At 40.6% G+C, this 245220-nt stretch overlaps 6 protein-coding genes, 2 long non-coding RNA genes and 1 gene segment (V, D, J or C); 5 read left to right on the top strand and 4 right to left on the bottom strand.

Annotated features, from left to right (window-relative positions):
- Window positions 1-1672: 1672 nt before the first annotated feature.
- Window positions 1673-18731, bottom strand: RAB2B (RAB2B, member RAS oncogene family). Of its 2 annotated transcripts, none has more exons than XM_082385087.1 (8): window positions 18653-18731; window positions 18085-18156; window positions 15132-15199; window positions 8215-8297; window positions 7911-8003; window positions 4699-4810; window positions 4037-4105; window positions 1673-3335 (listed from the first exon to the last, which is right to left on the bottom strand). In XM_082385087.1, the coding sequence occupies exons 1-8, from the start codon at window positions 18657-18659 to the stop codon at window positions 3228-3230; spliced, it is 612 nt and encodes a 203-aa protein (XP_082241213.1). In that variant the 5' UTR covers window positions 18660-18731; the 3' UTR covers window positions 1673-3227. The 2 variants fall into 2 exon arrangements, with proteins under 2 accessions (XP_082241213.1, XP_082241212.1); XM_082385086.1 differs by lacking the exon at window positions 18653-18731 and adding an exon at window positions 18409-18625.
- Window positions 18732-18746: 15 nt separating this feature from the next.
- TOX4 (TOX high mobility group box family member 4) lies at window positions 18747-33831 on the top strand. Its single transcript, XM_082384972.1, has 9 exons — window positions 18747-18864; window positions 19076-19144; window positions 25876-26118; window positions 27010-27270; window positions 27616-27846; window positions 29264-29344; window positions 29701-30444; window positions 31428-31591; window positions 32225-33831. The coding sequence occupies exons 1-9, from the start codon at window positions 18859-18861 to the stop codon at window positions 32283-32285; spliced, it is 1860 nt and encodes a 619-aa protein (XP_082241098.1). The 5' UTR covers window positions 18747-18858; the 3' UTR covers window positions 32286-33831.
- Window positions 33503-43123, bottom strand: METTL3 (methyltransferase 3, N6-adenosine-methyltransferase complex catalytic subunit). The gene is made up of 11 exons (XM_082384981.1): window positions 42887-43123; window positions 38361-38578; window positions 37861-38265; window positions 36765-36940; window positions 35951-36167; window positions 35534-35721; window positions 35114-35152; window positions 34824-34932; window positions 34638-34703; window positions 34353-34465; window positions 33503-33725 (listed from the first exon to the last, which is right to left on the bottom strand). Exons 1-11 carry the CDS (start codon window positions 42984-42986, stop codon window positions 33614-33616), a joined length of 1743 nt encoding a protein of 580 aa, XP_082241107.1. The 5' UTR covers window positions 42987-43123; the 3' UTR covers window positions 33503-33613.
- Window positions 38621-134043, top strand: LOC309625507. The gene is made up of 6 exons (XR_014242543.1): window positions 38621-42742; window positions 45075-45184; window positions 65910-67352; window positions 90164-90240; window positions 132834-133019; window positions 133195-134043. It is a non-coding gene; the product is annotated as an uncharacterized lncRNA (long non-coding RNA).
- SALL2 (spalt like transcription factor 2) lies at window positions 49800-62982 on the bottom strand (the record flags this gene model as incomplete). The annotated part of the gene is given in 5 exon segments (XM_082385113.1): window positions 49800-50832; window positions 50834-50998; window positions 51629-54444; window positions 54847-55122; window positions 62910-62982. Coding segments are annotated over 5 exon segments (3522 nt in total). The 3' UTR covers window positions 49800-50640.
- LOC309625469 (olfactory receptor 4E2) lies at window positions 98615-111202 on the top strand. The gene has a single exon (XM_082385044.1). The coding sequence runs from the start codon at window positions 107720-107722 to the stop codon at window positions 108644-108646; it is 927 nt and encodes a 308-aa protein (XP_082241170.1). The 5' UTR covers window positions 98615-107719; the 3' UTR covers window positions 108647-111202.
- OR4E1 (olfactory receptor family 4 subfamily E member 1) lies at window positions 112058-132826 on the bottom strand. The gene is given in 3 exon segments (XM_082385035.1): window positions 112058-115766; window positions 115769-116510; window positions 119013-132826. Coding segments are annotated over 2 exon segments (1029 nt in total). The 5' UTR covers window positions 116499-116510; window positions 119013-132826; the 3' UTR covers window positions 112058-115467.
- Window positions 134044-195842: 61799 nt separating the features above from the next.
- LOC309625859 (T cell receptor alpha variable 12-2-like) lies at window positions 195843-196244 on the top strand. The segment is given in 1 exon: window positions 195843-196244.
- A 45253-nt stretch (window positions 196245-241497) lies between these two features.
- Window positions 241498-245220, top strand: part of LOC309625513 — a 6280-nt gene continuing 2557 nt past the window's right edge. The window contains exons 1-3 of one of the 2 annotated variants that reach the window (XR_014242550.1): window positions 241498-243357; window positions 243473-243543; window positions 244483-245220. The exon at window positions 244483-245220 is cut by the window's right edge and continues 2557 nt beyond it. This is a non-coding gene — a long non-coding RNA (uncharacterized lncRNA). Of the gene's footprint in view, window positions 243358-243472 lie in introns of both variants that reach the window. The other variant, XR_014242551.1, reaches the window with a different exon arrangement.

The following is a 245220-nucleotide window of genomic DNA, read 5'->3' as shown; positions in this document are numbered from 1 at the left end:
AAAAATGCATTCTTGGAATGACTGGATTTTCCGAGTTCCTGGGATAATCCTTTGGAGACACCTCACTCCTCAGGATATCAGCATAAGATCAACATAGGTTATGCATCTATTCTAGATGCTTCTAATCCTTATGCTTCACGTGCAAGGTTTCCAGTGTTCTGACTTTGACGGTACAGAGTACTGCTAGTCAGTTGGAAATGAACAGGATTCAGGGAAGAATTTCAACTTTTTTTTTTTTTTTTTAAAGGCCTAAGTTCATCAATAGACCCAAACTACCTGTGACTACAGATAGAGAGAGCAGAAGTCTTAAAGGTGAAATTATATGCAAGGAGGAGGGGCATTAAGAGACTGCCTTAGAAACATTGGCTGCAGAGTAATGTTCTAATAACTGCGTTTAAATTGTTAATAATTTTAGTGTAGGTGAAATTCTCTTGCCCTCAATGAGAAAGAGTTTCCCGTGTTTTCTAGTTTAAATCTCTACTGCTATTACAACTTGCTACAAGAAGTTTTTATTTTTTTGAATTGAGTGAAGGGAGTCTTTCCGTATCATTAAAGGAATTTCTGAAGGAGTAACATTTGCATGGTCATACATGGTGGGAGCTCAGAGACCTTAAGGAGTCACACGAATCAGTATTTTATCGCAGAAGTGATTAAGACTCGGCCAAATACATTTCTCTGTATATTGAACAAAATCTGTTGGCCAAATTAAACTTGATGTTAGTATTAGGACTTACCAGAACAATATATTTATCTGTAAATGCGTATACAGATATGATCTTAATTATTAAGTTTCTATAATGAGAACCTATTATCCGTCTGCTTATTTGGTACAAAATAAACCTACTATCTAAAGAACCAGTTAATAGGCATTATAGAAAGGGGAATGGGTGTGCCTGCTATCTGCAATGATCTATAAATAGTGATGATTTAGACTGCTATAAATAGTATGACTTCCAATGGTCCTGGCCTTCAAAAATCAACCAACACCCATATTATCTTATAACTACTATTCTTCACATGGGAGATCCACTTTCTATAATTCTTCATGACCATTTCATTCAGAACATCAACAATGATCAACACAGATCATGAATTTGCCCAGGTACTTCTGTTTCTCATGCTTCCCTAAAATTGGTGAAATATCCGAGTATAGAAAGTTATCAGTGGTTTGGATAAAATAACTGGATGTGGGATTCAGATCAAAAAGATACACTCTAAAATATCAAAATGGTATCCTTTAATGACTGAAAGCAGCAGCTCTAGGCAGAATGCTATCTCTGATCAGTGCTCTGATTCATCCCAATCACTAAAGGTTTTTTTGGTTGGTAAAGGAAAACTCCTGTACAGAAACTATTAAGTTATATTTACTTTAGTTTTGTCCCTGGTGTGAGGGGGCAGGCCAAATTCAACAGCCTCAATCCCTTTTAGAATGAGGTAGGATTTTTCAAAAACCAAACCAAACCAAACAATAATCAAAGCAATACTCCAAATGCCTTCCAACTTCCTGTGGTACACTATTAAATAATACCACTACTACTGGGGGCAGAATCCTGTATAAAATGAATGTATCTTAAGGAGGCTTCTTCCAATACCTTTGATACAATTCCCTAGAAGGAGAGTATCTACTTACGTTTGGGATACAATCAGAAATGACACACGAAATGTCTGCAGCTTGGATACATGCATATATTTAATTATGAAACAATTCATCAACAACAAAACAATGAGGAAAATTCACAAGACCTCAGTGCTGTGGAAGAGAACGGGACATCAAGTCAAAATGACATAGCAACTGACCCAGAAGGCTGCATGATGAGTGAAGCTAAGGCAAAGCTGACTAGGATAGTATTATATGCTCTTGAAAAGGAGAATGGCTGGAGAAGTATCCACTCATTTGACTGCTTGGAAGCAGGCAGCCTTAGTGTATGCTGCATGGAATGGAGGTGAAGCGCCAGGGAAGGGAGAGACAGGAGAGGGAGAAGGGCAATACAGAATCCAGGGTAAGCAGGTGGAAGAGATTGAGACAGAATTACAAAGAGATGACTCTAAGGCCTTTTGTTTCCTCTGCAGCCTAAGATAAACCTGTTCCAGGTCTTTAAGTATGTCAGTCAAATTCAGTGATCACATGAGTAGCACTAGGCACTGTGAAGGAATGGTGGAGGAAGTGGTTTACAAAACTAAAAGGGTAACACGGTTCCTACTCTCAAGGAGCTTACAACCTACACGGGGAGACAGGTTCCACACACAAAGCTACTATAAAACATATTTACAAAGTAACATAAATACAAATAAATATACATATGAATAAACAATATATGAAAGCTAAAAGGTACTATGTCAATAATCGTTCAGAAGTCCCTAGGTCAGTCAAAGAAGGCGTTCTGAAGGAAAAAAATGTGGGCTTTGAGTATAATGTTAGTGGAGAGTAGGGTATGTGCAAAGGCATAGGAGTGGAAGCAAATATGTCATGTCCGGTAAGCAGATTAGCTTGACTACAGTAGAAAGTCTAAATAGGTCTCCTTAAGAAGTGTGTGTGATGAAACGGTAGGAGTCTATTTGGTGAAAGACACTGACTTACTAATGTTAGGTCTGGTCCCTAAAACAAAATGAACAGGGAAAGATGTTTTCTCTAGGTAATGATAGTAAGTGGCTACAGGTCCAGGAGCAACTCCACTGCTTTCAAAATTTTGTAGTTACTCTAAGACAGAGAAACTAGCAATGGGATGATGGAGAAGTATTCAGCATCCTTGAGCAGTTCAAGTAGAATGAACTGCTATCTGCAACAAATCTTATGACGTGGCAAGTGAAAAAATTCAATGAAATCCCAAGACTGAGGATCTACGGTCAAAAGGCCGGCCGGATCCCAGTAATCTCAAGTGCTCAAGCAGAAGGTCCTAGACCGTTGTTACTAATTCTTGGTGGGGAGTAGATTGTATATGCTTATAAAAGAATTTATTTTTGAACTACCATGACAATCAGCCTTGATCCTAACACTTTAGAAATTAAAATAGAAGGATGAGAAGAGCCCTAGTCTATAGGGAATGCTCACGTCCCTGAAGAAGGACAGGTCAATAAGGGCCCAAATTCTCCCCTGGTCTTTAAGTGGAAAGGCAAAACATCACACCTTGAAAAGAGGCTTTTCTCAGCCAAAGCAAGTAAGACCTCTTTCTTTAAGCCTATTGATCTGAAGCTGTTCCAGGAAGGAAAAAAGAGTCCAGGCCAGATGTTCAGCAGCAGCCAGAGTCGGACCCCATGTCACGAGAGCTCCGCTGGGAGGCACTGGGTCCCACTGATGTTGAAATACACTGCTGGGGGCCAATCTTGATGCCATTTGCCTGTAGAAGAAAAGAGGCAGTAGTTCCCACCTCAGTGTGAAAGTTAAGTGGGAGAAAGGAGAGGGGTAAAAGCAGAAATCATTAATCACATTTTCTAGAAGTAGATATGGCCTTGGCAGGTAACCATGCACTCTAGCCAGACTGCTGTGGAACGATAATCTGTGACAGTGAAGATAAGATGACCAGCTCTGGTATTATCGATGACTAGAAGTGGCTTTTGTGCCCATTTTTAAAGTGACTGTTATACTTAAGTTTCATAGCTATGTGCAGAATCAGGATGTGATGAGGTAAGAGTAAGAGGAGGTAAAAGAGAAGTGGCAGCATATTAGCATATAATTCTTTTTTCTGTTTTGACCCCAAATTTGCTTTATAGAAATGGCCGTGCTCAGCAATTAAGAATCACACTTCCCCAAGCTCTGGAATAGTAAAAAACTGAGGTTGAAAAGAAAATCTCCCATATCGTGTAAACCTTTTAGATCACCAATTAATAATCTCTTTAAGCATTCTGGGTCTCAGACTTGAGAAAAAACGAAAAGGATGACAGGTTTCTGTGTACCTACATTAAAAAAAAAAAAATCAAGTATGAATTGCCATAGCTTCAAATAGTATCATGTTAGATAGGAAGTGCTTACATTCTAGGGAGCTTCCTATCCTGTTTAAGACAAAACAAAGTTAATTGTCAGACCCCCACCCTATCTCACCTCATTGTGGACATCAAATAAACCCTGCTGGATCTTCCTATATATTTCTTTGGCTGTGTTAATGAAGGCCTAAAGGAAACATAAACCATAGTATTAGGCTCAAGTTTAGCTAGAGAGATTAAGAAAAGAGAATACAAATATTATTCCGATTTGGATTTCAAAGGTGAATTAGGAACTATTAGGAGAATGGAGTAAAAATACAGACGGTCCCCCAAAGGCCCTGTAAAAGCCATTGAGAGTAGTTTCAAAAAGAAAAAGGGGATTCTACGGTATTTTGGTACTGACACACGATATACCTAGGGTTCCTATGTTGGCACCCTCTGCAAATAAAACAAACATGCTCACTTCTCAGTTAGTTACTGAAGATACAGTCAGTATCAGGCTTACGAATGACTAAAGTGGAATCCATTAGTTCTACTGATTTACAAATAACAGTAGTGTCAATCCACACTTACCAATTAATGTTATCTAATATAAAAGTAAAGCCTTAGGAATCAAGGAAAAAGAAATGGAAAAATTCCCTTAAAGGGAGACATATGGTCACTATGACCATAAGACATCCTTTTCTTACCCACGTCTTATAAGGGAAGAGAATTCTGAATAAAAGGACAAAGGTATGGTATAATCTCTGAAAACTTTCCCTACTTTTTCCCAAATAGTACCTCTTCAACATTGCAGGCTGTTTTGGCTGACGTTTCCATGAATATAAGTCCATGTTCCCGAGCAAAGGCCTCTCCCTCTTCTCTCTTCACATCCCTACGGGATTCTAAGTCACTGCAAGAGATTAATTGGGGAGAAAACTAAAAAAAGATCCAACTGAAAGAAGAAACTCTTGTTCTAAAAGAATCCCATAGCTGTTTCAACTGCCAGTTAATCCATAAAGAATGTAGTTCCTGCATGATGTTCCTTGTATAGGGTTACTGATTTCTGTAGCCTTTTGGAAAATATTCTTCAGATCAGATTCTTGACAGCTGCTGCATGGCTGAGGATAATACCTTACTCTTATTACAGAGAAAAAGGTTTATAAGAGGTTAGGCAAGCCCCCTAGTTACTCAAGGTCTATGCCCTATGCTTCTTTTTTGAATGAGATCCAGTTAAAGCAAAGGAAAGAAGAGGAAAGGGAAATTCCAGTTACTGGAAAGTAGAAAAGTCATAGATGTCAAATCCCATAGTGATAAGTGTCTTCCTCTTTACTAGAGTCAATCCACAAGAAGAGAGAGAGCCAGGAATAGGGAGAACACAGTTGCCTTAACGCTCACTAGTCTCATTATTAATGTGTATAATAAGTAGCAGCCTGCCACTAGGGAAATGAGGGATTCAGAGAAAATGATACGGATAAAATTAGGTGATATTGAGGATGTGAAGACAGAGCCAAGGAATGAGAAAAAATGAAGTGGCATGGAAAGACTTTATGCAAGACAGGATAAAAGGCTGCAGAATAAGGCAATGGTGAACTGTCTGATTTTCATTTTTCAAATTGGAAATTTTCATTTGGGAGGATTCCAGTTTTTCACCATAAAAAAAAAAATCAAGGAGTAAGTCCATTAGAGAACAACAAACCTGCAAAATGTAGATTTATTATTCATCAGCTGTGTGAAGACCAGGGAAGAACTAACGCTAAATGGCAACAGTCCCAAATTTGTACCTCTAGCCCAGGCACGCCTCTAAGCCCCAGATCAGTTTGTCCATTTGTCTGTTCTCCATTTCCACTCTGATGTGTAAAAGGCACCTCAGAAGTACATCAAAATGAAATGTCCTGATTCTGTCCCAAGCTTCCACATCTCCATAAATGGCACAAGCCAAAAACCAAGACGTTATTAACACCTTTTCCTCCTTCACTCCAAATACCCTATCCACCCCAAAGCGAGGTCTTCCAAAACGTACCTTAAAATCATCCTTTTCTCTCTCTCAGTGCCATCGACCTAGTCTAATCCACCACTCTCTCACTTGGACTGCTGCTGCCGAGATCCACGTCAACCCTTGCTCCCCTCCAGGGTGATCTTTTAAAACCTGATCAAGCTACTTCTCTGCTTAAAACTCTTAAATGCTTCCTACTGTGTTTAGAATAAAATCCAAACTCCTCTCTCAGATCAGTAAGTGCCATGATGAGATCTGGCCCCTGCCTTCTTTTCCAACCTCATCTCGCACCACTCCCCTCTGATTTAGTCCAACCGTACCCGGTTTCTTTCAACATTATAAACTTATCGAGCTTCTTCCCAGTTTAAGGCTTTCACACAGTTTGTTACCCCTATTTGATACCTTTCTTTAAAATCTTTGCCCACTGAACTCTTGCACATCCTTCAGATTCCAGCTTAAATTACAACTCTAAATCAAAAATAAGTACCCTGGTACTCTTTTTTATGGTGCCCTTTTTCTTCCCCTTCACTGCATTTATCATAATTTGTAATCAGATACAAATCATTTTATATTCAATATCTATGTCCCCACTGACTGTAAGCTCCATGGGAATGGGGGCAGGACTTTGTTTTCACCTTGCACACTCAGGGTCTGGCACAATGTCTAAGACGTAACAGGTTTTCCATAAATTGGTTGAACCAATAAATGAGTACAATTAGTCGGTGGCCACAGTTCTCAAACGGTGCACCTTAGGCACTACTACAAACTCACAAGGGTGCCACAGGTTACTTTAAATATTCAAGGGAAACACAGCAACACTCAACATCAGAACACCACATAAATTACAAGCTTGATATAACTGGCAATGTCACCATCAGATCCTGACAGATTCCATTCAACATTTGCACATCTTTGCAAAGCTGACTTTTTGGCAGTTGCTGTGACAAAAAGCAAACCCTGCACAAAAACCAATTTGGAACGGAGAGTGGAAGTGTCCAATATTGATTCCAAGGTTTGAGAAGCTGTGCTGTCATTATGGTTATTTATGAAATAAAAAATTCTTTTTCTTTTAATTTATGTTTTTCATTTTTCACTTAGTTGTTATGACAAAAATACTTGTTATGTTGTTTAGATCTATTTAATAACAAAACTATTAGGTATGTCTTTTGGCCTATGGGTGCCTTAGAAAATTTATTGAGAATAACAAGTGTTGGTGAGGATGTGGAGAAACTGGAACCCTTGTGCATTGTTGGTAGTAATGTTAAATGGTGTAGCCACTATGGAAAACAATACAGAGGTACCTCAAAAAATTAAACATAGAATTTCCACAAGATCCAGCAATTCCACTTCTGGGTATATACCCTAAAGAATTGAAAGCAGGGACCCAAACAGACATCTGTACACCCATGTTGACAAGACGCATTATTCACAATAGCCAAAAGGTAGAAGCAACTGAAGTGTACATCAATGGATGAATAAACAAAATGTGGTAAATACATACAATGGATTACTAATCCACCCTTGAAAGGGAAGGAAATTCTGACACGTGCTACAATATGGATAAATTTTGAAGACGTTATGCTAAATGAAATAAGCCAGTAATGAAAAGACAAATATTGTATGATTCCACTTATATGTGGTGCCTAGAAGAGTCAACTTTATTGAGACAGTAAGTAGAATGGTGGTTGCTAGGGGCTGGTGGGAGGGGAGTGTGGAGTTACTGTTTATGGTAATAGAGTTTCAGTCGGGGAAGATGAAAAAGTTCTGGAGATGAATGGCGGTGATGGTTACAGAACAATGTAAATATACTTAATGCCACAAAACTCTCTCCTTAAAAATGGTTAAAATGGTCAATTTTATGTTACGTATATTTTACCACAATAATTTTGTTTTTTTTTTTTTTTTAACTGAGACACTAAATGTACCTAAACTAAAAAAGTTTAGGACCCAAATGATCCAATGTCCAGAGTACCTAGATGACTCCTGGTGCCTATTATTTACACACGTAAGATTTTACCTCTTATTCCCAATCAGCATGATAACCATGTTGGAGCTGGAGTGCTGCCGGGCATCCTCTAACCACGAGGTCAGGTGGTTGAAGGTCTCACGCCTACAACAGAAACGCTTAGAAAGTGGGTCAAAGGCTTATTTCAAAATGCCAAAGCAATTCCAAAGGTATGGGAAAAGGGGGAAAATTACATGTGTAAAGAAAAACATTAGAGAGGGCTTTCCTCTTTAGCATTCTAACTAGATTCAGTAGATAAAACAGATTTTGAGAACAGAGGAAAGAACCTCCCTCTCACCCACCAGACGTGACTCACCTTGTAATGTCGTACACCAGCAGTGCTCCGGCTGCTCCCCTGTAGTAGGAACGGGTGATAGAACGGAAGGATTCTTGTCCAGCCTTTTCCATCAACATGACAACAAAAAAAAAATCCCAACAAAACCAGGTCATTTCCAGAGAAATTACTTGATCACATGCCACTCTAACACAAAGGACTTAATTTTACCAAAGAACTTCTATTAAGAAAAGAGAATTAGGGAAAAGGAAACCTGACTGCCCAGGGAGAAGTCCAGGTGGGAAATCAATATTGTTCAATGACAGTGCAATGGATATTTTGGGTGGGTCAACTCTTCCTATGAGACTGTCCATCAAATTGCTGAATGTTTAGCATCGCTGGCTCCCCGTCGCAATGCTAGTAGCGCCCCACAGTGTGACAATCAAAGACATTCCCATACATTTCCCAATATCCCCTAGGAAAGAACTGGAAATAGAATTAGAAACTCAGAGTATTTTCAATCCCATATGATGCTGAACATATCACATTAACCCTTCTTTTCTGTTTCTATTCCTTTACCTATAAAACGGAAAATTATCTTAGAATGCCAATGCCCTGTCTAATGGAAGTTTCATTTTGATGGATCAATGTAGAAAATTAGATACAAAGCACTTAAATTGGGCATATGCTGATTGACCTTTAGTGTTCCACTAATAAAGGCAGGACTACCAAGATGTCCCTTGCTGGGATCTTGTCATGGCAAACAGGAATAACAAATAGGGAAAGAAGCCCAGGGCCCAGGACAGAGTTTTTCCTAAAACAAACCCAACTGTTTATACTCTAATCTCATTTCCAACTGGGGCCAAGATATTAAGTTTTATTTATAACTGAGCAATTTATTAATGCCCCCATATACTGGATACTTTTGGTTTCCTGATGGAAGAAGTTTTTGGGTTTTTTTGGGTTTTTCATTAAAGGAAGCAAAATCATCTAAATATGAATACCCTGAGCACTGAACCTATCCTCCCGGAAAAGTTTTCACATTCTTGAAATTCTTTATCCTCATATTCCTACATAAAGTTTAGGAAGGAAGACTACTGTTCATAATTTAAAGATAGGAAAACTAAGATGTGGACATAGGAAAATAAATAGCTTTTTCATAGTATAATAACAGTAACAGTAATGATACTAATTATATCACAAATGGGAAGAATTAGGCTCAAAGGCCAGTTCAGTAACTGGCTAAAAGTTATAAACTCTATATATGTTGAATCCATAATTTAAATTTAGGAGCTTAAGCCGCATAGCACAGGGAGATCAGTTGGGTGCTTTGTGACCACCTAGAAGGGTGGGATAGGGAGGGCGGGAGGGAGGGAGACGCAAGAGGGAAGAGATATGGGGATATATGTATATGTATAACTGATTCATTCTGTTATAAAGCAGAAACTAACACACCATTGTAAAGCAATTATACTCCAATAAAGATGTTTAAAAAAATAATAATAATAAACTTAGGAGCTTAGTACTTCATAGCACAAAAGCTTGTTTTCTTAGACATTATTTCATATAACCTAAACCCAGGTTTGAAGGTGAGAAGAGTGTTCCAGTACACTAATTCTAAGGTTACTTTTCCAACAATACAAGAATCTCTTACTATAAGAATCATACAAATGGGACCTCCCTGGTGGTCCAGTGGTAAGGAATTCGCCTTCCCATGCAGGGGACATGGGTCCGATCCCTGGTTGGGGAACTAAGATCCCACATGCCGTGGGGCAACTAAGCCCACATACCTCAACGAGAGACCCCACGTGCCGCAAACTACGGAGCCCACGCGCCCTGGAGCCCACGCACCACAACTAGAGAGAGAAAACCTTCAGGCCACAACCAGAGAGAAGCCCGCACGCCACAAAAAAAGATCCCACATGCTGCAATGAAGATCCCTCATGTCACAACTAAGACCCGACACAGCCAAAAATAAATAAATATAAAAATATATATTAAAAAATAGGAATCATACAAATGTTTTAATGAGTTGCATGCCTATTAGAACATCAAAATCCAAAAATAATTCTAAAGAAGTTTGTTGGTAATATTAACAAAACTTTAAGATTTAAAACATGTTTTTTCCCTCCAAGAGCTCACTTAAATTTTTTTATCCTCTAATGGTTTTACGTCTTAAATTATTTGATTCCTGTTTTGCTTTTATCTTACTTTTCCTTGTCTTCTGCTATGGTTGAAAGCTTCCTTCCTTGTGGCCTTCTAGGAACTAAAAGGGAAAGTCTGAGGGAGGCCTGTGTTATGGTTGAATCATATGGCAGCATTTAACTTTAGCATATGAAAATACTTCCAGTGGGCCATCAGAAATGCTTTTTAAAATCAAATCACTTTAAATCTCAAATAAACAATCTAACCCTACACTTAAAACAACTAGAGAAAGAAGAACAAAGAAAACCCAAAGTCAGTAGAAGGAAAGAAATCATAAAAATCAGAGCAGAAATAAATGAAATAGAAACAAAGAAAACAATAGCAAAGATCAATAAAACTAAAAGCTGGTTTTTTGAGAAGATAAACAAAATTGATAAACCCTTAGCCAGACTCATAAAGAAAAAAATGGAGAGGACGCAAATCAATAAAATTAGAAATGAAAAAGGAGAAATCACAACTGATACTGCAGAAATACAAAGGATTATAAGAGACTACTACAGGCTTCCCTGGTGGCGCAGTGGTTGAGAATCTGCCTGCCAATGCAGGGGACACGGGTTCGAGCCCTGGTCTGGGAAGATCCCACATGCCGCGGAGCAACTGGGCCCGTGAGCCACAATTACTGAGCCTGCGCGTCTGGAGCCTGTGCTCCGCAACAAGAGAGGCCGCGATAGTGAGAGGCCCGGGCACCGCAATGAAGAGTGGCCCCCGCTTGCCACAACTAGAGAAAGCCCTCGCACAGAAACGAAGACCCAACACAGCCATAAATAAATAAATTAATTAATTAAAAAAAAAATTGCAGTTATCTTTAAAAAAAAAAAAGGTTACTACAAACAACTATACGCCAATAAAATGGACAACCACGAAGAAATGGACAAATTCTAGGAAAGGTACAATTTTCCAAGACTGAACCAGAAAGAATTAGAAAATATAAACAGACCTATCACAAGTAATAAAATTGAAACCATAATTAAAAATATTCCAACAAACAAAAGTCCAGGACCAGATGGCTTCACAGGCAAATTCTATCAAACATTTAGAGAACAGCTAACACCCATCCTTCTCAAACCCTTCCAAAAAATTGCAGAGGAAGAAACACTCCCGAATTCATTCTACGAAGCCACCATCACCCTGATACCAAAACCAGAAAAAGATACTACAAAAAAAGAAAATTATAGACCAATATCACTGATGAACATAGATGCAAAATTCCTCAACAAAATACTAGCAAACAGAAGTCAACAATACATTAAAAGGATCATACACCATGATCAAGTGGGATTTATCCCAGGGATGCAAGGATTCTTCAATATATAGCAAATCAATCAATGTGATACACCACATTAACAAATTAAGGAATAAAAACCATATGGTCATCTCAATAGATGCAGAAAAAGCTTTTGACAAAATTCAACACCTATTTATGATAAACACTCTCCAGAAAATGGGCATAGAGGGAACCTACCTCAACATAATAAAGGCCACATATGACAAACGCACAGCAAGCATCGTACTCAATGTTGAAAAACTGAAAGCATTTCCACTAAGATCAGGAATAAGACAAGGATGCCTACTCTCGCCACTCTTATTCAACATAGTTTTGGAAGTCTTAGCCATGGCAATCAGAGGAAAAAAAGAAATAAAAGGAATACAAATTGGAAAAGAAGAAGTGAAACTGACACTGTTTGCAGATGACATGATACTGTACATAGAAAATCCTAAAGATGCCACCAGAAAACTACTAGAACTAATCAATGAATTTGGTAAGGTTGCAGGATACAAAATTAATGAACAGAAATCTCTGGCATTCCTACACACCAACAATGAAAAATCAGAAAGAGAAATTAAGGAAACACTCCCATTTACCACTGCAACAAAAAGAATAAAATACCTAGGAATAAACTGCCTAAGGAGGTGAAAGACTTGTACTCAGAAAACTATAAAACACTGATGAAAGAAATCAAAGATGACATAGACAGATGGAGAGATATACCATGTTCTTGGATTGTTAGATTCAATATTGTGAAAATGCCTATACTACCCAAAGCAATCTACAGATTCAATGCAATCCCTATCAAACTACCAGTGGCATTCTTCACAGAATTAAAAAAAGTTTTTTACAGTTTGTATGGAAACACAAAAGACCTCGAACAGCCAAAGCAATCGTGAGAAAGAAAAATTGAGCTGGAGGAATCTGGCTTCCTGACTTCAAACTATACCACAAAGCTACAGTAATCAAGACAGTACGGTACTGGCACAAAAACAGAAATATAGATCAATGGTACAGGATAGAATGCCCAGAGATAAACCCACGCACATATGGTAACCTAATTTACTACAAAGGAGGCAAGAACATACAATGGAGAAAAGACAGCCTCTTCAATAAGTGGTGCTGGGAAAACTGGACAGCTACATGTAAAACAGTGAAATTAGAACACTACCTAACACCATACACAGAAATAAACTCAAAATGGATTAAAAACCTAAATGTAAGACCAGACTCTATAAAACTCTTAGAGGAAAACATAGGAAAAACACTCTTTGACATAAACCACAGCAAGATCTTTTTTGACCCACCTCCTAGAATAAAGGAAATAAAAACAAAAATAAACAAATGGGACCTAATGAAACAAAAGCTTTTGCACAGCAAAGGAAACCATGAACAAGACAAAAAGACAACCCTCAGAATGGGAGAAAATGTTTGCAAATGAACAACAAAGGATTAATCTCCAAAATATACAAACAGCTCATGGAGCTCAATATCAAAAAAACAAACAATCCAATTAAAAAACAGGTGGAAGACCTAAACAGACATTTCACCAAGGAAGACATACAGATGGCCAAGAGGCACATGAAAAGATGCTCAACATCACTAATTATTAGAGAAACGCAAATCAAAACTACAATGAGGTATCACCTCACACCAGTCAGAATGGCCATTATCAAAAAATCTAGAAACAATAAATGCTGGAAAGGGTGTGGTGAAAAGGGAACCCTCCTGCACTGTTGCTGGGAATGTAAATTGATACAACCACTATGGAAAACAGTATGGAGGTTCCTTAAAAAACTAAAAATAGAACTACCATATGACCCAGCAATACCACTACTGGGCATATACCCTGAGAAAACCATAATTCAAAAAGAGACATGTCCCACAATGTTCATTGCTGCACTATTTACAATAGCCAGGACATGGAACCAATCTAAATGTCCAGCGACAGATGAATGGATAAAGAAGATGTGGCACATGTATACAATGGAATATTACTCAGCCATAAAAAGAAATGAAATTGAGTTATTTGTAGTGAGGTGGATGGACCTAGAGTCTGTCACACAGAACGAAGTAAGTCAGAAAGAGAAGAACAAACACCGAATGCTAACACATATATATGGAATCCAAAAAAAAAAAAAGTGGTACTGATGAAACTAGTTGCAGGGCAGGAATAAAGATGTAGACATAGAGAATGGACTTGAGGACACAGGGAGTGGGAAGGGTAAGCTGGGACGAAGTGAGAGAGTAGCATTGACATATATACACTACCAAACGTAAAACAGCTAGTGGGAAGCAGCCGCATAGCACAGGGAGATCAGCTTGGTGCTTTGTGACGACCTAAAGGGGTGGGATAGGGAGGGTGGGAGGGAGATGCAAGAGGGCGTATGCATATGGCTGATTCACTTTGGTGTACAATAGAATCTAACACAGTATTGTGAAGCAATTATACTCCAATAAAGATCTATTAAAAAAAAAATCAGGGCTTCCCTGGTGGCGCAGTGGTTGAGAATCTGCCTGCTAATGCAGGGGACACGGGTTCGAGCCCTGATCTGGGAAGATCCCACATGCCGCGGAGCGACTGGGCCCGTGAGCCACAACTACTGAGCTTGCGCGTCTGGAGCCTGTGCTCCGCAACAAGAGAGGCCACGATAGTGAGAGGCCTGCGCACCGTGATGAAGAGTGGCCCCCGCTTGCCACAACTAGAGAAAGCCCTAGCACAGAAACGAAGACCCAACATAGCAATCAATCAATCAATTAATCAATAAAATAAATCTTTAAAAAAAAAATCAAATCACTTTACTTCTTAATCTCAATCCAAGTTCCTGAACCAAAGTTTGTGAGCCAATAAGCTAGAGAGAGTGAGCAGTTCAATTTGGGTTGGTCTGCATCAGTCTGAGGTATCTTTGTCCATCCCCAGTAAAAAAAGAAGTCTGAAGCAGCAAAGAATTAAGATAGAGATAAAGAGAATTAACAGCTTTCTAATCTCCCCCAAACAGAAGCATCAGATTATATATAGTTTCAAGATATATAATCCATTCCCACAAAGTCAGATAGGCTCATTTCCTAAGAATCAAAATGCATTCCACAGTAAAATACAAATGAATTTGGGATTTTTTTTTTTTTTTTTTGGCCATGCCGCGTGGCTTGTGGGATCTTAGTTCCCTGATCAGGGACTGAACTTGGGCCCTTGCAGTGAAAGCACAGAGTCCTAACCACTGGACTGCCAGGGAATTCCCGAATTTGGGATTATTTAATCAATATTTTTACAAAGCAAACTCATACATTATATGGGTAATTTAAAACAAAAAGATATGGCATTCAGAATTTGTAACTGTTACAGATGGAAGTGAAAGCTTCCCTATCTCTTTGATTTCACTCTTCTACTACTCTGATCTCCACCATTAGCCCCACCATCATAGCCCTTTGCCCCTGCATCAGCCTTTACTATTATATTCAGGACTAAAGTATTTTTGTTTCCTCTCACCGTATCCCAGATTTGCAGTTTGATTTGTTTTCCATCAATGTTGACCATACGGGCCCCAAACTCCACACCTGTCAGTGAAAACCAAGAGAAAGAATGAACAATAGCCATGTTGAATGAGAGCTTCATGCTTTTCCTCAATGTGCTAAAGACTCATCCTCTGTCTGCACTTAGTACCACTAAGCACATTACAGCTGCCTATTTGCTCCAATTCATTTTGTGCTCCTTGAAGTTTTACTTACCTTCTAGAATTAAAAACTGTGCTCTAGATAATGACCTCGGAAATATAACCAAAAAGCAGACATGGGGATAAAACTAATTAAGAAATCAAGGAAAAGGTGAATAAATTTTTAGCATTATTATTTAATGCTTAAATGTTATTAGGTAATGTTTAATTTTGTAACTTTTTTAAAAACTTCTAAAAATTTTGAAAATATTTCCTAATATTTTCTCAAAGTCACTCTCTAGGGCTTCCCTGGTGGTGCAGTGGTTGAGAGTCTGCCTGCCAATGCAGGGGACACGGGTTCGGGCCCTGGTCTGGGAAGATCCCACGTGCCGCGGGGCAACTGGGCCCGTGAGCCACAATTACTGAGCCTGCGCGTCTGGAGCCTGTGCTCCGCAACAAGAGAGGCCGCGACAGTGGGAGGCCCGCGCACCGCGATGAAGAGTGGCCCCCGCTTGCCACAATTAGAGAAAGCCCTCGCACAGAAGCGAAAGACCCAACACAGCCATAAATAAATAAAAAATAAAAAATTTTAAAAAAATTAAAAAAAAAAATTTTTTTAAAAGTCACTCTCTAGTCCTCTATATGAAACAACATTTCTTTTTGCAATTCTAGAATTTTTGTTTTAGAAAAGCACCTATCTAAGAAGTAGGTTCTCAAGAATGAAACATTTCAGGTCTCCAATAATTCCCAGAGTTCACTGGAAAACAGCCTTCCTCCTGGGAGTTTGGAAACAGATAGTCTGATAAAGATTTTGGTTTACCTGGCGTTCAGCTTCTTTCAAGGTAATGTCAGGACAAAACTTAAAAATTGAAGATTACTTACATTAAAAATACTTGATGATAAGTCAAACAATTTGTCCTATTTTCTATTTTTATACAGTACTTTACTCCAGGACTTCTGATTTCCAAGTAAGAAAGAGCACTAATCTAGCTTCTGCTATTCAGTGGCCCCAGGCACAATGGGACCAGAATCTCAACTCTAAAGTTCTGCAGTCAATAAGACAAATTAAAAAATTGCTTCTTACTACTCTGGACTGCTTCATCAAGAATAGTGATAGTTACTAAAAAAAAAAAGTCACTAATCTTGTTTTCTTTCTGGACAAGAAGAATGGAATTTCAATGGGGAAGAATTAAAAAATAACACTTTTGTCCCCTTTTATGCAACTTCCTCTAATTACACAGAAACCTTCATATTTTGCACATATTTTCTATCTAACTGCCTTGTTTATCTTGGTACAGAAAACTGAATTCAGAAAGAAACAGAGCCTATACTGGACTCTGGGGAAAACTTGATTGATCACTTCATTCCTCTGTTTTGAAACTTGTCATTTGCTCCCATTACTTTCAGGTGTTTCAAAACTGCATCCCTGGGGCTTCCCTGGCGGCACAGTGGTTGAGAATCTGCCTGCCAATGCAGGGTACACGGGTTCAAGCCCTGGTCTGGGAAGATCCCACATGCCGCGGAGCGACTAGGCCCGTGAGCCACAACTACTGAGCCTGTGCGTCTGGAGCCTGTGCTCCGCAATATATTCTCTAGCCTTATTTCTTCCCACTCTCCACTTTAAATTCCATGCTCCAACCATATTAAATTACCTTCAGTTTTCCAAATGTAGCCTGATCTCTGTTATTCCTGAGCCTTTGCACATGTTATTCCTTCTTGCCCTGATCACTTTTCCCTCATCTCCACAACCCCTCTGCCTGGCAAACTCCTGCTCATTCTTCCATTTTCAGCCTCTCTTGATAGAGGTGGTACCTCTTTTCCTCTTTTGCAGTTTAAATTTACTTGTCATTATATGCCCCCAGCCCCACCTCCTACATTGGAGCTTTCAATGTAGGCACAGTGTTTGCCTTGTTAAGCACTGTATCACTAGCACCTAGCACAGAGTGGTTGTGCACTTAATAATCATATGCAAAAATATTTTCCTGTTGATACTATCCTCTAAATCCTTTTCTAACCTCATTAGATATTTCTGAATAAGTCCTTTGGGATCAGTAGTAGCTTAGACTTCCATAAGGTGGGACTTGGAAGTGGCAATATAGTAAAAATGGGAGCTAGGGATTTTATTCTGAAACTGCATCTGCATGGCAAGAAGGCTAGTTTTACACATATATTTTTTGGGGGGCTTGAGTTATGGAGATTATGGGGAAGGGGTTGTTAAAGCCCCAGCAGGCCATGCCTTATCACAAATGTGTGGAAGATGTTCATACTTCCCAGGATCACCAGTGTGTCTCTGAACTCTATCATACTCTTTTCTTTAAAACAGAAGTTATTAGTTTCATGTACCTTTTAATTCTAAGTCTGGGATGGCTCTTCAATTTGCTTCCTCTTTTCCAACACACACACAAAATCTATATAATAGTGATTACTTTGAAAAAACACATGTGAGGTTCGCACTAATTTACCACAAAGCAAGGTGAGTTTTTGAATAGTTATGTTTCCGTGGGATTTTCCACAGACATACAAATTGCATTTGGAAAAAAAAATCCTACAGCAACTAATCCATACCTCACGCTCATCTCTAAATTTAAAGTTACCTTTCAATTACTTACTCCCCATTACACTACTCCCCATTTATCAGCATTTGATTAGTCACACTTCACTAAACATAACTTTAGACTAGTTCAAAAATAGGGAGAGGTAACTTTTTACTTCGAACACCAAAGGCTGCTAACTTTCCACTTTAGCTAGACATATTTCATAACCTATTCTAGGACAGGTACATGCACTTACCTATTGTGAGGTCGTGGACAGGCTGGAACCTCTTGTCTGTAAACTGCAGGAGGAGACATGACTTCCCCACACCTGAAAGAAAAGGACGCGCGTTCTAGGAGTTACGCCGCCCGGGAACAGTCCAGTGTCCGGGCGTCCGGGACTCGGGAAGGGGAGCGGGGAGCCCGGAGCCCGGAGCCCGGAACCCCGAGCCCCGCCCCCGGCCGCCCGCCCCGCCCCCGCTTCACTTAATCGCCCAGCCCACTGAATGAGCCCCGCCCCCAAGACCCGATTTCGGTGCTTCGAATCCCCGCCCCAGCTTGAGGGCTGTCGCCCGCGGGTTACCTGTGTCCCCGATGATGATGTACTTGAAGAGATAAGCATAAGTCATGGTCCCGTTTCCTCTGGATTCCGGGTCCGCCCGACTTCTACAGCCCCTTACCTCCGGCCTCTCTAGCCACTCAATCTATCGACCTCCGGCCCCTCTAGCCCAGATCACGTCTCTATTGCTCTCCCTCGAAATCCCCTTTCGGTCGGAGCGACGGTAATATCCAGATACCACCTCCGGGGACGCCTGTAACACTCCTACCTGCCATTATCCCACCAAGGTCCAGGGGGCGATAGCTAGCCTTTCAGTGCGCTCGACCTTCCCGGGCTGACTCGCAACAGCCCCACGGCGCTCCTTCCAATCAGCGGAGAGCGACGCACGTCGTTGCGGAAGTGACGGCAGTTCCGTGTCCAGTGGGGCGGTGGGAGCGATGAGGGCACTGAGACCGTGGTAGGCGTTGTGTGAAGATGGAGGTAGGCTCCTCAGAGCTTAGAAAGCTGGCGAGAGAGCGCGGCTAACGGGGTTGAAGCAGAGGCGGGAAGCCGGGCGGAGAGGCTGCTGACGGGAGGGGAGAGAGAGCGGGGTTTGGGGAGTGTTGTCATAATTTCGGGGTCAGAATCTGTCGCTCCGAGCTAACTCCCTGCTTCTCCTAACTTATCCCCGCGGCTTTCTTTTGGTTTCCAGTTTCCCGGAGGAAATGACAATTACCTGACGATCACAGGGCCCTCGCACCCCTTCCTGTCAGGGGCCGAGGTGAGCACGAGCTGCCGACGCTGCGGGGGGAGGGCGTGAGGCAGCGGCGGGGCAGGGTGGTGGGGAGGAGAGCGCGGACGCCAGGGGCCGGGTGTTGGGAAAGGGGGGCCGCGATTGATGTTTGGAGAAAAGTGGCAGCTGCCTCCATAGGCTATGAGGACTATGGGGAAGGCCCGGGAAGCTGCTGTCATCAGAAAAGCAGGACGTTGGAAAAGAGCGAACCTATTTCAGAGTGATTCTGGATTGGAATACAGAGTGGAATTGTCTCCTTTCATGGGGGAGAAATAACTACAATAATCTTGGGAGATCGCAGCGGGGAGAAAATGCTTAAGCCAAAGAAATTTGAGAGAGGGAAGGAATTTACCTAACAGGTTAACTGTGGAATGTGTTCATTCTTAAAACATACTGTTGAAGGGGGTCTTTGTTTCAGTTAAATTTCCTACCCAGTGATTTTTGGAAAAGTTAATAGTTATGTTTACTTACATGGTATTAGCTTGTTTTGCTAGTGACAGGATGAAAGGTAATAGTTGCCAGAAAACATGAAGGGAGTTGAGTAGACCCTGCATTTCTGTTTGCCAGTGACTCAGAGTTTGGGCAGGTTACTTCACCCTTGTATGTCACAGTTTCCCCAGCTGTCAAATGGCTGTAATAATAGTTTCTTATGATGTGAAGTAGAAGTAATGATCATGGTGAGGTCTTTTAGTATTCGTGGAAAAGTTTCAGTTGAAATATTGTCGTAAGTGTGTATCATTTGCTTCAGCAAGGAAAAAGAGTAAGATGGAACAGAAAAATAAATTTTTCGGTCTTTGAGAAACTGAAGTCTTGAACTTTTTACTCTCTTTTGAGGATTTTAGTTGTTTTAAAAACGTTGTGTAAACCATCTGCATCAGTGTTTTGTATCTAGAATTATCAATTGCTGTTGAATGAACTTGTAACAAAATTTAATGTTTTCATGGATAAGAATTAGATTGGCAAGGACCATTTGCTGCTTTTTTTTAACTGCTTTATCGTGATTACTATTCATTATTATTCTTCTAGGCCGGGGAAAGTGTGACTCAAATAAGCAGCAAATTTAGAAACAATATAAAACAAAAATCTGTTTGATGCTTTGCGGTCTCATTGCTAGTTTCTTCTGAGTGGTATCTCCATGGTTTAATTTCACTGTTTGGAGTGTTGTAAATTTCACATTGGTCTCATCCACATGAAAACGCATCATTGCCAATTTCTTCTGAATCAGGTCTCCAAAATTTAAATTTCTTTTTATTTATTTATTTATTTATTTATTTATTTATGGCTGTGTTGTGTCTTCATTGCTGCACGAGAGCTTTCTCTAGTTGCAGAGCTTTCTCTAGTTGCAGCAAGGGGGGGCTACTCTTTCTCTAGTTGCGGCGAGCCGGGGCTACTCTTTGTTGCAGTGCTGGGCTTCTCTTGTTGCGGAGCACGGGCTCTAGGCGTGCAGGCTTAGTAGTTGTGACTCGCGGGCTCTAGAACACAGGCTCAGTAGTTGTGGCGCACGGGCTTAGTTGCTCTGCGGCATGTGGGATCTTCTGGACCAGGGCTCAAACCCGTGTCCCCTGCATTGGCAGGCGGATTCTTAACCACTGTGCCAACAGGGAAGTCCTTAAATTTCTTTATTTAGAGTGTTGTAAATTTCACACTGGGCTCATCAAGAAACTTTCGGGGTTTGAGTCTATCCTTTGTTTTTGCTTTTATGACTTTAAGAAATGTTGTAAAAAACTATTTTGCCAAGAAGCTCATAATTAAATTTCAGTGGATTCCTTTAGCCTAGAGCCCTGTCAGTGTTAACATTTCTCCTTGTCATTACAGCTTCTTCACATTTCTTTCCCCTCTTGTTTGTTTGGTTTTGTTGTTGTTGTTTCAGTTTTTTTGTTTGTTTGTTTTTCCTTTATTTCAATTGGTTTGTGGTTTTTGTTGTTTCTGGTCTTACTGTGAGCCACCCCAAATATGTCTTAGAACTAGATAAAGGTAATTAAAAAAATTTTTTTTCTTTTAGAAGAGTAAGTTTTAGAGTGTTCTTGCAAGAAAAAGAAACGTCCACAAAAGTACTAACCATAAAAAAGTTGAAAAATTGGACTTCATTGAAATTAAGAACGTTTTTTTTTTTTTGGTTGCACCATGCGGCTTGTGGGATCTTAGTTCCCTGACCAGGGATCAAACCTGGCCCTGGCAGTGAGAGCACTGAGTCCCAACCACTGGACTGCCAGGGAATTCCCGAAATTCACAGACTGGGAGAAGATATTTTAATACATGCATCTGGCTCATATTCAGAATATATTCAAATACTTCTGCAGAATAAAATAAAGAATCCCATTTTAAAATGGGCAAAAGATTTAAACTCGCACCTCAGGGCTTCCCTGGTGGCACAGTGGTTAAGAATCCGTCTGCCAGTGCAGGGGACACGGGTTCAAACCCTGGTTCGGGAAGATCCCACATGCCATGGAGCAACTAAGCCCGTGCACCACAACTACTGAGCCTGTGCTCTAAAGCCCGCAAGCCACAACTATTGAAACCCACATGCCACAACTACTGAAGCCCACGCACCTAGTGCCCGTGCTCTGCAACAAGAGAAGCCACCGCAATGAGAATCCCACGCACTGCAACAAAGACCCAACGTGGCCAAAAATAAATAAATAAATTTAAAAAAATAAATAAACTTGCACCTCACAAGAAAGGATATCCAAATTGCCATTAGGCGTATGAAAAAGTGTCATCGTCATTGTCACTCATCAGGGAAATGCCAATTAAAATCACAATGAGATACCATTTCACACCCATCAGAATGTTGAAAATTTAAAAGACTGACAATTCCAGGAGTTGGCAAGGATATAGATAACTCTTAATCATTGCTGGTGAGAGTTTAAATTGATTCAGCCTCTTTGGAAAACTAGCAGTATCTACTAAAGATAAACATATACCTACCCTGTGACCTGGTAATTCCACTCCTTGATATATACGTAAGAGAAATGAGTGCATATACTAACTGAAACATGTTCACAGCAACTTTATTTATATAGCTAAACAGTGGAAACAAAACCAGATGTCTATAAACTGATACATTTGTTAAAAGGAATACAACACAGCAATAAAAAAGAATGAACTAATAAATGCAACCTGGGTGATCTCAAAAATATATTACTGAGTAAAAGAAGCCAGACAAAAAAGGGTAGACGCTATAATAGTTCTTTTTTTTGGCGGGGGGGTGGGTATGGCGCACCTCACAGCATGCGGGATCTTAGTTCCCTGACCGGGGATCAAACCCGTGCCTCCTGCAGTGGAAGCGTGGACTCTTAACCACTGGACTGCCAAGGAAGTCCCCATGAGTTCATTTTTTAATGACGATCAAGAATAGACAACACTAAACTATGCTGATAGAGATCAGAATACTGCTACCTGTTGTGGAAGGAAGGGAGTATTGACTAGGAAGGAGCATGAGAAAACCTTTTAGAGTGATGGAAATGTTCTGTATCTTTATCTGGGTGGTAGTTAATGGGGTGTTTACGTATGTAAAAATTCATTGGGCCATACACTTAAAATTTATGTGCTTTACATAAGTTATGCCTCAGTAAAATAAGAAATAATAATAATTTTTTAAAAGTACGTGTCCAGAGAGGAAGGCTTAGCATTTATTACAGCATTGCTTGAGATAGGAAAGCTGTATAATCTGAAGGGAGTTTAATCTTTCTGTTTCTCTTGTTTAGGTTGGCACTTAAATAATGATATTGTGCTTTGAGCACTCTGGGGAAATAAGGTATAAAGATAACTATCCTTAATTAGGAAAAGTAATCATTAGAACCAGTTAATGATTTCAGGCTGAATAGTTAAAATTTTCACTACCGTGTTAGTTTTTAAGAACAATTAAACTATTTTAATAATCTAGTACTGGTGTAATGTTGAATAAATAGGTGTTTGATTCAAATAAATTTCCTTAAAATGAATAATCTACACAAGAAAGTACTTAAAGAAATACTGGATTGTGTGTTTTGATATAGAGGAATGTGAAAAGGTAGGGAAATGGTATTTTTTTATATTTTGGTTCTCTCAATAGCTAAGCATCCTTGCTTATAAACTGTAATTCCCAAACTGCTTTCTTCCTCATAAAGGCCCAGGAAGTTAACAGAGAAGGAAACAAAAGCTGAGTTGAGAAGGTAGCGGCATCATGTTCCTATTTCCTCCTTCTGTGTCCAAATCATTTATTTTTACTTTAATATTTGCTACAGTTTTATCTTTATTTTATGTTTGACAGTCTAGAGTATGATTTAGTTATGTGGTGAATCCACTAAAATAAAATAACTTTAGATATTGGATTTACCCATAATCTTACAGATAACTTGTGGTAGTAAAAGATTTAGAGTGGATCTCTATTCTAGTATGTGTGTGGTTTACCTTTCTGTATTCTTGAGCATTGCCATTATTTTACTCTTCTTTTTTAAAGGAAGAAACAAATAAAACAAAATCCAAAAAAACACCATTAAAGCCACAGATACTGAATAACAAAGCTGTTTCCACATTCCGGGGGGGCGGTACATAGAAAGAATGTCTTGTTAATTGGTTACAATGGAGTCTCTACATGTCTGGTTTTTTAGTGTAGTCCATGAGAGCACGCCAGATAGTTTATGAGGGCTAGTCCTTTGCAGAACGCTGGTCTCTTGTTTTGGATATGAGTTTTTATTCTTTTTCAGTTCTCATTAATAGTGTCATTTTCATATCTTGGCAGAGTTGCTTTTTTATTTGTTGTGGTAAGCAGAATAGGATAGTCATTTTTTGCTTTACTTTTGCTGTATCTTCTTAAAAAATTGTAGACCACTATTATACAACTATTAATCTAGTACAGTAAATGTTTCCCCAGGTCCTTTTTCCTGCCCCTGTAACTTCTGTTTGCATGAGAATTTGGTAAAAATCTTTGTACTCTTCTTCCTGAAAAATGCACACATGAACTTAAACTGAAATCTCAGGAAAAAATCATGGACCTGAAGTTAAGAACTTCCACACAATAACAAAAGTGAGTTGTGTACTGAGAAAAGTTCAGTTCTTGGGGAGAGTTTTAGTTTTTCCTAAAGAATTGTCTGCTCCCGTGCTCTTTATGTATGCTCCTCTCATGTTATATCACAAATTTTTACCATGCTAAGTAAAATAGTAAGGCTCTTGGAGGAGGAAAATATAGAAATGAAGCTATATACATATCTTTTTGTCGTTTAGGAAACTTCTCTCAGTGTGATGTGATTTCAGAGAAATCGAGCATTTCACAGACATACTCTTTCTCCCTAGTTTTACTAGCTGGAAATATTCTTTCTAGCAAAATTTAAAAATGGTGATATTAGTGAGACCCTTTCTGGGTTTGGAAAAACCTTGAGGAATTCCTAAAGAATGCTTTACTTAATCATGAAAAAACCCCAAAACTGTGGGTACCTATTTAATTTGATCTGAATCAGTTGGTATTTACTGTGCCATGTGACAAGGTTGATAGAATTTAAAGTTTCTAAAATTCCAGCAATCTGTGGTAATTGGTTGGGGCAGGTGGCAAGTTAATAATGATTAGGATATGAATATTATCATTAAGCAGTTATATATATCAGGCCATGTGATAAAGTTTTGTGTACTAAATCCCATAAATCCTCATAATAACCATATAAGGAGATTACCATTACAAGTCCCATTTTATACATGAGGAAAATCCATTCAAGGTCATATAGTAAGTGGCAGAGAAGGGACTTGAACCCAGATCTCTGTGACACCAAAGTCTCTTGCCATTATTAATGCTCTATTGCTGCAGATGCTGCCATTTTAGTTTTTTAGTGTCAAAAGGAACCATAGCATTTAATGTATCTTAGGTCAGACATTGGTCTGTTAGCTCCGTGAATTGTGGCCTCATTCAGAATAGAAATAGTATATTATTATTGTAGTTGGACTCAGAGGAAGGGATTGGGTCTTCAGCTGGAGTAATCTTTTTCTTCCTTTCTTGCAGGAAGGCTTGTTCAGAGCAAGACAGGAATGTGTTCAGGAACTGTTAGAGAACAAGTTTGCCCTCTGGCTATATCTCTTAATGAAGGTTTTTCTCCTCACTATTATCCTTATCTTCGCATTGTAGGGTTTTCCAAAAATCTTGTACAAATGGAAATCTTATTTGTTGTTAGTATCATGATTTCTAAAATGGAGAAGAGGTAGGAAACTCTTAAGTGCATATATTTTAGAGGGGCATAAAGTTCCCATGATCCTTTTAGGATCTGCTTCAAAGGAACCTAAAACAACAGTCAAAGTATAATTGTCTGGTTGACAATGAATTTCTGTGGTCTAACAGTTCAGGTGTAGTAAGTATGAAATAACTGCTGTCTATTAGAATCTTTAGAGAGATTTTAAGCATCATAGCTAAACAGGTTATAAAGGTTGGATCCCTACTAATGGTGCTGAAAGAATCATTCATTAGACCAATAGGCAAAATAGTTTAGGACAACCAAGATGGTAAAGGTAGAAAAGAGATAAAAGAATTGAAAATTGTGATTGATGTTGGCAGCCTTGTATGTGACATATGGCCAAGGATATGAGGAAGAAGATTTGTAAAATTACATAGGTCCTAGGAAATTGATAACAGAAATGGGATCCAGGCCAAAAAGAGGTACACTGAGACTCTCCAGTACTCAGCCATGTTCTTCACTTAGCAGTATGCAGTTCCTCCTCTTCCCACTAAGTCTTTTTCCCTTTTTTCCTCCCTACAGACGTTCCATACACCAAGCCTGGGTGATGAAGAATTTGAAATCCCCCCTATCTCCTTGGATTCTGATCCCTCACTGGCTGTCTCAGATGTGGTTGGCCACTTTGATGACCTGGCAGACCCTTCCTCCTCTCAGGATGGCAGCTTTTCAGCCCAGTATGGGGTCCAGACATTGGACATGCCTGTGGGCATGACCCATGGCTTGATGGAGCAGGGCGGGGGGCTCCTGAGTGGGGGCTTGACCATGGTAAGGGGCAAGACATTATCAGGCTTACCCAAGCTCATGGGCATGGTGTTAGGGGAGACATAAGTAACTCTATTCCCTGCTACACTTGGGTAGTACTTATTTTCCATTCTTCTGGCTAAAGACTCACCAACAAAGACCTCGTTTCCCCTGAATAAGTAAGATTTATCATCTGAATCAATTTTACTTGAAAAATGGTTTAAAATTGTAAAATGTCTAGTGTTAACCCTGAAATGAAAATGATGTATTGGGATTTTTGAAAGAAAAGTTTTTTCCCTACTACTATGGCTTTCATATCCTAGGATTCAAGTGTGTGAGTGTGACTGCTGTCATGTTGAGGGATGTATTCAAAAAACTGTCTGAACCAAAAGTATTAATTGTGGATTAGTATGTGTTATAAATCAGTGTATTTGGGCTTCCAGCACATCTCATTAGTAGCACATCTTCACACACTATACTTGATGCCAAACATCTCTAACATTGCCCTTATGCACTCTGATTTGCCTGTGTATTGCAACTTTAACAGCTGTTATTTAGGAGGGTACAGGGAGAAAGTTTTTCTTTCCCCTGTGTGTCATCACTGTCTCTAGATTACTGAATAACTTACTTGCTCTTTAAATTAACTTGTCCAAAATTATGACTTCTTTGGTTATTTTTAGTTATTCTGGAATAGGCCTTTGAGTACAAAGAAGTGACTTAGTACTCAATTTGTAATTTCTGTACTTTATTAAAAAGCTTAATATGTTTTATATGTAGACAAATTATTTGATGTTTAAATGATGATACATTCTGGGTAAGCAGAGGGCTTATAAATTGTCCTGAATTCCGGTGGGGGGAAGGGAAGGGTAGTGTTTTTTATATTTAGTGTTTAATTAGTCCTTCTGCTTCTCTCAGGACTTGGATCATTCTATAGGAACTCAGTATAGCGCCAATCCACCTGTTACAATTGATGTACCAATGACAGACATGACATCTGGCTTGATGGGGCATAGCCAGTTGACCACCATTGATCAGTCAGAACTGAGTTCTCAACTTGGTTTGAGCTTAGGGGGTGGCACCATCCTGCCACCTGCCCAGTCACCTGAGGATCGTCTTTCAACCACACCTTCACCTACTAGTTCACTTCATGAGGATGGTGTTGAGGAATTCCGGAGGGTGAGGCATTCCCTGCCAAAATCAAATCTGCCATATTATTCTGGGATAAAACTCTTGACCTACAGATCCTACTAAGTATTCTTTACTCCTGCCCTGCTGTCTCCTCTGCTCTTTTCTGGGTATGGGGTCCTGCCTCTCTATTTATAGTTTATAATGCTCCTTCCAATCTCCATTCTTATTGGTCCTCACATACTTTACTGTCTTAATCCTATTGCCTCTACTTTTAGCATTTCTGAGAATTCCATTCATGTGACTAGTTTACCCCATATAAAAGTCCTTTTCTTTCAGTTCTCCCAACATGATACTTCTCTTCTTCTTGTAATTCTCTCTCTTTTCCCCCCACAGCAACTTCCCAGCCAGAAGACAGTTGTGGTGGAAGCAGGGAAAAAGCAAAAGGCCCCAAAGAAGAGAAAAAAGAAAGATCCTAATGAACCTCAAAAACCAGTTTCAGCATATGCTTTATTCTTTCGTGACACACAGGCTGCCATCAAGGGACAGAATCCCAATGCCACTTTTGGGGAGGTTTCAAAAATTGTGGCTTCTATGTGGGACAGTCTTGGAGAGGAGCAAAAACAGGTGAGCAGATAACGAGGAACGAGTGGTTAGTGAATGTTCAAGTTTTAACTTTCTTATGTGTTCTTATTTTATATCAGCTCTTTGTTAATGGCATTCAAGATCATCCTTCGTCTTAAAAGTTGCAGCCATACACTGAATCCCAAATACCCATCTAAAAATTATAGGGAGTTCCCTGGTGGTCCAGTGGCCAAGACTCCATGCTCCCAATGCAGGGGGCCCGGGTTCAATCCCTGGTCAGGGAACTAGATCCCACATGCCACAACTAAGACCCCGTGCAGCCAAATAAATATTTAAATATTTAAAAAATAAATAAGTAAAAACAAAATTTTTTTAAATGATTATAAAAAACACTGAATCTAACTTTTCTATGCCTTTTTTTTCTATCTGTAAAATTAGGCTGTTCTTTGGTGAGTTGCATGCTGTAGCTAACTCTAAAATCCACAGCCAAGTTTGAATTTTTTCATTGGCCTCATATAAACTTGAGAACTATAGTTAATCTCCCTAAATTTAACCTGGATTAAACAGATGAAAATTGTGATACTACATAAATATAAGATACAGTTGAAATTGAAGATGGCTATAATTATCATTACCCTACACTCCCCAGGTCTTCTTATTTCTTAACCACTGGACCACCAGGGAAGTCCCCAATTTATTATTTCTTATGATTCTGTAAATTGGTTGGGTGTTTTTCCCAGTGTTCTTACCTGGGCTCATTCCTACAGTCGTACCCAAACAACAGCTGGTATGGCTTATCAAGATGACCTTGCTCCCGTGTCTGGCAGTTGGTGCTACCTGTTGGCTGAAATGCCTTGGTTCTCTTTCACATGGTCTCTCATCCTCCAAATAGGCTAGACTGGCTTCTTTACACTATGGCAGAGTTAGAGCAGTATTCCAAGAGAACAAAAACAGATGTCCCCAAGTTCTCTTTGTGTCAATTCAGCCACATTCTAATGGTTAAAGCAACTCACAGAGCTAGCCCAAATTCAAAGGAATGGGAAATTAGTTTCAGCTGTTGATGGAAGACTAGGTATGCGGCACAGGAAGAATTCTTGGGGCTATCATTGCAAACAGTTTAGCACATTCCTTAAGGGAAAGTATACTGGTTAGACACAATCCCAGACTAAGCAGACTACTCATCTTATTGGGGGTCAGGATTTGTTTTGGTTACACAAGTGTGAGCAAGGGTTGCTGTAGGCTTTAGAAGTGTAGTTATTCTGCAAGCCTACTGTTGATTGGCTGGCTTTCAGATGCATGGTCACTGGAAAGTCTGCCATGGTGGCTGACTTGATTACTAGCTTTCAGGAGGTGTCAGTATTTAGGCTGAGATGAATTGTCTTTTACTGATGAATAATGTAGGATTATCAGTCTTTACTAGGAGTTTGTGGACTTTCTCAACAGTCTGTCTTTCATGCAGGTATATAAGAGGAAAACTGAAGCTGCTAAGAAAGAGTATCTGAAGGCTCTGGCTGCTTATAAAGACAATCAAGAGTGTCAGGTAAGAAGATTGGGGTAGGTGGATATTTAAACCAATAAAAAGATTTTTAAAGCAATTATAAGAAGTAAATACCACCAAAAACCTGTGGAACCTATTAATAGTATATAGTATTAAAAGCTCAAAAATATGTAACAGGTTTCCCATTTGTTTCCATCATAAACCTTGCCAAACAGTCTATTTTCATTGTTTACTTTAGCCAGGCAGACACATGGCTGCTCTGTTTTCTTTCTTTCTCTTCGTCCCCCCCCGCCCCCCCAATCTGTGATGTATCTTTTCTTGGGAGGTGATTAGAGTGAGTATGTCCTAGGGAAGAGAATAAATCTCCTGATTTTTTTTTTTTTTTGGTCTTCTTTTAGGCTACTGTGGAAACAGTGGAATTGGATCCAGCGCCTCCATCACAGACTCCTTCTCCACCTCCTGTGACTACTGCTGACCCAGCCTCTCCAGCAGCAGCCTCAACAGAGCCCCCTGCCCTGTCTCCTTCCATTGTTGTTAATTCCACTCTTTCATCCTATGTGGCAAACCAGGCATCTTCTGGGGCTGGGGGCCAGCCCAATATTACCAAGTTGATTATTACCAAACAGATGTTGCCCTCTTCTATTACTATGTCCCAAGGAGGGATGGTTACCGTTATCCCAGCCACAGTGGTGACCTCCCGGGGGATCCAACTAGGCCAAACCAGTACAGCTACTATCCAGCCTAGTCAGCAAGCCCAGATCGTCACTCGGTCAGTGCTGCAGGCAGCAGCTGCAGCAGCAGCTTCCATGCAACTGCCTCCGCCCCGACTACAACCCCCTCCGTTGCAGCAGATGCCTCAGCCCCCGACTCAGCAACAAGTCGCCATTCTCCAGCAGCCTCCCCCGCTGCAGGCCATGCAGCAGCCCCCGCCTCAGAAATTCCGAATCAATCTACAGCAGCAGCCGCCGCCACTGCAGGTCAAGCTTGTGCCTCCGCCCACTCTAAAAATGCAGACTACCTTGGTTCCACCACCTGTAGAAAGGAGTCCGGAGCGGCCTGTGAACAGCAGCCCTGAGACCCACACAGTGGAGGAAACCTCTCCTGAGACAATCTGTGAGATGATCACAGATGTAGTTCCTGAGGTGAGCCTATGTTTTCAAGTATTTCCTCTAGACCACTGAAAATGTGTAAGCATTTTTGGTTGATCTAATAAAAGCAGGGGTTGCTACTAGCATTTAACGCCTGGCACAACTAGGCGTATGAAATATCCTGTCAGTTCCCTGCAAGATACTCTGTAGTGTTCTTGGCGAGAAACATTAAGAGGGCCTCCTATCCTAGACTACTCCTTAACTAAGCAGAAGTAATACGGTAGTCAACTAAAGATATAGCCTAAGCATAGAGTTATTTTTCAGGTGTCTTACCCAAGGATCCAAAGCTTTGGAGATAAATCCTTCCATTTCTCCCAAACCTTGACTGCTTGGCTTGATGTTTTTAAGTAAGGGGATGGGTAGGGAATACAGGTAGAAAAATTCAACTGGTTAGTATCATTGAGTCTTTTCAGAAACAAACATGCCAATTTACCCTAGTTTTAACTTGTACCTGACCAGTAGTCATTTTGAAATATGGGTCTGTTTGTGACTGTAGCTCCACAATTAATGAAGCAGTCATTTTAAAGAAAAATACCACCCCACCCCACCCCTGCAAAACCAGGAAACTATTAATCTCTAAGTTTTTTTCCTTTTTGCTAATGGCACCACATTTTATCTTCTTAGTCTCTGATCTTAGTTGAGGTGACCCAACCTCTACTCACATTCTATTGATTTGATATTTTCAGAGGAAGATTATTCAACTGTAGAACAAAGTCAGTGATCGGTAAAATTAAGATTAAACACTAGCAGTATGGCAGCATTCCCCTTATAGGAAGCATCTTCATGTCAATCTGCATGGCACAATTCTAAAGCTCGATATAGAGAAGACCAAGAACTCACCTTCTTTTGGAACTGTACCCCCATCTGTGAGGGACTGTAACACCTGTTGCTCCACTGGATCCTAGAGTTAATTTGACTAGCTGGTAGCTAGGTAAGTAGCAATCCAATCCATCTTTGGTGCTCTCTCCCTCTCACAGGTTGAGTCTCCTTCTCAAATGGATGTTGAATTGGTGAGTGGGTCTCCTGTGACGCTCTCACCCCAGCCTCGATGTGTGAGGTCCGGCTGTGAGAACCCTCCCGTTGTGAGTAAGGACTGGGACAATGAGTACTGCAGCAATGAGTGCGTGGTGAAGCACTGCAGGTGAGCTCAGTTCCCCTCCTTACAATTCAAGTATGGCTAAATTAACTGTGTTGGAAAACACAGTAACCCTGAGCATATCATCAGTACCACCGTACCTTAGGTAGAGTAGGTTGCTATATACATCTGATTGTAGAAGCTACTAGAGAAGTTCCCCTGCTTAAAAAGAGCTTACATTTGCCATGTAGGTAAAGATGACATAATGAGCAGTTCACACTTTTCAGGTACATTACCTCTGTGTGTGCTCTATAAAAATATGACACATCAAGCTGCTGGTGACTGACTATTAGTTTAGCTTATCTCCTTACTGGAAATCAGGCCTCTTAGAATTAGAATTTGAGAAGGTGGTGAGTAGCACAATAAGGTGCTAAGTATAGGGGGAAAGGGAAGAAGTTCTGAAGATTTTGCCCATTTCCCCAATTTTCCTGAGATTGACCTACATCCGTGAAACAAGGCATTGGTATTTCCTATCTCAAATCCTCCAAAGTAAATTAGGATTGCCTATACTTCTGACTCTTAGGCCCACTGCCCTTATATTCCTATTGGGTGATATCTGTCAACCTATTTAAGACAAAGTTTAAAAAGAATATATCTAGGCTGTAATTCTGAGTTTGTGTGTATCTTTTTCTTTCTTAGGGATGTCTTCTTGGCCTGGGTAGCCTCTAGAAACTCAAACACAGTAGTGTTTGTGAAATAGTCCTGTTCTCCAAGCCAGTGAAGACTGACCTGCTGGCAACATGTCCACCGAGCCTGTTTTTAAGACAAGCTGGGCTTCTGGTAGTGCCTGATCTCAACCCATGATGGTCCTTTATGTCCTTCACGTTTCTCCCCTTTTATCTCTCTTCTACAGGGGCCAGGCTATGAAGCAGGGCCATTGAGTTTGCTGGAATTGCTTTTTACTTTCATGTACAAGCAGAGATATCAGTGATAATAACAGAGGAAAGGGTGAAGGGCATATGAACAAGCAGAACATAGGGGTGGTGGCTAGGGGTGGGGAATTGTTTGAGGAAAACTTGTTGGTATAATTGTCATAGGACTTGCCTAAAATACTATTAAAATGATAGGATAATACTCAGCTTTGAGCCTAGGAGGAAACATCACTGTGTGCATCCATTTTAAAGGGGCTAAAAAAAGGCTGCATTAAAGGTTACCTCTTAAACAGGGAACTGTTACTGTCACATCTGCACATTCATTATTTTGAGAACAAAGGTTTTCAACATAGTAAGCACACTGGGCTGTAGAGAAAATAACATCACCTAGGAGTGTCTTTTATTTATTTCTCTGCAACAGTATTTCTGTAGTCAACGCTTTTCCTTATCTCAGTTATCACAGTTTATGAGTGCAAAAGGCAGAACTCTATACCCTTAATATAAGAGGTTTCACCAAAGTCTAAAGAAGTTGTGTTCACTTGTGTTTGATGAAGTATCTTTTAAAAGATAGGCCAGAGGTGTTTTCACTTATATAATATATAGGCTAATTCTCTGCATACTCTGGGCACTTATTTAAATTTAATGTAAGATGTGCTTATTTCATTTTTCTTAGAAATAAACGAATGAATAATAGACCAGCAAAGCCACATAGTTGTAATAGAATAAGCAACATTTCGAGCATGATAGGCCTAGTGATGATGATCTTAAATGAAACTCAAATCTTACCTTGAGAAATGTTGTCCCAGAGAACCCCCTTCTTGATTACCGTGTTTACTAGCACTAATTGCTAATCACTTTGATCCTATACAGTATAATCAATATTTGAATGCCTTCCATGCATTTAGTTTGAACCCTTACAGCAACCCCATGAGGTAGGTAATATTCCCAGTTTACATATAAGTAATCATACTGAGAGATGAGTTACACAAGATCACACACTGTTCTGTTAAGTGGCAGAGCCAGAACTTGACCTCGAAATCCCAACTACAATACAAACTTTTATTTAAATAAGGAAAAAAAACTATTGTACAAATATTACTCTTCAGGTGCAGCCTGCAAGAGCCATGGCTATGGATGCTTAGGTTTAGAAGTACTTCTATAGATTCTTAGGTTTAGAGATGATACCATCTGGATACCTTTGCTTGAACCGGGCAACCACATCTGGGTCTAGTAGGTGGATCCCATCCAGTTGGTTTCCAAGGGTGATCCTGAAGCAAGGGGAAAGATGGGGCAAACCAAAATCCTGGAATTTAAAGGCTTAATAATGTTAAAAGATGTGTACTTTTTATTAAGACTGCCTATCACCTCATTGAATATTTGTGCCAATTCTTTTAAAAAGATCTTAATATTAGTATAGTATATGGTAGTATGGCTGGTTAGAAATTGGGCACAGATTCTGGTGTTAAAAAAGGCTGGATCTGTACTAATTAAGGGTTAATAACTTATGTTTAACCAGGCCTACTTCACAAAGTTGCTGCTGCCAGTGAGTATTCTTTGGATTAGTGAAATGCTAGCAGCATGTCTTTTAAAGCTCTACTAACAGGATGAAAGATTAAAATTGTTGACAGATTACACAGATTCTCAGTAACCACCAGGGGGCAGATTCAGTACATCCCATAGAATAACGAAGATCTTCAGGTTGTAACAGTGGAGACCTTAAGAGCAGTGGTTTAAATCTTAAAACCTGTTGGGTTCCCAATGAATGTTGGTTGCTTAAGAATCCTCTGAAGCCCATTTATAAACTAGTGGAATGTGAGGTGAAGCTCTACTAACTTCTGTCCTTGACCATAAACAGTTTTGCCTTTGGGGGCTAGCATGTTCTCTGGTCACCTTACCAGTTCGGTTGCACATTGTGTGGTCGTCCAAATAACTCAATCTTGCGAGTGCCAGGGGACAGTCTTTCAATCATGCCATAGATTTCATCTGGTTTATGACTAGTGGAACGAACCTAGGAAATAAAAGCTCTAGCTACTTTTAAGTTACCCAAGATTGCAATTCTAGCCCTTTCCATTTATGTTTATGATCCCAATGAGAAAACCTGGGATAAGAATATACCTGACTAGAATAACTGATAGCAGTTTTAAAATGTGGATCTTTGGATACCTGGGCAAAGTACATACCTCAGCTACGATCACATCACAATCCAGACCCTGGTTGAAGCCTTGGGGATTTCCTTTGACACCAACCTGCTCAGCAAAGAACAGATTTCCTTATGAAACCCCAGCATTTGAACTGTTTCTCAATAAGAAATCAAACAATTCCTATTTTTTGCTCCACCTATTGAATTGGGCCCCACTGCTGCTCACCAAGCAGTGTTCCTTCCCATGGTTCAACCAATGACCTGTGCGGCCTGTCCGAATGATGCGTTGCAGTTGATTTGTCTTCACCCAGATAATTTCATCTACCCGTTCATAACTGTGGGGTATAAGAAAAAGAATTAGAGCTTTAATCAGGCTTTCACAGTTTAGGGGTGGTGCCATCTATTCTACAGAGGCAAGGAATCACAGAATACTCTGAAAGAAAGGAACACATATCAACTACAGTAATTATGTACTTATTTCCCTCAAAACAAAGCAACACAATGATCGTTACTTACCCCCAGAGGTTCAGACATTCTCTGCCCAACTCCATGGCCCTAGAAAGAAATAAGGGTTAAACAGCCATTTCCATGCCCATATTTCTTCTCCCTTCAAGATATATGTGTTGTTTTCAGTAGACATTCAGTGAACATTTACATGAGAGACACCATTAGGGCAACAGGATGGATCTAAGAATGCAAAAATAAAACATAGTATCTATTCTCAGTGACCTTACCTTTCACAAGCAACAAATGTAGAGTTACATAGAATTCATGTATCATTTGTGTTATAAACAGGCATTAGATCTCAGTAGGTAAAAAAGGCTGACTCAGTCATATATTTAATAGCAGGGCTAGGAAAACCCAGGATTTTATCCCCACCCAGTACTCACTCTATACTATATCTGCCCATACCTACATATCTTTGAACTGCATTACCTGCCTGTGACCCAGAGGAAGAGAAAGCCATCATCCTGCAGTACTGGTATGTTGAGCCTGCGCATCTCATCATCTGTCAGGGTCCCATAGGGCAGCTCCATGTGAATATCCCAGGGTGGGTCAGCCATCACAACTGCAAACTTGCCCAAGATACTGACGTCCAGGTAGCGGATATCACAACAGATCCACTGCATGAGGTGGTATTTGGTCATCTTCCCTTCCTTTACTCTGAGATTCATGGCCCCAGTCCCTCTTTTTACATTTGATTTTCCTATTCCCTTATATGCATATCTGTCCCACTCCATTCCCAATCAGCAGGGCGGATTGCTGATTTATGCCCTGCTTTCCTACATGTATGGCTGCCCTACTAAGATAAAGGTCCTTAAGTTGAGGTAAGTTTTCTGAGCAGATAGGTACCTGAGGTGGGAAGAGTCGATCTGCATTGGAGTCACCTCCAACGCTCTGTGTAAGGGCAAGCTCCTGGCTTGGCGTATGGTCTTTGCTTCCAGGAGCTTCAGAATCCATGCAAGCATCAATTTCATAGTGAACATATTTGCAGGTATCCATGTGGAAACATGTGTTAAGGAAAGAGCAGTCACCTAATGATTCATCAGTGTGTTTATTGATGATCCGTCTGGGGAAATAAAAAGGGAGAATTGGAATCAAGATGGTGTTCCAGTTAGATGCCACAGTTCGAGGTCCAAATTGTTGCAAAATTTCTAGTCTTTCACTATCATTAGAGCTGCCTCCACAAGTTTTCAAATAAGGAAGGCAGGTGACATTAAAATCTGTAATTTACACTAAAGAGTTTTAATTCCTCTCTGAGCAAAGAGTTAACTTCCTTATCTTATGACAGGAAGGAAGGGCTTGCTAGTTAGAGCAGAATAAAGCACCTACCTAAGAGCCCAGGTTCCTGTTTCTCCTAAGATGGTCCTTCTTCCAGAGAACTTTAACTTTCACTGGGGCTCGGAGACAGAGATGTCTTGCTATTGCAAGAACAGGGGCATTTTTTTCTTTAAATCTCACATCTTTTTGGGAGTGCAGCCTGTATTCCCTCCCATAGAACACTACTTCTGAAAGTGTACCTTCAGAGTCTGGAAGTCTTAGACAAATCATATTAAAACCACTTAATAACAGGATTAAAGACAGAAACCCAATAACTGGAAGAGATGTGCTTAAAAAGAATGACTGCTTCTAGGAGACCCACCCGACCCCCTCCCTCCCAAAAGACCTGAAGTGCAGCTTGCGACAGGGCCGGTCAGCATCACTGGCTTTCATGCACTCCTCCTTGGTTCCATAGTCACAGAACTCTTGCACTTGAGCCCGACCTCGTGAGCGAAACTTCTCAACTATGGATTGTTCCTTGGCTGTTGTAGTATTCAGTAGCTCTAGGATCTCCTGACTAACCTGTGACAGAAGAAACCTTGGTCTTAAAAGGGTCTGTAGATAAAATTAGCCCTTAAACCACCTCTGCAAATTCTACTTGACATCAATGTCCTATGAGGGATCAATAGACTTAAGTTAATATGGGAAAATTGGAGCCCTAGGAGAAGAGATGTGTCATGGGTTTAGTCCTTTCTCACAAATCTGCATTTGGGATGAAATTAAAATATAAAAAGACTGGTTCCTACTGCTAAGCATTAAGCTAAACTCCCCTCCCCAGGAAAGCACTCCTTCCAAACAAAACCACTTACATTTATTAGGTACTGAACCAAGGCACAGTGCTAAGCACTTTAGCGTTTAGCTCGGAGCCTACGCAACAATTCTATAAGCTGGGGGGGGGGGGGGGGTAGGAAATGGATAACTATTGTGGGTCCAATGTTTAGACTCAGAAACCACTACACTGCCACTCCACATTGTACAATTTCCATAATTATTGGTCCATATGACTATCTTCCAGTATTCGTCCCCTCTATTACTATATTTGGATTCCTCTTCTCAAGATCTGATGATACTTCCAAACAGATCCAGTGAAAAAGATTCCCTAAATCAGAGTTTCCCAACATTGGCGCATTGCTTACATTCTGGGCCAAATAACTCTTTGTCGTGTGGAGGTTGCCCTGCTAAGACTGTAGAATGCTTTGCAGCATCCCTGGCCTCTACCCGCTAGGTGCCTGTGGTGCTCCCGTGCTGTGACAACCAAACATGTCTCCAGCCATTGCCAAATGTCCTCTGGGGGTTGCGAGGGGGCTAAAATCATCCTCAGTTGAGAACCACTGCTCTAAACCCTGAATTCTAACAATTGCTCTTCGCCCTAGGGGTAAATTCCTCTCAACCAAAGCTAAAATTCAAAGTACATGTGTGAAAGCATTTCCATCTACCCCTACCTTCTTGCTCTGTTGTTCCTTAGTAGATTGTTGGTTAAGAAGGCTCTCTATCTCCAGATCAACATCTGAGGCAGCATGTTTTCTTGATTTCTTGGTTGGCTCCTTGGCTACTTCTGATGCTGAAGAGGCCAAACCAGAGGCCAAAGAGCTAGCAAAGGCAGCTACTGTGGTCGAGTCCTGTTCTGCACGCCGCTTCTGCCCTGTGATAGTCCCTGCTACCTCCCCAGAGCCCTTTTTTTCTGCCACAGCACCCATCATGGCAGAGAGCTTGGAATGATCAGCGTAGGTCACAAGAGTGGGATGTGCATCATCTTGTAGGAGACCTCGCTTTACTTCAATCAACTCCTGAGCTGCAAACTTCTGTAGGAGGCTTTCCACCCCATCTTGAGTGGCAGGGGCATCTGGCTAAGGAAGGAGGGTGGGGGGAAAGCATTAAGACACTGACCATGAACTGAAGAAAAACAGTGGTAGTTCCCAACCTTGTCTTATCTGGTCATTACCGTGGAGATGGCAAGACGGATGGACACAGCATCAGTGGGCAATGTTAGCGCCAGATCAGAGAGGTGGTGTAGCAACTTCTTCTCTAATTCAGGGTCTGTAGCTAGTTCAGGAACTGCTGAAGCTGTGCTGGGCTTAGGGCCACCAGAAGTGGGTGCAGTAGGCACTGGGCTGTCACTTCGGAAGGTTGGAGACAGTGCTGCCTCTGGATTCCGAAGATCTAGGAGTGAAGAGAAATGAAAATGAAAAAGGGCAACCATTGCCAATGTACACACTCCTCAGGAGTCAAGTTCTCCAGCGTTCACAACACACAGTTCTTTCATTTCATGAAGAAAATTCTCTGACCAGATTTAGCACTAGATACCCTCTATTAAATCACACTCAAGAATTCACTGCTTTGCCAAGATAATCCTGGATTTTCTGGGAAATGCTTACCTTTTCTCTGTTGGGTGAGAGGTCTTTTCCTAATTCCTTTCCTTGCTGTGCTTCAAGGAAATAAATTAGCAGCTTGGTAGATTTAAATGTCCATACCACCTCCCTTCAGTCACTCTAAAATGACAGCTGATATAATCGACCTGAATTTATAAGCCAGGAGTATTTTCAACAACCTACACTGTGATCAAATCTTTTTGAAGAATTGAATTCGAATTTGAATGAATTAAGGCCCCTGGACATCAGAGGGTATAAAAAATGACAGCGTTGGGGGTTAGAATGATGCGACCTTGAAAGTGAAACACAAAAATTTTATAAAACTGCTGAAGCCCTGGTCACCAGTGATATTTCTTGACTATATTTTTATCACTTACTCTAGTACTTCACAAGCTGGGTAGCCAACATAACCTTAAGAAGAGTTAAGTAACTCAAATCGGGACAAAATATTACCTTTGGGAGAGCCTAATATCTGTGATTATTTAGTTAAAATACAGATGAAATATTAAACATTCAGAACCTGTATTGGAATTCTGTTAAATACTATGTAAGTGGGCCACTAGTTTACATTTAGAGATATTCTGGTTACTTAGAAATTTCCACTCTAATGGAACTAACTTTATTAAAATTTAACTCAGAATTCCAAGGAAAATGGAGCTGAAGTATACCAAACACCTTGCTGGAACAGTTACACTTTAGGGAAGTAAGTTATACCCCATATGGAAAACAGACTCCACAATTCCATACTCACTAGAAATGTTAAATAACTGCAGAACTTTCTTTACCTTGCTTACGTATGATTCTTTTACGTTCTGCTGAATCTCAGACTAGAACTTTTTTTTTTTTAAACATAATCCAATTTATTTATGTATTTATGTATTTGGCTGCGTTGGGTCTTCGTTGCAGCACGTGGGATCTTTGTCGTGGTGCACAAATACCCTAACAGACATCATCTCACTGAGGAAAAGCACTGATTTTGCTCCAATGTTAATGTCAATAAGTTGAAAGTGTACTTTTTATAATTAATCTACTGATACTACCAAGAATATAATATAATAAACATTTCTTCTTCTTACAGAGTTTTCACTTTCTCTGGTAACTAAATTTATATGTTCTTTGAGTCATGTATAATTTTTCTTAAAGTAAGCAAGAAGTCTATGAAAAGAACCACTTTAAACATACATTTTCAATCCCTGGAACTGGATACAGACATTTTTTTTCCCCCTTTGGTTATCTGACTAATCACTTGTTTTAATACAGTTCTTTTAAAAAACAGCCTGTGATTCTGGTTATGAATCCTTGTGTTAGTAACACCTCCTAGGAGTATTCTTTTCATGACATTCAGAACACTGAAGCTGAAAATACCTCTTTTAAGGTTATTGGGAGGAGGAAGCTCACGTTTAATATTTTGGAAAAAATCTAACAGCTGATTAATGCAACTGTTATTTATAGATGGGCTTTAGCCACTCTGTGAATTCCATGAAGTCACTACAAATTTGGGGGAAAGACTCCAACGTTTTATCATTTTTAAAATGGGTCACTGGCAGAAAATCATTAGGAATCCTTGAGCTCCAACTCCTTCAGAAAGTATTTGTTCAGTTATTAATTCAGTATATTTACTGAGTGCTTCCATTATGCTGGTAACTATGCTGACACTCTGCTTCTAATCTAATGAAAAATTTAATGTGTTGGGCTCAGCAAAGGAATACTTAATACTTGAGTTTATTCTTTGGTTAAGAGCTCCGTTGAAGATAAATAAAATACTAGCTTGAAGACATAAAAATATGGCCGGTCTACTAACTTGCTGATCCCTAAAATATGTCAACATCTATATTCACATCTTCAATCCCATTGATAAAATATATTGAGCAGTTCACATATTTACTATGTGCTAAGCCTGGCCAAGTTTATTTTGTTTCAGTTAAAATGAAGTAAATATTTATTGGAAGTGATAATCCTCACTTCAAAAATCTGTACTTTACTCTATGGAAAACAGTGTGGTGGTTCCTAAGAAAACTGAATATAGAATTACCATATGATCCAGCAACTCCACTTCTGTTATATATCCAAAAAAGCTGAAAACAGCATCTTGAAGAGATATCTGCACAGCCATATTCACAGCAGCATTATTCACAATGGCCAAAAAGGTGGAAGCAAGTATCCACCAGTGGATAAACGGATAAACAAAATGTGGTATACACATACAATGGAATATTATTCAGCTTTAAAAAGGAAGGAAATTCTGACACTTGCTACAACATGGATGAACCTTGAGGACATGCTAAGAGAAATCAGCCAGTCACAAAAAGACAAATACTTTATGATTCCATTTACATGAGGTATCTAGAGTAGTCAAACTCACAGAAACAAAATAGAACGGTGGTTGCCAGGGCCCGGGACGAGGGGAGAATTGGGAATTATTGTTTAATGGGTAGAGTTTCAGTTTTGCAAGACAAAAAACTTCTGGAGATTGGTTGCACAATAGTGTGAATATATATACACATCACACTATGAACTATACATTTTAAAATGGTTAAGATGGTACATTTTATGTGTATTTTGCCACAATTTTTAAAAAAAGTTGTACTTTAAAAAGGCCCAGCTAACAAAGGTCTCCCAATGATTCTTGGTTCATAGTATTCTGCATTCATTAATGACATGGATACATTTTAGTTTACTCAATATCCTTGTCTTTTAACATTAACCTCAGAAGTAAACAATTAAGTATCAGATTTCAGTAATGCTATAAAAATCTAGATGTGGTAAGAAAATTTTTATTTTCTGTGAGAAAAGAACTGAATGAAGAAAAAAAACTTTGCATATGGCGCAAAGTTTGGTTAATACCAAAGTGTGGTTAATACCATGGAGAAGTGAAGTGGAATTTCTATTAATTAATCCCTGATAATATGACTTGCACTTCTTCCTCTGCTTACCCTCTTATCTCCCCTTTAATTATCTAAGTCCTACACAGCCATAGAGACCAAATTCCAAGTGCCAACTCTTCCCTGACGCCTTCACTGACTAAACTGACTCTTGTTACTTCTACCTTCACTGTACTCATTGTGGAATCGATTCATTTGGCATTTTACATATGTCATATTGTATTTCCGACTTTTCCTTTATCCCCAACTAAATTTTAAACTCCTTGAGGGCAGGGACACTGTCTTACTTATTTTTGTCTAAGTAGACTCATGTACGCTGTAGACACTCGATAGATGTTCATTCATTATGGTAATAAAAGTCCTGCCAGGGCATCTTCTAGTTCCAAGGGCCAGACTACAAGTGCATGGACCTAATATATATTTCAACACGAGATTTAGAGACGGACTCGAATATACTGATACACAGTGGAACAAGCTACCACAAGAGTGGCACGGATTCATTATCCTTGTAGATCTTTGATTTGCCTTAGATAATTCAGGGCTTGTGCTGCGGATGTGGTACGAGTAGCACTTAACAATCTTTTGAGGGTCCTTCAAGTTTTAAGACTGTGACACGGGACAACGAGAGGGGAGAAAAAGTTTAAAAACAAATGTTTTCAGATTCCTGCTCAGTGTGTAAACGGCTAAGACAATGCCAGTTCCTCTACTCGTTTAGCAACACCGAGTGCTAACTCTGCGAGGGCCACTGAGCTGGGCACTGTGGATATAAAGGTTCCGTACTTGCTCTCACAGCGCCCAGAGTCTCAAAAGACATGACCACTAAAAAGCAATTGCTATAACCGAGAGAAGAACAAAGCGCCACGGGAATAACCAAAAAAAGGGACTTGCTGCTTCGAGGGATCGGGGGCTGAAAGGCCTAGTAAGTGAGACGCTCTCACAGACTCAAGAGGAGTCAACCTGACGCGGGGAGGCGGAGGCTTCCGGCCGGGGAAAGCGGAACCGGCGGAACCACGGCCCAGGCTGGGAAGGAGCCGCGACTACTTGCAGGAGGGTGAAGCGTCTGCGCTGCTGAGGTAGGGGGAGAAGAGTACCAATGTATGAAGCCTTAAAGAAACGGCCGTTTGGGGAAAGGCACCGACTCAGGAACTATGTTTTTCTCCAGGGTTCCCTCCAGCCCTCCCCGGCTAAGGATCGGCCCCCACAGTCCCGCGCCTCACCCAAGTGCCCCGAGTCCTGCTTCCGCCTCCGCTGCAGCCTCTCCCGCAGAGAATCCAGCTGCTTTTTGTGGGCCTGGATAGAGCTCCACGTGTCCGACATGTCAGTCTCGCAGCCCAGACACGTCTCGAACCAAGGGCGGCTGCCTTCCACCTCTCAGCCCTAGTTCCAAGAATTATCCAACTCTCACGCGGACACCCGAAGGCTAACCGGAAAGAGATCCCGGGAGATGCACCGGACGGAAAGTCATTTCCGGGTTTGCTCTACCTTTGAAGCTGAAACGAGAGCCACCTTAAGTGTTGGCGGAATGGCGGATATGTTTTCTATGGGAGTTCTTTCACGCTTCCGGGTGAGGCGAGGCTGTGGTTGCCATGTTGGTGCCTGGCAGAGCGGCCATGTTGCTTATAGCCGCGCATGCGGCCATGTTGAATATTAGGAAATGAGTTCGAGTCGTGCTGAGACAGCGCACGTGGGGCAGCGTGTGTAGTCTAGATTTTGGAAATGAAGGATTACGAATTCCTTTTGACAGTTTGGTACTAACCTACCTTTGCCACTGAAGATATAGGTTCATGTTTCCGTGCACTTGTTTACAAAACTATAGCCATTACGTATGCATATTTGAGGGAGGAGAACTGATGGAGCAGAGATACTATAATGAGTCTACAAATACATATTCTCACTCTTCTTACTTATACCAAATCTACAAGTATCATGTGTAATACACTAAAATAGAGTCCTCAGGGAATTCCTTGGTGGTCCAGTGGTTAGGACTCTGCGCTTTCATTGAAAACGGAACCGGTTCAATCCGCGGTCGGGGAAATAAGATACCACAAGCTGCTCGGAATGCATGCATGCACGCATGCATAAGTACATACATACATACTCAGAAGGAGGCACTAGGGGGCTCCTGAGGTTCTGGTTGAGCTGTGTTTCTTATTCTGAGAGCTGGTTGTATGAATACGTTGTTTGTGAACATTAACTGAGCCAAACATTTTGGTATGTGCACCTCTCTGTGTAGTAAACTTAAAAACTTCGTTTTTTTAATGACGTCCTCTGAATGGAAGCATTTGAGAACCACTGATTTATCAAGCCTACGGAATGCCAAACACTGCCAGAAAGAACTGCTTAAGAAGGCATGGCCCCTGCTTTCAGAGCTTCTGGTATGGTAAAGGAGCTAGGACCCAGTTTATTGATATTGAACCATCTTTACAGACTAAGGCAGCACCAAGCATAGGCTTAAAAAACAAACGTGATTGCAAAGAAGGGAGGACTGCAAGCCCAGATGACCCTTTGGCAAGGAGGTGACATCAAAGTTCAGGCTTGGAGTGACAGCTAGTACTTCAGTAGGTGAAGCTGTAGGAAAGAATTCCAGGCTAAGAACATGATAAAAGCAAAGGTCTAGACTAGATGTAGAAAAGCATGATGCATGCCGTGCTGACCCAGATTAATTTTGCTGGAACACAGAGAATTATATTTGGGAATTTGGGAGAATATTTGTTTCCATATTTGAGGCCAAATTGCAAAAGTTGCATGTTACCTGAGTAATGAGCTTGCAATTTATTCAGCATACAACAGGGAACATTTTAAGGTTTGTGAATAGGGAATATTTTAGGGAATCTGGTGTTCTGGTTGAATTGAGATGGGGAGAAAAGTTTAGAGATAGGGAAAATAATTAGTAGCCTATTGTAACTGTTTGATGATAGGACCTTTAAGTCAGAAGCTATCTATGTATAGTAATGGAAAGAAAGGGGTGAATATGAAGGGAGACTACTGAGAAGAAAGATGTATGTGTTTTGGAATGTGGCAGTTTCATTAATTTATTCAGAAAATTTTTATTGAGTGACTACTATGTGCTAGGTACTGTGGAGATTTAGTAGTGATCAAAATATCCATTTCCATATCATTTTCTGAATTTAAATTTACCTAGTAGATAATTTACATTGTCCTTTGAGATGTGTACCTTTATATATGAACATTGAGATAGAGGACACAGAAATGAATATGGGCTCATATGAGCATATCTGGACATTTAATTCTCAGGATTATACTTAATTAGAAGCAAAAAATGCCATCTTGCTCAGCCGAAATACTCTTGGCAAAGTTGGCTGATGTGAGATCATAAAACACTACTTCCAAGGGCCTGCTCTACCTAAGGTTTTTTTTTTTTTTTGTTTTTGTTTTTTTTGGCAGCAACCGGCGGCACATGGAACTTACCTGTGACCAGGGATTGAACCCACATCCCTTGCAGTGGAAGGCTGAGTCTTAATCACCAGACCACCAAGGAAGACCCTACTTAACAGGTTTTGCTTCCTTTTTTTCTTTTTTTTAATAGTTTTTTGTTTGTTTTGTTTTTAATTTTATTTATTTATTTATTTATTTTTGGCTGTGTTGGGTCTTCATTTCTGTGCGAGGGCTTTCTCTAGTTGCGGCAAATGGGGGCCACTCTTCATTGCGGTGCGCGGGCCTCTCACTATCGCGGCCTCTCTTGTTGTGGAGCACAGGCTCCAGACGTGCAGGCTCAGTAATTGTGGCTCATGGGCCTAGTTGCTCCGCGGCATGTGGGATCTTCCCAAACCAGGGCTTGAACCCGTGTCCCCTGCATTGGCAGGCAGATTCTCAACCACTGCGCCACCAGGGAAGCCCGGTTTTGCTTCCTTTAATAACCTGGGTCTAACAACTACCCTCAAGAGAGCTGACAAGGGATGCTTTGCACTTTCATTTGGGATATATTCTGTGTGGCCCTATGTTTAGACACATGTATTATTACTGAAGTAAGATAATCCCATTATTGCTCTATTAGAGAACTGTTAGAGTTAATTGTTCACAAATCTGAATCACTGTTTCTTTCAAGGTTCTTAACACATAGAAATGAAATATATAGAAATTATATAGCAGTAAAATTAAATCTTGGGAGAGAAAGACAGTACTAGATATAGCTTTGTAGAAGATGAAGGGGGTTGATTCATCTTAAAGACAGATTTCCACAGGTCAACCCTTAAATTCATAAGCATTTTTGTCTAGGAAAGGAAGGATTTTTCTAGTGGAAGAGATTCAGTCTCTGGTAGAATTCAGGGTACCTAAGACCTGGATGGCCTCCTCTCACCTACAGAGGAAGCCAAAGAAGGAGTACAGGTACTCCTGAAAGTCAGCCAAATTAAGGGCAGCTCCCAGAAGTCTTTGCTTTCATAATCACTTTGGATAAATTATTACAGTAGTAAATTAGGCAAATTTTAGGAGCACAGGAGGGCCACTTAGCATGATCTGCTTATAGAGGGATTTTTTTCTAGACTCCTCAGGACCAGTTTTCAGCTCAAAAGAAAGCCACTGCTTTCTTGTATGGCCACTCTTAGCCAGTCTGTATACAACAACCCTGAGCAGTACAGGAAGAAGGAATCTCACCCAGACCTCTTCTAGTCAAAAGAGTGTAAGCCTAGTTGTGAGTAGATGAGTGCTGCATGCACTACATTTCTTAACTTTTCCTCCTATCTGCTGTGGTAGACTCTCCAGAGTTAACCACAACAATAATGGCTCCCATCACACATGCCCTTATGCAGTGTGTCTTTGCCACTCTTCCCGATAAGAGGTAAAGCTTGTTTCCCCTCCTCTTGAATCTGAACTGGTCTTCTGACTAGCTTTGGCCAAGAGAAAGTGGCAGAAGTGATATTCTTTGAGTTTCAGAGTCTAGGCCTTAAGAGGCCTTGAAGTTTCTGCTTTTGTCGTCTTGGAGGCCTAGGCCTTCATGGAAGTCCAGTTATCCTAATAGCTAGACCATTTGAAGAGAGAGTGAGGGAGAGGGAAAGGGAGAAGGAGAGGGAGAAAAAAAGAGTGAGAAAGAGAGAGAGAAATCCTACAGATTGAAAGATGTCAAAAAGAGGCCCTGGAGAATGAAAAACTAAGGAAAGAGACTCCAACATTTCAGTCATTCAACCGAGGGGCCAGAGGTGAGTGAGGCCATCTTGGATCCTCCAGCCCGAATTGAAGCTGCTGAGTGAGCTCAGCCCTCACCACATGGAACATAGACAAGTCATCCTGGCTGAGGCCTGTTGGGACAACCCATGGACTCACAAGCAAATACATAATTATTGTTTAAGACACTAGGTTTTGGATGGTTTGTTACACAGCAGTGGGTTACTGAAACATCCACAGTATTGACCAAATACTGCACTTCTTAACTGGTTCTTTGGTCAAAATTTCTTTTTTTCTTCACTTTTGTCCTTACTTATTTTTTTTAAATTATATGATCAAAAGCAAAGTGTCCATTGGGGTTAGTAAATCTGTTGTTAAATTAAACATTAGAAAAGACAAGGAAATGTAAAGGGAAGTCAAATTTGGGTCCAATGGAGAAACGCTCATGTGAGTTAAGTTTGTTTTGGGGATCAGGAGAGGGATGTTCCTTGATTTACTGAGAAGTTCCAGGGACGGTATCCAGAGTCCCAGGGGCAGAAATTTGTGAGAGATGAAAATGTGCCAATAGAATTGAAATCTTTTTTGGGGGTGACACAGGTTGAAATCTGGGAGAAGCAGATGCTGAGAGTCAGGAGTCCAAAAGTTTTATTGGGAAGTAACACCTGTAAAAGGAAAAAGGGAAGAAAATGGGATTGGGCAGGGAGAGCTGTCCCAAGCTGTCAGTGATGCAGACATGACAGCCTCTGCCAGACCACTGGGGAGTTCCATAGCAAGAATCGTTCATTAGTCCCATGTTCCCTGGGAATGGCTAAGCCCTGTACCACCCACCACCTTGCTTAGCCTTTGGCCAGGGGTTTGGAGAACAGTAGGACAGCTGGAGGCTGTCAGCTAACCAGGTTTCTTGCAGCTAGGTAGCCAGTTTTCTTAAAGGGACATCTCTGAAGTAGCACACCTCTGTATCTGCCAAAGGGGACTTGACGTACCTTATGTAGGTTCTTATATGGTAACTGCCTCGGTCCTTAGGTTGTCATATGGATTCAGTTAATATATTTCAGCATGGTTATTATGAAAACTGAATGTAAGAGAACTGTACGTCCCCGCCCCCTTCTCTCTCTTTGTAACATGAGTTAGTTACTTCCCTTTCTGGAATCCCGCAGGCCACTGTGTCTATCACAGTATTTACTACCATGATATAAAAATATGTTTTCATTTTTCTTCTTCCTTGACTGAGCTCCCTTAGGGGCAGAAGTTTGTTTACCTTTGTATCTACCCAACACCTGGTCTCTGAAACAAAATAAATCCTCAAAAATTAACTGAATGAATGAGTGAAGAAGCTGTCTCTTGCTGCTTATAATAGTGATCTTTTTATCCATCTAGTTTGAACTGAATCCGCTATGTATATTTCAGGTAAAGCGTTTCGCAAGCTGCATTTCTTGACATATTCATTTCAGCAGGTTAGAGTTAATTCACCTTCCAAAAGGATGATCAAATGAGAAGTGCTTGAGAGTAAGAAATGGTGGGGTTGAGGGTGGGGATTGGAAGGGACTGCAAGAAGGAAGAAACTGAAGGCTCTAAGAGAGGAACAAATTAAAGGTGAAGAGAGAAAAATAAAAGTTGTAGGTCAATGAAAGAATAAAAAGCAGGAGAGGAAAAAGAAGAATGAAAAGGAGACAGAAGGGAAAATAAAGTAGAGCTATGAAGGAGTGGGGTGGGGAGTCCAGCTCAGTGCTGACCTGCCCAAGGAAGCACCCATTAGTAGAAGCCTCACTGACAGCTGTTACCATAATGGGAACTGGCATCTAAAGAGAGGGCAAGTCTAGTTTAATTAGTTAAATGGCATTATCTATGTCCAATGAGGGTAGGGGAGGTAAAGGGAATAGAAGGATTGGTGACCTACCCCCTTCCATAGGCTGAAAAGAAAAACAGATTTATAAAGCTTTGGTAAGGAATTAAAGAGACAGGAGCTCTTTCTTCTCCAGCCGACTTCACAAGATTGCCATGTCCTATTCATTAGTACCTTTAGAGCGGGACGGGTTTAAAGTTGCCTCCAGGAGGCAACTAGAATCAAACCTCTGTTCTTTACCTTGAATCGAGCCAGTAGGTTTACTCCCCTTTTCCCTGCAGTCTTCCAGGCGGCCTCACTTCAGGAGTCTTTAGTGTGGAACAGGAAGCAAGCACCATTCCTGACCACTGGTGGTTAGCACTGAGACTGGGGTTCTGCCGACCTGGGTTCTTAATCCAGTTCTGCCACTGATTGGCTGAATGTCTTTAGGCAAATCATTTTACCAGTCCCATCCCTTTAGCATGTGGTTTCAGTGATATAATCTTACAAACGAAAAAAAAAAAAAATTCCGGAGAATGTTCTCTTTAGGAAAGCAAGGTCTTAAGGGTCAAATCTGAACCTTACCATGTTGTGGAGAGACAAAACAAACAAACAAAATATATATATATATATATATATACATGCTTCATTTCATTCTCCCACTCCCAATGTACTTCCTCTGCTAAGAATTCTCCTTTATATTATCTTGTTGGTAGAAATTACTAGGGTTGAATTTTTTTTTTTCTGTTTATAACATCAGACCTCAAGTATCATCAAGATGAATTCATCTTGGTTCTGCAGATTAACGGATGTCAGTTAGGCTGGCCTACAGGTCAGGACAGATAGATAAAGAAACAGCTTTCAACCTCCAAACAAAACAAAACAAAAAAAGTAAAATAAAATACAAAAGCCTGGTGGTGGAAGGTTCTAGGCAAAGAGAAAACCTGGACAATGGCTGTAAACAGTGAGCAAATCCCCTACCTTTTGAGAACACAAACACCATTTCTAGAAGGAAATTACATTCACTGGAGGTTGTTTTAGGACAAGGCTGAGCAAATTAAATATTTCAACACCATATGTTCAGCTTTGGCAGGAGATGTAGGTGGGAAGGGAATCTCAATGTTAGGGAATGCTCATATCACACCCCAGCTGGCTATTTAGTCATGAAATAAGGAGAAACACAAATATTTGGTTAAAACACCTTTAATGAAAAGGGAAAGACACTAACATCTCCGTTGTCTGCTCTTCACATTTTACTATGTTAGGAAACTGGAGCCTACACCTTTGGAGGAGGAGCCATCACTCAAGTCAGTCAATAGCAGAACCCTCACTCCCTCCTCCTCAGAGCTCCTGTTCCAAATGATCCTATGTTAAGAGTAAATACTACATCTCATTACAAAACGGAGAGGCAGGGAGGACAGCACCTAGGGCTCATCTCCCAAAGTCTGGGACTCTAAGAACCAGACAGCGGCAAAGACATAAGCCCCGGTCCGTGGACAAGCAAAATGGGAAGGAAGTGGACCTTGAAAGAGGAAGATGAGGAAAATACAAGGGGCCAGGGAATAGAGGAGGGAGTTATCTAAAACTAGAAGCACACTAGTGCTAGGAAGTCCCCCATGATCCATGGTGCACTGCTCCACACTAAAGTCACCATGAGTTCAAAAGAACATTCATGACACCCGTCGACCCATCCAATTAAGAGTTTGAGGTCCCCTCCTACATCACACCCCTTTCTTAATCACATAGCTTCTCAGCAAGCCCTATGCTTTAGCAACCCTCCTAAACTCTCCATTATTCCTTCAGCTAACCCTCATCAACAATGCTTGTTAAAGATATGAACTTCACATTTCCTTCCCCAAAATATCCATCCCATGGGAGACCTCTCAGCAAGAAATCCACTTGTTTCCTAACTCAGAGGCAAGGATGAAAGCTATGAGAAGCTCAAAATATCTTGGCATATTAACCAGCCAACACCTCTGCCTTAACGTGACGAAGGCACATTAGTGCCTTACTACTGGGAAGAGTGTCCTATGCCTTTCGTTTCTCCCTACACCCTGGGGCTGAGCCACCAGATACTGATATTGTTGCATCTTCACTGTCGGCACCTTCTGGAGCAGGGGGAAGGAGAAGAAATGTACAGTTTGCTACTTCTCTTCTACGATGGGCTTTCTCAGGCACTGTCTTGGATGCCAGAGGCCAAAAGAGGAGGAGGGGGGAATCTCTTCTCCTTGGCTTCTCTGGATCCCATTGCTGGAGGCAACTTCTCAGCCACAGTTCCTGGGCCAAACAGCACTGGTGGTGCAGGGCCTGAAGGGGTAGTGGAGATGGAGATGGAGCTGGAACTCTGGGGCTTGGTGGGCAGGTCACTTGACAGGAAAGCTGTGTCCTGGTTTCAGCAAGACAGGGGGCCCACCCTCACCAGCTGGGCAGGAATGCCCTGGGACAAGAAGTCCTGCAGGTTGACCTGGTCACCAGAGAGGAGTGGCCCTAGGCCCTCCAGGGACAGCTGCTGGCCCCTTCGGGCTGGGCTATAATTCCAAATGTGGGTGCTCAGATGCACCTGCCAAAGGGAAAGGGAGAGGAGAGGGTAGAAGGGTCATTCCCAGGGAAGGTGGAGAGGGTTCTTCTTGGGAATGTGAAAGCTGTAGAGAATCTATTTTCCTCAGGTACAATGAATGAAGAGGAAAGAAAAGTTTCTCAGGGGGCCATCCCCCTGTAAGCACAAGGATTTCAAAGCTCAGGGATTAGAGAAAAGCCATTAGGGACACATCAATATAAGAACTCAGAGAAATAGACAAATAAGGGCTCATAGATCTTGGAGGTCCTTCTACAGAGCTCTCAGTTTCTTCCCCCCGGGTCAAGGGGCAGCAGGTTCAGAAAAACAGGCTCATGGGATCGTGGGGTCATCTTTCCGGGGAAAGGGGGAGAGCCCTGGGGAAGTGATGGGGGGTGAGCAGCCAGGGACCAAGGAAAGAGCAGCAATATTCTGAGGGCCGTGGGGGGCAAAGGGCTGTACCTGGTGGTGAGCCAGCAGAATATGCTTCTTGAGGGTAGCCCGTTCGAGAAAGCCCTGCCTGCAGAAAACACAAGTGAAGAGCGGCCCCTCCTTGGGGTGGGTCTTCTGATGCTCCTCCAGAGCCGCCTGGGTGGGAAAGGTCTGGCCACACACCTCACAGGCCTTTCTGCTACTGCTCTCTCCGGGTTCCTTTCTCATCGCTTCCTGCAGGCTCAGCTCCTCCACCAAGGTGGGGCTGCTGCCTTCCCCTTCTAGGACCAACGCTGACACTGGGCTGGCGCTCCTCTCCGGTTTGGCCCCCTCTTCTGTGCCTCCTGCAACATCACTGCCGCCCTGCTCCACTGGCTGCGTTCGATCCAGGCTGTCAGGCGGCGGTGGCGGCGGCGGCAGAGAAGGCTGTTGAATCGTTTTCTCATTACTGTCCATCTCCTTCCCAGCTGTGGCCACTGCCACCACAGTTCCCACTTCCTCCTCTGCCCCGGAGGCCTCTTCTGAATCACCACGCACTGATATCGCCTTCTCACCTCCACTCTCGGAGCCTCTCCCTGCCAGGGAATCTTCATCAGTCACGTCTTCCTCTTCTTCGTCGTCCTCTTCGTCCTCTTCGGACAACTCCTCTTCTGGGGATGGCTGCTGGGATGGCTGCTGCGGGAAGCTCCCCGCCCCAGAGACTGCAGACTGCTCAGGGCCGTTCTCCTGGGCAGTTCCCCCACCTTCAGGGAGCGTGGTACCACCGTTGGGGATCTGGCCCCCCAGGTGCATCCGAACATGCTGCTGCAGAGTAACAGCATTGGTGAACTTCTTCTGGCAAATGGGGCAGGAGTTCTGAGCCCGGGCAGCTGGACTAGCCTTGTGGCCCACGAAATGTGCACGCAGATTGCCCCGGGTAGAGAAAGCTCTGCCACACACTTTGCACTTAAAGGGCCGCTCACCTCCATGTTGGCCGTAATGCAGGCGCAGCGCTCGAGGACAGCTCAGCACGCGGAGACAAATGACACACTGGTTAGGTCCCGATGAGGCTGAGGATGAAGTTGCAGGGGCAGAGGTTGTGGAGGCTCCCGAAGCAGTAGAGGCCGCTGCCACGGCTCCCTGACGGTCGATCTTCTCTACCAGTTGCTGCAGCTTGGAGGTCTCAGAGGGTGAAGCCCCCAAGGGCTCTAGCACATAAGGAAAGGGGAAGCTACCAGTGGACTTAAAGTGGTTGGTGAGCAGGGCCCAGCTGGGTAGCGAAGTCACCAGCTTACTTAGCTGCATGCGGGTTGCTGTGCCACTTTCTGCCACCCCGGCGATGGCCGAGCCCTCGCTCCCGGGTGGCGTGTTTTCATCAGCTTTACTCTTTGGCTCTACCGCTTTCATGAGCACGAACTTATTGAAAGCAGGGAGCGCAGGAGCCGTGGCTGTGCCTGCCCCGGTGGAGAGCAGCGTCAGGCTCTCTGTGGCACTGAGTGCCGTGGTGGAGGCCACCAGAGGCTTGCGTTCCACACCGCCACCTGGCACGGCCGCCTCCTCCTCAGCCTTCTCTGGCGGCACGGACATACCGTAGGGCAGGCCGCTGCTGGTGATGACGTAGTCCAGATGCTCTGGTACCGGGTGAGGGTTCATCTGCACGTGCGGGTACTTCTCCCGATGCCGGTGGAAATGCACTTTGAGGTTGCCACGCGTGGTAAAGCGGTTGCCACAGACATTACACTTATAGGGCCTCTCACCTGTGTGGGAACGCAGGTGGATCTGCAGGGCACTGTCACTGCCAAATACTTTGGCACAGAAGCGGCACTTGTGCCGTCCACCGGGCTTCTCCAAGGGACCCATCAATTCCCCATAGCCCAGCTCACCACCTCCATTCTTTGGCTTCAGGAGCCCTGGGGAGGCAGTAGCCTCGAGGCCCCGGGCTGCCCCAAGACACTGTGCTGCCAGTAGTCCCGTGGTGCCTGGGAATGCCAGATGAGGCGAGGCAATCAGCTGATCTGTGCTGCCTGACAGGGCCGGGGAGGGGGCAGGGGTGGGTTTGTGGCTTCGCCCGACCCCTCCGGCAGCAAAAGGGTGCTGTGACCCCAGTGGATGATAAAGGTGGAAGAAAGCCTGCTTGGGTGTTTCTGCCCCTGAGGAGGAGGAGGTGGAGGAAGGCGCCAGTGTCTTGCCAGTTTGGACAGGCTTGATGGGGCTGAAGAGGGGGAGCAAGGGCTTGGTGGAGGAGGTGGCGCCTGTCCCAGGTAACTCGGAGGGGCTGGAAGGGGTGCCCACTGTCTGGCCTAAGGAGCCAAGTAGCAGCACCTGCCGGCAGATTTGCTCAGTCATCTGCATCTGATGGATCTGCCGCTGCTGCAGTACCCGGAGCTCTTCCAAGATCAGAGGGATGTTCAAGTGGCCGCTGCCTACACCTGGGGGCGGAGGAGGAGGTGGAGGAGGGGGGGGTGCAGGAGTGGATTCTGGAGGTAATGGAGTTGCTCCTAGCTTAGGGCTGGCCAAGATCAGGCCCCCACCTCCCCCAGCTGCTGTACCTGTGGCAGCTACGAGAAAGTGCCCCGAAGACTCCTCTCCCCTCCGCTCTGGGCCCCAGGTGGGATCCGTGGGTACAGAGGACCCGGAATCCGAGGGGTTGCTCTGCTCGGCCTCCATGACCTGGGGACTGCTGTGGCCCTCAGGCCGGGGTTCAGAAGAGGTCGAAGAGTTGTTGGGGTTCTCCTGGCCCCCAATTATCACCATTACAGGGGGGTCAGGAGAACATGCGTTCTGGTGGGCGAGGAATTCAGCTGGGTCAGTGAATTGTGCGCAGCACTTGGCACAGACTTGGGGGTGGTCCTCCTCGCTAGCATCACCTGGGGAGAAGACAAGGAAAGAGCGTGGGTGGTGCGGTTGGGATGGGTATGCAGAGGCTGTAATTAACAACGAGCCCAGTAACCGCTAGTGGGGGTGGGGAGATGAGCTCACCATCCGGCCGTGCAGGAGGCTAGAGCTCAGTGCTGTCCCGCCTGGACAGGAGAGTCGCCAGCACTGGGGGCCAGGAGGGAGGGGGAGCGGGCATGCACAAGCTACTCCCCCCTCCACCCACCCACCCCCACCCGCCCCCACCCCCCGGCCACTGGCGGGCGCAAGGACTGGGTGTGAGGACCGGGTCCTGTGCAGAGAATCGTGCCTTCTATCTCGTCCACCGAAAGTCCTCTCCCCGCCCCCCGCGTCCCCTCCACCCCCACCCCTGCCCGGGCCGGGCCCTACCGCACCTCCGAGCTCCGCCGGCTCCCCGCAGGGCCCCCCGAGACGAGAGCTCCTCCCGGCTTCGTGCGCCATGGTTGTGTGGGAGGTGGAGGGCCAGGTGGAGTGGGAGACAATGGGTATCCGGATTGGGGGAGGCGGCAGTGGCCGCCGGGGCTGCGGCAGCTTCTGCACCCAGCGGCCCAGACTGCGGAGATGGAGATCGGCGGCGGGGGCAGGGAGCGGCGGAGGAGGGGGAGGGGAGCGAGGAGACGCGGAGGAGGGGAGGAGCTGGAACGGGAAAGCTGGGAGAGGGGAGATGGGGGAGGAGCTGCTGGGGAGGGGAGCCTGTGGGGAGGAGCTACTGGGGAGGGAGGCGGGAGCTGGAGGAGGAGGAGAGAGGGGGAGCGAGCCCAGAGCCCGGGAGGGTTTCCGGAGGCTCAGTGACAGGTGCTGTGGGGCATGGCGGGGGTCCACCTTTCCTTACCCTCTGCCAGCTCCCCCCATCTCCGGATGTCCTTGCCCAGACCTGCCCCCCTCTCCCCCCTCCCCCCCTAACCCCCCAGCAAGCTCAAGGGGGCACAGTAGGAAACACAGCCTTGCTCAATAGAGCAAAGCGATAGGCTTCTCTTATTTTCCTCTGGATAAAGGATCCGCTGAGCCTGGAAAACGTGGGCTCCAGAGGGTGGTCTGAGGGCCAGAGCGGGAGGGGGATCCCAGAACACCCACCCTTACCTACACATACATATCTGGTACCCCCCAGATACCCCAAGTTTTGTCCTGTTTTCCTGACCTCCATTCCCACCCTACCCCCACCCCATCCACAAAAGAAGTTTCTCAGGGTGGGAGGCCGCGAGGTAGAATTTCCAAGGAAGTCGTTTCAGGACTCCTCTCTGCGTAACACTAAGCCCCTTTACTCCCCGCCCCTCCTCCCCCAGAATAATAGCTGAATGCGAGTTACTCCACAGATCACCCAGCCCACACCTAATTTATAGAGTTCATGCTTATTTAAGGGGCCATCTCCTATTTAGTACCCTCTTCTCTACCCTTCTTCTTCTTCCGTTGTCTTTCTCTGGCAACACAGCCACTACCGAGGACGGTTGGGTTTGGGGAGATGCTAGCCTGCAGAGGCCTACAGAGGCCCACCTAGCTCTAACCTGGGGGGAGGGGAGCTTCTCCTGAAACAATGGGGAAAATGCAGGAGGGAGTTACCAAGCAGCCTCTCAGTGCCTAAAGCCCCTTTTAGCCCCAGCCTGGCTTGAATGCCTAGGAATGACTTAACACCTGCTCACCAGCACAGAGGTGGCCTCCTATTCAGAGAGGGGATAAGTAGGGATAAGATGCCTCCTGGACCAGGTACTCTGCATTCCCTTTCTACCTTGAAATGAGTCTTAATGGGTTTCCCACTTCCTTAGAAGAGCTTATCTTACTTACAGGAAATGACCACAAGTCCTTAGTTTTGTGGTTTGCCTAGGCATCAGTAAATCCACATCGTTCTAACCCCAGTTCCAGTCTTGTCTGGCTGATACATTGAGGCGTGGTGCTCAGTCACACCACGCTATGCCACCATTTCCTCTTTTGTAAAGTGGTAATATTGCAGCTGCGCTATCTTCATCAGAGAAATACCGTGGGGATAAAATAATATGTATATATGGGACTTTAAATTTTGGGAGGAGTCCCAAATATTATGAATTAGAGAATTTATATTGTCAGTGGCAAAACAATCAAAATAAAATACATATATATTAAAATTAGATGTTTTCATGTTGCCTATTAATTTCTTATTTATTTATGTATGGCCAAGCTGCACAGCTTGCACAGGACCTTAGTTCCCCGAACCCAGGCCCTCGGCAGTGTAAGCCTGGAGTCCTAACCACTGGACTGCCAGGGAATTAGCAATCTTATTAATTTCTGAGGCTGATATCATTGGCATATATCAAGGGTAGGAAGTCTTTTTTGGGGGGAGCTGAAACAATGTAATATTAGTAACGTCCACTTTCATTGAAAACATTGTACTGAATTATGTTTTGAAACTTCAGATAATCACAAGGGCCTTAACACTGTGGACAATGGCTCTGAAACAGATGAGCTACATACATGCTTCCAGGCCTGACCCTGACAATGAGGGAGAGGGGGTTCTATTTCAATAAGGCAAGTCACAGTTTAACGCAATGTTGTTTATTTTTACAGATAAGAAAATGGAAGCTTGGAGAGGTTAAGTGACTCTTCCAAGTTCACACAGTAATTCAGTGAAGCAAGCATTCACAATTTTGACTCCTGTCCAGTGCTTTCCCAAGCACATCAACATTGTGTGGCTTCCCTAAGCTAGAGAAAGGGCCCTGTGTGGCTCCTACCTGACGTTTGCTCTCTGGCCTCAGTAACAGAGAGGGAATCAGATGGAAGCTTTCTACTGAGCATTTGTTAATTAGCATTGAACATTTGATATCAAGTTGCTGTTTTGTCAAGTCTTCCGACAAGAAAAGAAATCCTTTTCTTTTCATCTTCTCCTGGGAAACACTGTCCCCTTTCTTGCTCTTTAATGAAACTTGCTTTCTGATGTGTAATTTGATCTGGGCTCTTCTTTAAGGTAAATTCAGTCCCTGGTGAAAGGTGACGGATCAACAGCCACCTGTAAGAGGAAGCCTCTATTTCTCAGCACTTTGCACTCACTGCCTATCCTGAAAAGGGGGGCAGGATTCTTAGGCAGACACGAATGAAGTCATAAACACAGGAATAAACTAAGCTGGTAATGGTGTCCCTAGATAGCAGATAAGGTGAGGTAAGCTATCCTGGGTTACATGCAAAGTCTGGGGTGGACATAGGACTGAGACAGGGACACGCTTGTTTAAATTTATAAAGAGCTGAAACGACAAGGAAAAAGGAAACCAAGTGACTCTCTAAACCTGGTAACTCATTAAACTGGGGAGAGGATGGCTGGGAGAACAGAGAGAAATTGGTGGGTAGCAGGGTGGTAGAGCTGAACACAGGTTCTCAAACTTTGCTGCCCATGAGAATTACTGGGAGAGCTTTTAAAAACCCCAATGGCCAGGCCGTAACCTAGACCAATTAATTCAGATTCCCTGAGGGTGAGATCTAGGCATCAGTGTTTGTAAAGCTCCTCAAGTGATTCTGATGTACAACCAAGGATGAGACCCACAGTACGTATCAGAGGAGTGCCCTCCCCATCAAAGCTTCCACCCTGCTCCTCACAAATCTTACCTGTGCTCAACTCGGCCAAAATTAGAGGACGGACGTAGGCAAAATGAGTTGCTCAGTGCAAAATCTTCCCGTCGGGTTCCCTCTCTACTCTGACCACAGCTACACTTCGGCTCTCTTGTATCCTGCTTCCAGGAACAGAATTTGACATGATATACACCTGACTATGAATTTAAGTGACTGTATTGCCCTTCCCAGGGTATGTGCATCTTGAGCCATACTTCCAATTGTAAAATGAAAGGCTCTGTTCTACACAGAGTTCAAGCATTATCCAGCCGTTAAAGAAACAAGCACACTATGTAAGCCCCTGCCTAAACTTAATGTTGGACCAACACAGATTGGTAGTGGCCACAATTATGAGTTGATTCTGTAACTGCTGCTATAGATAACTTCTAAGGGAGAATGTCTCATCTTCTCTTCCTCACTCCTCTCTCCTAAATACATACACATACTCCTTTGCTACCCACACCTAGTAAAGGCACCCTTGGCCTGTGCAACACAGTGGACAAACAGGCACAAAGATTTATACATCTGGTGCTAAGTGAGAAAAATATATTTGTTTCCAGAATAGGAATATCTTAGATCAAACACAAAAACAGGTTTTTTTTTAAAGGACGTTTTTCTGATATCAAAGGACTCGGCACTTGGTATGAATGGCACTTGGAATTCATACCATCTTGGAGCTGGAAGGGACTTTAGAGATATGACCTCTCATTAAGCACAGTTACTGAGAGCGCCAGCCCTGAATCAGACTTGAGTTAACGTCCCAGCACTTTCTAATCTTTGTGACCTTGGGAAAGTTTCTTAATTTCTCTAAGGCTTGCATTTCTTTTAAAAATGGGGGTATAGCCACAAAAAGGAATGAAATTCTTATACATGCTACCACATGGGTGAGCCTTGAAAACATTATGCTAAGTGAAATAAGCCAGACGCCAAAGGACAAATATTGTATGATTCCATTATATGAGGTCCCTAGAATTGGTAAATTCATAGAGACAGAAAGTAGAAGGGTGATTTCCAGGGGCTGGGAGTGTTGGGTGAAGGGAATGGGGAGTTACTGTTGAATGGGTATAGAGTTTCAGTTTTGCAAGATGAAAGAGCTCTGGAGATGGATGGTGGGGGCGGCTGCACAACACTGTGAATATACTTAATGCCACTGAATTGTATGCTTAAAAATGATAAATGTTGTTATGTATATTTTACCGTAAATTTAAAAAATTTAATGGAGGTAATAATAGCAGAGTTGGGAGGAATAAACAAGAGGAAATATATAAAAGGCCTAGCATAGTACCTGACAAATAGTAAATGCTCTGCAAATATTAGCAATGAGTATTATTATTTAAAGACTAAAAGCTGAAGCTCTGGCAGAAGAATGGGCCTGCCCAAGGTCACAAAGCTTCAAGGTACGAGCTGGACTGAAAACCAGGCTTACTGCTTCCTTATCCAGTGCTCTGTTGCACCCTCCCTGAGTTACTTTCTATCTACTCAGAAATGTTTTCTTTTTCACCCAGGAGTCCCTAGGGCTGAAAGGCTCAGGGATCAATACCCTGAGAGGCGATGCTCTCTACCTCCAGTTTTAAAGAGAACAGAACCCTCAAAACTCTATTTTTGCCTTCTTTCCCCTTTTGCTGCTCTTGTTGTCTGCCAACTGCCATTTCTCCCCCTAGGTCTGTTTGGCTGTTGTCCTGGTTTCTCCTTCTCACTAAATATCTGGGTTTCTGATCGTTTCCTTTATTTCCCAGATGTACTAGTTTACATTTTCCCTATTCACATCCCTTATGTTCTCTAATCCAGATTTCTAGACTCTGTAGGGGAGACAGAAATTTTTTTTCTCTCCAGAGTTTTTAAGTAAATAGACTATTTCCCTCTCATCACTTATGTGCAATAACTATTCTGGTAGGTTTTGGTGTTCTGGTCAGGGAAACTGAGCAGAAACAGGGCGGGAAAACAGGTTTTTCGGACTGTGCCTTGGTGATATCTTAGGTCACTGCAGAGATGAGGCTTTTAAAATGTGCAACAAAGGCTCAGCATTTGCTTGTCACATATGGTAAACATTGCTTAAAAGAAGGCAAAGACTCTTGAAAACTTTAGTGGCACCCTAGCTTACTAAATAAATGTCTGCTGACGGTCATGATGAAGCCCATAGTTCCACAGGTACACCTGTAAAAGGACACGTGTAAGAGCCCCAGAACAAGAGCCCTCCCTACCTAATTTTGGGGCATGCAGAACAAGAAACAGTCCCTGGGGCAGAAGGAAAACTCAGGAGCCTGAAGATCACATAAATGAATAGAAACCCTATCTATATATCTTATAAAAGCAGGAAGGAATTTTCGATTTGATCAAATATTAGCCACCTCATCTTACAAACGAGACCCAGTGACACGCCAGGTCATACAAGTAGCCCAAGGATCTTTCAGTCTCCCAGGAGAATTCTGAAGGCAGATCTTTCTTAAGGTTACTACTGCTTTCATGCTCCTTAACATTTATGTTTTTAACTTTTATGGCTCAAAGGCAAAATTTCAACTGAAATTTGTTGCTGCCATTGAGTTCAAGCCTGCGCTGTTTCTATGGGGACGGCTCTGCAGCAGCGTCCCCGTGCCCCCAAGTTTTCACAGCCACAAGTGGGAGCTATAGTTCAAGGGGCTGGAGAATCCCCTTGGGGCAGTTGTGAAAGATTTCTTGTGACTCCCTCCCAGATTCTTCCTCAGCCGTGGTATAGGGAATGGGTGAACTGAGGATGTGGGAAGAAGAGAGAAGGGGGGAGAGGAGAGGATACCTCCGGGGTGGAGGGGATTCAGCATTGTTCCACAATCTAACCAGCAGGGGAGCAGGACTTTAAGGCAACTCTGAGGCTCTGGGGGAAGTCTCCTGTAGAGCAGGAGGAGGAAACATCCGGCCTGCAGCAGCATTAAGGGGGGGCTAATGTGTCCCAGGAGGGAAGCATGTCACCAGCATGCCACCTCTTAATATTGGCACAGTGGGATCCCAGTAAAGCACTGACTTTGAGGGGTATGTGTTCTACCCAAAACACAATATGTCTGTTAAGGTTGTTCCGCAGCGTGTTGTGAACTGATTTGATCTCAAGTCCTTTTTTACAACAGGTGGAAAGGTAAATTTAATCCATGTTTTAGTTTTAGCCACTACAAATACATTATCCTAGAGCTTTTCATGGCACACATCTCATAAAGAAATGCTGAAGTTTGCCAAGAGTCTCCCGAGCTTTGGTCATATTTCAGAACTTACAGGAAGTGCACTGTACTCACATATAATAATAATAATAATAATAATAATAATAATAATAATAATAATAGACTTCCCTGGCAGTCCAGTGGTTAAGACTTTGCCTTCCAATGCAGGGGGCGCAGATTCGATCCCTCGTCGGGGAGCTAAGATCCCACATGCCTCACGGCCAAAAAACCAAAACACAGAACAGAAGCAATATTGTAACAAATTCAATAAAGACTTTAAAAATGGTCCACATCAAAAAAATCTTAAAAAAAAATAATACATATTAAGTACTTATTTATGCTAGGGACTGTGCCACATGTATTAAGCACTTATTTATGCTAGTTATTTTTCCAAGTGTATTAACATGTATTAACTGAGTAACCTAATGAGGTAGCTAGTATATTCATCCCTATTTTACAGATGAGGAAACTGAGGCATAGAAAGGCAAAGTAAACCAACAAGGTCGCACAGCTAACCAAGTGGTAGAGCCAGGATTTGAATCCTGAAAGTCTGCCTTCAGAACACTTGTGCTTAATCCTACACTGCATTGTTGGGTGAATCAACCGTTTGCTAAATAAATAGTTTATCCCTGAGCCAGGACTTTCAGACTTTCACAGTGTGAACATATGTAGCCGTACCAGATTGTCCCAAACTTGCTCGATCCTAAGAATTACCTGGACATTTGCAAAGATACAGATTCCCAGACTCTAGCCCAGATCTACCCACAATCAAGCAAGCTTGGAAAACCCTAGTTTAGGTGGAGTGAGCACCACTAGCCCTAAATGTCATGAAATCTAGGTTTCTGTCCTGACTATGCCTCTGTTTCTGAGACTTTGGGCAATGTCACTTCTCAATACTTTAGTTGCTCTGTTGGCTGCCTCTTACTTATTGGAATGTTATAAGAATACATGAAAATTTCTCCCCTCATAAAGAAAATCTGTTACTTAAACAAATGATCATATCCCCATAAAATGATATGAATGTATCAACAAGTATGTTAACTCATACACTGTTTTTAGCTTGGCTTTCCTTGAAACACAAACCTAAGCCCCTCATCCAGAACTTTCCTCTAGCTTCTACGCCAGGTGACACAGATACACACCCCAAACCAGGCTGCATCTGACCGACATTAGCTCTCTCCCTCTGGGAGCTCTGATCTGTTCTCTGCTCAGCCCAACAATGAGAAACTTTTTTCTCTTCTCCCTCAGGGGACCCTTCACGTTTATCCAATTCATTCTCTTGCAACCCAACTCTCCAGAAAGAAAAGGGGGGAAAATCCCACCCCTAAGAGACGGTCTTCAGGTCTGAGGAGGTTACTTAGCAACGGCACAAAGACCATTGAGCAAAGGGGGGGACCTGGGGAGAAAACTCTTGGGTGGGGAGACAGAGCCAGTTTGAAAACTCCATTTCATCCAGAGAAAAACAACACAGAAAACACAAACATAATCAACCCTGAGAAAAGCCAAGCGGGGCTTCTCCCCAGCACAGGTCATCTCCTTACACGCTGCATCTCAACTCTTTCAACCCCCCAGCGACCAAGTTCTCCCCCTGGTTTCGCCCATGGCCCGGGTGCCCTCCCCTTGCCCTGGCCTGACCCACACAGGCTTGGGCTCAAGGCCCCCCCCCCCAACCCCTCCCCGGCACCCACCGTTCTCAGACGCGCTGGGACCTTCGCAGTCCGAGATTAACTGTTGGGGTTTCCGCTGCTTTCGCCGAGACATTCCCGGGTGGAGAGAGGTGGGACAGGGAGGGGCAACGCTCACTTAGTCTTAACCGGGGTGACCTGGTCTGGTCTCCCCCTTGGGTCTGAAGCCAACTGATGCCTCTCCCCCAGTGCCAATCACTGGGAAGCAGAGATGTTCTCCCTTCCAAGGGACAGACAGACAGACAGACAGACGCGCGCGCTCTGATTCTCTGTCCCTGACTCTCTCTCTCTCTCTCTTTCTCTCTCAATCTCTGCAAGTCTTTAAAGGGGAGACGCCCCCTTTTTTTTCTTCAGCTTCTTCCCTACGCTTCTGCAGCTCCCATTGTAAAAGCAAAAATCCTAATCTTTCCGCACACTCTTTTCTTTTGTACTGCAGAGGAAAGGATTTAACCCTCTCCTCCCTGCCCGGGCTCCCGGCCTCTCCCTGTGCTGTCTGTTCAGAAAATGTCCCTCGGTTGTTTTTCTAACTCTTCTTCTAAGCTCTTCACAGTGTTTTTTGGTTATTTCATGATTCTATGCCACCTTGTTTGATGATGGGACTGCTTCTGAGGTATAAACTGAAATGAGAACTTTCTGGTATATCCTGATTATAAGGCCAAGAAGTCAGCTACCTGCCAGTCAAAAATGAGGATGTGAAAGGCTGACAGAAAGATTGAGTAAAAATGGTCATTATAATAATAACTTAATATATGTAGATCTCTTTATAATTTATAGGATATTTTTGTGTACAGGACATATTTTGAGTATTACAACTTTGAGGTTAGCACAGCCGGTTTTACTACTCCTATTTATAGATGATCCTCTTTATAGATAAACCGAAAGGCTCAGTGAGGTTAAGTAACCTATCCAAGATTGCACAGCTATGATGCAACAGAGACAGGCCTGCAAGCCAGGTGTATCTGACAGTAGTCTAGCGTTTCTTCCCCTCTATATTGTTAAAGGCACAATATGCCACCAGACTCCTAGTGTGAAAAAAAAAAAAGTGATTGATCTTAAGGAATCTCATTTAAAATAGTGTCTCTTCTGTCTCTCCCACTCCTGTCCAGCTCCCAGGGTTGAGGGATGCCACCTTTGAGAAGATGATGTAGATGAGTTCTCTGGTACTTCAGAGTAGAAGCTACAAGGAGGCACTTTCAGCTCAATATAAAGGAACTTTCTAAAGTGTAATGGACTCTCCAGTAAATGTGTGAGCTCTCTGTAATATGTTCTCACAGAGGCTGAAAACAGTTGTCAGGGATTCTGTGGAAAGAATTTCTTTGTGGATGTGAAGTTTGACCTTTAAGAATACATCATTTGGCAACCAACCAACTGGATCTCTCCTGTTCAGCTTGCACACTTAAGGGTGATTGGTTTATTGTTCTTTAACTGCTGACCTTGCTGTTCCTCCCTGAATTTAAGGTACTACTGTTACCCCTGGGCATAGAATATCCAGATATGCCCTATCTTCTAGCTTTATGCCTAGGTCCTCTCTTTTAACCTTATTTATCTTTTACTCTTCTGGCTAAGAGAGCATCTGAAACACCATCTGTTAGGAAAGTGGGAATGATTTTCCCCTTTGGAGTTGAGTGATGCAAATCTCTGATGGCTGTGTCTTCAGAGAATAGCAAAGCAAAGCTCACTCAGTGTTGGGTGCAAACTTGAAGTTTCCGTCATTTCTTCCCTTACACAAGTCCAGGCTATTTTGGCAATACTAAGAAAAGGAGAGAGAGACAGATGGTAGGAGGGTTGCTGGTGATAAATGAAGCAGGTACCACCATCTGAAGAGATTTGGAAAGCACTCTGATCTTTGCTTTGGAGTTCACTGAATCTCCATTATTTTCCCAGTCCTTTGGGGTCAGGACCTTGAGTGGCTCCGTCATGGTCAACCCTTGGAACTCTTGCTGACATTGTCTCATTCATTCTGTTAACCTCCCTGTGGTAGACAGGTGCAGTTATCACTAGGCTATTGTAGGGGAAATGGGAACACTGGGGCCAGGAAAGCTTCTAATTTCTCAGTGGAATAGACTGGGTTTTGTCACTCGTTCATTCCACTGTTTCCATCTGTACTTCCTCTTTGAGGAAAAGAAATGAGAGAAGGAACATAGCTTTCTGCTTTTCTCAGGAATCTGGAGATCTCCAAGGGCAGATCTGGGGGCCCAATATTCATCTCTTTACTGAGTCTTGTCTGTCTGGTCTTTTCCTACTTTGGTCCACCCTCCTTCTTGCTGGCCTTATTGTGAAAGGAAGGGCTCTTTCCCCTCCTCTCCTTTCTTCCGCCCTCCCCCATTTACCATTTTTTCCTTTTACCTCTCCACTGTGGCCTCTTGACCTCCCCACAGAGTTACAAAAGTAAAATCCTTGAAGAGATGCTGCTGTGGGAATGTTAATGAGCCTTCCCCACAAAGGGGCAAAGACTTTACTTCACTGAGTTGGAAAAAAGCCCCTTTGAAAAGGGGTTTCTGTGTGTGGTGAAGTGGAGAGGGGAGGGGAAGGAGAGAGAGGGAGAGAGAGGGAGAAAAGAAGGGAGGGAGAGAAAGAGCAAGAGAATGAAAGGAGAGAGAGAAATGAGAGAGAGAGAGATTGAGAGAAACAGCAGAAGAGAATATTAAAACAACACTGTTCTTTCTTTAATTGGTGATTTAATTTTGGGAAAATGTTCCATAGTCATTTGACCTCGTAAACTAAGCAGTTAAGTTCCCAAAAAAGCTGAAGAGGCACTCAAGGGTGTTGAAGATAATAAAGGATGGGAAAAAGGGACTTATCCTGGCACCCTGTCCCCAGTTCCTTCTCATGTGTGGGAGACTGAGAGGCTCTAGTGGGGGAGGATGTTCTGGATGGGGTGAGTTGGTGGTGAAGATGGACTTCTTATTCTGGTTTTGTGGTTCCTCCTTATGATATTTTCTAATTTTATCAACATTTTCTATTTTGGCTTCCCTATTGACTTAAAATTTTTCCTCTCTTCAGGAATAGCTTAAAGTACTGTTGGGTGTTTACATTGTGGAGCCAATTTTCAAGCCAGACCACTCGAGCATAATCTCTGTATCCTTCATTTGTGAGCACAGGTTGCCTCTGAATTAGTTAAAATGGATGTTAAGGTACTGTTGGTATCAAAAAAATAAGTCCCTGAAATGCAAAGATATGATGTTGCTTTTTAAAAAAATTGAAGCATAATTGAATGTTGTTGCTCTTTGAAGAAAGCCAGTCATTATGTTTGACTCTCAGAGATTTTCCTACACGTTGTTTTGTGATATCAGCGCAACACTCCAGTTAAAGAAGCCCAGAACTGTGAAGAACAAAGAGAAGGTAGGTGATTGGAATGAGATCCTTGGAAGAGAAAGAAGAGGGGCCAGTCAGGGATGCTAATTCCCAGAGCTCTGTAACTCCTCTGGACTCAAGGTAATCAACCGCATGGGGAATTTACCGAGAATTCACATTCCTAGCCTCTACCCCTGATCTACTTAATCAATCTCTGGGGTGGGGGGGGGGGGGGGTTGGAGCCTACGATTTAAAAATAAGCTCTTAAATGATCCTTTTGCAGTTTGAGACAATTGAGCTTGACTGTTGCTTTCTAAACCATAAGCTCTAGATTCTTAGGAGTCTGCAGTGTTGTTGTAGGGGAATCCATGTACACATGAAGCGAGCCCAGCCCGTGGCCCCAATAAATAACATGCCTCTCAAATGTATATACTACTGTTGCCCAAATGTTTGTTGATGTTGTTGAGAGTAATATACTTTTAAGTCACTGAAAGTGTTTCTAGACTCATAGTGGCTTTTGCTCTAAAAATACAACTACAGTCATGTGGGAGTCCAGGAAATTCTTTGCCATTTCATTGAAGGCCTCTTCTCTCCGGACAATACTCTGCTCTTCTCATTCCTCTGTTTCTAGTTTGTAGAGGAGCAGGCACTGTGGAAGCATTTCGTCTACCTTCCTGAAAGTTAGAATCCCATGAGGAATTTGATTTTAATTGCAAGAGAACTAAACTAGGAGTCTAGAAAGCATGTAACCTTTCTATTGATAACCATAGTCATAGCTAATCATAGCTTGGGTGCATTCTGCTTACTACGCCCTTTGATTGCACGGTCTCATTTAATCCTTAAAATAACTTTGCAAGGTAAACATTGTATAATCCCCATTTTAGACAAGCAGAACACCCCATTTTCCAAATGAAGAAACTGAGGCATGGAGACGCAAAGTAGCTTTCTTGTTCAAGGTCTTACAGCTGATAAACAGCAGGTTGAAATTTGCCCAAGTAATGCCTGATTGGACAGCCTGTGTTTTTTTCGCCACAGTGTGACCATTTATTGCCATCCCACTGATTTCTGCCTCTGCTATAGGCCTCACTTTCTGGGTGCAGACCTGGAGGATGACAAACTTTCGACTTACAGAGAAAAACTGAAGACCTACAAGTAAATATCTACAACAAATGATGGTTCTTATAATCACATGTACTACCACATGTTCTTTGTCTTGCTAGCATTAAGGGAGTTAAGGCAATGAAGGGTAAGGGAAAAGTACCCTTTGCAGAACTTTATTAAATAAGAAAGCATTGGCAAGCAAACCTTGGTTTTACTGGATGATTTCCGCCTGGCCTCTTTCAGGTGGCAGTTGCCATGGTGTTTTAGGGGCAGAGGGAGGGAGTGAAGATCGAGGAGGTCATTCGGACTGAGGCTTTTCTGGTGTTTCTTTTCAGAGTTCATTCTGCAAAGGATGGCAGGAATTTAAACATTCATAAGAGAAAGGACAGAAGTTATTCTTTTTGTGTTTCTTAATTTCTCCATGTTACTGATGTTAAATAAAGGGGAAACGGAGTTTGTGAAGAGGTCAAGGTTGTGGAACAGGAAAGGGAGGTTGTGGGGGAAGGGCCAGGAGCCTAGCAGGCAGTTGGAGAAGCCTAGGGTGGGGGTGGGGAGGAGTGTGTGCGCGCGCGTGAGTGTGTGCGCGTGCACGTTAGTGTGTGTGTGTGCGTGCGTGTGCGTGTGTTTGTGTGTGTGTTTGTGTGTGTGTTTTCAAGGACGAAATTATAGGAACAATTTGCTAAAGTTCTGGGGAGCCTGAGGTTGGTTATTTGAAAGAAAATCAACAAATGAGGTACGAGCAGTGAGGGCAAGGTGGGGAGGGAGCATGATGACAAAGGCAAAACAACAGCAGCAACAGCAACTAAACCCCAAGCCATCAGAAGGAAAAACAAATCAGAGCGATGGGAAAGAAAGAGGTAAGTCACAGAGGCAACTCTTTGGAGGAATAAGAACAAAGGGATTGAAGTATGTCAGAAAATACGAATAACTGACAACCTGTAATAGAAACATGGTCAGAGCCTTCAGAAGGAAACTTTAAGAAGAGGAACAAGTGACTCCCAAGGACTTTGGAGCTAGAAGGGGGCCACGGGGATCATGTCCAAATCTCACTTTTCTGATAAAGAAACTAAGACCGAGAAAGGTTAAAAGACTTTTCAAAAGTTTCTCCAGAACCAGATCTCATCTCAGGGAATTGCCCTTTGCACTAGGCCGTGGAACTAGAGAATAAATGGGAAGAGGCAAGAATGAGAGGGAATCCAAGCAGAAGTAAAAATTTGAAAGCTAGATCTTAAATTAATTTCTCAATCTGCCCTAGAATTTATGAACTCTTTTTTCTTGTGGGGACCACTGTATTTTAGGAGCCAATTCCATTCTGATAACTAAATACCTTAAACTATTTCAATCAAATAATAATCCATTTCCCCACATTGGAGACTATGCCCAGGAACAGGATCATTCAGTGACTAATTTAAGTATTGAGAAAATTTTTGATCATGCCTAATTGATTCCTAATTATATTTTGAGTGCAAATCCTTTAAATCTGCCCTTGGTAGAGTTTATTCATTCACATTTATTCATTCAACAAATATTTTTAAAGCACCTACTATGTGCTAAGTACCTAGTACACAACAGAAAATAAAACAAACACTGTCCAGTTTATTGTTACGCAGCTATTTTGCAATTGGACTTCAATCTTTTGGTGATAATTGGACTTCAACCTTTTGTTTGTTTTTCATATTATTTCCATTTCCAAATTATGCTGCTCCTTTATTCCTCATCCATAACTGGGATAATCCCAGGATTCTTAGGGACTTCTGATGTGGCTCCTCATTTACCCTGGAACTGTCTTATGGCCTCAAAATGAGCCAAGACATGGAGTTGATCAGAGCAAGCTTACTGTAGAAGATAGTCCAAAGTAAGAAGAGCTGATGGGGCAAATCAAAGCCAGAATACTTGAGGAGAACTAGGAGGAGCTGAAATCCAAAAGGCAACCTGCTAGTCCAAAGGGGCTAGATAGCAAATGAGGTAAAAGAGAGAGGAGCTAAGAACTGGAAGAGTTGCTGTAAATAATTGACTTTACTGGACTTTTGTGGGTTTGAGGTGAATAACACTGGCTTAAATATGGAAGTTAAAGATGCATGCTGTACCTAGAAGAGAACATAGGCAAAACATTATCTGATATAAATCGTAGCAATGTTTTCTTAGGTTAGTCTCCCAAGGCAAGGCAATAGAAATAAAATCAAAAATAAACAAGTGGGACCTAATCAAACTTATAAGATTTTGCACAGCAAAGGAAACCATAAGCAAAATGAAGAGACAACCTATGGAATGGGAGAAAATATTTGCAAATGATACAACTGATGAGGGCTTAATTTCCAAAAGATACAAACAGCTTTTACAACTCAATGACAAAAAAACAAACAACCCAGTTGAAAAATGGGCAGAAGACCTAAATAGACATTTCTCCAAAGAAGTCATACAGATGGCCAACAGGAACATGAAAAGATGCTCAACATCAATAGTTATTAGAGAAATGCAAATCAAAACTACAATGAGGTATCACCTCACAGTGGTCAGAATGGCCATCATTAAAAAGTTAACAAATAAAAAGGAAACGCTCCTACACTGTTGGTGGGAATGTAAATTGGTGCAGCTACTATGGAAAACAGTATGGAGGTTCCTTAAAAAACTAAAAATAGAGTTACCATATGATCCAGCAATCCCACTCCCAGGTATACATCCAGAAAAGACAAAAACTCTTAATTCAAAAAGATACATGCACCCCAACGTTCATAGCAGCACTGTTTACAATAGCCAAGACATGGAAGCAACCTAAATGTCCATCAACAGATGAATGGATAAAGAAGATGTGGTATACATACACAATGGAATATTACTCAGCCATAAAAAAGAATGAAATAATGCCATTTGCAGCAACATGGATGGACCTAGAGATTATCATACTAAGTGAAGTAAGTCAGAAAGAGAAAGACAAATGTCATATGATATCGCTTATATGTGGAATCTAAAATACAATGCAAATGAACTTACAAAACAGAAATAGACTCACAGACAGGAAAACAAACTTATGGTTACCAAAGGGGGAAGAGGGTTGGGGAAGGATAAATTAGGAGTTTGGGATTAGCAGATACAACCTACTATATACAAAAGAGATAAACAACTAGGTCCTACTGTACAGCACAGGGAACTATATTAATATCCTGTCATAAACCATAATGGAAAAGAATATACATATACACACATATATATGTCTGAATCATTTTGCTGTACGCCAGAAACTAACACAATATTGTAAATCAACGAGACTTCAGTTAAAAAAAATAAAAAGATTCATGGTGTATATTGTGGAGAATTCTGTGCCTCCCTGCAATCAAGCATTTTTATGAGACTGAATGGCAACATAGTACTTATGTTATTTAATAATCATATACTGTTTGATTCTCTATTCTTTCTCCATCTTAAAGTGCATTGCACATTTCTTGACCCCATGATCCACTTAATCCCATGGAATCTAATATGAAGTTCAGGAATTTACTACACATGTTGTGAATACTATCTCTCCTCTCTCTCTCTCCCTCTCTGTAGATAGATTAATATATACAGATATCTATATCTATATATCTGTGTATATATGTATATTATCTGTATCTCTCTCTCTCTCTGTTCTCTGTATATATACATATATACAGAGAGAGGTATAAAGGTATATATGTTTTAAAATGTATATACAAAGATGAAGAAAGGGGATCAGTGGATTTGGAGCAGAAATTAGCGATGATGGAGGAGAAACGTAGTGACCAAATTCTACTCTATGAGGTTTAGATATTTCCTTGCCCTATATGGTTCAGTGACTTCTGTTCCCATCGTTTGGTCAAGGGATAAATGTCACCAGGATATGTGTATGTTTCAAAAAAAAAAAACTGGATGAAAGTCTGAAAGAAAAGAGAGGGTACAGAGGGAGAATTGGGAGAAACAAGCTTGCTATTCAAGGGGAGTTATTCTTTCCATCACCTGCTCCCATCTTTTTTTTTTTTTAATTTTTATTTATTTATTTATGGCTGTGTTGGGTCTTCGTTTCTGTGCGAGGGCTTTCTCTAGTTGTGGCAAGCGGGGGCCACTCTTCATTGCGGTGCCCGGGCCTCTCACTATCGCGGCCTCTCTTGTTGTGGAGCACAGGCTCCAGACGCGCAGGCTCAGTAGTTGTGGCTCACAGGCCTAGCTGCTCCGCGGCATGTGGGATCTTCCCAGATCAGGGCTCAAACCCGTGTCCCCTGCATTAGCAGGCAGGCTCTCAACCACTGCGCCACCAGGGAAGCCCTGCTCCCATCTTTATACTGCAAACCTCCCCATCCTTACTCACCATTTCTAAGCTGTCCTTCTTTATTCAGTCAGCTTGAAATACCAGTATTTTTTTCTTGAAATGGAAGAAGGAACATTTCCCTCCCTCCACAAGATACCTGAAAGTAACCTTAGAAAATAAACAATAAAATCACATTACATACTCTAAAATCTTAGAAAACAAACGAAACAGTGCCATACCATTAGAGTAAGATGAAATCCCTTCTAAACGTAAGATCTGTTTAAAATAAGAGCATTAAAAATATATAATTTTCAAAATAAAAAGCACATTTAGGGAATTCCCTGGTGGTTCAGTGGTTAGGACTCGGTGCTTTAACTGCTGGGGCCAGGGTTTGATCCCTGGTCAGGGAACTAAGATCCTGCGAGCTGTGCAGCAGCGGCAGAAAAAAAAAAAAAAAAGCACATTTATATGAAATCATAGTTTGGCCATTCTTTGATATTCATTGGGTATCACTCTGTGCTAGCTGGGAATGATGTATGTGAATATAACCTCATGTCCTTTCTACCCTCCAGGAGCTTATATTGAAATACGACGCATATTTCCATTTTTAGTGGGGAAATCATTGATTTGGGTTCTAGTAGACTCTGCCACTTCCCAGTCAAATCACCTTGGGAAAATCACCTTTCTCTGTCCAGACTTCAGTTTCCTCATGTGTAGTGATAAGGTTAGACCAGATGACTTTAACATGTGGCTTTAACCTCTGTGTTTTACATGTGACTATCTACGTGAATCAACAAAGTGTGTCTGTTGCAACAGTTTCTCCACAGGGTTCTGCAAAAATAGATCCATGGGAGTCAGTTTCTAAAGGCACTAGTTAAGACAAAATCATCTGGAGGCAAAGTTGAAAATCCCTGAGGAAGGAATGCACAAGAGACTGTTTCGCTCTGGTATTGGAACAGATGATCATTTCTTTGAGTATCAAATGACGTAGAAGGCCCGCATTTAGGGGGTAGGTAGAATAAAAAGTATCAATATAGAATCATATTTGTGCTTATATTAGAGAGGGTCAGGAGAACGGAGAGACTCACTGTGTGCTCACTGAATGGAATGCCAGAGTGGGATGGACTGCATTCCGACTACATTCCTTAAGTTGTTGTTTCTCCCTTTCTTCCACAAACCTTAATGTGATTATAATTGAATTTGCATATTGAAATTTCATTTAAATTTTAAATTAAGTTAAAATATTAAAATTAACCAACAATCTTCAGGCCTGCCGATCTTTGTGACCTCTAGAAGTTAAGTCCAGTCAAAAACCAAAGCAGGGGATTTCCCTGGTGGCGCAGTGGTCAAGAATCCACATGCCAAAAAAAAAAAAAAAGAATCCACATGCCAATGTAGGGGACACGGGTTCGATCCCTAGTCCGGGAGGATCCCACATGCCGCGGAACAACTAAGCCCGTGTGCCACAACTACTGAGCCCATGCGCCGCAACTACTGAAGCCCGCGTGCCTACAGCCCGTGCTCCGCAGCAAGAGAAGCCACCGCAATGAGAAACCCGCACACCACAACCAAGAGTAGCCCCTGGTTGCTGCAACTAGAGAAAGGCTGCGCGCAGCAACGAAGACCCAATGCAGCCAAAAATAAATTAAAAAAAAAAAAAGGAGTAAAATTAAAAACAAAAACAAAAACAAAAAAACCCAAAGCAGCTTACAGGTTCATGATTCTGTATCTCCAGATGACAGAATCACCTCAGGATTTAAACCCCAGCCCAAGCCAGAGAAACTCTTTTCTTCTTTTGGGACATAAGGACCAAGCTAGGTCTTCCAACTAGTTATACTCTCAACAAACATTTATCAAATGCATTTCATATTTCACTCACCAGACCTGCATTTAAGGAGCAAGTAGAATTAAAAAAATATGTACTTCTCAACATAGAATCACATGCATGCTCATATTAAGAGATGAACAACAGAACTGAGATACTATGGTGACAAAGGTAAATGAGACATGGACCTGCCTCTCCTTGACAAGCAGGGAAATATTAAACAAGAAAACATAATACAGTACAGGGAATTCTCTGGTGGTCCAGTGGTTAGGACTTCACACTTTCACTTCCGGGGCCTGGGTTCAATCCCTGGTCCTGCAAGCCGTGCAGCGCAGCAAAAAAAAAAATGTATATACACACGCACACACACACACACATATGTAATACAATGTGAAGAAATTTCATAGAGTATGCATAAAGTTCCAGGGGAAGAAGAAAGGAGATTTGACTTGGACTGATTGTCACCAGCAATAAATTATCAATCAATTAATCCATTCATCCATTCTTCCCTCCCTCCCCCCATCCCTCTATTAAACATATGTCCGTGGTGTTTAGTTACGATATAAAAAACACTGTGCTAGATGTCACAAATGCAAAGAGGATAAAAACAGATCCTTCTGGAAGGAGTGTTAACTAGGTATGGGAGGTAAAACAGGTAAGCAGGTAATGCTAATAGCTACTCTTTATGGGCCACTTCTTTTTTTTTGGGGGGGGGGCACTTCTTTTTGACAAGGCTATGTGAGGCTCTGTCTTGCAGTGATCTTGTGAGGTAGACATTATTATCCCCATTTTACCAACTAGGAAATTGAGGTTTAGAGAGGTTAGTAAATTGCTGAGGGTCATGCTGCCGTGAATTATGGAGCTGAGGCTCTAACACATTTTCCTTACAACAAAGTCTGTGCTCAAAGACTATATGGATTCTGGCTGTGACTTTTTGGGTTTAAATTGCCTTTACCACCAATCAGCTGCATGATTTGGGGCATTTTACTTAACTTCTCTGAGCCTTGGTTTCCTCATATAAAAATGAGGTTAAAGGAGTTCCCTAGGGGTCCAGTGGTTAGGACTCGGTGCTTTCACTGATGAGGGCCTGGGTTCAATCCCTGGTCTGGGAACTAAGATCCTGCAAGACAACGTGGCACGGCCAAAATAAAATAAAATAAAAACGAGATTAATAGTGTCTACTTGATAGGATTGTGGTGGAGATTTAACAAAACAGTTAAAGCATTTGGCCCAGTGCCTGGCCAATCTTTCAAGCTCACTACATTTGATGGTAATATTATTATGTCAAGTGGTGAGTGCGCTGAGAAATGCAGATCAAATGTGTACTCATTCAGAGGAAGGAAAGGTCACTTCCAACTGGAGGGCAGGAGGGTGAATAGATTAAAGGAGGATCATGAAGAATTCACTTAAAATGGAGTTTTTCAAAAAAAAGGTAAGACGAGTATTTAGACTCTAAAATTTAGAATAGAAGGCTCTGTGAGGAAAGCAGCAAGGAGCTTGTTAGCTGTGGGAGGTGACGAGCAATAAAAATGCAAGTAAATAAATTAGATAATTATAGAGAGTGGTAATTAAACAGGATAATGGGAGAGAAAGTGAGGTGGAAAGGTGGGGCTGAAAAGTAAGCGATTAAGGGGGAAAACTTGATTCTATCACCAGGTAGAGCGCTGTTCATATGTAGATCAACTGCTATCTGTGAATGGATACTGAATAGTGGCCCAAACTGACGGAAATGCAAATAACTCTTAGAAACAGGGGCTATTAGTAATGCAAATATGAAAAAACCTCTGATTAAGCAGAAAAGCAACAAAACCCCCTAATCGATCTTTGAATGAATTGATCTGTGAATGAACACATTAACATCCTCATGATTTTGATGACAAGAAAAGACAACATTTTTTCTTTGTCTCTAGTTTGTCTTCTCTCACGCTAGAATTAAGTAAAATTAGTTAAAGCTAAAGCTATCATATTAAAAAAATTTTTATTTCTATATTTATTTTTTTTTGGCCACGCTACGCGGCTTGGATCTTAGTTCCCTGACTAGGGATCAAACCTAGGACCTCGGGCTTCCCTGGTGGCGCAGTGGTTGAGAGTCTGCCTGCCGGTGCAGGGGACACGGGTTCGGGCCCTGGTCTGGGAAGATCCCACATGCCGCGGAGCGGCTGGGACCGTGAGCCACAACTACTGAGCCTGCGCGTCTGGAGCCTGTGCTCCGCAGCGGGAGAGGCCACGACGGTGGGAGGCCCGCGCACCGCGATGAGGAGTGGCCCCGCTCGCCGCAACTGGAGAAAGCCCTTGCACAGAAATGAGGACCCAGCGCAGCCAAAGATAGATAAATAAATTTATAAAAAAAAAAAAAAAAAAAAAAACCTAGTACCTCGGCAGTGAGAGCGCAGAGTCCTAACCACTGGATCACCAGGGAATTCCCAAAGCTATCCTATTCTTATTGCTCTTATTTATTCATCCATTCAACAAATATTTTACTGAGAGTTTACCATGTGTCAGGCACTATACCATACCGGGGGAATACAGTGGATGGTCTTTCCTTGGAATTCTCATCTCTTGCTCCAGAGTGCTTTTGGAATAGGAGGACATATCAGGACCCCAGGCAGGTTCTGACACAGGTCTACTGATGTTTTTGGATAGGGGTAGGAGGGGACCTGGTATTATAAAGGGCCCAGAGTGTGTCCTGAAATGGTCTATGGTAAGAAGACAATTGAAGAGTTTTGGAAAAGACTTTAATGTCCCCAAATTTTATTTGAACTAAAACATTATTTGCCTTTCACATTCCTCTGTGCACTCCATTCCAAGGTTCCTCTCATCACTCCTCCTTCTATACCTGTCCTCGTCTTTTGCTCTCCAAATTTACCAAATAAATCTCCTCCTTTCCACCCATTCCAGCTCCTGCTGTTCTTCACAGCCAGTCTCTGGGCTCAGCCCCAAGCCTCGAGGGGCAGTAAATGGATTCAGAGTTGCTGCTCAAACACAGATCCCCATGGAAACCAAAGGACTAAGAAAACAAAAAGAGAGGAAGAGGCAGCCACGGCCTGACCTTTTATGCTCACTCTTCAAATTCTTTTCGCTCTTGGGCGTGAAGGCAAGTGCTTATTTGTATAACTAGTGGAACCAAAGAACCTGACCCCTGCCCCCACCCCCAAAATTTCTTAAGAACATCTCTTCTCTTTGATAGTAAGTGAAGAGCAGTGGGACACCTCCACCTGGTGGTAGAAATACTATATTACCGCCAAGACGAGAGATTTATGAGGGAGAGCCTGCAATGCAGGCTTAGCGGCAAAAGGAAGAGGATGCAAAGGCATAACATGCAGGAGCAACTCCTACGAAAGTGTTTAGCATTTACTACCTGCTCCTTCTCACATAGATATATATATATATTTAAACATCCTTATTGGAGTATAATTGCTTTACAATGGTGTGTTAATTTCTGCTTTATAACAAAGTGAATCAGCTATACATATACATATATCCCCATATCTCCTCCCTCTTGCGTCTCCCTCCCACCCTCCCTATCCCACCCCTCTAGGTGGTCACAAAGCACCCAGCTGATCTCCCTGTGCTATGCGGCTGCTTCCCACTAGCTATCAATATTATATTCGGTAGTGTATATATGTCCATGCCACTCTCTCACTTCGTCCCAGCTTCCCTTCCCCCTCCCTGTGTCCTCAAGTCCATTCTCTACGTCTGCGTCTTTTTTTTTTTTTTTTTTTATAAATTTATTTATTTATTTTTGGCTGTGTTGGGTCTTCGTTTCTGTGCGAGGGCTTTCTCCAGTTGCGGAGAGCGGGGGCCGCTCTTCATCGCGATGCGCGGGCCTCTTACTGTCGCGGCCTCTCTTGTTGCGGAGCACAGGCTCCAGACGCGCAGGCTCAGTAGTTGTGGCTCACGGGCTTTGTTGCTCCGCGGCATGTGGGATCTTCCCAGACCAGGGCTCGAACCCGTGTCCCCTGCATTGGCAGGCAGACTCTCAACCACTGCGCCACCAGGGAAGCCCTACGTCTGCGTCTTTATTCCTGTCCTGCCCCTAGATTCTTCAGAACCATTTTTTTTTTAGATTCCATATATATGTGTCAGCATACGGTATTTGTTTTTCTCTTTCTGACTTACGTCACTCTGTATGACAGACTCTAGGTCCATCCACCTCACTACAAATAACTCGATTTCGTTTCTTTTTATGGCTGAGTTATATTCCATTGCATATATGTGCTGCACCTTATCCATTCGTTGATAGACACTTAGGTTGCTTCCATGTCCTGGCTATTGTAAATAGAGCTGCAATGAATATTGTGGTACATGACTCTTTCTGAATTATGGTTTTCTCAGGGTATATGCCCAGTAGTGGGATTGCTGGGTCGTATGGTAGTTCTATTTTTAGATTTTTAAGGAACCTTCATACTGTTCACATATATTTAAAAAATATTTAAATATTATCTTTATGTTGATGACTCAGTTGTTTTTGCATCTGATCCAAATATGGGTACACAAGGTCTAGTCTCACACCTCCCAACTCTGCAGCAGATATTTCCTACCTGAATGTCTTGTCACCACAGATTCAGTGTAATTCCAGAGCTGGATGGTGCTCTTCTCTTCCTTTCCTTTCCCTTCTAGAGGGCAGCCTTTGCTAGTTTACAAAGGGAAGCCAGAAGGTGTTTATTCCACTGTCTCTTTGGTATATCCTCTCTGGTTTCTTCAGGGGTATGATCCTTTCTGCTGCCACTAGGGATCGTCTGTGCCCCCTCCCACCCACCCACCCATAGATTGTCTCCCTTTCTCTTCAGGAGCTAGGAGGGAATAGGGAAGAACAGATCCATCTCCTTCCTCTTGTGTCTTGATTCCCTCAGATTTCCCAGGACGAATACACCAGAGGACCTGTGATGTTCTTAACTGGAAAGTTCGGGCAATTTCAGAGGGGAATTACAATGTAAGAGAGATAAAAACTGAAGTTCTAGCTAGCCTGAATTTTCCCTTTCACTGTGCAATGGAAGGTAGACTTGGATCTTTACAGGAAGGGGTGTCCCCATGGGTCCTCCCTCCATTCCTGACCTGCCAGTGGAGGCTTCAGTTTCTGGAGTTCCTTAAGTCCAACCTTCTGAGTTCTTTAAATCCAATCTTTCTACAGTGAGAGCTGTGGGCTTTCTGATGCCTATACAGGTTGATCTATTAAGTGAGCACATCTCTCAGGGTCATTCATTATTATCATTATTAATTAATTGAGTCAACACAATCTGAATCCATACTAAAGATACCCTACCTCCCTTTTAGCAAAGCTCTGGTCCTTACCTTGCATTGAGGATTATATGATTCTTTCTTACTCCCCTGGGAGGGCCTGGTGACATGATAGAAACACTTCATACTTTTTTTTTTTTGGCCGTGCCATGTGGCTTGCAGGATCTTAGTTCAGACCAGGAATCAAACTTGGGCCCCCTGCAGTGGAAGCGCAGAGTCCTAACCACTGGCCTGCCAGGGAATTCCTGAGTTTCAGTTTTATCTGGGGACTTATTAAGGACTATAGCCCAGGAGACAGCCTCTCAGGTAGCTGTGAGGAACTGCTCTGAAGAGGTAGGGGGGGAGGTCAGTAAGTCTGATTTTGGAGAAGGGGGCGGGTATGTGCAATCAAGCACACGTCTCGGTGGAGGGCTCCTGCTAGTCATGAGGCACAGATATCTCAGTTAATGATTTTGGTGCTTTTCCAAGTATGGGAAGATACAAGCAATTGGGTTCACAAAATTTTCTCCTGAAAATATCTAATTATCTGAGGGTGTTCTGCCAGTTTTCCCAGAGCACAGACTGCCTCATTCCTGAGCTCCACCCTGAAATCCTTTTGTGTTGTGTTGAAGGTCAGGGACTGCAGTGGCTAATGACTCAATCCTTGTACAGCTGGATGGCAAGCAAGAATTTTTATTTGGCACTTTTAATATCTGATTCTCAGTCATAATGGATGCCAGCCTCGACAAAATTCTTTTGACTCAGAGTCTCTCTGATAGGAGGGGGTGAGGGATTGGGGGAGGAGAGTGATTCACTATTCCCTCCCATCTATATCAGCATACCTAAACTACAACTAATTATCTTGTCCCTTAAAGCAGCTTTGCCTCCCAACTTTACCTTCCCTGTAGAAGGCACTTTGTTCTATTAATTAGTCGGTCTTTACTTCCATTTTCCTTTTTCCTTAAAAACAAAACCAAAAATAGAGACCTGGAAAAAAACCTAAACAACCACAACAGATCGATCCTTTTATTAAAATACTTCTCATAACCTTGTCTCATAAAATACTGTGGAGGGACTTACCCGGCGGTCCAGTGGTTAAGACTCCGTGCTCCCAAGGCAGGGGGCACGGGTTCAATCCCTGGTCAGGGAACTAAGATCCCACATGCCACAAGGCGTGGCCAAAAAATAAAAAAATAAAAAAATAAAATATAAATTACTTAAAAAAATACTTCTCATAGTCCTGTCTCATAAAATACTGCGGAAATATTCTCCTTCTATTTCCACAGGTACTTCCTAATCCAGATCTTCAGCACTTCCCTCTGAAGAATTACCTCTAACCCTCCTACCCCCATTTTCTCACTTACAGGCTACCCCTTCACCCCCACCTTTATGTTCTATTCCATCCTACAAACTATTTGTTAAATATCACTTGCATCAGGTCCCTTGTCTATCCCAAATCTTTCATTGGCTCTCAGATTGCTAGTACATGCAGTAATATTTCCCCTAATGCCTGAGTACTCATCCTTACCAAATAGACTTACTCTCCCTGTCTGCTGCAGGCTTTTTTTTTTTTTTTTTCCTGCAGCAGTTTGGCCAGGCTACCTCCTGGCCCCATAATCACTTCCATCACTGTACTTCCTCATGTCCTAGAGCCCTCCTTTCCTCCCTGACTGCTCCAGCTTCTATGGGTCTTCATCTTCGCTGGAAGGCTGCAATACTTTTAGTATTCTGCCCACAGTCTAACATGGAACATTGTTTGCTGCTTTTTAGTAATGTGTATTAGCTTTGTCACTCCAACTAAATAGTCAGAGAGGAGGTCAGGGCTTTTATGCACCTTCTATAACGCCACAGCTCTGGGCACAGGCTGAGCATACTGTAGGTTCTCATTAAACTTTCTACTTGCATGTGAGTCACCTGTGACCTTTCCTTTCTCCATAATAGCACAGCACATTGTTTATACCTTGATTATACCACTTACCAGGGTTCACCTTTTATCAAATGTAGAGCCCATACCTATTTCTTTGGCTGCACTGGGAGTTCCTCAGGCATAGAGACCATATTGTATTCATTTTGCACTGTTCACAGCATTTAGTAGAGTGCTATAGTAAGAAGAAGCTCAAAACTTTTTTCCCCAGCCTAAATACCTTTATAGAACTGAGGGAAACAATTCATATATTTGGAAGACAGATCCATTGACAAGATAATGGTAAATTTAAAAAAGAGAGATTTCTATAACAAATTAACTCTTCCATTTATAATAAAACATTTATAATTGAAGTTTTAAAAATTTATTTATTTTAAAATTTTAGGTACAAAGAACTAGTGTTTCTCTCAGCAGATAGATATTTTGGATAATCCATTCAAGGAAAATCATTTAGTCCAACTTGATGAGTCTTGTATCTGTCTTTTTTTTTTTTTTTTTAATAAATTTATTTATTTATTTATTTATTTTTGGCTGTGTTGGGTCTTCGTTTCTGTGTGAGGGCTTTCTCCAGTTGCGGCAAGTGGGGACCACTCTTCATCACGGTGCGCGGGCCTCTCACTATCGCGGCCTCTCTTGTTGTGGAGCACAGGCTCCAGACGCGCAGGCTCAGTAGTTGTGGCTCACGGGCCCAGCTGCTCCACGGCATGTGGGATCTTCCCAGACCAGGGCTCAAACCCTTGTGCCCTGCATTGGCAGGCAGACTCTCAACCACTGTGCCACCAGGGAAGCCCCTGTATCCTTCTTTTAGTGTTGTAAAGACTGGCTGAATTTATTGAGGCCATATTTACAGATCAGACCATTCTGGTTTGAGCAGATTTGGAAAAAGTGGGAAACACAGCTGAATTTTTGAAGGTGGTTCCGATAGAGCTGCTGGTGATCCATCTTGCTTTCAGGGGAGCAGTGAGTCAAAAACAATTGGTTTTTTGGTTTGTTTGTTTAATTTAATCAAATTCTTTAAGATCCTGCTCTGGATCTTTCTCCAGGTTATAACAACAACAACAACAACAATAATAATAGCAGCTAATGCCTACCTAACATTTATGTATCCCTTACTCTATGCCATGCACTGTTCTAAGTGTTTTTGCTCATTTAATGTTTACAACAACCTTATGAGCAGGACTGGGACTAGGGGTGGGGCAAGAGAGGCATCTGGGGAACAAAATTTAAGAGACACTGACTCAGGGACACACAAGTGCACTTCCGCACCCTAGGTGCTTCTCTTGCTTCACCCTGGTCCTGGCCATGCTTATCAAGAAGGTACTAGTATATACCCCTTTTTCAGACGAGTAAACTGAGGCACCGAGAGATTAAGTAACTTGACTAAGGTCACACAAGTAGTGGCAGAACTCGGATTTGAATCCTAGAAGTCAGGCCTCAGAATTTGCTCTTAACCAGTCCCCTACACTGTCTTTTTTTTTTTTTTGAAGTATAGTTGAATTACAATGTTGTGTTAATTACTGCTGTACAGCAAAGTGACTCAGTTATAAATATATATACATTTTTTTTCATATCCTTTTCCATTATGGTTTATCATAGGATATTGAATATAGTTCCCTGTGCTATACAGTAGGACCTTGTTGCTTATCCATTCTATATTTACCAGTTTGCATCTGCTAATCCCAAGTTCACAATTCAACCCCCTCCCACCCCTCTCCCCCTTGGCAACCACAAGTCTATTCTCTATGTCCCCGATTCTGTTTCTGCTTCATAGATAGGTTCATTTGTGCCATATTTTAGATTCCACATATAAGTGATATCATATGGTATTTGTCTTTCTCTTTCTGACTTCACTTAGTATGATAATCTCTAGTTGCATCCATGTTGCTGCAAATGGCATTATTTTGTTCTTTTTTATGGCTGAGTAGTATTCTGTTGTATATATGTACCACATCTTCTTTATCCATTCATCTGTTGATGGACATTTAGGTTGTTTCCATGTCTTGGCTATTGTGAATAGCTGCTATGAACATAGGAGTGCATGTATCTTTTTGAATTATAGTTTTGTCTGGATATATGTCCAGGAGTGGGATTGCTGGATCATATGATAATTCTATTATTAGTTTTCCGAGGAACCCCTATACTGTTTTCCACAGTGGCTGCACCCACTTACATTTCCACCAATAGTGTAAGAGGGTTCCCTTTCTCCACACCCTCTCCAGCATTTGTTATTTGTAGACTTTTAATGCTGGCCATTCTGACCAGTGTTAGGTGGTACCTCATTGTAGTTTTGATTTGCATTTCTCTAATAAGTAGTGATGTTGAGCATCTTTTCATGTGCTTCTTGGCCATCTGTATGTCTTCTTTGGAGAAATGTCTATTTAGATCTTCTGCCCATTTTTTTGACTGGGTTGTTTTTTTGATATTGAGCTGCATGAGCAGTTTGTAAATTTTGGAAATTAATCCCTTGTTGGTTGCTTCATTTGCAAATATTTTCTCCCATTCTGAGGGTTGTCTTTTCATTTTGTTTATGGTTTCCTTTGCTGGAACACAGTATATTGTTTTAAAAATGAAATTTATTGAGGTATAATTTACAAACAATAAAATGCAGCCATTTTCTTTTTTTATTGAGGTATAAGTGACATACAATATTATGGTAGTTTTAGGTGTACAACATAATGATTTGACATTTGTGTACATTGCAAAATGTTCACCACAATAAGTCTAGTTAACACGTGTCACCATACAGAGTTACAGATTTTTTTCCTGGGATAAGAATTTTTAAGATTTACTCTTTTAGCAACTTTCAAATATGGAAACAGTATTATTAAGTATAGTCACCATGCTGTACATTACATCCCATGACTTATTTATTTTATAACTGGAAGTTGTACTTTTGACCCCCTTCATGCATTTTGCCCACCCTCCACCTCTGGCAGCCACCAATGTGTTCTCCATCCTCATGAAATGATCTTTTTTTCCCCTGGTAATATGCTTGCCCTGAAATATAGTTTTCTGATATTGATTAACCACATCAGCTTTTAAAACTTTTAATTATTTGGGACCCCTTCAAACAGGTACTTGCAGTTTGTTGATGAAGATTCTGATACCAGTTCTGATGTGTGTGTATGTTTTTCCCACATCACCAAGCAATTCTAGGATGCCAGCTGGGTGTCCTATAGTTCAACTCAATTCTGACACTCTCTACCAGGTGGTATAGCATCAGATTCCACAGGTTGAGGGCTCAGTCCCATAAGACTGCCTCCACTTCAGATGCCAATTGCAAGTCCAGGTTGTTACCTATACTTCTGACTGACTGGCTATAAATCAGGTTCCCAGATGCCCTCCTTGGGTTTGATCAGTTTGCTAGAGTGGCTCACAGGACTCAGGAAACCAGTTTACTCACTAGATTATAGGTTTACTATAAAAAGATATTACTTAGGAGCAGCCAGTTGGAAGAGATGCATACAGTGAGGTATGGGGAAAGGGTGCGGAGCTTTCATGCCCTCTCCAGGGCTCCACTCTCCCCAAATCTCCATGTGTTTACCAACTTGGAAGCTCTCTGAACCCTGTCCTTTTGGGTTTTTAATGGAGGTTTCATTACATAGGCATGTTTCATTGGCCATTGGCAGTGATTCAACCTTCAGCTGCTCTCCCCTCCCTGGAGGTCAGGGGGGTGGCACTGAAAGTTCCAATCCTTTAATCTCATGGTTGGCTCCCCTGGCAACCAGACCGCATCTTTAGGTACTTTCCAAAGGTCATCTCATTAATATGATGAAAGACATCTTTATGACTCTCATCACTTAGGATATTCCAAGGGTTTTAGGAGCTATGAGCCAGAAAAGGGGATGAAGATCAAATACGAATTTACTATAAATCACAGTATCACAATTGACTTTAAAAAATCAAGTTACAAAATTTTATTACAAATTAAAAATGACGTTCTTAAAAATCTCAGCTTGACCAGATATGAAACAATTAAAAAACCCTTAAAAGTGTATTGAGAAAACTGGGTTTAAAAAAACCCACATTTGTCAGTACGCAAAATATATGTCTTGTTGACCTGAAACAAATAGACTACCAGATATTTCTCCAGCAAAGATGGGTTTATTTGAGATCAGCAGAAAATTGCAATTTGGGGTCTGTAATAATGGCATCCATGTGCAAGTCTCCACAAGGTAATGGAAGGAGGTTCTTTTTTTGGCCACAGTGCACGGTTTGTGGGATCTTAGTTTCCCAACCAGGGATCACACCTGGGACCCCAGAAGTGGAAGCGAGGAGTCCTAACCACTGGACCACAAGGGAATTCCCAGGAAAATGTTTTTTAGAGAGGAAAAGGAAGTTGGGAGGGTCCTAGGAAAGAAGAGTTTTTCTTCTTCCTGTTGGGTTCTGTTAATGTCGCAGGGCCTGAGAGCTCCCCCTTCTGGTATCCCAACTCTATTTAATTGAAGTTTCCATTTACTAATTTTACAGTCTTTAGGTAAAAATATTAAAAACCCCAAGCTGCATAGATAATGCAGATAGTTCTAATTATCTTGTCAATGGGCAAAAAACAAGCACTTAAGGTCTTCAGCTCCAACCTTTTTTACTGCTGGAATTCCATATTCATTCCTTCTTAAAATTATTTATTTATTTAATTTATTTTTGGCTGTGTTGGGTCTTCGTTGCTGCGCACTGGCTTTCTCTAAGTTGTGGCGAGTGGGGGCTACTCTTCGCTGCAGTGAGCAGGCTTCTCATTGTGGTGGCTTCTCTTGTTACAGAGCATGGGCTCTTAGGCTTCAGTAGTTGTGGCACATGGGCTCAGTACTTGTGGCGCACGGGCTAAGTTGCTCTGCGGCATGTGGGATCTTCCCAGACCAGGGCTCGAACCCATGTCCCCTGCATTGGCAGGTGGATTCTTAACCCCTACACCACCAGGGAACTCCCATATTCATTTCTTCTTGTTGGATGGCTAAACAGGATGATGATCGAGGTGGTAAACCAACCTCTACTCAGGTTAGCCCTGCTCAGCTTTAGGAACAGATGAATTTTCAGCTGCTGGAGCACCTGCTTTTGTCTCTGTGCCATGTTGTGGTTTAGGGTTTTCTGGGAATCTTCAGAGGTGACTGAAGTTGTGGTAGTACCAACCTTGAGGTGGCTGCTGACCTTGATCTCATCTCCTTGATTTTCCTTCTCCTTTTTGTTGCTGTCTTCTCTATGCTGTCTTTGGTGAGGAGGACCCTTAAGGAATCATGATCTACAACCCCAATACATATTCTGTCTCACTGGTGTTAAAAAACAAAATTTAACTGAGTAAATTTAAAGATCAAATTGGCTTTATTCATTGATTCATGAATTGGGCAGCATCCCATCTAGCAAACAGAAAGGAGCTTCAAAGAGCTACTGAAAAGGAAAAGATTTTTATAGACAGAAGGGGGCAGGGACAAGGAAAAAAAGTGGATTACCTAATCTTTCTATGGAAGGGGTCTGTCAGGCAGATTGCCTCATTACTGCTGACCAGGAAATTCCAGACTGACCAGTTAAGATCACATTCCTGGGGGAGATTGAAACTGCAGTTTGGTTTGGTATTAAGTTTCAGTTTGGTGAGGCGGGCTTAGCACAAGTGACTCCATTTTGGGTCTGATGTCTCTTTTTTAATGCTAGTCTACCTTGATCTCCTATCCCCTGGTTATCAGCACACTCCACTACTTTTTCCTGCACCAGAGGAATACTGTGGTCAATGCTCATAGGTCTCTGTGTGTAGTAGGATGAGAACTGTGGCCTGAGGTTGGGTTGGCCCTATTGGAACTGGCCTTCTGGACCACTCTCCCATCCCTCATTCTTTTCCTTATTCTTACTGTTTTGGTAATTCTGGTAATTGGTAGAAAACCCCTACCATGTGGGTAGCATCTATAATGGTTACAGTCTGCTGCATATTTACTGCTTGCACTGGAACTCCAGTAGGGCCTGTAACATTTGCTAATTCCATACCCTTTTCTCCTCAAAACATCAAACTCCACAGTGTCTCCATCTCCTACATTGCAAAGTTGGATACATGTTGTATCACGTATTAGTACCTCATTCTTTTTTATTACTGAATAATATTCAATTTTACAGCTATTCTACACTTTGTTTATCTATTTGTCAGTTGGTAGACATTTTGGTTGTTTCCACTTTGGGGCTTTTATGAATAACACTGCAATTAATATGCATATACAACCTTTTATGTGAATATACATTTTCAATTTTCTTGGGTATAGGAGTAGATTTGCTGGGTTATGATAGCTCTGTGCTCAGCATTTTGAGAAACTGCCAAATTGTTTTGCAAAGTACCTTACCATTTTACATTCCTGCAAGTAATGTAAGTTTCTCTAATTCCAGTTTCTCCACACCCTTTCTGACACTTGTCACTGTCTGTCTTTTTGATTTTAGTCATCCTAGTGAATGTGAAGTGGTATCTCATTGTGATTTTCATTTCCCTGAAAGCTTAATTATGTTGAAATTTTTTTTTCATGTGCTTATTGGACATATGTCAATCTTCTTTGGAGAAATGTCTAGTCAAATCCTTTGTCCATTTTTAAGCTGGGTTGTCTTTTTATTGTTGAATTGTAAGAGTTCTTTATATATTCTGGATACAAGTTATACCATTTATATTTAATATGATTATCGATGGGGTTTGGTTGAAATCTACCATTTTGCTATTTATTTCCTATTCTCATTTTTCCTATTTTCTTTTTCTTTTTTCGAGGGGATTAATTGAGTTTTTAAAAAATATTTTATTCCATCTCCACTGTTACCTAATTAGCTATACCTCTTTATTTGTAGCTGTTTCTCTAGCATTTATAGTATACATCTTTAATGTAGCACACCATCAAATAAAATACCACTGACTACATAATATAAGAATCTTTCAAACTTACATTTTCCTCCTCCCAGCCTTTTTGTTATTATTTTCATATATTTTACTCCTGCATGTTACAAACTCCACAATGCATCATTATTATTTTTGCTCTGAGTAGTCAAAATTCTTTTAAGGAGATTTAAAAGCTAGCTGGTTACAAAACATCTTGATACTCTTTGCCTTGAGGTAGGCAATCTGTGAAATGCTCTGGACATTTTTTTGGCTCTGAACTTTTACTCAAGCAGTAGAAAAAATGAAGGGGTGTTGAGTCAGATACTTCTGGAAACTAAGTTCCAGGCTGCTTACTGGGCTTTTGGGAGCCCATGGATTGATACCAATTACTTAGTATTCATGGGTGAGCTTTCACCTGTCAGTGAACTTTTTGAATCCCTGGTGTGTATTGCAAATTACCAAAGGTTTGGAGCTCTTCCATATCTGGAGTCTCCTGGCTTTATTGTCCACTTATTAAATTGCTAAGTGAATGGGACTAATAACAGGAAATTCACTGGAATGGAAAACTTTTAATAATACCCCTGAGTATTCATTGATGGCAAGTTCAGTTATAGTCATGCAATGATCACTTCAAAATCCTATGTCAGATAGATAAAAATCACAAAGCTTTCAAGCCTAAAGCCCATCTCGTGCAGAATTCTGTGCTCTGTGATTTTACATCCTAGGCTTCTGTAACAGGGTATAAGAGGAGAAATGAATCATTAGAGGAGGTACAGGAATAGATGGTAAGTGTTTGATGTCAGTGGAAAATCTATATTAAACAAGCAAGATAGGTCTATAAACAAATGTTACTGATTATGCATTGAAGAATATTGCTTTGGCCTTTATAAGACAGTCAGAGTTTAATAGCGCTCCTGGGTTGATTGATTTGATATAATGACACAGAGTTTTCCTATCCTCTTTCTGCCTCATCTTTATAAGGTGATAATGGTTATTATTACTTATTTAAGGTGGATGTTGAGGGAAGGAGAGAGGAGATAATAAGATCTTCAAGAGAAGTTTATCTCCTGAGAGTGATAAATGAACAGTGGTCTTCGTGTGTATCTAAACTTTCCTAAACCTAAACCACATTTTCACCTCTAAAACCATTGCAAGGAAGGTAATTGTATTAGTTAGGATTCTCCAAAGAAACATAACCAATAGGATCTCTCTCTATATATATCTATTTATCATCTATCTTTCGATTGAAATAAATTTTATATATCTATCTATCTCTATCTCTATATATGGAGAGAGAGAGAGAGAGAGAGAGAGAGAGAGAGAGAGAGGGAGAGATTGATTTATTTTTAAGGAATTGGCTCATGAGATTGCGGGCCTGACAAATCTGAAGTCTGCAGGACAGGTCAGGCAGGCTGGAAATTCTGGCAGGAGTAAGCCTTTCAGTCTTGAGTCTAAAGACAGTCTGGAGGCCAAATTCCTTCTTCTGGGGATCTTAATCTTTTCTTTTAAGACTTTGACTGATTGTATTAGGCCTACTCACATTATAAAGGGTAATCTGCTTTACTCAAAGACTACTGATTTAAATGTTAATCACATCTAAAAACACCATCACAGCAACAGCTAGATTGTATTTGAAGGCACAACTGGGTATTATGGCCTAGCCAAGTTGACACAAAAAATTAACCATCACAATAATTAAAGGGGAAGGGACTTCCCTGGTGGCACAGTGGTTAAGAATCTGCCTGCCAATGCAGGGGACACGGGTTCGAGCCCTGGTCCAGGAAGATCCCACATGCCATGGAGCAACTAAGCCTGTGTGCCACAACTACTGAGCCCGTGTGCCTAGAGCCCGTGTTCTACAACAGGAGAAGCCACTGCAGTGAGAGGCCCGCCCACTGCAACGAAGAGTAGCCCCTGCTCTCTGCAACTAGAGAGAGCCCACGCACAGCAACGAAGACCCAACGCAGCCAAAAATAAACAAATAAATAAATAATTAAAAAAAAATGATCAAAGGGGTAAAATTATTACCTACTTTCCAGATAACGAATATAAAAGTCAAGTGACTTGCCCAAGTGTACCAGAGATATGATAGATGAGTTGGTTAAAGGAGTAAAAAGAAGCAGAATCCAAATTTTTGGATATATTAACTCACAAAATAAGTCTTCACTTAATAATATTTTTAATTCAGCAGGACAATAACAGAACCTAAGACTAACTGGATTTGATTTGACACAACTCCTTAAAAACTTTTATATTTTTTCTCCAGCTTTATTGAAGTATAATTGACAGACAAAAATTATATATATTTAAGGTGACAACGTGATGATTTGCTACACATATACATTGTGACATGATTACCAAAATCAAAACACTTTTATATTTTCTTGACACAAAATTTTAAGCTTAAAGTTAGTATCAGGTCATATCTCATAAAGTATTCAATTTATTTATATTAGCTAAAGATAAATACTTTCTTTCTATAATAAATGTTTGTTGAATGAATGAATGGCCTTTGAGTAACAGATTTTGGAATGTGTTCAAATATAGTTCTAATGGTGCCCATGGTAGTTAATGATTAAAATGGAATGGCAAGTAGGCTTAGTTTTACCTTACTTGGCAGAAGAAGGCAAAAGTATTGAAAAGGACAAATGCAAAATTTACAGCGAAGGAAAGGGATTAACAAATTCAGAGACCAATATTAAAAGGGTGAAATGATTTAAATAGAAAACCAGTTACTAATGTCCAAATCAGAATGTTTTTTATTTTGTGTTTTTTAATATTTTGCTTTCTCCCTGTTTCATTTCAGAAGAAATTATGAAAGAAGTAAATGAAAGAACATTATAACAATTAGCTAAGCTCCCCTTGCATTGTTGGAGAAAACTGGTAAATTTTACCACCTCTTTATTTTCATTGCTTGCCATGTTTTTTTTGGGTATGCACATATACAATGGTACTGAGCAAGACTCAATCACTTGTTTGATATGGTGCATAAGTGTGTGGTGTTTAGAAGTTTAATAGAAGGCCTTTTAAGTTACAAGAATTATTTAACCTCTCTTCTGTCTCAGAACTCAGTATACTTTTTCAATGCGTTTGTTGCTTCCTACTAAGGCACCTACACTCCTCCCCTCCCCCCCGCCCCCTAATACACACACCCTCCAAGATTCTTCAAAATGCCTCGGATTATGACTTGTCACATTTTAGAGTTTGCCACAGTACCTGTTTCTTTTTTCTAGTTATCAAAAAAAGTCATATGGGGCTTCCCTGGTGGCGCAGTGGTTAAGAATCTGCCTGCCAATGCAGGGGACACGGGTTCGAGCCCTGGTCTGGGAAGATCCCACAGGCCGCGGAGCGACCAGGCCCGTGAGCCACAACTACTGAGCCTGCGCGTCTGGAGCCTGTGCTCCGCAACGGGAGAGGCCGCGACGGTGAGAGGCCCGCGCACCGCGATGAAGAGTGGCCCCCGCTCACCGCAACTGGAGAAAGCCCTCGCACAGAAACGAAGACCCAACAGAGCCAAAAATAAATATAAATAAATAAATAAATTTATAAAAAAAAAAAAAAAAAAAAGTCATATGATTATGGATTTGGGGATGGGGGAGGGATCAAGACAATCATTTCTCTCTGCCTTTTTGTATTTGAATCCCTAGCACAGTGCTTGCCTAGGCACTACAAGTTTATAGGATGAAAGTTGAATATGTTACAACCTTCCAAAGAAAGAATGAGTCTCTTCTACTGGCAGATGGTCATTCAGTCTTTGCTTGTTTGCCTAAGCAAGGGAGTCCTTATTACCACCAGAGAAAGCTTGTCCTTTCTGTGCGCTTACAAGTTAGTGCACAGAAGTCAGCATACAAGTTAGATGTGGGCTGTTCTGGAGAAGATATGGAAGACTACAGCTAAGGCATGATAGTTCTGCTCTCCTGGGCTTCCCTACCCAGTTTCACCCTCTGGAACAGAACTCACCATGACTATAGCCCTGCAATGTGTGAGGGAGTGTTGCTGAGAGCTTCCTTGGTATGCAGAGGAGGACACCATTGGTTCGTCCCTTAAACAATCCTCACCACTAAAACATCTGAGCAGCTTCTTTCTCAGAGGTTTCTTTTCCTGTCTTGATTGGGAACCAGATAAATCATATCATGATATACTATGAAGAATCAAATATTTAAAAACAACAATGCAATATACTGTGAAGAATAAAATCTTTAAAAAAGAAACTAAGTACAATATACTAAAAGATTTAGGAGTTAATGTAGCTCAGCTCTCTGGAGGCAACTGCTGAGTAGTAGAAAAATCTAAGGGCAGGGTAACTGGGACAGAGTTCCAATTCTGCCATGCAAAAGCAGGGCAAGCCTCAAAACATCTCTGAACTTAGCTGCATTCCATTTTATTAGAGAAATAAAGCTGTCAAAGTTTATTGTGTCCTTATGAGCTTCTACCTGTCTCTTCTTTAGGGTTGAAGCCCCTGGCATTCAACTGACACAGGCAGTTCTCTCATACAAGATCTCTTCAAGCAAGATCGTGGCAACTCAGAATTTTACAAATTCATTTGAAGCTAAAATGATGATAGTCTACTAGGATGGAACTCAGGTTCCTCTTGGCAAAAGGAGCCTTCTCTAAGTGTGTCTTTGCCAAGACTTGAGCCTATAGTGCTGAACTAGAGATCAGGAGGAAACAGAGAACAGGCAGAGAAAGATAGGGTTTGGAGTATCTCTGAGCAAACAGCAAAATAACTGCGCTGAAACTGAGGACTCAGGAGGTAAAGGAGACTCTGCTGCTTACGATGTTTGATCCCGACAATTCACTATACACCTGAGAGGAGTGATTTGAAAAATGGGAAAGTTCTTACTGTCTATATTGCAGAGCTGGTGTGGGAATTGCAGAGCTCTTGGGAGAAAGGTAGAAGGACAGGCAAAGGGTAGGAAGGGACAGATTTTCATTTTCTTTTAGCCTTTTATGAAGAATATCAATATACACAATACACACCAATATAACAATACTGATGTCCAGTGAGAATTCTGGTCCTTTTAGTTCAATTGCCCCTTTGTAGATAAGACTTTTACTGTTTTCCTTAAAAATCTTAGCAATTATTTTATTTTATTTTTTAAGGATTTTTTTGGATGCGGATCATTTTTGAAGTCTTTATTGAATTTGTTACAATATTCCTGCTGTTTTATGTTTTGGTTTTTTGGCCTCAAGGCATGTGGGATCTTAGATTCCTGACCAGGGATCAAACCCGCACACCCTGTATTGGAAGCCGAAGTCTTAACCACTGGACCGCCAGGGAAGTCCCTGAGCAATTATTTTAATGTACAGATCAACTTCCCCCCAAATTTTGAGACTTTTCATGTTTCTTACTTGCAGTGTTACTTTACAGATATTTTTTCAATTAATTCATGGAGTATTTGGCGAGTTTCTCCTTTGTGCCACATACTCTACTATGCAGAAAAATGAATGAGATATTTCCTTTCCTTCAAGATGTGCATAGTTGCACTTTCTTGCTCCTTAAAGGCCACTTTATGTTTTTTGGTTCAATCTCTGTTAAGCTGAGAGTGTAGGCTTAACAGAGAGTGTAGGCTTTGGAAAATTCAAATCCTACTTCAACCAATAGCTAACTGAGTAACCATGAGTAAATTAACTCAACCCTGTCAACATTTTGGAAAGCAGTTTGACAGCACTGTATTTTGAGTCATAACCTCTGAGCTAGTAAATTCATTTCTAATAATCAATTTCTAAAAAAAAATTTTTAATATTGGAGCAGTTATAATCATGCAAAAGAATTTGTTGAGCTAATATTGTTGTTCTATGTACTTTTTAAGATATTTTACATACTTCGTTGAACAAAACATACAAAGGTTCTTGCCCTTATGGAGTTTACATTCTAGAAGCAGGTGACAGACAATAATAAACAATAGACTAATTAAATAAGTAAAATACATAGTATGTTAAAAGGTGATGAGTGCTTTCAAAAAGTAAAAAAGTAGGGGCTTCCCTGGTGGCGCAGTGGTTGGGAGTCTGCCTGCCAGTGCAGGGAACACGGGTTCGAGCCCTGGTGTGGGAGGATCCCACATGCCGCGGAGCAACTGGGCCCGTGGGCCATAGCTACTGAGCCTGTGCGTCTGGAGCCTGTGCTCCGCAACGGGAGAGGCCGCGACAGTGAGAGGCCCGCGCACCGCGATGAAGAGTGGCCCCTGCTCGCCGCAACTAGGGAAAGCCCTCGCACAGAAACGAAGACCCAAAAAACCAAAAAAAAAAAAAAAAAAAGTAAAAAAGTAGATCAGGGTAAAGGGGATCAGGAGTGCTGGGGATTCTGGGTGAGTTTCAGTTTTCTATAAGATCATCAGCATAAGCCTCATTGAGAAGGTAATATTTGAGCAAATACATTAGGGGGGTGAGGGATTGACTATGGGATCTGGGGGAAGAGGTTCCAAGCAGAGGAAGTAACCAGTGCAAAGGCCTTCAGGTGGGAACGTGTTTAGAGTATCTGAGGAATAGGAAGGAGGTCAATATGATTGGAGCTGAGTGAATGAAGGGGAGGGTGGCAGGAGATAAGGTTAGAGCCGTAATGGAGAGCTGTATCATTTAGGGACTTGTAGGATACTGTAAAGACTTCACTTTTACAAGATGTGAGATGGGGAGCCATTGGAAATCTTTGGTGGAATGACATGATCTGACCTAGATTTTAATAGGATTTCTCACGGTTACGTTGAGAATAAATTGTACTATTATTTTTAACAGTGAGAAACTAGAAACATCTTGAATGGCCACAGAGGTGGAATGTATGCAATGAAATGTCATTCAACCATATACTTATAGTACTGAGAGAAAAGCAGAATGTAGAATTACATGTTTGTAATGTTAAAACTGTATAGCACAGGGAACTAATTAGAACAAATTAAAGACAACAGTAATATGATAACAGCAATTAAATTTGTTGTGGGATTATGGGTATTTTTCCCACTCCATTTTCCACTATGTGGCTTTCCTAATGAGAACATGTATATAAATATATGACATCAAGATGGGTGTGACGTCAAAGATATAGGGTGAACCAAGAGAAGTGAAAGACCAAAAGTCTTGGTTCAATGAATTATGGTTGGAAGATATTAGAGACCTAGAGAGGCAAGCGAATGAGATGGAGGCTTGGAGAGTAGAGAAAGGAAGGCATCATGGGGGCCTTGAAGGTCAGCATTTGTGTGCTGCTAATGTATATGTACTTGGAGGTTCTCAGTTCTTCAAGTCTCAAGCTCTCTGTGAAGTGGTGGTGATGACGGTGGCTGGGAGGAGTGTGAGCCAGCATCTGGTAAGCATGTCTGTACCTGGTAGTTTTTCTTGTTCTTTTTAACACTAAGTCTTGCTGGTTTCCTTGTGGGTTTCAACAACTTCTCTTTCTAATATCCCATCAAACCTTTGTTTTTCTAGGAAAGACTCTATGACAAATTATTGTTGGTGTAAGAAAGAAGTACAACCATCATGACTTCCTGGGATGAGGGAGTTTTGATGAAGGGCCTAGGCAGAATGGATGCTTTAAAAAATTTATTTCCACCATTGAGCTCCTTGCTAAAAAACTACAAGTACTTTTAAAAGAAGAACTTGTTATTATATCAGAAAGAGTAGGCATTCTTCATTTCTAATTTTCTTCAGTGTTCATAGTAGAATGTGGGCATCCTATTCCCATATTATCTCTATGATTAATTTCTCAACCCTCCATTTGTTAAGAAACTACTCTTTACTTGTGGTTGCCAAGGTGGGGGGAGGGAGTGGGATGGACTGGGAGTTTGGGGTTGGTAGATGCAAACTATTACATTTAGAATGGATAAACAACAAGGTCCTACTGTATAGCACAGGGAACTATATCTAATCTCCTGGGATAAACCATAATGGAAAATAATATTAAAAAAAAGAATGTCTCTGTGTGTATAACTGAGTCACTTTGCTGTAAGCAGAGATTGCCACATGGTAAATCAACTCTACTTCAATTAAAAATATAAAATAAAATCATAAAGAAACTAGTCTTTAGATCTATTAGTAGATTAAAAGATTAAATCTCTGAAGTACAAATAAAAGTTTAATTCAAGGCTTAAATTTTGATACATTCAATTGTGAGTTTAAAAATGAAGCTATTGGGCTTCCCTGGTGGTGCAGTGGTTGAGAATCCGCCTGCCAGTGCAGGGGACACGGGTTTGAGCCCTGGTCTGGGAAGATCCCACATGCCGCGGAGCAACTGGGCCCGTGAGCCACAACTACTGAGCCTGTGCGTCTGGAGCCTGTGCTCCGCAACAAGAGAGGCCGCGATAGTGAGAGGCCCGCGCACCGCGATGAAGAGTGGCCCCCGCTTGCTGCAACTAGAGAAAGTCCTCGCACAGAAACGAAGACCCAACACAGCCAAAAATAAATAAAATAAAATAAATTAATTAAAAAATAAATACCTAGCTCCATCATTAAAAAAAAAAAACCTGAAGCTATTTTTTTCCAAAGAATTTTTTAAAAAAGCTCTACTACTAAGTCAATAAAAGAGACACTTTAACACTAAGTTTTACTTGACCTCAATGATTTGAATTCAGTATTTTCTATTTAACATCCTTAGTTTGTTAGCCCTGAGTCTTTTTTTCCACATTTGAAAGTCCCGATCTGCCAAATTATTCATGGATCAGTCCATCTGTGAGTTCACCGGATGACTCAAGGAATGAGTGAAATTTAATGTGTTTACAGCAAGATAGCACTGCTCAGGTGTCACTAATAACTAAGAATAACAATTCTTTGTGTGTACATTTCTTCCCTCCAGGTTTATTGGCCATTCCAATGTGCCTCACTTCTCCAAATTTTTGATTATGCTTCCTAAGCCCTCCAGATTTTTTTTCTTACCTTCAGAAGATAGAAAAGAGAGAAGAAAAAATATAGAACAAAACAGATCAGCATGATGGTGGGCAAAGAATGGAAAGGCTGAAGAGAAGTAGAGAAAGATGTAATGGGAAGGTTGAAGGAGGTGCTATGCATCTTTTCAGAAGAATGAAATCTTAAAAAAACAGGAGAGTGTTAAATTTACTTCCAACTGGCAGTATATACTTGTGGTTAGTTTTGATTATATATGTTTTTGTTTTTATGGACTTTTTAGGGCAGAGCTCCTGCCTAGCATTTCTTCAGGGGCTTCTGTAGTTCTGGAGCATGGAAGTCTTAGTCACTGCTGAACTTATTACCACCTGGGTGTTGGGATCTCATTCGCTGCTGAACACAAGTTTTGGGGATGTACTTGTAAACAAAGCAGATCTAGTTCTTACCCTCAAAGGGTTTATATTTGGAGAGGCATACAATAAACATGGATGCAAATAATTCAGATAATTTCAAGTGTTTATAAGTGCTACAAAGAAGATGGACTAGGATATTGTGTAAGTGGGCAGTGTTCTTTGTTATGATTGTCTGCAGGGACTCCATGAGAGGGATCATATTTGAGATCAGACCTTAAAAATGAGAAAGAGGGAGTCCTGGGAAGTCTACGGGAAGAATGTTCCTTGGACACAGATCCTGCTGGGCATTCACTAAATATTGTTTGATTAGTGACTCCTCACTTTCTTTCATCCGCTTTTTTGTCATCCTGGTTTTAGGCTGCCTAGAACATGACCTACATTTTCTCTCTTGGGGTCTTTTGGGATGGTTTTTTGCAGAGAGCTCTTAGTTATAATAAATAGAACAGACTTTTTGTGTGTGACAAGTGCCAGGCAATACATTAAACACTTTTATAACAGTTCATGAAGTAGGTTTAGTATTTCCATTTGTACACATGAGGAAACTGAAGCCCAGAGAGGCTAAGTAATTTTTCCAAAGTCACCTAATCTCAGAGTCAAAGTCTCAGCCCATCTCTTTTTAAAACCAGAGCAAAACCACTTTTTACTAATACTGTCTAGATTTCTCTGGTGCAAAAGATACAATAACTACCTTCTGCTGTCCCTGGGAACAGCCTAAAGACATCAAGGGGATTACTGTGGCTTTGTGAATTTCAGCCAATCCCAAGACTCAGTGCTTTCCATTAGATTTTTCTTAAGTCAAATATGCATATGAGCTTCAATTTTTTTTTCAACATCTTTATTTTAGTATAATTGCTCTACAATGGTGCATTAGCTTCTGCTGTATAACAAAGTGAATCAGCCATACGTATAGACATATCCCCATATCCCCTCCCTCTTGCATCTCCCTCTCACCCTCCTTATCCCACCCCTCTAGGTGGTCACAAAGCACCAAGCTGATCTCCCTGTGCTATGCAGCTGCTTCCCACCATTCAAACGTAGCCATCCATTCTACATTTGTATATATGTACATGCCACTATCTCACCTTGTCCCAGCCCACCCCTCCCTCTCCCCATGTCCTCAAGTCCACTCTCCATGTCTGTGTCTTTATTCCTGTCCCGCCTCTAGGTTCTTCAGAACCATTTTTTTTAGATTCCATATATATGTGTTAGCATACGGTATTTGTTTTTCTGCTTCTGACTTACTTCACTCTGTATGACAGACTCTAGGTCCATCCACCTCACTACAAATAACTCAATTTCATTTCTTTTTATGGCTGAGTAATATTCCATTGTATATATGTGCCACATCTTCTTTATCCATTCATCTGTCGATGGACACTTAGGTTGCTTCCACATCCTGGCTATTGTAAATAGTGCTACAATGAACATTGCGGTACATGACTCTTTTTGCATTATGGTTTTCTCAGGGTATATGCCAGTAGTGGGATTGCAGGGTCGGATGGTAGTTCTATTTTTAGTTTTTTAAGGAACCTCCATACTGTTCTCCATAGTGGCTGTATCAATTTACATTCCCACCAACAGTGCAAGAGGGTTGCCTTTTCTCCACACCCGCTCCAGCATTTATTATTTGTAGACTTTTTGATGACGGCCATTCTGACTGGTGTGAGGTGATACCTCATTGTAGTTTTGATTTGCATTTCTCTAATGATTAGTGATGCTGAGCATCCTTTCATGTGTTTGTTGGCAATCGGTATATCTTCTTTGGAGAAATGTCTATTTAGGTCTTCTGCCCATTTTTGGATTGGGTTGTTTGTTTTTTTGATATTGAGCTGCATGAGCTGCTTGTATATTTTGGAGATTAATCCTTTGTCAGTTGTTCCGTTTGCAATATTTTCTCCCATTCTGAGGGTTGTCTTTTCATCTTGTTTATGGTTTCCTTTGCTGTGCAAAAGCTTTTATGTTTCATTAGGTCCCATTTGTTTATTTTTGTTTTTCTTTCCATTTCTCTAGGAGGTGGATCAAAAAAAAACCTTGCTGTGATTTATGTCAAAGAGTGTTCTTCCTATGTTTTCCTCTAAGAGTTTTATAGTGTCCGGTCTTACATTTAGGTCTCTAATCCATTTTGAGTTTATTTTTGTGTATGGTGTTAGGGAGTGTTCTAATTTCATTCTTTTACATGTAGCTGTCCAGTTTTCCCAGCACCACTTATTGAAGAGGCTGTCTTTCTCCATTGTATATTACTGCCTCCTTTATCAAAGATAAGGTGACCATATGTGTGTGGGTTTATCTCTGGGCTTTCTATCCTGTCCCATTGATCTATATTGCTGCTTTTGTGCCAGTACCACACTGTCTTGATTACTGTAGCTTTGTAGTATAGTCTGAAGTCAGGGAGCCTGATTCCTCCAGCTCCATTTTTCTTTCTCAAGATTGCTTTGGCTATTTGGGGTCTTTTGTGTTTCCATACAAACTGTGAAATTTCATGTTCTTGTTCTGTGAAAAACGTCATTGGTAGTTTGATAGGGATTGCATTGAATCTGTAGATTGCTTTGGGTAGTATAGTCATTTTCACAATGTTGATTCTTCCAATCCAAGAACATGGTATATCTCTCCATCTGTTTGTATCATCTTTAATTTCTTTCATCAGTGTCTTATATTTTTCTGCATACAGGTCTTATGTCTCCTTAGGTAGGTTTATTCCTAGGTATTTTATTTTTTTTGTTGCAATGGTAAATGGGAGTGTTTCCTTAATTTCTCTTTCAGATTTTTCATCATTAGTGTATAGGAATGCAAGAGATTTCTGTGCATTAATTTTGTATCCTGCTACTTTACCAAATTCATTGATTAGCTCTAGTAGTTTTCTGGTAGCATCCTTAGGATTCTCTATGTATAGTATCATGTCATCTGCAAACAGTGACAGTCTTACTTCTTCTTTTCCAATTTGGATTCCTTTTATTTCTTTTTCTTCTCTGATTTCTGTGGCTAAAACTTCCAAAACTAATTTGAATAATACTGGTGAGAATGGGCAACCTTATCTTGTTCCTGATCTTAGTGGAAATGGTTTAGTTTTTCACCATTGAGAATGATGTTGGCTGTGGGTTTGTCATATATGGCCTTTATTATGTTGAGGTAAGTTCCCTCTATGCCTACTTTCTGGAGGGTTTTTATCATAAATGGGTGTTGGATTTTGTCGAAAGCTTTTTCTGCATCTATTGAGATGTTCATATGTTTTTTCTCCTTCAATTTGTTAATACGATTTATCACATTGATTGATTTGTGAATACTGAAGAATCCTTGCATTCCTGGATAAACCCCACTTGACCATCATGTATGATCCTTTTAATGTGCTGTTGGATTCTGTTTGCTAGTATTTTGTTGAGGATTTTTGCATCTATGTTTATCAGTGATATTGGCCTGTAGTTTTATTTTTTTGTGACATCTTTGTCTGGTTTTGGTATCAGGGTGATGTTGGCCTCGTAGAATGAATTTGGGAGTGTTCCTTCCTCTGCTATATTTTGGAAGAGTTTGAGAAGGATAGGTGTTAGCTCTTCTCGAAATGTTTGATAGAATTCGTCTGTGAAGTCATCTGGTCCTGGGCTTTTGTTTGTTGGAAGATTTTTAATCACAGTTTCAATTTCAGTGCTTGTGATTGGTCTGTTTATATTTTCTATTTCTTCCTGGTTCAATCTTGGAAGGTTGTGATTTTCTAAGAATTTGTCCATTTCTTCCAGGTTGTCCATTTTATTGGCATATAGTCGCTTGTAGTAATCTCTCATGATCCTTTGTATTTCTGCAGTGTCAGTTGTTACTTCTTTTTCATTTCTAATTCTATTGATATGAGTCTTCGTCCTTTTTTTCTTGATGAGTCTGGCTAATGGTTTATCAATTTGGTTTATCTTTTCAAAGAACGAGCTTTTAGTTTTACTGATCTTTGCTATCGTTTCCTTCATTTCTTTTTCATTTATTTCTGATGTGATCTTTATGATTTCTTTCCTTCTGCTAACTTTGGGTTTTTTTGTTCTTCTTTCTCTAATAGCTTTAGGTGTAACGTTAGGTTGTTTATTTGAGATGTTTCTTGTTTCTTGAGGTAGGCTTGTATTGCTATAAACTTCCCTCTTAGAACTGCTTTTGCTGCATCCCATAGATTTTGGGTCGTCGTGTTTTCATTGTCACTTGTTTCTAGGTATTTTTTGACTTTCTCTTTGATTTCTTCCGTGAACTCTTGGTTATTTAGTAGTGTATTGTTTAGCCTCCATGAGTTTGTATTTTTTACAGTTTTATTCCTATAATTGATATCTAGTCTTATAGCGTTGTGTTCAGAAAAGACACGTGATATGATTTCAATTTTCTTAAATTTACCAAGGCTTGATTTGTGACCCAAGATATGATCTATCCTGGAGAATGTTCCATGAGCACTTGAGAAGAAAGTGTATTCTGTTGTTTTTGGATGGAATGTCCTATAAATATCAATTAAGTCCATCTTGTTTAATGTGTCATTTAAAGCTTGTGTTTCCTTATTTGTTTTCATTTTGGATGATCTGTCCTTTGGTGAAAGTGGGGTGTTAAAGTCCCCTACTATGATTGTGTTACTGTCGATTTCCCCTTTTATGGCTGTTAGCATTTGCCTTATGTATTGAGGTGCTCCTATGTTGGGTGCATAAAGATTTACAATTGTTATCTCTTCTTCTTGGTTTGATCCCTTGATCATTATGTAGTGCCTTCTTTGTCTCTTATAGTCTTTATTTTAAAGTCTATTTTGTCTGATATGAGAATTGCTAGTCCAGCTTTCTTTTGATTTCCATTTGCATGGAATACCTTTTTCCATCCCCTCACTTTCAGTCTGTATGTGTCCTTAGGTCTGAAGTGGGTCTCTTGTAGGCAGCATATATACATGTCTTGTTTTTGTATCCATTCAGCCAGTCTATGTTTTGGTTGGAGCATTTAATCCATTTACATTTAAGATAGTTATCGATATGTATGTTCCTATTACCATTTTCTTAATTGTTTTGGGTTTGCTATTGTAGGTCTTTTCCTTCTTTTGTGTTTCCTGCCTAGAGAAGTTCCTTTAGCATTTGCTGTAAAGCTGGTTTGGTAGTGCTGAATTGTCTTAGCTTTTGCTTGTCTGTTAAGGTTTTAATTTCTCTGCCGAATCTGAACGAGATCCTTGCCAGGTAGAGTAATCTTGGTTGTAGGTTTTCCCCTTTCATCACTTTAAATATGTCCTGCCACACCCTTCTGGCTTTCAGAGTTTCTGCTGAAAGATCAGCTGTTAACCTTATGGGGATTCCCTTGTATGTTATTTGTTGTTTTTCCCTTGCTGCTTTTAATATTTTTCTTTGTAGTTAATTTTTTATAGTTTGATTAATATGTGTCTTGGCATGTTTCTCCTTGGATTTATCCTGTATGGGACTCTCTGCGCTTCCTTGACTTGATTGACTATTTCCTTTCCCATATTAGTGAAGTTTTCAACTATAATCTCTGCAAATATTTTCTCAGAACTTTCTTTTTCTCTTCTTCTTCTGGGACCCCTATAATTCGAATGTTGGTGCGTTTAATGTTGTCCCAGAGGTCTCTGAGACTGTCCTCAATTCTTTCCATTCTTTTTTCTTTATTCTGCTCTGCAGTAGTTATTTCCACTATTTTATCTTCCAGGTCACTTATCCGTTCTTCTGCCTCAGTTATTCTGCTATTGATTCCTTCTAGAGAATTTTACATTTCATTTATTGTTCAAAGTTGTTCATCATTGTTTGTTTGCTCTTTAGTTCTTCTAGGTCCTTTTTAATCATTTCTTGTATTTTCTCCATTCTGTGTCCAAGATTTTGGATCATCTTTACTATCATTACTCTGAACTCTTTTTCAGGTAGACTGCCTATTTCCTTGTCATTTGTTTCGTCTGGTGGGTTTTTACCTTGCTCCTTCATCTGCTGCATATTTCTTTGTCTTCTCATTGTCCTTAACTTACTGTGTTTGGGGTCTCCTTTTCGCAGGCTGCTGGTTCGTTGTTCCCGTTGTTTTTGGTGTCTGCTCCCAGTGGGTAAGGTTGGTTTAGTGGGTTGTATAGGCTTCCTGGTGGAGGAGACTGGTGCCTGTGTTCTGGTGGATGAGGTTGGATCTTGTCTTTCTAGTGGACAGGACCACATCCAGTTGTGTGTTTTGTGGTGTCTGTGAGCTTATTATGATTTTAGGCAGCCTCTCTGCTAATGGATGGGGTTGTGTTCCTGCATTGCTAGTTGTTTGGCATGGGGTGTCCAGCACTGGAGCTTGCTGGTCGTTGAGTGAAGCTGGGTCTTAGTGTTGCGACGGAGATGTCTGGGAGAGCTCTCGCCGACTGATATTACGTGGGGCCAGGAGGTCTCTGGTGGACCAGTGTCCTGAATTCGGCTCTCCCACCTCGGAGGCTCAGGCCTGACAGCCGGCCGGAGCACCAAGACCCTGTCAGCCACACGGCTGGGGAAGATGGGCTATGAGTTTGGTGTCCACAACTGCCCTGTTGTAGCTGTCTCAGCTGTCTCCACAGGTCACCCAGACACATTGGGTTATTCCACCATTCCTCAGAACTTGCACATGCCAGTGTGGGATTTGTAGTTGTCCTCCGGATACTCTTCATTGAAATACCTTGCATTGATGGTGGTGAGAGATATGCTAATAGTCTTGGTTCTCTTCAGTTCAGAGACTGGGACAGCCTGAGCCTTCAAGTGGCCAAGTCAGGAGCAGCTGGCCAATGGTCCCAAAGTGATAACATGTCAGATTCCAAGAAGGCTTTCTGCAGCGCCTGAGCAGTATTCCCAAGCAGCCTATCTGCTCAGCTGCAGCACTCTGACCGGGGAGCTCAGTGGGACCCTCAAGTGAGGATTTCTGCTGGTCCTAGAGCCTGACTTGCCCACACAGGCAAGGAGCTGAGGAGAGCATCTACCGGCCCTGCCTCACCAGAGGAGCAGACACCTGGAAGCTGGGCAGCCAACAGCGCAGGAGATGAGGTGGGTGGGCGGGGCTGACAGCCTCCTGAGAAAAGCCAGAATCGTGTGGAGGGTTCCCGTGCTACCGCTTAGGTGGGGGGAATTAATTCAGAGCCAAGGCTGAGGGTAGTTCCCAGCCCACCCTGCCTGGAAAGGCTGGCGTTACCCCATCCGGTCCTGCTAAGGCCTGAGCTTCAATTTTTAATGATGCTCTTCAAAGCCAGAGATTCTTCACATTCCCTGGTTTCTCTATTGATCTTTTTGACAGGAGACCTAGACATCTGCTACAACTAATCACATAGAAAAGATGCATCTAGTTCCTATTTTACAGTTCAGAAAACTGAGGTTTAGAGGGTGACGGCCAAAGGTCATAGTTATTTGAAATCACCACCGTATGTGCTCTTATGAAGAGCCTCTACCCTCTCCTTCTTAGCTGAAAGCAAAACAGCTCTTGGTTCTCTGCTACTAATGCACTGCTGACCAGGAGTTTATGAGAAAAGTCCTCTCCATCTTAAGAATATTGCTTTATAAGAAATACAACCATATTAGGGACTTCCCTGGTAGTGCAGTGGTTAAGACTCTGAACTCTCAATGCAGGGGGCCCGGGTTTGATCCCTGGTCAGGGAACTAGATCCCACATGCATGCTGCAAGTAAGAGTCCACATACCACAACTAAAGAGCTTGCCTGCCACAATTAAGACCCGGCAAAACAAATAAATAATAAAATAAATAAATATTTTTTAAAAATTAAAAAAAAAGAAATAAAACCATATCATAAGCTTTTAGATGTGGAGAAGGAAAAATGTACTCATAATCCCACGAAGTCAGCATTTTCATTTCCTTTCTGTTTTTTCCCCCCATGCATGCTTTTAATACTTTGTTTTTAAACAAAGTAACCCATGCTTATATACAAATTTGAACAATTACAGAGTATAATATAAAAATTAATAAAATGCTACTAGTGTTCCTTTCAATTCTATACTTCCACAGGTAACCAGTGTTAAAATGTGTATTCTTTAGCACATATCATCTTTCTTTTTAGGGATAAATACATACAAACAGAATTCATGTATATATATATGTTTGAATATGTGTAAATAAGTTCATATTCATATATATGTGTGTGTATATATATATAAAATCTCTTTTTTTTTTAGCGTTAGCATGATATATCATTTTCCATCCTGTCACTTTTATAAATTTATTTATTTATTTTTGGCTGTGTTGGGTCTTCGTTTCTGTGCGAGGGCTTTCTCTAGTTGCGGCGAGCGGGGGCCACTCCTCATCACGGTGCGCGGGCCTCTCACTGTCGCGGCCTCTCTTGTTGCGGAGCACAGGCTCCAGATGCGCAGGCTCAGTAGCTGTGGCTCATGGGCCCAGTTGCTCCGCGGCATGTGGGATCTTCCCAGACCAGGGCTCGAACCCGTGTCCCCTGCATTGGCAGGCAGATTCTCAACCACTGCACCACCAGTGAAGCCCATAAAATCTCTTTTGATTCCTTCCTTCCTTTGCTCCTTTGTTTATTCCTTCTTTCTTCCCTCCCTTCCTCCCTCCCTTCCTCCTTTCCCTTCTCTCCTGGTTCACAATATATTTATAGCACACTCTTTCCACTTAACAATATATTATTGACATTTTTTGAAGTTAATAGTTTGCCATCTTGGCTGTATGCTGGAATCACCAAGGAGCTTTAAAAGTACTGATGGGTCCAACCTCCAGAGATTCTGAATTAATCTGGGGTGAGGCCTGAGCAGCAAAATTTATAAACCCCCCCAGGTGGTTTTGAAGTGCAGCCACATTGAGAACCACTGTTTACGTCATTATACATAGATCCAACTCATTCTTATTAATGGCTATATAATATTCCATACTGTTGCTGTACTAAAATTTATTTACCTATTTTTCTTTTGATAAACATTCAGTTTATTTCCAGTACCTTGTTTTGCTAACATGTTTCAATAAACATATCGATATATCCTTAATTCCTGATTGCTTTATTTCTATGAAATACAGTCCTAGAAGAGGGATTCTTGGGTTATGGGTATGGGCATTTAAATTTTTAATAGGTACTGCCTGATTATTTAGCAAAAAGCTCTTAATAAAACCTACTTCCAGTAGCAGTCTATACAGCGCTCAGTTCCTTACACCTTTGCCAATCTGAAGAGAGACAAAAGGTATTTGGTTGTTTTTTTTCACCTACTACTGAAGTTGAGCATCTTTTTATTCATACTTATTTGTTATTTGCATTTCTTTTTCTGTGACTTGCTTATTCATATTTTTTTGGCCATATTTAATTGTGATTTGTCTTTTCTTGTCAAATTTTAAGAGATCTTTGAACACTAGGAATATTACTCTTTTTGATCATATGTATTGCAGCATTTTCTCTAGTCTACTATATGTATTTTGATCATTTATATGGCACTATGTATATTTAAAATTTTTGAGACTGTATAAACAAATTTTATCTCATTTTTAATTCTTCGTAATATTTCAATATTTTTTCTTATTGGTAATCCTTTGTTATTACCATTTCTAATGGCTGCATACAGTTCATTATATTCAAGTTATATATTATTTAAATATCATTATATATCAGGTTTGCTACATTCATTTAAGCTTCAAAAAAATATTCCATGACTGTTGTTTTAAATAATGCTCTAATTAATGTCTTCTTGCATTTAGCTTTTTCAATAGTTTAGATGCTTAGGAAATTCCTACAAGTGAAATAATTAGATCAAGATATAAATATATATATTTTAAAATTTATTTATTTTTTGGCTGCATTGGGTCTTTGTTGCGGTGTGCAGGCTTCTCATTGCAGTGGCTTGTCTTTGTTGTGGAGCATGGGCTCTAGGCGCGTGGGCTTCAGTAGTTGTGGCATGCAGGCTCAGTAGTTGTGGCTTGTGGGCTCTAGAGCACAGGCTCAGTAGTTGTGGCTCACGGGCTAAGTTGCTCCACAGCATGTGGGATCTTCCCAGACCAGGGCTCGAACCTGTGTCCCCTGCATTGGCAGGCGGATTCTTAACCGCTGCGCCACCAGGGAAGTCCCTATAAATCTTTTTTATGGTTTGTGGTAAATGTTTCCTAAACTCTGTTATAGTTTTTGGCCAGCCAATCAGTATAGAAAACTACAGGTAATATAACTTTAGTGTTTATGCAATAATATCTCCTAGGGGACAAATCATATTACAGAATAAAAAAATTAGGTTTTTAAAGTCAGTTATTAGCTCCATTGTGAAGAAGGATTGGATTCTTTTGCAGGTTACCTAAGAAGGTAGGTTCAGTTCAAATAAAAATATCTTTCACATAACTACTGTGTGCCAGAAGTCATGTTAAGTGCTGCAAGGGATAAGTCATATGTGGCTATTGCTTTTCAAGAAAATTTCAATTTAATGGGGGAGCAAAACCAGATATCTTATTTTATACTTTCTTTTATAAAAAAGAAGTATGAAGGGGAAGAGATAGGATTTGATTGCATCAGTTAAGTTTTCTTAAAGGTACTGCTCTTTGGGGTAGTCTTACAGGATGAATAGTGTTTTAATAGTCAGTGATGAGGAGAGTACAGTTGATTAGAGGGTGTGTTTTCTGAGCAGAGGGAACAACATAAATACAGACAAGGATTTTGGAATGTAAGTTGGTGGAGGTAGCATGGCTGGAGCATAGTAACTTGCTTGGCTGGAGAGAAGATGCCATACTGGAAAAATAAATGTGCAGCAGATTGTTGCAGGCTTTGAAGGTACTTTTTATTTGATAGGAAGAATGAAATAGTGAATGATCTTAGCTGGGAGTTGTATTTTGGAATATTAATTTGGTGTTACCTGTGGATTAGACTGAAATGAAAAAAGCCAGCTAACTAGTGGCTAAGGGTTTGGGCAACTTATTTATTCTTGTAGAGCCCACTTATCTGCAAGAGAGGAACAATAATGCTTACGCCATGGTGCAGTTATGGTTAAATGAGATGGTGTATATAAAGGGCATGGAATGGCTCCTGATACATACTGGGTATATTATAGCAATTGTTATTAAACTGATCTTATATTCTATATACCCTGATAATAAATAAGCAATTCAGATAGAAATGCAGAGTCACTTCAATTAGTTCCAGTCCTATAATATTAAGGCTAAATTAGCGTTCATGTTTTTCCCCCCCAAGATCCTTTGGAAACTCATTGGATGGATGCTCTAAACCAAACAAGAGTGACTCAATTTGTCTTCTTGGGACTCACTGATAACTGGGTGCTGGAAATACTATTTTTCATGGCATTCTCAGCCATGTATGTGCTAACCCTTTGGGGGAACATTCTCATCATGGTTACCATAGTCTTTACTCCACGTCTTAGTACACCCATGTATTTCTTCTTGAGCAATCTGTCCTTTATTGACATCTGCCACTCATCTGTCACTGTGCCCAAGATGCTGGAGGGTTTGTTTTTTGACAGAAAGACCATTTCCTTTGACAACTGCATTGCACAGCTCTTCTTCCTACATCTGTTTGCCTGTGCTGAGATCTTTCTGCTGACCATTATGGCCTATGATCGTTACGTAGCCATCTGTGCTCCATTACACTACCCCAATGTGATGAACATGAGTGTCTGTGTACAGCTTGTCTTTGTGCTCTGGTTGGCGGGTACTGTTCACTCACTGGTGCAGACCTCCTTGACCATTCGTCTACCTTACTGTGGCCCCAACGTTATTGATAGCTACTTCTGTGATGTTCCTCCTGTCATCAAGCTGGCCTGCACAGATACATGTCTCACAGGAATGCTGATTGTGTCCAACAGTGGAACCATTTCCCGCTCCTGTTTCCTGGCTTTGGTCACCTCCTACACCATCATCTTGGTTTCTCTTAGAAAACAGTCAGCTGAAGGGTGCAGGAAAGCTCTGTCCACCTGCTTAGCCCACTTCGTGGTGGTTGCCCTCTTCTTTGGACCATGTATCTTCATTTACACTCAGCCAGACATCAGCTTCTCCAGTGACAAGTTGGTATCTGTCTTCTACACAGTGGTCACCCCTTTGCTGAATCCCTTCATTTACACCTTGAGGAATGAGGAAGTAAAAAGTGCTATGAAGCATCTCAGACAGAGACGAGTTTTTTCATGAAATCATGTATATTATGGGTTTGGAATTACAGATATTATTATGGTCATATCTTTAATGAGAGTAAAAGTAAGAAATCAAAATCGTTAGGTGAAATGGCATGGAACAGGGCAGACTTCTGCACTAAAGAGAGTGACTTATTAACTACTAGTTAAATAAAGGAAAAGATCATATTGTAATATGTAAAGAAAAAGGATCTGGAAAAGTTTAAAGAAGACTTCTAGTTACACCAGTAAAAAAACACATAGACTTCAGGGCATAGTCTCAGTTTCAGGAACAGGTAAAGTTGTAAGAGAACCTACTTTTTTGATTTGTACTGTTCTTTAGGTTATTGCCTCTGGGAAGCTGTACATCACACCTGTGTTTTATACATTATAGTGGTTTTAATCCTGCTTTCAAATATAAATATTTTCAAGGTGTTTAAGCCTTATCCTATTTATATTGAATTAAATTTAGTCACTTTGAAAGTGATTCTCTCATTTATTTCTACATCTATTTTGTACTTTTTGTAGTACTTTGACAAAATGAAGATGGAGATGTATTAGAACTTATTTTAAAATAAACTTTATTGAGGTAGAAATTAATTACACAAAATGTACTCATTTTATTGTACAGTTTGATAAAATTTGACAAAGGTATACCCATCTACCTCTTTAATCAAGATATAGAACATTTCCATCACCCCAAAAAGTTTCTTCAGCACCTTCCCAGAAATCACTTTATCTCCACCCAAGAACCCAAGCATCTGCTTTTTTGTCGCTGTAAACTAAATGTCTTTCCTAGAGTTTCATATAAATTGAATCATACAGTCTGTACTCTTTTATGCCTGACTTCTTTTGCTCTGCATGCTGTTTCTGAGATTAACCCATGTCTTTGTGGGTATCAGTAGTTTAATCCTTCTTATTGTTGAGTAATATTTTATTGTATGGGCATACTACAATTTGTTTATTCATGCCTGTATTGATTGACATTTGGGTGTTTCTAGTTTTTTTATAATTATGAATAAAGTAGCTATAAACATTTATTTACAGGTTATTTTGGATATGTATTTTCATTTCTCTTGGGTAACTAGGAGTAGAATTATTGGATCACATGGTAAGTGTATGTTTAACTTGTAAGAAACTACAAGACAGTTTTTCAAAGTCATTGTATGATTTTATACTCTCATCAGAAGTATAAGAGTTTAACATCCAACAATGGGAATTGTCAATCTTTAATTTTAAGCATTCTGGTGAGTGTGTGTGTGGTTTTATTCTTCATTTCCCTAATGATTACTGTTAAGAATCTTTTCATTTGCTTATTATCCTTTCATATATCTTGTTTTGTGATGTTCCTATTCAAATATTTTGCTCATACATTATTTTTTGTCTTCTTGTCACTATGTTGTAAGAATTCTTGGTATATTCTGGATATAAGACCTTTGATGGATATATGTCTTGCCAATATTTTTATTATTCTCTGGCTTGCAGCTTTATTTTCTGAATGATATATTTTGAAGAGCAGAAATTTAAACTTTAAGTCCAATTTTTCAATTTTTTACTTTTAGATTTGATCCTTTTTGTGTCCTAAGAAATCTTTGCCTACACCAAAGTCTTGAAGATTTTCCCGTTTTTTTCTAGAAATTTTATAGTTTCAGCTTTAAATTTTAGGTCTGTGATCCATTTTGAGTTTACTTTGTTATATGGTATAAGATAAAGGTTGAGATTCATTTTTTCAATCTATTTAGTTGATCCAGCACCATTTGAAAAGACTATTTTTTCCCCATTCAGTTACCTTGACACCTTTGTTGAAAGTCAGTTGACCTTTTGTGTCAATTTATTTTTGGATTCTATATTCTGTTCCATTGACATATATGTCTATATTTAAATCAATAGCACGTTGTCTTGGTTACTTTATAGTAAATCTTGAAGTTATGTAGTGTGAGCCCTCAAACTTTCTTCTTTTTCAAAATTGTTTTGCTATTTCAAATTCTTTGTTATTTCCATGTAAATTTTTGTAAAAAGCTTGTATGGTTCTACAAAGAATAGTGCTGGAACTTAGATTAGGATTGCATTGAATCTATAGATCAGTTTGGGAAAGAATAGACCTCTTAATGATATGCAGCCTTTCAATCCATTAACATGGTATATCCCTTTATTTATTTAGGTTTTCTTTAATTTTTCTCAGCAATGTTAGTCATCTTCATTTGTAATCACACATATTAAATTAAATTTGTCCCTAAGTATTTTATGTTTGTTGATGTTATTGTTAATTTAATTTTAAATTATTTATTGGTAGTGTATAGAAATACAATTAATTTACATACAGTTGACCCTTGAACAATGTGCGTTTCAATTTCATGGGTCCACTTTTGCTGGATGTGTTAATTAGCTTGATTACGGTAATCATTTTACAATGTATACATATATCAAATTATTATATCATGTTGTACACTTTAAATATATTAAATTTTTGTCAATTAGTACTCAATAAACCTGGGAAGAAGAATGAGAAAGCAATGCAGCCCTACTGACATCTTGATTTTAGTTCAGTGAAATTTGTGTTGAACATCTGACAGAGCTGTAAGAGAATAAATTTATATTGGTTTAAGCTTCTAAGTTTGTGGTAAAGTTGTTATAGCAGCAATAAAAAAATCAATACAGATATGCTTATATGGGATTTTTTTTGCCCGATAAAGGAAGCGTATGTGCCTCTATGAAAAAAACTACAAAGCTCTGCTGAGAAAATGTGAAGAGATAAAGATGTATACATGTCGCTGTAAAAGAATAAAAAATTGTTAATATAATGAACCTTCTTAAATTGATTTATAAATTTAATTTACTCAACATAAAAATTCCACAGGACTTTTTTGGGTAAAATTTTCAATAATATTCTAAAATTTATATGAAGAAATAGGTGAAAATAGTTAAGAAGGTGCTTGGATTTATATAATTTCAGAGTGCTAATTTCCTGAATTAACTAATATCACTCTTTGGGAGAAGTATAACAATTTATTGTCGAATGGGCAAGTCCAAATCAAGAAGACTCCATGGCAAATTCCTTAGGTAAAGAGAATGATGATGTATTGTGACCAAAGGGAGCAGGATTAGAGGACCCTATAGATGGTCAGAGAGCTGCCATATAAAATAGTTATATCAATTTTAATGGAAATAATGGAATGAAATAGAATATGCTTAATAATAAAAATATATCTAATCTTTCTTTGATTATCTGAAAGGAATTAGAATTGACTGAGGCCTTTGGGTTATTATTCTACCAACTTCTGTTGACTTGCAGAGATATTGCTTATGAGTACTTTAGGGAATTGTGTTCCAGATAATATGGACATCCACATACACAACACTGAGTGAGTGACTCACTAACTCTGGCTGAAAGGTAAGAAATGATTGAAATGACAGAAAGTACTCAAAAGAACAAAGAATAAGAAGCAGTTTATTAAACTGGGGGATGCTCATGAAAATATCTAAACACCATTACATGCAAATTGACAAACAAATGTAGCATATCGTCAATCCCCTCCAATTTTCATATATAGCCCAAGTCAAACTCAGAGCTTTATGTATTTGTGATGAAATTAGGCCCAGATATCACTACTATACACACCTGAAAAACTTAGAAAAATGATCTAATTATCCCTCTACATTCTGGACTTTTATATGCATAGATTTTCATACTCATTAGTACCTTTTATGCAGAAGTAAATTCCTAAGGCCTTATTTGTTTATTTCTATTATGGCAATATTATTACTCTATTGCAGAGAAGACGATTGTAACCTGAGGAATTCAGCTGTCTATTACAAAGTTGCTGAACAAATTTCTATATGATAAATAATGATCCTTGCCTCCTCTTTAAAGTAAGTCAACCACAGAACCAAGAGTCAAGATACCTTCATTTTAGTCTTTACTCTTCTATTTATTTAATGAACACATTTTATCTTATCCCTGAGTCTAAAAAGCTATTTCTGTGAATTGGAGAATAAATGCTTTTTTTTTTTTTAACATCTTTATTGGAGTATAATTGCTTTACAATGGTGTGTTAGTTTCTGCTTTATAACAAAGTGAATCAGCTATACATATACATATATCCTCATATCTCCTCCCTCTTGCGTCTCCCTCCCACTCTCCCTATCCCACCCCTCTAGGTGGTCACAAAGCACACAGCTGATCTCCCTGTGTTATGCGGCTGCTTCCCACTAGCTATCTATTTTACATTTGGTAGTGTATATATGTCCATGCCACTCTCTCACTTCGTCCCAGCTTACCCTTCCCCCTCCCCATGTCCTCAAGTCCATTCTCTACATCTGCATCATTATTCCTGTCCTGCCCCTAGGTTCTTCAGAACCATTTTTATTGTTTTTTTTTAAGATTCCATATATATGTGTTAGCATACGGTATTTTTTTTTCTCTTTCTGACTTACTTCACTCTGTATGACAGACTCTAGGTCCATCCACCTCACTACAAATAACTCAATTTCGTTTCTTTTTATGGCTGAGTAATATTCCATTGTAGAGAATAAATGATTTTAGCTCCCCGAAGAGCTGTGAGGATTAATGTGATTGAAGACCAGCAGTATTAGAAATTTTGCAGCAACTATTAAAAAAAAAGCAAACATGACATCGTTCCATTGTCGTTGCCATGAAACGTTGTCTTACTTACTATCACATTGCGGGTGTTCCTTTGTGTGGCTGATTCCTGCACAAGGCAGTTCCATTTGGGCTCTTTGATGGGCTGTATCTCCTGACTGTCTGCCATTTCCTATAATAAAAGCATTTATTTCATACAAATTCCATAATTCTCAAATTCAGTTTAGTTATTCCACCAACCAGTCCCAATGAATGTAGTTTTATACTATGCAGAGAGTTACTTTTGGGAATGAGACTACTCTATTATTAGAATTTCTACTGGAAGTTAAATTGTTCTGCCAAGAAAACCTTACAGAATACCTTAATACCATAATAACCATACTTCTGTATAACTGAAATGACTTATATGACTTCAATTTCCTTCTCAACACATTTCCTGGCAAAAGTACCACAAAAAATATGACATGGGTCATGTGACCCACATGTTTATTGACCACACCCTTACTGATTGCCTGGGAAATCCCACTGCATTTAAGCATGTCCTTCTCACTGATGGAGTGAGAGTGAACTACTGGGTCCCATTATGCCATGCTTTTTGTATACAGTTATGTGAGACATTGTTGCCTGGAATACCCTCTTCATATCCCGTTACCCAATCCACTCAGCATACACCACTCAGAGTACAATGTATCACAATGTTACAATGTGTGTCACCATAACTAGACTCAAGATGCTGGATTATAGACCATGTTTTGCTCAACTTGGCATTTTCTCCCAGCCATTAGTGTGATATTGTTTAGTAATAAATGCTTAGTTGAATAAATTCTCTACATAATAACTAGAATAATTTCATTAAAACACAAATTGTATCATGTCTGTTCTGTGCTTCCACCATTCTGATGGCTTCCCACTGTACTGAAAAATATTCTGAACTCCTTGAGAGGACATGAAAGTAGTCTTTTTACTTCTCCAATATCATCTCTCACCATTCTCTGCCTCACAGTCAAAGCTGTAACCACACTGGTCTTTTACTTCTTGGAACAAGTCAAAGTCTTTCTGAACATAGATCTTTACACCTGTCATTTCCTCTGCCTAGAATGTTCATCACCTCTCTTTTCTCATGGTTGGCTCTTTTTCATCTTTCAGATCTTAGCTTAAATGCCATTTCCTCAAGGAGGCCCTCCTTGTCTAACCAATCTAAAGACAGTCTCTTCTATAACTCTCTAACAGCATCGTCTTTCATGGCATTTGTCATGATCTGTAATTAAAATTTGTTTATATTTTTGTTTTCTATTCTCACTAGACTCTAAGCAACATAAGTGATTATACGTTTTATGATTATAAACCTAGTACTTAGCACATAATAGGTGCTCAGTAAATATCTGTCAAATGAATGGATAATAAGATATCCCCATTTGTTTTTTTTTTTAAATTAATTAATTAATTTATTTATTTTTAATTTTTGGCTGTGTTGGGTCTTTGTTTCTGTGTGAGGGCTTTCTCTAGTTGCGGCAAGCGGGGGCCACTCTTCATCGCGGTGCGCGGGCCTCTCACTATCGCGGCCTCTCTTGTTGCAGAGCACAGGCTCCAGACGCGCAGGCTCAGTAGTTGTGGCTCACGGGCCCAGTTGCTCCGCGGCATGTGGGACCTTCCCAGACCAGGGCTCGAACCCGTTTCCCCTGCATTGGCAGGCAGATTCTCAACCACTGCACCACCAGGGAAGCCCCATTTCATTGTTTTTATGGAAGATTTTTTTCCTGGACACTTGAGGATATCAGTAACTTCAGTGGTTCAAAGTCTTCTTTCTACATCACTGAAGTCATATGCAAAGTTACTTTGCCTGCCTTACCAGTGTTTGCTAAGCTATTTAGACATGCATCTGAGCGAATGACGTTGGCAAGCACTACCCAGAAATCTGAACGTTTGTTTAGGCCTTGGGTATCACCCTAAGACAAAAGCAGGGAGAGGAAGCATGATGTAATTGAAAATAACATGAGTTTGTGTTGATACATTTGACTACATCCTGCCTTCATCATTTCCTAGCTGGGTGACCTGGGGCATGCTATTTGCTCTCTTTCAGCTTTGGCTTCTTCATGTGTAAACAAGTATAATACTTACCTCACAGGGTTGTTGTGAGAATTAAGTAACTGCACAGTGCCTAGAACAATTTTCAGCCTGTGGAAGATAATAAAGATCATAATTATTGCCATGATTGTCAGATATTGGATTAGAAGATAGTTTTATAAGTCATATAGTTTGATAAATGTGGTTTGTAACTTATCTTTGCAAGGCATTTCTTTGATTTGGAGCACCAAGCACCTTAAGGGCTTAGACATTTTCATTTTTTTTCCTCCTCCCGCCACCCTCCCCATTAACTTGTTCAAGGTGTTCTTCATGTCTTCATTCCTAAGGGTGTAGATGATAGGGTTCAGCAGGGGTGTGATAGCGGTGAAAAACACAGACACCACCTTGTTCTCTGGGAGGCTGGTGGATGGATGGGAATAGATGAAGATGCAGTGTCCCAGAAACCGTGTGACACGGTGAGGTGGGCTGCACAGGTGGACAGGGCCTTCCGCCTGCCTTCTGAGATCTGCTGCCTCAGACTCACCAGGATGACTGCACAGGACACAAGGACCACAAAACAGACCACGGAGATCAGCCCACTGCTGGAGACGATGAGAATCTCAATGACGTGGGTACCAGTGTAGGCCAGTTTGATCACCTGAGGTACATCACAGAAAAAGTTGTCAATCTCATCAGGACCACAGTAGGGCAGCTTGATGGTGAGGAAGGTCAGGGCCCCTATCCAGAGGGCCACAGCCAGCAGCACACATACTTTCCAGTTCATCACTATCATGTACTGCAGGGGGTTGCAAATGGCCACATACTGATCATAAGCCATGACAGTGAGGAGAAAGATCTCTGAGCAGGCAAAGAGGCGCAGGAAGAACATCTGAGTTGCACAGGCATCAAAGGAGATGAGTTTCTCCTCTGACCAGGTGTGTATCAGCATCCTGGGGACAGTGACAGTGGAGTGGCAGACATCGATAAAGGACAGGTTGCTGAGAAAGAAATACATGGGTGTATGGAGCCGATGGTCATAGATAATAGTTATGACAATGAGGATGTTGCCAATCATTGTCAGGACATAGAAAATGAGGAACGTGGCAAATGCAGCCATCTGCACATTCTGATTTACAGTTAAACCTCTAAGCTGAAAATATGGCACTAAATTTGTTTGATTGAGCAGGATGGCCTCTTCCATTCTCATTGTTGGACACACCTGTCAAGAACTAGAAAAAAACACTTAATATCTGCATCAATCACTTGGTCACTTAATTTCTTCTGTGTTTATGACTTTTCTCTCCATCTAGAATTTCTAGTGAAATACTTCATTTTAAAATCCCCATTAAGCATCTTAAATCATGCTGGACACACAGCAGTTGTTAAATACACACTTTTGGAATAATAGGATAGAGAAAATTGATTCACTAAGAAAGGTAAAACAATCTTGGATAAGGAGAAATCAAATAAGTTATTTCTCCCTTACTGTAGTAAAATATCAGTGCTTAGCCTTAGGTTATAGATTTTTATAGGAGAAGAAATTAAGGTTCTTCTTATTCCCCAATAAGTAATTTTTCCAAGGTTACACAATTTCTGGACTTGAACACAGTCTTCTTTATTGTCCTGTTGACTGCATTTTCACTAACTCAAACCCTTGCTTCCCTGTTTGCTCTGCCATGATACCCTGAGACTATAATTTCAATGATCTAGTTATCAGAAGGCAGAAGATTTTCACCAAGCTTCTGGCAATGTGGCTGTAGTGTTTATTGAACAGTTCTGTAGAAGAGGCTGGATAAAACCCAGGAAAACTTAGAAAATCTGTAGCGGGTAAAGGGAGACTTGCTTCTCTTCCACCTTTGAGTTGAGGACAGACTTGCTCATTCTTAAACTGGAGGTCAAGGTCCAGGCCTAACAGCGTCACTGTCTTGACTAGATTATCCTCAGTTCCTTTTAAAGTCCAACTCTGTTGTCTGACTTACTGGACCACAGTAAAACAAAAGTAGTTGCTTTTTTAAAAATTAGCTTACCTTTGACCCAAGTATCACTAATTTTTATAAGAAACATATATATTATATAGAGTCCCAAGATCCTAGCTCTTAAGGGAAGTTTACCTAATCTATTTTTTTTTTTTTTAATAAATAGGGAAAACAAGGCACAAAGAGGTAAAGCAACTGGCTCAAGTTCATAGAGAACTGGAGAATTGGAGTAATAACTGGGTCTAGAGCTTGGGCCTCTTGACTTCTGGTCTAGTCTTTCTCTACCACCCCTCTGACCTGAATTTTTGTGGTGACTGGCATAACTGAAGTATTAAGTAAAATGTGTCTCAGTGACCTCTCTCTTCCTCTCCTAGGTGTCCTGGGCTGGCTTGGGTGGGCATCTGTGGGGAGCCTCTCTTCTCTAGCTTGCCTCTTACGTGCCACTGCCTCGATGTACAGCCTTCCAGGGGTGGCCCACCCAAGCAAGCTGTCCTCTTGGTTTCTTGGGCACTATCATCCTACGTTACCTTCTTCCCATCACTGATGACTACAGGTTCTTTATTTTCTCCCTCAAGATCAGGCTTTCTGCCAGACAAATGAATCAACTCCACACTGGTTATGAAAAAAGGATAGAGAAAACTTTTCTCTTCTGCCCCATCACCCTTTCTTCTCAAGTATTTTCTATGCCTCATTATGCTGTTCTTCTGCAGACAATGGCTTTTTTGTTGTTTATATCAGAGGGAAGTCTAATGGCAGTGTCAAATCAGAGAACTAGCAAAGCAGATCTACGGCAAAGAAGGTATTTTGGGAGGGAGAGAAGTCTTTTAGTTATCATTTAAGTTAAACTCATGGTATCTAGTGCTTGGATTAATATTTATAGTAACATCATAATGTAGCTATGGATTGATTTTACTATTTAGAAATTCTTCTTAGGGTGTTCACTTAAAGTTTTTGCTCCAGAAAACTACTTTAAATGTTTGATGATTTACATCTGTTATCTTTGTAATTTATTAAGCTCTAAAAGGATGATTACAAAAGTGAAAGCTGAAGAACTAACCAAAAATGGAGCCAGGGCTTATTTTAAAATCAATATGAAAAATTTCACCTGCACAGATAGAAAAGCGGGTGCAGACTGGGCACTAGGTCTGAAACGAAGACTGTTCCCTCATCAGAGGAGATGGATATGCATTTTTTTAAACTTTTAATTTAATTAATTAATTAATTTATTTATTTATTTATGGCTGTGTTGGGTCTTCGTTTGTGTGCGAGGGCTTTCTCTAGTTGCAGAGAACGGGGGCCACTCTTCATCGCGGTGCGCGACCCTCTCACTATCGCGGCCTCTCCTGTTGGGGAGCACAGGCTCCAGACGCGCAGGCTCAGTAGTTGTGGCGCACGGGCTTAGTTGCTCCGCGGCATGTGGGATCTTCCCAGACCAGGGCTCGAACCCGTGTCCCCTGCATTGGCAGGCAGACTCTAAACCACTGCGCCACCAGGGAAGCCTCCTGGATATACATTTCTAACTAAACTTTTTCCATCACAATAATATTTTTTCTATTTCTGTGGAGCCTCAGGAAAAAATGTTCTGAAAACTGGACATGTGTTCAACTGCAGTAGAAATCTGGTGTTAGTTTATGTCAAAAATATGGTTCACACATCAAAAAATCTAGTGTCTACTGCATACATTTCAGAAAAACAGAAGAAAACAAGAGCAGAAACAATAAATCTAAAACGTCTATAAAACTCACCCTGGGTTGTTTCTGACGCTCTCAGCACCTCCGAAGAGACCTGAATTATCAGTCTGGTACTTTGAATATCATGAGTATTATTTTCTGGTAGGAAGAACAATTTATCGAGATTGAGGAGGGTCGGGCTCGGCAGCGCGAGCCGCATGAACGAGAGAAACGTGCCCCGCGCGAGACGTCGCGCGCGCCCGGGACAGGGAGCCAATGAGAACACTGGGAGGGCTCGAGACCCGGCCCTGAGGGCGACGGCCGCGCGCCGGCTTGAAGGCGAGCGTCGCCGGGCGGGAGCGCGCGAAACGTGGCGGACGTGGAGTGTGCGGGGGCTGCGCGCTGCCTCTCAGAGGCCGGACGGCGCTGCGGAGAGGCGGCGACGGCAGCGGTAACTGGAACCGCGTCGGCGGTGAGGCCCTGGGACGCCGTTGAGCTCTGCATCCAGAAACCCCAAGATGGAAGAAGAAAGGTCAGAGACATTGACTAACCTGGAAACAGGGACCTCTTTGGAACTTTGCTTTCATCCACAGTAGCTTTTAAAAGTATCATCGAGTGGAAGTGATTTCCTCGTCTTATTTTGCTTATTGGGAGGAACATGGCTTCAGGGATTTTATGTTTCCCTTTAGTTTTGCATGAACTCCATAGGAAAAGGAGCCCTTAAAGGGTTTGGGAGTAACAAGACGAGACTGAAGACAGACAGGCTTGTGCGCGCTCTCTGTTTTCCCTCCCCCTTAAAAGAAAAGGATTTACAGCGCAACCTTGTAACAGCTGCTGCCCAGCTTTAACCATCAAGAGAAAGTAAATAAAATTAAACCACCATTAAAAAAAAAAGAAATAATTTATTTTTAAGTTAGACAAATCAAATAACCCCATTTACCTTGATTTTTTCATAAGGAAGTTCAGAGCCCTCGAAGTTCCCTTGGGTCTTATTCACAGTTTTTGGTAATAATTCACAGCGGATATATTTGGTGGTATTTTACCAGAGGTACTTAAGCATTTCTGCAAAATCACACCTTTGTACATATGTTATTATCATGTTCAATATGTAGAGCATATAGCTCTGCACTAAGATTTTCTAGAATTGGTTCTCAGTAAACTGAGGATGTGGTGTAGGAATGATATCTTTTTTGCACTTTGTCAGGCTGTACTGATGGGTAGAAGGGATTAAAAGCCACTACCGATCACGTTTGCAGGCATGCTAGTTTACCAGGACACGTCTAACACAAAACTTGACCTAATTATTCAGAACCAGTGTAACTGAAGCATCCTGTTTCCTTTGCAGCACACTCTCTAGGTGTAAATTTTGTCTTGCCAGTTTCAGATGGATTATCCCGCCTTCAAGTACTGAAGGGAAATCTGTAGAGAAAGAAAGCAGCTGGGAAGGGCAGCTGCAGTGTTAGTGTTTGTCTACCTGACTTATATGGGCCTTTTGGGAACTTTTAAGCAATGACATCAGCTTGCCCTAGTCCCTAGTTAGAAAAAGTTAGTTATGTGGGAACCGAAGTTACAGGCTTTGCAATCGTCACTAAGGGCATTTAATGGGAAAGCGGGACTTCAACATCTAAATCTTTAGGATGTGTTTATATGTGATTAAATGAACTACTATTTAGCGATTACTTACTATGTGCTAAGTATTAGGTGAGGGGTTTTCCTGTTTTTTTATCTAATCCATATAAAAACACATTGCTGAGGGATGGGCAATGGAGTTAAAAATTTAATCTGCTGTCTGCCAGCGAGGTCAAGTGTTTGGACTCTAGAGTCAGATTGCTTGAGTATAGATTCCAACATCCTAGGTGTGTAAATTTCGGCAAGTTATTTAACCTCTGGGCCTCAGTTTTCTCATCCATTAAACGTGAATAAAAATGGTAACTTTTTTAGAGCTCTTGAAATCTTTGCAAAGCGTGTGGAGCTTAGTAAATGTGTTATCTACATTAATATAATTATGTAATATGCAATTCAAAGAAACAAATGCAAAAGCCACCACTAATTGCTAGTCAACTTTTTTCCATCACATATTCATTACTTTAGATAACAATGAAAAATCAGAACCTCTTGCTCTAATTCCCATTTTGCTTTCTCTGCTTAGATACAGGAGTTTGATAGTTTAAATTGGTAAAAGAAGAATCCAAAGGAGAGGGATGAAGGTTATTACACTTTGAATTTCAAGACTGAATAGTTTCGTGGGATGGTTAGGCTATCCGAACTAAAGTGTATGGAGCTAGAAGTAAGCTTTTAGCTGACTCTCCATGCAACAGTGTCTGGAAGGCAGGATGGTAACAGTGGGAAAGTATCAGAAGTGACCAAAAATTCTTACTCCCAAGGACTTGTGGCTTCGGCTCCTTTTCCCCAGTTTTCTTGTTGGATTCATTATCACTGATCAGGGGCCAGACTTGACTATATTGGAAAACCTGGTCTTTCAGAACTTACAGATATTGCTACTTGGCTAACATGGAACTTGTACTGTCACACTGGCAATCAGGGTACACATTAGGAAGAGGGATATACTGACCATACTAATTCTCTAAACATTTGGAATTGAGATACATTATTACAGGCATAATACACCAAGGGCAATATAGAAAATGATGTTCAATTGATTATAGGCCAATTACCATCACCACTGGCATTGGTAAAATGCAAGGTTGAGAAATTAATCTTTGAACAATTTCTATACATTCCCCCTTCCTCTTGTAACCCTCTCCCCTGGCCCACTACTTTCCTCTGACTGTACACAGACTGCCATATAGGTGACACTCAGCCTTCCCCTCCCTGGAAGTCCCTGATGCTCCAAAAATTGTGTGCTCCTCTTTCCTCCATAGCATAAATGAAAACAGTTGTTTAAACTTGCATAGCCCTTTAGCGTTTGAAAAACTCTTTCACCCTTACTGTTTTATTCGGTCTTCACAATACCTCTGCGAGGTAGGGAGCATTATAGAAAACTTGGTGTTAAGTGATTTTCACAGCGTTTACACGTCAGGTAAGCACCTGAACCAGGGCTTGAGCTCAGGTAATCTGCTGCTGGATCCAGTACTTATTCTCTTAACTTCACTTGGATGCTGCCATTTATAGAAGAGCATAGCTTTTGATCCTAAGCACCTATAGAAGATGCACACTTAAAAGTGTTGCTTGGGACTTGCTTGGTGGCACAGCGGTTAAGAATCTGCCTGCCAATGCAGGGGACACAGGTTCAAGCCCTGGTCTGGGTAGATCTCACATGCTGCGGAGCAACTAAGCCCGTGCACCACAACTACTGAGCCTGCGCTCTACAGCCTGCGAGCCACAACTACTGAGCCCATGCACCTAGAGCCTGTGCTCCGCAACAAGAGAAGCCACCGCAATGAGAAGCCCGCATACCACAACAAAGAGTAGCCCCAGCTCGCCGCAACTAGGGAAAGCCTGCACGCAGCAACAAAGACCCAATGCAGCCAAAAATAAATAAATAAACAAATTTTAAAAAAAAGTGTTGCTTGTTCACTTATATGTCGAATTTGAAAAAAAAACAAAAGCAAAAAACCCAACCAACCAAAGGGAAAAAAAAAACTCAAACAGAGAACAGATTGGTGGTTGCCATAAAGACGGGGTGGGGAGTGGGCAAAATGGGTGAAGAGGGTCAAAAGGTACAAACTTCCAGCTATAAAATAAATAAGTCATGGGGATATAATGTACAGCATGGTGACTATAGTTAATAATACTGTATTGCATATTTGAAAGTTGCCAAGAGAGTAGATCTTAAAAGTTCTCCTCACAAGAAAAAAAAAATTGTAACTATATATGGTGATGGATGTTAACTAGACTTATTGTGGTGATCATTTTGAATTATATACAAATATCAAATCATTACAATGTACACTTGAAACTAATGTAATGCTATATGTTAATTATATCTCAATTAAAAAGTTGCTTATTAAATCATGTATAATTTTTTCATAGGTGTAGGGAAGAGAGAATTTTTTAGTATTCTTTGATCTTACTGATTCTTTGGTAATCTTTGACTCTTTCCTTCTTTCTGTTCTATTCTCTCCATTCCAAAAGATCAAAATGATATGGTCACTTCTGAAAGGTCACTGACTCTGTACTAAAAGCAATAAATCAGCAGGCAATAACCTAGGGTATATACAATGTCATATTTAGTATAGTATGAGATTAAAATGTCCAGATGAGTAATGATTCTTTCCTATGAGGAATTTACAGTACAGTGAAGTAAGGTGGCATTTATTTTAGAAATTTAAGGAAACCCCTTAAAAAAAACTTTGGCATGATATTGCCCAGTAAATGCAATAGGAAATAACAGTGTGATGTGACCTTCTGTCCCAGCCTTCACACCCCTCACAGCAGAAGGGAAGGGAACCAACAGAGCTTGCATTTGTTGGAGGGGAGAATGAGACCATCATTCTCCCCTCCAACAAACTGTGCAGGAATCAGACCCCCAAGGGGAAGCTACAATTAGATTTTGTTACCTACCCACCTCCCTCTCAAAAGAGACCAACCAGTCTAATTTCATCAAGTCGTATCTGCTATTCATCTCAGTCTTCTCATTTTTGAAACTTTTAGTCACTTTTTATCTCCTTAAGGCTTGGTACTTTCCCTAATCAAGCTCTTATCCTTCTCTGACTCTTCACTATGACCTCTGGGTAGCATTTTGCACATGGAATTCCCAGCCTCTTTTCTGCACATTACCTTCACATTCTTGCTCTATGTGCCTGTCTCCTGCAGCCCTCTTAAATAGTATGGGTTTTTTTCTCCTATGTTAGGACTCAAGTTTTGGTAGGTGTTGTTAAAAAAAAAAAAAAAAATTAATTAATTTAACAGGTGCTGATTCAGATAATTTTTCTGTCCTCCTTTATAAAAAGTCATTCTTTGAAGAAAATTCTATCAGACTATTCCACTTGCAACCCTTTCTTGTTGTAGTTTCAATTGTCCTCTCAGCCGTTCCACCTCCTTCCTCCAAGACTTTGGCATTTGCCATCATCCACATAAATGATCCATACAATACTCTTGTCTCAGTTCTTTAATCTCTTCTCTAGATAAAGGAAAACTCACGACTGTATAGATGGTCTTGAAACAGGAGGGAAGGAGGCAGGGCACAACCTTTGAAAGAATGACATAGTCCGAGGACATGACATAAACTGATTAGAACCAAATGTTCCAACATGGTGGACAAGTTGACTTCCTCTAGACCTTGAGCCTCAGTATCCGCTCACATCAGCAAGCTAAATGACACACCCACAGGCGCCATGACAGTTCCAAGACGGACCATAAGGATCAAAAAGTGGGTGGTGGCCCAATTCCTGGAAATCCCGCCCCTTCCCGAAATAGCTGGAATACTCCTCCTACTCCTTAGCCTATGAAGTCACGCACTCCTATAAAAACTGACAACCCCATACCCTGGTGCCTTTCTCACCTTCTGAGATGGCCCACACTCTGTTTGTGAAGTGTGTTTCTCTCTAAATAAATCCACTTCTTACCTATCACTTTGTGTCTCACTGAATTCTTTCTGCGATGACACATCAAGAACCTGAGCTTCATTAAGTCCTGAAACCAGGTGTGTTATCTCAGTTGGAAGACTGTGGGTTTTGGCCGGCTTTGAGTCTTGGCCGAGTGGGCTCAAGTCCCAATCTGGGTTTTGGCCTGGTTCAAGTCCCGGCCGAGTGGGTTCAAGTCCCAATCTGAGGTGTACGTTTTCAGCCTCACCTCCAATTTTTGACCACAACTTCAAATAGGCAATTGTACTACATTTTCCATAGCCAATTTACTTGTTTAACTCTCCATGGTAATTATTTAACATTGACCCAACTCAAATCTTGCCTATTATTTCAATGAGAAATAGAAGTAATCAGAGAACTTTTACCCCATCCCACTGTTAAATCCATCCACTATTTGCATCTGAACCTGTAAACTGCCCACACTTGTAATAGGTATCCTGCTCTCTCTAAGGCCAACCCCTCCATTTGTACCTAGGTTCCCATCCTTTCTTGCCTCTCAAGGACTTTATTCCTGTAATTCTCTGTCTCTACATCATCAGACTTTGTCACTGTTGAATCATTCCCATCAGCAATCAAACATACTGTAATAATTCCAGTACTGAAAAATCCTTTCTTGATTCCACAGTTCTCTCCAATCACTACCTAATTTCTCTGTTCTTTTTAAGCAAAATTCCTCAAAAGAGTTACCTATACTCATTGGCTCCACTTCATCTCCTACCATTTTTTAATTGAAGCTACTCCAATCTGGCTTTATGTCTCAATCACTCCACTAAAATTGTGTTTATCTAGGTCACCAGTGACATTCATACTGCTCAATTCAATGGATAGTTCTTGGTCCTTATCTCACTTAACCTTTCAACATCCTGTTTTTCCTTCTACCTTCCTTGGTTGCTCCTTTTAAATCTCCTTTCCTTTCCTGGCCTCTAAACAAAATGTCCCAGGGCTCAGTCCTTGGACTTTTGCTTCTCTCTGATTATGCTTTCTAAGTGAACTCATTCGAGTTCATTGTTTTAATGCCACCTTTATGCTGATAGCTCATATTTTTATCTGTTTTTATTTTGCTCCATAATGGTACAGAGTGGCCACATAAGATATTGGTGTCTAGGAAATTGCTTATGTTTAACAGGAGACCACTATGGCCTAATTATGAGTGCTGGACTAGCTCCTAGTCATACCAAGTCCTATCTGATCATACCAGGCCATTTTCTAGCTGTCAGGAACTGCTTTTCTCTTTTACGGTCCTCCCTTTTGGCTGAGAGCAGACAAAGTCAGGGCACAAAACATTAAATCTGTGATATCCATATTGCCATCATTGTCAAAATTTTGTTCATCAGGAAGTTATCCAGAGACTGTTTTCTGTAGTTGGACTAAGATTAACCTCTCCTGCTCTTTTTTGCATACTGAATAGTTGAATTTTTAAAAAAATTTAAAAAATTTTATTGAAGTGTAATTGATTTACACTGTTGTGTTAATTTCTTCTGTACAGTAGTACTTGAATTTTTGAACATGACAGTGTATTTGCAGTAGCATATAAGAATACAGATGGTACACACTGGTTAATGGCAGCACAGGCAATTAACAAAATGATTATTAATTCTTGTAATAAATCCTGAGACAGGGGCTTAGATGATTAAATTCAGGCAATAACGACATAACCAAATGACCAGTTGCTCTTTTCTAGAGAACCAGTGGCTTTTTTTTAGCCTAGTCATAAATTGTTTTACTTGAACACCTATTATTTGTATAGACGCATAAGAAGTATTTGCTGTAGGATGAAGTTACCTCTGTCTAGCTAAGAGGAAATTGAGTTATGTGCTTATCCATGAAGACTCTGGCTAATGAATGTAAATTGAAACTGGGATTCCAGAGCATAAGTTGTGTTTTCATAAATGGTATTTACTTAGTGGGGCACAGACTCTATTGGGAATATAACCTTTATTCAACTCAACAGGAGTGAGACAATCATTGGTCTCATCTTAAGGTAAGTAGACTTTTTAAAGTGGAGTTAAACAATTCCTGCAAAGTTGAGGGTCTCAGTTTTATAATATTCAGAACAAACTGAGTACTATATCAAAGATAGCCCCAATATTAGTTTCCATTTCTGATCGATGCATTTTGTTGTTAGGATTACATGACTCCAGAAGAAGATTTTGTTGTCAAAATCCAATTTTTACAAGACTAAAACTTGAGATTAGTTATGTGAGAAAAACTTAAGTACCAGAGCAGATATGTAGAAGGAAATTTACTTTCTGAAGTGTTTAAAGGAACAGCTATTATATTTTTGTCAGTAAGATTAGGTGAGGGATTACAAATCTGGCAATCAGTTGAATCTATGATTTTGGTCTGAGAAAGACACACCAGAGAATTTTGTGTTTCCCCTAATTGGTAGAAGACCATCGACATTATGAAGATAGATCACATTGATAAACCTTTTAGTCAGGTAATAGAAGGGGTTAGAATACAATAATAAAAAAGATTAGTGGGGCTTCCCTGGTGGCGCAGTGGTTGAGAATCTGTCTGCCAATGCAGGGGACACGGGTTCGAGCCCTGGTCTGGGAAGATCCCACATGCCGTGGAGCAACTGGGCCCGTGAGCCACAGCTACTGAGCCTGCGCGTCTGGAGCCTGTGCTCCGCAACAGGAGAGGCCGCGATAATAAGAGGCCCACGCACTGCGATGAAGAGTGGCCCCCACTTGCCGCAACTAGAGAAAGCCCTCGCACAGAAACGAAGACCCAACACAGCCAAAAATAAATAAATAAATAAATAAATAAACCCAAAGTTTAAAAAAAAAACAAAAAACTGAAAAGAAAAAAGTAACAGTACTATTAAAAAAAAAGATTAGTGATAGATCAAAGGGAAAAAAAAGGGTGAAGAGTCAGAAAATTAATCTTATTTTGTTTTCTTTGGTAGAAGCTGTTTACTTCAGCAGTTAGTACCTGTTCCCTAGTTTTGGGAAGAAGCCATTCACTTCTGCAGTCATCGGTTTCTGGAGAATTTATAAAACTCCTCAATTTGAGGTCTTCCAATTGAATGGATTTTCAGGGTCATGAGAAACTGATGTGTCTTTTTTAGTCAGGAATCATGACTGCAAGGTTCAACACCTTGAGGTTTTATTGTTGTGTCAGTTAACAGTCTTTGCCAAGGGTCTCTTCACTGAGACTCCAGGACAATTTTCTCTGCTGTCTTTTGCAGAAGACTAAATCTCCAGATTTCAGATTATGCAATGGGTGTTTTGGAAATGCAGCTCGAACTTGTTGATGATAAAGCTCTAGGTATTCACGTGAATGTTTTGTGATATTTAGTCATATGAACCTGTAATAGTGTAAAATCTAGGTGTAGAAGTAAGATTTTTCAAATGAATGGAGTAGCCTATTATTAGCTCATAAGAAGTTTACCTATGGGTCTCAGAATAGATCTCATTGTTTGCAGAGGAGCATTTTTTAGAGGGGGTTATCTTTGAAAAATCCTGGAGAATAAGATACATGTGAGAAGATTAAAATTGGGAAAATATCTCAAAATTCAAAAAAGAAGTTTTAACCAGAAAGTCACAAATAATTAGCTTGATATCAATCTTTTCTGTGTTTCTATAATGGATACACTGGATGAGGATTTGTGATTATTTATCAAATAAAGTAGTGACTGCTGGCCAAGGAGACAATAAAACAAGGTGAAAAGGAGGACGTATGTTTGGAGTCAGGATTCATGCTGGAACTGAGTTCAAATCATGTATTTTGTTAGTTACAGCTTTTTCACAGTAACAGTCTGGAACAGTGGCTCTCAAATTTTAGCATGCATTTGAATTACCTGGAGGACTTGTTAAAACACAAAGTTCTGATTCAGCACATCTAAGGTGGGGCCTGAGAATGTGTATGTGTAACAAGTTCCCCAGTAATGTTCCTGCTAGTCTGGGGACCACACTTTAAGAATCACTGGTTTAGAAAAATTTTGTTAGAATGTAGAATTAGAGTTTCAACTTTCCCATAGCTATCTGAAAATTTTTTTGGAAGGTGTTTTGTTATAGTTGGCCTTAATTCTAGTGGAAAATGTACACGGTCCTAGACAATTTGTATGTCATAAGTTAATCTCTCGTATTCCAGAGAGAGAGAGAAATTTTACTGCTCTTTCCCCATCAGTTTACTTCTGCCATATTCACAAATTCTGAAGTTCTGCCAGAGGAAAACCAGGATTATGAAGGACCTGGAAATTAGACAATGTAAAAATGATTTCCTACGAAGTTGCGAAGAGTTAGTTATAAAAAACATTTTGAAGTTTCTCCTATGAAGGAGGGATTAGACAAAGGGTTACAAGCTCAGATGTGTCAGGGGCCAGGCAGGTAATATAAATGAATCAAGGGCAGGGACTGTCGCTAACCAGAGAGTAAATGCATCTTCTAAAATGAGTGGCTACTACTTAGAAAAAATTAACTGTTGCTATGTGGGTATGTAGGCCCATTACTGCTAGATTAAAAGGAAGTGTAAATCTTGAGTTGCTTGAAAAATAGCCCAATTTAAAAATATTGCTAACTGAATAAAAACTTTTAAAATCCATTATATGGGACAAGCAATATACATCTGCAGTCTCAGTTTGGCCCTTGGTCCTATAGCTTGCTACCTTGGGTTTATTCAGTAGTAACAATAGGACGGAGACTATAGCTAAATGTTAAAATAAAAACTAGTGCTGTAACTGGAGTGGCTTTAGAGTCAAATGCATCTGGGTCCAAGCCTTGACTCCACCATTTACTATCAGTGTGACCTTGAGCAAATTACTTAACGTCTTTCAGCTTTAGTTTCCTCATCTGCAAACTGGGTGTAATAATAATGCCCCTATCATGGAGCTGTAGTTAGGATTAATAGTTAATGAATGTAAAATCTTAACACATATTAAGCATATATTAATCATTCAACAAACGTTAGCTTTGAAAAGTTAGAAATGGAAGATGCAGAATAAAGACTTATCTGTCCATTAACTTTCTCTCTGAAATCAACTGAGTAAAACAAGGAAAATGAGAAGAAGGAAAGGGGAAAATTTCATCTGTTTTAATTAAAAAGGGAACACTTAAAATACAAAAATATACTAGGAAGAGCTAATCAGTGCATTTGAAATTAGATCAGGGTAAGGGAGGATGCCAGGAAAATATAACTGCATTACAGAGTTTGGGCAGAGTCAGCAAGGCATAGATTTCTCCATAGGGGCCACTGATTGGCTGCTCTTTTGGAACTAATTAAGAATAAGAGTCTTTCTAGCCTACTTGGCATCACAATGTAGCAGAAGAGGCAGGGTTGAATGAGGAAATTTTAAACACTATCTCTGAAACAATGCTGCCTGTGGAGGAGAATCTGAGCACGGCAAGCAACTCTAAAGCTATTTACCTTTTTTAACTAACAAGAAGGGAAGGTCAAATCAACTTGCAATTTAACAGACACAAAATATATACTATCCATGGCTTTACTGTGAGAACAAACAAGCCTTCCTGGCATAGAACATTCTTCGGAAGCTTTTCCCACACTTTCTTCTCAAAAATAGCTTGACTAAGAAGAAATCGCCTAATTTAAGGAGAAATATTATTTAAAAAGGAATCAAGACAGGCTTTATATAAAACACTACAATCTGAAAATGAAATTAAGAAAATTATTTCATTCTTAATAGCATAAAAATACTTAGTTAAATATTTAACCAAGGAGGTAGAAGACATGTACACTGAAAACTACAAAACATTGCTGAACGGAATTAAAGTTTTCAATAAGTGTAAAGACATCTTGTGTTCATGGATTGGAAGACTTAATATTGTTAAGATGGCAATACTACTCAAAATGGTTGACAAACTCAATGAAATCTCTATCTAGAAATGAAAAAGTGGATCCTAAAATTCATATGGAATTGTAAGGAACCCAAAATGACCAAAATAATCTTGAAAAGAAAAATGAATTTGGAAGACTCACACTATCAGATTTCAACCCTTATTACAAAGCCAGAGTAATCAAAACAGTGGGGTAATGGCATAAGAACAAACACGTAGGTCAATGGGATAGAATTGAGAGTCCAGACATTAGGCCATACATCTGTAGTTAACTGATTTTCAGCAGAGGTACCAGAACCTTTCAATGAGGGAAACAATAGTCTCTTTTGACAGATGATACTGGGACAACTAGATATATGTATACAAAAGAATGAAGTCAGATCCTTACCTCATACCACATATAAAAATTAACTCAAAATAAATCAAAGACCTAAATGGAAAAGCTAAAACTGTAACACTCTTAGAAGAAAACATAGGAGTAAATCTTCAAAATCTTGGATTTGGCAATGGATTCTTAGAAGTGACACCAAAAGCACAAGAAAAAAAGAAAAAATAGATACATTGGACTTTTTCAAAATTAAAATTTTTTGTGTTTCAAAGGACACCATCAATAATGAAAAGACAACCTACAAAATGGGAGAAGTATTTGCAAGTCATATATCTGATATGGGATTTGTATCTAGAGTGTATAAAGAGCTCTTAGAACTCAACAATGAAAAGACAAGTAATCCAATTAAAATTAGGCAAAGGATCTGAATAGACATTTCTATAAAGAAGATATACAAATGGCCAATAAGCACATGAAATGATGCCCATCAAGTTTAGTCATCAGGGAAATGCATATCAAAACCACAAGGTAACACTTCATACCTACTAGGATGGCAATAATAAAAAAGACAGACAATAACTGGTATTGGTGAAGGTGTGGCGAAATTGGAACTCCTATACATTACTGGAGGGAATACAAAGTAGTGCAGGTTTAAGAACCTCATCTTCAATTTGCAATAAAAGTTTTTAACTTGTTTTTTTTTTAAACTCAATTGTGATAATGTGATTTATAATAGAAATATATAGTTGGTTTTCATCTCCATTTCTGTCGTAAAGCTCCTATATCCCTTGGAATTTCCTAAGTGATGAGAGTGATAATAATGCCTTTTGTTATGTTAATATGGTGACTTTTGGACTCCACCTAAGAAAGAGAGCTAGTTGCCAGGGGAACCAGCCACTTGATTAGAGAGTTGGAACTTTCAGTTCCACCTCCCCTGACCCCCCCCCCCCCCACCCGGGGAGGGTAATCCCAGTAGCCATATTAGTTTTTCTACTAAATGAATCTGTGTCCACTGTCTTTGATTCCTCCATCCTAATTTTACAGCCATATTGGAACTTTGTATTTTATTTAGAAACTTTTTTTTCTGGGGAAACTTTTTTTATTTATATATAAATAAAAAGTCACTGTTGGATCTTAATGATCATCTTATTATTATTAAGGAATCTCCCAGTAAAAAAAGAAAAAAAATATCAGGGAAGAAATGAATTTCTCCTGACCTGGGAGACTATTTAAAAAAGACAGAATCGGAAGTGAATAAAGCAACCATCTTAGGATGAGGAAAAGAAATATTTCACTCTATGGAAGTGTGTTTTAAATAATCACTCATCTGAATGAAGAACATCTTTTGTTAATCAGAAGGCTTTCCAGGAAGGTGGTTATTTCCTCTGTATAGACTTCATACCCCTATGGAAATTGAATAAGGAAGAGGAATTTGAACAAAAGCAAAGGCAAAAACTCTCTTCAGGATGTGAGAAGCTATGAAGACTGTCTCAGAGGCTGCTTGGGGATATTATTTTCCATCAGTTCCCATGTTGCCCACTAGGTGGTGGTGGTGCACATAAAAACTCTACTGTATAAACCATGAATTGCCATAAACCTTGTTTACTCTTCTTTTTCAAACAAAATCCCAAGAAAATCTGTATAAAAGCCTCAGGTAGAAGTATGAAGCCCTCAATAATAGCAGAGGGGACAGTCTCAGGCTATAAGATGAGGATAGGTACCATCCAAAAGGGATCATCTCCAAATGCAATTTTGGGTCTTCCTTGACCCAGTTTCTTTTGGTTACAGAAAAATACAAGGGAGATTTTCTTTCTATACTTATTCCAGAGCTCACCTTGGATGAAAGGAGTCAAATTTTGATGAATATCATAATTTACATCGTAATTTTTGTGCCTTAAAAAAATCCATTGCTCATCTACCACAATTACTATGATTTCATGATCATTATTTTTAACATGTTATCATATCATTATAGCACATGTGATAAGTTCAGCATACCTTTTGTGTGAATCTATCACTTTAGTTTGAATGATGAAGCAGTCTCCCAACCATTGTGAGACTCCTTCTGACACCACTGATGAAGGAAGAAAGCTCTTAAATGATTAATTCATTCTTAAATGCACAACTGTGGTGACCTCTGAAAGGACACATTCCTTCTTAAGACTACCTTCTCAAAACAAAGTCATTATTATGTAGCCTCAGAACTGTAATCACTCTTCTTCAGTTCACAGATTCTGGCTGATGATGTCATGACACAGAAGAAAATGCAAAACAGGCAGCCTTAAATCAGCTTCCTGGTGAGCATGACACTTGTGGCTGAGGCCTGAGACCAGCTGCGTTTTGGCCATGGCTTTGCAGAGCGTTCTGGAAGCACTGTGGCTGGAGCTCCTCCTCAGCTCTCTCTGGAAGGGTGAGTAGGCTCCTTCATCATCTGGTCTTGGAAAAGTGTATACCCTTGTTTTAAAACTTGGACTTGTTAAAAAACGGAAACAGCCAAATTCATTAATATCCACTGTACCTAAGCGGCAATCAGTAAACCAAATAGCAGTGTAAAAGTCACAACGTTCTTTTTTTATTTCCTGTAGTTGAAGAGAGCAAGGACCGAGTATTTCAGCCTTCCACTGTGGTCTCTTCGGAGGGTGCTCTGGCAGAAATCTCCTGTAATCACTCTATATCCAATGCTTACGACTTCTTCTGGTACCTTCACGTCCCAGGATGTGCACCAAGACTCCTTGTTAAGGGCTCAAGGCCTTCTCAGCAGGGACGGTACAACATGACATATGAGCGGTTCTCTTCATCACTGCTTATCCTCCAGGCGCAGATGGCAGATGCAGCCATTTACTACTGTGCTCTGGGGGACACAGAGGCAGGGAATCCATGAAGAGCTGAACAGAAACAAGGAGAGATCACAGCCTTTGCAGGAGGTGGAAAAAAGATGAGCAATAACGGTTCACCCCAACACCCCCAATTCAGCATTCTCCAAGCTTTTCCATTTGGCACTATCAGAAAAAACATTTGAGTCCAGACACACTATATATTAGTAAAGGTACATAGGGAAATATGTTTTTAAGGAGTGTTTCAATAATGGTCTGTAAATCCATTTTAATAGTTTTCTTTTTTTTTTAAATTAAATTTATTTATTTAAATTTTTTAAATTAAATTTATTTATTTATTTATGGCTGTGTTGGGTCTTCGTTTCTGTGCGAGGGCTTTCTCTAGTTGCGGCAAGCGGGGGCCGCTCTTCATCGCGGTGCGCGGGCCTCTCACTGTCGCGGCCTCTCTTGTTGCGGAGCACAGGCTCCAGACGCGCAGCCTCAGCAATTGTGGCTCACGGGCCTAGTCGCTCCGCGGCATGTGGGATCTTCCCAGACCAGGGCTCAAACCCGTGTACCCTGCATTGGCAGGCAGATTCTCAACCACTGCGCCACCAGCGAAGCCCCTAAATAGTTTTCTTGATAATTGAAACACTTTTGATCCATTTCTTTTGAAATCTGATTGGATTATTTTTGCTTTCCCTCATGAAATGGCTGATGATGAACTTGTGATAGGAGGAAGAGTCATGTCCACTCTGCCGTTTTCTTCTTGCTTTCTGTGTTTGCATTTTAAATATTATCTGCCAGCTTCACTCTCTTTGCAGGAATCTTTTCAAGACGTGTATCCATTTTATAAAGGGTACTTTAGTTAACATTGGATAATACAGTAAGCTGAAGGGGAATGAATGAGTGAGTGGCTACTGCCAACAGCCCTGAGTTTGGAAGCTCAATCCTCCCCTCAGGATATTTTACTTATTATAATCTAATATACAGGCCCTGTGAGGATGTCAGTGTCAATTGGTATATGAAATATTAGTAAAACTCAATCTCCTTCCAAATTTTTAAGCTAAAAAAAATACAACTGGAAGTTGTAATATATTCTTCACAGATCCTCGTTACTTTGTCTTTTTACCCAGACCTGTCCCTCCCACTTTAGAAACCAAGGTCCTAGGATAGATTAGTGATTCCCAAACTTTTTAAAATCAGAAGTCTCTGGAGTTTTGTTCAGAAAAATAGATTTTTTCCTACATTCTAGGTTAACTGAATCAGAGTTTTCAGGAGTGGGGTCCAGAAGTCTGTATTTTCCATAAATGTCTCCCTGGTGATTCTGTTGCTCAGTCAAATTTGATGTGGGAATCCCAGACTCTGGACTCCAGATCTTGAGGCTTTAGCCACTATTCTTTGCTTTTAGTAACATCCAAATGTCTCCATTGTATACACATATAAATTGGTATATGTTTGTACAACTTCTTTAGGCATATTCTATTTTGGATTATTGCTTGTTTAACAGTGTATTAGTCTTATCTTTTTTTAAAAATTATTTATTTATTTATTTATTTTTGGCTGCGTTGGGTCTTCGTTGCTGCGCGCAGGCTTTCTCTAGTTGTGGCGAGCGGGGGCTACTCTTCGTCACGGTGCGCGGGCTTCTCACTGCAGTGGCCTCTCTTGTTGCAGAGCACGGGCTCTAGGTGAGCGGACTTCAGTAGTTGTGGCTCGCGGGCTCTAGAGCGCAGGCCCAGTAGCTGTGGTGCACGGGCTTAGTTGTTCCGCGGCATGTGGGATCTTCCCGGACCAGGGCTCGAACCCATGTCCTCTGCACCGGCAGGCGGATTCTTAACCACTGTGCCACCAGGGAAGCCCAGGTCTTCTCTTTTAACCAAATGAAATATTTGAAAAGACGAGTCATGTGTGCATTTTCTTCATGAGTTCTGCATGGTGCCGTGTGTATTGTTGTTGCTCCATAGACAGTGAATAAGCATGTGGCCCCCTCATTGTTTTGGCAAGCAAGAAAAGAGATAGAAAATTCATTTTGTTCGTAGAGGAAGTTCTTTTCAGTTCACTGAGGAGTGTGTGTGTGTGTGTGTGTGTGTGTGTGTGTGTGCGTGTGTGTGATGTATTGAAAACTCTACCTTTTACATTGGTGTTTTGAGTCTACTGTTTAAACTGTCAAAGACTAGTCTTCCTACCAGATTTTTTCCAGCTCATATGTAGAATACTAAAGACATTACTACCCAAAGGGGAAGTGGAAGAAGAATGAAATAAAAGAAGGGGAAAATGCAGTTGATGAGAGAGGAATTACAAAGAAGAGAGCTCAGTGATAGTTCAGTCTTACAGGCTTCATGAAGCTTTCAGTCTGATGGTGACTTGTGAAACATTTACAGGAGAGTAAAATTCCCTGTATTCCCAAATCCTGGGAGTTTGCATCTATATAGAGATTTCCATATTCTTTTTTGGAGGTTTACTTCCCATTAAAAACAAAACAAAATAAGAAATTACTGGTTGAAAAAGCTGTTCTAAGACTCCTGAGACTAAACATGGAGAGCAGGGCTGGAGAGTTACCTAAGAGTCCAATGCAGTTGGCATGAAGCTGTCCAAGGTCTCTCTGCATCAGTCTGCTCTGTCTGCTGCTCTGTCTTTACCATCTGCATTGATGGTAAAGTTTTCTTGGGGGCAGTAGCTCAGCCAGTTCTTCAAATGTCTGAGGACCTCTTAGAGGCAATTATCTAGGGACTGCTTTGGTTATGTGGCACACACAAGTGAGGTCAGCATTTGGTATACACTCAATAATAAGATGACCTCTAAAGTTCTACTTGGCACATTCAAGTCTATGATTGTATAATTTTATTAGGATAATGGAATTACTTTCCAATATTATAAGGTTTTTTAAAAAAGTAAATGATCAAAATTGAAATTCTCAGTGTGATTTAGTGGAAAGAATGCTTCTGAAGTCAGAAAAGTATGGGTTAAAATCTTTGTTCTATTTCTTTAGGGGTGACTTGAGTAAATTACCTAATATTCCTGAACTCCAGTGTCCTCGTCTCTAAAATATTAGGAGAAATAAAATGTCAAGAAACGTAAAGGGCTTAACGTTATGCTCACAGTAGGCATTTGATGAATAATATCCTCATTAATCTCATAAATCAAAGCACATAAGCAGAATAGCTATTGAGTCTATTTTGTTCAATTCTGAAAGCTCAACTGATGCCCTAGTAATCCTTTGGGTGTGCGGCCTCTTAAAGGTTTCTTTTTTTCTTTTTTTTTTTAATGTGGGATCCTCCCGGACCAGGGCTCGAACCCGTGTCCCCTGCATTAGCAGGTGGATTCTTAACCACTGCGCCACCAGGGAAGCCCCTCTTAAAGGTTTAATTCATTTGTAGCTCTTGGATTTAATTATTAAATGGTTGAACGTAAACAAAATCTGAACGTAAACTTGCACTATCTAAGCATAGTTCTGCATGCTGTGCGTTCTACATCTGTAGAGGATAGAAGTAGTAGAGATTGGGCAATTACCAGGAAAATTTAATTACAGCACTAAAGTCTATATTAGACTCTTGTTTTTTTTTTTTTTATAACATAGATTTATTTTATTTATTTATTTATTTATTTAAACTGGGTTTTATTTATTTATTTACTTATGGTTGTGTTGGGTCTTCGTTTCTGTGCCAGGGCTTTCTCCAGTTGCGGCAAGTGGGGGCCATTCTTCATCGCGGTGCGCGGGCCTCTCACTATCGCGGCCTCTCTTGTTGCGGAGCACAGGCTCCAGACACGCAGGCTCAGTAATTGTGGCTCACGGGCCTAGTCGCTCCGCGGCATGTGGGATCTTCCCAGACCAGGGCTCGAACCCATGTCCCCTGCATTGGCAGGCAGACTGTCAACCACTGCGCCACCAGGGAAGCCCCTAGACTCTTGTTTTAATTTGACTTTTTTGTCTTTCTACATCAATCAAAATGCTGTATAGATATGCCCATACATACATTTAGGATATACCCACGTTTTGCCTGGTTGATAGGGCAGCCATAAACCCCAGTGTCAGGGGGCTGGATATTCTTTGTCCTCCTCACCAGGTCTATTCTCCATCCTGCTCTATGCCCAGGAGGCTGACTTCTATGCACTTGTCTTTTTTGCTTCTGGTTGGGTTTGGCCCAGTGGGAGGCATTGGCAGGAGAGAGTGGTCAGCATATTTATATTCTTAGATCTTTTCTTTTTTGTGCTGAAATCCACAGGTCCTGTTGATCTACCTCATTTACAGGTCTCCCAGGCTAGGGTAATTTCTTCCTCCTCTGTCCCTTCAAGTCTAGGTGTGGTGAAGTCTTCTGACTGTTGCTGGCCTCAGGGTGCCTTACCTTCTCTTGTAGGTTTCCCCTAATCCTACCCATGTATTTAAAAATATTCCTTTCATTAAGCTTTTCCCAATCATCCTCTGGAGATGATTGCCGGTAACACTTAAGCTCCAGGCAGAGAGAGAAGAAATGTATTCTATGTTCCCATTCATCACAGGTCTCTTTGGGACTTGAAGATTAGTATTTAAAGATAACTGACATATGCCAAAGAAAGAGGGTAAAGGTTTTAACTATTAAAGTATGAGAACCTTAGCAAAGCTTTCAGAAATAGCTACCTTCCACATTTTTTTTGATTCAAAGCAAAGAGATTTTCTATCCTCTTTCCAAAATGTGTGGTTTATTTGGATATTATTTAAAGGAAAAATAAGGGAAATCAGAGAAACAACTTCTTTGTATTCATACTTATTTGTTTCCTTTACATTCACATCTATTGAATAATCAATCTGCTGCCGCTGTGGCATTTTTTAGTATAAAACTTTAGCCTGTCTTCCTCTTAAAATGAACCCATTGCCATCATCATAATACCTCAAGCTTAGTTAAACATCAATTTTTTCTTTTAATAAATTTATTTATTTATTTATTTTGGGCTGTGTTGTGTCTTCGTTGCTGCGCGCGGGCTTTCTCTAGTTGTGGCGAGTGGGGGTCACTCTTCGTTGCGGTGCGTGGGCTTCTTATTGAGGTGGTTTCTCTTGCTGCAGAGCACGGGCTCTAGGCGCATGGGCTTCAGTAGTTGTGGCACGCGGGCTCAGTAATTGTGGCTTGCGGGTTCTAGAGCACAGGCTCAGTAGTTGTGGCACACAGGCTTAGCTGCTCCGTGGCATGTGCGATCTTCCCAGACCAGGGCTCGAACCTGTGTCCCCTGCATTGGCAGGTGGATTCTTAACCACTGCGCCACCAGGGAAGTCCCTAATCATGAATTTTTACTCAATGTGCACTTCATCTAAAGTCTATTTTAAGTAGCCTCTATATGTGGAAAATCTCCTATCTTTGCAAACTTTCACAGAGGTTTTTAAAAAATTTTTATTTTTTTAAATCTTTAAATTTTTTTAAATTATTAGCACCTTTATTATTTATTTATTTTATTTATTTTTTTGGCTGTGTTGGGTCTTCGTTTCTGTGCGAGGGCTTCCCCTAGTTGCGGCAAGCGGGGGCCACTCTTCATCGCAGTGCGCGGGCCTCTTACTATCGTGACCTCTCTTGTTGCGGAGCACAGGCTCCAGACGCGCAGGCTCAGTAGTTGTGGCTCACGGCCCAGTTGCTTCGCGGCATGTGGAATCTTCCCAGACCAGGACTCGAACCTGTGTCCCCTGCATTAGCAGGCAGATTCTCAACCACTGTGCCACCAGGGAAACCCATTGTTTTTAATTTTAAAATCTACTGTTTAATAGGGCAAATATACCAGGAGGTGTTTATACCACCACCCCCCCTTTTTTTTTCTCTCTCTCAAAATGTTTAAAGAGAAGGTTCAAGTTCTTTTTGTATGACTATTTAACTAGATATCATCATGGGGAGGGATCCCAACAGACCCAACCAAGAGAAAAACCTGACTTATCCTGTGGTCAAAGAGGTTTATTCAGAAGTCAGCTCTAAATTATTTCTGAAGAGACAAATAAGCTCATTCTTACCATTTGTCTTCTCTTGCCTTACTCTTTTCCCCTATTTTGCCTTTTTCTTATCTCTCATTTTTCTTTTTCTTTCTCTCTTCATCCAGCGCTATGCTTTCCCTTCTTTTTTTCTATTTATTTTCCCATCCTATTAAAATATTCTATTTCCCTTCTTTCTGTCTGTATATTATCTTGAGAGAGCATAAATCATTTAAGACTTGATCCACCCAGCATGCATTGTTTTTCCACTTTGATTCACAAACCTGTTTCTTCTCCTTGAGCACCAATGGAAAATGTAGACATCCAGAGGACTGGGTCCTGCGATAAGACCTGGAAACCCTGACTACTCTACAGTAAAGTCACCTGGTGCTGTGTGGGCTTTAGGGGGTGCTGCAGTGTGAGGTTTGCCCTGGGTGTAAGAGGTGCAGCAGTCTTGCTTTCCATAGAGCTTTGAGGAGCCTGACCAAGAGCTTGCTCTACAGAGAGATGTTACAGGTGCCAGGAAGCACCAGGACCATTTGTAAAACGCTGTGCTCTTTGAGAACGTAGTCTCTGGGGTGGGGCCATATCTCCAGCAAAGGTGGACCGGAAAGGAGCCCCCATCCAGCCCAGCTTGAGCCGTGGCCTCTGCACGTATCTCAACACTTGCGATTCTCTTTACACTCAGTGAGTGATATTCCCTTCCCATTTTCCACTTGTATTACCCACTTACATTCTTTTTCAGCAGTTTCTCTGATGCGTTATGGATTAATTTATAGGTGGACAGAGGGCTCAGTCGATGACTCAGCCAGAAGATCAGGTCACTGTCACGGAAGGGGATCCAGTGACTGTGAAGTGCACCTATTCAGTTTCAGGGAACACATCTTTTCTGGTATGTCCAACATCGCAATCAAGGTCTCCAGTTCCTTCTGAAATACATCACAGGGGACAGCCTGGTTAAAGGCAACTATGGTTTTGAGGCTGAATTTAATAAGGGCCAAACCTCTTCCCACCTGAAGAAACCATCTGTTCTAGGGAGTGACTCTGCCTTGTACTTCTGTGCTGTGAGAGACACAGCGGAAGGGGCTGCAGGGAAAACTGAATACAAACCCCTGAGCACAGAAAAACCATTTTCCTGAAGCCTTAATGTCCCTCCACCAGCGGGTACTGTGGTTCCTGGGTTTGTCACTCATTATAACTCAATTACAATGTAAAGCCACAGAATTAGTTCATTTGACAAGTATTTATTGAAATGAATCCTTGTGTGCCAGGTACTGTGCTAAGCACTGATCATAAGGAGGTGAAAGAAACTATCCTTGATCTCTAGGTGTCAGGTGTGATCCCAAACATTTGTGAACCCATTTGATTCTCACAACTCTTATCATGAGCTTCGCTTTACAGATGAAGGAACTAAGGCTCAGAGAATTTAAGTATGTCACTCAAGTCACAAAACTATTAAACAGTAAACTGAAACCCAGGCAGTCTGCCTCTCAGGTGTGTAGTCTAACTACTCCACTTCTCCATCAGCCTATAAGCTCCTCAAGGAGTGAGACTGCTTTCAGTGATGGTATAGCCCTAACTCCCAAAATGGTCCCTGTCAAAGAAAGTGTTGGTTGTAGGAATGAACAGTAAACTAGTAACTCAAAACAGTTTGGTAAGTGCTAAGACAGAGAACTGCACAAAATGCTACGTGAGATACGGAAGTAGAGATAAATTAGCTGGGAAGGAAGGAGAGAGAGACAGCAAGTGAGTGCATAATGGGAGGAGAATTCAAATCAGGTAGGATTTAAACATGTCATTTAAACAACTAGGCTGATTGCAGCTCTTATGCTACATCCTCTTATGTACATCCTTGAGAGGGACTGGACTCGATGCCTCTCTCTCTCTCTCTTTCTCTCAATTTAGAAAATACTAGGAAGGGCTCTCGTTGATTCAATGCAAGTCAGTTGCTCTTTCCTGGACAACCCTTTGTTGGGGGGTATAGGCTGCTAGGATTCGGCCAGCTTTGCTCTACATTTGACCAATTAATTAGTGGTGCCTGGGGGCTGATTCTGAAAGAAGTCAGCAGCTCCATTTTGAACCATATGATTCAAAGGAGTATATCTCAAAAGAAATTAATTTTTATGTAGGCACGTAACATTTGTTTATTTTTTCCAAATGGATAGACAATAGTAGGAACACTACTTATTGAAAACTTCACTCTTGCTCCATAGATTTGGAATACTACATTTATAGTATACTAAATTCCCATATATACCCGGATCTATTTTTGAATTCTATTCTTGATAGAGACACCTTAGCCCACATGACTACAATCCCTGCAAATAGCCATCCCTTGACTACCCCTTGGGCCTAGGGTTGTGTATACACTGGTGGAATACCTGCATCTGGGAAGATGGTCCTTGGAGGAAGCACATGCAGACCTTAAAGTTGGATCTGGGGACATGTGTGCAGAGAATCCTGGGATTCTGGGTACCCAGAGTATGGTCTAGAAGAAGTATCTCCTTGGCACTGTGGATTTTTCAGAGGGAGTGGTATGGGAGCAGCTAGAGGATGGCCAGGGTAGAGCCTTTTAAAATTCAGGATCAGGGCAGGGACATTGCATGCTCAGGTCTATATTTTCCCCATTTTTTGAGGTGGCTGGGAGGGAGCAACTAAGTTTCCTTAGAAGTTCTGTTTTGTCATTTGGTCCTGGTAATTGGCCTGTTTTACCTTGAGGAGGAAAGTTAGGTAACTTTTAGGCAAAACTAGAAATTCAATAGAGTTTTTCTTCATAATATTCATTTTTTTATCCTCTCTTTTATCTCACTTTAAGAACTCTGTGGAAAGAAGACTAAATTGAGAAGTAGGAAGTATAAATTATATTTTCCAATTCTTCTTAGTAACTATGTGACATTGGATCAGCCATTTATACTCTGTATGCCACGTCTCCTAATTCATAAAACTGAGATAACTGGAAGGATTGTTGTACATATAAAAATATGTCTTAGACCCCAAATAAAGGTGGGTGTTGAGGGAGACATAGCAATCCGGTACTTAGGTCACTGCTATAGACTGAATGCTTGTGTCCTGCCAGAATTCATATGTTGAAACCTAATCCCCAGGGTGATGGTATTAGGAGGTGGGGCCTGTGGGAAATGTTTAGGTCATGAGAGTGAAGGTCTTATGAATGGGATTAGTTTCTTTATAAAAGGGACCCCAGAGAGCTTCCTTGCCTCTTCCTCTATATGACAGAGCATCAGGAAGACGGTGGTATATGAACCAGGAAGTGGGTCTTCACCAGACACCCAATCTGCTGGCCCCTTGATCTCGGACTTCCTAACCCTCAGAACTGTAAGAAGTAAATGTTTGTTGTTTAAGCCACCAGTCTATGGTATTTTTGTTATAACAGCCCATGGACTAAGACATCACCAACACTATGGAACTCCTATATTTGCCCTGAACTGCTAATATTTGGGCTGTAGCATGAGAAGGAAATACACTTCTATCTTGTTTAAATTACTTTACTTTGGCCTTCATCACATCATTTGGACCTATATTCCAATACCATCTTCTATACCGGGAAACCTGCTTTTAGGAAAGGAGCTAATATCCTATCGAATTACATTGTGGTTAAATTTCATTCAAGCAACATTTTTTTTTTTGTTACTTGTGGAATCACAGTTTTTGTCCCTGAAATATAATTTTAAGTATTTTAGAGATGGTAGGGGTGGAGAAACATTTTTGGGGACAGAAAATTATCCCGGTTTTCCTGAGAACGGTAGATGTAGACAGCCACCTGCTGCATCTGTGAGAACTTGCCCTGGCCTGGATGCTAGGGGGACATCTGTCTCCAAGAGGAACCACCCTCCACGGAGCCACCTTGTGCTCCATTCAGTCCTCCCTCCTCTGATCTTTTTCTGATTGTATAATGAGTTTCACTGGGTTCTCTGCAAGAATCCAGAAACGCTTAAAATTAAGTGGTGCAAGGCTTAGCTCTTCATCTTCTCCCCTTCCCCAAACAAAAGAAACAAACAAGACAAACTCACTCTTTGTTGTTTTTTGTTTTCTGTATCAAACAATGGAACCACCATCTACCCAAGTGCTATCCACCTGTGTTTTCATACTTGCTTCCAGGTCTGTCCAGATGCTGTCCCCTCAGCCTCTTCCTACTTGACCCAGTCTTTATACTAGGTTCATCCCTCTTTTTCCCTTACATTTTAGTTCAGGTGTCACTCCAGCTGGGAAGTGTTCCTGGAACCTCACAACCAAAGCAGTTTCACTACCTGTATGTTCCTATAATACTGTACTTTCCCTATCACAGCAGTTATGAAGACTATCACTGCTTTAAAAATTCTCTTCCTTCTGATGAGACCATTCTCATAATCGAATGTCCAGTGTCTAGCTCAGTGCCTGACCCAAGTAGGGACTCTACAAATGTTGTTTGATTGAGTAAATTAATACTTACCAAGAGTCTTAAAATATTCTTACTCTTTAATCCAGGAAATCCCCTTTGTAGAAGCTAGTCTAAAGAAATAATTGAAAGTTTAGACAGAGATTTATGACAAAGGAGTTTATATAGTATTCTTTCTAAAAATCCAAAAATTTAATACTAGGGAAATTGGTAAATAAATTATAGTACATCTCTATCATGGAATATTTTGAGGAATATTTTCAATTAGAATCAAAATTCTATGTATACTTATTAACAGGCAAAGATATTTGGGAAATAACATTAAAAAAATCCAGGGTACCCAAATGTGTGTGTATGTGTATGTGTGTATGTATTTGTGAGTATGTGCATATGCAATCCAATTTTGTTTAAAATATTTATGTGTAGACAAAGGACTGAAAAGAGATATACCCAAATATTATCAATGATATTTCTGGGATATGGCACTACACATGATTTTTATTTTTTATACTTTTCCATATTTTCCAAATTCTGTATTTAGAATTCATTATTTTAATAACCAGAGAAAAATTCACTTTTAAAAAATTTAAAATATATCTCTGGTTGGTGGCTCTTGCTATAGGGTACAGTTTTCTGTGGGAGGTGGGAAGGGACAAAATTCAATGCATAACACAACACAACCATTAATGATTACTTTCATTCCAAAGGCTGCAACATAGAAAAGCTTCTAGTGTTTCCTCCTCTCGTTGCTTGATATCCAGTAATAAACTCCTAGGTGAGTTAATAGATGGCAAACCAGAAACATCAAGTTCCATTTGTTGTCCTGAAAAGGTAAGATTATTTTTTGGTCTTGTGATATTTCCTATGTTAAACATAGTTTGTATTTATATAGAAATCTATAGTTTAGAAAGAACTTTATTATGTTCATTTAATTAATCTCCATAATCTCTCTTATAGAGAGATTGCTTGTCAGACGATAAGTGAGTCGCACAAAATTGCACAAATATCAAGTCCAGAAAATTGTTCACAACTAGTTTGTCTAGATCCCCATGCAGGGTTTTTTCCATTGCCTAAAATAGACCCCATGGTCCACCTGATCAAGCCAAACTACTGGCTATTGCATTTAACAAAGAAAATATGATGGATAGTCCATAAATTGCATGGAACTATTGACTTCTGTGAAACATTTCTTCTGTCCAAGTCTATTTACCACATGGGGTCGCTGTTGCAACGAGCTGATTCTAAACTGTAACCCTTTTATGTTTTATTTCTGTAGAAGTTGTCCTCACATATTTAGCTCCCTCATATATCCTTCTTTCTCCTCCACCTAGTACTGAAGGTAAGCTGGTTATTTATTCCATACTTTGTTGTATCCACTCTATCAAAATGTTACTAGAAGTCATTAGCACTCATCGATCTTTTCCATGGGAAAATGGAAAAATTGCTCACTCAGAATACATTGGGCAATTCTAGACCTTGAAGAGGCACTCCCCAAATATTTTCTAGTGATTTTCCTTTCCCATATTATATGAGCAAAGAACTCAACACACCACTATCTTTTCCACATTAATGTGAGTATCTAACATGTTTGGATTTTTGCAATTGGCTGATTCAGCTAACATTATGGTATCTTTTGGATTTAGCTCCTTTCCTGAATGGATGTTTTGTTTTTATTTTTAATTTTTGTGTTATCATTACTGAGTTTATATTCGGTATTTCTTGAAGGAAGAGTGAATGATCTATATGTACACTTAAACAATCAAATATATAATCCTACACAACTGCTTTCTACTGGCCATAGTTCTTTGCATGTAGATAAGAAGGAAAAGAATGGGAAGGAATTACAATTTACTGTTGACTGTATACCATAGGCTGACTCTGAAGTAGGTGTTATTGTCCCTATTTTACAGATGAAGAAACTGAGGCTCAGAGGAGTGAGTTGCCCAAGGTCACAAGGTGGCAGAGCTGGGATTTGGATTTAGGTCTGTCTGGTTCTGAACTTGTGCCTTTTCTTCTTTTCTTCACTTCCTCTCTTCCACATCAAATGTCCTGTCCTAGCTGGTCAGGAGGGACTAGTGAGGGGTCTGCTTCCCTGTTTAAAAACTGTTAAGTGAGATTTGAGTAGCAGATGTAAGATGTGGACTTAGTGTGATTATGAAAGGACACCAGGGTGTCAAGAGATGAAAGGTCCAGTTCTGATGGTCTCATTTGCTCTTTTATGGAATAAGATTAAGATTCCATTTCATCTGACATAGGAATCAATGGGGGATTTCTGGGCATGAACTTCTAGGTCAGATGGGTTATTCTCAGAGCTCCATGAGTATGAGACTGGCTACAGTAGATGACCACCTTTTGGGACTGTGGAAAGTTGATGGGGAATAAGGAGCCCAACGGAATCTACCCTCTGATATATTTGTTTCATTCAGACTAAATCTCTAAAGGGTTAGACCTAAGCAAAGATCTAAAAGGAAATCAGACTGCTATGCTGTTGTGCTGGAAGTTTTTACCCTCTATTCTTCTTCCTGAGTGCTCAGTTGAACCTTGAAGGGAAGCCCATTCTGAGGCGCCGTCACCCTGCTATTGGCTTGCTTCTGGGGACAGCCCTAGGTGAGAGCTGCTAGTGTGGGCTCTGGCAGGTGCTGCTGTGCCTCGTCCCTGGTTCATATCCCTGGTCCAGGCTCAGACTCAGCAACAGAGCCTGACCCTGGGTCCTGGTTTACACTAGAATATGAGGCATTTGACAAGACTGACTGTGCTCCTGATCTTGGGTGAGTTATTTTGGGATTAAGAGGAATTGGCACATGGGTCTGGACAGGGATCTGCAACCTTGCCTGCTACCATTGCTCTTTATCTGATATGTTGAGAGATGGCTTTGGGGTCCTATTTTTCTCCAGGCTGTTGTTCCTTGGCATTTATGTGAGGGGTGAGAGCCATAAAGATATTCTGGGTTATTGAGCTCTGGTCCATCAGGGGAGGAAGAAGTTAGACCTGCCACTTCTGTTCATGTGTTCCTGGGATTCCTCAGAATAAATATTAAAAAAAATTTGTCCCGAAACACAAATGAGAAGTAAATTGTGTATGTCTCTGTATGGTGGGAAGGTAGGGGATTTACTTGAGAAAGAACCTGGAGGGTGCTGAGTTGGACCTTCAATTCGGTTTCAGGATAGGAACTAATGTTGTGTTCTGACTTCCACAGGCACTTTGAGTCTTGCTAAGACCATCCAGCCCATCTTCATTGACTCATATGAAGGACAAGAAGTGAACATATCCTGTAACCACGCCAACATTGCTACAGATGACTATATCTTCTGGTACCGACAGTTCCCCAACCAGGGACCACAATTTGTCATTCAAGGATATAAGACAAACATCGCAAATGAAGTGGCATCTCTGTTTATTCCTACTGAGAGGAAGTCCAGCACCCTGAGCCTGCCCTCCGCTGCCCTGAAAGACGCTGCTGTGTATTACTGCGTCGTGAGTGACACACAGTGAGACAGGTGGAGCTGCACCTGTTCAATATCTCCCTGTGGGGTGGGAGTCACAGCCCGGGGGAATCCCAAAAGTAGTACTTTCCAAAGAGTTTATTTTGCTTTATTATTTTCAGAAGGTATTAGTAAATCTATGTATTACTTTACTGTTTTAAAAAATTTTGATCTTATCTTTAAAATAGGTATTCCATTTACATGGTCTAAAATTCATCCTATTATTGTCTCTGAGCTGCTCAATTATACAAAATGAAGCAATCTATGGTACCTATACTATTGTTGCTTAGCTCACTGGTGTCCCTCTAACTGCTGGTGCATCACATTAGCCAGTGTGTTCATTCTTCTCCGTGTGAGATGAAGCTGCAAAGGCTCCCACTCAGCCCTCCCTGCTCTTTCCCTCCTCTGTCCTCACATACTGTCCACTGCATTGGTACCTTTATGTCCTTTCAATTGTCAATATTTTTAATCATTTTTTTGGTTTATATGTTGGTTTATAAAATTCAGAAACAATAAATGCCATTATATCATTATAAATATGATCTTTTGTTATTTTGTTCACTCCACATGAGGCAATGTGGAATGAATATCTCCTACTCTAAAAAGCCAATGTCATAGCCAAGAACATTTTTCCTGGCATCATCAGTTGGTTTTTCTTTTCCTAAATTCCCTAAGTTTCTTAAAATAAATTTACATTCATTTCACCCCTTTCTTGTATATTTTCCCCCTCTGTAGTTTCTAATCACCTTCATTTTTACTTCTTTGGAAAAAAACCCCCAATATACTTTCATCATTTTCTCTATTTATGTTCTTTTAATCACTTATCTGCTGAGAAGAACCTGCCTTCTTCTTTTTTAGCTTTTGTTGGCTTAAAACTCCTCGTTCTTGATTACATATTCTGCTAGAATGGCCTTGCCTTTTTTGAATTGATGATTTTGTGAGATGTTCTGAGGGAGTGATTGGCATTTTTCTTTTTTCCTTTTTTTTCTTCTAGCAACAGCTAAGTATTCGTGTGTGTGTGTGCACGTGTGTGTGTTTTAATTGTCATGATGCCCTAATTTGACCTGCCAGCAACTCCATAACTAAAACTGAACCGGGGTCAATCTGTCTGATTCCTTTGCCCTAAGGGTTATGCTGATGCTTTCTATGTAATGTTATGGGCAATGACTCAGAAGACTATTGTACTAGTCCAATCAATTTTTCTGTGAAATCTTAGTTTCTCTCCTCTTATGTGTCTTCATACCTGGGATGAATAGTATGGACCATAGAGTGTCACATACTCATATATTAGGGAAGTAGGAAATGTCAAAACAACCAAAAACTGCATCATGCCTCTGAAATCATAAGGACAAGAAAAATTGTGCGTCTGTGGGGATTATGACTATAATGGTTTCAACTGAAAGAAAGGAATATTCCTGAGTCATCTGATGTTAGAGGTTTGCCCAACCTTTTCCTTTCTGAGTCCCTCTCTGATGATGCCTGAAATAGCAAGGGATATGGCAAAGTGTAAGAGAAGAACTACTTCTGTTTGGCCTCCAGAGGGCGATGTTGCACAAACTAGAATTACAGTTAAAGAACCGCAATGTTCCTTTAGCTCCTCCTTCACAGAGCTGGCTAAGGTGTTCACCTGGAGCTCTCTGAAGACAATTAAAAACGGGGAGTGTTTAGAAGTCAGAAAACATCCAGATTTGTCAAGAAAGAGACTCTTCCAAACGCCTCTGGAACGTGCTTAGGCAAGATTCTAGAACACCAACAATACCCATTCTTCCTTGAGAGTGCTGTTTCCTCAGCCATATTCCTTCCTGCTCAGGAAGGATCTTCAAAAAAGTATCCCACAGCTTCTTCACTGCTCAGTCATGAGCTTGATTCCCATATCAGTGCTTATGACACTTTTTGCCCTGAGTGAGTAAAATTCTATTCCATCTTCTTGTTCCCTCGAAGTATGGTATTGCAACTGGACTCCGAATAGAGACACCTTCTCTTAACAGGTAAGTCTGTCCTGGTCTCACTGACACAGCATTGATGTTTCAGGAGGAACGGGAGCCCAGTTGGTGACCCAGCCTGACGGTCTCATCACTGTCTCTGAAGGAGCCCGTCTGGAGCTGAGGTGCAACTACTCATCTTCTGTTTCGCTCTATCTCTTCTGGTACGTGCAGTACCCCAATCAAGAACTCCAGCTTCTCCTGAAGTACACATCTGGAAACAGCCTTGTTTCAGGCATCAAAGGTTTTAAGGCTGAATTTAGGAGGAGTGAAACCTCCTTCCACCTGGAGAAACAATCAGCCCTTTGGAGCGACTCGGCCAAGTACTTCTGTGCTCTGGGTGACACAGTGCCTGGGATGGGAGGGGGAGCTGAACACAAACTTCTGGTGAATGTGAGGCTTTCAGTGACTCAAGAGATCAACCTGGGGCATTTTCAGTAAGATCTCATGCTCTATAAAAACAAATAGGACAGAAGGGACTCAACTGCTTAGCTCTTGAGCAGATATGGTCTTAATCTTCAGAGTCATGATTCAGGAGGAAAGACAACTCATGAGGAAAATACAATGTCTCCAACAGACTGGAGAGTGGAACTTGCTCAGAGAATCACTTCAAATGGGACAGTGGCAGAGACTGCTTTTGTGTTGGGATTGCCACATGACCTGAGATCAGACATAGGAGAGGACTGCGACAGTTTACGCTGATGGCTTTAATCCATTAGCCTCAGTCTAACTGAGGAGCTTTTCTTAAGGTCTAGATAAACCCATCTGTGTGTGAATATTTGAAAAACTGAATGGGGAGATGGTTAACAAGAGTTAGAGGAAGGGCTTCCCTGGTGGTGCAGTGTTTAAGAATCCGCCTGCCAATGCAGGGGACACGGGTTCGAGCCCTGGTCCGGGAAGATCCCACATGCCGCGGAGCAACTAAGCCCGTGTGCCACAACTACTGAGCCTGCACTCTAGAGCCTGCAAGCCACAATAACTGAGCCCGTGTGCCACAGCTATGGAAACCTGCACGCCTGGAGCCCATGCTCTGCAACAAGAGAAGCCACCACAATGAGAACCCCGCGTACTGCAACGAAGAGTAGCCCCCGCTCACCGCAACTAGAGAAAGCCTGTGTGCAGCAACAAAGACCCAACACGGCCAAAAAAAAAAAAAACAAAGAGTTAGAGGAAGGGACTGAGGAAAATGTGATAAAATAAAAATCACTAAGCATACAGGGAGAATATTTACCGAATGTTCCTGTCATTTACTTGGCTCTTCCATTTTAGCATAATCTCACAAAGATGGAGCTCACATCTTCCTAAATCGGTCACTGGATCAGGTTGAGGAGGGCCTGGGCTATGATAATTCGACAGAGATGATTACTGGAACAGGGTTAAAAGTAGGAATCCGTTAGAGCCAAGTGGGGCTGTGGAGGGTCTAGTAGAAAAAAATCTATATTATCTATTTCCTTTTCCCCTAAATTTTAGAACTAAAAATTCTTTTTAAAAAAAAAATTTTTTTTTTTTAAATTTATTTTATTTATTTATTTTTGGCTGTGTTGAGTCTTCCTTGCTGCATGTGGGTTTCTCTAGTTGCGGCAAGCGGGGGCTACTCCTCGTTGCAGTGCGCGGGCTTCAGTAGTTGTGGCAGGTGGGCTCAGTAGTTGTGGCAGGTGGGCTCAGTAGTTGTGGCTCATGGGCTCTAGAGCACAGGCTCAGTAGTTGTGGCGCATGGGCTGAGTTGTCCTGTGGCATGTGGGATCTTCCCAGACCAGGGCTCGAACCCGTGTCCCCTGCATTGGCAGGCGGATTCTCAACCATTGTGCCACAAGGGAAGTCCTATAACCAAAAATTCTTAAAATGACCTTCTATTCCACTGACTTAGAAATTACTCTAATACCCCTGATGAAATTTTGTATCCTCTATCTCCTCGGAAGAAAAGAAAAGAGGGAAATAAGGAATAAAAGTAAAGAGAGGAGAAAAAGGGAGGTGTAAGGAAAGACTGGAAGAGAAAAAGAGAAACATTTCGTCTGAACTAAAAAACATGGTCCTCCCCTTATGTTCACAGAGTAGAATCAGCCATGTGGTCTGCAGGATGTCAGGGGAAACGGTTGGATGGGAGAAGAGAGGAGGTGGGAATGTGACCAAGGTGGACATCCTATACATGTTCAGTTTCTTTTTCTACCAATCTAAGTCTTATTGTAGACCTCTACTGTGTTCAGGTATAAATATAAATCTAAAGTTTTCGATTTACAAAACTATTCTAATTTCTTTCATTTGTATTCACTTTTCTAAGAAAAGGGATGAACAAAATGTGACGTACCATGAAACAGTATTCCTCTGTTAGACATTCCATATAAATAAATCATCAAATTCTCTGTCAAACTACATGTCTTAATTCTCATCTAGAAAGCAGGCTTATCTTCCAGGATGTACTGAAACCAGGCCTCTATTTCCTTCTGAGTTGTCTTTTCACTTTTCTTACCCTCCATCCAAATGTTCACTCTTTCCTACCTAAAACAGTTCTGAAAAAAACAAAAACACTGGGAAGGTTGGATATTTCCCTTGACCGCTCCCCTCACTCCCACCAGCCTGGGTTTCCCCACCCCCAACACATCCACACACCTGAGAGACCTTACACACTCAGCCTGGGCTGGGCCGTCTCTGGTGGAGTTTCCTGTTAAGAAGTGAAAGGACAAAACTCAGGTGTGTGATTGGTGCTCAGTGACTCTGGTGGAACATATTAACAGTAAGAACAAAATTTCTCTGGACCCAAGACTCTACACCCTCCAGAACAGGGATGAAGGCACCCCAGTAACTGGGCAAGGAGTCATGAAAAGACACTGGGGAGCCCTGCTGAGGCTTCTGTGGGTCCAGGTTTGCTGTGAGTCGGGGTCGTCCCAGAGGGGGGACTGTGGGGAGTGTCCCACAGCTGACTGTGGGAGGGAGGGAAGGAGAGCTGACCCGGAGCTCCTAGATGGTCCTACATCCTCATGGGTGTTTCTTCAGATATTTTACAGGTCTAGAAACTGCATCAGCGATTCCCCAGTGACATCATATGTGTTTGTTTTTCTCTTTCCAAGCAGGGGTGAGAGGGATGAAAGTGGAGCAGAGCCCTTCAGCCCTGAGCCTCCAGGAAGTCACCAGCCCTATTTGAGGTGCAATTTTTCTGCCACAATGGACAATGTGCAGTGGTCCTGACGGAATTCTGGGGGCGGCCTCATCCATCTGTTTTTCATAGCTTCAGGGATGAAACAGAATGGAAGGTTAATCTCCAAAATGAATTCTAAGGAGCTGTATAGTACCTTACACATCACCTCCTATAGTACCAGCCTCCCAACTGGAAGACTCAGCCACCTACCGTGCAGTGGAGGCACAGGGCTCCCAGGTGATCTGCCGCCTGTAATCAAACTGCAGCTGGGCTGCAGCCCCCCCCCCCCCCCCATGGTACTACACCACGCAAGTAGCCTTTGCACCTCTTTGGGTTTCCAGATTCATAATTCAGCACTCTTTACCTCCTAAAATTAGACCCTTAAGGCCTGTCATTTCACTTGGTTTTTTTGTTTGTTCATTTTGCTCTTTTTCTTCCCAGAAATCCCTTTGCGGATACAAAGCTCCAATATGGAAACATTGTTGTAACTGATAAAGATGCCAATATTCAATGTCCTGTTAAAACAATCCAATGCTCCTGGCAGATAAGATATAAATTACACGTAAATTGCTCTGATGGAAAATGCTTGGAAAATATACAGTGGTCAACAAATAGAAAGAGACGACTCAGTTTTTCGGTTAACTGCACGTGTCTCTCCTTTCAAGGGGAAAAGTGAAGAGAGTGTGCGTAATGTTTTTAAAGTTAGTATTCAGCTTTTTCACTCCTGGAAATAGCAAATATAATAAAAATAATTTTAGATGTGAAGACAAGGCAGAGACTGGAGTGATGTGTCTGCAAGGCAAGGAGCACCAAACACTGATGGCAGATGCCAGAAGCTAAGAGAAGGGCATGGAACAGATTCTCCCCTAGAGCCCTCAGAGAGAGCATGGCCCTATCCACACCTTGAGGTTGGACTTCCAGCATCCAGACAGTGAAAAAATAAATTTCTGTTATTTAAAACCAAAAAAAAAAAAAAAAAATTTATTGAGGGTCAGACACTCTAGCTAGCTTATTACACGTATTATTTATTTCAGTACTGATAATACTCTGTAAATAAGTACTTTCTCTTATTTATGCATGAATAAAGTGAGGATTGCAGAGCATAAATGACTTGCCTGGGCTTATGTTATTACTAAATTTGTGAGGCTACGGTGACATGAGAACTTATACTCTGCACTACCTGATATAGGAGACACTTTAGAATCACAAAATCTAAATTATTTCTATTGTTTAATTTGTACATGTGTTTACATACATCACTGGCAAAAATATCCATTTTTGATCATTTCTAAATAGCACCTTGTATGGAAAAGCTCATGGAAATTTTTATTCTGTTCCTTTAAACTTCATTGTTCATCTTGCATTTTGAATGAATCTATTACCCATGACTTTGAAACATCATTCACAGTTTGGGGAAAAGAGCAGAAAGTTTCCAGGACTACCTGAAAAGAAACCCTTATATTCTGTAGCCAGAGGCAAAGACTTCAGACAACCAAGCCTGAAGTTTAAATTGGCACAAGGAACAATTACAATGCAAATCGAATTCCAACCTGCACTGCCTTTTGCGTTAATGAGAGGACATTGCTAGGAAGGACTGGGACCCTGAAAATTAAGATGAAGACACGTGAGCAGGCTACAGGGACCTGGGGGCAGGACCACCTTTCTGGACATGTGAGCTATGCAGTTGCTCAAGCCTCACTCTCAGAAGGAACCCTGCCCTTGGTTTCATGCTCTGCTATGGCTATCTTGAAATTCTTAATAATTTCCTCTGTGTACTTGTGTTTTGTAAGTGAAGTCCCAAAAATGGATGGAACATGTGCGTGAGTAGAGGAGATACGTGGGGCAGCAGGACACAGGACAGGAGCACATGAAGGCTCAAGGTCATGGTCACAGCAGGCAGTGTGTGAGCTGTGCAGCTAGTGGGGCCACCTGCTGTGCGTGTGCATGCTTTGGACTATCTGGCACGCTGACGTGGAGCAAAGGGGTGCAGTAAACTTTTTCTGTAAATTATTAGAAAATGAAAGTGTAGCCATGGCATTTCAATACAGCAGTTTGGCAGTTTCCTACACAACTAAACATATTCTTAACTGATCTTGGAGAGACAGCAGTGAGGGGTCCTGAAGAGAGGTCTTAGTTCCCTGCCCAGGAATTGAACCTGGGTAGCCTGGGTGAAAACCCAGGAATCCTAACCCCTAGACCACCAGGGGCTAGAGGCTGGAAGCAAAGTTCCCCTTGCTCTTGCCCCCATTTGAAAGCAAGAATGTTTCAAGGAGGCAAAAACTGTAAAGACAGGTACAAAGTTTATTATTAGAGATACGGCAAAATGTATGGGAGAGCACACAGAGTAACAGTTTGTTTATTTAACACTGAAGCAAGGCAGAAATATGCACCCAGAGAGAAAGGGTATGGGTGTCCTCTCTAATGAGGAGAAGCGCAGTAAAGTGGTGATTTAAATCACTTATATAGGACAGTCCTTCGAGGTCTTTGTTTACATTTGGCCAATTATCCTGTTTCTTTTTTCACACCTGACCAGTCCTAGGACTCTCCCCAACATGCCTGAGCAACTTTTTGCTAAGATGGATTCCACTGCAGAGGCCTGTGGGTGTATGTCCACACTTATTATAGGGTGGTGTCCCCTCCCTTTTTGACCCCCCCCCCTCTTTTGACCCCCAAGGAGCCTTCCTGCGCATGTGCAGACAGGGAAGTTTTCCTTGACCTCAGGAGTGGTCGCCTTATCTCTTTACTTCAGCAGAGCTCAGCTTCTGCCACTAGCTTTGTCCTTGGAGGGTCTGGGTGAGAACAAAGCTTCAGTTCTACTCCAACTGACAAGCACCAGCTGTCCAGCCTGTGAGCCCATCTATCTTCTATCTCATTACCACATGATCCAGCAATGGCATGCCTGAATATTTACCCAAAGAAGTTGAAACTTACGTCCACATGAAAACTTGCACATGGGAGATAATAGCAGCTTTATTCATCATTACGAAAACTTGGAAGCAGCCAAGATGTTCCTCAACAGGTGGATGGATAAATAAATGGTGGTACATCCAAACAATGGAATATTATTCAGTGCTAAAAAGAAATGGGCTATCAAGCCATGAAAAGATAGGGGAAACTTCAATGCTGTAAGTGAAAGAAGCCAATGTGTAAAGGCTACATACTGTATGATTCCAACTATATGACATTCTGGAAAAGGCAAAACTATAGAGAGAGTAAAAAGACCAGTGATTGCCAAGGGTTGAGGGGAGTGGGAGGGATGAATGGGCAGAGCAGAGAGGATCTTTAGGGCAGTGAAACCACTCTCTGTGATACTATAATGATGAACACATGCCATTATACATTTGTGTAAACCCATGGAATGTACAACACAAGAGTGAACCCTGGTAAACTATAGACTTTGGGAGACTATGAAGTGTTAATATAGGTTCATCGGTTGTAAGAAATAGACCAGTCTCGTGTGGAAGATGGTAAGAGGAGAAGCTATGCAAGTGTGGGGTAGGGATGTGTATTGGAAACCTCTGTATCTTCTTCTTAATTTTTCTGTGAACCAAAAATGGCTGAAAAAGTAGTCTTAAAAATTAAATTCAGATACATGAAACTGATTTGTAGGAAGAGTTAAAGCATTTTAGAAAAATGGTTCCACTAGAAACATTACCTAATGAATATTCCCCCTGCTTTTTGAATAGAAGTTTCCAAATGTTCATTTTGCTCTGGATCTGAAAAATTGTGTAGCTCGCCCTGGCTGGGAACTTGGACCCCCATCTAAACTTGCAAGGAGAAAGCCTGAATCTAGAAAGCAGTCTGGCTGCTTTAGAAAGTGCTTCTTGCTTTACCTGTTAGTGAGCTCATCCTCTTCTTCCAGGTCCTCCCGCTGGGGAGATTTTTCCCCCTTTTATCCCACAAGATGAAATAAGTCTCCAGAAGAACATCTTGCTTACCAATGGCTCAGCCACTAGGCCCCTTTGACCTCACCGTCTGTGATGATCTTTACATTCAGTGAACCAAGTCCCATTTTATGCCATTTTACTATGGATTTAGACTCTCCTTGACCTTATAGGAGAAATGAAACCACAGATAGGGATTCACTCCAAGGACCCTGCCTCTGCTTCATAAGAGGCCCCAGGGTTAATTAGTGGCAAGCTCAGCACCCCAAGACTGCATGGGGATGTGAAAATGCTGTTGGGGGTTCCACAATGCAGGGGATTTCTCCCCACTGTCACACCACTCTACTCTGTACATAAGCAGGTCTCAATAGAGATTTGCTCTGTTAAATAGTAAAAGAACTTAGAGCTAGATGAGCCCTTAGACACGCTTTAGTCCAACCTCATTTTACAAAACAGAAACTAAATCCAAGATGACAGAATGAAAAATCAGGTAATTAAAAATTAGATAAAATGAGCTGGGAGTAGAAAGAAACTGGATTTCCTCACTTCCTCCTTGGTGTTCTTTTCCCTATCTCCTTCCTCCAGACCCTTATTACTGAGCAAAGAGAAACTGTCTAATGCAAGCTGTGCCACTTAGATCTCTGCAGTTCAGTAATTGCATTTTAGGTTACATATTGACTGTTGGTACTGTCAGTTCTCTGAAAATAGCAAGGTCCCACTAAAAACCAGCTTAGAGGAGCACAGTCTGAGATAACAGGCATTTGAAATGTCAAATGATCTTCTCTCTCTTACTCTGATCTGTGGCTTACACGTCCCTTGTAGAGTTTTCTTCCATAACAGGCAAATGAGAATGGTATATTGGCTGAACAGGAAGTTTTATATTTTCTTTATTTAAGAGAGTGAATCATGGTGCTTTTATAACTTCAAAACTATATATCAGGCCCATCATTGAATAAAGAGCAACAGATCTACCTCTTTCCAACTTATTAACAATGACTCAGTCCTGTGCAGAGATAAAAATACGGACCTCTACATTCTTACTGTGCATTTAATCTTCAATCTAAGGCATGATTTGTTTGATCTTTGCTGCTTTCATGCATCTGAGTCCCTCAAAGGCACAGGGTATGAGAAGAACATTTAATCAGAGTTCAGTAGTTAGAGATGTGACCACCAGATGGTGGTGCACCTCTGCTGATGTAGAATACGTGGAGGGTTCATTTTTGTGGATTCTGAATAAATAGGCTTAGGGCAGAAGCAGACCCTTTTTCTTATTGGCTGGGTAGACAATGTGAGAAACCACTATGACGGTTAGAAAAAAAAGGGCTCTCTTGGTAATAGAAGCAGCTCTCCTGGTTGGAGGTTGCAGGTCCACAATTGATCCTAAATGGGAAGAACGATGAAGACACCCACTGGGGCTTTAATCATGTTCTTGTGGCTGCAGCTGGACTGTGAGTTGAGGGTTTAAGGGAAACAGTGTATTAGTGGATGTTCTTTAGAAGCCAAGACTGGCTTTATTCAGGTTTCTTCTAGTTATTATAGAGAAGGAAAAGTAAATTCTGGAGCTTAGTAATCTGGCAACCCTTCTCCTTTCTCTGACTTCTTCTTTCTGCATAGGTGTCAGCCTTGGAGAGAAGGTGGAGCAGAGTCCTTCTACCCTGACTGTCCAGGAGGGAAACAGCTCTGTTATCACCTGTACTTATACAGACACTGCTTTAGACTCCTTCCTTTGGTATAAGAAAGAACCTGGAAAAGGTCCCCAGCTCCTTATAGACATTCGTTCAAATACGAGCAAAAAAGAACCCCAAAGATGGAGTGTTTTATTGAATGACAAGGCCAAACGTCTCTCCCTGCACATCTCAGACACCCAGCCTGGAGACTCAGCTGTCTACTTCTGTGCAACAAGTACACGGTGCTTCCCATGTACCTGCTACCTGTACTCAGAGCTGCGACTGGGGCAGCCTCCTTCCTTTGGCACAGACTTTCACGTATAGCATTTGTCATATTGTTTGTCTGCAAGTGGAAACTAATGTATTAGACATGAAATGCATAAAATAAGAAGATTAGGTTCAAGATGACCCAGAAAGTGTTATACCTTTTTGTGGATAACTGTTGCTTACTGAATTCTTGAAGGGAGTTAGTAATATTTTATTTCAAAATTGTAAGATTGATGTTACATTGCTATTCAGACTCTTCTTCTATAAATAACCCCCTGGTATCAATATCACAATCCTTATTGTGAATAGATTTTTAAATACTGTGTTTCGAAAACAGCATTTATTATTTTTCTGATTACACAACGTTATATGCCAGTTATAGGAAATGTGTGATATTCAGTAATATGATATTGACAATTCTGTAATCACATAATATGGCTAATATTCAGTTTACTCTTTTTTATAAATTCTTATTATAAATAGGCTCATGATTTTTTCACTTACTATTATATCTTGAATTGAGCATTCCCCATTCATCAAGTCTTCTCCTCAAACATCTGCTTTTTTTTTTTTTTTAAATTATTTATTTATTTATTTATTTTTATTTATGGCTGTGTTGGGTCTTCGTTTCTGTGCAAGGGCTTTCTCTAGTTGCGGCGAGCGGGGGCCACTCTTCATCGCGGTGCGCGGGCCTCTCACTATCGCGGCCTCTCTTGTTGTGGAGCACAGGCTCCAGATGCGCAGGCTCAGTAGTTGTGGCTCACAGGCCTAGTTGCTCCGTGGCATGTGGGATATTCCCAGACCAGGGCTCGAACCCGTGTCCCCTGCATTGGCAGACGGATTCTCAACCACTGCGCCACCAGGGAAGCCCAAACATCTGCTTTTTTAATTGCCCTGCAAGAGATAGTAATAAATTACAGCTTTATAGTAATTTTATTCCTGTAAATTTGTGGTAAAATTTGTCAGCCTGTTTTATGTGCTTTTTATGTACCACTTTCTTACTGAGAAAATGTGACATAGGTCTTCCTTTAGTGTCCATTGATGGCATTTTTTGGTGTGTCTTTGCGTTAAATTAGGATAGGAAGTGATTTGAGAATGTGAGCTTCATATAAAATTCACAAATCTATTCTCTTTACGAAATTCTGTAAGTATCTGTTTACATTTACTCTTGCATAGAATTTAGAAGACAGAGTTCTGTGTCATATTTGCTGCTTTATCTGTAGTACCTAGCACAAACTTTTTCACATAGTTGATTATCAGTAGATGTTTGTGAAAGAAATAAGAAAAGGTGAATTCTGCTGTTTATTCATATTTTGATTTAAACTTTGTAATTGAATTAAATTATAAATTGATTTGTGGAGAACAAAACTCCTTAACTTGTATATTTGATAATTTGATTAAGAACATACTATTTATTGCCATTTATAAATGTCTTTAATTCTCGATAAAACACTGCTTAAAATAATTAAATTTATTCCTAGACTTGTAATGTTTTGTTACCATTATGATTGAAATCTTTCTTTCTGGGGTATATGGGACATTTTTTTATATGTATTTATCAGCCCCTTACTATTATTACTGGCTTGCCTAAAAGCATTTGGACTAATGGCTAATCTAGAGACAGCTTGCTACAAATCTCCTGCCTCATCTTCATGCTTTGACTGTATTAAACATTACTAAGCATAACCTTCTCTTTTAAAATGTTATTTCCTTAGTGTTGTACCTAAGTCAATGGAATGAAAGAAGTTGCATAAATAATTAATTCCCTAGTTCTGCGACACCTGGTCAAGGGCAGGCTATTCTCAAGATCCCTCATAGTCTTCCTAAGGATGGATATAATTAATGACCATAATATAATTATGGTGAGAATGATGCCTCTTGTCTGAGTTATGGTTGTTAGTAATTTGCAAACTCTTTTTTTTCTTATAGGGAAAGTCATCATATTAAATCAGGTTTAATACATCTAAACAAGAAAGACTAGTATTGCAGCCCAACACCTCAACCGGCTTTGATTATTTCCCTCATTGTAATCACTAGCTCCTGTCCAGGAGAAGCAAGGTGACTCTTAGTCGGTCCATTTCCTCCAAGACTGATAATGGAGTGAGTGGGAAGCGTGGCTTGTATTTTATTGATTTATTCTTCTTAAATCAAGTCAGAAGAGAGAGAGGATGTAATTACTATGGGCTTTCCTGCTTTGCGGTAGTTAGGTGAGAATTTATTCAACAGAAGTGAACAAAAAAGCTCTATGCAGTGTGCAGAGTCAGTCACAGCTCAGATTCAGACACATTCGAGCTTTAAACCTCCACCATGGTTAGTGTATTTGTTTTTTACTGTCTCTGAAGACCTTACTGCAAACTTCACCACCTTCTCTTGATCCTGGGAAGCCAGTCTGGGTGCTGACAGCCTCCCTTTTTCTTCCTTTCCCTAGGGCGGTGTTGACTGCTTACATGTGTCTTGTTTCTCCCGAGCCTGCAGAATGGGGCCTCCTTCTGCTCATGCTCACCATCTATCTGCAAAGCCTTGCTCTGGCTGCCCTCCTTTGTGCACTGGGAGCAGCCACAAGGTGGGGTGGTGTTTGGGTGAGATGTTGAGCGTTGGCGGTACCCTTGGGCCACTTTTGGTGATTGGCAAGCAAGGCGTCCCAGTGGCTGGTGTGCAGGTCCTGATGGAGGCTGTGCCCTGGCTGCAGGGCCCTTGTCCCTTTAATGTCTTCCTGGAGCCCTGGCTGCTGCTCTCCCAGGTGCTCCCCACTCCCCAGCTGAGCAGCACACCTCAGTGTTCTGGGTGAGGTGAGAAGGGGGTGGGTGTCTTTGGCAGCCTCCCTCAAAGCTGGGGAGCAGCTGCTCACTCACAGGCTCTCACTTTCCTCTGTGGAGAAATCACAGGCCAAGGATGTTTCTCTTGGTGCCCAGCTGTGGGCTTTGCGGGGAGAGGTGATGAGGGAAAGTGAAAGTTTTCCCCTAATCTTCTTCATTGTGTTCAACCTCAGATGGTGTGCTGGAACTTCCCTGCTGGACTCCTGGACTTCTCAAGGCACCCTTTACTTTATGATTGTGAAAATAAATGTTTTTTTTTTTTTTTTTCGGGGAAATGTGGTAGAAAATTCTATTTTGCCATTTTGAACTCAGTGTTTTAAATTTTTCTCCCTAAGTAATTATATAGAAAAATTGACTATTTTTGGTGTACATTTCTGTTTATTTGCATTTTAATACATTGTATAGATCACGTAGCCATCACATGATTATGATACAGAACAGTTTCATTGCTCCCCAAAACTCCCCTGTGCTATCCTTTTATAATTACAAACTCCCCTATTCCTAACTATTTGCAAGTACTGGTCTGTTCTTTCATATTTTTATCTTATTAAGAATGTCATATGGGGGCTTCCCTGGTGGCGCAGTAGTTAAGAATCCGCCTGCCAATGCAGGGGACATGGGCTCGAGCCCTGGTCCGGGAAGATCCCACATGCCGTGGAGCAACTAAGCCCGTGCACCACAACTACTGAGCCTGCCCTGTAGAGCCCGCGAGCACAACTACGGAGCCCGCGTGCTGCAACTACTGAAGCCCGTGTGCCTAGAGCCTGTGCTCCACAACAAGTGAACCCACCGCAATGTGCTGCAACTAGAGAAAGCCCACGCGCAGCAACGAAGACCCAACACAGCTTAAAAAAAAAAAAAAAAGAATGTCATATGAATAGAACCATACAGTACCATAAAATACATAACCTTTTGTGATGTCTGAAACTCGGGGAGAGGAAGCGCATGCCACTGGGCACAGGTGTGATCTCCATCTCTGCCAACACACTCAGTGTTTTCTACCCCTGATGTTTTGAACTTTTGTTTTTATGGGAAGAGCTTATCATTTCAAGTGTTTGAATTCCTGTGGATATTTGATTTATAATTCTATGAAAAACACTATGGCAATTGATAATGGAGAGGTAGTGCTGAAGGTTAGACCATATCCTATAATCATGTTGAGTCATGTTCTGTATACAAGTTTAGTTGCACAAACTCCATCCTAAATTTTTATCAATAGATACTTTTATCACACTTTAAGGCTAATTTTATTGATGAAGATTTGCTCTAGCAGTACGGATTGGGGTATAGCTGTTATTTGGCTTTTCTAGGACGGCATTGAATGAAATATCCAATAATTCTTTAACTTTGTTGCAATAGCAATATCTTTGTAGGGCTGAACATTTGCATTAGGATGGGTATTTTTTCAAATAAAGCCATACCTTGGCAAGTTATACTATTGGTAAGAGGATAAAGTCAGGAAAATTAGAAATATATAACATTCTACCATTAAAGTGGGAAGATGTCTCTAAAAGATGAAAAACAAAAGAATGCAAAGGAGAGTGTGACAATCTCCAAACATCTAGGAGAATTCTCTTCTAATGGTCTTGGATGGAGATGTCTACTTTAGGCAATTATATGTTTGTTTTAAGGATCGTGGGTCAGCCTCATCTTCTATAGAATGTCTACTTCTGACCATTCCCTGGAGAACCTTAGTTTAATATCCCTAATGTGAGTAACTTTTCAATTCTTGTCAATTAAGGAAGCATGATGTTATACTAGTTGGTGCACATGTAACACAGGATGTATTTCTTGTACTTTATCTGCTGAATTGCTAACAACTAGTACCTAATAAGGTCATTTCCGCAAGCTCAGTGGCAAGTCTTTCTCTTGGTATCTTGCACAGCATCCAGTCACCCAGGTTAACATCATGTAAAAGCTGATTAAATGAAAGCCTATAAAATCAACCTCTGCCTGTGATGAAAGGACTGATTATATTGGGTTTATCTATTTTACTTCAGTTTGTGAAAGACTGGAATATGTGTCATTTGGGACCTTGTGAGTTACCTGGGCCTATCAGTGACCAGTTCATAGTGAGACAACATATGACTTTGTGAGGGGAAGAAAGCAGGGCCATGGGGGCCAAGGCTAATTAATAATGCATTAGGCCATAGTAGTTCAAGGGTGTCTGATACAGTAATTCATTTCAGTTCTAATATTCCATTTGTTCTTTCCACTTCTTCAGAAGATAGAGGGATGATAAGAATAGTAAAACTTCTGAGTGAGGGCCAAAACTTTCTATAACTGTCCCAGAGAAACTTGCTCCCCTATATAGATATACATTGAAATGGCACAGGTAGTAAACACAATATCAAGTTGATTTTCAACTATCGTGAGTGCTGTGGATTCTCTGACAAAAGATTGCTTCAACCCATGTAGAAATAAAAATACTACTACTAGTACATACTCATAATCCATGGGGAAAAAGCAATTGTTTAACTCCTTTTCAAAATACCCCAAATGTTTCCTTGGGACAGTATTCCAGTTCATATCCCACCTTTACAGATTTTTATGGGAGTTTGTTCCAAGAAAGGCATGAACTGACCCCATTCTTTGCCATCCTAGAAGTTTCCACACCAGTGTTTGTTTAATGTTGCAGCCAATATGTCCCTACTGTGATGTCTTTTCTCTGGAGGACTTTAGGAAGAGTTCATCAGAGATCATTAGGCTCCACCAGACAGCTGTCCTGGCTTTGATATATCTTGTCCTCATGAATCAAACAAATCAATCATTCCTAATGATTCTTTACAAAATTGGGGCCAAATTTTGTGCATCTAAGATGGAATTATTGAACTTCTCCATGGATTTCTCTTTATGTTCTAGAAGAGGTGCTTGCATAAGGATTAAGTCAGAAAGGAATGTTTAGCATAATAATCTGCTCATTTTTTCCTAGCTTCTACAGAGTGTTTTACTCTGTGAGAGTTGGTTTTTATGACAAAAATTTCTTTGAGTAACATGAAGACATCAAATAATTCATGTATTTGGCATCCATTTTTAATAGGCATACATGAGATACAGAAGAAGGTTAAGAAAAGGTTAAGATGCTTAAAAAACCTCATTGTCTTCCTAGTATTTGGAAGCCGTGAACTGTGTTAAAAATCTATAACTAACACTGTATGTGTACTTTTTGTAATTTAATATATCCAAGAGAGATCCACAAGTTCAGCTACTTGAGTTAGTTTTGCTTCTGCTAATGATTGGTTTTAAAGGGAGTTTAGAGTAGCTGTTGCACAACTAGCTTGGTATTTTTTCTTTTCAATATTTAAAGTAAGATTATTTTTAAAACATGTCAATTCAGAATTTGGTATGAGAGTGTCCAAAAGATCTGTTCTGGACATGAAGGCATTTTGAATAACAGAAATACAATCATGAGATCCTTTAATTGAGAAGTGTAACAAAGTTGAATAATATGTGGAGAAATTAATATTTTATGATTAGTCAACTAATTGGTAGACAAAGTTTGGGTGTTTTAGATTGGAGAACAATTTGTACTGTATGTAGTACCATCAGATTTAAATGGAGATTCCGGAGCAAGACCTGAAGATGCTTCAACCAATTTAGCCAAGGCTGTAATTACTTTGAGACAAGGAGTATAAATTTTGTTGAACTTAAAGGGGTAGGCCATGATAGGCAATGGGTCTTTGTTGTTTGCCATGTTGTTTAGTAATATCCTTAGGCATGGCTTTCCTTTTACATTCATACGCAAAGAAAGGTTTATTACAATCAGTGGTGAACTTACGATCAGCTGTCTTATGGAGGTGTATGATGTCACCTGCAATATATTCCCTTTAGAGCTGGGCGCACAGAATATAGGGGCTTCTTGTGGCTCTTTTAGGGTCCCAATTGAGTTAATGGGAAAAATATAAATTCAAAGGTTTGATAACCTAATGGCCAAACTCTGGCATCTATTTTGGCCTTTCTGAACAGAGCTGGGCTGTCAAAACTAATAGAGAAGAGAAGGGGACCTCTGTGACAGGACTCCATGTCTGCAAGCTTCATTCTAGTCTTCTGCAAAGGGAGATTATCTTTTCTCCTGCTATTAGGTCCCAAGATAGGTAACTGAACAGATGTTGTGGTGAAGAATTATATTGATTGCTATATCAATATATAGGTTGAAAAAGCTGCAGTAATTAGTCTAAAGAGATTTGCCTTCTTATCATAAAGTGATTTCTTTCTACCTTAGATGAAAGAACAGCATACATAGGTGTAAGGATACATCATCTTTACATCTTAGGTTGTTTCCATAATCCATTATATGTAGTATTTTAAAATAAGTTCCATCACAGACGCAACGACTAAACACAGCAGTTGGTCGAATCATCAATCTCCCTTTCAATAACAAATTTACCTCGTGTTTATTTTCAGCTGTAATTGCTATCATTTAAAGAGCTGGTTAATGCAAAAGGAAGTCTGGGTGGAGTGAGACTCTCACCTAGTCAATAGAGAAGCTGACATGACCCACATCAACTTGCTCCTCCAGGAAACCCCTGTTTCCTGTTGTGGGGCAGCAGCAGCACATAGCCCAGCAATTCTTCCCTCACCCTGTCAGGCTCACCTCACCTTGCAGAGCCTTGAAATTGAAGAAGACACCTTCCATCTAGTGGAAGACCTCAAACATGCTTCTCTCCAGCCTTCTGAAGGTGGTCATGGCTTCATTGTGGTTAGGTAAGGATGGCCCCAGTGGGATTGTACCCCTCTAGGACCTAAGGACCGGGGGAACAGGCGGTTTATGGGCACCCTGGGAAGAAGAGGCAGTAGAGTGTAAAACAGAATTTTTCTTTGTTCCACAGTACTTATTCCTGAACTTCTGATTCTGTTTTTTTTTTTTTTTCTTCAGGACCCAGTATTGCCCAGAAGGTAACTCAAAACCAACCAGTAATATTAGTGCAGGAGAAGGAGGTTGTGACCCTGGACTGCGTATATGACACCAGTGATTTCAGTTATAGTCTATTCTGGTACAAGCAGCCCAGCAGTGGGGCGATGATTCTCCTTATTCGTCAGGACACTTATAACCAGCAAAATGCCACAGAAGGTCGCTACTCACTGAATTTCCAGAAGGCAAACAAGTCCATCAAACTTGCCATCTCAGCTTCACAGCTGGAGGACTCTGCAGTGTATTTCTGTGCACTGAGTGAGCCCACAGTGAGAGGCGTGTTGGAGGGAGGTATACCAAAACCCAGGGCTCTGCTTGATACATCTACCTGCTGTAGGAACCAGGGCAGGGAATTGCCTTCACAGACAGGAAGTGGTTAGGGCTGTGGCAGCACAGGTGTAGGGTTAGAGGGAAAACACTCCTTCTAAGAAAATATTTCTCTGGGTTCGTAGACCATGTCTAGAGCTATCATTCACCAAAAACATCCTTATCCCTGAAAATTTGGGTTCAAATTTTTTATTGAAGACAAAAAATAGCCACATAAAATCCTAGCCATTTAGTGATTAGAATGAGCTAGAAGAATTGACTAAGGAAATTCAGAAACATCTGATTCAAAAATTAGTAAAAATATGTGTGAATTTTTGGATTTTCATTTCAATTTGTTCATTAAATATTTATTGAATATATATTATATTACAGGCATTGTTTTGAATAAGAAAGGTTGTGAAATCTCTGTGTGATTTTCCTCTTTTTGAATAATATGCAGTTTTACACCGTTTAATGAATTCATCTATTTTAGTTTTCTTAGCTGAGTTAATGGTACACTTGTTTACTTTCTAAGGTGCCTGATATGTCACAAACTTTGTGCTAATCCTCATTCCATCTTATTAACACCTCTAGCATGGAATAGCTCAATTAACATAATGTAAGTTTTACCTGCCTCCCATCAGTCTTATCCACAAAAAGATCAATAATTAGTGGCTCTTAGAAGGACATTGTGAGAAAGAGAGTTATCTTGTTTATCTTGTTGAATTATCTTGTTTCTCTGCTCTTGCCCTTCACTGCACCACTCCTTCAAAAGTATTTTTGCCATCATGTGGCACATTTTGGACACCTCCAGGCCCTCTTTTTCAATCAGTGTGACACAATCCCAAATACTCCTTCTCTCCAATTTCCTCCTTCTACCTCTAATCCCATTTTCTCAGTGTCTTAAAATTTGAATGGTAATGGGTGGTTGCTAAGTGGTCTTGTATTGTAACTGCTTCTTATATTTGCATTTCGAAAGCAGTTGTGTAGAGTAGAAATCTTAAAAGGAATGTCTTACAGTCCCTTCATTAAGTGGTGCTGGAAAAATTGGACAGCTACGTGTAAAAGAATGAAATTAGAACATTCTCTAACACCGTACATAAAAATAAAGATCTAAATGTAAGACCAGATAATATAAAACTCTTAGATTAAAGATCTAAATGTAAGACCAGATAATATAAAACTCTTAGAGGAAAACATAGGCAGAACACTCTCTGACATAAATCACAGCAAGATCTTTTTTGGTCCACCTCCTAGAGTAATGAAAATAAAAACAAAAATACACAAATGGGACCTAATGAAACTTAAAAGCTTTTGCACAGCAAAGGAAGCCATAAACAAAACGAAAAGACAACCCACAGAATGGGAGAAAATATTTGCCAATGAATTGACCAACAAGGGATTAATCTCCAAAATATACAAACAGCTCATGCAGCTCAATATCAAAAAACCAAACAACCCAGTCAAAAAAATGGGTGGAAGATCTAAATAGACATTTCTCCAAAGAAGACATACACATGGCCAAGAGGCACATGAAAAGATGCTCAACATCATTGATTATTAGGGAAATGCAGATCAAAACTACAATGAGGTATCACCTCACACTGATCAGAATGGCCATCATCAAAAAATCTACAAACAGTTAATGCTGATGAGGGTGTGGAGAAAAGGGAACCCTCCTACACTGCTGGTGGGAATGTAAATTGATACAGCTACTATGGAGAACAGTATGGAGGTTCCTTAAAAAACTAAAAATAAAACTACCATATGATCCAGCAATCCCACTCTTGGGCATATATCCAGAGAAAACCATAATTCAAAAAGACATATGCACCCCAGTGTTCATTGAAGTACAATTTACAATAGCCAGGACATGGAAGCAACCTAAATGTTCACCAATGGAGGAATGGATAAAGAAGATGTGGTACATATATACAATGGAACATTACTCAGCCATAAAAAAGAATGAAATAATGCCATTTGCAGCAACATGGATGGACCTAGAGATTGTCATACTGAGTGAAGTAAGTCAGACAGAGAAAGACAAATATCATATGATATTGCTTATATGTTCAATCTAAAAAAAATGGTACAAATGAACCTATTTACAAAACAGAAGTAGAGTCACAGATGTAGAAAACAAACTTATGGTTACCAAGGGGGAAATAGGGAGGAGGGATAAATTGGGAGATTGGGGTTGACATATAACACTACTATATATAAAATAGATAACTAATAAGAACCTACTGTATAGCACAGGGAACTCTACTGAATACTTACATGGGAATAGACTTACATGGGAATAGAATCTAAAAAAGAGTGTAGTGACTTACATGGGAATAGAATGTAAAGTAATGACTTACATGGGAATAGAATCTAAAAAAGAGTGGATATATGTACATGTATAACTGATTCACTTTGCTGTACAGCAGAAACTAACACAACATTGTAAATCTACTATACTCCAATAAAAATTAATTTAAAAAAGTCTTTAAATTTTTTAACTCAAAAAATCTCACCATTTTAACAGACATTTTTACCATATTAATAATTTTAAGTGTACAATCCAGTGATATTAAATACATTTACATTGTTCAACCAGTACCACCATCCATCTTTAGAACTCTTTTCATCTTGAAAAACTGAAAATTTGTACTCATTGAAGAGTAACTCCCCATTCACGTGTCCCTCCAGCCCTTGGCCACTACTATTCTACTCTCTCTTTCTATGAGTTTGACAGCCCATATAAGTGGAATCATGCAATATTGGTCATTTTGTGACTTATTTCATTTAGCATAATGTACTCAAGTTTCATCTATGTTGTAGCATGTGTTAGAATTTCTTTCCTATTTTTATATTGAATTTTTGAATTTTATTTAATTTATTGTTTTATATAGCAGGTTCTTTCCTTTTTAGGGTTGAATAATATTTCAGTGTATGTGTATACCACATTTTGTCTATCTTTTCATCTGTTGATGGATATTTGGGTTGCTTCCACCTTTTGGTGGAACCATGGATATATAAATACCTCAATATTTTGGGTATATACCCAAATTCTTTCAAATTTTTTTGAGTATATAATTAGAAGTGGAATTGCTGGATCACATGGCACTTCTATCTTTAAATTTTTGAGAAATATTTATACTGGTTAATTTGAATAACTATGCTCTAGACTACCTTATCACAAGCCAGTTTCAAGGACTAGAGAAAGCGAGTGATCACTAGCCATGAATGAGGTTTCAGTATTCTAGTGGTTCACCTAAACCTAGAAGAGTTTGTCACCCTTGGTATGGTGCTTTGCTCCTCAGGTGCCTAGTAATTGGTCTGAAAGGAATGGTCAAGGCACTACCTGGTGGTCAGCTCCTGAACTGCAGCTTGGGTATCCTTTCTAATATGCTTCTTTCCTCTTTTGGTGAAAGGGCCAAATCTGCAATTATTTAATCATTTTTATAGTTCAATATGCAGAAATAAAGAAGTAAGTTGTTACCAGACTGTCTTAAAGTATTTCAAAGGATCAAGAAAAAGTCATTTTGCTGCCCATCTCTCCAATTTTCTCAGAAAATAATCTATAGCAGAAAACACAGATAACAGGTTTTGCTATCAGAGAGATTTGTGTTCAAAACTATTAGCTCTACCATGAATTTTTCTAGACACTTGTGAGCTTTGTTTCATTATATAATATGAGAGAGTAACATATTCTTTGATATTTTATTGTGACAAGTTATCAATAATGTAGCTACAGAGACTGACAAGTAGCAAACGATTAATTAATGAGAATAACCTCAATAGGTCCAGGAAAAGCATTCGACAAAATCCAACATCTATTCCTGGTTAAAAACTCCCAGCAATTGAGGACCTAAGGAATTTCCTCAACTTAATAAGGAATCTCCACAAAAAACTACATCAAATGTCATACTTGATGGTGAAAGAATGAATGCTTTCCTTCTAATTTTAGGACTAGAGGAAGAATTTTGGCTCTTACCACTTGTATTTAGTATTTTACTAGGGATTCTAGCCAGTGCAATAAGGCAAGAGAATGAAACAAAAGACATACAGTTTGGAAAGGAAAAATTGAACTTATCTTTATTCACAAATAGCCTAATTGTCTGAGTAGAAAATCCAAGGAAATCTACAAAAAAAGCTACTAGAAAAAAATAAGAAAATTAAACAAATTCAAATATACACCTACCATATGCTCCAGCCATTCCACTTCCAGATATTGACCTAAGAGAAAAATGAAAGTATATGTCTATTAAAAAAAAATCTGATACACAAAAGTTCAAAGCAGCCTTATTTGTAACAGCCCCAAACTGGAACTAACAGAAATGTTTGTCAACAGGTGAATAGATAAACAAATTGTTTTATATCTATATAATGGAATACTATTCAGCAACACAAAAGAATGAACCATTGATACTTATAACCATGAAAGAATCTTAAAATAATTATGCTGAGTAAAAGAAACTAGACAAAAGAGTACATATGATTCCATTTGCATCATATAAAATATGCAAACTAATTCATGACAGAAGTGTTGCATGAAAATTGGAGTAGGAAGCATGGAGAGGGTTGAAAGAAGGACTACAAAGAGAGGTGAGGAAACTTTTTAAGTGTTGTATTGTTCATTATCTTGATTGTAATGATGGTTTCACAAGTGTGTACATATGTCAAATCTTATTAATTTGCTTACTTAACATAAGTGCAGTATATTTTAATGAATGTTATAAATTAATGAAACCATTAAAAATCCAAGTTTAAGAAATATCTTTCTTCAGTTGTACAAATTGTACGAGTTGTACAACTCGTACGAGTTGTACGAGTCTTCTAATGTGACCCCAAATCCAAATATTTCTCCTCTATATCCTCATTGGCTTTAAACTATGTTTCTTAAAAAGTGTGGGTAACAACTTTCTGCATCCATGTGTTATATATTTATTTTCAACCCAGCATCATCCCACCCTGTTTTTGCTTTCTCCCTAATGTGCCAAAATAGAATTTTGTAGATGTTTTTTCAGAATTCCTTCCTAGCATAGTTTTGAGGCAGGTTCTGACAATGTGATTTGGAAGGTGAAGGAGAAAGGAAGGAATATGTGAACCCAAACAATATTTGAGCTTGATTTTATTATTCTATCTGGATCTGGGAAACAATTGTCATGTTGACTTTGGACTCATGAAGCTCCTTGATCTGAATCTGTGGAGAGTGAACTCCAGGAAACAGACTGAGCTAAGCTTCCATCTATGTGTCTAGGGATCCATGGTTACAGAGCTTTACAGAAGATGCGTCCTTCTCCAGAACTTCATCCTGACAACGCTCAGGATTTTTGCTTTATTTTATTTTATTTTATTTTGTTTTATTTTATTTTACATTTTATTTTATAAAATGAACGTTCATAAAAAGTGAGCTAAAGAAGTGCTTGTTTTTGCTGGTGGTACTTCGTAGCAAAAGACCAGTTTAAAAAATTGTGTAATCATGGAGACATTTTTCCATGCTGATTCCAGAGCTTACTCCCTGATCTTTGATGACCATCTTGGTCTAGGACACTGATCACAAATGAAATCTTATAAACTGGCATTGGACTGGCTGCAACAAAACCATCTGGGAGTTTTAAAAAATTACACACTTGTGGGAATTCCCTGGCAGTCCAGTGGTTAGGACTCCACACTTTCACTGCTGAGGGCCCAGGTTCAATCCCTGGGTGGGTACCTAAGAGCCTACAAGCTGTGCAGCAGGGCCAAGGGAAAAAACAATTACACAGTTGTGGGTCTCAATCCTGGAAAGTATGATTCATGAAGTTAGTTGTGGGATCCCAGAATCTGTAATTTTAAATCACTTACACATTGATTCTATTATCAGCTGTTGTATGAATATCAGCTATGTCTTTAATAATTTGAAAAGCTGGGAAAAAAGAGAGTCCTAACTCATGCTCGAGGCTTTTGAAACAAATCCACATCTTTAGAGTTCCTAACCCAGTGGAGGAAAATTATTTAATTAAAGTTTGGCAATAAAATATGACAGATGGATGGTAACAGAAAGCATCCTTGAGGTTAGATATTCACTAGGAGTATAAGATTAGTACTTGTCTGATTCACATAGGCCAACCCTTTTATCTTGGAGTCAAGAAAATAATAGGAAAATAAGACAATGATCTCAGACCATTCTATAAGGATTTGATCATTTCAATTATGATATTTCTTTTGTTTTTCACATTTTAATGATTCTGAAATTCAGGATTATTTGACTATTGATAAGATAGTGTGGATTTTTCCTCTGAAAAGATTTTATTAAAAAGATAGCGTTTCTTACAAATGATATTATTTTGGGACCGATAAAATATTATATTTCAAGTAGTAGTGATTCCTCAATCAGTGACCCCTTGATTCATTATTTTTGTTTGGTATAGCAAATATTTAGTGAGCATGTAATAAATGTCAGTCACTGTTGCTCTATAAATTGGGGTACAATGCTGAAACACAGAGATTCACTCAATACTGATTTGGCTTCTCTTCTTATTACTTCCTCTGTAATCAACCTCAGATTCTTTTCTGACATTCAGTGGATTATAGGCTGGCCCATCATGGATACCTGAGAATATAAAGTACTATATAAAGTGCTTAAGAAAACTGATATCTTCTCAGCTGCAGAAATACCTGGGATGCTCTGTTAAAGAACTTCCATGTCAGGTAGTGTCCTAAGAGCAAAACATACCTGAGAAGTTATGACAGCTCTTGATCAGATTTCCAAGCACCACCTGAAGACTGACATGTACCTCAGGAATAAAGTCAAGGATAACATTTTTCTGACTTGAGGAGACCAGGAAACATGCATCCCATTTCAGTGTCTGTCCACCAGGGGGTGCAGTTTCCTAACACAGACACATTTCCTGTCTGAAGCTAGACTTACGTTTATCACTTCACTGTGACTTCAGTATTTCTTCATGTTAAGAGTCAAGGACATTATTCAGGAGACACTCTAGAGATGAACTCTTCTCCAGGCTTAGTGACTGTGATACTCTTAGTGCTTGGTAAGCAAAATGCCTCTAAAAATTTGAATTTTTTCTTCTGTTATGTCAACGAAACTTTTAATCATACTTTTATCCCAGAGCTTTATGCCCAAGATGATACAGAACTCTTTTATTTTTCCCCAGGACAAACCCGTGAAGACTCAGTGACCCAGATGGATGGCCAAATGACTCTTCCAGAAGGGGCTGCCTTGACCATAAATTGCACTTATTCAGCCACTGGGTACCCCATTACTTTCTGGTATGTTCAATATCCTGGAGAAGGTCCACAGGTCCTTCTGAAAGCCATGAAGGACAATGAGAAGGGAACCAATAAAGAGTTTGAAGCCACATACCACAGAGAATCAAAATCCTTCCACTTGGAGAAAGCCTCAGTCCAAGATTCAGATTCGGCTGTGTACTACTGTGTTCTGAGTGACACAGTGATGGGAACTGCAGGGGCAGCTGAGCACAAACTCTTTGAGTGGCAGCAAGGAGCCTGGAGGCTGAGTGCCTCCATTTGATCCACTCTGTGGCACAGTCTATGGTGGTTTGTCCCTCAGTCTCTGGTTGATACAAAACTCATACAAATTGCTAGAGAATAAGAACAAGAAGTGAATATTCCCCATACCCAACTCTTCATTAGTGATTTTGAAAAAAGAGTCTGACACCAATAATTCCTCATCCAGGGCCAAAGTAATTTCAAGGTAAAGTCACATAAACAATGAGACTTGGGGTCAATGTAAGAAGAAACAAGAAGCACTTGGATGTGTGCTGTACCCCTGTGGAAGGGTTTAGAAACCAGAAGCATTAATTGCACTTGAATAATTAGGGTGGATGGTCTGTGTGTGTTTGTGTGTTTTGAGGGCATTCAGGGAGTGAAGGCTGAAAATAGGAAGACTGAAAATATATAAGCAGCAGACTACCCATGTTCTCTACCAGTGCCTGTATAACAAGCAGTAATCATTTCCCAAACCCAGCAGAAAATTGGAAGTTAGCCATTGATGGATTGAGCAACAGCACATATAAGTAAGTAAGCCAAAATAATTAAAAATTTAAAATGTAATAATTAACTATTCACTTCAGGGAAAAAATTTTTATTCAAGAAAGTAGCATACTCATAGTCTATATGATTCAACTAAATTTTCTTCTAGATAAGTTTTACCACCAATAGTCGTGATTAGGCAGAATATCTATTTCCCCCAAACCTTGTATATTACTAAGGTTCTGGACTGTTGCTTATCAGTTAGGCTTTTTAAAAAAAATTAATAATTTAAAATTTATGAATGAGATGGAGCTTCATTTCGTTTAAAAGTCATTTATATGTTTTTGTATAAATTGTCTATTCATATATCTTCCCATTTCCTACTGTGTTATAGTCACTTAAATATAGATTTTAAAGAACATTCTCTATGTTAAGAAAGTTGTCATAAGACTGTCATATATATGTGTCTTTTAAAAAAGTTTAATATAACCTTTTTTACTTTGTTTATGGTCTTGTTTGTTTGGCAGGCAGAATTTTAAAAATAGTATGTAGTAAATTTTTGAAAAATTTCTTTTATAGATTCTGAGTTATATTTCATGCTTAAAAATCTGTAGCACTCTAAAATGATAAAATTTTATCTCATATTTTCTTTAGTTTTTCTCAGATTAATTTTGTCTTTAAATCTTTAAATTTGCGTGTGTGTGTGTGTGTGTGTGTGTGTGTGTGTGTGTGTGTGTGTGTGTAGAGAGGTTGAGGTTTAAGGCTTTGTATTTTTCTTAATTTTTGTTTGTTAGTTTATTTTGAGGCAGCTATCCAGGCTCAACATTTTGAATGACTCATTTTTCTTTATTGATTTTAAATGTTATATTTGTCTTTTTTCCTATCTCTTTCATTTTTCCTTATTAAGATTTTCAACCTAGGCATTCTTTTTTTCCCCCAGTATTTATAGTTCAATATTAGCAGTGCTTTACGCCAATAGCTTACTGGATGTGTAAAGAATATATATCCAGTCAGCCCTAAGACCACGCTAGAAATAAATACAGAGAAAATGGTGTGACTGGAAGAGATGCCATTGGAGAAAGAGAGAGAGATAAACCCACTCCACTGCTTCACAAGATGTGTATGAGGTGTCACCTCAGGCAATGGAAACTATCTGCCTGTGTTCCCAGCTCTGTCAGTTGGTTTGGACAAAGAGGACCCAGACAAAGTAGCTGACAACACGCTCACAATTAGTCCATACAAGGATGGGAAGTAGACAACCAACATTGGAAAACAAGAAAAATTTTGTATCATTTGTCTTCTTGAAGAAGAGGATTTAAATAATGGGGACTTGATTTAGAGTTTGGAAGAATCCCATCTACTTGAAATGCCTTGAAATCTGCTGCTGCCTCAGTGTTTTGAACCCTGTAATTGCTTTGGAGGACATTTTTGAATTTTTCCTGTTGCTTCATAGCTTTTTGATGAAGTTTGTAAAACTCCATTGTAGTAACTATCATTGCCTCTCTTGAGGGTGTTGTTGAAAATTAATTACTATATTTCAAACATCTTGCCCCTAATTTAAGCAGAATAGGTATGGGCAGTTCTGTTGTCTAAGGTTCTCTCTTTCTCCCTCTTCCTCTCCTGCTCCCTCTCCCTCTCTCCTCTCCTGTCTTCTCTCAGCTCTTTTGCTCTTGATTTTGCTGGACTGATTCTGTTTTCATCCTTCCCTGAAGTAAGCATTTCTGAGGGATCAACCATTTCTTTGAGCCATCAACACATAAAAATTATTTTACTGTGAAATATAACCAATGCTCACAGAAGTATGTAAAACCTACAAACAATCAATCTATATTATTCAGGTACATACAAATTTGAGACTGTGATTTTTTTGTTTATGAAATGTCTGCATGAATTTTAAAAACTCTCTGTATTAGTCAGGGCTCTCCAGAGAAACAGAACCAAAAGGATCAATAGAATGTGTGTGTGTCTGTGTGTGTGTGTGTGTCTGTGTGTGTATGTGTGTATGTGTGTAGAGAGAGACAGAGACAGAGATTTTAGGAATTGGCTCATGTGATTGTAGGGACTGGCAAGTCCAAATTCTGCAGGGCAGGAAGGCAGGCTGGAGACCCAGGGAGCAGTTCATCTTGTACTTTGCATCCAAAGGCGGTCTGGAAGCAAAATTCCTTCTACCTCCAGGACCGTAATATTTTTCTCTTAAGACCTTCGACTGATTGGATGGAGCCCACTCACATTATGGCGAGTCATCTGCTTTTCTCAAAGTCTACTGATTTAAATGTTAATCTCATCTAAAAAAATACCTTCACAGCAACTTCTGAACTGATGTTTGACCAAATATCTGGATACCAAGCTTAGCAAAGTGGAAACATAAAATTAACCATTAATTAATTATTATCTCTAATAATCCTACTCTGGAAGCCTAGTTTGTTTTACACAGATATAATATACTAGCTTTTTTGGGTGTTTGTATGATATAGCTTTTTCCATTTTTCTGCTTTCAACCTCTTTGTGCACTGTATCTGAAACTTGGAATAAATCCTCAGATATCCACACTCCCAACTGTTCATTGTTTTCCTATTTCACTGAGAAAATAGAAGCAACAAGAAGAGAATTTTCACAAGCTTCTAAACTTAGCTCTTACTAGCATCTACGCTCAAATACTCTACTTCTTCTCCTATTAGATGGTATTTCCATGAGAGCAGAGATTTTGCTTATCCTCAACACATAGAATCATACCTGGCAAACAGTTGGCATATAAAAATTGTTGAATTACAAATGAATAATAGAAAATACCACTATCAATGCCAGAACAAAAAATTACCATTAATTCCTTCAATAAAAATTTGTTACATGCCTATTTCTTGGCAGGTCGTATTTTAGAAAATGTAGTAGAGAATAGAACAGATAAAAATTCCTATAGTAAGGAGCTTATATTTTGCTTGAGAACTAAGTTCAAACTATTTACTACCATAGGGTCTTTATATGCATCATCTCTTTTGTTTTAAAATTTTTCCAGCTTTATTAATGTACAATTGACAAATAAAAATTGTCTATATTTAAAGTATACAACATATTTCGATATATGTATAGATTGTTAAATGATTACAACGACAGAACTAATTAACATATTCATCACTTCACATTGTTACTATTTGTGTGTGTGTGTGGTAAGAACACTTAAGATCTACTCTCTTAGCAAACTTCAAGTGTACAATACAGTATTACTAACTATAGTTACCATGCTGCATGTTAGATCTTCAGAATATATTCTGCATAATGAAAACTTTGCATGCTTTGACAACATCTCCCTGTTTTGCCCACCCCCAAGCCACCTTGCATCTACCATTCTACTCTCTGTTTCTATAAGTTCAACTTTTTTAAATTCCTCATGTAAGTGATTTCATGCAGTATTTGTCTTTCTATGTTTGGCTTATTTCACTTACCATAATGTTCTTCCGGTTCATCCATGTTGTTGCAAATGGCAGGATTTCATCTGTCGATGGACATGAAGGTTGTTTCCATGTCTTGGTTATTGTGAATGATGCTGCAATGAACATGGGAGTTCAAATATCTCTTGGAGATACTGATTTCATTTCTTTCAGATATATATATATATATATCCATCTAGAGGTGGGATTCCTAGATCATATGGTAGTTATATTTTTAATTTTTTGAGGGATCTCCGTATTGTTTTTCATAGTGGCTGTACCAATTTACCTTCCCACCAACAGTGACCAAGGGTTTTGTTTTCTCCAAATCCTCATCAACACTTGTTATCTCTTGCCTTTTTGATGATAACCATTCTAATAGGAGTGAGGTAATATCTCATTGTGGTTTTGATTTGCATTTCCCTGATGCTTAATGATCTTGAGCACTATTTTATATAACTATTTATCATTTGTACATCTTCTTTAGAGAAATGTCTATTCAGGTTCTTACCGATTATTCAGTTGGGTTATTTGTTTCCTTGCTATTGAGTTGTTTGATGTCTTTATATATTTTGGATGTTAGCTCCTTATCAGATGTGTGGTTTGCAAATATTTTCTACAATTTTGTAAGTTGTCTCTTCACTCAGTAGGTCATTTCCTTTGCTATGCAGATGCTTTTTAGTTTGATGCAATCCCACTTATTTACTTTTGATTTTGTTGCCTGTGCCTTCTTGTCATATCCAAAAATTATTGTTCAAACCAATGTCAAGATTTTTCCTTGTGTTTTCTTCTGTTAGTTTCACAATTTCAGGTATGACTTTTAAGTCTTTAATCCATTTTGAGTTGATTTTAGTACAAGGTGTGAGATAAGGTTTGACTTTCATTCTTACGTATGTGGATATCTAGTTTTCTCAACACTGTTTATTGATGAGACTATCTTTTCTCCATTGGAAATGGGAGCTATCCTTTCCCCATTGTATCAAAGATCAGTTGACCATACATATATGGGTTTATTTCTGCACTCTCTTCTGTTCCATTGGCCTGTAAGTCTGTTTTTATGCCAGTACCATACTGTTTTGATTACAAAAGCTTTGTATTATATTTTGAAATCAGGAAGTGAAATGCCTCCCACTTTGTTCTACTTGCTCAAGATTACTTTGGCTATTTGGGGTCCTTTGCGATTCCATATGAATTTTAGGATTGTAAAAAATGTCATTGGGATTTTGATACGCATTGCACCGAATCTGTAGATTTTGTTGGGTAGTAGGGACATTTTAACAATATTAATTTTTCCAATCCAAGAACATGGGATACCTTTCCATTTGTTTGTATCTTCTTTAATTTCTTTCATTAATGTTTTATACTTTTCAGTACACAGATCTTTCACATCCTGAGTTAAATTTATCCTAAGTATTTCAGTGTTTTTGGTGCTAGTTTAAACGAGATTGTTTAATTAATTTCTTTTTCTGATAGTTCATTATCAGTGTATAACATTGGTGGTATAGTGGTGAGCATAGCTGCCTTCCATTATCAGTGTATAGAAACACAACAGATTTCTGTATGTTGATTTGCATCCTGCAAATTTATGGAATTCATTCATTAGTTCAAACAGATTTTTCATGGCGTCTTTGGGGTTTTCTATATATAAGATTATGTCATCTGCAAATAGAGCCAAGTTTATTCTTCCTTTCCTATTTGGATGCTTTTTAACTTCTTTTTCTTGACTAATTTCTCTGGCTAGGACTTGCAGTACTATGTTGAATAGAAGTGGTGAGAGTGAGCATCATTATCTAGTTCCTAATCTTAGATGAAGAGCATCAGCTTCTAATCATTTAACATGATGTAATGTGTGGGCTTGTCATATATGGACTTTATTATGTTGAAGTGCATTCCCTCTATACCTAATTTGTTGAAAGTCTGTCATGAAAGATTTTTTTTGTCAATTGTTTTTCTGCATGATCATATGATTTTTATCCTTCATTCTGTTAATGTAGTATATCACATACATTTACTAATTTGTATATTTTGAACCATCCTTGCATTCCAGGGATAAATCCCACTTGAGCATGGTGTACGATCCCTTTAATATGCTTTGGATTTCAGTTTAAACATAATTTTGTTGAAGATTTTTGCATCTAAATACATCAGGGTTGTTGGCCTGTAATTTTCTTTTCTTGTGGTGTCTTTATTTGGTTTTGGTGTCAGGATAATGCTGTTCTATTAAAATTAGTTTGGAAGTGTTCTCTCCTCTTCAATTTTTGGAAAAAGTTTGAAAAGAACTGGTGGGTAACTCTTCTTTAAATATTCAGTGGAATTTACCAGTGAAGACATCTAGTTTGGGGTTTTTCTTTTCTGGAGGTTTTTGATAACTGAATCAATCTCCCAAATTGTTATTGTTCTGTTCAAATTAAATTATTGATTTCTTCATGATTCAGCCTTGGTATGTTGTGTATTTCTAGGAATTTGCCTGTTTCTTCTAGGTTATCCCATTTGTTGGCATGTAATTGTTCATAGTAGTCTCTTGTGATGTTATGAATTCCTATAAGTCCTTCAGGCTTTCTTCACTCTTTTTTCTTCTTTTTTCTTTTGATCCTCTGACTAGTGACTTTTCTTCACATTCCCTGATTCTTTCTTCTGCTTGATCAAGTCTGATTTTAACCCTTCTAATGAATTTTTCGGTTCAGCATTGTGTTCTTCAGCTTCAGTATTCCTGTTTGTTTCCTTTATATGTCTTCTATGTCTCTGTTGAACTTCTCACTTTGTTCATGTATTGTTTTCCTGATTTCATTTAGTTGTCTCTCTGTGTTCTTTTGTAACTCATTGATCTTCTTGAAGATGATCGTTTTGAATTCTTTGTAAGGTAATTCACAGGTTTCCGTTTCAATTGGTTACTGGAGATATATTTCCTGACTTTGATTGTATCGTGTTTTCTCGATTTTTTATGCACCTTGTAGATTTGCTTTGTTGTCTGAGCACTTGAAGAAGCAGGTACCTCTCCCAGTATTTATGGTCTGGTTTTGACCAGAGGAGACATTCATCTGTCAGCAGTGCTAAATATGAGGCAAGATAGAGACCAGAACTGGGAGTGCACTGTAAGGTTGAACAAGGACCCCTTGAGTCCCAGTCCTTTCTTTTGGAGGAAATACCTCAGTTCTGTGCTTTTTCCCACCTTGCAGAGCAGTACTAGCTGTAATACCACAGCATTCCTTTTTCTTTGCTGCTAGCTGTTCCAGAGACCAAGCTCTGCCAGTCATTCAGTGCTAAGTATAGCATGAGGTAGAAACTGGCTCCATGGAGGGTGCTTTGAATTATCAGGCATAAGGCCCCCTTCACTTCATTTCCTTCCTTGTGGAGGTAAAACCAGTTCTTCACTTATTCCCAATCTTGCAGGGCAGTGCTAGTTGTAGAATGATACCCTCACTTTCCTTTGTTTCTTACTGTCCCAAGGGACCAGGCTCTGCTGATCATTCAGCACTTGGGTGCTGAATGCAGGGAGAGAGAAACCAGCTCTACAGAGGGCACTCTGAGATGCTAGGAATAAGGCCAGCTCTCCCCACCCCGTCCTGCTTTCTTCTCCCCCTGTGGAGGAAAAACCTCAGTTCTGCTCTTCCAATTCCACAGGGCAGAACTGGCAGTAAAGGAGACATCCTCCATTTTCCTGTGTTTCTTACTGTCCCAAGGGATTGCTCTCTGCCTGTCATTCTGTACTTGGTATGAGGTAAGATAGAAAACCACCCCGCAGAGGGTGCCCTGAGAGGACTGGAGGTCAGGTGCAAGCTCCAGTATCACTCCCCTCCGCCATGGGGGAAATCATGGGCATTGGCTATCTTCTTAGTACTGAGCTATCCTGATTTGGCTGAGGGACTGATGCGCGTAAAGTGAAATTCTCTTCTTACCCCTGTAAATGTGACTGCTCTCAGTTGGTGCTTCCTTGAGTGCTTTTACTTTTAGCTGGATTCTGAATTTCTCTTCAAGGTATTTTGGTACTAATATCATTGTTAAATCCATGTCTGTGTAGGAAAGAGAGCTAGGGCTTCCTCCTCTGCCATCTTGCTCATGGCCTGCATCATGTCTTTTAAATCTTTCAAAAATAGTCAGGTAAGTGTTACTACACATATTTTCAGATGAGAAAGCTGAGGCTTAACTCTCCTATCCAATACAGCCAGAATTCATACTGGGGTTTTCAAACATATGTTTTATGTACTAAGCTACTGTGCTTACAGAGACTTGTAGGGGCTTATATTCTGTATTAGATTGAGAATAGAGAGGAAGAAACTTGGCAAGAAGCCTAAGCAGAGGTTTTGAGCAACTGTAGCTCTGACCCCAAGATGGCAGTGTTTGCATTGGCCCTGCCTGTAGGTATGATTGAGTATAAAGTAGCAAAACCTGGTCTTTGACTGATTAGGCATGTAGTCTCTGATTGGCTAAGCATACTCCCTTTGTTAATGTAAAAAATAAAAGATGTTGAATAGACAAGTCAGTTTTGGGGGACAGCCCAGTGCAGGAGAATGGAGAAGCATGTGAGGACCTCCCTGGTGGTTTTGTGGCTTCATTTTTGTTGTAAGTTAATGAAGAGTTTTAGCCAGGTTGACACAGGAAGCCCAGGGAATATTTGTAAAGGTTTTCAGCAAAGGTGTATTGCACTGGGGTGGGAGGAGGGAAGAATATGGGGTCATTTTATGGTTCACCTGGGATTCATTTTGGAGAGGAGGAGGGATGCAAATTAGAAAGCATTAAAAATGGATGATCTATCTCTAAGATCTCTCTTTGCTTTTTGAATAGGGGTGAGTGGCAAAAACCAAGTGGAACAGAATCCTCCATCCCTGATGGTCCTGGAGGGACAGAACTGCATGTTTCAATGCAATTATACAGTGAGCCCCTTTGGCAATTTAAGGTGGTACAAACAGGACAGTGGGAGAGGTCTTGTTTCCCTGATAATTATGAGTCACAGTGACAGCAAAAAATTGAATGGAAGGTACCCAGCCACTCTGGATGCAAGTGCCAAGCACAGCTCCCTGCACATCACAGCCGCCCAGCTCAGCGATCCAGCCTTCTACCTCTGTGTGGTGGGCGCACTGTGCTCCCAAGGCACTTGCAGCCAGTACCCAAACCTGCACCTGGAGGTCGTCAAGGAGCATTTCTTTTAATGTCGTATGTAATTTCACAAGTGAGCTAGTACTTCTCTCTCAGACGTGACTGAATTTGAACTTGAGCCTAGACGTCTGTTAACATAGAGGTATCCTCACTCAGCACAGAAAGTTAACTTCTACACCTGGGTATTCCCAAGGGTAAGATGCATTACTGCCCTGAAGTAGATGATAATTTTGGTTCAAAGGAAGAGGTCAGCTCTCTGTGGGGTCCAGCTACCAGTAGAATGTCTACTGGATATTAAAGCAAAGTGTTGATGAGGCTTATAACAATATTTGATAAGGTTCCCTCCACTTGAGAGATTTTTAGTCCTCATTTAATGGCTCTCCAAGTTCTCAGAAAATTTTCTGTGGGGAGAGATCTGCCATACCAATTTACCCATGCTCCACATCAGGGCAACTTTCTAGATGTTGCACCACCTATTTTATTGCCTTCACCAACTGCTCCTTTGGAGGACATCACTGCTCAAACTGTTATGCCAGCATGATACTGGCAGGCACAATCACTCTGAGGCAGCTGGAAAACTGTCCCAGGTTCTTCAACTATCAGTATTCTAGAACAGAGACTTAAGTGACAGAATGCCTACTTGGTATGTGTAGTCCTAGGTTGACAAATTAGCATGATGCTCCTTTTGGGGACAATTAGAGAAATTTAAATATGGTTTGAGAATTAGATGAGATAAATATGTATATGAAAGGCATATATCAATTGAGAAAAACAGGAGGGATATATACTAAGGTATTAAAAATGACCAGGATGGGAATATTATATTTTTATTTTTGTACCTTTCCTTGTCTGTATTTCTAATTTTCTATAGTTCACAGTCTCTACTTTTAAAGTCAAAATAAAGATTATTAAAAAACAAAAACTAGGGGACTTCTGGTTTCTCGTTCTGCCTGTGAGGAGCTTTGAAGTCACCACCTGAACTAACAACAAGTATAAAGCTGAACTGATTGAAAAATCAACAACCATCCTGGGATCTGTAGAGAGGAGGACAAAGGACAAACTGCTGCCTCTAAGACTGGAGAGACAGACAGCGAAGTCAGAGAGCTGCAGCTTACTGGAGCAGAGACTCAGAGCAGAAACTGCCGCGGGAACCAGTGCTGGAGTTGGAAAACCTGAACTGTCATCGATGAATTGCTGGAGGCTCAGTGTGGACAAGTCTGAGAGTTAAAAGCAGTCATAGAGGGACCCCACAATATTGTGAGATTTACCTCTAGGAGATCAACCAGGTATCCGCAGTAAATACAGAAGAAAAATCCCCTGATGCTTCTGGGGGCGGTGGTGTTGGGACTATTTTGAAATGCACCAGAACACTCTGTTCTTCTCAACAAGAGCTTCTCCATAGCGGAAACTAGTTAACCACAGCCTAACCTGCTTGGGTATTATTGGAGCCTAACTGACCCAGAGGAATAGGCACAATGAGAGGCTGAGAGCTGATCTTCGGGCCGTAGAACACTTTCCCTCCCCCCACGCAGCACCACCAGATTGCTGAGGTTTATTTCAGCAGTTTCTCTCACTCAGTATATCATGTCTGGCTATCAAGAAAGAATCACAAGACATACCAAAAGGTGAAAAACACAAGTTGAAGACACTGAGCAAGCATCAACCAGCCATGGCAGAGATGTTGGAATTATCAGATCTGGAGTTCAAAACAAGTGAGTTACTAAATGGTGTGACTTCGGACAAAATTACTTAAACTTAGAGCACATATATTTTATCATCTATAAAAACGTATGCCTCATCATTCTGGTTGTAAGAATTAAATTAATTAAAAATTGAATGGCATTAGTAGAAAATAATTTTTCAATGAATAGTTGTTATTCTTGGATGTAGACGGGATGAAGCAGCGAAGATAATCAATACCAAAAAAACTAAGAAAATTTCGAGTATGGATTAAGACTTAACTCTCCACTCTCCTACTACTGATTATTATGTCATTTTGTTATCATGGCTGGGAGTTTCCCTTTATTCCACATTGGCCTATCCCATCCAATTATTTGAAAGGACTCTAATGTCCTTCTGAGCAGCTTCCATTGATGGTGTCAAGCACAGCAGAATAGTCCAGGACAAGCCGTATTCATATGAGTTTTTCTGTTTTCACAGACCATATGGTTGTTCTGATAAGCTGCAGTGCTGGGTCTAGCATACAAAGACGGCCTTAATCTCCCTCCCTCCCAGAAACACAAACCTTCCAGGGTCTAAGTTTCTCCCTTCCTTGGTACCAGGGCTGTTGTTCTTTTTCCACCACCACAAAACTGGTGTGACCACTCTAGTCACTATAACTTTGTCATTTTTTCTAGTCATTTCTTAATCACACTCAAAACTTTTGTATAGGAGGATAAAGAACAAGAAGGACAAAGACATTTTCATGCCATTTACAGAGACCAATTATATTCACCACCTGTGGCCTGCTGGGCCACTGTAACGAATTCTTAGAGCGGTGTACTCACAGAAATGGTGGTTGTCTTCATGATCTAGGACCACATTTATCCAATGATCAATCATGATCATGTATAATCATTTATCCATGATCTAGGACCAGCCATTTATTCTAGATGGCTGTACAAGAATGAAATTTTAATGCCATTTTGACTGGGCTACTACCAGTAAGGTGTATTAACCAAGCTGGTCAGATGTTTGCTCTTCAGGGAAAGAAAGAAGCATTATGCTTTCCACTTTTGGCAAGTTGGAGTAGGTGTATTTTTTTCTACTCAACCTGTTAAGTACAGCTGAAACACTGGACCACATGTAAAAACAAAATGTAAGAATTAGGAGAGAAGAAGCTAGACTGGCTAGGAAGTTGGAGCCTGAGGAATGATAGAGCAGTGAGTTCCCTGAGTTTTCTTTTGCCTCATATAACTCAAGTGAGTCCTGGAGAAGCCAGGAATCTGGAAATGCCAACAGGTGCAGATAAAAAAGTCCATGAAAAGTCTTTTCTCTAGCCAATGGACCAGGAAGAGGACAGTGTAGAAAGATATAAAACTTTAAGACATTAATCAGCACATCCTGGCCAAACACCACAGAAAGGTCTGCAGCAACCAAGCAAATATTTAAGGAAAAGGTAACGGAAACCTGGTAGGGAAGCTTGTGGTATTTTAACGTAACGCTTGTTCCATCTTCTCATCACTGATCCGTGACAGCTTTTAGATGGCCACCTGTGCTTCCACTGTGGGTTCCTGGTGGTGGAGGGAGAAGAGCGCTTTGTCATCAAAGAATAAAACTTGATTCCTTTGACCTGTTGGGGGGCTCGTGAAGGACTAAGGCAAAGGGCTTGCTATATTTCCCATAACTCAGAACTCTCTCAGGGCAGAGCAGTTGTTACACAGAGAATATTTTCTAAGAAAAAATTCACTAGAGGGATTCAATAGTAGATTTGAATGGGCAGTAGAAAGAGCTTGAAGATGGGTCAATTGAAATTATCCAGTCAGAGAGCAGAAAGAAAGAAGAAGGAAGAAAAATGAACAGAGCCTAAGACACCTGTGGGACATTGTCAGATTTACTGATATAAGTGTAATAGGATTCCAGGATGAGGAGAAAGTGAGAAACGGCTGTGTGATTTCTGTCCAAGGCAATGTTCTCGTAGAGAAAAGGATTTCATTATTAGCATCTTCTCCCTCATCCTACTTCCTACACAGTAGTCGGTGGGAATGGGAAGTACATGACCAGTCCATCTTTGATGGATACTGTTTACCTGGTTCTCAAGCAAAAATGGACCTGCTGCCTTGCTGGTCTCTAGCCACCAGCTTCTACAAGGACATGAGTCAGGTGGTGAAACAAGAAGGAAGAGTAGTTGTCTGTGCTTGTTTCTCTGTTAGACCCAAATATGCTTCTTGCACAGATAATCTTCTGATAAATCTGCTTTTCTGGTTAAGGTAGGATGGAAAGACAGAGAGAGGGGTACCAGACCCATAACTTTGGAGATTAATTCCTAGATGCCAGGGCTGTGTACAAGAAGAGGAAATAAGAGGAATTAGACACATGAACAGGTGCATCAGGTTTTATTTACACTCTAGGCACTGAAGGCAGGTCCATGTACTACTTCCAGCCCAGGTAAGCACTGTTTCCACACAGATGTGCCATTGGTGCAAAATGGAATGAAGAATCCCGATCTCTTCTAGTCCTTGACCTTGTTAAAAATATACCCAGGTTGTGAAATGGAAACATGTTTCATCAGTCAGATTTTAGGCCTCTGTGTCTTCAAAGGATTGTTTTGAGTTAGAATAGATTTCTTTAAAAATTGGAGGTGGAGAAATGAGAAAGGAGGTGTCTGGCCTGATGTGGAAAACAGGTACAGAATATTAAATTCTCCTTGAATCACAAGAGCCTCACCCAGACTTCTATCATATCATAGAATACTTCAGGACTGGTTTTTTAGTGTGAGGGATTGGTCACTTGATATAAGTGCTTTTGTTCACACAAGCATTGCCATTTGATGTAAAACACATCCACATCCACATCAAGGTCTCCCCACACACATTGACTTGGACCATATGCTTCTCAAATTTTAAATTTAACTGAAGTGGCAGATTTTTACTTTCATCAGTTCACATAATAAGGGTCTCTGTTTTGAATATTTCTTTGATCAATGTCTTGAGTCCACAAGATGGCAGTGTCTTCTCAGAAACTCTGAAGAAAGCTCTCATGTATTGCTCCGTGTGTGTGTGTGTGTGTGTGTGTGTGTGTGTGTGTGTGTGTGAGAGAGAGAGAGAGAGAGAGAGAGAGAGAGAGAGAGAGAGAGGTATATGAGAGGAGGAGCTCGGTGGTGTAGCAGGGGTGATGAAAAGAATCTCTTGTTTTCGTTGGTAGAACAGATTCTTTTTATGACTTCTAAGGCAGATGAATTAGAAATGTCTGAGTTCGACTCATTCTTTATTTAGGGTTTAAAATTTGAATGCTCAGTGAACCAGGGGAGGAAAGAATGATGAAATCCTCAAGAGTTTTACTGGTGATCCTGTGGCTTCAGTTAACGTGTGAGTTTGGGGCATTTCTATGGGAACCTAAAGTAAAGTATTTGGAGTCATTCTGTATTGTAGGCCCATGGATAGAAACATGATGTTATTCCCCTTAAATAAGGGAAGGTAGAGGTGGGAGGCCTGTGGAAAGATGACTTACATTCTGCAGAGGAAGCATGCATTACCCAGCCAATCTTCTTCCACTGACCATTCGTTGTGTCTCTGCACAGGGATGAGGAGCCAACAGAAGGGAGTGGAGCAGAGTCCTGCATCTCTGCATGTTCCAGAGGGAGCCATCGCCTCTCTCAACTGCACTTATACTGACAGCACTTCTGATTACTTCTCATGGTACAGACAGTACCCCAGCAAAGGCCCTGAGTTGCTCCTGTACGGAAGCTTGAATAAAGACAAAGAGGAAGGAAGATATACAGCCCAGGTCAATAAAGCCAAGCAGTACGTCTCCCTGCTCATGAGAGACTCCCAGCCCAGCGACTCAGCCACCTACCTCTGTGCAGTGAGCACACAGTGCTCCCCAGGCACCTGCAGCCGGTACCCAAACCTGATGGGGCCCCAGCACTGCCTGATGGAGAGCTTAGGCTGCAGGGCACAGCAGTTCTGTTTGCTTTCCAGATGAAAATGAGAATTAAGAGTTAACAGAGGGAAACATTTTTATAATGCTGAAAATAATTGACCCTGAAGGGAAATTAAAGACACAATTTGGTCTGAATGACTGTTTGAAATATTTTCCAGTCTTCTCTTTGTACTCTAGTTTTATACCACAAATTTCCTCAATGGGGTTTGTATTATGATGCTCTTATATATGACAACAGTATTTTAATATGATAACTGAGATATCCCCTCACTGTCCTTAGTCCCCCTTGCTCTTTCCCCATTTAGTTATGCAAGGTGTTGGATATTCATTACTCTAAACAAGTATGGAAAAACAGAAATGCCAAAGAAAGGAGTCTTAAGCAACTACTTTAAAAAAGTTGTAAGTCATGAGTTATTTTCGTTACAGATGCCCCACCCCATCTCCACCCTCAACTGCTACCCCACTGGTGGATTAGATAAGGATACATTTGATGAGTGGATGGAAGGACTAGAGCCAGAAGGTGAGAACTGGTTGAAACAAAAAGCCTAGACACTTGCAGGGGCTCAGATTAGAGAAGGCTTATGTTACCATTTGTGAGTAAGGCTGAGTAGAACTCAAAGTTCCTGGCTTGAGGCTTGTGGGAGAGTGTGTTGGTTCCTATGTACTTGAGTATGGCTGGAGATGGTAGAATTAGCTACAGCCATAGAATGTCCCATACCCACAGCAGGGCATGGGAGCACAGAATGACTTCAGATTTCCTGAGAAGGATCTCTGAGGAGCATCTGGAATAAAAAATTCTAGACACCAAGGAGCTTTGTTATGGTGATTAAAGACCTACATGGGTCAACTGTCAAAGACCATATGGTAATGAGGATGTTTAATAAAATGTTGATGAGGGGTGTTGAGAACACCAACAAGGATATGAATATTCCCCCTCTCCTGACTCAATTGCACTGTGGAATTGTCCTATAACTTACGCCCAAGTCCGGGAAAAATGATTGAGGCCTGATGGAAATTCAGCCTTATAATAAATCTAAAGTTGAATTAGAGGGAAAAAAAATAAAAGTCACACTCACTGTAAAGCTGAAGCTGTGGTCTGTTAGACATGACATTGTTTATGTAGTCCAAAGAGTGGGACAACTTGGAAATGAGCAATTAAGATTTTTATTCGGTTTTGTTCCCATAGTCACTGACTAAAATGATGCAATCCAATCAGAATTTGCTTCAAATTGTCAGCCTGCAGACTTATGACTTACAAATATTTCCAAATCGTGGAAAAAACATTTGAAAGGCAGTGAGAAACGGCATGAAGTTGTGCTGTAAGCAAGATGGTCAAATTCTCATCCCGCTTTTCTTGTGCGCCTTCTGGTGCCACTGGAAAGAACCTAGTTTCTGGTGCTGGTTTGAATATCTTTTGTCACTAATGAGCCATTTGCTATTAGGCTATACTATTATACATATTTCAGGATTGGTTAGGATTAAAGGAGGTAACATATTGTCTTGAGTTTGTTAAAAGCAAAGTCTAAATTGGGGTTTCCTGTATCCATAATTTTTTGAGAAAAGCAAGTTAAGATGGAAAGGAAAAGGCTAGGCATGGATGTGGCTCAGCTGGACTCTTGATCCAGCCTGAGCTCATGGGGATCTCTGGAGCATGAAAAGCATGAAAAGCACCACAGAATTGATCCCTCCCACCGTGAATCAAGGGGGCCAGACAGCTGACCTCTGTACCCCAGAATAAAGCAGTCATTTGAGCAGGGGTATACGCTACTGGAGAATGGTGACCTTTATTGGCATAGATCAGTTTTCTGGGGAAGAGGGCAAGTGTGAGCCAAGTGTAGCCAACACTTGCAACAGCTGGGGACCGGGTACACTGGCCTGGAAAAGGGGATCTAGGCTGGGCACCAGCAATGTCTACAACTAACATGGAACTCTCTTATCACATGGTTCACATTCAGATAGACTTTATAATTATTGTATTTAAAATGTTAATTTCTTTCTTCATTTAATGAGGTTTAAAACGCTGGTCTTACAAGTCGGGAAATATTGAAATAATGTAGTGTAAACCACTTCAGAGAAGAAAAACTAAATAAATGTGAAAATTATTATTCAAAGCCAAGACTCGAGATTTTTTGAGGGTAGTGACCAAGACACCAGCATATTATTCTCTTAGTTCCTTTGGTCATTCTCGAAATACTACATTCCCATACTAGACCATAGAGCATGACATTCCGCCATAACTTTGGATCCAGGTATAAGGGACTCTGATGATTCACAGTTGAAGACGCTGGGCTTCCAGGAATGGAAAGAGATACCATATCTATACTTATAAATGACTAGTGTTACTTTGTTCTTGGTTTATATTTAAGAATGAAGGGCTGGGTAGCAGGATGGACTCCATATTTCATTGTGTCCATGTTCTCCACAAGGTTTCTTCCTGAATGGGATGCTTGACCAGTAGTCTGGGCATGTGGACTTACCATGTTACTTGGCAGGCTTCTTTTTAGGATGACTGAGCAGAGAACTGGTTATTAACTTGTTCCTTCCCCTCCCCTTGCACCTAATATCAGTTTGAAGGTGGCTTAACTCTGTCAACTACTCACAGGAAAAATTAGCATTCCAGGTGTTTTACTTCAACTTTAGTGAACATCAAATTCCCATGTACAGGCTGGCCTACTATGATTCTCACGTATAAGCTCAGCAGCAGAATGGAGGGTACAGAGGGAGACTAGTATAGCTATTCCACATATTGACCTTCAATTTACCCCCATGTTGTGTCCCTCCTGCCCTACATCATACCTATTCTCTTTCTCAGTCCAGAATCTCTACAGGTTCCTGAGGAGTAAGTTTCCTTCACTTGCATTTCCAATAAAATCTTCTCTTAGCTCATTCTAGGCAATGTTTTCTCCCTCTCTGTCTCACCCATCAGTATGCTCACATCTACTTTCTATCTTATGGGAACTGTTGATATTTTTCACCTTTTTATTATTTTCACATTATGGATTTAGCATTATCCTGTTTATACTTGTAAATTTTATCTCAGTGGGAAGTTTTTTTTTTTTTTAATTTTTGGCTGCATTTGGTCTTCATTTCTGTGCAAGGGCTTTCTCCAGTTGTGGCGAGCGGGGGCCACTCTTCATCCCGGTGCTCGGGCCTCTCACTGTCGCGGCCTCTCCCGTTGCGGAGCACAGGCTTCAGAAGCGCAGGCTCAGTAGTTGTGGCTCACGGGCCTAGCCGCTCCGCGACATGTGGGATCTTCCCGGACCAGGGCACGAACCCGTGTCCCTTGCATTGGCAGGCGGATTCCGAACCACTGCGCACCAGGGAAGCCCTCAGTGGGAACTTTGATAAGAAGGGAGGCGAGTACATATGCTTGATTAGATATTTTGAATCATTTAAAGTTTCGAACTGACCATATGATTTGGTCTTACATGTGACAGAAAATCTATCGACTGGGTCAAGAAGTGAATAGAAGCACGAGGGAGAACTGATTTCAAGCTGGTTCAAGTCAATGGAGTATTCAGAAAGGAGGAAGTTGTTCTGACCTTGTGAAAAGGACCCCAGCTGGCCAGATTCTCATTTTACCGGACAATTCTCTTCTTAATTATTTCAATTTGAGGTTTCAGTGGTCTCTGTGCTAAAATAAGTTGGGTAGGGAAGTCTTTTCCCTTCAGAGTTTCATCTTACTATTAGACCACAGAGGGAATGTCCCTTGATTGACAGATCTTGTCTCCTACCTGCATGGGATGCTGCTTGCTTCGCTACCTTGAGTGTCACTGTCAATGTACTCTCTTCAATTATTTAAAGGACTCTAATGTCCTTCTTGTTTGCTTTCTTTATCTTATAGACATTATGCACAGAAAAATAACAATACCTTGCTTCTTGTATAATTTCATGTAAATTGTAAGAAGAATCCACACAAGCTTTATGGAGCAGGGTTCGGATATAAGATGATTATCCTGAGCTACAGTGTCAATAACTCGATTCATACCCAACAGCTCATTTAGCAGGGTTTTGCACTGACAGGAGAGAAAAGAATCTTTCTAGGTTTTCCTTGAGGAGGAATGTTTTTAGTTGTTCAGTTTGTATAACTTGTACATGGTAGATGCTCAAGGATTGTATACAAGTAGAAAGGAAAGAGAAAAATCTAGGAGATAAACAGTAGGTGTAGGTCTCTCTCCGCATTACCTCTTCAGAGATCAGGAGGCTGTGTGAGTGTGTGCCCTGGGGCATGGATCTACTTTCTGGTTAGCTGAGGAGCCTCCCAGTTTCCTGTGACAGCAGACATGTGAATATGCACTCAGATTAACAAATTGTTTGGCATGATAGTGTCTTGAGGGCTCTCAGAGTCCAACCTGAGTCCTCATGAGCCTGGTGAATGGAAAAATGGAGAAGTCCTTGGGAGTTTCATGCCTGGTTCTCTTTTGGTAGCTGTGCTGAGTTGGCGGGCTTTGAAGATATGAATAAAAAGAGCGGATCCTACTAATCTGTATAAATCTGAAAGTTATAGAAGGGTGGTTAGAGTTACCAGGCTCACCTGGGTGGCTTGCGAAAAGGAAATTCTTTCAAAAAAGAATCAGCCGTGAATAAAGCTCCTCTGTCTGTGGTTCTCTCTTTCAACAGGCCTGAGCAGCCCATATACATTGGACCAGCATCCTTCATTCCTGTGTATCCAGGGGAGAACACATGCTGTTCTTAGTTGTACTTCTCAAAAGAAAACAGTTTTCAACTTCCATTGGTTCAGGCAGAAGCCTGGGAAAGGACTTGTACCTTTGACTTTAATTCAATCAAGGCAGAAAGAGCAGGCAGACTAGAATTTTAAAGAACTGCTTGGAAAAGAGAAGTTTTACAGTGTTTTGCATCTCTCAGCCTCCCACCCTGGAGCTTCAGCCACCTACTTTTGTGCTTTGCGGCAGTGCTCTCCTAGCGCCTGCAGCCTGTTCCACAGCTGGCAGCTGGGACTCTTGATGGGGTTCTAGCCTTAAGGGTGGGGTGAAGGTGTTTTCTTTATCTACAGAGGGAATTTTCTTAAAATCACTGTCTCCAAACAGAAATTGAGGATAATATACCACTCCTTTATGTGATGAATCCGAATTTATATCGAATTAAATTTCCTTTTGTTACTATTGAATGTTCGTTCCTCAGTGCAGACTGTGCTCATCTTGAGCCTGTTAGCCCAGGTGCCTTCCACTGTCTAGCCCTCAGGTCAGAAGGCAGAGCCCTGTGTGCCCAGGCTCTGAGTTCAGGAAGCAAGTTTTCACCATGTTGAACCCTCACCAGTAGTGTCTTGTTCATTGGTTCACGGTCTTCATGATGTTTGCTGTATCTGTGTACCACTTATACCATTTTTTACTAATTTAATATTAAGTTGGTTTTTATATTAAATAGACTTTAAAAATGACTACGCCAAAAAGTTTTCCTTGTTTGAATGCATACTGTGTGTGAAACCATATATTTGATGTCTATTTCAAATTAAAATAACACCACATAGGTAACAATTAAAATCTTCATCTATGTACTGCCTACCATGACCTCCTGCATCAATCGCACTTTAAGAATTACTGATTCAGCCCATGGCCTTCATTTAATAGGGTAAAAGAATTTGGATGAGCAGGATTTGAATGGCCTACTTAAAGCATGACTTAGAGCAAAATGGAAGCTGGGAGCAGAACCCAGACACTCTGACCTCTCGTCAATCGCTTCTTCCAAGAAAGATGCAAAATAGAATCCAGAGTAGGAAGGAAAGAGTCTTGTATTTTAAATTTAAGTTAAATTAAAATTTTATTACTTAATTATACATATTGATTTTAAATAAAGTAGAAGATATAAACATGCTTAAAAATAGAACATTCCCATAACTTCATGACCTAAAAATTATAACTATTACTAGTTTTCAAATTTTTTAGCTCACATATTATACAGCTAAATTTTCCATGAAAGGGGATTATAAAGTACTTATAATGTATTTATTAACATATTTGTTTTTCTCAACATGTATTGTAGATGTTGTCATGCCAGGAAACATATTTTAAGGGCATAATTTTAACTGATTGCCTAGTTTCCATTATTTAGATGTACTTCTAGAAATGAATCCCTTTTTAGTATTTTTTTCAATTATCCAGTATTATAGACGATGTTTTTATGAACATCATTAAAGCTGTAGTTTCAATGGAAGTGAAATTGCTTGGTTAAGGGAAAATACATGACACTGAATGTCTGATTTCCATGAAGAAATTTTTCACCATGCCATGACTTCAACAGCAACATATGAGGCTGCTGATGTTCCAATACTATACCAAGTATGGATATGATTATTATTATTATGCCAGTGGTGTGGACACGAAGAGGAAATAAGAAGAATTAGACACATGAACAGGTGCATCGGGTTTTATTTACACTCTAGGTACTGAAGGCAGGTTCATCTACTACTTCCAGCCCAAGTAAACACTGTTTCCACACAGATGTGCCATTGGTGCCAAATGGAATGAAGAATCCCGATCTTTTCTAGTCCTTGACCTTGTTGAAAGTATGCCCAGGTTGTGAGTTGGAAACTTGTTTCATCAGTCAGATTTTAGGCCTCTGTGTCTTCAAAGGATTCTTTTGAGTTAGAATAGATTTCTTTAAAAATTGGAGGTGGAGAAATGAGATAGGAGGTGTTGGGCCTGATGTGGAGAACAGCTACACAATATTAAATTCTCCTTGAATCACAAGAGCCTCACCCAGACTTCTATCATATCATAGAATACTTCAGGACTGGTTTTTTAGTGTGAGGCATTGGTCAGTCGATGTAAGTGCTTTTGCTCACACAAGCATTGCCATTTGATGTAAAACACATACACATCCACATCACGTTCTCCCCACACACATCGACGTGGACCATATGCTTCTCAAATGTTTAGTTTAACTAAAGTGGCAGATTTTTACTTTTATCAGTTCACATAATAAGGGTCTATGTTTTGAATATTTCTTTGATCACTGTCTTGAGTCCACAAGATGGCAGTGTCTTCTCAGAGACTCTGAGGAGAGCTCTCATGTATTCCTCTCTGTGTGTGTGTGTGTGAGAGAGAGAGAGAGACAGAGAGAAAGAGAAAGGGAGAGAGGGAGAGAGGTATATGAGAGGAGGAGCTCGTTGGTGTAGCAGGGGTGGTGAGAAGAATCTCTTTTTTTCATTGGTAGAACAGATTCTTTTTATGATTTCTAAGGCAGATGAATTAGAAATGTCTGAGTTCGACTCATTTTTCTTTTAGGGTTTAAAATTTGAATCTTCAGTGAAGCAGGGGAGGAAAGACTGATGAAATCCTCAAGAGTTTTACTGCTGATCCTGTGGCTTCAGTTAACGTGTGAGTTTGGGGCATTTCTATGGGAACGTAAAGTAAAGTATTTGGAGTCATTCTGTATTGTAGGCCCCTGGATAGAAACATGAATGTTATTTCCCTTAAATAAGGGAAGGTAGAGGTGGGAGGCCTGTGAAAAGATAACTTACATTCTGCAGAGGAAGCATCCATTACCCAGCCAATCTTCTTCCACTGACCATTCGTTGTGTCTCTGCACAGGGATGAGGAGCCAACAGAAGGGAGTGGAGCAGAGTCCTGCATCTCTGCATGTTCCAGAGGGAGCCATCGCCTCTCTCAACTGCACTTATACTGACAGCGTTCCTCAGTCCTTCTCATGGTACACACAGTACCCCAGCAAAGGTCCTGAGTTGCTCCTGTTCGGATACATGAATAATGACAAAGAGGAAGGAAGATATACAGCCCAGGTCAATAAAGCCAAGCAGTATGTCTCCCTGCTCATCAGAGACTCCCAGCCCAGCGACTCAGCCACCTACCTCTGTGCAGTGAGCACACAGTGCTCCCCAGGCACCTGCAGCCGGTACCCAAACCTGATGGGGCCCCAGCACTGCCTGATGCAGAGCTTAGGCTGCAGGGCACAGCAGTTCTGTTTGCTTTCCAGATGAAAATGAGAATTAAGAGTTAACACAGGGAAACATTTTTATAACTCTGAAAATAATTGACCCTGAAGGGAAATTAAAGACACAATTTGGTCTGAATGACTGTTTGAAATATTTTCCAGTCTTCCCTTTGTATTCTAGTTTTATACCACAAATTTCCTCAATAGGGTTCATATTATGATGCTCTTATATATGACAACAGTATTTTAATATGATAACTGAGATATCCCCTCACTGTCCTTAGTCCCCCTTGCTCTTACCCCATGTAGTTATTCAAGGTGTTTGATATTCATTACTTTAAACAAGTATGGAAAAACAGAAATGCAAAAGAAAGGAGTCTTAAGCAACTACTTTAAAAAAGTTGTAAGTCATGAGTTATTTTCGTTATAGATCTCCCACCCCATCTCCACCCTCAACTGCTACCCCACTGGTGGATTAGATAAGGATACATTTGATGAGTGGATGGAAGGACTAGAGCCAGAAGGTGAGAACTGGTTGAAACAAAAAGCCAAGACAGTTGCAGGGGCTCAGATCAGAGAAGGCTTATGTTACCATTTTTGAGTAAGGCTGAGTAGAACTCAAATTTCCTGGCTTGAGTCTTGTGGGAGAGTGTGTTGGTTCCTATGTACTTGAGTATGGCTGGAGATGGTAGAATTAGCTACAGCCATGGAATGTCCCATACCCACAGCAGGACATGGGAGCACAGAATGACTTCAGATTTCCTGAGAAGGATCTCTGAGGAGCATCTGGAATAAAAAATTCTAGACACCAAGGAGCTTTGTTATGGTGATTAAAGACCTCCATGGATCAACTGTCAAAGACCATATGGTACTGAGGATGTTTGAGAAAATGTTGGTGAGGGAGTTGAGAACACCAACAAGGATATGAATATTTCCCCTCTCCTGACTCACTTGCACTGTGGAATTGTCCTATAACTTACGCCCAAGTCCAGGAAAAATGTTTGTGGCCTGATGGAAATTCAGCCTTATAATAAATCCAAAACTGAGTTAGAGGGAAAAAATTTAAAAGTCACACTCACTGTAAAGCTGAAGCTGTGGTCTGTTAGACATGACATTGTTTTTGTAGTCCAAAGAGTGGGACAACTTGGAAATGAGGAATTAAGATTTTTATTCGGTTTTGGTCACATAGTCCCTGACTAAAATGATGCAATCCAATCAGAATTTGCTTCAATTTCTCAGCCTGCAGACTTATGACTTACAAATATTTCCAAATCGTGGGAAAAATATTTGAAAGGCAGTGAGAAACGGCATGAAATTTTGCTGGAAGCAAGATGGTCAAATTCTCATCTCACTTTTCTTGTGTGCCTTCTGGTGCCACTGGAAAGAACGTAGTTTCTGGTGCTGGTTTGAATATCTTTTGTCACTAATGAGCCATTTGATTTTAGGCTGTAGTATTATACATATTTCAGGATTGGTTTAGGATTGAGTGAGGTAACATATTGTCTTGAGTTCCTTAAAAGCAAAGCCTAAATTGGGGTTTCCTGTATCCATAATTTTTTGAAAAAAGCAAGTTAAGATGGAAGGGAAAAGGCTAGGCATGGATGTGGCTCAGCTGGACTCTTGATCCAGCCTTGACCTCATGGGGATCTCTGGAGCATGAAAAGCATGAAAAGCACCACAGAATTGATCCCTCCCACCGTGAATCAAGGGGGCCAGACAGCTGACCTCTGTACCCCAGGATAAAGCAGTCATTTGAGCAGGGGTATACCCTACTGGAGAATGGTGACCTTTATTGGCATAGATCATTTTTCTAGGGAAGACGGCAACTGTAAGCCAAGTGTAGTCAACACTTGCAACAGCTGGGGACTGGGTAAACTGGCCTGGAAAAGGGGATCTAGGCTGGGCACCAGCAATGTCTACAACGAACATGGAGCTCTCTTATCACATGGTTTGCCTTCAGATAGACTTTATAATTATTGTATTTAAAATGTTAATTTCTTTCTTCATTTAATGAGGTTTAAAAAGCTGGTCTTACAAATGTGGAAGTATTTAAATAATGTAGGGTAAACCACTTAAGAGAAAAAAAAATCAAAATAAATATGAAAATTATTGTTCAAAGCCAAGACTCAAGATTTTCTGAGAGTAGTGATCAAGACACCAGCATATTATTCTCTTAGTTCCTTTGGTCATTCTCGAAATACTACATTCCCATACTAGACCATAGAGCATGACATTCCACCATAACTTTGGATCCAGGTATAAGGGACTCTGATGATTCACAGTTGAAGAGTCTGGGCTTCCAGGAATGGAAAGAGATACCATATCTATACTTGTAAATGACTAGTGTTACTTTGTTCTTGGTTTATATTTAAGAATGAAGGGCTGGGTAGCAGGATGGACTCCATATTTCATTGTGTCCATGTTCTCCACAAGGTTTCTTCCTGAATGGGATCCTTGACCAGTAGTCTGGGCATGTGGACATACCATGTTACTTGGCAGGCTTCGTTTTAGGATGACTGAGCAGAGAACTGGTTATTAACTTGTTCCTTCCCCTCCCCCTGCACCTAATATCAGTTTGAAGGTGGCTTAACTCTGTCAACTACTCACAGGAAATATTAGCATTCCAGGTGTTTTACTTCAACTTTAGTGAACATCAAATGTCCACGTAAAGGCTGGCCTACTATGCGTCTCAGGTATAAGCACAGCAGCAGAATGGAGGGTACAGAGGGAGACTAGTATAGCTATTCCACATATTGACCTTCAATTTGTCCCCATGTTCTGTCCCTCCTGCCCTACATCATACCTATTCTCTTTCTCAGTCCAGAATCTCTACAGCTTCCTGAGGAGTAAGTTTCCTTCACTTGCATTTGCAATAAAATCTTCTCTTAGTTCATTCTAGGCTGTGTTTTCTCCCTCTCTGTCTCACCCATTAGTATGCTCACATCTACTTTCTATCTTATGGGAACTGTTGATATTTTTCACCTTTTTATTATTTTCACATTATGGATTTAGCATTATCCTGTTTATACTTGTAAATTTTATCTCAGTGGGAACTTTGGTAAGAAGGGAGGCGAGTACATATGCTTGATTAGATATTTTGAATCATTTAAAGTTTCAAACTGACCATATGATTTGGTCTTACATGTGAAAGAAAATCTATGGACAGGGTCAAGAAGTGAATAGAAGCATAAGGGAGAAATGATTTCAAGCTGGTACAAGTCAATGGAGTCTTCAGAAAGGAGGAAGTTGTTCTGACCTTGTGAAAAGGACCCTAGCTGACCAGATTCTCATTTCACCGGAGAATTCTCTTCTTACTTATTTCAATTTGAGGTTTCAGTGGTCTCTGTGCTAAAATAAGTTGGGTAGGGAAGTCTTTTCCCTTCAGCGTTTCATCTTACTATTAGACCACAGAGGGAATGTCCCTTGATTGACAGATCTTGTCTCCTACCTGCATGGGACGCTGCTTGCTTCGCTACCTTGAGTGTCACTGTCAATCTACTCTCTTCAATTATTTGAAAGGACTCTAACGTCCTTCTTGTTTGTTTTCTTTATCTTATAGACATTATGCACAGAAAAATAACAGTACCTTGTTTCTTGTATAATTTAATGTAAATTGTAAGAAGAATCCACACAAGCTTTATGGAGCAGGGTTCGGATATAAGATGATTATCCTGAGCTACAGTGTCAATAATTCGATTCATACACAACAGCTCATTAAGCAGTGCTTTGCACTGACAGGAGAGAAAAGAATCTTCTAGGTTTTCCTTGAGGAGGGACGTTTTTAGTTATTCAATTTTTCTAACTTGTACATGGTAGATGCTCAAGGATTTTATATAAGTAGAAAAGAAAGAGGGCTTCCCTGGTGTTGCAGTGGTTGGGAATCCGCCTGCCAATGCAGGGGACACGGGTTCGAGCCCTGGTCTGGGAAGATCCCACATGCCGCGGAGCAACTTAAGCCCGTGAGCCACAACTACTGAGCCTGCGCGTCTGGAGCCTGTGCTCTGCAACGGGAGAGGTCGCGACAGTGAGAGGCCCGCGCACCGCGATGAAGAGTGGCCCCCGCTCGCCGCAACTGTAGAAAGCCCTCACACAGAAACGAAGACCCAACACAGCCAAAAATAAATAAATAATTTATTTAAAATTTATAAATTTATTAAAAAAAAAAAAAGAAAAGAAAGAGAAAAATCTAGGAGATAAACAGTAGGTGCAAGTCTCTCTCCACATTACCTCTTCAGAGATCAGGAGGCTGTGTGAGTGTGTGCCCTGGGGCATGGATCTAATTTCTGGTTAGCTGAGGAGCCTCTCAGTTTCCTGTGACAGGAGACATGTGAATATGCACGCAGATAAACAAGTTGTTTGGCCTGGTACTGTCTGAGGGCTCTCAGACTCCAACCTGAGTCCTCATGAGCCTGGTGAATGGAAAAATGGAGAAGTCCTTGGGAGTTCATGCCTGGTTCTCTTTTGGTAGCTGTGCTGAGTTGGCGGGCTTTGAAGATATGAATAAAAAGAGCGGATCCTACTAATCTGTATAAATCTGAAAGTTATAGAAGGGTGGTTAGAATTACTAGGCTCACCTGGGTGGATTGCGAAAAGGAAATTCTTTCAGAAAAGAATCAGCCGTGAATAAATCTCCTTTGTCTGTGGTTCTCTCTTTCAACAGGCGTGAGCAGCCCATATACATTGGACCAGCGTCCTTCATTCCTGTGTATCCAGGGGAGAACACATGCTGTTCTTAGTTGTACTTCTCAGAAGAAAACAGTTTGCCACTTCCATTGGTTCAGGCAGAAGCCTGGGAAAGGACTTGTACCTTTGACTTTAATTCAATCAAGGCAGAAAGAGAAGGCAGACTAGAATTTTAAAGAACTGCTTGGAAAAGAGAAGTTTTACAGTGTTTTGCATCTCTCAGCCTCCCACCCTGGAGCTTCAGCCACCTACTTTTGTGCTTTGCGGCAGTGCTCTCCTAGCGCCTGCAGCCTGTCCCACAGCTGGCAGCTGGGCCTCTTGACGGGGTTCTAGCCTTAAGGGTGGGGTGAAGGTGTTTTCTTTATCTACAGAGGGAATTTTCTTAAAATCTCTGTCTCCAAGCAGAAATTAAGGATAATATACCACTCCTTTATGTGATGAATCCGAATTTATATTGAATTAAATTTCCTTTTGTTCCTATTGAATGTTCGTTCCTCAGTGCACACTGTGATCATCTTGAGCCTGTTAGCCCAGATTCCTTCCACTGTCTATCCTTCAGGTCAGAGAGCAGAGCCCTGTGTGCCCAGGCTCCCAGTCCAGGAAGCAAGTTTTCACCATGTTGAACCCTCACCAGTAGTGTCTTGCTCATTGGTTCACGGTCTTCATGATATTTGCTGTATCTGTGTACCACTTATACCACTATTTACTAATTTAATATTAAGTTGGTTTTTATATTAAATAGACTTTAAAAATGACTACGCAAAAAGTTATCCTTGTTTTAATGCATACTGTGTGTGAAACCATATATTTGATGTCTATTGCAAATTAAAATAACACCACATAGGTCACAATTAAAATTTTCATCTATGTACTGCCTACCATGACCTCCTGTATCAATCGCACTTTAAGAATTACTGATTCAGCCCATGCCCTTCATTTAATAGGTTAAAAGAATTTGGATGAGCAGGATTTGAATGGCTTACTTAAAGCATGACTTATAGCCAAATGGAAGCTGGGACCAGAACCCAGACACTCTGACCTCTCGTCAATTGCTTATTCCAAGAAAGATGCAAAAAGGATCCAGAGTTGGAAGGAAAGAGTCTTGTATTTTAAATTTAAGTTAAATTAAAATTTTATTACTTAATTATACATATTAATTTTAAATAAAGTAGAAGATATAAACAAGCTTAAAAATAGAACATTCCCATAACTTCATGACCTAAAAATTATAAGTATTGCTAGTTTTCAAATTTTTTAGCTCACATATTATACAGCTAAATGTTCCATGAAAGGGGATTATAATGTACTTGGTATTTATTAACATATTTGTTTTTCTCAACATGTATTGTACGTGTTGTCATGCCAGGAAACATATTTTAAGGGCATAATTTTAACTGATTGCCTAGTTTCCATTATTTAGATGTACTTCTAGAAATGAATCACTTTTTAGTATTTTTTCCAATTATCCAATATTGTAGACAATATTTTTATGAACATCATTAAAGCTGTAGTTTCAATGGAAGTGAAATTGCTTGGTTAAGGGAAAACACATGACACTGAATGTCTGGTTTCCATGAAGAAATTTTTCACCAAGCCATGGCTTCAATAGCAACTTGAGGCTGCTGATGTTCCAATACTATACCAAGTATGGATATTATTATTATATATTTGTTTCCATTTTACTAAGTGAAAATTTTCACAGTGTTTTAATTTTATTTTATGTTAACCTGTAAGGTTTTTGTCATTACACATTTTGTCATTAAAAAATAAATAAAATAAGATTAGAAAACACAGAACAAGAACTCATATCCTTTCATAAAATAAGATAATATTAAACACAGTTTGAACAACACTGTTCTGATCCAGGTTACCTTCCAGGTGGTCTCTTTTCTCTCCAGGCAATGTGTTACCCACAGTTTTGATATTCAACATGAGGACCAGCAATATTGGAACTTGTGCAGAATCCCAGGCTCTATTGCAGACTCCCTGAGTTTGAATCTTCATTTTAACAAATCCCCAGGTGTTTCAATCACTTTGAAGTTTGAGAAGCACTAATCTAACTGGTAGCAAGAATGATTTTTTTAAGTGTAAATCAAAGGTTGTTGCTATTTGCCTAAATGCTGCAGTGGATTTCTAATTCTCCTAGAGTAAAATAGAAACTCTTGGCTGTGATATACAAGGTTCTGCATCATTTGAATCTCACCTGACCCTTCAGTCTCAGCTCTCAACTCTCTTTCCCTGTGCAGCCACAACACTGATCTCCTTTCAATTTTGTAAACTTGTCGTGTCCTGTCCCACACTGGGTCTTATTCTTTCATGCATCCGCAATTTTCTTCCCCCTAATCTTGGTGAGCCTGACTCATTTTCATCCTTCAGGTATCAGCTCTGATATCACTACTGTAGAGAAACGCATCTGACTTCTGCTGATCTTCCTGACTAATGTAGCCATCCGTAAACCTCTTCTTAATTCTATCACAACACCCTGGTCATTTCCCTTATGGTAGTAACCATAATGTACACATTATATTGTTGACACTTACATGTCAATGTGTTCATTGCTTTTAACTCCAATTAGAGTAGAAGTTCTATGAGGTCAGTGATGTTGTTTGTTTTGCTCATGGCTTTACCTTTAGTGCCTAGAATAGTGACTGGCCCATAGTAGTCAGTTGAGAAATATCTACTGAATAAATGTTGCTTGGCCCTTCTCTGTTTTTTTCCCTTTTACCTTCTTGTCATTCCCACCCTTGTAACTCTCAGCTCTGTGTATGTTCTCCTTGCTTGGTATGTGGTACAATTCAGTTCTCTCTGGCCCTTACCTGCAGACTCAGATTCTGGCCTTCTCAGGCTCAGTGGGCTCTGTTAACTAATTAGATCCACTCAGCGTCTCAGCCTGTCCTCAATCAAGTGACCTCACTTTGTCAAGTGTAATCTCAATGAACTGGGTCAAATTGAAGGCTAGTGACCCCACAGTGAAATATCTAAAAGAAAAAAACGACATGTCCAAAAGACTTTGGAAAATATAAAAGGAACTTCAAGTCAAATAATTATGAGAACATGTGAAAGTTTGATTTCAAATGACTGTGAAAGAAAGTCTCCTTAGGGAACATATTCAAATAATTAGCCTTAGTAGAAACGTTTTATAGGAGACTAGATATTTTAAACATAAATATTATTTATTTATTTATTTATTTATTTATTTATTTACTTATTCATTTATGGCTGCGTTGGGTCTTCACTGCTGCGCGGGCTTTCTCTAATTGCGGCGAGTGGGGGGATACTCTTCATTGCAGTGTGTGGGCTTCTCACTGCAGTGGCTTCTCTTGTTACAGAGCATGGGCTCTAGGCACGTGGGCTTTGGTAGTTGCAGCAGGTGGGCTCAATAGTTGTGGCTCACAGGCTCTAGAGCACAGGCTCAGTAATCGTGGCTCGTGGGCTTAGTTGCTCCGTGGCATGTGGGATCTTCCTGGAACAGGGCTTGAATCTGTGTCTCCTGCTTTGGCAAGCAGATTCTTAATACCTGCCCCACAAGGGAAGTCCCCGATCCAGTTTTGAATTCATTGTTAAGCTAAATTAGAATCATCATTACTTCACTTGGGTTAAGCTATATGAGCAGTGTCATTCGAGAGGCATAAATCAGGATGCTTAGACATTGGAAGCATATATGTTTGTACCAGTCATACTGAAACAAGGTTGTGCTGATTAATAGGTTTGGACACCTACAGGGATAGTAATCCAAGCTGAGCAGCTTCCATTGATGGTGTCAAGCACAGCAGAATAGTCCAGGACAAGCCGTATTCATATGAGTTTTTCTGTTTTCACAGACCATATGGTTGTTCAGATAGGCTGCAGTGCTGGGTCTAGCATACAAAGATGGCATTAATCTCCCTCCCTGCCACAAACACAAACCTTCCAGAGTCTACGTTTCTCCCTTCCTTGGTACCAGGGCTGTTGTTCTTTTTCCACCACCACAAAACTGGTGTGACCACTCTAGTCACTATAATTTTGTCATTTTTTCTAGTCATTTCCTAATCACACTCAAAACTTTTGTATAGGAGGATAAAGAACAAGAAGGACAGGGATATTTTCATGCCATTTACAGAGACCAATTATATTCACCACCTTGGGCCTGCTGGGCCACTGTAAGGAATTCTTAGAGCAGTGTACTCGCATAAATGGTGGTTATCTTCATGATCTAAGACCACATTTATCCAATGATCAATCATTATCATGGATAGTCATTTATCCATGATCTAGGAGCAGCCATTTTTTCTAGATGGCTACACAAGAATGAAATTTTAATGCCATTTTGACTGGGCTACTACCAGTAAGGTGTATTAACCAAGCTGGTCAGAGGTTCGCCCTTCAGGGAAAGAAAGAAGCATTATGCTTTCCACTTCTGGCAAGTTAGAATACGTGTATTTTTTTCTACTCAACCTGTTAAGTACAGCTAAAACTTTGGACCACATGAACAAACAAAGCGTAAGAATCTGGAGAGAAAAATCTAGACTAGCTAGGAACTTGGGGCCTGAGGAATGATAGAGCAGTGAGTTCCCTGAGTTTTCTTTTGCGTCATAGAACCCAAGTGAGTCCTGGAGAAGCCAGGAACCTGGAAATGCCAACAGGAGCAGACAAAAAAGTCCATGAAAAGTCTTCTCTCTAGCCAAAGGACCAGGAAGAGGACAGCCTAGAAAGATATAAAACTTTAAGACATTAATCAGCACACTCTGGCCAAACACCACAGAAAGGTCTGCAGCAACCAAGCAAATATTTAAGGAAAAGGTAACGGAAACCTGGTAGGGAAGCTTGTGGTATTTTAACGTAACGCTTGTTCCATCTTCTCATCACTGATCCGTGACAGCTTTTATTTTTTTTTTATTTTTATTTTTTTAAACATTTTTATTGAAGTATAATTGCCTTACAATAGTGTGTTAGCTTCTGCTTTATAACAAAGTGAATCAGTTATACATATACAATATGTTCCCATTTCTCTTCCCTCTTGCATCTCCCTCCCTCCCCATCCCACCCCTCTAGGTGGTCACAAAGCACCGAGCTGATCTCCCTGTGCTATGCGGCTGCTTCCCACTAGCTATCTATTTTACATTTGGTAGTGTATATATGTCCATGACACTCTCTTACCCTGTCACATCTCACCCCACCCCCTCCCCATATCCTCAAGTCCATTCTCTAGTAGGTCTGTGTCTTTATTCCCGTCTTGCCACTAGGTTCTTCATGGCCTTTTTTTTTTTTTTTTTTTTTCCTTAGATTCCGTATATATGTGTTAGCATACTGTATTTGTTTTTCTCTTTCTGACTTACTTCACTCTGTATGACAGACTCTAACTCCATCCACCTCATTACAAATACCTCCATTTCATTTCTTTTTATGGCTGAGTAATATTCCATTGTATATATGTGCCACATCTTCTTTATCCATTCATCTGTCGATGGACATTTAGGTTGCTTCCAGGTCCTGGCTATTGTAAATAGAGCTGCAATGAACATTGTGGTACATGACACTTTTTGACCTATGGTTTTCTCAGGGTATATGCCCAGTAGTGGGATTGCTGGGTGTAAAAGTATGAAATTAGAACACTCCCTGACACCATGCACAAAAATAAACTCCAAATGGATTAAAGACCTAAGTGTAAGGCCAGACACTATCAAACTCTTAGAGGAAAACATAGGCAGAACACTCTATGACATACATCACAGCAAGATTCTTTTTGACCCAGCTCCCAGAGAAATGGAAATAAGAACACAAATAAACAAATGGGACCTAATGAAACTTAAAAGCTTTTGCACAGCAAAGGAAACCATAAACAAGACCAAAAGACAACCCTTAGAATGGGAGAAAATATTTGCAAATGAAGCAACTGACAAAGGATTAATCTCCAAGATTTACAAGCAGCTCATGCAGCTCAATAACAAAAAAACAAACAACCCAATCCAAAAATGGGCAGAAGACCTAAATAGACATTTCTCCAAAGAAGAGATACAGATGGCCTACAGACACATGAAAGAATGCTCAACATCATTAATCATTAGAGAAATGCAAATCAAAACTACAATGAGATATCATCTCACACCGGTCAGAATGGCCATCATCAAAAAATCTAGAAACAATAAATGCTGGAGAGGGTGTGGAGGAAAGGGAACACTCTTGCACTGTTGGTGGGAATGTAAATTGATACAGCCACTATGGAGAACAGTATGGAGGTTCCTTAAAAAACTACAAATAGAACTACCATACGACCCGTGACAGCTTTTAGATGGCCGCCTGCGCTCCCAGTGTGGGTTCCTGGTGGTGGAGGGAGCAGAGCACTTTGTCATCAAAGAATAAAACTTCATTGCTTTGACCTGTTGGGGGGCTCGTGAAGGACTAAGGCAAAGGACTTGCCTATATTTCCCATAACTCAGAACTCTCTCAGGGCAGAGAAGCTGTTACACAGAGAACATTTTCTAAGAAAAAATTCACTAGAGGGATTCAACAGTAGATTTGAATGGGCAGGAGAAATAACTTGAAGATAGGTCAATTGAAATTATCCAGTCAGAGAGCAGAAAGAAAGAAGAAGGAAGAAAAATGAACAGAGCCTAAGACACCTGTGGGACATTGTCAAATTACTGACATAAGTATAATAGGATTCTAGGGTGAGGAGAAAGTGAGAAATGGCTGTGTGATTTCTGTCCAAGGCAATGTTCTCGTAGAGAAAAGGATTTCATTATTAGCATCTTCTCTCTCATCCTACTTCCTACACAGTTGTCGGTGGGCATGGCAAGTACATGACCAGTCCATCTTTGATGGATACTGTTTACCTGGTTCTCAAGCAGAAACGGACCTGCTGCATTGCTGGTCTCTAGCCACCAGCTTCTACAAGGACCTGAGGCAGGTGGTGAAACAAGAAGGAAGAGTAGTTGTCTGTGCTTGTTTCTCTGTTAGACCCAATTACGCTTCTTGTCCTCTGATAAATCTGGTTTTCTGGTTAAGGTAGGATGGAAAGACAGAGAGAGGGATACCAGACCCATAACTTTGGAGATTGATTCCTGAATGCCAGTGCTGTGGACAAGAAGAGGAAAGAAGAGGAATTAGACACATGAACAGGTGCATTGGGTTTTATTTACACTCTAGGCACTGAAGGCAGGTCCATCTACTACTTCCAACCCAAGTAAGCACTGTTTCCACACAGATGTGCCATTGGTGCAAAACGGAATGAAGAAGCCTGATCTCTTCTAGTCCTTGACCTTTTTAAAAATATGCCCAGGTTGTGAGATGGAAACATGTTTCATCAGTCAGATTTTAGGCCATTTTGTCTTCAAAGGATTCTTTTGAGTTAGAATAGATTTCTTTAAAAATTGGATGTGGAGAAATGAGATAGCAGGTGTCTGGCCTGATGTGGAGAACAGCTACACAATACTAAATTCTTCTTGATTCACAAGAGCCTCACGCAGACTTCTATCATATCATAGAATACTTCAGGACTGGTTTTTTAGTGTGAGGGATTGGTCATTCTATATAAGTGCTTTTGCTCACACAAGCATTGCCATTTGATGCAAAACACATCCACATCTGGCTTCCCTGGTGGCTCAGTGGTTGAGAATCCGCCTGCCAATGCAGGGGACACGGGCTCGAGCCCTGGTCTGGGAAAATTCTACATGCCACGGAGCAACTGGGCCCGTGAGCCACAATTACTGAGCCCGCGCTACTGGAGCCTGTGCTCCGCAACAAGAGAGGCCGCGATAGTGAAAGGCCCGTGCACAGTGATGAAGAGTGGCCCCCACTTGCCACAACTAGAGAAAGCCCTCTCACAGAAATGAAGACCCAACACAGCCATAAATAAATAAAATTAAAACAAACAAAGAAACAAAAAAATACATACACATCCACATCAAGCTCTCCCCACACACATTGACTTGGAACATATGCTTCTGAAATTTTTAATTTAACTAAAGTGGCATATTTTTACTTTCCTCGGTTCACATAATAAGGGTCTATGTTTTCAATATTTCTTCGATCACTGTCTTGAGTCCACAAGATGGCAGTGTCTTCTCAGAGACTCTGAGGAGAGCTCTCATGTATTCCTCCGTGTGTGAGTGTGTGTGTGTGTGTGTGTGTGTGTGTGTGTGTGTGTGTGAGAGAGAGAGAGATAGAGAGAGAGAGGTATATGAGAGGAGGAGCTCAGTGGTGTAGCAGGGGTAGTGAAAAGAATCTCTTGTTTTCATTGGTAGAACAGATTCTTTTTATGATTTCTGAGGCAGGAGAATTAGAAATGTCTGGGTTCGACTCTTTTTTTTTTTTAGGGTTTAAAATTTGAATCCTCAGTGAACCAGGGGCGGAAAGAATGATGAAATCCTCAAGAGTGTTACTGGTGATCCTGTGGCTTCAGTTAACGTGTGAGTTTGGGGCATTTCTATGGGAACCTAAAGTAAAGTATTTGGAGTCATTCTGTATTGTAGGTCCCTGGATAGAAACATGATGTTATTCCCCTTAAATAAGGGAAGGTAGAGGTGGGAGGCCTGTGGAAAGATGACTTACATTCTGCAGAGGAAGCATCCATTACCCAGCCAATCTTCTTCCACTGACCATTCGTTGTGTCTTTGCACAGGGATGAGGAGCCAACAGAAGGGAGTGGAGCAGAGTCCTGCATCTCTGCAGGTTCCAGAGGGAGCTGTCGCCTCTCTCAACTGCACTTATACTGACAGCACTTCTAATTACTTCTCATGGTACAGTCAGTACCCCAGCAAAGGCCCTGTGTTGCTCCTGTCCGGATACTTGAATAATGACAAAGAGGAAGGAAGATATACAGCCCAGGTCAATAAAGCCAAGCAGTACGTCTCCCTGCTCATCAGAGACTCCCAGCCCAGCGACTCAGCCACCTACCTCTGTGCAGTGAGCACACAGTGCTCCCCAGGCACCTGCAGTCGGTACCCAAACCTGACGGGGCCCCAGCACTGCCTGATGGAGAGCTTAGGCTGCAGGGCACAGCAGTTCTGTTTGCTTTCCAGATGAAAATGAGAATTAAGAGTTAACACAGGGAAACATTTTCATGATTCTGGAAATAATTGACCCTGAAGGGAAATTAAAGACACAATTTGGTCTGAATGACTGTTTGAAATATTTTCCAGTCTTCTCTTTGTACTCTAGCTTTATACCACAAATTTACTCAATGGGGGTGGTATTACGATGCTCTTATATATGACAATCGTATTTTAATATGATAACTGAGATATCCCCTCACTGTCCTTAGTCCACCTTGCTCTTATCCCATGTAGTTATTCACGGTGTTTGATATTCATTACTCTAAACAAGTATGGAAAAACAGAAATGCAAAAGAAAGGAGTCTTAAGCAACTACTTTAAAAAAGTTGTAAGTCATGAGTTATTTTCGTTACAGATCCCCCACCCCATCTCCACCCTCAACTGCTACCCCACTGGTGGATTAGATAAGGATACATTTGATGAGTGGATGGAAGGACTAGAGCCAGAAGGTGAGAACTGGTTGAAACAAAAAGCCTACACACTTGCAGGGGCTCAGGTCAGAGAAGGCTTATGCTCCCATTTTTGAGTAAAGCTGAGTAGAACTCAAAGTTCCTGGTCTGAGGCTTCTGGGAGAGTGTATTCGTTCCTATGTACTTGAGTATGGCTGGAGATGCTAGAATTACCTACAGCCATAGAATGTCCCATACCCGCAGCAGGGCATGGGAGCACAGAATGACTTCAGATTTCCTGAGAAGTATCTCTGAGGAGCATCTGGAATAAAAAATTCTAGACACCAAGGAGCTTTGTTAAGGTGATTAAAGACCTACATGGATCAACTGTCAAAGACCATATGGTACTGAGGATGTTTTAGAAAATGTTGGTGAGGGGAGTTGAGAACACCAGCAAAGATTTGAATACTCCCCCTCTTCTGACTCACTTGCACTGTGGAATTGTCCTATAACTTACGCCCAAGTCCAGGAAAAATGTTTGTGGTCTGATGGGAATTCAGCCTTATAATAAATCTAAAGTTGAATTAATGGGAGAAAAAATAAAAGTCACACTCACTGTAAAGCTGAAGCTGTGGTCTGTTAGACATGACATTGTTTATGTACTCCAAAGAGTGGGACAACCGGGAAATGAGGAATTAAGATTTTTATTCGGTTTTGTTCACATAGTCCCTGATTAATATGATGCAATCCAATCAGAATTTTCTTCAAATTCTCAGCCTGCAGACTTATGACTTATAGATATTTCCAAATCGTGGGAAAAACATTTGAAAGGCAGTGAGAAATGGCATGAAATTTTGCGGGAAGCAAGATGGTCAAATTCTCATCTCACTTTTCTTGTGTGCCTTCTGGTGCCACTGGAAAGAACGTAGTTTCTGGTGCTGGTTTGAATATCTTTTGTCACTAATGAGCCATTTGATTTTAGGCTGTAGTATTATACATATTTCAGGATTGGTTTAGGATTAAATGAGGTAACATATTGTCTTGAGTTCCTTAAAAGCAAAGCCTAAATTGGGGTTTCCTGTATCCATAATTTTTTGAAAAAAGCAAGTTAAGATGGAAGGGAAAAGGCTAGGCATGGATGTCGCTCAGCTGGACTCTTTCTTTTTTTTTTTTTTTTTCAGCTAGACTCTTGATCCAGCCTGACTTCATGGGGATCTCTGGAGCATGAAAAGCACCACAGAATTGATCCCTCCCACCGTGAATCAAGGGGGCCAGACAGCTGACCTCTGTACCCCAGGATAAAGCAGTCATTTGAGCAGGGGTAAACCCTACTGGAGAATGGTGACCTTTATTGGCATAGATCATTTTTCTGGGGAAGACGGCAACTGTAAGCCAAGTGTAGCCAACACTTGCAACAGCTGGGGACTGGGTAAACTGGCCTGGAAAAGGGGATCTAGGCTGGGCACCAGCAATGTCTACAACTAACATGGAGCTCTCTTATCACATGGTTTGCCTTCAGATAGACTTTATAATTATTGTATTTAAAATGTTAATTTCTTTCTTCATTTAATGAGGTTTAAAAAGCTGGTCTTACAAATCTGGAAGTATTTAAATAATGTAGGGTAAACCACTTAAGAGAAAAAAAATCTAAATAAATGTGAAAATTATTATTCAAAGCCAAGACTCGAGATTTTTGAGAGTAGTGACCAAGACCCCAGCATGTTATTCTCTTTGTCCCTTTGGTCATTCTCAAAATACTACATTCCCATAGTAGACCATAGAGCATGACATTCCACCATAACTTTGGTCCAGGTATAAGCGACTCTGATGATTCACAGCTGAAGACTCTGGGCTTCCAGGAATGGAAAGAGATACCATATCTATACTTATAAATGACTAGTGTTACTTTGTTCTTGGTTTATATTTAAGAATGAAGGGCTGGGTAGCATGATGGACTCCATATTTCATTGTGTCCATGTTCTCCACAAGGTTTCTTCCTGAGTGGGATGCTTGACCAGTAGTCTGGGCATGTGGACTTACCATGTTACTTGGCAGCCTTCTTTTTAGGATGAATGAGCAGAGAACTCGTTATTAACTTGTTCCTTCCACTCCCCCCGCACCTAATATCAGTTTGAAGGTGGCTTAACTCTGTCAACTACTCACAGGAAAAATTAGCATTCCAGGTGTTTTACTTCAACTTTAGTGAACATCAAATGCCCACGTACAGGCTGGCGTACTATGCTTCTCACGTATAAGCACAGTAGCAGGATGGAGGGTACAGAGGGAGACTAGTATAGCTATTCCATATATTGACCTTTCTGTCCCTCCTGCCCTACATCATACCTATTCTCTTTCTCAGTCCGGAATCTCTACAGCTTCCTGAGGAGTAAGTTTCCTTCACTTGCATTTCCAATAAAATCTTCTCTTAGTTAATTCTAGGCTGTGTTTTCTCCCTCTCTGTCTCACCCATTAGTATGCTCACATCTACTTTGTATCTTATGGGAACTGTTGATATTTTTCACCTTTTTTATTATTTTCACATTATGGATTTAGCATTATCCTGTTTATACTTGTAAATTTTATCTCAGTGGGAACTTTGATAAGAAGGGAGGCGAGTACATACGTTTGGTCAGATATTTTGAATCATTTAAAGTTTCAAACCGACCATATGGTCTGGTCTTACATGTGAAAGAAAATCTATCGACAGGGTCAAGAAGTGAATAGAAGCACAAGGGAGAACTGATTTCAAGTTGGTACAAGTCAATGGAGTATTCAGAAAGGAGGAAGTTGTTCTGACCTTGTGAAAAGGACCCCAGCTGGCCAGATTCTCATTTCACCGGAGAATTCTCTTCTTACTTATTTCAATTTGAGGTTTCAGTGGTCTCTGTGCTAAAATAAGTTGGGTAGAATAGTCTTTTCCTTTCAAAGTTTCATCTTACTATTAGACCACAGAGGGAATGTCCCTTGATTGACAGATCTTGTCTCCTACCTGCATGGGACGCTGCTTGTTTCGCTACCTTGAGTGTCACTGTCAATCTACTCTCTTCAATTATTTGCAAGGACCCTAATGTCTTTCTTGTTTGTTTTCTTTATCTTACAGACATTATGCACAGAAAAATAACAATACCTTGCTTCTTGTATAATTTAATGTAAATTGTAAGAAGAATCCCACAAGCTTTATGGAGCAGGGTTCGGATATAAGATGATTATCCTGAGCTACAGTGTCAATAACTCGATTCATACACAACAGCTCATGTAGCAGGTTTTTGCACTGACAGGAGAGAAAAGAATCTTTCTAGGTTTTCCTTGAGGAGGAACGTTTTTAGTTATTCAGTTTTTCTAACTTGTACATGGTAGATGCTCAAGGATTTTACATAAGTAGAAAGGAAAGAGAAAAATCTAGGAGATAAACAGTAGGTGTAGGTCTCTCTCCACATTACCTCTTCAGAGATCAGGAGGCTGTGTGAGTGTGTGCCCTGGGGCATGGATCTACTTTCTGGTTAGCTGAGGAGCCTCTCAGTTTCCTGTGACAGCAGACATGTGAATATGCACTCAGATAAACAAGTTGTTTGGCCTGGTACTGTCTGAGGGCTCTCAGACTCCAACCTGAGTCCTCATGAGCCTGGTGAATGGAAAAATGGAGAAGTCCTTGGGAGTTTCATGCCTGGTTCTCTTTTGGTAGCTGTGCTGAGTTGGCGGGCTTTGAAGATATGAATAAAAAGAGCGGATCCTACTAATCTGTGTAAATCTGAAAGTTATAGAAGGGTGGTTAGAGTTACCAGGCTCACCTGGGTGGATTGCGAAAAGGAAATTCTTTCAGAAAAGAATCAGCCGTGAATAAATCTCCTTTGTCTGTGGTTCTCTCTTTCAACAGGCGTGAGCAGCCCATATACATTGGACCAGCGTCCTTCATTCCTGTGTATCCAGGGGAGAACACATGCTGTTCTTAGTTGTACTTCTCAAAAGAAAACAGTTTGCCACTTCCATTGGTTCAGGCAGAAGTCTGGGAAAGGACTTGTATCTTTGACTTTAATTCAGTCAAGCCAGAAAGAGCAGGCAGACTAGAATTTTAAAGAACTGCTTGGAAAAGGGAAGATTTACAGTGTTTTGCATCTCTCAGCCTCCCACCCTGGGGCTTCAGCCACCTATCTCTGTGCTTTGCGGCAGTGCTCTCCTAGCGCCTGCAGCCTGTCCCACAGCTGGCAGCTGGGCCTCTTGACGGGGTTCTAGCCTTAAGGGTGGGGTGAAGGTGTTTTCTTTATCTACAGAGGGAATTTTCTTAAAATCTCTGTCTCCAAGCAGAAATTAAGGATAATATACCACTCCTTTATGTGATGAATCCGAATTTATATTGAATTAAATTTCCTTTTGTTCCTATTGAATGTTCGTTCCTCCGTGCAGACTGTGCTCATCTTGGGCCTGTTAGCCCAGGTCCCTTCCACTGTCTACCCTTCAGGTCAGAGGGCAGAGCCCTGTGTGCCCAGGCTCTGAGTTCAGGAAGCAGGTTTTCACCATGTTGTACCCTCAGCAGTAGTGTCTTGCTCATTGGTTCACGGTCTTCATGATATTTACTGTATCTGTGTACCACTTATACCATTATTTACTAATTTAATATTAAGTTGGTTTTTATATTAAAAAGACTTTAAAAATGACTACGCAAAAAAGTTATCCTTGTTTGAATGCATACTGTGTGTGAAACCATATATTTGATGTCTATTACAAATTAAACTAACCCCACATAGGTAACAATTAAAATTTTCATCTATGTACTGCCTACCATGACCTCCTGCATCAATCACACTTTAAGAAGTACTGATTCAGCCCCTGGCCTTCATTTTATAGGCTAAAAGAATTTGGATGAGCAGGATTTGAATGGCCTACTTAAAGCATGACTTAGAGCAAAATGGAAGCTGGGAGCAGAACCCAGACACTCTGACCTCTCGTCAATTGCTTCTTCCAATAAAGATGCAAAATAGCATGCAGAGTTTGAAGGAAAGAGTCTTGTATTTTAAATTTAAGTTAAATTAAAATTTTATTACTTAATTATACATATTAATTTTAAATAAAGTAGAAGATATAAATATGCTTAAAAATAGAACATTCCCATAACTTCATGACTTAAAATTTATAACTATTACTAGTTTTCAAATTTTTTAGCTCACATATTATACAGGTAAATTTTCCATGAAAGGGGATTATAAAGTACTTATAATGTATTTATTAACATATTTGTTTTTCTCAACATGTATTGTAGATGTTGTCATAACAGGAAACATATTTTAAGAGCATAATTTTAACTGATTGCCTAGTTTCCATTATTTAGATGTACTTCTAGAAATGAATCCCTTTTTAGTATTTTTTTCAATTATCCAGTATTATAGACAATATTCTTATGAACATCATTAAAGCTGTAGTTTCAATGGAAGTGAAATTGCTTGGTTAAGGGAAAACCATGACACTGAATGTCTGGTTTCCATGAAGAAAATTTTCACCAAGCCATGGCTTCAACAGCAACATATGAGGCTGCTGATGTTCGAGTACTATACCAAGTATGGATATGATTATTTTAAATTAGTTTCCATTTTACTAAGTGAAAATTTTCACAGTGTTTTAATTTTCTTTTATTTTACCCTGTAAGATTTTTGTCATTACACATTTTGTCATTAAAAAAATAAATAAAATAAGATTAGAAAACACAGAACAAGAACTCATATCCTTTCATAAAATAAGATAATATTAAACAAAGTTTGAACAACACTGTTCTGATCCAGGTTACATTTTGGGTGGTCTCTTTTCTCTCCAGGCAATGTGTTACCCACAGTTTTGATATTCAACATGCGGACCAGCAATATTGGAACTTGTGCAGAATCCCAGGCTCTATTCCAGACTCCCTGAGCTTGAATCTTCATTTTCACAAATCCCCAGGTGATTTAATCACTTTGAAGTTTGAGAAGCACTAATAGAACTGGTAGCAAGAGTGATTTTTTTAAGTGTAAATCAAAGGTTGTTGCTACTTGCCTAAATGCTGCCGTGGATTTCTCATGCTCCTAGAGTAAAATACAAACTCTTGGCTGTGATATACAAGGTCCTGCATCATTTGAATCTCGCCTGACCCTTCAGTCTCAGCTCTCAACTCTCTTTCCCTGACTCTGTGCAGCCACAACACTGATCTCCTTTCAATTTCCTAAACTTGCCGTGTCCTGTCCCACACTGGGTCTTATTCTTTCATGCATCCGCAATTTTCTTCCCCCTAATCTTGGTGAGCCTGACTCATTTTATCCTTCAGGTCTCAGCTCTGATATCACTACTGTAGAGAAACGCATCTGACTTCTGCTGATCTTCCTGACTAATGCAGCCATCCGTAAACCTCTTCTTAAGTCTATCACAACACCCTGGTCATTTCCTTTATGGTAGTAACCATAATGTACACTTATATTGTTGACACTTACACGTCAATGTGTTTATTGCTTATAACTCCAATTAGAGTAGAAGTTCTATGAGGTCAGTGATGTTGTTTGTTTTGCTCATGGCTTTACCTTTAGTGCCTAGAATAGTGACTGGCCCATAGTAGTCAGTTGAGAAATATCTACTGAATAAATGTTGCTAGGCCCTTGTCTGTGTTTTTCCCTTTTTCCTTCTTGTCATTCCCACCCTTGTAACTCTCTACTCTGTGTATGTTCTCCTTGCTTGGTATGTGGTGCAATTCCGTTTTCTCTGGCCCTTACCTGCAGACTCAGATTCTGGCCTTCTTTGGCTCAGTGGGCTCTGTTAAATAATTAGATCCACTCAGGGTCTCAGCCTGTCCTCAATCAACTGTCCTCACTTTGTCAGGTGTAATTTCAGTGAGCTGGGTCAACTTGAAGGCTAGTAACCCCACAGTGAAATATCTAAGAGAAAAAATAAGACATGTCCAAAAGACTTTGGAAAATCAAAAAGGAACTTCAAGTCAAGTAATTTTGAGCACATATCAAAGTTTGATTTCAAATTACTGTGAAAGAAAGTCTCCTTAGGGAACATATTTAAATAATTAACCTTAGTAGAAACGTTTTATAGGAGACTAGATTTCTTTAAAATAAATTTTATTTATTTATTTATTTATTTATGGCTGTGTTGGGTCTTCACTGCTGCACGCAGGCTTTCTCTAGTTGCGGCGAGTGGGAGCTACTCTTCATTGCTGTGTGTGGGCTTCTCACTGCAGTTTCTTCTCTTGTTACAGAGCATGGGCTCTAGGCGCGTGAGCTTTGGTAGTTGCAGCATGTGGGGTAAAAAGTTGTGGCTCACAGGCTCTAGAGCGCAGGCTCAGTAGTTGTGGTTCGTGGGCTTAGTTGCTCCGTGGCGTGTGGGATCTTCCTGGAACAGGGCTTGAATCTGTGTGCCCTGCATTGGCAGGCGGATTCTTAATAGCTGCGCCACCAGGGAAGTCCCCGATCCAGTTTTGAATTCATTGTTAAGCTTAATTAGAATCATCATTACTTCACTTTGGTTAAGCTATATGAGCAGTGTCATTTGTGAGGCATAATTCAGGATGCTTAGACATTAGAAACTTATATGTTTGTACCAGTCATACTGAAACACGGTTGTGCTGATTTATAGGTTTGGACACATACAGGGATGGGAATCCATGTTGAACAGCTTCCACTGATGGTGTCAAGCACAGCAGAATAGTCCAGGACAAGCCGTATTCATATGAGTTTTTCTGTTTTCACAGACCATATGGTTGTTCTGATAGGCTGCAGTGCTGGGTCTAGCATACAAAGATGGCATTAATCCCCGTCCCTGCCACAAACACAAACCTTCCAGGGTCTAAGTTTCTCCCTTCCTTAGTATCAGGGCTGTTGCTCTTTTCTACCACCACAAAACTGGTGTGACCATTCTAGCCACTATAACTTTGTCATTTTTTCTAGTCATTTCCTAATCACACTCAAAACTTTTGTATAGGAGGATAAAGAACAAGAAGGACAAGGGCATTTTCATGCCATTTACAGAGACCAATTATATTCACCACCTTGGGCCTGCTGGGCCACGGTAAGGAATTCTTAGAGCGGTGTACTCACATAAATGGTGGTTATCTTCCTGATCTAGGACCACATTTATCCAATGATCAATCATGATCATGCATAGTCATTTATCCATGATCTAGGACCAGCCATTTATTCTAGATGGCTGTACAAGAATGAAATTTTAACGCAAGTTTGACTGGGCTACTACCAGTAAGGTGTATTAACCAAGCTGGTCACTTGATATAACTGCTTTTGCTCACACAAGCATTTCCATTTGATGTAAAACACATACACATTCACGTCAAGCTCTCACCACACATATTGACTTGGACCATATGCTTCTCAAATTTTTAATTTAACGAAAGTGGCAGATTTTTACTTTCATCAGTTCACAAAAAAGGGTCTATGTTTTGAATATTTCTTTGATCACTGTCTTGAGTCCACAAGATGGCAGTGTCTTCTCAGAGACTCTGAGGAGAGCTCTCATGTATTCCTCCGTGTGTGTGTGTGTGTGTGTGTGTGTGTGTGGAGAGAGAGAGAGAGAGAGAGAGAGAGAGAGGTATATGAGAGGAGGAGCTCGGTGGTGTAGCAGGGGTGGTGAGAAGAATCTCTTTTTTTCTTTTGTAGAACAGATCCTTTTTATGATTTCTATGGCAGATGAATTAGAAATGTCTGAGTTTAACTCTTTTTTTTTTTTTAGGGTTTTAAATTTGAATCCTCAGTGAACCAGGGGAGGAAAGAATGATGAAATCCTCAAGAGTTTTACTGGTGATCCTGTGGCTTCAGTTAACGTGTGAGTTTGGGGCATTTCTATGGGAACGTAAAGTAAAGTATTTGGAGTCATTCTGTATTGTAGGCCCCTGGATAGAAACATGATGTTATTCCCCTTAAATAAGGGAAGGTAGAGGTGGGAGGCCTGTGGAAAGATGACTTACATTCTGCAGAGGAAGCATCCATTACCCAGCCAATCTTCTTCCACTGACCATTCGTTGTGTCTTTGCACAGGGATGAGGAGCCAACAGAAGGGAGTGGAGCAGAGTCCTGCATCTCTGCATGTTCCAGAGGGAGCCGTCGCCTCTCTCAACTGCACTTATAGTGACAGGGCTTCTGAGTACTTCTCATGGTACACACAGTACCCCAGCAAAGGCCCTGAGTTGCTCCTGTACGGAAGCTTGAATAAAGACAAAGAGGAAGGAAGATATACAGCCCAGGTCAATAAAGCCAAGCAGTACGTCTCCCTGCTCATCAGAGACTCCCAGCCCAGCGACTCAGCCACCTACCTCTGTGCAGTGAGCACACAGTGCTCCCCAGGCACCTGCAGTCGGTACCCAAACCTGATGGGGCCCCAGCACTGCCTGATGGAGAGCTTAGGCTGCAGGGCACAGCAGTTCTGTTTGCTTTCCAGATGAAAATGAGAATTAAGAGTTAACACAGGGAAATGTTTTTATAACTCTGAAAACAATTGACCCTGAAGGGAAATTAAAGACACAATTTGGTCTGAATGACTGTTTGAAATATTTTCCAGTCTTCTCTTTGTACTCTAGCTTTATACCACAAATTTACTCAATGGGGGTGGTATTACGATGCTCTTATATATGACAATCGTATTTTAATATGATAACTGAGATATCCCCTCACTGTCCTTAGTCCCCCTTGCTCTTACCCCATGTAGTTATGCAAGGTGTTGGATATTCATTACTCTAAACAAGTATGGAAAAACAGAAATGCAAAAGAAAGGAGTCTTAAGCAACTACTTTAAAAAAGTTGTAAGTCATGAGTTATTTTCATTACAGATCTCCCACCCCATCTCCACCCTCAACTGCTACCCCACTGGTGGATTAGATAAGGATACATTTGATGAGTGGATGGAAGGACTAGAGCCAGAAAGTGAGAACTGGTTGAAACAAAAGGCCTAGACAGTTGCAGGGGCTTAGATCAGAGAAGGCTTATGTTACCATTTTTGAGTAAGGCTGAGTAGAACTCAAAGTTCCTGGCTTGAGGCTTGTGGGAGAGTGTGTTGGTTCCTGTGTACTTGAGTATGCCTGGAGATGGTAGAATTAGCTACAACTATAGAATGTCCCATACGCGCAGAATGGCATGGGAGCACGGAATGACTTCAGATTTCCTGAGAAGGATCTTTGAGTAACATCTGGAATAAAAAATTCTAGACACCAAGGAGCTTTGTTATGGTGATTAAAGACATACATGGATCAACTGTCAAAGACCATATAGTACTGAGGATGTTTTAGAAAATGTTGATGAGGGGAGTTGAGAACACCAACAAGGATATGAATATTCTTCCTCTCCTGACTCACTTGCACTGTGGAATTGTCCTATAACTTACGCCCAAGTCCAGGAAAAATGTTTGTGGCCTGATGGGAATTCAGCCTTATAATAAATCTAAAGTTGAATTAGAGGGAAAAAATTAAAAATCACACTGACGGTAAAGCTGAAGCTGTGGTGTGTTAGACATGACATTGTTTATGTACTCCAAAGAGTGGAACAACTTGGAAATGAGGAATTAAGATTTTTATTTAGTTTTGTTCACATAGTCACTGATTAAACTGATGCAATCCAATCAGAATTTGCTTCAAATTGTCAGCCTGCAGACTTATGACTTACAAATATTTCCAAATCATGGAAAAAACATTTGAAAGGCAGTGAGAAACAGCATGAAGTTGTGCTGGAAGCAAGATGGTCAAATTCTCATCCCACTTTCCTTTTGTGCCTTCTGGTGCCACTGGAAAGAACGCAGTTTCTGGTGCTGTTTAAATATCTTTTGTTACAATGAGCCATTTGATTTTAGGCTATGCTATTATATGTATTTCAGCATTGGTTTAGGATTAAAGGAGGTAGCATGTTGTCTTGAGTTCGTTAAAAGCAAAGCCTAAATTGGGGTTTCCTGTATCCATAATTTTTTGAAAAAAGCAAGTTAAGATGGAAGGGAAAAGGCTAGGCATGGATGTCGCTCAGCTGGACTCTTTTTTTTTTTTCAGCTAGACTCTTGATCCAGCCTAACTTCATGGGGATCTCTGGAGCATGAAAAGCACCACCGAATTGATCCCTCTCACCGTGAATCAAGGGGGCCAGACAGCTGACCTCTGTACCCCAGAATAAAGCAGTCTTTTGAGCAGGGGTATTCCCTACTGGAGAATGGTGACCTTTATTGGCATAGATCAGTTTTCTGGGGAAGAGGGCAACTGTAAGCCAAGTGTAGCCAACACTTGCAAGAGCTGGGGACCGGGTACACTGGCCTGGAAAAGGGGATCTAGGCTGGGCACCAGCAATGTCTACAACTAACGTGGAACTCTCTTGTCACATGGTTCACATTCAGATAGACTTTATAATTATTGTATTTAAAATGTTAATTTCTTTCTTCATTTAATGAGGTTTAAAAAGCTGGTCTTACAAATCTGGAAGAATTGAAATAATGTAGGGTAAACCACTTAAGAGAAAAAAAATCTAAATAAATGTGAAAATTATTATTCAAAGCCAAGACTCAAGAATTTTTGAGAGTAGTGACCAAGACACCAGCATATTATTCTCTTAGTTTCTTTGGTCATTCTTGAACTACTACATTCCCATACTAGACCGCAGAGCATGACATTCCGCCATAACTTTGGATCCAGGTATAAGGGACTCTGATGATTTGCAGTTGAAGACTCTGGGCTTCCAGGAATGGAAAGAGATACCATATCTATACTTATAAATGACTAGTGTTACTTTGTTCTTGGTTTATATTTAAGAATGAAGGGCTGGGTAGAAGGATGGACTCCATATTTCATTGTGTCCATGTTCTCCACAAGGTTTCTTCCTGAATGGGATCCTTGACCAGTAGTCTGGGCATGTGGACTTACCACGTTATATGGCAGGCTTCTTTATAGGATGAATGGTCTGAGAACTGGTTATTAACTTGTTCCTTCCCCTCCCCCTGCACCTAATATCAGTTTGAAGGTGGCTTAACTCTGTCAACTACTCACAGGAAAAATTAGCATTCCAGGTGTTTTAGTTCAACTTTAGTGAACATCAAATGCCCACGTACAGGCTGGCGTACTATGCTTCTCACGTATAAGCACAGCAGCAGGATGGAGGGTACAGAGGGAGACTAGTATAGCCATTCCACATATTGAACTTCAATTTGTCCCCATGTTCTGTCCCTCCTGCCCTACATCATACCTATTCTCTTTCTCAGTCCAGAATCTCTACAGGTTCCTGAGGAGTAAGTTTCCTTCACTTGCATTTGCAATAAAATCTTCTCTTAGTTCATTCTAGGCTGTGTTTTCTCCATCTCTGTCTCACCCATTAGTATGCTCACATCTACTTTCTATCTTATGGGAACTGTTGATATTTTTCACCTTTTTTATTATTTTCACATTATGGATTTAGCATTATCCTGTTTATACTTGTAAATTTTATCTCAGTGGGAACTTTGATAAGATGTGAAGTGAGTACATATGCTTGGTCAGATGTTTTGAATCATTTAAAGTTTCAAACTGACCATATGATTTGGTCTTACATGTGAAAGAAAACCTATCGACAGGGTCACGAAGTGAATAGAAGCACAAGGGAGAAGGGACTTCAAGCTGGTACAAGTCAATGGAGTATTCAGAAAGGAGGAAGTTGTTCTGACCTTGTGAAAAGGACCCCAGCTGGCCAGATTCTCATTTCACTGGAGAATTCTCTTCTTACTTATTTCAATTTGAGGTTTCAGTGGTCTCTGTGCTAAAATAAGTTGGGTAGGGAAGTCTTTTCCCTTCAGAGTTTCATCTTACTATTAGACCACAGAGGGAATGTCCCTTGATTGACAGATCTTGTCTCCTACCTGCATGGGACGCTGCTTGCTTCGCTACCTTGAGTGTCACTGTCAATCTACTCTCCTCAATTATTTGAAAGGACTCTAACGTCCTTCTTGTTTGTTTTCTTTATCTTATAGACATTATGCACAGAAAAATAACAATACCTTGCTTCTTGTATAATTTAATGTAAATTGTAAGAAGAATCCACACAAGCTTTATGGAGCAGGGTTCGGATATAAGATGATTATCCTGAGCTACAGTGTCAATAACTCGATTCATACACAACAGCTCATTTAGCAGGGTTTTGCACTGACAGGAGAGAAAAGAATCTTTCTAGGTTTTCCTTGAGGAGGAACGTTTTTAGTTATTCTATTTGTATAACTTGTACATGGTAGATGCTCAAGGATTGTATATAAGTAGAAAGGAAAGAGAAAAATCTAGGAGATAAACAGTAGGTGTAGGTCTCTCTCCACATTACCTCTTCAGAGATCGGGAGGCTGTGTGAGTGTGTGCCCTGGGGCATGGATCTACTTTCTGGTTAGCTGAGGAGCCTCTCAGTTTCCTGTGACAGCAGACATGTGAATATGCACTCAGATAAACAAGTTGTTTGGCCTGGTACTGTCTGAGGGCTCTCAGACTCCAACCTGAGTCCTCATGAGCCTGGTGAATGGAAAAATGGAGAAGTCCTTGGGAGTTTCATGCCTGGTTCTCTTGTGGTAGCTGTGCTGAGTTGGCGGGCTTTGAAGATATGAATAAAAAGAGCGGATCCTACTAACTTGTATAAATCTGAAAGTTATAGAAGGGTGGTTAGAGTTACCAGGCTCACCTGGGTGGCTTGCGGAAAGGAAATTCTTTCAAAAAAGAATCAGCCGTGAATAAAGCTCCTCTGTCTGTGGTTCTATCTTTCAACAGGCGTGAGCAGCCCATATACATTGGACCAGCGTCCTTCATTCCTGTGTAACCAGGGGAGAACACATGCTGTTCTTAGTTGTACTTCTCAAAAGAAAACAGTTTGCCACTTCCATTGGTTCAGGCAGAAGCCTGGGAAAGGACTTGTATCTTTGACTTTAATTCAGTCAAGCCAGAAAGAGCAGGCAGACTAGAATTTTAAAGAACTGCTTGGAAAAGAGAAGTTTTACAGTGTTTTGCATCTCTCAGCCTCCCACCCTGGAGCTTCAGCCACCTACTTTTGTGCTTTGTGGCAGTGCTCTCCTAGCGCCTGCAGCCTGTCCCACAGCTGGCAGCTGGGCCTCTTGACGGGGTTCTAGCCTTAAGGGTGGGGTGAAGGTGTTTTCTTAAACTACAGAGGGAATTTTCTTAAAATCTCTGTCTCCAAACAGAAATTAAGGATAATATACCACTCCTTTACGTAATGAATCCGAATTTATATTGAATTAAATTTCCTTCTGTTACTATTGAATGTTCGTTCCTCAGTGCAGACTGTGCTCATCTTGGGCCTGTTAGCCCAGATGCCTTCCACTGTCTAGCCCTCAGGTCAGAAGGCAGAGCCCTGTGTGCCCAGGCTCTGAGTTCAGGAAGCAAGTTTTCACCATGTTGTACCCTCACCAGTAGTGTCTTGCTCATTGGTTCACGGTCTTCATGATATTTGCTGTATCTGTGTACCACTTATACCATTATTTACTAATTTAATATTAAGTTGGTTTTTATATTAAATAGACTTTAAAAATGACTACGCCAAAAAGTTATCCTTGTTTGAATGCATACTGTGTGTGAAACCATATATTTGATGTCTATTACAAATTAAAATAACACCACATAGCTCACAATTAAAATTTTCATCTATGTACTGCCTACCATGACCTCCTGCATCAATCACACTTTAAGAAGTACTGATTCAGCCCCTGGCCTTCATTTTATAGGCTAAAAGAATTTGGATGAGCAGGATTTGAATGGCCTACTTAAAGCATGACTTAGAGCAAAATGGAAGCTAGGAGCAGAACCCAGACACTCTGACCTCTCGTCAATTGCTTCTTCCAATAAAGATGCAAAATAGCATGCAGAGTTTGAAGGAAAGAGTCTTGTATTTTAAATTTAAGTTAAATTAAAATTTTATTACTTAATTATACATATTAATTTTAAATAAAGTAGAAGATATAAACATGCTTAAAAATAGAACATTCCCATAACTTCATGACCTAAGAATTATAACTATTACTAGTTTTCAAATTTTTTAGCTCGCATATTATACAGGTAAATTTTCCATGAAAGGGGATTATAAAGTACTTATAATGTATTTATTAACATATTTGTTTTTCTCAACATGTATTGTAGATGTTGTCATAACAGGAAACATATTTTAAGAGCATAATTTTAACTGATTGCCTAGTTTCCATTATTTAGATGTACTTCTAGAAATGAATCCCTTTTTAGTATTTTTTTCAATTATCCAGTATTATAGACAATATTCTTATGAACATCATTAAAGCTGTAGTTTCAATGGAAGTGAAATTGCTTGGTTAAGGGAAAACCATGACACTGAATGTCTGGTTTCCATGAAGAAAATTTTCACCAAGCCATGGCTTCAACAGCAACATATGAGGCTGCTGATGTTCGAGTACTATACCAAGTATGGATATGATTATTTTAAATTAGTTTCCATTTTACTAAGTGAAAATTTTCACAGTGTTTTAATTTTCTTTTATTTTACCCTGTAAGATTTTTGTCATTACACATTTTGTCATTAAAAATATAAATAAAATAAGATTAGAAAACACAGAACAAGAACTCATATCCTTTCATAAAATAAGATAATATTAAACAAAGTTTGAACAACACTGTTCTGATCCAGGTTACCTTTTAGGTGGTCTCTTTTCTCTCCAGGCAATGTGTTACCCACAGTTTTGATATTCAACATGCGGACCAGCAATATTGGAACTTGTGCAGAATCCCAGGCTCTATTCCAGACTCCCTGAGCTTGAATCTTCATTTTCACAAATCCCCAGGTGATTTAATCACTTTGAAGTTTGAGAAGCACTAATAGAACTGGTAGCAAGAGTGATTTTTTTAAGTGTAAATCAAAGGTTGTTGCTACTTGCCTAAATGCTGCCGTGGATTTCTCATGCTCCTAGAGTAAAATACAAACTCTTGGCTGTGATATACAAGGTCCTGCATCATTTGAATCTCGCCTGACCCTTCAGTCTCAGCTCTCAACTCTCTTTCCCTGACTCTGTGCAGCCACAACACTGATCTCCTTTCAATTTCCTAAACTTGCCGTGTCCTGTCCCACACTGGGTCTTATTCTTTCATGCATCCGCAATTTTCTTCCCCCTAATCTTGGTGAGCCTGACTCATTTTATCCTTCAGGTCTCAGCTCTGATATCACTACTGTAGAGAAACGCATCTGACTTCTGCTGATCTTCCTGACTAATGCAGCCATCCGTAAACCTCTTCTTAAGTCTATCACAACACCCTGGTCATTTCCTTTATGGTAGTAACCATAATGTGCACTTATATTGTTGACACTTACACGTCAATGTGTTTATTGCTTATAACTCCAATTAGAGTAGAAGTTCTATGAGGTCAGTGATGTTGTTTGTTTTGCTCATGGCTTTACCTTTAGTGCCTAGAATAGTGACTGGCCCATAGTAGTCAGTTGAGAAATATCTACTGAATAAATGTTGCTAGGCCCTTGTCTGTGTTTTTCCCTTTTTCCTTCTTGTCATTCCCACCCTTGTAACTCTCTACTCTGTGTATGTTCTCCTTGCTTGGTATGTGGTGCAATTCCGTTTTCTCTGGCCCTTACCTGCAGACTCAGATTCTGGCCTTCTTTGGCTCAGTGGGCTCTGTTAAATAATTAGATCCACTCAGGGTCTCAGCCTGTCCTCAATCAACTGTCCTCACTTTGTCAGGTGTAATTTCAGTGAGCTGGGTCAACCTGAAGGCTAGTAACCCCACAGTGAAATATCTAAGAGAAAAAATAAGACATGTCCAAAAGACTTTGGAAAATCGAAAAGGAACTTCAAGTCAAATAATTTTCAGCACATATCAAAGTTTGATTTCAAATTACTGTGAAAGAAAGTCTCCTTAGGGAACATATTTAAATAATTAACCTTAGTAGAAACGTTTTATAGGAGACTAGATTTCTTTAAAATAAATTTTATTTATTTATTTATTTATTTTTGGCTGTGTTGGGTCTTCACTGCTGCACGCAGGCTTTCTCTAGTTGCGGCGAGCGGGAGCTACTCTTCATTGCTGTGTGTGGGCTTCTCACTGCAGTTTCTTCTCTTGTTACAGAGCATGGGCTCTAGGCGCGTGAGCTTTGGTAGTTGCAGCAGGTGGGCTAAAAAGTTGTGGCTCACATGCTCTAGAGCACAGGCTCAGTAGTTGTGGTTCGTGGGCTTAGTTGCTCCGTGGCGTGTGGGATCTTCCTGGAACAGGGCTTGAATCTGTGTCCTCTGCATTGGCAGGCGGATTCTTAATAGCTGCGCCACCAGGGAAGTCCCCGATCCAGTTTTGAATTCATTGTTAAGCTTAATTAGAATCATCATTACTTCACTTTGGTTAAGCTATATGAGCAGTGTCATTTGTGAGGCATAATTCAGGATGCTTAGACATTAGAAACTTATATGTTTGTACCAGTCATACTGAAACAAGGTTGTGCTGATTTATAGGTTTGGACACATACAGGGATGGGAATCCATGTTGAACAGCTTCCACTGATGGTGTCAAGCACAGCAGAATAGTCCAGGACAAGCCGTATTCATATGAGTTTTTCTGTTTTCACAGACCATATGGTTGTTCTGATAGGCTGCAGTGCTGGGTCTAGCATACAAAGGTGGCATTAATCCCCGTCCCTGCCACAAACACAAACTTTCCAGGGTCTAAGTTTCTCCCTTCCTTAGTATCAGGGCTGTTGCTCTTTTCTACCACCACAAAACTGGTGTGACCATTCTAGCCACTATAACTTTGTCATTTTTTCTAGTCATTTCCTAATCACACTCAAAACTTTTGTATAGGAGGATAAAGAACAAGAAGGACAAGGGCATTTTCATGCCATTTACAGAGACCAATTATATTCACCACCTTGGGCCTGCTGGGCCACGGTAAGGAATTCTTAGAGCGGTGTACTCACATAAATGGTGGTTATCTTCCTGATCTAGGACCACATTTATCCAATGATCAATCATGATCATGCATAGTCATTTATCCATGATCTAGGAGCAGCCATTTATTCTAGATGGCTGTACAAGAATGAAATTTTAATGCCATTTTGACCGGGCTACTACCAGTAAGGTGTATTAACCAAGCTGGTCACTTGATATAACTGCTTTTGCTCACACAAGCATTGCCATTTGATGTAAAACACATACACATCCACGTCAAGCTCTCCCCACACACATTGACTTGGACCATATGCTTCTCAAATTTTTAATTTAACGAAAGTGGCAGATTTTTACTTTCATCAGTTCACAAAAAAAGGGTTTATGTTTTGAATATTTCTTTGATCACTGTCTTGAGTCCACAAGATGGCAGTGTCTTCTCAGAGACTCTGAGGAGAGCTCTCATGTATTCCTCCGTGTGTGTGTGTGTGTGTGTGTGTGTGTGTGTGTGTGTGTGTGAGAAAGAGAGAGAGAGAGAGAGAAATAGAGAGAGAGAGAGGTATATGAGAGGAGGAGCTCGGTGGTGTAACAGGGGTGGTGAAAAGAATTTCTTTTTTTCACTTGTAGAACAGATTCCTTTTATGATTTCTAAGGCAGAAGAGTTAGAAATGTCTGCGTTCGACTCATTTTTTTTTTAGGGTTTAAAATTTGAATCCTCAGTGAACCAGGGGAGGAAAGAATGATGAAATCCTCAAGAGTTTTACTGGTGATCCTGTGGCTTCAGTTAACGTGTGAGTTTGGGGCATTTCTATGGGAACCTAAAGTAAAGTATTTGGAGTCATTCTGTATTGTAGGCCCCTGGATAGAAACATGATGTTATTCCCCTTAAATAAGGGAAGGTAGAGGTGGGAGGCCTGTGGAAAGATGACTTACATTCTGCAGAGGAAGCATCCATTACCCAGCCAATCTTCTTCCACTGACCATTCGTTGTGTCTTTGCACAGGGATGAGGAGCCAACAGAAGGGAGTGGAGCAGAGTCCTGCATCTCTGCATGTTCCAGAGGGAGCCGTCGCCTCTCTCAACTGCACTTATACTGACAGAGGTTCTGATTACTTCTCATGGTACAGACAGTACCCCAGCAAAGGCCCTGAGTTGCTCCTGTACGGAAGCTTGAATAAAGACAAAGAGGAAGGAAGATATACAGCCCAGGTCAATAAAGCCAAGCAGTACGTCGCCCTGCTCATCAGAGACTCCCAGCCCAGCGACTCAGCCACCTACCTCTGTGCAGTGAGCACACAGTGCTCCCCAGGCACCTGCAGTCGGTACCCAAACCTGATGGGGCCCCAGCACTGCCTGATGCAGAGCTTAGGCTGCAGGGCACAGCAGTTCTGTTTGCTTTCCAGATGAAAATGAGAATTAAGAGTTAACAGAGGGAAACATTTTTATGATTCTGAAAACAATTGGCCCTGAAGGGAAATTAAAGACACATATTGGTCTGAATGACTGAAATATTTTCCAGTCTTCTCTTTGTACTCTAGTTTTATACCACAAATTTATTCAATGGGGTTGGTGTTACGATGCTCTTATATATGACAACAGTATTTTAATATGATAACTGAGATATCCCCTCACTGTCCTTAGTCCCCCTTGCTCTTTCCCCATGTAGTTATTCAAGGTGTTTGATATTCATTACTTTAAACAAGTATGGAAAAACAGAAATGCAAAAGAAAGGAGTCTTAAGCAACTACTTTAAAAAAGTTGTAAGTCATGAGTTATGTTCTTTACAGATCTCCCACCCCATCTCCACCCTCAACTGCTACCCCACTGGTGGATTAGATAAGGATACATTTGATGAGTGGATGGAAGGACTAGAGCCAGAAGGTGAGAACTGGTTGAAACAAAAAGCCTAGACAGTTGCAGGGGCTCACATCAGAGAACGCTTATGTTACCATTTTTGAGTAAGGCTGAGTAGAACTCAAAGTTCCTGGCTTGAGGCTTGTGGGAGAGTGTGTTGGTTCCTGTGTACTTGAGTATGGCTGGAGATGGTAGAATTAGCTACAACTATAGAATGTCCCACACCCGCAGAAGGGCATGGGAGCACGGAATGACTTCAGATTTCCTGAGAAGGATCTCTGAGGAGCATCTGGAATAAAAAATTCTAGACACCAAGGAGCTTTGTTATGGTGATTAAAGACGTACATGGATCAACTGTCAAAGACCATATGGTACTGAGGATGTTTGAGAAAATGTTGGTGAGGGGAGTTGAGAACACCAACAAGGATATGAATATTCCCCCTCTTCTGACTCACTTGCACTGTGGAATTGTCCTATAACTTACGTCCAAGTCCAGGAAAAATGTTTGTGGCCTGATGGAAATTCAGCCTTATAATAAATCTAAAACTGAGTTAGAGGGAAAAAAATTAAAAGTCACACTCACTGTAAAGCTGAAGCTGTGGTCTGTTAGACATGACATTGTTTATGTACTCCAAAGAGTGGGACAACTTGGTAATGAGGAATTAAGATTTTTATTCGGTTTTGTTCACATAGTCCCTGACTAAAATGATGCAATCCAATCAGAATTTGCTTCAATTTCTCAGCCTGCAGACTTATGACTTACAAATATTTCCAACTCGTGGAAAAAACATTTGAAAGGCAATGAGAAATGGCATGAAGTTGTGCTGGAAGCAAGATGGTCAAATTCTCATCCCGCTTTTCTTGTGTGCCTTCTGGTGCCACTGGAAAGAACGTAGTTTCTGGTGCTGGTTTGAATATCTTTTGTCACTAATGAGCCATTTGATTTTAGGCTGTAGTATTATACATATTTCAGGATTGGTTTAGGATTGAGTGAGGTAACATATTGTCTTGAGTTCCTTAAAAGCAAAGCCTAAATTGGGGTTTCCTGTATCCATAATTTTTTGAGAAAAGCAAGTTAAGACGGAAGGGAAAAGGCTAGGCATGGATGTGGCTCAGCTGTACTCTTGATCCAGTGTGACCTCATGGGGATCTCTGGAGCATGTAAAGCATGAAAAGCACCACAGAATTGATCCCTCCCACCGTGAATCAAGGGGGCCAGACAGCTGACCTCTGTACCCCAGAGTAAAGCAGTCATTTGAGCAGGGGTATACCCTACTGGAGAATGGTGACCTTTATTGGCATAGATCAGTTTTCTGGGGAAGAGGGCAACTGTGAGCCAAGTGTAGCCAACACTTGCAATCGCTGGGAACTGGGTACACTGGCCTGGAAAAGGGCATCTAGGCTGGGCACCAGCAATGTCTACAACTAACATGGAACTCTCTTATCACATGGTTTGCATTCAGGTAGACTTTATAATTATTGTATTTAAAATGTTAATTTCTTTCTTCATTTAAGAAGGTTTAAAAAGCTGGTCTTACAAATGTGGAAGAATTGAAATAATGTAGGGTAAATCACTTAAGAGAAAAAAAATCTAAATAAATGTGAAAATTATTATTCAAAGCCAAGACTCAAGATTTTTTGAGAGTAGTGACCAAGACACCAGCATATTATTCTCTTAGTTCCTTTGGTCATTCTCGAAATACTACATTCCCATACTAGACCATAGAGCATGACATTCCACCATAACTTTGGTCCAGGTATAAGCGACTCTGATGATTCACAGCTGAAGACTCTGGGCTTCCAGGAATGGAAAGAGATACCATATCTATACTTATAAATGACTAGTGTTACTTTGTTCTTGGTTTATATTTAAGAATGAAGGGCTGGGTAGCAGGATGGACTCCATATTTCATTGTGTCCATGTTCTCCACAAGGTTTCTTCCTGAGTGGGATGCTTGACCAGTAGTCCGGGCATGTGGACTTACCATGTTACTTGGCAGGCTTCTTTTTAGGATGACTGAGCAGAGAACTGGTTATTAACTTGTTCCTTCCGCTCCCCCCGCACCTAATATCAGTTTGAAGGCGGCTTAACTCTGTCAACTACTCACAGGAAAAATTAGCATTCCAGGTGTTTTACTTCAACTTTAGTGAACATCAAATGCCCACGTACAGGCTGGCCTACTATGCTTCTCACGTATAAGCACAGTAGCAGGATGGAGGGTACAGAGGGAGACTAGTATAGCTATTCCAAATATTGACCTTCAATTTGCCCCCATGTTCTGTCCCTCCTGCTCTGCATCATACCTATTCTCTTTCTCAGTCCAGAATCTCTACAGGTTCTTGAGGAGTAAGTTTCCTTCACTTGCATTTGCAATAAAATCTTCTCTTAGTTCATTCTAGGCTGTGTTTTCTCCCTCTCTGTCTCACCCATCAGTATGCTCACATCTACTTTCTATCTTATGGGAACTGTTGATATTTTTCACCTTTTTATTATTTTCACATTATGGATTTAGCATTACCCTGTTTATACTTGTAAATTTTATCTCAGTGGGAACTTTGATAAGAAGGGAGGCGAGTACATATGCTTGATTAGATATTTTGAATCATTTAAAGTTTCAAACTGACCATATGATTTGGTCTTACATGTGAAAGAAAATCTATGGACAGGGTCAAGAAGTGAATAGAAGCATAAGGGAGAAATGATTTCAAGCTGGTAAAAGTCAATGGAGTATTCAGAAAGGAGGAAGTTGTTCTGACCTTGTGAAAAGGACCCCAGCTGGCCAGATTCTCATTTCACCGGAGAATTCTCTCCTTAGTTCTTTCAATTTGAGGTTTCAGTGGTCTCTGTGCTAAAATAAGTTGGGTAGGGAAGTCTTTTCCCTTCAGAGTTTCATCTTTCTATTAGACCACAGAGGGAATGTCCCTTGATTGACAGATCTTGTCTCCTACCTGCATGGGATGCTGCTTGCTTCGCTACCTTGAGTGTCACTGTCAATCTACTCCCATGTCCTCTGTACCTGCAGACATTCTTCTTATTCCTGCTCTGCTGGTTGCACTCTTTCCAGCTTTATGGAGTTCATGTAGGTTTCTTTTTCTTTTTCTCACAATTCTTTCCAGAATCTTTTATTTATCTGCCATATTTTCCTTACCTTGAGAATTTTGCTCAGGTTTCTCTGCAGGTACTCCTCTGTTGGCGTTCTTCTTAGTGTGAGGTCCCCTTAACTTGGCCTAATATGCCGGTCTATTCTGACCATTGTCAATTGGAACAGGACTCTCACTTTCTCCACTTAAGCATGTGGTGCCCAAGTTATTTTCTCATAGTTTTATCAAATGTCAAAGTTGTTCATCTGAGCTCAACGAGTCATCTTCAGACTTTCTTCCTGACAAAGAAAACTGTTGTTTTCATTAGTTTGCATTGATTAAATAATTAATGTCATGTGTTCCAGGCTGATTTTAAGTAAAAGTCCCTGATCTAATTTGCTTTTTCCCTCTTACCACCAAATAAAGGAATACTCTCTCCCCCTCCCTCACCTGCTATAATGCTCACATCCAGCAGCACAAGGCCATATGAAGCTCAGCTCATCTGAGGCAATTGATCTTTTTCCTTCTGCCTCATGAATGGCTTTAAAAAAATAATAGTCTCTCAATGATATTCCAGAACCTAGTATATGGTCTTCTGTAACAAATTTCTCAGTGAAGTAAACTACTCTTCTGTTACAAGCCCCCATTTCTCATTTACTTTAGGATTAATACCATGTACTCCAGGAGATGACATCATCACAGATTCAGGAAGGAAGAAACACGTTCTGGTGAAGATTTGATGATCACATCTTTGAAATGCCAAGAGTCAGCTCTTATGGATTATTGGTTCTCCCTCTGGCCTCCAGAGGGCGATGTTCCACAAAGGAGACATTTGTTTTTGTTGCCCATCATCACCATCCACTGAGCCCCTCCTCCTGCAGCCAGCTGCTGTATCCTCACTGATGTCTGAGTTGATAGGAACCTGTGACGAGAACAAGAGGCCAGAAAGGATCCAAACTCATCAAGAGAAAGACTTTCTAACAGTTCTTGAACCTTGTTAAAGCAAGGGACTTGTCCAGCTCAACCTTCCCTCTCCTCCTATAGCTCTGAAGGCTCAGTGACCTGGGCCTTACCTGTCTTACCTGCTCAGGAGCCTGCAGCGTTTCCACTGCTCAGCCATGCTCCTGCTGCTTATCCCAGCGCTTGAGATGGTTTTTGCCCTGAGTAAGTAACATCCCATTCCCTTTTCTACTTTCACAAAAGTGACCATGTTCTAACTGGAGTCTGAATAGAGACACATTATCTTATAGCCAAATCTGCCCTGCTTCTACTGACACAGCATTGATGTTTCAGGAGGAACGGGAGCCCAGTTGGTGACCCAGCCTGACGGCCGCATCACTGTCTCTGAAGGAGCCCCTCTGGAGCTGAGGTGCAACTACTCATCTTCTCTTTCAACCTATCTCTTCTGGTACGTGCAGTACCCCAACCAAGGGCTCCAGCTTCTCCTGAAGTACACATCTGGAAACAGCCTTGTCTCAGGCATCAAAGGTTTTGAGGCTGAATTTAGGAGGAGTGAAACCTCCTTCCACCTGAGGAAACCCTCAGCCCATTGGAGTGACTCGGCTAAATACTTCTGTGCTCTGAGTGACACAGTGCCTGAGTCTGCAAGGGGAGCTGAACACAAACTTCCTGAGACCTTGGGACTTTTTGTGACTCAAGAACTCGCGAGAGTTTTCAAGAGGGTCTTTTTTTCTGGGAAGGCAAATAGGGCGGGCTGGGCTGGGCCCTGGGGAATTCTTATCTCTGGAATAGTTGCTTCAATATCAGTGCTGTGCCACATTCAGATAGACTTTATGTGGGATGGAGGTCTTCTGATGAATTTCTCCGGAGGGATGCCCCCTCAGCAACTCCCCTCCCCATCCCCCCACACTGAAGAAAATACATCAGAAAGCGTCAGAGTTCTTAAGTCAAAAAGGTGAAGACTGATTTTTATTAAAAAATCATTCCTAGCATTCTTATGATAATTAGCACAGCCTCAGGTGTTGATCATGTGTGGAAAACTGAAGCACTTGGTTATAATATCAGCTGACAGGCAGTGCCGCATAAATTCTCAGTTAGGGCAACCTGTACAGCATATGTTCCCAACGAGTGCTGTATAGATTCTCAAACCAGATTTGAAGCTTAACTTACAGCACATACATAATATTTCACAGTGTGATACTGACATATTTTAAAATAAATCAGCTATCGTGATACCTAGATTTCCAATTTTGCGAGTGTTACAGAAAAATAATGAACAAACTGAACATAATTTGTAATGTAATATTGAAAATCTAAAAGCCACCCAGTTTAACTGTTTTTTGAAACAGTTATTCCAGTTACTTCCAAAATAAGAATTTGAGGCCACTCCCCCCCCCCCTAAATATAACAAATACAATGGATTAAACTACTGGAAATCTCTAAGACATTGTATAAGGAGTCACACCAATTCACGATATAATATAAAATTACACATTCAACAAAAATTTCCAGTCTTTCACAGCACATTAGCGAAGTTATAGGAAAATAGACCTCCACTACCAAAATTCACAATATCAAATATTACATGAATTCTAATAGGGCTATCCAAGAGCGGGGAACATATTCATTTCCTCTGAAACAACTTTACCCAAAAACTGATACACTTAAGATATTTTATATACATGATTATGACTCCAAATTATTATTTGTGATTTGATTCATATGATATGCTTAAAAAAACTGCCCTCCAAAATATTGTAAAAAGTTTCCACACACAGAAGTTAAGCCTCCCTGAGTTCAAAATTTCCTAATTCCTAGTGACAGAAATTATGAAGTGAATGATTTCACCTTCTAAAAATTTTACAATTACCTAAATCTAATTTCTTTAATGAGATGAGATGAGGTAGGATTCCCTCCTTATTTTAAATGTGTCTCTGGAAGTATAAAGAATGAATTTAAAAATAGCTTATAAAGATGATTCTATGAATTGAACAGAAAGGGGATAGGGGGTTTATGTTCAAAGCAAAATGGACTTGGCTTTTTCCTCTATCGTTGCATCAAAAATTCATTGTTCTCACTTTTAGGTTCTTGGGCTGTTGAGTCCTTAGTTTCTAAATCTTAAGGTGTCACCTCTTCTAGTTTTTCTTTTGTTCCCCTTGTCATTTTTGTTTGGAGTTTTTATAACAGAAGATTTGTCCTTTCCTTGTACCTTTTCTAGTCCTTTAGTTTGCTTGGGTCACATTTTCCAGGCACAGGAGTCTTACCGTTCTCTTGGGCTCCTCCTTCGTTTGTCCTTCTCCAGAACTGACCTTCCTCTTGAGCATCTTGTTGAATGTGATGCTCACAGTGGGCATGGAACTGTCTGAGTCCAGCAGGGAGCCTAATCACACACTTTTAACACTCTGTCGCTTCATTGCATGTTTTTATGTCTCCTAACCAAGATTTGAAAATCATTCAGATTGTCTCTGTATCTTAGCAGGAAAATTTGGCTAGTTACATTTGTGTTTACATGCATTTATTGGTACAACTAGTATTTAATTTATTTATTTATTTATTTATTTATTTACGGCCGTGTTGGGTCTTCGTTTCTGTGCGAGGGCTTTCTCTAGTTGCGGCAAGTGGGGACCACTCTTCATCGCGGTGCGCGGGCCTCTCACCATCGCGGCCTCTCTTGTTGCGGAGCACAGGCTCCAGACGCGCAGGCTCAGCAATTGTGGCTCACGGGCCCAGTTGCTCCGTGGCATGTGGGATCTTCCCAGACCAGGGCTCGAACCCGTGTCCCCTGCATTGGCAGGCAGATTCTCAACCACTGCGCCACCAGGGAAGCCCAACTAGTACTTTAAAGTTATTTGGAGTAGTGTCTTAGTTTGGACAAAAGTGTCATAGACTAGGTGGCTTACAAACAACAGGGGTTTATTTCTCAGAGTTCTGGAGGCTGGGAGTCTGAGGTTGGAGTGCCAGCATGGTCAGGTTCTGGTGAGATCCCTCTTCTGGTTTGTAGACTGCTGACTTCTCATTTTTATCCTCACATGGTGGAGAGTAGAGCAGAGAGACAAGCTGTTTGCATTTCTTATAAAGGCACAAATCCCACAGTGAGGGTTCCACCCTAATTTCCCCCCAAAGACCCCGCCTCCAAATGCAATGACGTTGAGGGATTAGAGTTTCAACATATGAATTTGGGAGGGAAACAAACCTTCAGTTCATGGCAAAGAGTATTGATTTGACATTATAGAACACTCCTTTAAATTCTTTATTTAGGTTTAAGAGACCCAGCACTTTCTTGATTTTCTTCCTATATTATCAGTTGCTCCTTCTCAGTCTCCTTTGAGGGTTTTTCCTTCATCTCCCTGATCTCTAAACATTGAAATGTCTCAGGAATTTATTCTTGGAACTCTTTACTTTCTACCAACAATTTATTTCTAACTTATTTAATCCAGTCTCTTGGCTTTAAAAACCGTTTAAATACCAAAATTGATATCTGAAACCCAAATGACTCCTCTGATTTCTGGACTCGTATATTAAATGACCTATCTGACATCTCCATTTGGGCATCCCCTTCTTGGTACATCTCAAGGTGATCTCCTGATTTCCACCACTCCAGCTACTCTGCCCTCCTTACTTCCCACCTGCTTCTTGTGAAGTCTTCCTCATTTAGGCAATAGGCAACTCCGTCTACCAATTTCTCTGATCACCTTGGCCAAAACCTTGAAGTTGCCCTTGTCTTCCCATTTTTTCTCATATCCCCATTTGATCTATTAGGAAATTCAATCAGCTCTTTCTTCAAAGCAGGCCCAGAACTGACTACTTTTCACTACGGCCACTGCTCCTACCTGATCCAAGCCACTCTCATCTTTTGCCTGGTGGTGGCAATAATAACCCTAACTGATCTCCCTTCTTTCATCCTTGCCCCTCTTTGGTCTGGTCTGCACCCAGCAGAGAGATCTTTTGAGAACATAATTCAGATCATGTGGTTTCTGTGCTCACAACTCTCTATTGGTCTTCTATCTCACTCAGATAAAAAGCAGATTCTTTACTACAACCTACAAGGCTGACTCCATCTGGTTCCCTGCCACCTCTCTGACATCAGCTACTGTCTCCCCCTTACTAACTCTCTCCAGCTTCACCGCACTTGATGTTGCTGTAACACGGCAATCGTTTTCCTGCACTGAGGCCTTTGCAGGTGTTCTTTCCTGTACCTTGAGTGCTTTTACTCCAGGTAGCCACCTAGCTTATTTCTTCACTTTGTTCTGGCCTCTGCTCGGGAGACATGCTCGAAACATTTATTGCAGCATTTGAGGGTGGTAATAGTTGGAAAAAAAGAAATACACATAAAAGGAAATGAAATTGACTTATTTGTAGTGAGGTGGATGGACCTAGAGTCTGTCATACAGAGTGAAGTAAGTCAGAAAGAGAAAAACAAATACTGTATGCAAACGCATATATATGGAATCTTAAAAAAAAATTAATGGTACTGATGAACCTAGTGGCAGGGCAGGAGTGAAGACATAGACATAGAGAACTGAGGTGGGGACACAGGGTGGGAGGGGGAAGCCGGGGAGAAGTGAGAGTAGCATCGACATATATACAGCATCGAATGTAAAATAATTAGCTAGTGGGAAGCAGCAGCATAGCACAGGGAGATCAGCTCAGTGCTTTGCGATGGCCTAGAGGGGTGGGATGGGGAGGGTGGGAGGGAGGCTCAAGAGGGAGGGGATATGGGAGTATATGTAGGCATATGGCAGATCTGTTGTGTTAACACAGTATTATGAAGCAATTATACTCCAGTAAATATCTATTAAAAAAACACACAAAGCGTTTCTCAGAAAATGGGTACAGAAGCTGTGATATAAATCTATTCTATGGAATACTGTGTAGCTGGGGTGTTGGCATCAATAGGTCATCAGGATGTATAACTGAGGACCGTAACTCAAATTGCAAACTGTGTAGTATTATATCTATATATCTATATGTATTTATATAGATATATATAGATTGATTAATAATATATTCATATGTCCTTTAAAATTTCGAAATAAATAACAGAGCAGAACATTTAGCTTCATACCCCCCAACTTATTGCCACATCTCTGTCCATCTTCTACTCTTTTATTTTCATCTAGGAAGTGTCTCTATTCTATTCCCAACCTAATATCTCTACTTAATCTCTTGATAACATTCCTTTCTATCGTTCTCAGGAAAAAGACAAAGTGATTATGTTCTCATTAAATTTTTGTCTGACTGTTCTCTGTTATATGTCTCCTTTTTCCTGGATTCATTTTGTACTATTTGATGTGCCACTTTGTATATGAATACACACACACACATATACCGTTGTCTTTTCTATCATGCTGCAACGTCTCGTGAGTAGACAACGCTGCGTTCAGTTTTAATTTTTTAAGATGTAGCACAGGATCTAGCTTACAGAAAACCTTTGATAAGTTGCTGTGGACCTATTTTGAAATAGATTGGAGAAATCACATTCAACCCTGAAGATGCAATTTGACAAAATATTTTAAGATAGTAGGCTCCATTAAATGAAGAAGAAACCAGTTTACTTAAAAAAAAAATCCCCATCCAGCCTGAGAGTTGTTTTGTTCCTGATAATTTGTAGATGGTCCTCAGGAGAAAATGGAACGAGGGTTCTGGGGTTCTGGCGGCTGCTGATGAGCTAGTTGACTTAACAGTTTTAGACCACTAGGTGGCACTGTAGGCTACTCTTAATGAGGAACTTTTTTCTCAGGTTCTGAGATAGTTGAATCTTAGTGAAAATTTGAATGAGGGTTCCTGGCAGGAGAGCATCTGAACTAGTCAGATGGGGAACAGGGGCATCTCCATATATTCATCTGAGAGGAAGGTCTGTTGCTTTGATTGGTGTAAAGAGATGATTCCTCAGCAAAACTGAGCGTCAAATAGGGCCATGGTAAAACTGGAAGTTCAAGAAGACAACACATGCATTACCTATCTACAGTTTTGATTTCCGTGACTAAAAATTCTAAACTATGAGCCTTTACTCTCACTTCAAAATTATTCCAATGATTTCTACCTTCTATTATACCTCTGTTTCTCTCAGAGGCAAAATCAGGAAAAAAGGAGATGAGAAAATGAAATGGGAGAAAGATGGTGAACATATGCAGAGAAAGAGGAGAAAAGAGAGAAAAGAAAAGAGAGGTTAGGAAGAAAGAAAGAGGACACAGTTATTTGAATTGTGGCCCCTACTTCATAGTCACAGAGCAGAATCAGCCAGGCGAATGGGGAAAGTGCTGCATAGGAGAAGAAGGGCTGTAGAAAGGAGGTCAGGTGGCCAGCGTATACATGTCCTATTTCTCTTTCCAGCAACCAGAGTCTTGTTGGAGACACTGTATTTGTTTATGGTGATTATGTGCCTGAGGGTTACAGAACTGTCCTAATTTCATTTAACTGTATTTACTCCTTTAAGGCGGATTCAATAAATAAAGAACGCATTCAGTGAGATATTCTTTCTTTGTGAGAGCTTCCTTGTAAACGAATTATGTTTTTACTGGAGTGTTGCTTTACACTGTTGTCTTAGTTTCTGCTGTACAATGAAGTCAATCAGCTATATGTATACATATGTCCCCTCCCTCTCGGACCTCCCTTCCTTTCCACCGTTCTAAGTCATCACAGAGCACTGAGCTGAGCTCCCCATGCTATATGGCAGGTTCCCGCTAGCTATCAATTTTACACATGGTAGTGTATTTATGTCAAACCTAGTCTCCCAATTCATCCCACCCTCCCATTCCCCCCTTGTGTCCACATGTCCATTTTCTATTCCTGCCCTGCAAATAGGTTCATCTGTACCATATTTCTAGATTCCACATATATGCATTAATATACGATATTTGTTTTTCTCTTTCTGACTTACTTCACTCTGTATGACAGACTCTAGGTCCATCCACGTCTCTACAAATGACACAATTTCATTTCTTTTTATGGCTGAGTAATATTCCATTATATGTACCACATCTTCTTTATCCATTCAACTGTCAATGGACATTTAGTTTGTTTCCATGTCTTGGCTATTGTAAATAGTGCTGCAATGAACATTGGGTACATCTGACTTTTTGAACTATGGTTTTCTCAGGGTATATGCCCAGGAGTGGGATTGCTGGGTCATATGGTAATTCTATTTTTAGTTTTTTAAGGAACCTCCATACTGTTCTCCATAGTGGCTGTATCAATTTACATTCCCACCAACAGTGCAAGAGGGCTCCCTTTTCTCCACACCCTCTTCAGCATTTATTGTTTGTAGATTTTTTTGGTGATGGCCATTCTGACCGGTGTGAGATGATACCTCATTGTAGTTTTGATTTGCATTTCTTTAATAATTAGTGATGTTGAGTATATTTGCATGTGCCTCTTGGCCATCTGTATGTCTTCTTTGGTGAAGTGTCTATTTAGGTCTTCTGTCCATTTTATGATTGGGTTGTTTGTTTTTTGATGTTGAGCTGCATGAGCTGTTTTTATATTTTGGAGATTAATCCTTTGTCAGTTGCTTCTTTTGCAAATATTTTCTCCCATTCTGAGGGCTGTCTTTTCATCTTGTTCATAGTTTCCTTTGTTGTGCAAAAAGCTTTTAAGTTTAATTAGGTCCCATTTGTTTATTTTTGCTTTTATTTTCATTACTCTAGGAGGTGGGTCATAAAAGATCTTGCTGTGATTTATGTTAAAGAGTATTTTTTCCTATGTTTTCTTCTAAGAGATTCAATAAATAAACAATGCATTGAGTGAGATATTCTTTCTTCGTGAGAGCTTCCTTGTAAATGAATTCTTGATCACTGTCAAACTATATGTCCTGATTTTTGGCTAGGGAAATTGGGTCACTGATAATTTTTTCAGACTATATTTTCCCCAGATGAAGCCGTTATTTTTTCTCTGAGGTATCCTTTCCCTTTCTTTACTCCTTCCTGACATGTCTGATTACTGGGGCACTTTAAGTGGAGGCAATGTTGCGAGGGTGGAAAGCCTAGATATTTCTGTACCTGTGATCAGCAATGTAGCAGACAGTAGGGTACTGGTCTCAGCAGCAATGCCAGTACCTTGCTGAAAAACTAGAAGGAAATCTCTTTGCTCTCCAATCTCCTTGTACTCCTCTTCGTTAAGGACAGCTGGGACTCAGCATACCTGTTACTTTCTTCTCAGCTATTTGTGGGCTAGAGGAAAGGCTTTCCCCAAACAACTAGTTTCCTTCTTAAATGTCCATTGATCTGTGCATGTCAAGCTTTCTCTACAACCTATTGTTTTCTGCTCTTCATCCTGGAGTTCCCTGCTACTGACCCCAGATTTATATATGAGCCTCAATGGGACACCTCACTTAAGCTCTGTTGGCACAGCATGGCTGGCTTCCACAGAAGCTCCTTGGCTAAGCACAGAGGATCAGGGACATTTTAAGTCTACTATCTTTCTAGAATTGCCTTCTTCTTAGGTCAAATGATTTTTACTTTGTTTATGGTCTATTTAAAAAAAAACCTGTAGAACTAAAATTCTAAAGGGTCATTCCTGGTGTGAGGAAGGTCAGAATCAATGATGATGAATGGAAAATACCTTGATATGGTAATGTTTACACATTTCATTAACATACTTGTACAGAAGCTTAAATTTCTGTGAAGTCTGATCTATCAATATTTTCCCTTATTCTTTCTGACTCTCATGTTTAGAAAATTCATGACCATCCTAAATTTATAAAAATATGCTTTTATTTTATTTAAAATATTAATTATCTCTATTTGGAATTTATTTCATAGCTAATGTTAAGGTTTGCAACCAAATTTATTTGCTGATCTCTAGATGACTCTCCATTCATGAAGGCATATTTTATTGAATATAGCATCTTTTCCCTATTTTTTGATAACTAAATTTCCATAAATAATTTGTATGTTTGGACTTTCTATTATGTTCCGTTGATATCTCTATCTGGACCTTTCTGGTAACATGCTTCTTCACTTAGTACAACATTACACTTCGTCTTACTAACTGTGGAGGAAATCCCTCACCATTCTGTTTCAGAACTGAAGGCCTCCTGAAGCCCGAGATTATCTGCAGTATCAGATAGGGCCTCTAGAGGAAGATGTTACACAACTTGAACTTGATAGAAAGCCAGAAAGCAGCCAGCCCTTTGAGGAAGTGCTTTTACTTTGCATGCCGTGTAAACTCACTCACTGCTCTGTCACGGTGTCCATGTGGCTGAATTGTTTCCAGGAAAAACCTGCAGAAAGGAGCTTCCTGTTTCCTCACAGCTCAGACATGAAGTCCACCCTCATCTCAGTGCTTGTGATGATATTCACACTCAGTGAGTAAAGTCTCTTTTTATTCTTTCTTTTTCTGGTCTTCTGATTTAGAATCAGTTTAACGAACTATTCTCCTCTGTCTGCAAGACAATCCCTGATCCAGAATTGGTGTTACAGGAGGAACAAGAGCCCAGACAGTGACTCAGCCTGAAGACCACATCTCCGTCTTTGAAGGGTTCCCAGTGCAGGTGAAGTGCAATTACTCATATTCTGGGAGCCCTGTGCTCTTCTGGTATGTCCAGTACCCCAAACAACACCTCCAGTTGCTCCTGAAACACACCTCAAGAGAGAGTATCAGAGGTTTCACGGCTGACCTCAACAAGGGTGAGGCATCCTTCCATCTGAAAAAACCCTCAGCTCAAGAGGAAGACTCAGCAGTGTATTACTGTGCTCTGAGGGACACAGTAACTGGTTTTACAAAGGAAGCAGAGCACAAACCCCTTAAGAATTACTGAAAATATTTCTAAGTTCCCTATTTGGCCACAGTGGGGCATTCTCTCTCTAGAGACTGACACTGAGTTTATCTCTCAGATACAGTTGTCAGTTAGCTATAGATTAACCTCAAAAATTTGTTCAGGGAAATTCTCATTACCTACAATGCCTAAATTAATTTTTAAAATAGTAAGTGTATTTATTCTATATATTAGTACCTGGAAAAATACTTTTGAAATAAAACTATGTAACGGCATAAAAATCCTTTTCTTGGCCCAGAGGGGCTCCCCAGGCTTAAGTGGTGCAGTCCCTCCTCTCTAACTCCTCTGCCATAGCATCCGCCCCCACGTGTGCTCATCACCACATACTGAAGCACAGTTCCTGAAAAGTAAGATACTCTTTCCTGGCATGTGGTTGCTGATCTTTCTACAGCTAATGCCTTTCCTCTCATGCACTTCATGGACCCATACTACCCAAATCAAGTGCAATCAGGAGAAAAATCACAGCAATTTGAACAAGGAAAGTTTAATATAAAGAATTATTAACTAATAACAGGGAGTTATTTACTAATGAGTAAAAAGAACCCCAAAGAACATAAGAATAGCTTAGGTAGGGAGACGCTGTTATCTCTAGGAATAAGCCAGAGTTCTGAGGAAACTAACACATTGTAATTTGTACCCCCTTCTCCTACCAAGCCAATGACTCAGGCTTCACTGGGGAGTGTGTGGCTGCAGCCTGCTGGATGGGGAAGTTTGCTGAGGTGCCAGAGGACAAGGTTGACAGGCAGAAGAACACCTCCCAGGCTTCCAACACAATTTATAGGAAGCTGGCAAGGGAGTGCTGCTGAATTTTCTTGGGTGCTTGTGAAACTTGCCAAGAAACCACCTGGGGGACTGTCATTAAATGTTGCTGGAGGTGAACATGACTGGTGTCCCACAGGATGGCCAAGCACTGCAGGAACAAGAAGTGTGGAAAACACGCCAGGACCTGGAAGAGATGCTGTTTCTTCCTGCAGTGTCCTTCCAGTCCCCTCTACTGACAAAGCTTAACATCATGCCAGCTGGCAAAGGAGAAATGTTTACAAGGTCCATGTCCAGAGTCACCCTCTGAATCCATGAAGGGTGGATTTATAATTGAAAGGCAATAAATTGATAAGTGGCACGACCCATCTTTCTGGTTATTGATCTTTCCTACACACCCCTCCATACACATTTGAACTTCCAAACAACAGTGAAATGACTCCACATTTCTATCTAACAAGCTAAAGCTGTCCTTTGAACAAGTGAAGATGTTCTCATCATTTCCTCCAAATGAGGAGACCCATAATCCCAGCAGTCACTACGGATCACTGGCTCTATTAATTACTTCTAAAATTCAGAGGAAATTTCACTGAAAATGCTGTTATACACAGACTAAATTGTAAAGTTAATTTC

The sequence above is a fragment of the Balaenoptera borealis genome (genome assembly GCF_965194805.1).
Source record: "Balaenoptera borealis genome assembly, chromosome: 3".
NCBI lineage: Eukaryota > Metazoa > Chordata > Mammalia > Artiodactyla > Balaenopteridae > Balaenoptera > Balaenoptera borealis.
This window is presented reverse-complemented; position numbering and strand designations above follow the sequence as displayed.

What these genes read in the sequence shown, in the direction of transcription:
- METTL3 (XM_082384981.1), bottom strand. Translation starts at nt 42,986, where the DNA reads ATGTCGGACACGTGGAGCTCTATCCAGGCCCACAAAAAGCAGCTGGAT. An exon ending in GCAGGACTCGGGGCACTTGG is followed by an intron (nt 38,579 to 42,886) that starts GTGAGGCGCGGG and finishes CTTCACTCCTAG; the next exon opens with ATCTTCGGAATCCAGAGGCA. An exon ending in ATCGACTCTTCCCACCTCAG is followed by an intron (nt 35,722 to 35,950) that starts GTACCTATCTGC and finishes CACCTCATGCAG; the next exon opens with TGGATCTGTTGTGATATCCG.
- RAB2B (XM_082385086.1), bottom strand. Translation starts at nt 18,454, where the DNA reads ATGACTTATGCTTATCTCTTCAAGTACATCATCATCGGGGACACAG. An exon ending in TGTCCACGACCTCACAATAG is followed by an intron (nt 15,200 to 18,084) that starts GTAAGTGCATGT and finishes TTTCACTGACAG; the next exon opens with GTGTGGAGTTTGGGGCCCGT. An exon ending in CAGCCTGCAATGTTGAAGAG is followed by an intron (nt 4,106 to 4,698) that starts GTACTATTTGGG and finishes TGTTTCCTTTAG; the next exon opens with GCCTTCATTAACACAGCCAA.
- TOX4 (XM_082384972.1), top strand. An exon ending in CCTTCCTGTCAGGGGCCGAG is followed by an intron (nt 19,145 to 25,875) that starts GTGAGCACGAGC and finishes TCCTCCCTACAG; the next exon opens with ACGTTCCATACACCAAGCCT. An exon ending in TGCGTGGTGAAGCACTGCAG is followed by an intron (nt 31,592 to 32,224) that starts GTGAGCTCAGTT and finishes TTTCTTTCTTAG; the next exon opens with GGATGTCTTCTTGGCCTGGG.
- LOC309625469 (XM_082385044.1), top strand. Translation starts at nt 107,720, where the DNA reads ATGGATGCTCTAAACCAAACAAGAGTGACTCAATTTGTCTTCTTGGGA.